Here is a 288,358-nt window from a genome sequence, read left to right on the forward strand (position 1 = left end):
CCATGCAATGGTCACTTCCAGACTGGATTACTGTAACTCACTCCATGTGAATTTACCCTTGAATCTGATCCAGCTGGTGCAGAATGCAGCGGCGTGTCAGCTGACTGCAGCGCCCATGCAGGCACACATGCAGCCAGTGCTCCACCAGCTGCACTGGCTACCAATTGAGTACCGGATCTGTTTCAAGGTTCAATGTGATGATGCTGACCTTCAAAGCCCTGAGTGGCCAGAGATTGACATATCTAACTGACTGTCTCTCCCTATATGCCCCTCAAAGAGCCTTGTGCTTTAGTGATCGACATCTACTGGTTATCCCTGGCCTGAGGGAAGTCCAGCTAGCCTCAACTGGGACCAGGGCTTTCTCTGTCCTGGCTATGACCTGGTGGAACATGCTCCCATCTGAAATCAGGACCCAGTGGAGCTTGTTGCAGTTCTGCAGGGCCAGTAAAATGGGGCTATTCCACCAGGCTTTTGGTTGAGGCTATAGATAATTAATCAGCAGGCCTCCCTGTTCAAATGGACCTATTGCCTGCCCATAGGAACATCAGTACAAGAACATCTAACTCCATCTGAGTCATCATTACTCCAGCTATGGGGCTGAATAAAGACAACAATTTTTTTTGCTTGCCCTCTTGAAATTTTGATCTGTAATTTCAATGTTAGTTTGGTTGATTTATGTATTTTGTTCTCATACATTGCTCTGATTGTTTTTAATTTGATTTATTGTTACCCACCCTGAGCCCACTTGTGGGGAGGGCGAGTTAAAAATTGAAAATATAAATAAATATAAATAATGTATAAGAGATAACCCTTCTTTGCAAGTTTGATTGAAAGATGGATTTTCCTGGAATATTTGAGAATGAGTTTCTATAGTCTACCAGTGTTGGAAGTGATTCCATTGGGTCAAAAAGCAGTCTCCTGGCAAGGGTTTCATAACTACTTGTCTAGGCAATGCAGTACAATTTTTGTCTGCCTGAGTTTCACTTTTGCTTTTTCATGAAGTAGTATTGACTTACCAACATGGAACATTATTTTAATATCACATCTTTCCTGACACTGGGGTGCATATTTGCTAATAAGCCAATATACCGATATCCTTCCATTATATTATTAGCTGAGTTTAAACTCCCTATGAATGGTTTACATATGCTGCTGTATGCGCCAATGAAGTAGGATTTGCCAAACATTCCTAGCATTCTGATCTAGGCAATATGTAATGCTGGACTCCTACACATAGCAGGTATAAATTAGGTCCAGGAAGTCTTTGATATGAGTTTTCTCCAGTGATTCCTTCACTGAAATGAAATTTATGAGCTGCAAAATTCAAGAATATTTTAGATCTATAAAGCACTGTGATTACCAGTGTTTTAAAATGCAGTCCTAAGGAATAGGTGATTAAAATAAATAGATAAATAAAGTTTGAGCTTTTATAAACCAATCAGGCCATTCAAAAAAGAGCAATCAATTTTTTTTCCCACTTTTGGGTAGAAGAAAAGGGGAAGATCCCCCCCCTTAATTTTTTTTAATTCTTTTGTATTGATTTTGTTTCCTTTTACCAATGCTGTGGGGGTTATTGTTTAACTGTATTTTTGTCCTTTTTGTACATTGTCTCAGGACCTTGTCCCTATGCATATACCCTAAATAAATAATAGGTCTTGTTGAAGGAAAGAACAACAACAGAAAAAGAGCTGTTCTTTTCTCTGGGTTCTAACCTCTATCTCCTATAACTTCTCATAGGTGGAGCAGTGGATTCAAGGCCTCCATGAATAGGCCTGGCACTGGGGATCTCTCTCTCTCTCTCTCTCTTAAACGCAGAGAGAGAGAGAGATCCTTCACTTGCCTGCCTTCAGTACTATACTGAAAAACAGATATATTTAACTGTAGAAATAAAATCACTAATGTAGGAAAAGTGGAGATGTGATGATACATAACTCATTTTGGATAGATTGTTGCAGTTCTGTGGGCAGCCATTGCCTACCAGCTATGTGGGGCTCTGTTCACTGTACCTGATCCCCTCATCTGATGAAGTGTGCTTAGAGCACACAAAAGCTTACGTTCTGAATAAAACTAAGTTGGTCTTAAAGGTGCACTTGACTCCTATTTTGTTCATTTTGGATGCTTTTTTAAAGGTACCTGCAGAGATAGAGGGAGAAAATCTTTAGTAGACAATGCTAGTAGCTAATAATGTTCCACCTTTTGGAAATAAATGACAGCTGTGCTCTGCCAAACTGTATAAGAATGTTGAAAAGAACCTGTCTTTTTATTTTCCTTTGATAATGCCCATTCCAGTTGCTCTTTAGCCTTGCTTTCAAAAAGCAAATGACTGGAGTGTGCCTATTTTGACACTGACACAATTTGGAACAAGCCTAAAATGTCACTAGATAATAGTTTCTGCTTATACATTTCCTCTAGTTGAAAGGCGAAGAAAAAGAGGCGTCATAGCGATGTGTTGTATGACTGGATATTCAGAATGAAAGTAATTATCAGTATTTTATGAGCTTGTAAACAGGTCAAAGTGACCTATATTGCAATTTAGTAACAAAACCTCAGCAGCTATATCTAAGATCAGTGTACAAAAATGAACCATTCCAATGAACTAATTTATCACAAATCCATCCTGCCCTTCATCTGAAAATGTGATATAGAGAGGAGTTCTCTCATTTTACTGTACGGCTTATTATATATGGCCGTTTCTGCTCACTTTCATTGTGTATGTCCATCAGGTTTTCTTTATCGTTCTGCATTGATTTTCCTCCCTTCAGCACTCAGTTCACTTTCCAGTCGCTGTTTCTCTCAGCTTTCTGAGGGTGCTTTTGTGCCAATTTTCCCCTTGTTTCACTTCCAAGCTGAAGGTAATTCAAAAGTGTATAGATTCCCTTGGATTTCCTCCTGCCCTTTTGCTGCCCCTCAAAACTAACTCCCTGCCCACATCAAGGTCCTTCCACCCTCTCTGCACCTTCCACCATCCTCCCCCCTTCATTGGTGTACAAGCTCCATTTCCCTCGTTTGTAAATTTCAATTTTTTTAAAAAAAGTTGTATGAGTCTAGTGATATGAGACTATTGCTAGTCTCAGATTGCTGAATAAATGTTTTAAACAATGTGGGGGAAGTTTTAATGGAACCACGTGAGGTTTAGTTCTCTGCTGGTATTGAATTCAAAGGGGGAATGAAGAGGAGACAAATGGCAACATCCCCAATGCCACAAAAAGAGGGATTTCAGTGCTGCATGCAAACAAAATAAAGGGAGAGGATTGTCAGCACAGAATGAAATTAACATGAAATGTAAAGAGAGAGAGACTGGAATGGGAAGCCTACAACTTTGAAAACACTTTCCCCTTTAACACTTTAATGAACAATGTTGGGGGGGGGGGGGGAGGGCCAACCATTTTGGCAGTCTCTGGAAGCCTAACATTAAAATGGCAGCTGAGTCACAGTCTTCAGCCGAACTTAAGAATCACTTGGGAACAATCCATTTAGAGGAAGAGTGCAATCTACACATGATAGGCTTTAAAAAACTGCCAAGGTCATGGCCTGTGTGTAGGATCAAATTAGAGAATCACAAAGAGAAAACCATGCAAATCTGCAAGGAAGGGAAGGGAATTAGTATTACTCTTCAGCTGCTCTGGGACATAGCAAAAATACACCCCCCAGGGTGCCCCCTAATTTAGTGGCACAAGTCTAAAACAGCTCTACAGAGCTTCTGCCAGAGGACCCCTCCTGCATACAAACTGCAGCCCTGTGCAAAACATGGTGGAGTTGCAGGCAGCTTTGCACAGACAAGCAGACACACACATTGCCAGCTACCACAGCTTGCAATGCCAGCATCAGTGGCTTCTACTACACATGCTGTAAACTCAACATGTTTCCCCATATTATCAAACCCGGTTCTCCCAGATAAGAGTCTGCACACTTAACCACTACACCAAAAGGCTTACTACTCTGAAAATCTGCAGTAAGATGTGTGTGCATAATGGGCCTATGGCAGACACTGAGGGAGGCTTACTTGTCCAAAGCCAGCCACTAAGCTCCAAGGCCAAATAGAGATACAGTGTCTGCCCTGCTCTTTTTGTAGGATGATTTACAATGTAGAGAGTCTTGCAGAACATTTGCTGTTCCTTTTCAACATAAATATGGCTGTCGACTTCAGACACAACTGCCTGTACTTCAACTGTGATCTTAAGACTGGTTTTGACAGAATGCCAAAACATAGTTTGGTGCTATGTAAGAAGGATCCTACATATTTTGATGCTATGCAAGAAATACTTGCTTGTACCAGTGGTGGTCTTTAACTACAGGGCAACCAAGGTAGCTGCCCTGGGCCTGTGCTCAGTGATCTGCCCCCCCCCCCCAAACAACCCCTAGCTGCCCATTATGCTGCCAGCTACACATAAACTCATTGTGGTGCCACTGTCCCCATCTCTCTGCAAACTGGCAGTGGGTGAGCCTGCCAGGCAAGGGACAAAAATGACGAAATGAGCCTATATCTGGGTGCTCATAGGACCTTTTTGCAATATTGGAATGTAAGAGTGGACCTCTGTGATAGTATTGTTATGTGAATGGATATTTCTAGTGAAGTATAGAAAGATATTTAAAAGGGTTTTATTAAACATTGTTAGCCAATACATCACAGTATTTGTTTCTTTCAAGGCAGGGGACAAAGACTGGGCTATCCAACATGCCATTCCTATGCAGCCAGATATCCAGTGATGTTAGATAGCACATCACAGCACAGCACAGCACAGCAACCTGCAGTGTTGACAGCTGTTACTGAAGATAGAGGCCACAAGCCACAGTCAGCAGTAGGGACAAGGAATGGAGGCTGAAGGGCCCCATCTGCTGTGCCTATGCAGCCACCCACCCACCCCTCAGACTGTGTCTGTGCAGCACCACTGCACATTGGGCAAGCCAAGGTAGCATGTGGAGTTCATGCCTCGTGCTCCTCCTTCCCCAGCAGTACCAGCAGTACCCCTTCTTCAGCACAAAAAAAATCCTTATCACCTACTTCAACTCAAGTTTCTCTCTTTTCCATCCCTCCACATCACCCATATCACTTGTGCAGTGAACTTCTACCCATGAACCCCACAACACACCATCTGTTGCTAGGGGCAGAAATGCAAAACAGAGTGGGATGGGGGTTGCCAGCTCCAGGCTGGAAAACTTCTGGAGATTTGAGGATGGAGCCTGGGGAGGACAGGGACCTCAGTTGAGTACAAATCCAGGGGCAGACCTCCTGCCCCTGCATTTACCTCTGAGGAGACAGAGGCCTCTAGACTATGCCAAGGAAATCATCCAGGAAGGACCACAGATACCCACTGTGATTCCATGGGAGCAACTTTCCAGCTCACTATAACATCCAGAGGCCCTGGGCTAGTCAGGGGCCAGTCAGCAGCTAACTACCAAGAGCCAGCAGCAGAGGCACAAGGCAATAGGGTGGCAGAGGAGCAGCAGTACCTGTCACAGGCATTGGTCCATTCCCCAGGAAGGCTTTTTTGGCAGGATGTGGCAGGAAACAGTCTACAGTAACCTCCATAACCCAGTAGAAGGCTTCCCATAGAGGAGGGGCAGGTGAAATGGGATTCCACCTGTGCAAAATATAAAGCAATCCATGTAAATAATAACCCATGAGCAACAAAATTTATTAGTTAACCTATAAATACAACATAGTGCATAAATCAATAATACATAGATTATATATATCCTGTTCAATCTAGCCAAAAATTTCTCAATTTTATAGAAGGTTCTTACAAAAATATTTATATGAAAAAATAGAAGGTTCTTACAAAATTTTATAGAAGGTTCTTACAAAATTATTTATATGAAAAAATATATTTTTATGGAAAACACAATCCCCAGACTAAACTTTCTAAAAAATACGTGCATGCTGTATTCCAGATAATGCATGCAGCCCCTTTAAGCAGTCCTTGCCAATTTTCACAGCTTGCAATTTAATATAGTTATGCTTAGCCTGACAGAAACACTGGCATGAAGCTTCTGTTTCCAAAATCTTCTTCAGAGGCTAGCGACTCACCATCATGTTCAGTACAACAGATCAAAGAATCCTGATATTAACTCATGGAATCTGGTGTGACCTGCATCTTCCAGGATCCCATTGGGCCTAGGACCCACCATTCCTTTAGGACCTACCATTCCCGTAGGTTCTTCCCCCCAGGATAGAGTGAGTGGGTGAGGCCAGAGTTGTCCAACCCCCAGGCAGCCCTTTAAGAGGTGCATTCTGGGAGAACCAGAGAGAAAGGGCCAGACCCTACCTAAGGCAACAAGGGGGTGGTTACTGGCAGAAGTAAGAGGGTGCTGTGGAAAAATACAACACCCCTCCTTGCTCTTTTTCAGAGGCTCTCCCCCCAGGGCAAGCTTTGTAAAAGAACCCTGGAGGAGACAGCTGGAACTTTGACAATGTAATGTCATAGAGTACACCCTCCAAGACATCCATTTTTCTCCAGGGAAACTGATCTCTGTAGTCTGAAGATGAGTTGTAATTACAAAAGATTCCCAGGCCATATTTAGAGACTGACAGCTGTGTGCCCCCTGGCAGGGCAATTTCCTAAGCAAGAAACAGATGGTTTGTTTTATTTGTTTGCTTGCTTCATTTTTACCCACCTTCATCCACAAGGGAGATTTGAACTGGTTTACATTATTATTCTCTCCTCCATTTTATACTCATAAACAACCATATGAGGTAGATTAGAGCAGGGTTTTTTAAAATAAAAAGGCCACACCCCCTGAAACCAAGCCAGCTGGAACTGCATTCCTGTGCATTCCTGCTCAAAAAAAGCCCTGGATTAGGGTAAGGATCTGTGACTGGCCCAAGCTGACCTAGAAAACTTCCACACCAGGATGGGAATTTGAACTTGGATCTCCCAGATCCTAGTTGAACACTTTAATGACCATTCCACACTGTCATTTTCTGTGTACAAAATATGAACTTACTGCTAAGCTATGACCCCTTTGTTGCTGTTTTCCATGGTTTAGCTCTGGAACTGAGAAAACTGATGAGTTCTGACGAAGAAAAAATGGTTAAAAACTGGACCTCAGTTTCTGTATGCAAGTTAGATCTGTAAACACCTTTCTTTGACTTGGATCCAACAAAGCATTTCCATAGATTTTTATTTCTTGTGGCATGTGTGACTTTATCACCTCTCCTCTTCTTCTGCAGCCCACAAAGCTCCCTGACATGCTGTTCTGTGGATGGCCCTGTTTACTTTCCTGAAATTGTCCCCATCAGTTTTCCCAAATATGAAACTAAAACCCCATCCTTAACTTTTGCTCAGGGCCCCTGAAAAACTAAGACCACCCTGGGCTTGCACAATCTTTCCATTGTTCATTATTTGCTTGCAGGCCTGGCTGGCAGGACACAAGTAAATTATCAATTTCCCATTTGACTGTTACAAGCTATAGTTTCCTGAAAACTGGGACATAACTGATTAGCTTACAGCATTACAGGGGGTGGGGGAAAGGATCATGCAAGCCAGCCAGAGGATCCTTCAGTGCTCATTTCACAGCAGTTTATGCCAAAATCAAGCCTTATTGATTCCAATAAAACTGGGGGGAAATTTGCACGACAACCATGGAGCAACTCTGGGGCTTTACCAGTGCAGTCCTAAATACAGTTTCATCCTTCTAAATTCATTGATGTCAATGGGATTAGAATGGCATAACTCTGGTTCAGATTGCACTGTACATCTGGCAAACACTCCCATGTGATCATTTCATCTGCGACCAGATGTACCCATGTCATCGCATGGTGAGCAAAGTATTCAGATTACTGCTTTATTTATTTATTTATTTATTTATTTGAGATTTATATCCCGCCCTTCCCACGAATGGCTCAGGGCTTTGTGATATGATCAGCTGGAACACATGCTCACTTTCTCTGTGGGTCCTGTTTAAATCATTTTAATTCACCTTCACTTGCAAGTAAATATCCCACGTATCACATTCTTAGATTGTATTCTTTTGTTTTCTGTTTTCCATCTAAAGAACCTTCATCTTGTTCAATTTTTTTAAAAAAGCAAGGGTGAAATGAAGAGAAATACTTTGGAACTTTGATAGACGCAGTACAGTAAGAACAGTTGGTTTTTTCCCCTTGCTCCTCACTACCCAACGGAGTCTCAGAGCAGCTTATAATCATCTTCCCTTCCTCTCTGCACAACAGGCACCCTGTGAAGTAGATGGAGCTAAAAGAGCTCTGAGAGAACTGCGACTGGTCCAAGGTCACCCAGCTGGTTTTATGTGGAGGAGTGGGGAATCAAACTGGTTCTCCAGATTAGAGACCATTGCTATTAATCACTATACCAAGCTGGTTAGTGGTGTAGTGTTTACATGTCCTTCCTATCAACACAAGCCTGTATCACACAAACATACCCACTGCAGGGATGCAGTGTCTGCACTAAAATTTTGTGTGTCATTTTGAGTTGCTATAAAGACTCCACATTTTTAGCTTGTAATATGCTAAGGGTAGTGACAGAACCATATGTCAAAGCTGCGTTGTCACCAGCTCCAATTAAAAGGAAAGAGATAAAGTGGAGTAAGGATTTACAGAAGCGGAGCTGAACCTTTTGCCTGGCTGTGGGCTTTTCCACACCAGGTTCTTTATGCTGCTCGGCTTTTTAACTGCACTGGCTTTTTCCTTCCTTACAGTTGGTATCATTTACAACTGGAAAAGTTACTGTCTGCAAGGGATGTAGTTAAGAAATGGAAGAAACTGAGGTGCACCAAAAACGTGTGAAAAAGCCCTGCATTCAGTTTTGCTTCTCCCCAGATGTCTTCCCCCAGTGGTGCTTCATGAAGACCAGTGGGCATAATGAGGGATGAGGGAATGTCTCAGGAGAAGCAGTTTTAAAGTACAGTTTAGAGGGTTCAGCTCTCCTCTCCAGCTCTGCCCAGGCTGTGGAGTAAATCTCCCCTTCCCTCACACTTCACTACCTTATAGCAAATGGAAAATACCAAACCTTGATGACATCAAGTTCAAGGGTATTGCAGAGAATGCAGATCCATGTGGTGTTGCTCTGGTGCTTCATTTGAGTCTAATCTTAGCCCCTCAACCACCTTTTAATGGTGAGGCAGCTCTGCCCACTGGAATGTAGCGTAATAAAGAAAGAGGTCTGAATATGAACTAAATGTCAACAACCATCTCCAAGGCATTAGGAAATTAGTGGAAAGTGTTTCTAGAAGAGAGGGACAGACTCCCAAATTGCCTTCAGGCCAGGCACTTCTCTTGCCAGCAATTAAGCCTGGCTTTATTCTCCTTTCCCTGAAGTCAGCCTCAACTGTTAAAGAGTATGCATTGGCCTAGCTGGTCCAGAGGAAGGATTTGATTAAGTACGATATCATTATAGATTGCATCTTGTTACCATAGAAACTTTAGCGAGGACAGGGCTTTTTTTTTTTAACCCTTAGGAAGTGGGATTACTGCCACCAAATATATTGAAGTCTGTGACAATATAATTTCTCTGAATGCTTCCATTCCATTAATTGGATTGAGTGCATGTGTTTAAAAATTGAAATGCAGATGACATTTCACAGGGAAAAAAGAAGCTGTGAAATATTTTATTACAGTGCGTACTACTTAATGGAGACATTCATAATCGGACAATTTGTTTACCAGCCAAATCTCATGGGAGGCATTTTAAAAGGCATAATACTAAGTTATGGCCAAAAATATAGAGCAGACGTCAGCTAAGGGCAAAGATAGATAGAAACTAATCCTGAATCTCCAAGACTAACCAATCTGAGTAGCTAAATTCTTAATTTTTATACTTTAGAAAGGCCAACAATACAGCTGACACAGTCCAAATAAACAGCAATCAAGTGGATGGCTTCATAGCCTCCTTTCATTAATTTTGGTCCAAATTATGGTACTTTGACATTAGCAGCACTGGAGATCATAACCCAGACCAATTTCGCACTCACCTTACTCCACCCTCACGTCCATCTTCTCCGCACAGCGTCCTCCCGATTTCCCACTATTACACCGGGGCTGCAGCAAACATTGAAGTTTTCGCGCAGCAGAAACCTCTATAAACCAGTTTCCGTTTGCTGCACAAAAATCACAATTTTTGCTGCAGCCCCGGCGCAAAGAGTAGGAAATTGGGAGGATGCCATGTGGAGAAGAGGGATGTGAGGGCGGAGTAAGGTGAGTGCGAAATCGGCCCCAATTTACAGACAATCCCCACAGGAGTATTAACAGTGCAAATGTTATGTATCTGTTTCTCATGTCTTTGCATTCAACTTCTATAAGAATTCTGTATCATATGTGTTGGTGCTAATGGGTCCCTATTTTACAAAGTTAATTTATTTATCCCTGAAATATCTGATTTATCCATGAAATGCTGGATCAGTTTCCCATTAAATTAAAAGTGCATGGCACTTTTGAACAAGTTGAAATGCTGAGCCAGTTTCTCATTGAAATAAATAGGCCAGCTCATAGTATTTCTGACACTGGAGACATGTTTCTAAATGAGATTTGGGCAGATTCCCTCATAGGAATACAACAGAGTAGGTAGTGTGATGTTTATTCTCAATGGGCTTGTACCCAAAGAATTCCATCCTAATCCATAGACCACTGGGAAGATTTTGCCAAAGAATCCAGTCTTTACAAAAGATAACACACACACAAAAATAGTCAACTGTATGGGAAATCGTGAAGTCAAAAAAATGCTGCCATGAATCTGCATACCAATTGCTTCGATGCCCTCTACATTTGTTTCTCCTTGCTACTTTCTGGAAAGAAGCTTGAATAATGAATAGCTTAGCTGGTGTTAGCTGCAACACAGTATCTTTTTTTACAAAATGGATTTAAATAGTCACAAACCAGAACTTGAAATATGCCCTAAAAGAGACACTGAGTAACAAACAAGATTCACAGAGCAAGCATTTGTGCCATTCTTCTTCCATGTTAGACAAAGGGTGTTATTCTTCTTTGAAGGCTTTAAAAAAAGACTGAGAAAAGTGCATGGCACTTTTGAACAAATTGTGCAACACATTTTTTACACATCTTCATAGTCTAGCAATGACTCCTGAAGGCATTGTCCTATTCTTACAGAATGACTTATTATATACTGGTCTGTAACAATCAAATAATGCACATATTGGAAGGGCATTACCTCTCCATCAAGAATAATAGTATATTTAGTCCATATGAAGCCACAGAAAAATCTAGAGAAATCTGCAATTTTATTTCTTCGTAAGCTAACATGGAGACAAACCAGTTGCAGCATGTGCTTATAGATCAATGGAAAGTTTCTTAACCAATGAACATGTGACCAGTACTTGTCAGTCTATCTGACATCAATAAGGCTGAGAACTTATTGAAAGGGGCAGACAAATTAAGAGCCTATTGCTTGCCATATTTACATCTCAACTGAAACTGGTGGCGGGGGGGATGTTTTTTTCAAGAACTACTGTTCTGAAAGGGAATTTGGTACATTGTATGGTCTGTACTTGTGATTCATTGAACTTTAGCTTTTGGTATGATAGCGTTAGTATTATTTTTGCTACCTTGCAAAAAGAGCATTCCGTACAGTGTTTTGTTCTTGATTGGCATGACCTAATGGCCCATGTCATAAATCTAATTTATTTGCTGGGTTGGAAAGCTCATTGGCCATTATGTGTTTTCATCTTTGAGAGATTGCCAGGAGGCAGGGCAAGCTGGGACACTTGCACAGCACCTAAGAATCTTCTTGAAGAGAAAGATTCCCCCAACCCTCCCCAGTACCCTACCCAACCATTCTACAAAAGCAAATCATTTGCTGTTAGCATAAAAGGGCAAATTGGTTGTCTCTACATGCAGTCGACTTTTTATTGTTTCTCACATTCATACCCATTCCTTCCACCCAGGAACTCAGGGCAGCATACATGTTCCCTCCATTTTACCCGCCCAGCAACACTGTGAGGCAATTTTTACTGAGAGAGAGCACCCAGGTCATATTTCCCCCTTCTCTTTCCCTCAGTAAAGAGGCTGTTGTATGTGTAGCCCTTGACTAGCACTCTAGGCTCTGGGAGTCTCAGAATCATGCTCCCTCCAGCAGCCCCGGTCTAATCCTGTTTCACTGTTTGATACAAAGCTCTCTTCAGCCTGTGCCACTCTCCTGCCTCTCTGATTTCCACTTGCCAGATAGCTTTGTCACACTGGTACTTCCTTTTTCTGGTGGCTCTCTGCACTAGAGCATCAGTTTGAAAATCTTTGTCCTTTGTCACATCTGGGAAGGGGACCCTGAGACGGATGAGTGTGTCTCCTTAGTGTCTATGTCTGTCCATAACATAGTAGGGATGTGTTTATCTTGGTGACAGGGATTTTGTTATTAAGATTCCTTAAGCTACAGTGTGTGCATTTACTCATACAAACAGTTCCAATGGAGTCAGTGTGCCTGCTGAGCCTTATTATTTCAAGCCTTGTAACATTTATTGCAATGAATCACTTTAATTTTAAATTCACTGGGGCAAGTACTCACCAGTGCCAGGAAGGTCAGCACAATTCAGCTCAGTATATACAGGTTTTTCCTCCTTCCCTTTAACTGATTGGTATTCTCAGAGGAGAGGATCTTACAAATTAGTGTTAATAATTTTTGCCCCAATGAGAATTTCACAGAGTCTAATGTGTAATAGTGACCGCCTCCTCTCCACATTGTGTCTTGAATGCTTGGAGTCGGGATTAGATTAAAGTGAGTTGGATGATCCTGTTTGATTAGAAGTGGGTCTGAGCATTGGATTTTTGTCCTTGGGCTGCAATTGTCTGGGAATGGTGGTACTTCATTTGCAGTCTCATATCCTTCTAATAGAGCATGAGTGACAATACCTATCCACATCATAGAAATAGGTGATTCATTATGATAATGTCCCTTATCATGAACATTATGCTACTTGAAACAATACTCTCTTTTGTGAAGTAGCTTCCTGTGAATAAAAATACTTTAAAGCCATCAGAGCCATCTTTCATCTCATACAGATAGTTGCTTGATGGAGTCTGAAGCAAAAACACTTAGCCTGTAACCTGTTACCTATTTATTCAGCAAGTCTAAAAGGTACAATGTAGTTTCATGGGACTAAATATAACAGATGTTTAAGAAATTGTGTCCATACCTGGCAAGAGAACTAAGTGGTAACCAGTCCCCCAGTACATTTCCAATTTACCTTTAGTTATGTAGCTAGAACACTTGAAGACATCTTACTTAGCATAATATAATCAATTGGGCTTGGAATGTGATGAAGGAAGAATGGCATGGAAGAAAAAGGAGAGTTTTATAGGCAATAAGTGCCCAGCGAAAGTCAAAATAACTCATTCAGGGTTTGCGATGGGCCATCATAAAAGCTTGGTATGCATAGAAGTTAGGAACATATTGCAAATAAAACCAATCAGAATATATAAAACAGTTGAACCTAAAGCACCATGCTGTTAAAAGCCTTTTAAAAGAAAGTTTCTAATGCTCTGCTTTGACCTTTGGCATGCCACCATGGAAAGGGAGTTTAAAACCTGAGAAATAGTCATTTACATTCTTCTCCACATTCCCTTGTTGTGTGATTTTAGCCCATGGATTGCATTCTTAATAGTATCTTCAGTTTGCCTTAGAAATCATGACTGATTAATGGAGAATAAGGTTTGTCAGGCCTCAAGTGTTGAGGCTTTAATGAATGAAATTAGGGAAAAGCCAATAACTATATCAGAGGATTACCAGCAAATGTCAGGTCAAGATCTCATTTTTGTATTCTCTTGAAATTGCAAGAAGAAAAGAAAATAGTGGTAGGACAAGATCCATTCACCAGGGTGTCAGGATTATTCTCTGGATAGAAATATCCAACAAAGCAGTAATGTACCACAGGGAAATACTATCTTACCCTCAATCAGAGCTGCCATGGTAGTTTGGAATGGCTCAGAGAGATCAACAAAACAGCCCAAGAAGAAAATACTATAATAATGAACAATTTCCAATGACCTTCAAATTGATTTGGAAATGCAAATTCAGATTAACACGATTCACAATTTCTAGATTCTAGACAATCGATGTGATGTAATGGCTAGAGTATTAGACCATGAGGGGGGAGACCAAGTTCAAATACCAATCCACCATGAAGTTTACTGGGTGACCTTGGGCAGCCAGCCTTAAATAATTGTTGGTAATATGGAGGAGGAAAGAGTAAATTCATGGAGGAAATGCTATGGAGGTTATATGGAAGATAAATTAATGGCCAGTCATCTTAACAACTAAATTCGAGTTTTTGTATTATATATATATATATTTGAAATATTTCTATCCTGCCTGGCCTCCATGGACTCAAGGTAATTAACAGAACAACAACTGGTTGCAAGGACACCAGAATATTGTAGCAGTCCATCAACAAGATAAAACAACTGCTTGTGTTCAGATTCTGGGGACAAACAGGGAAAGACCATATCTTTCATGCCGTGTTTGGACTATTGCTCAGATTTATCTGACTGGCTGCTGGTGAAACAGAATACTGGGCTAGGCTGACCATTGGTATGAATTAGCAGGGCACTTCTTCAAGTGAAGGTAATGACATTATAAATCAGGCTTGACAGAAACCCAGTGTAGTTTCTTCTACCAAAGTACCTAGAAGTTCTTCATCTACCATTTCCACAGCCTGATCTTACTATGAATTGTTGTCCCAGTTTTCAGCAGTTTGGTTGGTAAGCACAAAGATAGTGGAGTGACTGACAGGTGCTTGAGCAGCCAGAATTTGTTTTATTTATTCATTCAAACAAGAAGAAACAGATGGTGCTTCAGTTCTCTTCATCTCCAAGACAGACAGTATTTGTTCCTGTTAATGTTTGATTTGAGTACCACAATCCTCCTTCTTGAGCCATCATTGCTATCCCAGAGAAGCTTTCATGACAGCAGACCTAGCACTGCCGCAACTTGCTTTATAGCTGCATCTGCTCCTATGCAGACATTGACTAGACCAGGGGTGTCAAACTCATGAGGCCTGCATCTGACATAAATGAGACCTTGTTGGGCCAGGCCATGTTGAGTTGGCAGGGCCATGTCAGGCCAGGCCATGTGTGTACCTTTTTAAGATCAGATAGTAAAGATATAATTTTTATAAAGCGCACAGATAAACACAATTAATTTAAAAAAAAACAAACCTTAAAACATGCTTAAAACGTTAGCACTCATTGGTCTTAAAGGTGCTTTCTCTAAATCTCTCCCATTGGATCCAGGGAACTGGGCAAAGGAAGCTCTGTCTCTTTCCTTTCTTCCCCAGGTGACTGCGGGGAGGAGCCTCAGCCAATAGAAGGAAGAGAGGCTTGGCTCAGTAGCTCTGCTGTGTGATTGAGAGAGCCTGGCAAAGCAAGCTCTGCCTTCCCTCCTTCCTCCCCATGGGAGGAGCCTCAGCCAATGGAGAAAATAGGGACTTTGCTCTGTAGCTCCTGTGTGATTGAGCAAGCCTTGAAAAGAAAGCTCTTATGCAGAAAGAAGCAAGAGAGGGGGAGAAGGAAGCAGATGACAGCCAGTGGCTCAGAGGCCTGATAGGAGCCCTCTGGGGAGCTGATTTGGCCCCCAGGCTGCAGGTTTGACACCCCTAGACTAGACACTTCTGAAATGAGCCATTCTGTAGCTACAAACCACTAACCTTAACTCCGCAATTTAATCCTAGCTCTAGTGCTTTGCAAAACGCTATTCTTTCTCTTGGGATGCTTCACATCACACCTCCAGCCATCATCTCTCTGAAAAATAAAGATTTTTGTTTTAAAAAATTATTTCAGAAATAATGATCCTGTAAAATAATTGGGAAGAGATTGCCCTTTAGTTTCAAGCCTTCTTAAATCCCCATAATGCATATAAGAGTTGTAGCAGAAACATTTATATTAACCACTGTTTATAGCTCCATATATTTGGTTTTTCTCATAATGCTCTTATTTTATGAAGCAGAGCAGTACCTAAACTACTGTGACTGATGTATTTTCACAGCACTCCCATCTGCAGATACCTAGTCTCTATGAAACCAGATGTCAATTCATCATCAAACAGAAAATCTCTAGAGCTCCAAACAATCAAATAGACTTCACTGGGGGGGTGGAGAGAATAGAAGGCCATTGGACTAAATGTTCTCAGGCAAAAATCCTTGATACATTCCACATCAAAACAATCCCACAAACAGAAGCCCTGAGATATTATATGACAGTCCCTGTACAGTCCTTTGGTTGCTCTGTGTCACCCAAACTAAGCACAGTAATCCCTGAGTTAGTAATTTGGGCTACAAGGGATCGACACAGGCATGATCACCCTCTCTATTTGGCTTGCAGGTGGATATGGTGGATTGGCACTAGACATCTAAAATGTAAACATCTTGGAAGCATTCTAACTGTACTTATTAGCATATTATACATTTAAACCAAGTCACTGGGATTAAGGAAGGCAAGAAGAAATGGTTTTAATACAACCACCCCCTCCCAATACAGCAAATATTTTCAATCAACTTGAAGTCTCAGCAGCCTGTTCTCGGCAAGTGTCCAAACAGGGAGTGGAACAAGGCTGACACCTGGCACCAGAGCAAATAAATTCTTGAAAGATGGGAACTTAAAAAAAAAAAGTACTTGCAAAATAAATGGTAAAAGTGAAAGCACTTTTTGTTCACATTGCCCAGATTCTATTCTCAGCACAACTCAGATATCCAGCCGTTCTTTGTTAATAATAAACAGTAAGAGACTGCAAAATGCAGGATATTTGTTCCCTTCTCTACAAACTTGCACTGTGAAGTCTGTGAACTGGTTTCACAGCAGGAAAATCTTTGTAATGATAATTTGGACACACAAAACATTTAACATTATTAGACACAAAGCATGAAACATGAATTAATTGCACTGGATGGGTTTCGAGAAGAAAGTTAGGATTACCTAAAGGCAGACCCTTTATTTTCTTAAAGTACATTTTGTCTTTTTTTCTGACACATCAGATAGGGACAATCTGAAGGTGGGATATCGGACAAGACAGATGTGCTGAAAACAAACAGCTTGGCTCTCGATCAATTCATGCTGCAATAGTGCATGTATTGACTTGCATCACAGCAGCTAAAGCCAGCCTGGTCTGCCCCATTTTCTCTAAAATATCTTTTCTTCCCATACTAATTCAAAAGAGCTGATCCATATTCTAGCATCCTCTACAACTCCTACCAAAATCCATAGGATGATGCTTGAACTTTCCAGCCTTCAGTCCCCAAAGACAGCATTGTTGTTTTCTAGAGTTCTCTTGTCCTTTTAAAATGTTGTATTCCAGCAAATGTTTTTTGTTCAATTTTGATGGCCTGTCTAAAAGTTCAGTGTGATGTACAGTGAACATGTGAAACTGCCTTGTACTGAGCGAGATCACTGGTCTAACAAGGTCACTATTGTTTGTTCAGCCTGGCAGTGGTTTTCCAGGGTCTCAGACAGAGGTAGTTCACATCAGCTGCTACCTGATTCTTTTTACTGGAGATGATGGGGATTTGAACCTCAGACCTTCTGCATGCTGAGCATGGTCACTAAGCCATGGCTTCACCACTAGTGGTTAGAGCACAGGGATTCCTGGCTTCAAATCCCCCTTCGTAATGAAGCCCATTAAGCAAGGCATTATTTCTCATCCTAAAGTACCTTACAGGGTTGTTATAACGATAAAAATGAGTGGCCTGCCATGTGCACATTTGGAAGAGGTTATTTGTTCATTTTATGAGTACTTCAGCCAGTTATGGCACAACCAAAGGAGCAAATGAAAAAGAGCCATCTTATTATACCATTTGACTGCATGTGTCAACAAACATAGTTTATCCAGGAGCAGGCCTGTAGCTACAGTGGGGCATGACTGGGCCATGCTCCCTCAGCCTTGAGCCATGCCTCACTGCTGGACCTAGCTATCAGGGGCTCCAGCTATCTTAACTTGCTCATGACTGATTCTCTAATCTGCTCTCGTGTTGTAGCAAGGGTGGCAGTTAATAGAGAGTCAAGGATAGCTGGGAGTAGATAGAGCAAGTGAGGGTGGGCAGAGCACTTCTTGTTATCCTTCTTATTTCTCCCCCTCCTACTGTCCTGCCCCACAGGATTTTCCAATACCCCACCATCCAAAATTTTCTGGCTACACCCCTGTCCATGAGTGTATGCTGTACTTTCTGCTAACAACCACTGATGGTTTGGATCCTGTTACCATTAGGTGGATCTGTAATTGGTTGACAGATTGCACCAAAGAGTGCTTGTGAATGGTTCCTCATCCTCTTGAAGAAGAGTGACAAGTGGAATGCCCCAAGAATCTGTCCTGGGACCTGTTTTGTTCAACATCTTTATAAATGATTTGGATGAAGGAATAGAGGGAATGCTTATTAAATTTGCAGATTACTAAATTGGCAGGGGTTGCAAATGCAGTAGAAGACAGAAACAGGATACAGGATGACCTTGACAGGCTGGAAAACTGGACTAAAACCAATAAAATGAATTTTAACAGGGAGAAATGTAAAGTTCTGCATTTAGGTAGGAAAAATCCAATGGATAGTTATAGGATGGGAGAGACCTGTCTTAGCAGTAGTATGTGCGAAAAGGATTTAGGGGTCTTAGTGGACCATATGCTGAACATGAGTCAACAGTGTGATGCGGTGGCTAAAAAGGCAATTGCAATTTTGGGCTGTATCAACAGAAGCATAGTGTCCAGATCACGTGAAGTGATGGTATCACTTTACTCTGCTCTGGTAAGACCTCACCTGGAGTATTGTGTTCAGTTTTGGGCACCACATTTTAAGAAGGATATAGACAAGTTGGAGCGGGTCCAGAGGAGGGCGACGAAGATGGTGAGGGGTCTGGAGAACAAGTCCTATGAAGAAAGGTTGAAGGAGCCGGGCATGTTTAGCCTGGAGAGGAGGTGGCTGAGAGGTGATAGGATCACCATCTTCAAGTACTTGAAGGGCTGTCATCTAGAGGATGGTGTAGAATTGTTTTCTGTGGCCCCAGAAGGTAGGACCAGAACAAATGGGTTGAAATTAAATCAGAAGAGTTTCTGGCTCAACATTAGGAAGAACTTCCTGACCATTAGAGTGATTCCTCAGTGGAACAGGCTTCCTCAGGAGGTGGTGGGCTCTCCTTCCTTGGAGGTTTTTAAACAGAGGCTAGATGGCCATCTCACAGCAATCAAGATCCTGTGGATTTAGGGGGAGGTATTTGTGAGTTTCCTGCATTGTGTAGGGGGTTGAACTAGATGACCCTGGAGGTTCCTTCCAACTCAATGATTCTATAATAACCAAGAGGGACTAAAGAACCCACACACCTATAAGCCACCAACTCTGAAAAGCATTTTCCCACACAGTGACTAAAGCAGCTGTTGATTTCATTTGCCAGTGGCAGCTGGGATGCTCAGTGCATACTTCCCACATGGATTGTGATTTTATATCAAAGTTAATAATTATGATTTTTACAGTTCAGCATAGACTCACAAAACTCACATGAGATCTGCAAAAGTAATGCAAATTCTGCCAAACTATTCTTCGTATCTGTAGTTTTTGTACATTATTTTTGTGGGAAGCCTCAACCAAGCTTTGTTCCCAGGATGCTAAATGTAAGGGATGAAAAATCTGATCAATCTCTTCTTAAGGAACACATTCCCTCTGCTAATTTTGAGCACACAAGATTCACACATTCATTATGCTTCACCACAAAGACAATTTGCATTTCCGAGTAATGTCATTGCTGTGCTTCATGCATTCATTAACCATAAATTAATTCCGCATGCTGCCGCTGACAATAAAAATACTAAAACCAATGTTAACACTTTCATTCAGTCCTCATCAAGACAACAAATTGTACATCCATGACCATTTCAGTTTATTATGGCTATTTGTACTCACAATCTATTCTTGGATTCAATGATTAACCTCCCTTGAGTGCTTCCGTCATTATATCCCACACCCACTTTGGAATGAAAGCAAAAGGCTGCTGAAAGTCTGACTTTCTTCACATTGGCCAGTTCCCTGGTTTCCTACACTTACAGTTTAGAAAAGGTGATTAAATACAAATAAACCATATTTTCCCAATAAATTTTGATCTGATTGTTTTGTTCATCTGCATACATAAATCATTCTCCCATATTTAAGTGCCATGGGTGATATACAAAACAGCATTAAAGGCAGATGGGATAGATCCCAGGACAGAGTTGTAGTGCAAGGAGCAATGGGACAATTCACCAGAAGCTTGGGGACACCAGAAGAGGGGCTCCCTGGAGTTAATAATCCAGAGAATCCAATAGATACAATCTGGCCTGGGACATCCACAGTTCAGCATGGCTGGCTGCACGCTGCAGATGGGAAGGAATCCCACTGGACTTGTGGCCCTATGAAGTCCAGAAACCAGCTGGGTGGGGACCTAGTGATGCAAGGCAGGGACAGTTATTGAAATTAACTCTCAAGCTGATGGTGCAGAGGAGCTGGAAGGCATCCAAGAACTGCGGGAGAAGGCAGGACAAGGGAATTCAGTGGCAAGTCCCCCCAGGGTGTTGCAAGAATGACCTACAAGAGATCACTGGGTAACCCTCTCTCTCGGCTTGACTTCGCGAACGAAGATTTAAGAAGGGTGCAGTAGTCCACGTCTGCTGCAGGCTCGCTGGTGGCTGACAAGACCAATGCGGGACAGGCAGATCCGGCCACAGTGGCTGCAGGGAAAAGTCTGATTTGGGGTTGGTGCTGTAGCAGTGCGATTCTTCCTCAATCTCCTTTTGTCCTCAAGACCAGCTATGCGTGCGTTCTCAAAGGAAGAGACAGCCTGGTGGATGGTGTGCCTCCATGCTTTGCGATCTGAGGCTAGGTCAGACCACTGGTGATGATTGATGCGACAGGTGCCAAGGGATTTTTTCAAGGAGTCCTTGTACCTCTTCTTTGGTGCCCCTCTATTTCGATGGCCGGTGGAAAGTTCGCCATACAGAGCAATCTTGGGAAGGCGGTGGTTTTCCATCCTAGAAATATGCCCTGCCCAGCGCAGCTGCGTCTTCAACAGCAGTGCCTCGATGCTTGTAACCTCCGCCCTCTTGAGGACTTCAGTGTTGGTCACAAAGTCACTCCAGTGGATGTTGAGGATGGTGCGAAGGCAGCGCTGATGAAAGCGCTCAAGGAGTCGCAGGTGATGACGGTATAAAACCCATGATTTGGAGCCGTAGATGAGGGTTGTCATCACAACCGCTTTGTAAACATTGATCTTTGTGCCTTTTTTCAGATGCTTGTTGCTCCACACTCTTTTGTGCAGTCGGCCAAATGCACAGTTTGCCTTTGCCAGCCTGTTGTCAATCTCCTTGTCGATCTTGGCATCTGAGGAGATGATGCACCCCAGGTAGCTGAACTGCTGGACTGTCTTCAGAACTGATTCACCCACAGTGATGCAGGGAGGGTGATAATCTTCCTGGGGTGCAGGCTGGTGGAGAACTTCTGTCTTCTTCAGACTAACTTCTAGGCCGAATAGCTTGGCAGCCTCTGCAAAGCAGGACGTCATATGCTGCAGAGCTGATACCGAGTGGGAGACGAGTGCAGCATCATCAGCAAACAGTAGCTCTCGGATAATGTGACGGAACCGGCCCGATTCTGCCTTCAGACCCGGTCCCATCAGCTCCCTATTGAGTCGCCAACTCCTGGAGGGAGCTATTTCTCCTCCTGCCCCTTGGGCTCGCTGCCACCACCTGCTCAGTCTAGGGGTTCAGATTGAGAGGAACAGGACTCCCAATCCCCCTCTCCAGCTATGAGGCCAGGCCTCAAGGTCCTCTGCCACCCTGCACTTGGGTTTCACAGAGACCTCAGCACTTCTTTGGGGCACCCCTGGAGGATTGGCACCTTATCCAACTGCATGCCTTCCCCCTTCCCCGGGGCCCCCTTCTTAACACAGCGTGGTCTAGAGCGGTTGGGGATCTAGGTGGTACAGAGATTGACTGCCAGCATTCAAACAGTAAAAATATATTTATTTAAAAGAGAAAAAGAAAAGAAAAGAAAAGAAAAGAAGAACAAAACAAAAACAGTTGCCTTTAAAAAGTTAGCACAGCACCCGCACAGCACACAGCATAACAAAGAAAAGTTGATTATAAACGCATCCTGCTGGCCCTGATCTAAACATGCCCTGCCCTTTTGGATGACTTACTTTGTCTTACTGCCTGGAGGCCTCATTTTCCTGAGCAGGCCTCCCCCACAGGCAGGAGCTCACAGGCAAGCAACCTCTCTTCCAGAGCGCCAGCTGCAAACTGAAAAACTCTTCGTCCTAACTCACATGCAGAGAACAAAAGAACTTCCTGCCTCTCTAGGAGGCTTTCCCCCTAGAGTTGTTGGTTTGGCTCTGGAAGGGAGGGGGGGTTGGAGGGAGGCTACAAAGCCTGCTGGGGAATTTACTGATCCCTGCCAATGAAGCACCAACACTCTAAGATGGTGTTTCTCCACAGATAAGTTTTTCCATTGTCTTGGAGTGAGCCTTTAGTCGCCTCAGGTTGAACAGGCTGCCATCAGTGCGATAGCGGATGTAGACACCATCGTCATCATCTAGATCTACTGCGGCTCTTTGAAGCATCAAGTAGGACTTATTTATTTACTAATCAATTCGGAAAGATTTGGTGAACTGGATAATTGGGAACTGAGGACGGGGGTGGGCCGGGGGTTTGTGCTGTGTATTCAAGTTAGTCAGTTGAACTTTAATATAACCATCAAAGAATAGGCTTGGGATGTCCGGTCAGGGGATCCCAGTGCTCCTGGGGAGGGGAAGATATATGACGGTGGGAATGGACAGAGATACGAGAGAAGGAGACAGAGACAAAACAATGCTTGGCCCCCTTCTAGTCTACTTCCCATCCCAACGGTGACAAGTAGGGGGACCAAGAGAAATTGCCCGCGTCTGACACTGGTGTTATGCAACGCCAGGTCTATAAATAATAAGATCGAGACCATCAGGGACTTCCTGCTTCGGCAGGATGCTGACCTGGCTTGCGTGACCGAGACCTGGGTTCAAGAAGGAGAGACGACGGCACTCTCCCAGATGACTCCCCCAGGTTACTCGGTCTTCCACCAGTCGCAGATTAGCGGGCGAGGGGGGGCGGGGTGGCGATATTCATACAGGAGGCTTACTCCTTCCGGGCCCTCCCGGCCCCAAAGATTGACGGTATTGAGTGTGTCGGCCTTGCGTGGGATGTCGGGGAGAGGTTGGCGATCTGGCTGGTGTACCGTCCGCCTAACGCACCGGCCAGCGCCTTACCATCCCTGATGGAGGCGGTGTCCGGCTGGGCGTTGGAGTACCCAGGGCCTCCTTCGGCGGGGCCTGCTTCGGCGGGGGAGGGCGGGGTACAAATAAAATTTATTATTATTATTATTCAATGTCCATGCCGATGACGCGGCTTCCATTCAGGCGATGGACCTAGTGTCTTCCATGGCGACACTGGGACTCTCCCAATTTGTCACGACTCCCACGCATCAGGCTGGGCACACATTAGATCTGATCTTTGCGGCCGGGATTAAAGTGAATGAAATCGCAACGGAGGCGATACCATGGTCGGATCACTTAGCCCTCAAGGCTCATATGGAGACGCTACCACAACCCTGTAAGGGCGGAGAGCCTATTTTGGCTCGCCCGCGGAGCCTGATGGACCCGGAATGGTTCCAAATGGCTCTTCGGGATCCTTGGCCCCTTTGCGATTCCCTTGATGCCCTGGTTGATGCCTGGCAAGACCGGCTATCTGGGGCAATCAACGAGATCGCACCCCGACGTCCTCTGCGCCCTCGTTCAAGGCTGGCTCCCTGGTATACCTCGGAGCTACGCCAGTTGAAACAAGGACTCCGACAACTAGAGAGGCAGTGGCGGCGCACTCGTGGCGAAGCGGCGAGAACATCCTACAGAACGTTTATGAGGTCGTATGAGATGGCAGTCAAGGCAGTGAAGAAGAAGTACTTCGCGGCCAAGATTGCGTCTGCAAACTCGCGCCCGGCACAATTGTTTAAAATAATTGGACATTTAACTACACTGCCCCAGGGCAGACCAAACGCTAGAGAATTAGAAATAGGCTGTGAGGCTTTTACGAGATTTTTTGCAGACAAAATCACGTCGCTCCGCCAGGACCTGCCCATCACCTTAGACACAGTACATGAGCCCGAGGCCCCATGCCTGTCTTCTGATTTAACTCTGGATCATTTCGACCCGCTCAGCCTGGAGGAAGTTGACGGAATCCTCTCCTCTGCACGCCCTACAACTTGTGATTTGGACCCATGCCCCTCCTGGCTAATTAAATCCTGCTTGAGGGAGCTAGATTGTCCTTTACGGGACATCATAAATAGATCCCTCTCGGAGGGGCATTTTCCATCATCTCTGAAAGAGGCTTTGGTCCGACCCCTCTTGAAAAAAAGTACAGCAGACCCGGCCGAATTGGCAAACTACCGACCGGTCTCCAATTTACCATTTTTAGGTAAAATAATAGAGAGGGCAGTGGCGTTGCAGTTGCAGAGCTTTCTGGATGACGCTTCCATCCTAGACCTTTGCCAGTCCGGCTTTCGCCCGGGCTATGGGACGGAGACAGTACTGGTCGCCCTGGTAGATGATCTCCAACGGCATCTGGATCGGGGCGGTGTGGCGGTGCTGATGCTGTTAGATCTGTCGGCCACGTTCGACACAGTCGACCATCGGCTACTGACCTGCCGCCTCGCCGACATAGGGGTGAGGGGGTCTGCCTTACAGTGGCTCTCCTCCTTCCTCGAGGATCGGGGACAAAGGGTGGCTATTGGGGGCGAGCGGTCCCGGAGGCACACACTGGACTGTGGAGTGCCCCAGGGGGCAGTTCTCTCACCAATGTTATTCAATATCTATATGCGCCCTCTTGCCCAGATTGCCAGGAGATACGGACTTGGGTGCCATCAATATGCAGATGACACCCAACTCTATCTGCTGATGGACGGCCGGCCTGACTGCGTCCCTGAGAATTTAGACCGGGCCTTGCAGGATATGGCAACTTGGTTGAGGGGAAGTGGGCTGAAATTGAATCCAGCGAAGACAGAAGTCCTTTGTCTGGGTCGGGGCGCTCGGGAAGGGGAAATACCTCTTCCGGTCTTCGACGGGGTGCCGCTGAAAGCGGCGCACTGGGTTAGGAGTCTGGGAGTTTTACTGGAGCCTTCATTATCAATGGAGGCCCAGATTGCAGCCACCGCCAAGTCAGCCTTTTTCCACCTAAGGCGGGCAAGGCAGTTGGCTCCCTTCCTAGAGCGCCAAGATCTGGCAACGGTACTTCACGCAACGGTCACCTCGAGACTGGATTACTGTAATGCCCTCTACATGGGGCTGCCTCTGTACCGAACCCGGAAGCTGCAGCTGGTGCAGAATGCAGCGGCTAGACTGTTGCTGGGGCTTCCTAAATGGGAGCACATACAGCCTGGACTGCGCGAGCTGCACTGGCTGCCAGTTATACATCGGGTTCGTTACAAAGTGCTGGTCATTACCTTTAAAGCCCTATATGGTCGAGGACCTGTCTACCTTAGGGACCGTCTCTCCCCATATGAACCCCAGAGAGCACTGAGGTCAACCGGAAAAAACTTGTTGACTACTCCCGGACCGAGAGAGGTGAAGCTGCAATGTACCCGTAACCGGGCCTTCTCCTCTGTAGCCCCGAGCCTATGGAACCAACTTCCAGAGGAAATGCGGGCCCTGCGGGACCTTGAACAATTCTGCAGGGCCTGCAAGACCTTCCTCTTCCGACTGGCTTTCGCTGACGAAGAAAGAAATTGCTAATGATAACCGCCATCCTAAAAGAACAGTATTAGCACTTTTATTAACTTAATTAACTAATTTTTAAACCTAATCAGAATTTTAATGCTTAAATGTAATTTTGTGTTTTTTGCTTTCTTTGTATAATTGAAATTTGTATGATGTTGTTAGCCGCCCTGAGCCTGCTTCGGCGGGGAGGGCGGGATACAAATAAAATTATCTAAAATTATCTATCTATCTATCTATCTATCTATCTATCTATCTATCTATCATCATCATGCTAAAGAAGATCGTAAAAAGAGTTGGTGCGAGAACGCAGCCTTGCTTTACACCTGTGCCTATTGGGAAGGGCTCCGAGAGGTCGTTGCAGTGTGTAATTAAAGACAAGAATAAAGGACCAGTTGTTGAACAATTGGAAGCTGGGTTCTTTTATTTAGATGAAGCGTCGATCCACACTGAGTGTACTCAGGGCTTCAGTGCTGCAGGCCCCTTGCCTACCCGCCACATCACAAAGCCTGCAACAGTTGATAAAGATAATTACAAAATTATATTTTAAACCAACAGCTACATCAAACTAAAGGAGTAAACACCAGGGGTGTCAAACATATGGCCTGTGGGCCAGATCAGGCCCACAGAGGGCTCCAATCAGGCCCTCCAGCAACTGGCTGTCATCTGCTTCATTTTTGCTTGCCTGCTTTTTTTGGTTGCCATATTGTGTTTCTCCCCAGATAAGCCAGAGCAGCAAAGCAGCCTTTCCCTCTCCCCCCTCCCTTTTCCCAAAGGGAGGAGGAGGGAGGAGCAACCTCAGCCAATGAGGGAGTTTGGCTCTATAGCCCTGCTGGTTGATTAAGTTTGCCAGGCTCAATTAATCACCCTGCAGAGCTACTGAGACAAGCCTCTCTTCCTTCTAATGAATGGCTGAGGCTCCTCCTCCTGCCCTGGGGAAAGGAAAGAAAGAGCCAGAGCTTCCTTTGCCCAGTCCCCAGTATCAGGAGAGCTACAAAGAGTGCTTTTTAAGACTAGCAACGTTTTAGTGAAGGTATGAGCTTTTTGCCTTGCTACAGAGAGAGTTTTGTTGGGCTTGTAACTGGGTTCCCCTCCTCTTTTTCACTGTACTCATGCCCTCCAGTCTTTCTCAATAGGAAAGCATGTGAACTATTTAGAAGAGAAATATCAGCATTAGGCTGTGTGTGTTCCACCCCAGGTTTACCCAGCAAATTTTCCTTTTTTCATTCACATTTTCCTTTGATTGGGGGTCTTGAATTTAGACTTCCCAGACAGTAGACTGACACTGACCACTGTACATGGCTGTCTCTCTGTTCTTGCAGTTGTTTTTGGGGGGGAAGTTGTATTTTTTTTAGTTGTAGTCATTTTTCTGGGGAAAATTAGTTTTGTAGACAAACACATAGCCCTCAGTCTGCGCCATGGTGGCTTTACATGTTCTTGACTAGTATGTGAAGCAACGTCTGTACAAAACTCACGATGCCCAGCTGCTTCACTTTCCTCTGGGTCTTAGGCTCAACGCATTGACCATGAGATGACTGTAATGAATGTCAATGAATCAAAAGTAGGTTTTCAACTTACAGATGTGCACATCTGAACAGCACATATTCAAGACTGGTACAGCACAGACCTTGTCTGCAGTTTTTGATGCAATAATTCAGGGGTGGCCAACGGTAGCTTTCCAGATGTTTTTGTCTACAACTCCCATCAACCCCATCCATTGGCAAAGCTGGCTGGGGCTGATGGGAGTTGTAGGTAAAAAACATCTGGAAAGCTATTGTTGGCCACCCCTGCAATAATTCATAGCAAAGGCGACATTTATCAGAGACTGTAAAACAAAATATTGCAAGTGGGCTAATATTTTAAGCATGTTTTATTTTAAGCAAAAAAAAAATCTTTGTGTGCCTGTGCCCTTTATAAAGTTTAAATGTCCACTATCTGGCATTACATTTTATGATACATATGGCTCGGCCCTACAAGGTCTCATATATGTCAAATCCGGCCCTCATAACAAATGAGTTCAATACCCCTGACCTACACAGCAGTCTAGTGGAAAAACTACATTTTCTTAAAATTTAGCAGGAAGGGCATTTCAACTTTCACAGTACTACAACAGTGAACAATGAACATACTACCCTGTGCCTTCGCTACCCCAACCTCCAGGAAAGATGGGAAGACCAGCACCTTTTCAGATAATGCTAGCCATGGAGGGCCTACAAGAGAAGATGGTCCTTAAGATATACTGACTTCAGGACATTTTTGGACCTTATTTCAGAGTCTGCTTCATCACCTAAAATTATTTCCAGCAATCTATCAAGTAACCAGCATAACTATGACAGGTCAGCACCTATTATTATGCACTCCATACAGGTATAATCCACCAAAAGAGTCAGCTTCATTTTCTGTAAGGACAGCCCTATATGGAGCATGTTACAGTATTAAACATATGATCAAAAATGGGACCTGTTATCTAGGAAAATATATAGATGGTATATTTGGTGGAAGTCTTAAAACATACTCAGTGACCACCAGGGCTTTTTTTTTTGCAGGAACTCCTTTGCATATTAGCCCACACACCCCTGATGTGGCCAGTCCTCCTGGAGCTTACAGAAGGCCCTATACTAAGAGCCCTGTAAGCTCTTGGACAGGGTTGCCAATCCGCAGGTGGGAACAGGGGATCCCCTGGTTTGGAGGCCCACCCCCTGCTTCAGGGTCATCAGAAAGCACAAGGGGAGGGAAATGTCTGCTGGGCACTCCATTATTCCCTATGGAAACCAAATTTCCATAGGATATAATGAAGAATTGAGCCACGGTTATCTGAGGCTCTGGGGGGGCTGTATTTTGAGTTAGAAACACCAATTTTTCAGCATGGCATCCAGTGTTTCTCCTCAAAACACCCTCCGAGTTTCAAAAGGATTGGAACAGGGGGTCCAGTTCTATGAGCCACGAAAGAAGGTGCCCCTATCCTTTATTATTTCCATTGGAGAGAAGGCATTTAAAAGGCTAGAACTCCTTTTGGAGTTCAATTGTGCTTGTCACAACCTTGCTCCTGGCTCCACCCCCAATATCTCCTGGTTCCACCACCAAGTCTTCTGACTTCACCCCCCAAAGTCCCCAGATATTTCTTGAATTGGACTTGGCAACCCTGTGGCCAGGGACCTGCTTACCTCCAGGACCGCCTTTCCCCATGTGAGCCCCAGAGAGCACTTAAGATCAAGTACCCAAAATTTTCTTGTGATTCCCCGGGCAAAAAAGATGCTCAGCTGGCTACCACCAGAACAGGAGCTTTTTCAGTAGCAGTCCCTGCCCCTGGAATGCTCTCCCTGAAAATATCAGGGCCCTGTGGGACTTGCCACAATTCCACAGGGCCTGCAAAACAGAACTGTTTAAATTAGCTTTTAACAACTAATGGGGAATGCAACCACTATACCACAGCATTGAAGAACACTATTGTAGGCAGCAATTAAAAATACTGATGACATCTTGGATTTTAAGACAGAAACTGCAAATGTATTGTATGTATACAATGAATGTTAACTATTTTACTGTAATTTATTTTAACATTATGTATTTTAACGGTTGTGAGCCGCCATGAGCCCGATAGGGGAGGGTGGGATATTAATATAATTTTAAAAATAAAAAATACTCTTGGAGGATTGGCTATATCAGGGGTGCAAAGGAGTTCCTACTACAAAAAAAGCCCTGGTCTTGAGCATCACAGGGCTTCTTGAGCATCAGTGTCCAGATCTAGGGATCCAACCAGACTACATACTTGTTAAGCCTAATAGAACATAACCATATCCAGAACAAGTAAAACTTCCTCCAGTAGGATCAAGCAAATCATTCAACATCTTCATGTCTGTCTTAATTGCATTCAGCTTCAGTTTCTTCACCCTCTACCATTCTATTACTGAGCTGGTTGACAGCTGATACTGTTGCTTTTGTAGGCCTGAATAATATCAGTATACTGATGACATATTGATATGAACACTGGGTCAGAGCTTGCCACACTGGGTCAGACCTTTCCACATTGATCCATACAATGGTCACCTCCAGATTGGACTACTGCAATTTACTCTACTTAGGGCTTCCTTTGAAAATGCTTTGGAAACTGCAAGTGGTCCAGAATGCAGCTGCCAGGTTGCTGCCAGGAACATCATGGTCAGCTCATATTACTCCAATTCTGCTTCAGGTGCACTGGCAACCAGTGTCTGGATCTAATTCAGGATGTTGGTATTAACCTTTAAAGTCCTTAACAGTCTGTGACTCTCAGACCTATGGGACTGCCTCTCCCTTAGAACCCCCTGTGCTCCCTTTGGTCATCATCTGGGGGCCTTTTGCAGGTGCCAGGCTCAATTAGCTGTCACCAGGGGAACAGCCTTCTCAGTTGAGGATCCTACCCTGTGGAATTAGGGTTGCCAAGTCTTGCCTGGCTGCCAGCAGGGAGATTGTCCTTGCATGCACTTTGTACACACAGCACAATGACATCACACGGAAATGACATAATCATGCCAGACGTGTCATGTTGGGATGCTCTAGCATTTTGGTTAAAAACTCTATGGCACCATAGAGAGGCTTTTTTACAAAAATGCTAGAGCATCCCTGTACAATGCCACTTCCAGGTAACATCATCACTCTGGACACAGCAGGCACCAACGGAACTCTTCAGGGGTGGGGCTCCCCTGATGGCCAATCCTGTGCTGGCAGGTTGGAGGCCCTGACATCAGTGAATACCTGCCTCCAGCAGGAGGATGGGAACCCTATGTGGAATGCACTCTCCGATTACACTTGTGCTCTGCCAGACTTGTTTAGTTTCCACAGGGCATGCAAAGCCAAATTGCTTAGGTTGAACTTTGTAGCATAATCCATGTGTTTGGGTTGTTTTTATTAGTGGTATGGTGCTAGCCATATAGTTTAATAGTGTAACGTTGAAATGTTATATTTATTTGTTTTATGTTGTTTTACCTTATGTTGTTTTACCTTATAATAATATTGTAAATTGCTGTGAGACTCTGTGGGCAAGCAGTGACTAAAAATCTAATAAAAAAATAAAATGAACACTGAGGAACAACTCTGGGGACAAGATGACACACTTCAAGATAAATCCCACAGAATGGAACAAAACCTATCCTGTACCACAGTCTGGATTGTCTAGGCATATGAGCACATGAAGTTGTCTTATTCTGAGTTGGGCCATTATCTATTGCTGCACTGTGACAGCAGCTTTCTAGCATCTCTTGCAGAGGTCTTGCCAGTCCAGTGGCCCCAGATCCTGTAGGCATTGAATCTGGAGCACTTTGCAAGCCAAGCATAGTTTCTACCACTGACCGATGGCCTTTTCCCATTTGACAACAATAAAATCATTGTCATATTTCCTAACCTTTCCAATAGGATTAGGTAGTCAACAGAACCCAAGGCAATGAAGCCACCAAAAAAAGCCAACAAAGTTATACTCCTTCAATAGCTCTGTATATTCTCTTTGCTCAAAAACATGAATTACTTTGCTGGGCCATGTGAAAAAATCATCCATGTCTCTGTCAAATATTTATACTTGGTTATTGTCAAATAGAAATCAACTTAACACAACTTGTGAAGCAATCCAAAGGAGGAGCATTTGCTGCTTATTGCAGCTCTGTGCCTAGCTGATAACAATGTATTCTCTGCCTTGCATGCACAAGTTTTGCTAAACAGAGTGCATAGTCTATATTTCACAGTATATCACCCTTTCAGTTTCTTGATGGATGTTCATTAATTAAATTTTTCCATGAAGTTACTTGTTTTCTAGAAGCAGCATTTCATGGAAATCAGTGAGCTGTAGTGTGTGGAGGTAGGGGAGGCAGCAACATTCAATTATGCTGTTAGAAAATTTAGGATGGATCCAATCCAATAGGCTAGTTCAGACATTAGTTGTCAACCCAGAACTCAGCTTGCAGACAATAACTGCACCCTGGGTTTTCTAATAAAATTTGGGTTTCAACTCCTTTGTGTTTCCCCCTGCTTTCCCTACAGTGGCCTGGCTGCTATCTTAGCTTGCATTGTGGCAGCCCTCTAAAGGGAAAGGCTCACCACATCCCCAACTTCATTACCATGGGCTAGCAAGTCTGCTAGTGGAAGGATATCTCCTTGGGAATCCTTGGCTCCTCTTGGCGTAGCTATTTTTCTAACGAAGAGAGAGAGAGAGAGTTGTTTTTTGGGCTCCTCTTACAAGGATTTTTGAATCCCAGGGGGATGGATGCAAATGAGAGGTGGGAAACAAACCAAGGCTAAAGCAGGATTCTGCATTCATATGTAAGGCAAAACTGTTAGAAATTAACTTCAAACCATGGCTTTAGACCCCACATAACTATATTTCATGAGGTATCCTGCCTTCAGACAATCAATTGTTTATTTATGTATTTATTTTATTTGGATTATATCCTGCCTTCCCCGCAGAGCAGGCTCAGGGCAGGTTACATTAGAAACTGAACAATAAAATAATTAAAACACATTTTGGTTTCAATACAGAATGATTTAAAAACATAGAAAACATTAAAATCAGATTTGAACTCTGCCTCAATTAACCATAGCTAGTTTTATTAAACCATAGTTTCATGTTACATTTGAACTGGACCTAACTGGGTTAATAAATCAACTTCAAACCATGGTTTCAGATGTCGGTTTGATGAAATCTAGATAGCTGTAGTTAGTGGAGTGGCTCCAGTATTTAGAAATTCATACTGGCTACAGTTATTTTAATTAAACCATAGTTTCATGTTAAGTCTGCACTGAGCCTTCTTGCTTGCCTATCAGTGAATCTCCCTTCTCAATTCCATGTCCTTTGAGGGCTTTTTTGAACTGTCCATTCCTGGTTTACTTGAAGATGATGTTTGTCCCCACCAAAGTTATACTCACTTTGTTCACATTCTTGTTACATAAGAACAGACTGACACTGCTACACAGCTATTCGAAATACTGCAACTGCTGAATGAACCAAAGGGCCAAAATATTCATCTCTGTTTTGTATCATCTATTTCATAACAAGATCTAGTATTATTGATTTCCATGGCTGCAAGGAATTTACTTCATTAATTGTCCTGTCCAAGACACAACTGCTAAAATTGGGAAGTATCTCTCTATATTATTATTTCATATCTGCTTCTTATTGATCTTATTAGGATTCATATTACTTGCAGAGTATGAAGGAATTAATGAATTTTTGGGATATATGTGAAATCATTCATCTAATCTTCTGCTTACAAAAGAACTGTAATATATTCCCTTGTCTATTATAGTCATGCCCATGTTATTGGTATAGGAAAAAACTGGGAATCCATTCATAATTGTCATTGGTGATGGACTACTCTTGCCTAGAGTGATTTTGTACCATGTCCTTCTAAGCTCCATTTAACTTTGATGGGCCTCCACATGACAATTTCCTACTGGATAGTATCCTGTGACACTAAACTTCCTTAGCTACCAGCCTGAGTGATACAGTTTCAGTTTGCTAATCATCCCTTTCTACTTCACAAAGTGAAAAGCACAGGATAAGAACTCACAAAATGAGGGACAAGTCAATGGCAGCAAACCTGTAAGTTCATAAATACACCAAGGGCAAATTGCATTTCAAAAAACAGAATAAGCCAAGTGTGAACAAATATGTAACTTCTCTCTTTTACACACACACACAGAGATGAAGGAATCTAATAAACTAAATTGCACATATGTCAGAAATAAAACAGTAAGCCTGACAGGAAAGGATAGGCTTGTCATTTGAATTTGACCACCAGATTCTTGACTTGCTACATCTCAGTTTTCAGTTCTCAACTCTGTATTCTTTTCTCACCAGGTTTTCTGGCATGGAAACATTTGCATGCCAAACTATGCAGGAGAAGCCATGAATAAGTGTCTGTTCAGTCTGGCACCTTTGAACTTGTGGGATGTATGAGTTACACGCTGTGCAAGATTGTACTGGTGCAATGGTCAGTAAGCACAAGGCTGGGTGCTAAAGAATTGATCAACTAATCACTAAAGGTATATAAATGGGTATGTATGCTATATACCAAAGCAGTTTTGGATCAATGATCAGAGGAAAAAGGAGTTCCAGTTTTACTGTAACCTGCTACTTATGGCACAGGTTTTAATTATACTGGGTGATTTAAACAGGTGTAAAAAGAAAAGAAAAAATAAAGTTGTTTTCTAACCTCCAAGCTACTATTAGTATTTGCAAATCAAAACCATGCAGACAAATAGAGCTGGTAGGCTGTAATGGCCATAAGCTTCAACCTTCTTTCTGCATGTGTTCTTATCCAAATCTCCTTTGACTAATTGGCAGCATATACATTTCCCCACAAGATTATTTATCTGTTATGTGTCTTTCTGTAACTGCTTGTGTACTAAATATATGCACATATTGCTGCTGTTCATTAGGATGACAACCTGGAGCAAAATTCTAAGAACTGAGACAAAAGACACTGTTAAAAGTCCTGAGGAACAAGTGCAAACTAGCCATTTAACTTAGTGACATTTTCCTGTGGGACACCACCCTAGAGGAACTCTTCTGCATGCTGCTTGGTGAATAAATGCTTATTGTGACAGGAAGAAATTACATGAAGCAGATTATTTTTGATGGAGACTTTTTATTATGGCCCCAGCTTAGAGATTTTTCTGGATGATAGCGACTTGACTTGAGAAGGAGATTCCTCAAAACAAGACCCTGTTGTCATTTACATATATGCTTTTGGATTATTCTACCTGTGCTTGTCTGTGATGTAAGGATTGATATCCTTTAAGGTTCTTCCTTTTGCTACTGGACTATTATTTGACATTTATATGATTATAGCTGTTAAGAACCACTTGGACCCTTTATGATTCTGCATAAATTGTTTATTTTGACATTCTTCTGGTCATGGGTTTTTTTTGTCTATGTTGTTAGTTTTCAGGAGGAAGCAATAAGTGAGTTACTCATCACTTGCACCATTGAGCTAGGTGAACCCAATAGCACCAGTTTGTAGCCCCACAGGGGCCACTCAACTTCACTTGTTCCAGGACCACTTTCACTTTCCAGTCCACTCCTGCCGAGGGGGCTGAGGGACATGTGGCACCTAAAAAATCCCAGACACTTATTATGGTATAAGGTTTTGTGGACCACTTCATGAGATGCGTAGACTGGTCACCTAAATAGATTCAAGTGGGGGAGTCATGTTGGTCTGAAGACTCAACTGGACTCAAACTTTGTTCTGGTCATTTAAATAAGTACCCTGAGGAGGGAAGAATGATTTTTTAAAAAATCTGGCCTTACTTTGTGGGGAGGAAGGTCCCCCCTTCTTCTCTCTGTTCTCATTATATATACCAAGTCACTTAGGTGACCATTTCATCTACTTGGTAAAGTGGACAGAAGCCCACAAAAGCTCATACCATTGAGTATATTGGCCTTCCCAGCTTATCACAGTAGGAAGAGCTCCCAGGTTTACTGGCTTTCCTGCAATCCTTCTCAAGCCTGTTTTGCAGCAATGTTTTGGAAAAGATCACAGCAAAGCTGAAGTATAAGGGAAAGTCCAGATCCTCCCACCCACTTGAGCACAATTTTTCCTGCCTCAGTTCCACCACAGAAGGGCTTTTTTAAAATAGCAATAGAATATTATTTTAGTATTTTCATATTATAATATCATGTTTATCGGATTCTCTGATTCCCCAGCTTTATTTGGGGGGGAGGGGAAAATAAATCCTTTTAATTAGAGAGCACTTTGGTCAGGTTCACAAAATCTGCTCTCAATACCTGGCCTTAAAGAGGCCAGGCTCATGACAACTAGAGCCAGGGCTTTTTCTGTTGTAGCCCCATGCTGGTGGAACGAGCTCCCTGAGAAGTTTAGGGCCCTGCAAGAGATCGCACAGTTCTGCAGAACCTGTAAGATGGCACTCTTCCACCAGGCTTTTGTAAATTAAGATCACAGGCTACAACAGACTCCGAAACAACTGGACCACCTCTAGCATGAACCTAAGATCGGACTTTCGATAGAACACCCAGCTGGAACAACAGAATAGAAGAATTCAAAGATCATTATAGCACATGAAATGGTTTGATGTTTATGTTTTTAAATCTTAATGTAATTTTATATTTCATGTATTTTCATGAACATGTAAGCCGCTCTGAGCCTGCTTTCGCAGGGTGGGCAGGATATAAATAGAAAATAAATAAATAAAAATAATTGACTGGTCTCCATAGGGTATAATGGAGTGTCCAGTGGACATTTCCCACCCCCCTCCAAACACTTTCTGATAACCCTGAAGTGGGGGCCTCCGAACCATGGGATCTCCTGCCCCCAACTTGGGATTGGCAGCCATATGTGCAGCTGCAGCAGTAGTGGAGAAACTGCACAAATCCACCTAAGTCTCTACTCCTGAAGGTATTTCCTGCCATCAGTACAGGGAAATGGGCAAAGCCAGACTGTCGTTGGTGCTTGAGACTTGTTAGAGCAAAGAAACAACAAAGAGGGGAAAGAGACTTAACCCAAAAACTGGAATCAAGAACCTAAAAGGTTAATATACAACTTAATTTACCAATAGGGCTGCCAAGCCCCTGGTCCGTGTGGGGGTTTCCCCTCCCAGGAGGTTCCCAACCCACCGGCCCACATTGGGCCGGCGGGGGGAACCTCCCCCAACGGCATCGGCACAATAATGTCACCCAGAAGTGACATCATCATGCCGGCAACATCACACGGCGGCTGCTCTAGGCATTTCTGGGGAAACTCTATTGTTTTCCTGGACGCTTTAGCCATTGGGAGGGAAAACTCTATGGTGCATGCATACATTTTCTATTATTATTTTTAGGGTGGAAAATGAAATAATCAGATATACTATCTATTCTGCCTGAAGAGAATTCCAGCCAACTTGCTATGAAGTGAGAGCTCACCCAACTGCTTATGTACCAGACTAAAAATTAGAAATAACAGAGCTTTCCCCCTTGCATAAAAAGAAAGGAATATAAAAAGGAAATTGTAGGGAATTATTAGATGCAAAAGCAAGACAGCATTCCTGAGCTAAAAGGGGGGAGTGTGGAAGTGTGGCAGGAGTAGATTTTCTCACTTTCCATTTTCCCAAATAAGAAGCTTCACCCGTCCCTCTTTTCCACAGCACATAAGGGTGTAGGAGTGTCATCTACACTCTCAGCCTAGGTAGGCAGGTCCATGAAAACTCTTCCTTAATTATACCTGACAGGGTTAGGCAGTTTTCACAAGTGTCACTTCAATCATTCTCTGCATTTCTGGTGCCTGCAAATTCAAAGGAAAACCAACATTGATTAGAATGTACATTTGATTTCTGAGTGGGCTGTCTTCTTCCTTCCTTCTCTACATTAATGAATGTTCAGAAGTGATGGTATTCCAGACTGAAAGCATTTTCACAACAATTTAGTTTTCATTTTATCAGATCAAGTGAGAAACTGATTAAATGAAACTGCTCTTGGATGCCACTAGCTTTGAAATAAGGATCACAGAACTCCAACAGAGATTCTTCTCTCCTAGCTATTGGGGAAGACAACTAGATTAGATGCTGAAGTCCTGTTCACAAGTTACAGTGTATATAAGTACAATCTGTGTGCGATGTACACTTGTGCCCTATTCATACATTATAGTGAATGTACATATATCCTACATATACCGTACATGGTGAGTACATCTGTAAGAAAGAGCCAATGTACATTTACTTTACATATGAAACTGGAGACCATTACTTAGATTAATGTAGCCTTTTAGTAATGTGTTCAATATATATGTTGAATGTAACATGAAAATTATTCGTGATAATTATATAGGACTAGGAGTAAGACCTGTTGTGAAGAAAAATACAAGGGGCTCTAGAAGGAGGCTCTGGATGACTGCTCTCCACCCTTGCTGTCTTCCCATCCACCCAAGTGAAGACATTGACTCCTCCCCCACCTCAAGGGGAGCTGATCTCTGCCATCTAGAGAGCAGTTGTAAATCTGAGTGATCTCCAGTGGTTCCCAAGTAGGAAATGGCATTGTACCTGTCTGAGGTCTGTGAGAAAAATACCCCTAATTCCAGAACATTGTGGTCACCCGCTTGGTTGCCAGGGTGCCTGGAGACTCAACTCACACACATCTGCCAGGAGAACATGCGTTTTGTCAACCAAACTGGAAGGGACTTATGAGTACTAACAGCCACAACGTTGCAGCAGCACTCCATGCCTTTGGAGGAGTGCTAACCAGGAGAACAGATGGTTTCCAGTCACTCTGTGTGATCCCCATCTTGGCCTTTGCAGCGGAAGAAGGTGCACTGCCAGGAACTGTCCAGACAAGTGGTTTCCAGCCTTAACCATAGAATCCATCTTGGGAGGCTAACACCACCAGCAGCTATCTTCCTGCAGTGCCAGACTCCATAACAGCGAAGCAAGAGGCTCACGCACTCAACAGTTGTCACATATGCATAAAGCCATCAAGCTTATCTCAGGCGTGGATCCTGCCAGACCACCTATGCCTTTGTCAAACGGAACCCAAGACAAAGACTGGTGCCAGTAGAAGGATGAAGAGGAGGAAGAACATCTTCACCTAGAGCCAAGTGTCTTTGTCTAGACCGGGTGTTACCCTAGGTAGCAATTTGGCCATCTATTGTCACCTTTTTAGATAAGTTTGATAGTTTTAATCAACCCCCATCCCAATCATTTCTCCCATTCTTTACCTTAATGGTCATCCTGGAGCCTCCCCCTTGGCCCATTGTTACTTGGAAGTCCAATCAGGTAACCAGGGCCAAGGCAGCCCATTGACCAGATATAGGCAGCCAATCAGGGACCACCAATTAACTGGCTATTGACTACTGCATAAGTCCAGCCCTTATGGTCATTGCAGAGCCTCCCCTTTTTCTGAGGTCATGTACCAGCTGACCACCTGTCATCCGCCCCTGTACCTCCCACTCCCCAAGGGCTCAAGGTAGTCCTTATAACCTGTGACCCAGCTCCCCACAGGTGTGCATCTAGCAGTACCCCAGTTTCACTGTCTAGATACATCCCCGATTCTTGGCCAGTTGAGGGTCCCCTCCCCCTAGTCCTCATTTGTCGCCATTGGAGCCTTCCTTGAAGACTACGATCGGTAATTATCACCTTGTTTGTCCATCCTTGTGTTGTCTCTGCATTTCTCTCTATTTTTATTAGGACTGTATGTGTGTTGTATGTACTCATTGCCTTGTGTGTGTGTTCTATATTTTTCTTCAATAAATTTTAATTGTTTTACTTAATTAGTGTCCTTGGCAAATTTAAGCAATAATTTCTGGACGTGTATCCTATATACATAGATTCAAGATCCTTTTTAAGCCAGGTGCCCACCTGTCAATTCCCCAACCTCATTTTGAGGGCATTTTGGCTTACAGGTCCTATCCCTCCTCAAACCCCACCCTCTCCAGACCCCACTCCTTAAATCTCCAGGAATTTCCTAACCTGGAGTTGGCAACCCTATCTCCTCCCCTTTATCTGCTCCTCTGACTTCAAGTTTCCATTGCCTTCCCCCTCCCTGCAGCCTCTACATAGGAAGATTACAGTCTTTCTTCACAGTGGGGGGGAGACCAAAGCATTTTACATCATTTTCCTCTCCCCCATGTGATCTGAACAACAACCCTCTGAGGCAAGTTAGGCTGGAAGTCTGTGACTAGTCCAAAATCACCCAATCAGCTTCCACAGCAAGAACCTGAGTCTGGCAGATCCGGCTCTGAAGCCTTAACTTGTATTTCATAGGGGTGTTGCTGCTGAATATTAGCAAGCAGCTAGACATAGGGTAGCCAATCTTCGAGTGGAGCTATTCCTTTATCTGCCCCTCTGACTTCAGGTTTCCATCACCTTTCTCCTCCCTACAGCCTCTACATGGGAAAAGAACAGTCTTTCTTCACAGTGGGTGGAGGGACCAAAGCCGCTTACATCATTCTCCTCTCCTCCCTTTGATCTGAACAACAACCCCATGAGGCAGGTTAGGCTGGAATCCTGTGACTGGTCCGAAATCATCCAGTCAGCTTCTGCAGCAAACCCGTTTCTGGCAGACCCCACTCTGAACCCATAACATGCATGCCCGCCTCAAACTCCACCACAGAATCTCCAGGAATTTCCCACCAACCTGGAAAGGTACCACTAAAGGCCTCTGGGTGAGTTCCCCTCCCCCAGCCTTGCTGTCTTCCAACCCACCCAAATGAAGGCATCCACTCCCCCTCCCCTCAAGGGGAGCTGATCTCTGCCATCTTTGGTTATTTCTGTGGCCTTTAGAAGCTGAGTGTGCTGAGAGGCCTTACACGAGGCTGCAGTAGCTCTGCAGCCCTTTCTGAGGCTCATTCACATAGGGGACATAGAGAAGAGATGGAGATGTGGCTGTCTCTGAGGAAAGACTGCTTCTGGGTCTGAGTAGGTGGGGGAGAGCAGAGTCAGACAATATGAGGCCAGAGGGGGTGACAGATGTGTGATGGACCAATAGTTTCTTCCAGAAATATTAGCCAATGGTCATCCTCAATTTGGCTGTGGTGATAAGAGAATTATTACTATAAATTTCCTACATTTTTACTCAAGCTGCCTGTGTGGAACAGCTGAGGCTGCCTCTCCAGAATCTTTTAAACTCCTGCCACTCAGCTGGGGACAGGGAAGAAGTGAATCCAGCTCTCCTCCTCTAAACTCTTCTGAATAACTGGTAGATGGATATACACACATAGTGCCACTAACTAGATCAAGGTGTGTGTCAAAACAAAATTCAGCCACTGGGTCCCACTCATACAAAAGCCAAAATGACAGACTTCTATTCCTTGCAGTGTAGAAACAAAATATTTACTGTATGTGCACATTTGTAAATGCTGTGTAGTACCTAGAGATTAATTAATGGCTTCTTACGGGAAAGGTTTGATTTTTCTCTTGATTGATATGGCAAGTGACAAGGAAGGTAAACTCAATAGGTATGTAAGCAAAATGAATAAAAATGGATAATATTCTTTCAAATGTTCTGTCAAGAAACTCTTGATGGGAGATACACAGAAATGTTGACATCTACATACAGTTCAGCTGGATGCTGCATAATCATATCTTATTTCCAAAGGAGAAAGATGAAGCATGAATGTCAGTCTTTTTTCTTCAAACACATAATCCTTGCTTCAGGTAATTTCTAATAGTTACTTGAAAAGCTCTTATGTCAAAATGGTAAAATAGTTCTGTTTACTAAAATTTGAAGTAGGTTGCTTTCACACTAAGGTTTTTCTCCATGTAGGCTTCTAAACTAGGGCACTGTTTAAAACATCATGCTCTAACTGTCCTCTTTCTAATTTTCCCCTGCCCTCTCAATATGTTCCTCCTGAGATCTGGTTCACTCTGTGGCTTTTTTTGAAGGAATGTGGTCCAAGAAAGAATGTTGTGTGAAGGCATAGAGCACACTTTTATGGTCCTGCCCACATCAATGCCTTTTTCCTGCCATCAACCCCTCATGGATGTCATTTTACCATAATCATTTTCTAGCTGGGGCAGTGGGGGGGGGGGCGTTTCTGTATGTTTTCTTTTTAATTGATAATTGCTATTGCACTATATATCACTATATACAGGCCTCGGATTCAGTGGGAGCTCACAGGAGCACAGCTCCTGAACCTTTCTGAGAGTTCCACCTCCTCCTTCCCACCTTGTCCATTGAATAGTAGGCGCAGCTGCATAACAATCCCTGGATGAGCTCCACCATCTATTTCTTACAAAATGACCCCTGGCTATATATATATATACCACCACTTGATATTGCTATTGCACTACATATGACTATAAATATCTACCACCACTTATCTATTTTCACTTAAGATTTTGCAACTTTCATTATAAAAATTGCAGAGATATAAGGAAAAATGTACAGTTTTTTTCTCAATTATGTGGAAAGAAGGGGGAGCTGAAAGATAGACAGTCACTATTTGTACATCAATATTATACTATAGCACTATAGCTACCTATTTCAGAATTTTAAAGGACTTGTAGTGCTATAGCACATGCGAGAAGAAATTTTTTTAAGGGTCAGAAGTTCCCTCAGCATCCATGACAACTGCTCCCCAAGAGCCAATGCTCATTGTGGAGTGCATGTGGAAGGGAAGAGTCAGAAAAAAGACAGAGGAAAATACATAGAAAACTGCCACATGTGAAAGCTCTATGATCAACCTGCATGCCTCTGCATTCACAAAAATGATGAAAGCAACACAGAGAATCATTGTGCAGAAGTAGCCTAACACTTTTAATTTAAAAGGTTAGATTCTGCTGGTTTAGAGGCTATATATTGGTGGATTCTGCTCTGTTTGAATTTATTTTATCTGTGTCTTAATTTACTTAATTATTGCTGCTGATAAAAAAAATTGGATCCCATGGATCCATTACACTAGCATTGGTACTTCCCTCTACACAACAGAAGGCTTTATTTATAGAATGAGAAATCTACACCCCACCTCTCCCGTGGCTCAGGACAACATAACATAATATGTAATTAAAACATTATATAGCAATAAAACCCAACATCCCTTCCCAACCTAATGAAACCTAGTAAAATCTAATAACACACAATAAAATGCCTGCAGCCTGTACTCCTTTAAAAGCTCAGGGTGAGCTTGTGCTGAGAAATGTGCCACCTTTAGCAAAAAAGATCCACAGGACTTAATCCATTATGTTTTATGCATGGTCCTGGGATTTGAACATATGAAGCTGCCTTGTATTAAATCAGACCATTGGCCCATCAACATAAATATTGCTTACTCAGACTGTCAAAAGTCTTCCACATTGCCTCTTAACCAATACTTTTCACTGGAGATGCCGGGGATTGATCCTAGGACCTTGCACTTGCCAAGCAGATGTTCTACTACTGAACCATTGTCCCCATTCCATTCCCTCCTCAGATTTTTGCTTTTGTGTTTTTGCTTTGATTATGTTATTGTTTATTGCTAGCAGCCTTAAGGTTTTGTTCAGTGGAAAGACAGGTTACAAATAAAAAGACGAAGGAAGGAAGGAAGGAAGGAAGGAAGGAAGGAAGGAAGGAAGGAAGGAAGGAAGGAAGGAAGGAAGGAAGGAAGGAAGGAAGGAAGGAAGGAAGGAAGGAAGGAAAAATTCACTAAAGATAAAGGTAGTCTCCTGTGCAAGCACCAGTTGTTTCCAACTCTGAGCTGATGTTGCATCACGACGTTTTCACAGCATACGTTTTATGAGGTGGTTTGCCTTCCCCAGTCATCTACCCCCAGCAAGCTGGGTATTCATTTTACCGGCCTCAGAAGGATGGAAGGCTAAGTCAACCTTGACATGTTTCTGAAACCTATCTGATATTTCCAGATCAACATTTCTGGGTGCCTGTCTGGTAATCTCCATCCTCTCTGAGTCATCTTCACAGTCCATAAACTAAAACATGATCTCCAGCCTGGTCTTGTGTGTGTTTACCTAAAAGTAAGCCTCACTGAGATAAATTAAATTCATTATGCCCAGATAAGTGTGCCTAAGACTTTGGCTGGATGGTGTCTTGTAAACCATTATAGAATCCAATTCAAAAAGGTCTGTTTATGAAGCCCCTATTATATCAGCATAGGGGGAAGATTACTGAAATTGTCATTCAGTATACCAACCGTTGCCTTCCCAGATCAAGGAACCAAATTTGTTTAGTTGTTAATTCCCATCCCTCCAAGACCCATGTAACACAGTGGCAATTCAGTTGAGGAAGCTATTCCCACCATGTGCATACAGTGGAAGGAAAAATTTCAGCTACTAAATTTATCTTTGACAAAAAGGTGTTAAATGTAGGAGTCCTGCCAAGGAAGAATTCACCTTTCTATTATAAAGATTTTACCTTAGAGCTACCATTCTTTTGTGGATAGCAGTTCAGAGGTTTTTAACCACTGACATAAATCAATCATTAAAGTTTTTCCCATGACTGCATCTCCATGCTAGGAAAAGGTTCATGTGCTGATTCCCCACCTCTCTTAATATATCTATTAAAGGCACAAAGCCACTGTTTCTTTTTTTAAAAAAACTGACAGTTCTATTACACTGAAGATTAGAGTTCAGGCATTTATGAAGCAGCATCATAAAAATGCTAGTTTTAAGATGGCGCTCAAAATAACTTCCCAACTGGGAAATAAAATTAATCAAGGGTAGTGAAGTAACCGACATGTAGAACAGAGTTTCTTCTCCTCTCCCTTAGAGGGGCTCCATTAAAAGGTATGAAATGAGCACCAGCACTTGATCTTTCTTCTTGGAATGAATATAAGCTGACACATACGTCTGTTAACTTGATAAAATACATACTTTGCTACCAACAAAGTCTTTTGTAGGTGGATATACAGTAATGATACACAGATATGCCAGCATGCCCTTCTTAGGCAAATCTCTCTAAAACGGACCATTGCCATTTCATTTCATAAGCAACCTTTATCTCCACAAAATTCTGTTCCATGCTAAGTGACCTAGGCCTGAAATGGTAGAATGGGCTGTACAGCTATGGTTTAGGACTATGGTTGTCAACCTCCAGGTAGTGACTGGAGATCTCCTGGTATTACAACTGATCTCCAGGCAATAGAGATCAGCTCCCCTGGAGAAAAGGACCATTTTGAAAGGTGGACTCTATGACATTACACCCCACTGAAGTCTCTCCCCTTTCTAAACCCCCCAGATCTCCAGGTGTTTCCCAACCCAAACAGTTGGAGGGGACCTCCAGTGTCATATAGTCCAACCCACTGCGCAATGCAGGAAATTCCTAACTACTGTTAGGCAAATTGCCTCTGAGATTGAATTGGGGAATTAAATATTAATAGGCAAATGGCAAGAGCGGGATCAACAACTTATGTTGTTGGGTGGCCTACAAATCTACGTAAATAAATAAATAAATAAATAAATAAATAAATAAATAAATAAATAAATAAATAAATAAATAAATAAATGTTTACGAGAGTCATACTTCCCCAGAGACCCAATAAAATATGAGGAGAATGATTGCTAAAATTCAAGGTGTTTTATTGGAATTAAAGATCACACAATCATACAGTTACACTAGCATTCACATACTCATTAAAGAACTAAGAATATACAGAGATGAAAATCAGAGATATTTGCATTAGCGGGATTGAAGCGATGATCACAGGTGATACGATTACCTGTCCAAAGGGAAGAGAAGCTCTCAACAGCAACGGCAAAAGGGAAGGGGGTAGCAAGAACCAACCAGCGGATCTCACAATAATAATAGATCCAAACCTTATCAGGGTGTGGGGGCTATCTCTGCTGGCAATAAAAGGGAGATACCTTAGGAGAACAATGAACACCCACTCTCCTGAACTTAAATAGTCAGATTCATAACCTGGGGCAAAGGGGGCAGTGACCATTAGGCAGTAACTGATTGGAGTGGACACTTGATCTTTGCCCTACTGATTGGTTCCCAGGGAGGACCAATGAAGTCCGGGATTCTGTTACCATGTGAGAATTTGGAGTACAGATGCTAACCACCTGTGACACCTCTAGGAAATTTTAGCAAGACAAAAAGGAGAAAAGGAAAACAATGGATGTGGCCTGTTGGCTGCAGAGTCTCGATGGTGGGTATTGCTGATGAGTTCCTGGCTCCATTGGTATAACTGTCTTTCATCTGAACCAAAAGTTCTCCATATGAATAGAGTCAGGGGTCGTTTTGTAGAAAAAATAGGTGGTGGAGCTCATTAGCACAACTCATTATCATATGCCCCTCCCCAGTCAAAAGCAACCTAACGCAAGAAAGGAGAAAGGCCTGCTTCGACTGGCTAGAGAGCCAGCCAACCCTAGTAGGCCTTGCTCACTTGGGGCTCTGCTGGGCTGCCCCCCCTCCACAGTCAAAAGGTCAGCAAGCCACCTGCCACCCAAAATCACATAAGAAGTGGAGAGAGTGTGGCGTGGGCTTCTCCAGGGGTTAATGATGGCTGCTGGGGGCATGGCAAAGCTCCTGGCAGCTGGCTGGCTGCCCGCTCTCCTAACCCAAGGATTGTTATGAAGCTGTACCTACTGTTCAATGGACAAGGTAGGTGGGGAGGAAGAGGAGGAACCATCAGAAAGGTTCAGGAGCTGTGCTCCTGTGAGCTCCTGCTGAATTCAAGGCCTGCATAGAGTGATTGCAGCTGTGGACGTGATGTGGTTGCTTTACAGTAATGGTGGCTGGGAAGAAAGCATGTTGTCCTTTTCCACCCTCCCTCTGGAAAATGGCTTTTCCTGGACTTCCTCCTTGGCATAGTGAAGCCTGGTCAGTGGTGAGGGATGACTGGGAGAGTAATCTTCCAGCCTGTTACTGTGTGTTGAAAGTAGGGTTGCCAAGTCCAACCCCAGAAATATCTGGGGACTTTGGGGGTGGAGCCAGGAGACTTTGGGGGTGGAGCCAGGAGACACTGGGGTGGAGCTAGGGGGGAGGGGGGAAACGGCGCTGGGGAGCGTGGCGAGCCGCCCCGCAGCTGCCGCCTCTTATCCACTCGCCGTGGCTGCTCCTCCGAGATGGGCTCAGCCTGAGCCCATCTCGGAGGAGCAGCCACGGCGAGCAGAGAAGAGGCGGCAGTGGCGCGGCGGCCTCGCCCGCTCCGCCTCTGGGGTGGAAGCGGAGAGGGGGGTTGGAGGCGGGCCGGGGGCGTGGCGAGCCGCAAGTCCGGGTCCTAGAAGGGCCCGGATTCGCGGCTCGCCATGCTCCTGGCCCGCCTCCGCCCTTCCCTGCGCTGCTGCCGCGTCTTGGCTGCTCCTCCGAGATGGGCTCAGCCTGGGCCCATCTCGGAGGAGCAGCTGCGGTGGGCGGGGAGGGGGCGGCAGCGGCGTGGCGGCCTCGCCCGCTCCAGGATCGGGCGGCTCGCCATGCTCCCCGGCGCCGTTTCCCCCCTCCCCCCGCTTCCGTTTTTTGGGGGAGCGGGGGAAGAGGGTGGAAATCCTGGGGTCCCCCGCCAGGGCGGGAGGGTTGGGAAGCCTAGTTGAAAGGTACATCCTGAGCCTTGGCATGGCTCTGTATAAGTCTCTGGGATAAAACTCCCCACTTCTGGCAGTATCTGGCTGACTGTGCAGAGACAGAATACAGTCCATTGTAGATGACTACCAATAATACACAGTTCTTAGTGGGTAGTCATGGGGGATTTTTGGGAGACCATGGCCTCTGGCATATACTAACTCTCTCCCACACCCCCTGTGCTCCCTGCTCCATGCCCAGAAGGAAAAAAAACCCTTTCAGGATCCCTGGTCAAACTCGCCTGTAGAAAATTGCTTCCTGACCTCAAAGTGGCATTTCCTTGGGCATGTTAGAAAGGGCCACAAGAGCAAAGCACTTCCTGCCCTCCCTCTCATGACCTGCCTAAATTTACAGAATCAGCATTGCTGTCAGATGGCCAGGGCTTTTTTTGTAGCAGGAACTCCTTTGCATATCAGGCCACAACCCTCTTATTTAGCCAATCCTCCAATAGCTTACAAGGCTCTTATTACAGGGCCTACTGTAAGCTCCAGGAACATTGGCTACATTAGGGGTGTGTGGCCTAAAATGCAGAGCAGTTCCTGCTACAAAAAAGCCCTATAGATGGCCATCTAGCCTCTGTTTAAAAACTTCCAAAGAAGGAGAAGCCACTACCTCTGAAAGAAACCTGTTCCACTGTGTCGGCAGTGTTTACTATCCCTTCCAATTTAGTAACATCTGCACATTCAATAAGCATTCCCTCTATTCCATCATCCAAATCATTTAAAAAGATGATGAATGAAACAGGTCCCAGGACAGATCCCGAGGCACACCACGTCACTCCAAGAGGTTGAGGAACCATTCACAAGCACTCTTGGGGTGTGATCTGTCAACCAGTTACAGATCCACCTAACAGTAATAGGAAGAAGACTGCAGATTTATACCCCGCCCTTCTCTCTGAATCAGAGACTCAGAGCGGCTTACAATCTCCTATATCTTCTCCCCCCTACAACAGACACCCTGTGAGGTGGTTGGGGCTGAGAGGGCTCTCACAGCAGCTGCCCTTTCAAGGACAACTCCTACAAAAGCTATGGCTAACCCAAGGCCATTCCAGCAGCTGTAAGTGGAGGAGTGGGGAATCAAACCCAGTTCTCCCTGATAAGAGTCCACGCACTTAACCACTACACCAAACTGGCTCTCCAATAGGATTCAACCTACATTTTACTACAATTTAATGTTCTCTTATGGGGGGAAATTGAGGGAGCAGATTGGGCTAGAATTTTTCTCACCAACATGCTGTGGATCTTCGTCACTTGCAGATTTTTTTTTTCTTTTAAACACAGGAAATAATTTTAAAATGGCGTATCCCACCTGCAGTCTGAAGTGACACCGTTCATTCTTCTACTTCAATATTCCACTGCCTGCCTTCTGCTTCATGGGTAGAACTGGCCTAAAGATACTGCCTTTAAGAAATTCAGACATTGCGACAAAACTCATTGGAAGTTTCGCCACCAGCTGCCTATGATAAGAAAGAAAAAACATTTCCATTAAACTTTGGCTAAAGGGATAACTGATAACCAGATACTCTTCAAATATCTTCATTTGATTTTGGACAGTTGGATGGGTAACTCACATCCTTACATTGCTTTTTAATACAACCATTCTTTTACATTTCAGACTCAAAATTATCTATTTTCCAAGCACTCACCTGTATCATACTTGACCTGCGTAGCAAAGGAGCTAATTAAATTGCCTCTTATCAGTTCTTTTCCAGGTTCCTCCCAGCTGTGTGCTACCTGTACACTTTGACTTGTAACCTAGCAAGTACAAAATTCAGTTAATTTTAAATGTTACTGGACTGAAAGCACTGGAAGGGATTTGAAGTTATGCATTGACAGTATCAACATGTGGAAGAGATTGACTATTTCACTATGTGAAAATTACCACACTCCAATAGATTAACAGTGAAACAAGAAACATATCATTATAGGATTATACCCTTCTAACACATGATACAGCAATACAGGTTATGTACTAATTAGATTGGACTTTTTAAAAAGGTAATTGCACAGTAATTTGTGTGTATTTACATGGTGTTTACTGGAAAACCTTCCTTTAGCATACAGTTAAAAAGAGATGAATAATTCTGCCACCATAGTTAAAACTGTGTGGAAATGCATTGTAGGATATAATGGTATAGAGAAAGAAATGTAAGTAGACATAAGAGATTCCTCAAAAGGTGGTCTTTGTACTTGGGCCTCGCTCTAGAACCATTTTCCAGAAGCAAAAATCAGTCATAGAATAATAATAATTAGTTTAGAGGTGGATTTCTTGTGGGCCATGACATTATGATCAGCATCTATAAATAGTTCTAGAGCAGTTTGCATTAGTCTTTGCATGTGTATTCTCATTTAGCTGTTTAGGAATTGTGGTGCACTTAGGAGCAACCCATTGCCTACATGTCCATACATCCCCTTTCTTTTAGTCTCTATCATATTATCATGGTAAAGGTAAAGGTAAAGATAGTCCCTTGTTCAAGCACCTAGTCATTACCAACTCAAGAGGTGACATCACATCATTTTTTTTTTATTATCTTTATTTGATTCCATTATGTAATACAATAATGTTTCCAATATTGAATTTTAACAGCTTTTTACGACCCTTCCCCTATCCACCCCCCCCCCCACCCTCGAGTCCCAGTTTCTTAGTCCTTTTCTCTCAGCCAGGGGCATAAGGTTTGGAGCTTCCACTGAACGTCCCTTCTTTGTTCTTCTTCCGTCCATTGCCGGTATAACGCCCACTTCTCCTTGACTGTCGCTCTCCTTTCCTCCCACGATGAATCTTGACAAATTGTGGAGATTATATCTGATTGGATAATTTCAAATAAATAATTATGCCAATTTCCTTCTGTCCATTTACTCGCATCTTTCCAACCTGCTGCTATAACCGCTTTGCCTGCTAGCACCATTGCTTTCAATAATTCCTGATGTTTACTCTCTATTCTCTTCAGTGTTATTGTGCCTCTCAACATCAGCTCAAAATCTATATTTATGTTTATTGTAAATAATCCATTAATTTTGCTCACTACCATTCTCCAAAAGTTTTTAACCTCTACACATTCCCATCACATATGGGAGTACCATCCTTTTATAATTTTGCAGTGCCAGCATTTTGGACTCAAACCTGGGAACATATTTGCTAGTTTAGCTGGAGTTCTATACCATTTTGTAAAGAATTTTAACTCTAGTTCCTTAAACTTATATATTTTAATTCTTGTTATCCCCTCCATAAGTTTCATGACTTTTTGCTCCGTTATTTGCATCTCTGCCTCCCATCTTCTTTGTGTTTGAAAAATTATTTGTTGCTTATCTGAGATCATTTTCTTATATATCACACCTGCTAAACCTTTCCTGGTTTTTTTTGCATTCTTATGTATATCTCCTCTATTGGTTCCTCTACAGCCATTTTCCCATCATCTCTTAGCTTCTTTATTTTCTTTTACAAACCAGCTATTTTTAACCAATATTGTTTCCCTATGTCCCTTGGATTGATTTCAAATTTCCCCCGTTATACATATCTTTTATTCTTCTATATTTTTTCTGTTTAAGCAGTTCCCACCATCTGTTGTCTATGCTATCCTTATCTAAAGTTTCCAGTGGTGCCCATGCGGATGTACCTTTTAACCATTTGGGTTGCCAATTCTTCCAAATTTTTAATGTTGTTCTTCTAGGGCCCATCTCCAATCTATCTTCTCTTTCCATCTTATTTGTAAATATACCACATTTTCCTGCTCCCTTTTTTGCTTCATTCTCAAATTTAACCCACTTCCTATTCCCATCTTCTTCTATTTCCAGCAAAGCTTTCAACTGGAATGCTTCGTAATACTTTGCTATGTCTGGAACGAACGCCCCACCCTAGTTCTGTATTGTGACTGTAAACTATTTTTTTTTTAAATTTTGGTCTTTGTACTTCCAAATCTCCATTCCCATATTATTGCATTCCACTTTTCCAATTTTTGTTTAGTCATCTCTAATGGTAATACTTGAAATAAATATATCAATTTTGGTAACCAGAACATTTTTACACTCCTAATTTGGGATGTTATACTTAAAACTTCTGTTTTCCATCTTTTTCTGTCTCTCATTATTTTTCTCCATACGTTATTGTAATTTTTCTCCACTATCCTATTAATTTTCTGGTCTATTTCTATTCCTAAATATTTAAATCTCTTTACTCCCAATCCAATTTTGGTTAACTCATTAATTTCTTTCCTTTCCTTTCGGCCTACTTTTTGGTATAATACCTCTGATTTTATCATATTAATTTTTAGGCCTGACCTTATTTCAAAATTTTCCAATATTACTTTAGTCTCTTTAATTCCTTCCTTTGGGTTGGACATTATTATAATTATGTCATCTGCAAATAAATTTATCTTCATCTCTTCCCTACCTATTTTACATCTCTCTATCCTTCCTGAATTCCTAATCCTTTCCGCTAACTGTTCTATTGCCATTATAAATAAATAGGGTGAGAGCGGACATCCTTGTCGAACTCCCCTTGTAATTGGGAATTGTGCAGTGTGTTCAGCGTTTATTCTAACCACCGCTGAGCTTCCACTATATATTTCCCGTATGGTTTGTATGATTCTCTCCCCAAAATCGTATTTCTTCATTATGTTCCACATGAATTCATGAGCTAACGTATCGAATGCTTTATATACATCTAATTTAAGCAGAGCTGTTTTCCGGGTTCTGCCGTGATATAGTACATTTAGTATGTTTCTAATCGGGTGTGCAATGCTTCTACTTTTAACAAATCCATACTGGTCTTCTTTTATTATCTTAGGCATGATATTTTTAAGTCTATTTGCTATAATTTTCGCAAAGATTTTACAATCCTGGTTTAATAAACTTATAGGCCTATAAGAGCCTACTTCCTGCGGATCCTTCTATGGTTTTAATAATATTGTTATTTCTGCATTCCTCCATGTGTTAGGTACCTTCCCTCCTTCTAGTATACTATTGAAAACTATACATAATTCCGGCACTAAGCTTTCTCTCATTTCTTTAAAAAATTCAGCTGTGAACCCATCTGGACCTGGTGATTTACCTATCTTCAAATCTTTTATTACCTGTTCTATTTCCTCTACAGTTATTTCCCTTTCCAACTCCTTCCTTTCCTCTTCTGTAAGTTTATTTCCTAATGTTTCCTCAAATTCAACCATCTCTCTTTTCTTATATAGGGTTTTATAAAACTCTTCAAAAGCTTTTTTAATCTCTTCTGGGTTCTGTGTAACACCGTTATTTACTCTGATGGATCTTACTCTTTGCTTTTCTCTTTTATTCTTTAAATAGTTTGCTAATCTTTTTGCAGAGTTTATTGAATTTCTTTGGAATTCATCTCTTATCATAACCTGTTTTTTCCATAATGCCCTAGAGTCTAGCATTTCTAATTGTTTCTTCAACCCTACGATTAACTTTTTTCTATCCTGGCAAATTTTCTGTACTTGTTGCTTTTGTAAATTCTCAAGCTCTTGTATCTTATTCTTCCTTTCCAAATACCATTTTCTTTTAACTTCTTTTCCCTTCATTATACACTGTCCTCTAATCACAGCCTTTGCTACGTCCCAAAGTACATCTGTAGTTACTGAACCTCTATTTTCTTGGAAGTATAACTTTATCTGATTTTTCATATACTGTTTGTCCTCTTTCCTGGACATAATCGTGTTGTTATATCGCCATACCTTTTTTCCTTTTCCCAATTTACCTCTATTTTCATACTAATAGGGGTGTGATCCGATATCCACATTGGGAATGTGGCTATGTTTTTTCGCACCCATTTGCCATACTCTTTAAACAGTATAAAGTCTGGACGTGAAGCTGTTTTATACCTGCTTGAATAATATGTTGGTTGTGGTGCCAATCCCAAAGCTTCATATGCTTCTATTAGGCCCCATTTTTTCCATCTTATCGTTTTGTTTTTGGTAACGTCCATATTATAATCCCCTGCCATTAGTACTTCACCTTTCTCAAATTTCTGTATTTTTTTGAGAGTTTTAAGTAAAAATCTTTTTTGTCCTTTGTTTGGGGCATATATGTTTACCAATTAAACTGCCTTCAAATAAACATTTAACCATCAGAGCCCTTCCATCTGCACTAGCTATTATTTCTCTTATCTTAATATCATATTTCTTCTTTACTAATATCGCCACTCCTCTTGCTTTAGAATCCCCTCGTGGTTCAGCTAATATCTCCCAGGCTGAATCATTAAGCAGGGGTTTGTTATCTCCTTTTGCTTTATGCGTTTCTTGCAAATACAAAATGTCTATATTTTGTTGTTTTGTGAACCTGGACAATCTATGTATCTTTAAATCTGAAGTCAAACCATTTACGTTAAGTGTCAGCACCTTTAACCTTTTAGTCATGATCTTTTATCCTGGTCCCCCCCCCCCCCACGCTGAGAGTTAATTTTTATAATGTTTTCCTTACTCCCCCTTCCCCCCCACCCTTTAACCCTCCCCCCTCCCCTTCGTGTAGAGCTTTGATTGGAGGAAGAATAAATCATCCTCTCTCTACACCCTCCAGGTGTGCCCACCTCCTCCCCCCGACGCGTTCTTTAATGTTAATAATAACCCTTAATTGCATTAATACTTCCCTTAATTTTCTGGCTCTATGAATATGTCCTCAGTCTCTTTTCCTGATGCGTAGAGGTGCCTTCCTCTGTGTTAGTCTCAGCTGTTTCCATCACTGCAGGGCTCTCCAGGCTTCCTGTTTCCAGTCCCAGTTTTTCCAAAAGCCCCATAGCTTCTTGCGGGTTTCTTGCCGTCAGTCTCTTACCTTCCTTGAGAATAACTATTGCCGCAGGGTACGCCCAGCTAAATTGTATCCCCTTGTCATATAGTTTCTGGGCAAATGGCTTCATCAATCCTTTTTGTCTTAGGGTCTCTTGGCAGAAGTCTTGCTTTACATAAGCCTTCTTTCCCTTAAAGTTCAGGCCTTTTATTTTTTTCAGAGCCAAAAAAACCTGCTGTTGCATCTTTTCCCTAACAAACTTTACTATGACTGGGCGTGGCTCTCCTCCATTCCTCTTAGCCTGAAGTCTATGAGTCCATTCAATTTGGTCTTCATCAATGTCTATTTCCTGTTCTCGGAACCATTGCACAATTGTTTGTTCCAGATTTTTTTGCTCTATAGCCTCTAAGATACCATACACAATTAAATTAGCCCTCCTGCTTCTGTCTGAGAGCTCTGTGCACTGCTTCTTTAATTGGTCTATCTGCTCCTTATTTTCCCGAGCCATTTGTTGTGCTTGCTCTGCTATTATCTTTACTCCTTTAATTTCTGCCCCTATTTGTTTAACTTCTTGCTTAATCTCCCCAATATCTTTTGTTATTGCTTCTTGTGAAGCTATCATTAAAGCTTGAAACTGAGAAATTTGTTCTGATAAAGTTTTGATTGACGCCATTTTTTTTTTTTTGCCTGCCCGCTGCTACTCCTCTTGTTTAAGATTAATTGCAGCTTACCGTGCCGGGATGAGATTTATTTTATTTTTTCCCTTTACCTCCGTAACCTTCCAAGGACCACACAGATTGTTCTTTAGCAGTTTAGCAACTTTTACTACCTCCTTTTAGGGCATTAATCTTCTTGTCTGTTGGAGCGGAGAAGCCATGGCTCTACTTTTTTTAGAGCATGCGCACACCCCTCGTGACATCACATCATGACGTTTTCTTGGCAGACTTTTTACGGGGTGGTTTGCCATTGTTTTCTCAGTCATCTACACTTTACCACCAGCAAGCTGGGTACTTGTTTTACCCACCCTGAAAGGTTGGAAGGCTGAGTCAACCTTGAGCCGGCTACCTAAACCCAGCTTCTGCCAGGATCAGACTCAGGCTGTGAGCAGAGCTTAGACTGGAGTACTGCAGCTTACATTGCCCAATCATTGGCTCCTTGCACATGTTCTGTATTTGCCAGCATGGAACTCCTCACAGAGGAGAAGAAGGCATAATCTCTGGTTATTGTATTCTGTAAATCATATTGGTACTTAAAAAAAATCAGATCAATTTCAGCAATCAGGATGGTTTCATCAAGGCCAAGTAAGGGGTTAAAGTAATCAACTTCCCACAATGTGCCAACCACAGCTTCTGCCTGGTTGGATGAATGCTAATCAAACAGGTGCAAAAATCATATAAACACAAAATATATCTTGTTTTCAATTGCAAATGGAATAATAATATGGGGGGTAAGTGGACTGTCATACTAAAAATAACATTTATGAGCAATAAATGTTCTTTTGATGAACCTATCCTTTTCCAACTTTTGTAGCTTTGAGCATATTTTATCTCTAAACAACAAAACCCCAGGCAATGATGGGCCGGACTTGGACTATATTCTTGCTCAGTCAGAATTCTTTATGGGTGGCTTAGATGAGTCACTGTCTTCCAACCCAGTCAACCTCCCAAGATTGCTATGAGGATAAAACAGCACTGCCAGGATGAAAGACGGGATACCAACAGACGAATGATAGTTTCCTAGTGTGGAATCATGGAAGGGGCTGAGAGTGGCAAAGAGCAGAGGATGGCAGAGGGAAGCCATATAAAAAGATGGGAAGAGAATAAAGGTTGGGAATGTCTGCAGGTCCTGAGCTCAAAATGGGGGGCGGGGGAGGGGAGGCCTCAGGAAACAGGACAATCATTAATGCTGGTGGCAAGTTTAGACAATTTGCATTGTTTTGTTCACTGTATTTATTAGGCTGTCACACTGTTTCTCTGCTGTTTTAATTTAGATAAAGACAGGGCTTTTTTGAGCAGGAACGCACAGGAAAGAGGTTCCGGCTGGCTTGGTGTCAGGGGGTGTGGCCTAATGTGCAAATAGTTGCTGCTGGGCTTTTTCTTAAAAAAAACCCCTTGTGTTAAACAATGGTGATGTCAGGGTGTGACCAAATATGTAAATGAGTTCCTGCTGGGCTTTTTCTACAAAAAAAGCCCTGGGTAAAATATATACCATTTTCCATGCATGGCTCTCAATTTTGTAATCCTGTTTTTCCTGGAGGAAAGCTGACAGGAGATGAAATGTCTCTGCTTTGGGAGGACTCATCTCAAAGAGTTGAAGGGTTAGCTGTTACTTTTCTACCCGATAATGGATCAGAGTCGTCCACTGAGATGGTGACAAACAGTATGAACTGTCTGCCAAAGTCTTGAGGCAGCAGGAGGAAGGTTGTGGGCCTAGCTTGCCTGCAAATTATAGATGTTTGTATGCAAATGCTAGAAGTGTTCGAAGTAAAATTGGTGAGTTGGAATGTTTAGTGTTGGAATGTTTAACCCACTCGACTGCCACCTGAAGACCTGGGAGGAAGGGAGGGGGCTGGGGGAAGGATAAAAGGCCGCAAGGCTGAGAGGTCAGGGAGGAAGCAGGCTGCTGCGATAGATGGGCGGCCAAGACAGAGGGAGACAGAGGGAGAGTGGAGCCCAAGCACAGCCAGGCAGGACACGAGCACAAATGGGTGAAGTAACCCAGCTCTGTCCTCCCACATTCTGAGACTTCTGAGATGCCTAGATGGATCTGGGCCCAAGCCAGGTCACCAGGGAAACAGCAGCCATGGCGGGGCATGGCAGAGGCCAGCAGGGGCGTGACAATGAGGTAAGTAGATATGTAAAATAATCAGACTGGACTCCTTTGCAGTTCAGAGATGACATTTGGGGACCATCTTAATGTTCCCATTTTAGTCAATGGCAAGTGAAGTATGTGCAACCTAATCAACACCATTGATTTGAAGCCAAGATGCAGTGGCAAGAGGGAAGCTGAGAGCTGCAAGAGAGGAGCTGCACCCAGTTTAAATGGACAGCTAAGCTAGTAGGGCCAGGCTCTCTCTCCCTCTCTCTCTCTCTCTTTCTGGCCTTGCTTGTATAGCACAAAGACAACACAGGAGACTGGAGGATGCTGGCAGTGGCAAATCAAGAAGATAAGGACATGTTACACACTTCTGTTCTCACAGTGTTCTTTGTATCCTCCCACTCTCTCTGTTACCCCCACACCCCTGTGAAGTAGGTTAGATTTAAAAAGCAAGCTTTGTGGCTGAGCAAGACCGGGAGACTGGCCTTCCTCAGCTCAGTTGAGAGTCTCTGGGTAAAAATAAAAGGAGCAAGAAACAACAGTGATATTATTGTGGGGGTCTGCTATAGACCACCAAGTCAGGCAGAGGACTTGGATGAGATACTTCTACAGCAGATTGCCAAATTCTCCAAGAGAAGGGACACAGTGATTATAGTGATTTCAATTACCAGGAAGTCCAACTCTGCCAAAAATGAAAAGTCAAATAGATTCCTGACTTGTCTTGCTGACAACTTCCTTCTCCAGAAAGTGAAGAAGGAAACAAGGGGATCTGCTATCTTGGATTTGATTCTCACCAACAAGGAAGAATTGATTGAAGAAGTGGAAATAGAGGGCAACCTGGGCAGTAGTGACCATGTGATTTTGGAATTTACAATCTTAGGGAAGGGAAAAGCTATACATAGTCAGACTTATAGGTTGGACTTCAGAAAGACAAACTTTGATAAACTTAGAGAACTATGCTGGGTAAAATCCCACGGTCAGAAATACTTAGGAGGAAGGGAGTTCAGGAGGGGTGGGAGTTTTTAAAAAGCGAAATACTGAAAGCACAATCACAGACAATTGCTATGAGAAGAAAAAATGGAAAAAGCCTAAAGAAGCTGAAGTGGCTCCATAAACAGCTCTCTAAAGACTTGAGAAATAAAAGACTCTTTTAGGAATTGGAAGGAGGGCTTTAAAACCAAGGATGAATATAAACAAATCACCAGTGCTTGTAGAGAAAAAGTTAGGAAAGCTAAAGCTCAGTATGAGCTTATACTGGCCAAAGATGCTAAAAACAACAAAAAAAGGGTTATGTTCAGAGTAAGAAAAAGAGCAAAGACATGGTAGGCCCACTGCGAGGGCAAGAAAGTGAAATTGTAACAGGTAATGAAGAGAGGGCGGAACTGTTCAATTCCTACTTTTCCTCAGTCTTCTCTTCTGAGGGAAACAGTGCTCAACATGGCAAAAACGGAACATATAAGGAGGGTATGAAGTTCCAACCTAGGATCAGCGTAGGGGTAGTACATAAACACCTAGTTTCTTTAAATGAAACTAAGTCCTCAGGGCCAGATGAATTGCATACAAGGGTTCTAAAAGAGCTTGCGGATGTAATTTCTGAGCCTCTGGCTATTATTTTTGAAAATTCTTGGAGAACAGGAGAGGTGTTGGAAGATTGGAGGCGGGCAAATGTTGTCCCCATCTTCAAGAAGGGGAAAAAAGAGGATCCGGGTAACTACCAACCGGTCAGCTTGACGTCTATACCTGGAAAAGTTTTAGAACAAATCATCAAACAGTCGGTCCTGGAACATTTAGAAAGAATGATTGTTATTACTAAGAGCCAGCATGGTTTTCTCAAGAACAAGTCATGTCAGATTAACCTGATCTCTTTTTTTGAGAAAGTGACTAGCTTGCTGGATCGGGGGAATGCTGTAGGCATCGTTTATCTTTATTTCAGTAAGGCTTTTGATAAGGTTCCACATACTATCCTTGTTGATAAGTTGGTAAAATGTGGTTTGGATCCTGTTAACGTTAGGTGGATCTGTAACTGGTTGACAGATTGCACCCAAAGAGTGCTTGTGAATGGATTCCTCATCCTCTTGGAGAGAAGTGACAAGTGGAGTGCCTCAGGGATCTGTCCTGGGACCTGTTTTGTTCAACATCTTTATCAATTATTTGGATGAAGGAATAGAGGGAATGCTTATTAAATTTGCAGATAATACTAAATTGGGAGGGGTTGCAAACACAGAAGACAGAAACAGGATACAGGATGACCTTGATTGGCTGGAAAACTGGACTAAAACCAATAAAATGAATTTTAACAGGGATAAATGTAAAGTTCTGCATTTAGGTAGGAAAAATCCAATGCATGGTTATAGAATGGGGGAGACTTGTCTTAACAGTAGTATGTGCGAAAAGGATTTAGGGATCTTAGTGGATCATACGCTGAACATGAGTCAACAGTGTGATGCGGTGGCTAAAAAGGCAAATGCAATTTTGGACTGTATCAACAGAAGTATAGTGTCCAGATCACGTGATATGATGGTATCACTTTACTCTGCTCTGGTAAGACCTCATCTGGAGTACTGTGTTCAATTTTGGGCACCACAATTTAAGAAGGAAATAGACAAGCTGGAATGGGTCCAGAGGAGGGCAACGAAGATGGTGAGGGGTCTGGAGAACAAGTCCTATGAAGAAAGGTTGAAGGAGCTGGGGATGTTTGGCCTGGAGAGGAGGCTGCTGAGAGGTGATATGATCACCATCTTCAAGTACTTGAAGGGCTGTCATATAGAGGATGGTGTGAAATTGTTTTCTGTGGCCCCGGAAGGTAGGACCAGAACCAATGGGTTGAAATTAAATCAAAAGTGTTTCTGGCTCAACATTAGGAACTTCCTGACTGTTAGAGCGATTCCTCAGTGGAACAGGCTTTCTTGGGAAGTGGTGGGCTCTCCATCCTTGGAGGTTTTAAACAGAGGCTAGATGGCCATCTGACAGCAATGAAGATCCTGTGAATTTTGGGGGAGGTGTTTGTGAGTTTCCTGCATTGTGCATGGGGTTGGACTAGATGACCCTAGAGGTCCCTTCCACCTCTATGATTCTATGGTTCCTCAGTCCTAGTTCATCTCTCTCAAGTACACCACAATGACAGCATTTTATCTTAGGTCAGCAACAGAATTTTTTATATTAAGAGAAAATTGACCATGCAAATGAAGAGGCAGAAATTTCAAAGATGCAACTTTCCCAGTAACTTTCCTTTGAGCTCCGTTTGAATAAATCTGCATAGGACTGGGATCTGCAAGAGATTTTCCCTGCTAAAAAAAAACCAGTTCAACACTTAAACTTTACAACCAGAGCAGTCTGATATTCTGTGACTTTGCTGGTATTAGCTGAACCATTAGCAACTTAAGGAAACTTCTGCAAGAGGACAACTGCCAGAAGTGATGTTACGTCCCTTTCACACTGTCACCTTATCCTGCTTTCAATCTGTTGCTGCCCATTTGTTTTTAATCAGGATGGTAACATTTCTTTTCACACAGCAAATAAATTCATTTGCAAAACACTTGTGGAATGTTGCATCCATTTCAGATGGTGCTGCAATTCCCCTAATTTTTTAAAGCAATAACTGTTCAGTCAGTTTCTATCTCTTGTTACTTTGCCTCCCTGCTTTTCTGTTCATAGAATCATAGAGTTGGAAGGGACCTCCAGGGTCATCTAGTTCAACCCCCTGCACAAGGATTGGATTATTGACTTCTCATTGGACTACTGAATTCGCATCCTGGTAACTTATTGGTTGCCACTTTCCCCCCAGTACTTCAGTTGGGTGGCAAACTTACTGCTTTTTACACCTTCTGTTTAAATGACCATTATTCATTAAGTGTTTGGTGCCAAAGTCATTTACCTTACAAAAGTGTCACTGAAGACTGATTCTTAGTTGTTGGACTGCACTAAATGGGTTAACAATTAACAGGTGATCAATGGTTGTTTATTGAGAGGGTGAATTTAGGAAACAAATACACTGCAAGTTAAAGTGTAAAATGTTTGGTTTGTCAATATAGTGATATATTGCTACACTGTCCATTGTCCATGTTTTGTTCTTTTTTAAGCAAATAGCAAAAAGAAAGGGGGTGGCAACTTTTGGAAGCTCTATATGCCTTTCAGATGAAAGGCAAAAGTGATTCCACAGTGCATTAAAGGGAAAACTTTGGATCTTGTTTATAAAACTACTTGTTTTATAAAGTAGTTTATAAAACTACTTGTTTTATAAACTTCAGGGAAAACACAGATAATTGGTACCTCTGAAAGCTAAAAAAAAAACCCTGTGCAGAAACAAAAACATAGTACAGTGCCCTTTTGAAAGTGATCTTAGTTTGTGAACATCTCACTTCTTGCATGTTCAGATAACATGGACACCAACTGCAGCATTCTGGCAAACAGCAGAGAAAAAATTAAGAGAAAAGAAGCTGAGAGTAAGATAAAAGAGATGTCTACAGGATCTAAAATGTAAGTTCACTAGGATCTTGCCTAGAATTTCTGCAAGTAAGGTGGATGGGGAAATTTTACTGGTTCTCCCCTTCTGCAGAAGACCTCTAGTTTTCCCTGAGGCCATTCCTGAAGGTCCCCTGCTGCATCATATATGAGGATGTTTGGGGCTTCTGAGGTAGGGGGGAACTGGTGAAAATCACCATCCTTTGCACCTGAGGAAATTCTAGATGGGATCTAAACTAGTATGTGAGACTATACAAAGCCTATGCTTCACATATGAAGCCTAATTAAGGCAGTTTTCACATTTTTATGCGTATGTGAATTTGGAAGAGCTTTGTCTCTTAAGGAATTTCTTTAAACTGTAGGCTGTATATATGTATATAAATTTATATTTTTACTGAGCAACATACTTCAGCTAGTTACACAATTGATAAGGTATTTTTGCACTATAAGGGGTTATAAGGCACCTTTAAAATATGGGCTGGAAGAAAGAATTATACATATAATAAATGAGGGTTCTAGCCAGCCTGGCAGAGAAGATACAACAAAATAAGCTGGAAGCTTCTTGTTGTGTCCTAGGCTCAAATGGGAGAACTGTTACTTTTGGAGGGAACTGTTACTTTTGGAGGGAAGCCGAACAAGCCAGAGCTTGAACTCCACACCAGGGTTCCAGAGAAGGCCTAAGCGTGCCCAATCAGGGGAAGGATTGAAACATAAGTAGCCAATCAACATCCAGGCTCATACTGTACCCTGATAGGCCCTTAGGGCCCCGTAAATAGCCAATCCATGTAGATAGTTAAGGACCAATCAGAAGGGGGCAAGAATTGTATAAAGGAGCGGGAAGTTTGAACAGAGCTCAGTCTGTGTGTGTGTGTTCCTGAAGTAAAGCTTGCTGAAATCACTCTCCGACTCTGGTCTCTTACTGCGCCGATCTCAGTACATTACACTGGCGATGAGGATGGGATGCCAGTAAGAACCAGTAACAGAACCAGGAACACGGAAAGGCGGCTAAATCCAAGCCATCTGGGTCCGCACCTCCGCTCTGTGCACACCCCAGCTCGCAAGCCGCCCAGACGCGCTGCCAAGAATGGAGGCTCCAGCCAACCTCCTACAGCCCTTTAGCATCGATCGCCCTGAGCTGTGGGACTCGTGGGTCGAAGGCTTCCAGTCATACCTGACCTTCCGGAAGATTACAGAGACTACCATGCAGAGAGCTCTGCTTATCAGTACGTGTGGCACGGAGACCATGGACTTAGCCAGGGCTCTTCTCCAACCCAGGAAGCTCTGAGAGACGCCGGTGGACAACATCATCAGCACTCTGGAGAAGTATTTCCAGCCCCAGCCAACCAAGCTCACCCGGCACTGGGACTTCCGACAAAGGACACAGAAGGCAGGCGAAACCGCCATGGTGTTCTTAACAAGCCTGCACCGGGTGGCAAGCCAATGCAGTTTCGCAGACCTCAACGAAGCCCTTTTTGATCAGTTTGTATGGGGCTTGAGGGACGAAAAACTAGTGTGGAAACTCCTGTCCCTCTCTGATTGCGACCTAACAAAGGCAATCGACGTGGCCACCAGCTGGGAGAAGGGCAGATCAGCAGAGCCACGGCCGACAAGACAGGCTGCGGCACACCAGATCAACCCTGAACCATCTACTGAGGACTCGGACGAGGACAGAGCTCTACAAACAGGCTATCGCTCAGCAGGAAGGAAGACCACCCACGTCCCACAAGGCATGAGACACAAGACACCACCTGCATGTGCAAGTTGCGGGGGCCAGCACGAGCGGAAGACCTGCCGATTCCGTTATGCCACCTGTCGACTCTGCAACAAGGAAGGCCACATCGCCTGCGCCTGCAGATCCAAATCCCGAGCAAAGATCTGCGCACTCCGAAGGCCAGCCAGACTTCGAGATCGACACTCTCCACACCCACCAATACCCGGTACAGTACCTACCCTCGCCAGTCAGGCCCTCCAAAATCCGGGTCAATGTAGAGATCGGGGGGATGCCCTGCCAAATGGAGGTGGACTCTGGGTCAGCATCATCTATTATAGCGGCAGAGACATTTTTTAAAATTCCCACCAGGCTGAGGCCTCGTCTCAGGGACCCGGGGTTTACCTTAGTGGACTTCCAGAAGAACAAGGTGCCTATCTTGGGAGTGGGCCCGGTCCCAGTCCAATACAAGGGGTTCAAGGGCCAGCTACAAGTGCTAGTGGTCAAGAACCACCTTAAAAACCTTTTGGGTCTCGACTGGTTCAAGCCCCTGGGACTAGAGATCAGGGGGGTCAATAAGACTGGTGGAGTGGACTTTAACAAGGTTTGCGAAGAGTTCCCGGCCGTTTTCGATGGCACCTTGGGCTGCTACACGGGTCCCCCGGTTTCACTACACCTCAACCCCACAGTGCGGCCTACTAGGCTTAAAGCGCAGCGAGTTCCATTTGCGCTCAAGCCTAAAATTGAGGAGGAACTGGATAAACTGATTGCACAGGGAATACTAGAGCCTGTCACCCACGCAACCTGGGAAACTCCCATCGTGACTCCAGTCAAGCCCAGTGGGGAGGTGCGGATTTGTGCAGACTATAAGTGCACCCTCAACAAGGCTCTTCAGGCCCACGCATATCCTGTGCCCATTGTCAGCCACGTTCTAGCCACCCTAGCCGACGCAAAAATTTTCGGCAAGTTGGACTTCGCCCAAGCTTACCAACAGCTGCCAGTGGATGAGGCCACGGCCAACGCCCAAACAATTGTGACCCACCGGGGGGGCCTTTAGAGTAAAGAGGTTGCAATTTGGCGTGAGTGTGGCTCCGGGGTTGTTCCAGGAACTAATGGACTCTCTTTTAAAAGGACTCCCCGGAGTCACTCCATTCTTCGATGATGTGCTGATCGCGGCAGCCTCACCTGAAGAATTCGCCACCTGCCTTAGAGGAGTCCTACATCGTTTTGAAACAGCCGGCCTCAAGGTCAAACGGGAGAAGTGCCTCCTGGGCATGGATAGGGTGGAATTCCTGGGGTTCTCTATCAATGCCCAGGGGGTCCACCCCTCCGACGCCAAGCTGCGTGCCATCAGAGATGCTCCAGCGCCCACCAACACGCAAGAACTCCAGGCCTTCCTTGGCCTCCTAAAGTTTTATCATGCTTTTCTCCCCCACAAGGCAGTGGTGGCCGAACCCCTGCACCGGCTTCTAGACAAGAACCGACCCTGGGCATGGGGCCGCCAGCACGCTAAAGCCTTCCAGGATATCAAGGGCCTCCTGATGTCCAACTCCATCCTTGCCCATTTCGACGAGACCCTGCCCTTGGTCCTTGCATGCGACACATCCCCTTATGGCGTGGGGGCAGTTCTGGGCCACCGACTCCCTGATGGGACCGAAGTCCCTATCACGTATCACTCGCGGACCCTCTCGTCGGCGGAGCAGAACTTCGCCCAAATCGACAAAGAAGGGTTGGCAGTCGTGGCCGGCGTCAAAAAATTTCATGATTACATCTACGGCCGGCCCTTTACCCTCTATACAGACCACAAACCCCTCTTGGGCCTCTTTGCATTGGAACGGCAGACCCCTCAGGTGTTGTCCCCACGGGTCCTCCGTTGGTCCATTTTTTTAGCTGGCTACACTTACACCCTAGTGCATCACCCAGGCAAGGCAATGGGCCATGCTGACGCCCTGAGCTGCTTGCCCTTGCCTGACGTGGATCCCGATCCAGCCCCGGCTCATCAGATCCTGCTGATGGACATGCTTCCGGACAGGCCATTGCTCGCCCGTGACGTTGCTGCCCGCTCTGCACATGATCCAGTCCTCTCCCGTGTCTTGGACTGGGTGGGGAGGGGGTGGCCCAAGGGCTCGACTGGGCCAGAATTTACTCCGTTTGCAGCCCGGAAATATGAACTATCCACCCACAAAGGCTGCCTACTATGGGGCAACAGAGTCGTCATCCCCAAACCCTTGCAAGACCAAGTGCTGAGAGCCCTGCACGAGGCATACCCGGGCATAGTCCGCATGAAGGCTCTCACACAGAGCTATGTCTGGTGGCCTGGCCTCGATGCAGAAATTGAGGCTTTGGTTAAAAGGTGCCCGACGTGCCAGGTGTCAAGGCCTGACCCCCCACGTGGCCCAGTGCAATCATGGGAATCTACCAAAACCCCCTGGTCAAGACTGCATATGGACTTTGCTGGCCCCTTCCATGGGCAGACTCTACTCATTCTAGTGGATTCATACTCCAAGTGGTTGGAGGTGGTCCAGGTTCCCCCGCCATCGTCGCAGGCGACCATCAGGGCTCTGAGGGCCATCTTTGCAACCCACGGTTTGCCGGAGACCATCGTCACCGACAACAGCACAGCATTCACGTCCACAGTGTTCCAGGACTTCTTGGCCAGGAACCTCATCAGGCACATTCACTCTGCCCCATTTCATCCAGCCACCAACGGCCAGGCAGAGCGGATGGTGCGCACGGCAAAGGAGGCCTTGAACCGTCTGGGCCCCTCAGACTGGCCAAAAGACTTGGCATGTTTCCTAATGGCCTACCGGACCACACCCACCACCTCCACAGGTCGCAGTCCAGCAGAACTCCTCATGGGCCGCCGCATCAGCACCCTGCTGGACAAGCTGCACCCTGACCGAGCCCCAGACAGGCGACCGGCGCCGGAACACCTTAAAGCCCCCAGAGGATTCTACCCAGGTGAGACAGTGTGGGCACGGAACTGTGCCACCACTGGCCCCGCCTGGCTCCCTGGAAAGGTGGACCATGTCACCGTACCGGTCTCCTATGCAGTGACCTTGGAGGGTGACATCTCCTGAGGCGACACATCGACCAACTCCGAGGTCGCCTGCCTGCCGGGGAGCCAAGGTCAGAGGCTCCAGATCCGGACAACGTAAGTCCCCGAGAGCCTGGCACAGAACAGGGTTCCGTGGAGCCTGCTTCGGCCCAGCAGGAGGAGACCCCCGACCGCGCAGCTGAACCCAGGTCTCCCAGGGCTGCCGTCCCAGATGTCTCCAGCTCTGCACCCGCAGAACCACCAACCGAGTCGGAACGCCCAGTCCCCTCGGAGCTCCGACGCTCGACACGAGACCGCCGCCCTCCGGCATATCTCCAGGACTATGTCACCCGATAGCTGGAACTATGGGGGGAGGGGTGTTGTGTCCTAGGCTCAAATGGGAGAACTGTTACTTTTGGAGGGAACTGTTACTTTTGGAGGGAAGCCGAACAAGCCAGAGCTTGAACTCCACACCAGGGTTCCAGAGAAGGCCTAAGCATGCCCAATCAGGGGAAGGATTGAAACATAAGTAGCCAATCAACATCCAGGCTCATACTGTACCCTGATAGGCCCTTAGGGCCCTGTAAATAGCCAATCCATGTAAATAGTTAAGGACCAATCAGAAGGGGGCAAGAATTGTATAAAGGAGCGGGAAGTTTGAACAGAGCTCAGTCTGTGTGTGTGTGTTCCTGAAGTAAAGCTTGCTGAAATCACTCTCTGACTCTGGTCTCTTACTGCGCCGATCTCAGTACATTACACTTCTCTAAAACGGAGTCCTTAAGCATTTATGCTGAAGAGTTTGTCGTTAGTGTGCAACTGCTCTTTACATTATTTACAAGACAAGGAACAAGATAATATGGCAGGTTCTTTGTTAAGAAGAAGAAGGAAGAGGGAGAATGATACCAGGACTAACTCATTCTTACAGCTTAACCTATCTCACAAGGTTGTTGAGAAGATAAGATTGTAGGAACCATGTTCAGGACCCTGAATTCCTTGGAGAAAGTAAAGGGCAGAACCAGGGCTTTTTTTGAGCAGGAACGCATAGGAACACAGTTCCGGCTGGCCAGTTTGGTTAGTGGTTAAGTATGTGGACTCTTATCTGGGAGAACCAGGTTTGATTCCCCACTCCTCCACTTTCACCTGCGGGCATGGCCTTGGGTCAGCCATAGCTCTGGCAGAGGTTGTTCTTGAAAGGGCAGCTGCTGTGAGAGTCCTCTCAGCCCCACCCACCTCACAGGGTGTCTATTGTGGGAGAGGGAGATAAAAGAGATTGTGAGCCACTCTGAGACTCTTGAGTGGAGGGCAGAATATAAATTCAATTTCTTCTTCTTGGCATCAGGGATGTGGCCTAATATGCAAATGAGTTCCTGCTGGGCTTTTTCTATTAAAAAAGGCTTGGGCAGAATGGAATGGGGAATGCATAAAATACACCAAGATAATTAATTATTAATACGTTCATGCCAGTGTGATTGGCTTTCTATTATGTTTGAGTTGGATCTGGGTAGTGTTAAGAGGTAACTCCCAGGGTGAGTTTTTGCTTGGGGGCTTTAGTGGTGCACAGAAAATCTGGGGCAAAGGCACAGCTGTTATTGTGGAATGGTTTTGTCAAAGACTGAACTTTTTAAAAAACACACCCAAAGATAAAAAATTATATTAGACATAGACCTATCAAATTAAAAACAATGATTGGGTCAAAATAAGTAGGTGCTGTTAATGTAACAGTCTGTTGTTTTTTTCTCTACTTCCGTAGGACAAGAACTTCCAATAATGAGCTTTAAAAATAGTAACTGCAAACAGTCTCTTTAAAGTAAGATTGTCTGCTGTCTCCTGTATAAACAAACATAGCAAGGTATTGTTTGAGAACAATAGCGAACTAGTGGAAATGCATCTATTGGCATAAGACAATGCTAGCATTTTTGCTACACACTTTTCTAAAATTCACTTTGAACAAATGTATTTCCTTAAACTACCAATACTTGTTGAATATATCTTTGTCCCTTTTAAAACAATCATAACCACTATAGCTTCATTTTTTTCTATAGAAAAGCATGAAGTGTGAATGTAGTGTGAAATATACTGTTTTGTTTTGCTTTGCTTTTAAAATTGGTTTACAGTTGCATTTAGATATGTTGCAAACATCATTGCTTTCCCAGGATCTTAGCTGCAAAAATACAGAAAGGGAAGCTTTCCAGAAATGAAGCAAAACATCATTTACATACAATAGTGTCCATTTTTTAATAAGAAAGGCAGGGCAGGAAGGTCACATTGATCATGTATGACTTTTTATCCAAGCACACTCTGCTTCGTTTCGGTCTTTATAACTGATGGTGCCATGCCAGGTCTACTTTATGTTGCCATCAATATACGTGAAATGCACTACTTTATGCCAAACATGTGCTGTCTCTATGCTAATTCAAAGGTTCATTTAGCAACTTCACATATGAAGACACAAGGCACTTTGAACTACTAGAGATCAATTCCATCTGGTGTTGGCAGAAGTGAGATATATTCTATGTGGTGCCTTTCAAACAGGAGTTTGCCCAGTCGTGTCTAAGTGGAGACATGATTTAAAGCAGTGTGTTTAAAATGGGTTTGTGCACTCCCTGTGGTGAATGAGGGTAGTCCAGGGAGGCTGCTCACCTTTCCTAGCTATCATGACACCATCTGGCTAACTGGAAAATGAAGCTCCCTTAGTTTTCTAGGATAAAGGATGGTTTTCTAGGATAGAGGATATTGTTTCCTCAGATAAATAATAGAATTTACTTCCTCCTCTTTTGCAGGGCTCGCATAGCTAATTTCATCTGCAGTCACCAAGTTTCCAAATTACTTTGAAGTATTAGCCAGCAAACATGCTGGTTGGTTGCTGGGGACCAGAGTTCAGAACTAGGAACTGTAATTGGTTGGGTGGGACCAAGCAGGTAGGATCCTAAAACAGTCTTAATACTTATTTGTGGAATAAAACTGAATTGGTTTTCACTTTGTTTTCCAATCCAAAGAATTTTAGCATACAAATTAAAGGACAGCCCTGGACATCCAGAGACAATAACAGTAGTTTACAATTTTCAGTTGAAAAGCAAAAGTCTGATAATGGTCTTCTTTTAAGAGTAGTTCTGAAATGTTTTTTCAGGTCCCTTCCCACACCTGTTCAGCTAGGGACTATCAAGAAATTATTAATCAATTAAGGAAGCTTTTGCTGTTTGTAGTGCCATATTTAATCAAGAGGTGAAATTGGTTAGAACATGGTCAGGGCCTTTGGAGTTGTAGTTTGTGGTGGGCACCAGCAAAGGAGGATGGGAGGGCTTGGGAGTCTGCAAAAAATTGTAAATCAAAATAAAAGGATTGCTAAAATTTGAGAACTTCTGATTTAAAGTATTAAAAGAGAATGTACATATATGTGCTGAATCAAACAGTTCTTGATATTTGACAGCTGACACCTTATGAGAGTAATATTTGAAGCCTCACCAAATTCTCTTTCTTCAAAAATTCCCAAATTATTCTAATACTGAATTTTGTAAGGCAGTCTTTGCATTCAAAATCTGCATTTTTGGTTCAAACATTAGCACTTGGCAAAATCGGAAAATGTGCAGAACTTTTAGATATTTGCTTGAGTTTATTCAGTTACAGCATGACAACCAGAATGTTATTAACAAAGGGAATATGTGTAGACTACTGAATTTTGGAAGCATGAGCTATCACTGACATCACTTCTCATTCTATTATGTTCCCCTTGTAGATTAGTATTTAACATGCTGCTGCAGTTTGCCTTTTCTGCAAATCTCTGATCCTTTTATTCATTCTCTGTTTGGACATTCTGTTCAGTGAATTCTTTGGCAGCCTCAAGGAAGGGTTTCTCCAGTTTTGTTGCTGTAGTTGTGAGAGCTATGAACACTAGACCAACCATCTAACTTCCCCCGTAATTAAAATACTTAAAGACATTGGAAGAGAAATCAGATCAGGCTCTCACAATATCAGTTGGCAAAGTTTTCTGTTATCTACATTAGGCTAGGTTTTATGAACTTCTACCTCTTTTTTGTGCTTCTGAATCAAATATGTCTTAGTTATTTTCCCTTTGTTTCTCAATTGTATATATTCAACAAAATTCTATTATGTGAGGTAGTGTAGATCTTTCCTAGTTTTGTTGATTGAAAAAAATAGGATAAAAATTGCCAGAATCACGTCATGCAGTTTGTCCTAGATTGTACCATTGCAGCAGGTGAGGGGGGCATGTTTGAAAGCTGTGCCAAAGCATATAGTTCTCTGTATGGAAAAAAAATCACTATATTTTAGGGACTGGTTCAGTCCTTTTTCCAGAGCAGAGTATTCAAACACACAGCTCTCCCCATTTGAAGTTGTAAGTGGTACAACCCAGGAGTGGCTGTACCATTTGGTTTTGTTGACTGTATGAACCAAGTTGAAGATAAAGTCACACAATGGAGCTCCTTCTCATTGACAACATCCACTGTTGTCTTCCTGGAGAACAGAAGTATAGCTGGCAATATGCCATCTTCCCTGGTACTGAAAATAGAAAGATTTTCCATTACTGTTTCCATCACTGCTTCTGGTGTTTGGCTGATGCAATGATAAAGCACCTGCAGTGAATCTCACAAATGAGGTATGCTAATTTAGCATGCTCAATTTGCATAGCGATAAAGTTGACATAGAATTTTGTTTCTTTTAATGCACACAGAATGAATGGCAGCCTTACCACCAAAGGGACTGAGGCCCCACTTTGTGGAAAGCTGGCAGTAAACTGATTCTATAGATCAGAAAAGAGAGCAAATGAAGGAATCCACACTGAATGGTCTGATCAACACAGGATATAATTTCCAAAACATTCATCCAGTTGCAGCAAGAATATAATCCTTCCACAAAAGACTTTTGAGACTTTGAAGTCCACTGTTGCCTGGATCCTGAGCATCTGGAGCTTCCCAAAACAACCCAACTACATTCATTACAAAACATTACATTGTGCATACCATGTGCTTTGACAGTGATTTGCACATCAAAAACCCAACCAAGATCATGGTCTGAGACAAACAGGAATTTTTGCAATTGAAGCAATAGTTGTCAGCCTGAAATCCATACAAAAGCTACATCACAACTTCAAAAGAGATTAATTTGGCAAAACAAAATGTTTATATTGCATCAATGCCCAGATTTTCTAAACATGGGATCTCTGACAACAGTTGATGATGGAGAGGCACTGTACCAGTGTGCATCTAGGTTGGCTTTGCTGATGAATTAGAGCATTCTGGCATGCAGTAGAAAGGAAAATTAACCTTGTTCTGTCAACCAGCACAAATTCCTCTTACAAGCATATCATTAAAGCCTATATTTCTGCAATTTGGCTTCCTAAAATATAACTAACTACACTGTAGAGCTGCTTTAGTAGCTAAATGTATAGTTTTACTGTTGGAAGAATGAAGAAGTTCCAACAACAGGATATTGGACAGAAGACATGTACCGTATTTTTCGGACCATAAGACGCACTTCCCCCCCCCAAAAAAAAGTGGGGGGAAAAGTGTGTGCATCTTATGGAGCAAAGGTACCTTCCTCCGGGGGGGGACAATCCGTTGCCTCCGCCTCTGATCCCGGCGCTTCCCCCGTGCCTGCCTGCCTGGCTCAAGCTTTTTCCAGCAAGCGCTGGGATCGCTCCACGCTGCCCCCACCGCAAACCCAGCGCTTCGCGAGCGCCGGCTGCGGAGAGGGCAGTGTGCTTTCTCCGTGCCTGTCTGCCTGGCTCCAGCTCTGACGCTTACAGCAAGCGCCAGGATCGCTCCCTCCGCCCTCCGATCCCAGCGCTTGCTTTAAGCATCAGAGCTGAAGCCAGGCAGACAGGCACGGAGGAAGCACCTGCCCCCTCCGCAAACCCAGCGCTTCGCGAGCTCCGGCTGCGGAGGGGGCAGCGTGCTTCCTCTGTGCCTGTCTGCCTGGCTTCAGCTCTGATGCTTAAAGCAAGCGCTGGGATCGGAGGGCGGAGGGAGCGATCCTGGCGCTTGCTGTAAGTGTCAGAGCTGGAGCAAGGCAGACAGGCATGGAGGAAGCACACTGCCCTCTCCGCAGCTGGCGCTCGCGAAGCGCTGGGTTTGTGGTGGGGGCAGCGTGGAGCGATCCCAGCGCTTGCTGGAAGAAGCTGGAGCCAGGCAGGCAGGCGCGGGGGAAGCGCCGGGATCGGAGGCGGAGGCAGCGGCTCGCCCCCCAGGAGGAAGGTGCGTCCTATGGTCCGGAGCGCCTTATGGTCCGAAAAATACAATATTTATGATTTTTAAAAGAAACATAAAAACAACTTACAAATCATCTTGAAACCTTGGATTGACATGATCATATCTTGAAAGAATTTTTGGTGATGCTGGAGTAGGAGATTTATCCATGTGCTGTAACTTTAGACCAGGGGTGTCAAACATAGGCCCACAGGCCAGATCAGGCTCCAATCAGGCCCTCTAGCAACTGGCTTTCATCTGCTTCATTTTCCTTTGCCTACTTTTTTTGGTCGCCATTTTGTGTTTCTCCCCGGATAAGCCAGAGCAGTAAAGCAGCCAGAGCAGTAAAGCAGCCTTTCCCTCTCTCCCCTCCCTTTTCCTTGGCTCTATAGCTCTGCTGGTTGATTAAGTTTGCCAGGCTCAATTAATCACTCTGCAGAGCTACTGAGACAAGCCTCTCTTCCTTCTAATGAATGGCTGAGGCTCCTCCCCCTCCTCCTGCCCTGGGGAAGGAAAGAAAGAGCCAGAGCTTCCTTTGCGCAGTCCCCACCATCAGGAGAGCTACAAAGAATGCTTTTAAGACTAGCAATGTCTTAGTTGAAGGTATGAGCTTTTTGCCTTGCTACAGAGAGAGAAAGAGAGAGAGAGAGTTTTGTTGGGCTTGTAACTGGGTTCCCCTCCTCTTTTTCACTGTACTCATGTCCTCCAGTCTTTCTCAATAGGAAAGCATGTGAACTATTGAGAAGAGAAATATCAGCATTAGGCTGAGAGTGTGTTCCATCCCAGGTTTACCCAGCAAATTTTCCGTAATTTTTCTTTCTTTCCTTAATTTTCCTTTGATTGGGGGTCTTGAATTTAGACTTCCCAGATAGTAGGCTGACACTGACCACTGTACATGGCTGTCTCTCTGTTCTTGCAGTTGTTTTTTTTTTTTTGGGGGGGGGGGAATTTGTATTTTTTTTTTTTTAGTTGTACTCATTTTTCTGGGGGAAATTATAGTTTTGTAGACAAGCTCATAGCCCTCAGTCTGTGCCATGGTGCCTTCACATGTTCTTGACAAGTACGTAAAGCAGCTTCTGTTCAAAAGCTCACAATGCCCAGCTGCTTCATGTTCCTCTGGGTCTTAGGCTCAAAGCATTGACCATGAGATGTCTGTAATGAATGTCAATGAATCAAAAGTAGATTTGCAACTTACAGATGTGCACACCTGAACAGCACATATTCAAGACTGGTACAGCAGAAACATTGTCTGCCATTTTTGATGCAATAATTCATAGCAAGAGGTGACATTTCTCAGAGACTGTAAAACAAAATATTGCGAGCAGGCTAATATTTTAAGCATGTTTTATTTTAAGAAAAAAAATCTTTAATTATGGTCTGTGCCCTTTAAAAAGTTTATATGTCTGCTACCTGGCATTACATTTTATGATACACATGGCTCGGCCTGACAAGGTCTCATTTATGTCAGATTCGGCCGTCATAACAAATGAGTTCAACACCCCTGCTCTAGTTATTTAACTCTTTCTTGTTTGCCCTTCAGCTTTACTATTCCCCTCATTTGGGTAAAGTTCCCTCTTTGAAATTTTCCCTATTTGAAATCAAGCATTACAGTTTTAGACTTTAAGGGTAACTTTCCATTGACCTGGATGCTGAACTTAATAGCATTGTTGTCAAGAATCTTGTTTCTTTATTGGTATGCCTGTATTGCTAACTGTTATTTTAATGTGTTGCACATCAAAGCCTTAGTCTTCCTTAGTTCTCACTAGTAGCAAATACAGGAATGTCCTCTTTGAAGATAAAGCCTCCGGGAACACTTTCTCAGGCTCAGGTCTGAACCCAGGATGTTGCTAAACCGCAATGGTAGATAACGTAGCAAGCGTGTGAATTTCACATGCTGGAGTAGAATTCCTAAGGTATCTTTGATGTGTCCCCTTAAAGCTAGTATTCTTGAGTTACAATGTATCACTTCCAATCTGGTGCCTATCCGAGCACAATGGATTATCAATAAATCAATACTTTGTTTCAAAATCAAGGACTGGTTACTTTGAGATCAAATGCTTGACAATTCTGGCCACTGTTCCCAATTGGTGTAACAACCTCTACATCTCTTGAGACCTGCTCAGAACCAAGTCTTGGATTACTACCCCTCTGGTTGGCTCTGTGACCAACAGAGTTTCAGTATAGCCATTCATAGTGTCTAGGAATCTGATTTCTATAGCATGACTCAAGCACATGTTTACTCAGTCAATGTGAGGGTAGTTGTCTCCCAGTATAACAACATTCTCTACTTTAGAGAGAATGTTTCCTTCTCCACCTGAAGATCAGCTTCAAGTGTTTGATCAGGTGGGCAATAGCACCCACCCACCCCATACAGTTCTAAGTAATCCTTAGGGCCCAGTATTTCCACTCATATTGCCTCTGTTGGGGATCAATTCCCCTGATGTTTTTTTTTAACTTAATTGATTCTATGCTCTCTTTGATATACAACACAACACCACAGACCCATCCCACCTTATACCCAGGAATGACTGTATCCCATAGATTTCCCCGTTTCCCCATGTTTCTGAGATTACTGTTGTTGTTGTTGTTGTGTTGTTATTGTTATTATTAATAAGAATAATAACAATGACAACAACAATAATAATATATTCCATCCATTCCCCCATGGGGGCTCAGAGCAGAGTACATCATAGTAAAAAACCCCCTACTATATCTAAATTGTCATTGAACACCAACCACTCCAGCTCCCCTATCTTGGCTAAGAGAATTCTCGCATTGGCGTACTGAGCCAGTCTGGTGTAGTGGTTAAGTATGCAGATTCTTATCTGGGAGAACCGGGTTTGATTCCCTACTCCAACACTTGCTCCTGTTGGAATGGCCTTGGGTTAGCCATAGCTATTGCAGGAGTTGTTCTTGAAAGGGCAGCTGCTGTGAGAACCCTCTTAGCCCCACCCAGCTCACAGGGTGTCTGCTGTGGGGGGAAGATATAGATTGTGAGCTGCTCTGTGTCTCTGATTCAGAGAGAAGGGTAGGGTATAAATCTGCAGTCTTCTTCTTCTTCTTTTCCAGTAACCCTCATTCCCTTGGCCCCTTAGTCACCACACATGGCCCTCATTCACCATCATGCCCTCACTCCCAAGTTCTGTTACGCTCCTGTCGATATTGCCTCGAGTGTTTATGCAGTCATCCCTTTGGACTGATTTGTCCCTAAACAGACATTCCCCTGGGATTCATTTAACAGCTGCTTTGCCACCTTTTGGATATTAATTGCCAGCAGCCTGGTTCTCTTTTGGTTCAAGTGAAGCCTGGCTCTTTTGTACAGGTTTGGCTCATCCCACAAAGTTTCCTCCATGCCTAACAAATCTAAGCCCTTCCTCTCAGCACCACTTTCTCATCCATGCATGAAGACCCCTGACCTGTGCCTCAACAGCAGGCCAAGTGCATGGAACTGGCAGCACTTCCCAAAATGCTACCTTTGAGGTCCTGGCCCTTAAACTTTCTGCCTAGTAACCTGATTTTTTTTCCTCCAGGACCACACGGCTACATTTCCCAGTGTACTTTGTGTCAACATGCACCACTGACTGCTAACTCCTCCCCAGCACTGTCTATCAGCCTATCTAGACAGTGTGCACTGTCCGCAACCTGCCCACCATATGGTCAAAATGATAGTCACAGACCCCACTCTCTCTATTCCTACTGATCAAATCCCTTCTAAAGGATCACATCCCTCTTCCTCAGACCTGGGACCCTTGGACCTTGGGACTCTTACTCTCCACAACAGCAGAAGATCTGTCGGCACAGGACTGATTCTGTTGGAGAGACTTGACAAATTGTAGAAACCAGTGGGGAGCATTACCTTTCTACTTCTTACATCAGCAAACAACAGACAGGCAAATGAGAAGGTTTAATGTTAAAAGTTTTATTAATTTTGAGAAGTGGCCCTATTGAGTTTAATTCTCAAAATGTTTTTTGTATTCTATCAGAATGGTTTTAATTGTGTTCTTTAACTCAAACACCTAACAGGTGATCCCTGTTCGATGCTCAGAGGAAGGCGAAAAAACTCCAGGAGCCCTGGCCAATCTGCCCTGGAGGAAAATTCCTTCCCTGAGCATGTGAGCAAAGATCAGAAACTGCCATGCCATTGCCTGTGGCTCGCTCAGACTAATCTCCTCCTTCCATACATCCCCCGGTTTCTAAGAACCAGCCTTGAAGATTCCACAGCTGTCTTTCCTATGGCCCCATCAGTAGGGCCCATCAGCCCTGCAGACAGGGCCGGCACATGGCCATGTAGGCCATGTAGGCTTCGATTTCCAGTCCTGCTTCTATTCCCCACACCGTGGGAAGGAGGAGCGGGCTGGGGGTTTGCATGCCTGGCTCCTCTTGAGCCATCTGGCCCTGCTTCACTTCCCCGCGCCACAGGGAGGAGGAGCAGGGCCAGGCATTTGCAAACCGAGCACTGAACTGGGCTTCATCTGCATCAGCCTTGGGTGGAAGCCTAGGCATCCACTGCATCAGCCGTAGGCATCAACTGCATCAGCCTGGGCATCGTCTGCATCAGCCGTGGGCATCATCTGCACTGAGATGGGCGTCATCTGCATCAACCTTGGACGGCAGCCTAGGCATTCACTGCATCAGCCTGGGCATCATCTGCATCAACCGTGGGCGGCATCTGCATTGAGCTGGGCATCATCTGCATCAGCCATGAGCAGCAGCCTGGGCATCAGCCGCATCAGCCGTGGGCATCATCTGCATTGGCCGTGGCCTGTGGCCAGGGCATCATCTGCATCATCTTCCGGCATCGTCTGATTTCCTATATCTGACATTTCCCCAAAGTTCTAGAAGGGGAAGCTTTCCCTCAAGAACACCAAAACATTGGGCCAACAGTTTTCCTTCTTTATCAATGTCTTCTACCATCACCTTTTCTTTTCCCCCTTTTCCCACCTTCCTTCTTTCCTAGCTCACTGAAGACACAAGGTGGCTGGCAAACAATGAATACGTAACAACTTCAGTCACCAAGAAAACAATAAAGTAGAAACAGAACAATAATAAAAACAGCAGCTGGATGCAGAGAGTAAAGATCTTAGTTTCAGCCAAATGCCCCATTAAAGAACTCTACTCGACAAACTCCAAGAAGATAAGTACCATGGGTTCATTCCCAAATTCTCAGAAAGATCATTCGACATCATCTGGGCCCCATCTGAAAAGACCATGACAAGCCAGAGGCAAACTGAAGTTTTGTATAGAGAGCGCTGACTGGATTTCCATGTTTGCTTATTTGATCTTCTTTTCACTTTCTCACTCTTCCTTCATGCTTTTTCTCTTACTTTATCACTTCCTTTCCTACTTTTTCTGTTCCCATTGCATTTTTCCTTTTCGACTTTGGCCCCAGCCTGGTGGAATCAGTTCCCTTTAGGGATCTGGGATCTTACTGAATCATTACCTTTTCTTAGGTCCTGTAAGACGGAACTATTCCACCAGGCTTTTGGTTGAGGCAACAGGCGTCCTGCCCCATTCTATCAGCTGGCACTATGCTGTGACACCACCTCTGCTTAAATACTAGTTTTATTCTATTTGCTGTTTGAGACTCTCAGTATATTATGACGTGCCCAACTGAGTGTCTGAACTGTATTGTTCACTTTTGTTGATTTAAATTGTTGTTTTATACAGTTTCTAAAATGTTGTTATCCTCCCTGAGCCCGTTTGGAAAAGAGCAGAATAGAAATGATCTAAATAAAATAAATAAATAGTTTTTGATGTCCACCTCACTTTTGCTGGCCCCCTTCCTCCTCTTTGTTCTCAGTTCCATTATATGTTTTTAGAACAAGTTTTTCCTTGTCACCCAAATATTATGGGCCTGTCCTTGTTCTTCTCAATTTTTTTCTCACTAATGTGCAGCTTCCAGTTTTCTTCCTTTAATCTTCATTTTCTTTCCATTCTGTTTATCCCCTCTGTCCTTTCTTATAGGCTCTAGGTTTTGGATATTGCTTTCGAAAGCTTTTTATTCACCTCTTCAGTCTTCAGCAAGCCAACATCCTGGAGCATTGACTAAGTAATGGGGAGATTGGATAGGTGTTCCCTGCCCTCCTACTCAACTTGCTCTGTGCTTTGACAAGGATTCTGGGGCACACCTATCTGATCTCATGGTGCAGCAGAGAATGTTTTGGGCCAGCCAGACCTTTTCACCTTTGAGAGTTTCCACTATCTGGCAGGAGTTATCTTCTCCTCTCGGGTCCCTGTTTCTCCATCCCTACAGCTTGCTCTCAGGGACTCAATGCTGCCCTCTCCCTGCTAAGCACATCATAATAGAAGACAATGCATCATCAGCAACCTGATTACATCACAATGATATGTCTATAGGGCCATCCTACAGTGCTCCTGAAACGCCAACTCCTGTAGATTTGGGGGTGCAGCCTGTAGAGAGAGGGGTTTGGGAGGAGATGAAACTCAGTGGGGTAGAATGTCATAGGGTCTGCCCTCCAAAGCAGCCATTTTCTCCAACAGGCCTGACCTCTGTAGTCTGGAGATTATTCCAGGAAATCTCCAGTCGCCACCTGGAGGCACCTCCAGTCCCAACTATCTGCGGGACCCTCAATCTCCATTTTGACTGAATTTCCTATAAACGTGTAATGAAATTACAGTTGGCCCAGAAGGCTTCTGTGGGGAGGCAAGGAATTCTGGGGGGATTTGGCAGTGCCAATGAAACCCGGGGCAGCCTCCATTTGGAGGGTACTGCCACAGGTGGATTTGCCCCAGCCTAGATGCTATTGAGAAGCAGGTTTTCCCCTCACTTCCCCACAGCACTGTTGAGTTTTCTGGCATCTCCTTGGTTTCCCCACTTTTTGGTGGTCTTTTCCAAACCTGCTTCACCCATAGCATTTTGAGAAAGATCACAACAGAGGCTGGATGGCTAAGTAGGTGGGGGGAAGTCTAGGCTTTCCTGTTTCTGCTCATAGGGCAGTCATTTTCCCTTTGTAAGAGCATAAGAAGAGCCTTGATTGGTCAGACCAATCTAGTCCAGCATCCTGTCACACACACTGGCCAACCTATTCTTCTGAATGGTCAAGAACAAGGTGTAGAGGTCAAGACCTTCCCCTGATGTTGCTTCCAGCTCTGAGATAGTATTACAGCAGTCTTGAACACAGCGTTGAGGTAGTACACAGTGATGAGGGAATATAAAGTACTACCTCATCGTTGCATTCAAGACTGTTGTATATAAGACATAGTGAACCATTTTGGAATTGAACTACTGTGTGGTTTCCTCAGGAGCTGCAAAACTGAGGATCCCTTTGAAGCTGAAGAACTATTGGATAAAACTTAAGACTGTATTTGTAAATGGTTTCATTTATGTCCTTCTTTTGCATCTGGGTGTTCTATACATTGGGGTATATTATAGTATTTTTTCATTTGAGAGTGTTTAGAATAATAATGATCTTTTTCATTCATTTATAATTTCACTGGTTTCCTTTTTTGAGGCTGGTTGTTACGGAACCTTAGGGGTTTTTTCTGTCATCCACCTGGAGTCTGGCATTCCTAACTCCCAAGCAGCTTCCCTTGCAAGAAGATTTAAAGGCAACCCCCTCCCCTCCAGGTGGCTTCCAATATACCCTATTTTGCCATTGATTTCAGTGGCCATAGGGTATAATGGGGCCGTATATTCGGAAATAGCCGCGCATCTACCGTATATGCGGCTATTCCGATTACGGTAATAGGAAATACACAGTATTCCGTATTTTTTGGCCCCATGTATTTCCGAATCCGTGTAATTCCAAAAAAAAATTTTGCACACCCCTAGTAGCCATCTGCATTGTTTCTTTAAGTTCAGCTGCTAAGTCTGTAACAGCTTCCTTCACTGTTCTAATTTCCACTCTTATCTGTTCCTGAGAAGTTGTTACAATATTTTGAAATACAGACAGTTGTTCAGAAAGCTCTTTTATAGTCTTCGCCATTTCTCCCACTATCTTCCAGTGAGTCTAATGAGAGCTTTGTGTTCGCCCTGGGCGTTACCGCCTTAGAAGGGTAATAAATAATTGCTTTCTTACCCTCTGAATACTCAAATAGAAATTCCTTCGTTCATCAGAAACTCCTACATCAGTTTCCTCTTTTAATTGTCTTTGAGGACGGACTAGTCACATTCTTTTTGAGCTTTTAAGATAATAAAAGCGTCAAGAGTGCCTCTTGCCATTTGGACAGGATGTTACTTTCACTTTCCGCTTCACCAGCTACTATCTCTGTGTAATGTATAAAGCATTTTTCAGCCTGATTGCAGGGGCAGCCAAGGCCATCTCCATCCAATAAGTGTGCACCTGCCAGGGGCCTGGGAAATACTAAAGGGGGGAGGGACTGCTGCCTTGCACCTTAACTTTGAATGTATAACGTTTAAGCTAAAGGTATAAGTACAGGGCATTGGCCCGCCAAAAGTCAGTTTTCGCAAGGACTCTCTTGCCCTGAAGACCTGTCAGTATTTCTGCTATGTATGTAGAATTATGTCAAGTATCTGGGTATTCCTAGTTAGCTCACTGGAGCCAGAAGAATGGAGCTTGGAGAACTATAAACAATGGGCAGCAGGATCACTCATACCAATCATAGCTTCTGTCACACGTGTGGAAAGGCAGGCCATCTGGCGTGAGTTTGCCGCTCAAAGTTTATGCGCCAAGGGCAGGGAAGCTCATCAGGACCGAAAAATGGCCGCTGCAAGGTTGTTGCTTTCGTGGAGGACATTGAGGCACTCATGACTTCAGGGAATCAGGTATGTCAGCTTCCCATGCCTTCCCCTGATAAATTTAAGGAGACTGTGATTATTAACAGCAAGCCCTGCACCATGGAAGTAGACTCGGGGGCAGGCCAGATGGTCATCTTGGCCCGAACATTTTGGCAGCTGTGGCCCGGGGGAGAGTCCCAATTACAGCCATCTCCACTTGTAGTCAGGGACTTCCAAAAGTGAAGGGTCGCTGTCCTAGGGGAGGGGGCAGTGTCCATCAAATACAGCCAATTCATTGGCAGTTGTAGAAGGGGATCTATGTAGCCTACTGGGACACTCATAGTTGGGGATCCAGGTCATGGGGATCCACCAAGCTTTCTCCTGGAGGGACTTCCAAGGCGTGTGAGAGGAGTTTCCCACCATCTTTGATGGCACACTGGGTACTTACACCGGACCTCCGGTAACCCTAGACCTCAACCCAAACGTACAGCCCATAAGGCTGAAGGCGTAGGTGAGTGCCCTCAGCCCTGAAACCAAAAATAGAGGAAGAATTAGACTACCTCATGGTACAGGGGGTGCGCTGGAGCCAGTAGCCAATGCCAAATGGAAAACCCCTATAGTGACCCCGCTTAAACCTAATGGCAGCATCTGCATTTGTGTGGATTACAAATGCACAATTAATAAGGAGCTGCAGGACCACGCGTATCTGACCCTCATGGTCAGTCACATGTTGGCATGACTTGCGGGGGCTAAAATTTTTGGAGAGCTGGATATGGCTCAGGCCTACCAGCAACTCCCTGTGGGCACCACCGCAGTGGAGGCCCAAACCATAGTCACGCACAGGGGGACTTTCCAGGTCAAGCGGCTGCAGTTTGGGGTCAACGTGGCCCTGGGAATATTCCAGAACTTAATGGACTCTCTTCTCAAAATTATCCCGGGGTCCAATCGTTCTTTGATGATGTGTTAATCACTGCCACCACCAAGGAGGAGTTCGCCCTTCAACTCAGGGCTGTGCTTCAACGCTTCGATGGGGCAGGTCTAAAGGTTAAGAGAGAGAAGTGTGTGCTGGGGGTCTCCACCATAGATTTCCTAGGTTACACAGTGGATGCAGAGGGAATTCACCCAGCTAAGGACAAAATTAGAGCTGCCAAGTCCCTGCCCCCACCAATAAGGCAGAACTACAGGCACTCTTGGGCCTCCTCAATTTCTACCATGCCTTCCTCCCCCATAAGGCAGCGGTAGCAGAGCCCTTACACAGGCTATTGGACAAGAGGGCCCCATGGGTTTGGGGGCGCCAGCAAGCGGCCGCCTTCAAAGCCATTAAAACCTCACTGACGTCAAACAGCTTGCTGGCACACTTCAGCGAGCGGCTACCTGTCGTACTGGCCTGCAACACCTCTCCCTACAGGGTGGGCGCTGTCTTGGCCTACGTGCTACTGTACAGCTGCGAGGTCCTGATAGCTTATTACTTATGGACCCTACAAAAGCCCGAGCGCTATTACGCACAGATTGATAGAGGGGTTAGAAATTGTAGTGGGGGTAAAAAAATTTCATGACTATTTGTATGACTGACCCTTCACCATCCTGATGGACCACAAATCCCTACTGGGTCTCTCTGCCCCCGACTGCGATGCCACAAATGCTATTCCCAAGGATTTTGCAGTGGTCCATCTTTCTTTCAGGCTACCACTATGACCTTCAGTACTGACCAGGGAAAGCTATGGGTCACGCCGATGCCCTAAGTCGCCTGCCGCTGCCTTCAATGGACTCTGACCCAGCACTGGCACACTACATCATAGCATTGGACTCGCTGCCGGACCAACCAGTGCACGCCAATGACATTGCCAGCTGCTCTCAAAAGGACAGAATCCTCTCACGCATTCTGGACTGGGTGAGGAGGGGATGACCTACGGCCTAGGTGGGATCGCAGTTCACTGCTTTTGCATCCTACCGGGATGAACTATCAGTACATAAGGGGTATCTGTTATGAGGAAGCAGGGTGGTGGTGCCTCCAGTGCTGAGACAGCATGTGCTTTCTGCGTTGCATGAGACCCACCTGGGGATCATGCGAATGAAGGTGCTGGCCTGCAGTTACGTGTGGTGGCCAGGTATGGATGAGGCCATCGAACCCTGGGTAGCTAGGTGTCAGCCATGTCAAGAAACATGCCCCGCTCCCCCAAGAGCCCCAGTCCAACAGTGGGAGTCAACCCCTGGTCATGCCTGCACCTCGACTTCGCGGGGCCATTTCAGGGACAAACATTTTTTTATCATTGTTGATTTGTATTCTAAGTAGCTAGAGGTCACCTCAGTGGCATCCACATCAACCAGGGCCACCCTGGGTGCCCTAAGCAGGGTTTTTGCCACACACAGACTGCGCGACACATTGGTTTCAGACAATGGGATGGCCTTTACATCAGTCAAGTTCCAGGACTTCTGCGGCCAAAATTTAATAAAACACATAAGGTCAGTCCCTTTTCACCCTGCCACCAATGGTCAGGCAGAAAGGATGGTGCGTGCAACCAAGGAATCGCTCTGCCACATCATCTATGGGGACTGGGAATCACGGCTGGTGGAAAGCCTTTTAGCTCAACACTCCATCTCCAGTTCTGTTACTGGATGCAGCCCAGCCGAACTCTTAATGGGCCCTAGGGTGGCTACTCTATTAGACCGTATGTACCCAGACCACGTCCCTGATTTGCAAGACATGCCAGAAGTAGTCCGGGCTCCCCAAGGTCTTGACACAGGTTTCAGGGGTGCTAGGGGCCGTCATGTATGAGGTGATCTCTGAGAACGGGTTTACTATGTGAAGGCATATAGATCAGTTGAGATCACGTGATGGTCTACTAGGGAATGCCACAAGGGAACGGTCTACTAGGGAATGTACCTCAAGGACTATGTCTGTCTTACAAACTAGGGGGAGGGATGTTATGTATGTAGAATTATGTCGAGTATTCCTATTTAGCTCACTGGAGCCGGAAGAACGGAGCTTGGGGAACTAGGAACAATGGGCAGCAGGATCACTGAAACCTGCTGTCCTGCACCAATCATAGGGCCCCAGACAGTTTGAATGGCCCAATAACCTGCTAGCGTGGGAACCCAAAGTTGTATATAGTTCTGGCCCTGTCAATCGGTTCTCCAGTCTTGTTAGTGCAGCCATCTACCATGCTGCTTCCAATAAAGAGTTATCACTATTACCACGTCTCCTCGATGCTTTGAACCCACTATATTATAATTTCAATAAAAGACATTTCTTTGAATAACTTGGTGTTGATTACTGAACTGCTGGGGACTTGACACTGTTTTGCAAACAGAAACAGAAAAAGAAAGATTCCACCATATTGAAGTAATATAGCACCACAAAATGTTTTAAATTGTATTTTATTTGTTTTAAATTGTTTTATAGAACTGATTCTTAGCCTCCCGGAGTCTGCTTGCAGGGAGGGCAGGATAGAAATTTAAAGTAATAAATAATAAATAAAGTTGTCTCCTCTCCAGGATATTCAGCTCCTTCATCCTTTCTTCACAGGACTTAGTCTCCAGACCCCTCAACATCTTCGTTGTCCTTTTCTGGACATGTTCCAGCTTGTCTATATCCTACTTAAATTGTGGGGTCCAAAATTGAACACAATATTCTAGGTGAGGTCTAACTAGAGCACAGTAAAGTGATACCATCACTTCATGTGATCTGGACACTATACTTCTGTTGATATAGCCCAGAATCACATTTGCCTTTTTAGTTACTGCATCACACTGCTGACTCATGTTCAGTGTATAGTCCACTAAGACCCCTGGATACTATTCGCACAACTTTCTCCCGTCCTATAATTATGCATTTGATTTACATTTTTCCTTGTTAAAATCATTTTATTTACTTATTCACATTAATTTTATTTGTTTTACCGCAGTTTTCCAGCCTTGGTTGATGTTTCTTGAAAAATCACTGTCAAAAGCAGTAATTAGTCATTTAGTAATTTAAAACAATGTGCACAGGAAAGTGCATACTTCCAAACCTTCCACTCACATCAGTGCCATTTTAGTGTCATCATCTCTGCCATCTGGTGGTGCAGGTCATGGGAAATGGTGGGCAGATGGAGTGACTAAGAAACACATGGAACAAACCTGCATGCCTTTTGCCGCTGGAAATGCCTCCACAATGAACGCACAGTAGGAAATGTCGCCATGAAGAAGCAGCCATAATTTGATTGCTGCTACTCTCCAGAATTTATGAGATTTACACCTTGGTGTATTTGCAAAGCATTTCTCATCATTCATGAAAGATGCTTAAAATATGTAAATGAAATTACATCCAAACTATATCTAATTCTGCACAAAGACTATCTTTTCATAAGGAAGTGTCACAATACAAATCATTCTCCTGATTGCAATTCCCTTGCTTCAGTGATAACAGCTTACATGCATGTTGTGATTAGTCATAAGAAGCAGTAAACATAAGGAGCAAATATAATCTCTCTCTTTTTTAAAAAAAAAAAATCCTATTAAAGTCAAATCAAACCTAATTAGATAATCATAAGATAAACAGCTTGGGTGTTATTTTGGCTTACTCCAAACACCTAAAAGAAGAACCTGGCTAATGGAGCACAACAATTATGAATAATATAATCCTAAATGGGCAAAATATCTGCTTACTAATGCCAGAAAAAAACCCTGAAATAGTGATTGCAGAACATCAGAGTAATAACTACACATTTTTGACTTCTAGACTCTGCAATATGAACTGAGTTTGGATGGCATTTCATGTTTTACCCACATACTGGCTGCTTTTTGCTTGCTTTTTCACAGCACCTGGTATGGAATGAAGAGAGCAGCAAGGAACACATACAACACTTACAGTGCAATCCTATACAGAGTTATTCCAGTATAAGCCTACTAAAATCAATGGCCTTAGACAGGAGTAACTGCATAGGATTGCACTGTTAGACCTGTTTATCAGAGCATGACTTCTTGTATTTAGCTTTTCACTTTGGGATGAGAATCAACAATCTGCCTGATCCTATAAACTAGATGATTCACAGAACAATCCTAGTAACAGACCTGTCTATCACAAAATTTTCCTTTAAACCATTTAAGCTCTAATAGTCATTACTATATGTTGTAGTAGCAGATTCTACATGTTCATTATACATTGCATTAAGTGTCTTAGACTGGAGTAATTTTATGTAGACCTGCACTGTTAATCCCCTGCTCCAGTCAAGAGGTTCAACCTGAATATCTAATTCCTAGTCCAGTGCTTGTGCAAAGTTTTTAAGGTACTGGAATCATCCCCGTGTCTACTGTTATGGAAACCTTCTAATTGTGTCACCAGGTATTGCTCAGATTACAGCTGTATTATCTTCAAAGATTCCAAAGTGTTTGTTGCAGATAGGCTTGCCAATGCCTGGCTGGGAAATTTCTGGAGATTTGGGGAGGGGGCGAACCCTGGAGAACATAGGATTTGGAGAGAGGAGGGACCTCAGAATGATACAATGCCATTAAGTCCCTTCAAAGCAGCCATTTTTCCCAGGAAATTGATCTCTGTAGTTCAGGAATCAGTTGTAAATCCAGGGCATCTCTCAGCTTCACCTGGAAGCTGGTAAGCCTAGTTGCAGATTATGCAAATTGCATGGAAGGTAAGCTTTATTTGATACGCCTCAGATCTGAGAACACTTAGTGGTAACTACAACAGATAAGGCACCTGACACAGCCCATACTTATTTGTATTTTCTGCACTGAACAGCTAGAATTGTTCCCCTTATAAATTGTCCTTAACAACAATTGCTTTCTCCCACTACTCCTCAAAGAGGTTGCAGATTAATAAAATGAAGATATACACTGAGATGCAACCAGGGTGTTTGTATTCCAAGGCATTTAAACTTTTAAAGTCTCAACCCTACAGCCTTCTCAGCAGATACTTTCCAAAAATCCCATTAGGCATACATTCCTCTATTTAGGAACTGTCACTCTGGTTACTCCTGTAATAAACTATGACTTCCAGGAATTAATCCAAGTCCTTTTCATACTGTATCACTAAGCCTGGAGTATTTGTCTTAATCAAAATGCAATAAATATAATCAATTTGCTGCTAACAAACTTCATTTTTAGAGCTGCCACTATCGTCAAGTGGTAACAGACCTCCCACGGAGGCAGCTACAAAGTTACTAAGGAACCAGAAGTAATAAATTTTAGTTTGAATGTGCCTGTGTGAGCACAGGCTGCAATCAGAGCATGCCAATGAGATTGCTGGCTCTATAGTTAAGAATCTGGTTACATCGCTTCTCCATACAGTTGTCTTATTAGTTTAAAAAGAATCCGGTCCCTCCACAGCCTCGCTGCATCAGCAGCTATAGGCCGTGGGGCCGATTTTGCCGCCCTGAAGCATCAGGGAGGCTGCCGGTTCCCGGGCATCCAGGGATCTCTGGAAGGGCGGAGCGTCGGGGCTATATTAGCCACAACCCTGCCCAGAGTCACACAGTTGCATTTAGGCTCTCGGCAGCAACACGTTGGTGCGCTCTGCACTGAGAGCGATAGGCCAGGAGGCGTATCGGACAAGCCGGGGCAGCAGCGGCCGAGCGAGTGAGGCGCCTTTGAGCGGCGCACAGAAGCAGTGGTGGCATTTTTTCCGGTGCGGTTGGTGGCCAGGTCGGGTGCTTCGGGGGGCAAATGGAGTGGCGGCAGAAGGCAGCAGTCAGTGGGTGTGGCCAGGCCAAGTGTCCCTGGCTGGGACGGGGCCATGGCGGACCCAAAGGGATGCGGGGGAGGCTAAGAGGGGGCAATTTATTTGGGGCGGTTTGCCTGGTGGGAGTTAGGCATGAGGGGGGACAGCCTCTGCTAGGTGCTTGCCCCCCCTTTCCCCCCATTAGCTCTTTGGGTAGGGAGTCTCCGGGCTTCATTATAAGGGCATTGAACGCCCCTCCCAGGCTTGATTATAAGGGCATTTGCTGGAGGGTTTCACATTCGGTTTTCGGATCCCTTACCAGGGCCCTCGGGCTCCTTGTATGGCATCCAATCTTCTTTATGTAGTGAGGATGGAACATGTGGTCTGGGCAAAAATTGCTAAGGAGTGCGCAGATGGACGAGTGCTTGGCCCCTTTGAAGCCTCTCCAGTGCCACACTTGAGAGTGTCTCCCCTTGGGGTGGTGCCTAAAAAGGCACCTGCTAAATACAGGCTCATTCACCACCTGTCATATCCAAGGAGGGGTTGGTGAATGATGCCATTCCCAATTAGCTCTGTTCAGTTAGATATACCTCCTTTGACCAGGTGGTCAGAGTGGTACAGGGGTGCAGCCTTGGGGCAGAAATGGCAAAATGCGACATTAAGTCGGCATTTCGCCTGCTGCCAGTGCACCTTGGGTATTTTGAACTGTTGGGATTTATGTTTGAGGGAAAATATTATATGGACAGGGCATTGCCGATGGGTTGCTCAATCTCTTATGAAGCCTTTGAGCGCTTCAGTTGCTTTCTGGAATGGGCGCTGCAAGCCAAGTCTGGGTTGAAAGAAACAGTTCATTACCTGGATGACTTCTTTTTTGTGGGCCCTGCAGGCTCTGGACAATGTGCCAGGCTGCTTGACGCATTTGTACAGTTGGCCAGGGAACTTGGGATCCTGCTGGCACATGAGAAGACAGAGGGTCCCGCACCTGTGCTAACATTTCTGGGCATTGAGTTGGACACTTCCCAGCAAGCTTCACAGCTTCCTGCGGACATGGTCCAGGGACTCAGGGACCGATTAGCAATGCTCAGAGGGCAAAGCAAGGTGTCCTTGCTGGAGCTCCAGCAGCTAGTAGGGCATTTTAATTTTGCCTGCAAAGTTGTGGCACCTGGCAGGGCATTCCTAAGGTGGCTATGTGACGCAATGAGCTCCCTCTGACTCCCCCACCATAGAATACGGATAACTGCTGGCATGTGGAGGGACCTGGAGGTTTGGGAAAATTTTTTGAAGTCCTTTAATGGGGTCTCATTCTGGAGGGAGGACGTGAGGATTGAGGCTGACCTCCAGATATCTTCAGATTCCATGGGTTCCAATGGTTTGGGGGTAATTTTCCGGGGGCACTGGTGTGCGGAGCAATGGCCCAGGGAATGGCTGGCTAGTGGACTCTGCAGGGACCTCACTTTTCTGGAATTTTTTTCCCATTGTTGTGGCTCTGGAGGGACCAGCTAGCCAACCATGTGGTGCATTTCTGGTGTGACAACATGGCAGTGATACATGTTATCAACACGTCTTCCAGATCGGCACCTGTGATGAATCTGGTCAGAGTCTTTACACTGCGATGCCTATGCCTAAACATGCTTTTTATGGCTAAGTACGTGCCAGGTGTTTGTAATGGGGTGGCGGACACTCTGTCTCTCCAACAGATGGTACGTTTTCACCAGCTGGTTCCAGAAGCTGACCCCTGGCCGGCGCGGATGCCCCAGGACCTGTGGCAGCTTGGAGGGCCGAAGCTGGTATGGCAATTCTGTTAGCCTTAGCTCCAAGTACTAGGAGGGCATATGAGAGAGTGGCCTTGCAGTTCCGGGTGTTCAGGGATGCCACTGGACAGGGGGCTAACGATAAAAACTATTAGAGGGCAGCTTTGTTAGTAAGGCCCAGGGATTTAAAGAGACTACAGGGGATTTCAGGATTAAAAAAATGCTAGAGGGGTGGTCCAGGGAATGTGGGCAACGGATGGATGCCTGGCAGCCCATTTCCCCCTCTGTACTTAAGGGGCTGAGTCAAACGTGGCCAGAAGTGTGCGAGTCCAGTTTTGAGAGCACACTTTTCCACACAACAGCGCTAACAGCCTTTTTCAGAGCCCTGAGAATTAGCGAGCTGGTAGCACAATCCCGACAGGACCAGTATAATTGCGCGCTTCGTGCCAGGGATGTTAAATTTATTGGTGACCAGGTTGCCTTGACAGTTAGGCGATCCAAAACAGACCAAAAGAGCAAGGGCGTTTTAGTTTCACTGGGTCCCTGTGGAGAAGCAGAGCTGTGCCCAATTAAGGCCCTGCAACGGTACGTGTCGATTAGAGGGCATGCCAAGGGGCCACTTTTTTGCCACAGCGATGATTTTCCATTGACCAAATACCAATTTTGGGTGGTAACCACACAGGCATTGGACAAATTGGAGCTAGGGGGTGTCAAATTTGGTACCCACTCATTCAGGATTGGCACAGCTTCCACGGCGGCAGCAATGGGCTACCCTGGCCCAGTAATTCAGCGGGTGGGTCGGTGGCGTTCCTCAGCCTTCCAGTCTTATGTGTGCCCCTTGCTTTCTGAGTGAGCAAGGAAATCACAGAGTTAATTTAGAATGCCCCCGTTGGGCAAGTTACGGTTCTTGGTTTGACTACTTTTTCTTTATAGGTGCTATTGCTCGACGTAAGAGGCTGCAGATCCTCGTTTGTGGGCACAGCATGGTATTCTGGCAAGCCACCATGCCAGGAGGTCCCCAGTTGGTTCCCAATTGGGGCTCAGCGAATGGGCTGTGGTGGAGTGGAGGGGGCTCTGGGGTCTATGATGGCCAGGGCTCCTGCCACTATTGTTCCAGGGGGGAATAGTCCTCCACCTCACATACTGGTCATCCACATCGGTGGGAATGACCTGGGGTTGATGAAAGGGAAGGCCCTTTCCCTGCAGGCGGAGGCTGACCTCCGGGTCATCGTGCGGAGGTGGCCTGGAGTCCTCCTAGTTTGGTCTGCAATCCTCTGTAGCAGAGTTTGGTGTGCCACCTGGGACCTGGCAGGTATTGAGAGGGCCAGAAGAAAGGCAAACCGGGCCCTTCAGAAGGCAATGGAGGGGGGCGTGGGCATTTTCCTTCCCCACCCGACCATCAGGGTTGAAAGGGAGGAGCTCTATCGATCCAATGGAGTTCATTTGTCGGACTTGGGTAACTGGGCCTTCTTAAACAACCTACAGCAAGGGCTTTGGGCGGCTCTGGGCTGTCCAGTGGGGCGCTAATGCAAAAGCAGAGGCTTGGCATTGGCGGTGGTAGTGGCAGAAGGAGGTAGGGGTACTGAAATTTTGGTGAGCAACCAGAGTCAGTACCAGTTGAGTGCATGCGATTTGCTTGGGCCGCAGATGGGCTATACAGCTCAGTGCTGCACAATGCAGATCGTAAGTGAAGCCTTCTCACAGATATTGGCTCCTCCTGGGTGAGCGAGGCCTAAATGAGTGATGCTGAGCTTTGGCCAGGCTGGCCTGGCAATAGCCACATTAATGTGGCTTATGCCAGGGGCAGGGTGGCTCGCCCATTTCTGGCCAGGGAAGGGTCGTGGGACAACCCTGGGGCTGGTCCAGTAGAGTTAGCCCTTGCCTTGCTAGTTACGTTATAGTTATGTTTAATAAAGTGGCCCGTTTACACAACATCTGTGTCAGCCTCTTTATTCCTACTGGGGGGGGGGGCAAAGTGTCATTCCATAGGTTCATCAAGGCAACTTAACTGAAACTTTCTTTAGATCTCACTTATATTTTCTAGCAGTACAAGAAAGCAAGAACCTTAAAAACGAAAAAAAAAATTGTGGCAGGGTATGAGCTTTCGTGAGTCACTGCTCATTTCTTCAGATATTTTCTATTTTATTATATTTATTGAGCAGAGGACAGAGATGTGATACATTACTGGAAAAAGATTAAAAGGTACACTAGAACCTGACATGCAGGCCTGTAGCCACGGGGGGGGGGGGGGCACAGCCCCTCCACCCAACCCTCCCTCAACATGTATGGCCCCTCCTTTCCCTGCCAGGCAAGCGCTTGATTTGCTTCTCTCCCACCGCCGCGGCCGCCACTAACTTCTTGCAACCTGCGCCTGTGTGTTTTGTTAAGCGACTCTCTTAAAATGCGCAGGCTGTGAGAAGAAGCCGGCAGCAGGGCTTAGTTTTGGTCACAGCAAGCAGGGGGGGAGGGGGCGAGCAGAGCATGGTGGCAGCAGGGGGCGGGTGAGCAGAGCACTGTGGCGGGGGTGAGTGGAGCACCGCGGGGGGGGCACCTGACTAGAGCGCTATTCACTCTAGAGCCACGTGATTTTCCCGCTGCTGCTCTTGCAGCCCCATGATCCCCCCACCAACTTTTTTCTCTGGGGCCCCTCCACCAGAAATTTTCTGGCTACGGGCCTGCTGGCATGTATTAATGTCTGGTATACTAAACCTTTTGTTACTGTCCATGGGGTTTTCTTGGCAAAGATACTGGAGTGGGTTGCCATTTCCTTCTCCAGTAGATCACATTTTGTCTGGGTTCTCAGCTGCAGCCTGTCCATCTTAGGTGGCCCTGCATGGCATAGCACACAGCCTCACTGAACCACGCAAGCCCTCTCACCACGTCAAGGCAGCAATCCAAGAGATTGATCTTCTTGCAATCCCTTGGACTGCATGAAGATCAAATCAGTCAGTCCTAAGGGAAATCAACCCTGACTGTTCTTTGGATGGTCAGATGCTGAAGCTGAACTCAAAAACTTTGGCCATCAAATGAGAAGGGAGAACTCACTGAAGAAGATCCTGATGCTGGGAAAGATAGAAGGCAAAAAAGGGGGATGGCAAAAGATGAAATAGCTGGACAGTGTTACTGATGTAACGAACATGAATTTGAGCAGACTTCAGAGGATGGTGGAAGACAGGAGGGCCTGGTGGGATTTTGTTCATGGGGTTGCAAAGAGTCAGACTCGACTGTGTGACTGAACAACAACATACTAAGCCAGTCTCCATAAGTATCTGCAGTGTCTAGATGTGTGACAAATCTGTCCATCATAGAACTGAATTTCCACAACTGTGAGAATATCTTCAGAGTTTGGAATTATTTTATCCACAGTTGCAAAAACCTTGCAATTAATCCTAGTATGACAAACATTAAGGCCTTGTTACAAAATTAGGAACTGGTAGCCATCATCACTTGTGATAAAACCCAGTTGTATCACATTTGATTAAAGTAACCACATTGCTTGTGCTTTTTTTTCACCAGTCTCATAAAAAATCTTGTGAATTCTGTCACTAGAATAAATCAACTAAAAGCCCCCCTTTTTGCTGTCAAGTCACAGCTGATTTATGATGACCTCATGGGATTTTCAAGGAAAGAGGCATCCAGAGGTAGTTTGCCATTGGCTGCCTCTATGTAGTGACGCTGGTATTTCTTGATGATCTGCCATGTAAATGCTGACCAAGGCTGATCTTGCTTGGCTTCTGTGATCAGATCAGATTGGGCTAGACTGGGCTATCCAGGGCAACACCATTCCAAGGGACAATTTTTTGGTAATTTTCCAGCTCTGGAATTCAGAGTTTCAAAATGCTCTCCATGATCTGAATTCCATTTGTACACAAATATACGTTGGCTATTGGTTTAGTAGTGTTCTCTCTAGGAAAGTGAAGTTTGAAGAGGAAGTTTACCATCTTCACCTATGTAATTTTCCTTGATCTCAATCACCCTCTGCCTCTGAAGCTATTAATTTCAAAGGATAGTAAAAAGTATTTTCCCTGTCAGATTGACCTAATAATATATGCTGCAGGAGGAAAGGGTTAGTTAATCAGGACCACCTTCCCAGTCCAATTGGCAGCTCCTCCCATAAATTTTACCTTTGGAGACACAGCATCTTAGGATACTTGTCAACTATTTTTAAAAGCGTAGTATATAAGCCAAATTTGTTTTGAAAAGAATGTAAAATATATCTGCTTACTGTAAACAATGCAAAAATAAATATGATTAATATGCTTCAGTACAAGATTTATTCTTTCAGCTGCCATACATTTCCTCAAAAAAATCAGATAAAACATACATTGCTCATAGATTAAAAATAGTAGCTTTGCATCCATACAAAACCTTTGAACTAAAGTATCTGACCTTATGCATTTGCTCTTCAAAATAAACTCAAAGTAAAAATTAAATCCTCAGTTATTCCTTGGGGGGGGGGGGAAGTCTCTGTTGAAGTATTTTTAATATTTTTCATACACAAAAATGAAATAATCTCTGGTTGACAGGAAACAACATTAGCAAGATTTTGAAAGGTAAATCAAAACACTTTAATACTGCTTCACAAATGTAGTAAAAAGATTTTCCCCCACCAGTTTGCCTAAAGATGTATTTCATTGATTGAATAGTTTCCTCCAATTTCTGACTATAAACTAAGATATAAGTAATAATATACATAACATAACATACATTAGAAAAAGGAAGCTGAATTTCTCTTTGCTGAAAAAAACACATAATGGAGCACATAATGATAACAGAATAGTGAAGCCATTTGGCTGTATTGAATTTAGCTGCAACCTAAACCACAATAAATGAAGTGAAGACAAAAGCCAGTGCTCTGAATACCACATCTGCAGCAGCTGACAGTATATGATATAGGAGCATTATTTCCATCTTGTTACTAACTAGTTCTTAAAAGTCCTTTCCTGTTTGGCTGAAGATACAGGAGCTCATAAAATATGGTTCCATATCTAGAGTTCTTATAGAGAAAAACAAGCTGTTTCAAGAGTTCTGGCACATGTAACAGTGCAAGATGAGGCAATCATCCCTGCTCAATAATGTAAACCAGACAAAAAAATAATAGAAGACAAAGAAGCAAATAAAGATAAGCACAGAAAAGTGGTCTGAATGTCTTTTACCTGTTGTAGTTGAAATCAACCTGAACATGGCAGAATGGCATTTGCCCCGGGCCCCGCCAAAGAGTGGGGGGCGCCAAATGGGGGCATGGAGTCCATTCTATTTTATGGGCCCATAAGATAGAATGGGCTCATAAGGGGGCATTGTTTTTTAATTTTACCCCCCTCCTCAAAAAACATGTAGATTCGGTCCTGCTCAAAGCCCAGAAAATTACATCTGAGCAATAGAATGCCAGGCATGGAACACAAGTCTTTGCTAAACATCTGTAAACTAATGGTAGAGAGGCAATCTCAATCAAAGTCATGCCAAGTGGAAAGTGCTTTGCCGTAGCTGTTTTCATCTAGACAGGCATACTCCCATTACCAGAGTCCAACAACAAAGAAAAATCGACACAGAAGAAAAGCAGCAAAAGAACATGGATAAAGGGTTTCATGCCTTCTTCACCTGCTTGAACTCTGTCCTTCCTTCCCCTTTCCAATCATTTTATACTTTATTCAGCAGTTCACTGATCCTCAAGAATAAAATTCCAGAGGGCTTAGCAAACAGCAGGAGAGGATACAAGAAAGTCTCACTCCAGGCGTTTGCTGATGACTGGATATACATACAATTCTAAGTTAATATTAAACAGAACAAAGTTTGAGTCCAGTGACACCTTTAAGACCAGCAAAGTTTTATTCAAGGTATAAGCTTTTGTGTGCAAGCACACTTCTTCAGATAGTATCTGAAGTATCTTGCACACAAAAGCTTATATGAATAAATATCTTGAATGCAACTTTGTTGTCCTTAAAGATATGACTGGACTCAAACTTGGTTCTGCTGCTCCAGACCAACATGGATACCCACCTGAATTAATACTAAACAGTGATTCTGAATGCAGACTATCACATCCATCTCAAGATTGCTATTCAAGATTCAATTGCACGACAAACTTTCAGATCATCTCAGGACATGTTTAATGCAGTGCTATTCAGTGAAGTCCATTCATATATTTAGCTGAAAATCAGGGACAACTGGGGGCAGAGATACTGATGCCACTCACCCATTGGAGCTCTTGTTGCCTCCTGCTGCTCCTGCATCCAGGGGAAGAAAGGAAAATTTTAAAATTGCTGTCAGTGTATGACAGCATTACATTGTTTCCAGGTAAAACAGATGTGGTGTCATTCCCAGGGCTCCTTTTCTAGCAGGGGATCCTCTGCATGTTAGGCCATGCTCCCCGATGTAGCCAATCCTCCTGGAGCTTACAGTAGGCCCTGTACTAAAAGCCTCTAAGGTCTTGGAGGACTGGCTACATCGGGGTGCGTGGCCTAATATGCAGAGGAGCTCCTGCTAGAAAAAGAGCCCTGGGTATTCTAGGAATCACTAGGTTTTCCCTCAGAAGTGATGTTGTTCAGCAACAGTGACCCCTCTGTCATATTCCTGCCCCTCCCCCGATGCTACCATAACAGCTGGAGTCATTGGCAACTGTAAGGCAGAGACATGTTTTCATGTCTGCATGAAGACAATGAGGCATGTGAAAACATTCAGTCTGGAATAACATTCAGGCCTTATAACCTTTAGGCCACTGGTTTTGCAGTGGAAGCACAAAGCTCTGGTATACTTGCACAATTTTATGAATATTTTGTACATATAAAACATATACCTCTTACACACTGCCTACTCTGAACTTGTTCCTTTTCTCTTTTGGCTGCACGTGTCCTCTAACTGCAGCTGCTGCAGGTTTTTTTTTTAATTTTAAGGATTGCTTGTTTCCAATTACTGCTAAAAAAAAAAAAAGATTTTCCCCTAAAGTGAAAGAATTTAAAACTTTTAAAACCTTTAAAACCTTTCGTGTTCCAGAAATGAAATATGGTCCATGTCCTAACTATTGGAGAATTCAGCCCCTTACCTGCAGCTGGACGAAGTCTGCAGCAGGTGGGGCTGCCTTTGCCTTACCGGAAGGACAAAGAGCAAACAAGCTGGCTGCTAGAGCAGCCGGCTTCCAGAAGAGCCAGCCTTGGTCAGCTGAACTGCTAAATAAAGTATACCATGATTGGAAAGGGGAAGGAAGGACAGAGTTCAAGCAGGTGAAAAAGGCATGAAACCCTTTATCCATGTCCTTTTGCTGTTTCTCTTCTGTGCCAATTTTTCTTTGTTGCTGGGCTCTAATAACGGGAGTATGCCTGTCTAGATGAAAACAGCTACAGCAAATCAACTGGTGGAGGGTGGAATCAGCACCCCCTTTCCACTTGGCATGTCTTTGGTTGAGATTGCCTACCATTAGTTCACAGATGTTTAGCAAAGCCTTGTGCCACCCATGGGGAGTTGGCTTCATTCCAGGGCAGGGTGACTTGCCCGCTGATTGGCAAGGGAGGTGTCCAAAAGGACTCCTGGCCTTGACCATGCTGCCAGATAATGCTTTGCCTTTGCTGCCAAAAATTTTAATAAAGTGGCCTGTAGTTTACCCAGCTTCCTGTGTCTGTCTCTTTATTCCAAATTGAGGGGGGGGGGGGCGCAATGCTATTTTCAAAACACATGTACTAATAAAATATTGCCAAGCAGGTGAATTTTTGCCCATACAGGAATAAGCAAAATTTTAAAACATTTAATTGAAATAACAGTACTGCAGTCGGAGCACTCTGCTCACAACCTGAGTTTGATCCCAGCAGAAGCTGGATTCAAGTAGCTGGCTCCAGGTGACTCAGGCTTCCATCCTTCCGAGGTCTGTAAAATGAGTTCCCAGCTTGCTGGGGGGAAAGTGTAGATGACTGGGGAATGCAATGGCAAACCACCCCGTAAAAAGTCTGCTGTAAAAATGTTGTGAAAGCAACATCACCCCAGAGTCGAAAACAACTGGTGCTTGCACAGGGGACTACCTTTACCTTTAATTGAAATAACAGCAGGAAAAGTAACTTCCAAATAAGCTGACAGAAAGATAATACCAAGCTCAGACACTTCAGGAAGTCTTGGTCCATGGCCATGTCATGAGAACACAGCAATGATGGTCCAGCCTTGGATGAACTCAGTACTTAGCTAGGTTGATGATGGTGAGTATCATTGCTAACTCTGGCATGGGAAATTCTAGGAGATTTTGGGGTGGTGTCCAAGGAAGATGTTTAGGGAGGGGACAGAGCTCAGCAAGGATATGATGCCATAGGGTGTGTCCTCCCAACCTGGGAAATGATCTGCAGTCTGAAAATGTTTTAATTCTAGGAGAATTTCAGGTTCGATCTGAAGGCTGGCACCCCTACTGGTAGGGTGAAAGCTAAAGCTCCCTGGTTTTTTAATGTTCCATTCAAGACCTTTTGAACGTTATCCCTCAAAACTCAGGAAGCATACAGATGGCAGAAAACACATAGGCAGGCGCTACAACAGCTGCAGGCACCATGCTGAGAACAGCTAGCTTTGAGGGATGGTGGCTTTTGCAGTTTCAAACACTCACAAGAAACTTCTGAAGGCCTGCTTGCTGGCTGCATTAAGGGTTGGAGCTCTTTTGAAGTGAACAATGGTTCCTGTGCAAGATGGTAATATGTTTGCAAAGCTGTTCCAATTTTGAAAAAGACTGTCCTTGAAATGAGTTGTAAGCTGGTTGCTCATTAGCCAGAACTATGTAAACTTCCAGCTGGGACTTTGAATACTTTTTTGGAGGTGGATCACCTCGTCATACTTGTGTGTCATACTACATGGTGAGCTACCTGGAGATGTATCTATGATTGCATCATCAGAATTGGGGTTCTTGTATATGCAGTTATAATTTAACTTTTAGTTTTATATCCTGCCCTATCCTGCAAGCGGGCTCAGGGCCGCTTACAACAATAAAACAACAGTTAAAATAATATCATAAAAGTAAACATTACAAAACAGGAGTAAACAATCTTACAGACATAGGCGGTAAACAGCATGCGGCTGATGCCTAACAGCATAACAGAACACCATAATGGCGAAATAATGATTATGTCTGTATTATTACAATTTGCATTACCTGTTTTACTTCTGAATGTTTTCTAATTCCACATAACGTTCACATAAAAATAAAGATTCACTTACTTCTTAATTGGTTCTGTTTATTTAGCATATATTGTTTATTAACAGTCCATTTTCACGGTCTGATTTATTCACTGCATGTTACTACTATGATTCTCTTTTGTTTTGTTGGTGATGATGGTGATAGTAAACTCAAGGCTGCAGTAGAGGGTCATGGCTCCCTATCCGATGTGAAGGTTTAATAGTTGTATCACACTACCCCATTGTAAGCCAGTCTAGTGTAATAGTCAGGGTCAAACTAGGATCCCCACTCTGTCACAAAACTCACTGTCATTCTGAAGTTCAACATGACCAAATAAATGGAATCTGTTCTATATTGACATGTCTGCCACAAAATCTCTTTAGGTTGCAGAAGATTCCAAGCCATGTCTTCTGGTGAGCAGCCAGTTGTGATGGACTTTTTCTGGGTTTTCTCATCACTTCACATTAACAGAAAATGAGAGCTAGAATGCACCCACAAGGTTCATCTGGCTATATATTCTTAAGTTTGGTACCGTAGTTGGTGTGCAAACTGCCCTTTTCAGGAAACTCATCGGCCAGTATGGATTTTGTCATTAAAGAACCACAGGGGTTTCCAGACCACTGGTTAAAAAACTCTGCTGTGTGCTATTCTTCAGCAGGTAAATTGTCTCCTTTTATCATTACAAGCCTGTAGGGCTGGTTAGATTGCACAAGAGAGGCTCACCATGGCTCCTTAGTGAGATTCATGGCTGAAGTTGAAGTCTGAAGCTGGTCCTTTGCTCTCCCAATCCATGTTTCCTTTTCCTGTTTGTTTGTGCTTTGGGTGTTGGCTGTGACATTTCATGCCCAAGCAATGAAGGAATGTAATTCCAACAAGCTTGCTCCATTATGTGCTCATTCAGTAACAAAGCACTGTAGCTGTTGTAAGCTAAACACCATAAATTCCTCCTTAGTCCCATTAGGCCACTTATTCTCACCGCTTTCCAGGTCCTCAGAACATCTGCTTGAAGTAGGCAAAGGCATAAAAACAAGGGCCACCATGAATTAGAAATGAAAGCTTCCAACTATCAGTATATAGCTGGCCCTACAGATAATTCAAGTAACACTGTTAACACTACCACCCTTTTGGCTAATTCTCGTAGTCATCTGCCTTTCTGCCATTGAGCCATTTACTTTGCCTCTGATCACAGAGCTTCTGGAAAAGTCATCTCTAAATATATGTATCTTGGCTCCAAGTGAAAAATTATCTAAGGCAATTATGGACTTACTTTGTTGTTGTTGTTCAGTTGCACAGTAGATTCCAACTTTTTGCGACCCCATGGACCTAGTCATGGGGTGCCGCAGGGCTACGGTAAGCAGTGGGGTGCCGCAGGGCTCGGTACTGGGTCCCATGCTCTTTAACTTGTTCATAAATGATTTAGAGTTGGGAGTGAGCAGTGAAGTGGCCAAGTTTGCAGATAACACTAAATTGTTCAGGGTGGTGAGAACCAGAGAGGATTGTGAGGAACTCCAAAGGGATCTGTTGAGGCTGGGTGAGTGGTCGTCAACGTGGCAGATGCGGTTCAATGTGGCCAAGTGCAAAGTAATGCACATTGGGGCCAAGAATCCCAGCTACAAATACAAGTTGATGGGGTGTGAACTGGCAGAGACTGACCAAGAGAGAGATCTTGGGGTCGTGGTAGATAACTCACTGAAAATGTCAAGACAGTGTGCGTTTGCAATAAAAAAGGCCAATGCCATGCTGGGAATTATTAGGAAGGGAATTGAAAACAAATCAGCCAGTATCATAATGCCCCTGTATAAATCAATGGTGCGGTCTCATTTGGAGTACTGTGTGCAGTTCTGGTCGCTGCACCTCAAAAAGGATATTATAGCATTGGAGAAAGTCCAGAGAAGGGCAACTAGAATGATTAAAGGGCTGGAGCACTTTCCCTATGAAGAAAGGTTGAAACGCTTGGGACTCTTTAGCTTGGAGAAACGTCGACTGCGGTGTGACACGATAGAGGTTTACAAGATAATGCATGGGATGGAGAAAGTAGAGAAAGAAGTACTTTTCTCCCTTTCTCACAATACAAGAACTCATGGGCATTTGATGAAATTGCTGAGCAGACAGGTTAAAATGGATAAAAGGAAGTACTTCTTCACCCAAAGGGTGATTAACATGTGGAATTCACTGCCACAGGAGGTGGTAGCGGCCACAAGTATAGCCACCTTCAAGAGGGGTTTAGATAAAAATATGGAGCACAGGTCCATCAGTGGCTATTAGCCACAGTGTGTGTGTATATATATATATTTTTTGCCACTGTGTGACACAGAGTGTTGGACTGGATGGGCCGTTGGCCTGATCCAACATGGCTTCTCTTATGTTCTTAATTTATACTATTCTTTAGTATAATGACTGTGCTATAAACACAAAGCAATTGGAGCAGCTATAGAAAAGCATATCAGCTTTCAATGAGCCCAACATATTACTGTACAAAACTTTTTCCATTTAATAAATGGCATAGCTTGCATCAAACTGCTACTTACTTAGAAAGGACTAACAGCAGTCCCTGTTCACCTCTGTTTTATAATGTCTGCTAATATCTAACACATTTTTGAGAGTTAGTATACATTACATATGGAAAATAACAATTGCTTTTACCATATCAAGCAGCTTCAACGGTCAGTGTATTTTATTTTTTTATACCCCACTTTCCCCTGCAACGGGCACCCAAAGTGACCTGCAACATCTTCATCTTCTCTATTTTAGCCTCAAAGGAAGTACAATAGTCTGTGAGTGTGTGAAAGTCCCGTTCACCAAGCAAGCTTCCCTGGCAGGGTCTCCCACATCCTATTCAGAGTTCATTTGAAAGACTTGTGTTGTGCTGGCAACTGAAACACTTTTGATTAAATACTCCAAAGATTCATAGGACCCCCCTCAACACCCACCCCCAAAAATAGGCTTGGCAAGATGGTTACCACTTTTTTTTGTTCCTTAATATAGTTTAGCATTACACACTGGTGCAATCCTCACACACCGATATGATCCTCACTTTATCAAACGCTCATTGCTGGTCATTAAAATATAGTTCACATTGCTATCAGTCCATCTAAATATCAGGAAAAAGAACTTTTAAAAAAGAGTGCAAGAATTGTAATTCCTATGTACTTAGGTTGTTATTTTGTGTTTTAAAAAAGAGGCTCAACTTTAATTTGCTATGCAATCAGTAGCTTTATTTAGCACATCAGCTAAAAATACTGCAGAAGCTACTCTAAGAAAAATACTCATTTAATTGCATTAATAGCACAATTATATGGCATGTACAATTATACTATGACTAATAGTTTTAAGAGAAGTCTCTTCCTGCTTTGTAGAAAAAGTTTAATTCCATCACATGGTTTGTATTTTTAAATAGCTACTGTTGCAACACCCAAACCCAGCTGTATTGAAGCTCTTGCCATCATTCGCTCACTTAGCAGGATTCTGTTGCAGGATACACTTAGGACAGATACAAAAAAGTCCCTACACAGAAGAACAGGCGTAACCCATCCCCCAATCACGGAAAACTGCCAAGTTTGAGCCTAATAATTGGGAGGGGGGGGCAAATGGCTGCTTAGTGCCTTTCCCCTCCAGCTGTTTTTCCTGTCAAAATCAGGCACACCCAATGCTCCTTTCCTTCTCGTGTGTGTGTGTGTGGGGGGGACTCCTAGAGGTGGGTGAAGATGGGCTGACCTCAGTGTTATGGTAGTAAAAAAATTAAAAACTAATCTTAAATTGACCCGTCAGTGGCATCTGAGAATATTGTACAAACAATTCCTGAGCTCTCTATCACTATTATGATTAGCACTGCAAAATATTATGGCAAAGTGGAGATGTGCCACAAAAAGGCATACCATATTTCTGGCAGAGCAAAATTGTAAGCTATAAACAATGTGTGTGAGTGCCTACTTTTCACACAAGTGCCATTATTATGCTACTTCCCAAAATTAAGTTGAGTACTATAGAGAAAAAGGGGGGCTCCCTGAGTTTAAGCAAGACTATAAATGAAAAAACGTCAGGGTGAAACTATACTATCAAAACATATGTAATAGGGAAAACCCTTTTGGCCTCTACTTCTGAGTAGACTCTGCTCCTAAATAATCTAAGATAAACAATATAAATGTGCACAAAAGGCACTTTAATAATCCAAAGCTTCTACCTTAAACAGACTGCAATATGAAACACAAGAGTGCACGCAGGCACTTAGACATGACCTCTATTCTCAAACAGTCTGCACCAAAATGAATTCAAAACAGTTTGCAGAAAAATCACAGGCACTTTTGAAGTGCACACAGGCACTTTTAGAGGGTTCAGAGTCTGTTGTAGACTCATGAACCAAAATCATAAGAGAACAGTCTGTAATGAATTAATGAATTCTTTCATCCAGATTGTACACAGAAACTTAAAGAAACCAATTATCCCACTTCACAGTCCTGCTTGTTCAGTCCACTGTTTTTTCAGTGAGATGTAGGATAAATAATAAGTTCATCCACATTAAGACAAACATTTTGTTGCCTTTTTCAGGACTGATGGCTTTTAAGTGGAACCCAAAAATCCTGTCTCTTCCTCACAAGGCTCTAGATCTGTAAGAATGGATGGGTTCTCCTACAGCAGACTCTGAACCTTCTAAAAGTGCCTGTGTGCACCTCAAAAGTGCCTGTGATTTTTCTGCAGACAGTTTTGAATTCATTTTGGTGCAAACTGTTTGAGAATAGAGGTCATGTCTAAGTGCCTGCATGGACTCTTGGTTTTCATATTGCAGTCTGCTTAAGGTAGAAGCTTTGGATTATTAAAGTACCTTTTGTGCACATTTACCCGTATTTGCCGGCGTATAAGACGACTGGGAGTATAAGACGACCCCCCAACATTTCCACTCAAAATATAGAGTTTGTTATATACTCGCTGTATAAGACTACCCCCTCTTCCGCACACCTTCCACACACCAAATAAAAGGTAAAAGAATATCCGGCTCGCCCCTGCATCTCCCTGTGACCGGCACTAGTGCGCATGTGCGAGCTCTGCGTAGACAAGGGGCGGGCCGGAGTGCCGCTGCTTCCCACCGAGCAGAACAGGCCGGTCACGCCGAAAAGGCTGGCACCCCTGTCTCACTGCTGATGCTCGCCGCGGCCACGCTGATGACCCGCTGCAGCCGCGCTGGATATCGCATGATACTGGACGGTATGTAGAATGAGGTGGGCGGGCATCAGGAGGCCACTATGGGCACCGGGCGAGCATCGGAAGGCCACTATGGGCAGCTATGTCTATCCCAACTGAAGTGCACCTGGCGTATAAGACGACCCCCCCACTTGGAGGCATGTTTTTCAGGGCAAAAAAGTAGACTTAAACGCCAGCAAATACGGTATATTGTTTATCTTAGATTATTTAGGAGCAGAGTCTACTCAGAAGTAGAGGCCAAAAGGGTTTTCCCTATTACATATGTGTTTTGATAGTATAGTTTCACCCTGACGTTTTTTCATTTATAGACTTCCCAAAATTATGCACCACTTCTAGAGCTGGAAAATAAAATGCAATTTTGATTTTAAATGCAGCTTTCGCATGATATAATTTTGATTGTTCCTTATAATTAATGGTACAGACTTACTGAAGCATAAAAGTCTGCATCAGTGATGAAACAAAATGGCCATCCCTACAAACAAATTTTAGAATGTATAAGTACATACAATAAATGCATTATATTGCCAGAAACAATGATGGGAGATCTGTGAAACGGTGTTAGTTTTATTTATTTATTTATTTATTTATTTATTTGATGGACTTATATCCCGCCCTTCTCACCGAAGTGTCTAGTTTTGCAGCACTCCCATGTCTTCTCCAGATCAGCAATGTTTTATGAGAGGCCTATGGAGAGGATCAGACAACAAATGACAGTGCCAACAATTTAAGGATGGATTGACCTTTATCTTGCAATGGATTGAGATGCAGACGATATGTGGATGCTTTCTGCCCTCTCTCACTGCAGCCCAAACTGCCCCTCTGAAAAGAATACAAATTCAGGCTATATTTTGGCCTGCAGCAAGTGGGGGAGGGGTAAGAGGGTCACATTCCACAACTGGAAACCCTTCTTTATACAGAAACGCTCTGATAGATCCAAGCCATAGCATCTGCATCTAAATCCACTGCTCTGTAAAAAGTGGCTTATTGGTATGAGATACTACATAGGGCCTCAGAGAGCAGCTTTTGCTCACTCACTAAGCTTGATTTGCATGTGGAAAGTCTTTATCCCTTGTGTTAGTTCCATTACAGTGTTCATCTAAAAGGATGCATTTGTAAGGCAATTCCTTCTATCTAATAAAGGTATTTTTTTAATAAAGGGATTAAAAACCATAGTAGAATCAAACAGTCCAGGAGGGCACCTTTCTAATGCAATAGGATTGTTGTCCGCTGCAATGATTACTCTCGGTGTCAGTTTGCTTTTACTGCATTATCTTCTACCCTTGTAATTACAGTATGCCTCGCCTAGGCAGTTGTGGTTTGCTTTGAATACTAATTCTGTAATACTAGTCCAATTGTATTGTCCATTGCTTGTCTTACATTGTACGATTCCACTGTTTTTAAAAATTCGGTAATCCTTCTTGAGTCTCTGTGAGAAAGGAAGGGTATAAATAAATCCATTGAGTTTCAGAAGCTGAAACTGACTATTTTAGCAACATAAATTTATTCAGTATATTATCTTGCTTTCTTTGTATGTTTGGATCATTATGTCATACCATTACATCCTATATTCTATACTATATAAACAATGCTATGAACTAAAGATACATTGAACTTCATGGAGACAGTACTAATATATTCAGATTATAGAAGCTTTAGTCCTGAGTATATTCTTGTTCACCCTTTGTGACCAACCTTATCAGCACAAAAATAATGATACAAAACTTAAGGCTGCAGAAATGCCAACAAAATCTTCTCAGTGCATGGCGGATAAAAATGGGCAATTAAATCTTTTGTTTATAGATTCAGGGCTATTACATCCTAGGGGGAATATATTCATATATGTAATCATCAGTAATTAATTTTTATCACTCATTTCCTCCCATGGCAACCTGATCTCAGATACGTTTAATTTTTAATGACAAGCTTGTTGCTTCATTTTGGATTTATTCAGGCTCAACAGGATACAAGGGAATGAAGTAATTTGCTTAGATGATTACAATAAGGAATTATTTCATGATCGAGCATCAGCTGATAAGAAGAGAATGCATCAGGCAAAGAAGCCAATTCTTAAGAATGTGGTGTGATGGCTGGCAATTTAATAAGGGCTCATCACAATAGAACAAAATAAACTTATATTTCTAGTGTTCGATACAGAAGAAAACTGCAGACTAACAATGGTGAGAATTTTGTAGTCATTTTGCTTTAAGGCAGTCTACTTCCCTGATGATGGTAAGACCTGGAATAAATCTCTCTAAGGCAATGATGATCAGTGATTTAGGAGGTACATGTGGTTCTCTGACATGCCACCTGTGGTTTGCAAAGCCTTTGCCCTGTGGGGCTTGTGGTTGGCAGGTGAATCCCACCTTGAAACAGGGGGAATGAGTAAACTGCAAGCCCTCTTGAGATGCAAGCCCCATGATAGGGAAGGAAGTAAATGTGACTCTTCTGTGAATGGACCTTTTTGTGAGCCATGGAGCCACTTTTTGTGAGCCACTGCCCTAAAGATTCGAGTTTATTATATCGTGGCTACTGAAGAATGTACTGAAGGTCTTCAGGCATTAACCAACTGGATATGTTAGCTCATCTTGCTGTTATAGGATATTGCAAATACTTAACATTTGAACTGCAGCGATATTCTTATTATTTCACAAGATGCAGATAGGTGTGGACAGGGCTTTTTTTGTAGCAGGAACCTTTGTATATGAGGCCACACACCCCTGATGAAACCAGTCCTCCAAGAGCTTACAGGGCTCTTAGTACAGGGCCTACTGTAAGCTCAAGGAGGATTGGCTACATCAAGGGTGCGTGGCCTAATATTCAAAGGAATTCCTGCTACAAAAAAGGCCCTGGGTGTGGATATTAAAATAATTAACTGCAATACTTTTCATAATATAAAATGGGAGGGTTTATTCTTAAATACAAAATATGCTTGCTTTTATAGTACAACACTGTTTTCTTTCCGTTATTCTATGGCATGCTTCACAGGTAAAACTCCAATCACAGATCCACAAAAGGTGACGTCAAGTTGGAGAAACTGGCAATCTTCTCACTATTTCAGTAGCGAGCTTCAAATAGGCTTGGGCCTGTGAACATTAAAAAAACGACAACACTTTTATTAAATAAAAATACAAAAACGATATAAGGTTACATTTCACACACTACAAACTGGCTATCTGCTGAAACAGCAAAAAACTATTTTCTCACCTCCTGCCAGAGGGTGAGCTGTTATGTCAAAGAAAGAGATTGGGACATTTTCAATGTATGGAAAAAATGCATCAGCAACAGACTGTTGGGATATATTGCAGCTTCTATTACCTGAAGCATCAATCTGGTATAGTGGAGGCTGTGTGCATAGGCACCAGAAGAGCTCTTGGGTTGGCAAGATGGGGAACCATATGCAGAAACACTGGGTGACACAGTAGTAAGCAAAAAGAGGACCTCAGCAACAGGCAAAAGAAACAAAGCCAACAAAACGCAGCTAAAAATAAGTGGATTGATAACAGGTAGGACTGATGGATTAAGGAGGCAGAAACCTGAATAAAAAGAGTAGCCAAGGTAAAGGGAAGCTGAAGAAAAACCTCATACAAAGCCTATGCCGAGGCTAATTAGTGTTTGCAAGGGAGGCAAATTAGACTCTGAGGCCAGGGGACCCGTGAGCCAGGAAATCAAAAGGGAAACCAAGGAGACCTTGGGAACAATCAGCTTAGTTTCATACCCAAATAGCTGGTTACGTGTCTACAGTATAAACTCATTAATACATTTATGACATATAGTTGAAAAAGAAATCTCCAGAAACATTGAATATGCACATTATACATAGGTATAAAAAATACTGTAATATTACACTAAGTATCGGAACAGAATTTATTGCTTTAGTTCACATAAACTCAGCTATGCAGCCAGTCCTAGCCAAGACACAGTGCTGGTATCTTTCCAGGAAAATGCTGATGTGCTGCTGCAATTATCCTACCAGGAAAGATGCTCAATATTCCTTTCCTCACTATGGTTATCAGAAATACTGAACAAATAACTAAAAGAAAGCCAAGGAAAGGCCTCGTTAAAGCCATATCATCTCAACACCCCAGGATGAGTTGGGTTGATGCCACTGATCTGAACTGTTTATAAGGTTGGCCTTGAGTACCACTAGGATCCATCATGGTCATGAAGACATGCCTTCTGACAAAACATTGTACTGAGCAAAGACTATCTAGCTTAATACTATGTACACTCCTGTGGCTTTCCAAAACCTTAGAGACCTTCTCAGCCCTGCTGTCTAAGACCTTTTAATTAGAGTATTATTTCTATACCTTATGCAAGGAAAGCATCTGTTCTCTCACTGAGTTATGGCAGTTAGCCAAGGTCAAGGCCAAGGGTTCTATCATATTCTATCATGGCTAATAGCTAGACTTATTAATCTAATTCTTTTTGCAAAGAATCATTGAACTAACAGATTGGTAAAGCCCCACTACATCTCCTTTTACTACTGCTACTTTATTCCTGCTCTAACAAGGAGCTTGGAGTGGTAAAACGATTAGAGTGCAAATGGAGAAAGACTCAAAGCAAATGTAACCAAACATGAGAACACTTTATTTTGCCTACTCTGTAGTAGTGATGGTGGCAAATATCTAGAAATGATAATGGGATAGTTGAAGGTCAAGTCATGCCAGACAAAACTGAGGTGTTGTACATTAATTACAAGGACAAGTGAGGACAAAGCCTGCCCTAGAGGAGACTGGTTTGTAGAGGAGCAGTTTTGTAGCTTGAGGATTCTGCTAGATCTTGGCCCATACTTAAAGGTTCAGGTCTTCTCTCCTTCAGTTATTGATCATTCCTCAAAAACTGTGTCTGGTTACAGTGGGCCATGTTCTGATCAGAAGACTGTGGTTTATAAGGGGCTGCTTTTGAAAACCATCTGAAAAAATTCAATTGTTCCAAAAAGCAGAAGCTAGGCTATCATCAGGAGCTGGATACAGGGATCATGTAACCCAGGGTTTCCCAAACATTTCTCCTCCATGGACCGGTTCTCTCCCCGTGGTCTGGGTCAAGGACGCTCAGGGAGTGATACAGAAACTGCGTAACGGCCAGGAGTTTTCACCACCCTCTCTGATGTTCAGAAATCCCTTCTGAAGAAGAAGATGATGATATTGTATTTATATCACACCCCACACTCCGACTCTCAGAGTGGTTTACAATCTCCTTTACCCTCCCCCACCACAACAGACACCCTGTGAGGTAGACGGGGCTGAGAAAACTCTCACAGAAGCTGCCCTTTCAAGCAGCTGCAAGTGGAGGGGGGGGGAATCAAACCCGGTTCTCCCAGATAAGAGTCTGCTCATGTAACCCCTACACCAACCTGGCTCTCTGTGTGTTCTGTATGCAAAGATTAGTCAGGAGGCAATCAGACTGGGCTTTTCCAGTGGAGGCACCTTGCCTGGCACTTACTTTACTGTCTTCTAAGGAATCCCAGTGAAAATGTTTCCCTTCATCTAGACTATTAACTGAAGGGTTCCATCTTTTTAGAAGCTATTTTTATGGCCTGCTTCTAGCCAGAGGCTGTTTTATGAATATTAAGAACATAAGAACATAAGAGAAGCTATGTTGGATCAGGCCAACGGCCCATCCAGTCCAACACTCTGTGTCACACAGTGGCAAAAAATTTTATATATACACACACACTGTGGCTATTAGCCACTGATGGACCTGTGCTCCATATTTTTATCTAAACCCCTCTTGAAGGTGGCTATACTTGTGGCCGCCACCACCTCCTGTGGCAGTGAATTCCACATGTTAATCACCCTTTGGGTGAAGAAGTACTTCCTTTTATCCGTTTTAACGGATAAAAGGAATAATTTAACGGATTAATTTTAGGATGCTGAATATTGTTTTATGCCAGGCTGTCAAACATATAGCCTATGGACCGAAAACAGCCCCTGCAGGGCTCATATCCATCCCATGAGCAACTGGCTCTCTCCTTCTTCCTTCCACTACCACTGCATCACAGCTTGCTCCTTCCTTTTAAATCCTTTTAATTGTCTTATTTCAGATGCAGCACATCTCACTTTTGCCCAGCTCCCTCAGTCGCTCTTTCCTGCTTCATGCTTCGCAAAGGAGAAAACAAGTCTCCCTTCTCTCCATTGGCTGAAGGCTCCTCCCCTTCCTTTGAGAAAGAAAGGAGGGGGAGGGAAAGATTCAGATGGGCAGAGTCCCATTGCACCTTTAAGACCAACGAAGTTTTATTCCAGGTATATGCTTTCATGTGTGCACACACTTCTTCAGAGGGAGAGAGAGAGGGAAGGAGGGGAATTCGTCTGACAAACAAAATTTACATTAAGATTGCCCTGCTCTGCTGTTTTACTTTGAGACCTGAACACACACATACATTAAAAAAGAATGAGGGGCAGGAAAGAGATGCAACTGGGATAAGCCTATTAAAAGGAAATTATTTTGGCTTATACTGAAAAGTTTTTTTTCTAAAAAAAAAAGATTATATTTCTCTGTGACTATCTGGGATTTTATTTTCTTTCAAAAAGACCCTGATTAGGCCCTGACCTGGATAGCCCAGGCAAGTACCTTGAAGGAAGACCTTCACAGAATACCAGGGCTGGGATGCAGAGGCAGGCAATATCAAGCTGCCTCTCTGAAAAACATCCTAGCTTTACTAGGGATCACCAGAAGTCACCATGACTTCCAGGCATGCAAGCATGTGTATGTGTACATGCACACATAAATACTTTTAAAAACTGATTAGGAATTACAACACTTGGATTAGATACCATTGCTTAATAGCTGTAAGTAGAGGGCTAAGTATTTTAAAATACTTTTATGGTTCCATATATTCGAGTTCAACATGTAGTCTCTCTCCCCTCCTACCTCACTTTCTTCACATTAACCCCCTCTTTGTTTTTTTTAAACTGTTTCATTATCATCACTAAAATGGAGTGAAATTTGCCCAATCTGAAAGAAGGAGATTTGGATTTATATTTCGCCCTCCACTCAGTCTCAGAGCAGCTCACAATCTCCTTTATCTTCCTCCCCCACAACAAACACCCTGTGAGGTGGGTGGGGCTGAGAGGGCTCTCACAGCAGCTGCCCTTTCAAGGACAACCTCTGCCAGAGCTATGGCTAACCCAAGGCAGGTGCAAGTGGAGGAGTGGGGAATCAAACCCGGTTCTCCCAAACAAGAGTCCACGCACTTAACCACTACACCAAACTGGCTCTCAACACATTATTTCACTTGGAGAGATGCCCCTTTCGAGTTCTAAAAGGTGGGCGGGGGGAGAACACGGCCTGACCTGACAAAATGACATTTATGTCAGATCTGGCCCTCATAACAAATGAGTTCAACATCTTTGTTTTATGCTGACAGGCCCTTGCTTATTTAATGTCTGATTTTAATATTGATAGTTTTTATGGTAATGTTGTAGGATTTTATTGTTGTATTGTTTTTACATTTCAAGTTGCCTCCAGCAGGCTATAAAATAAATATATTTATTAACAATATTTTATAGCCATTGCTCTCATATAAGCTGAAGTGAAGAAACACATCAGCTGTTGGCAGGCAGCCACCCCCATAGACCTTCTATTATAGGGTTGCCAACCCAATGCTGGAAGTGGGTATCCCCTGCCCCCATATCCCACCCCCTCAGCCAATCAGTTGGCTGGCGGGGGGAGACCTACCAGGATGTCATCATGTTGGCAACATCATAGTGACAGTCTGATATTTAGGCAAAAACTCTATGATAGAATTCTCATATAATTTTGATAGGGCATGGGCAGAAGATTATGCAGGGGAAAGCTTTTTACTGGTTTCAGAGCTGTTGATTGGTGACCATAAGTATAGATGAATATTTATTTCAAAGAAACAAAATCTTTATGATACATAGAACTGTAGAAATGACCTTTCATTCTTTCACAAAAGAAGCCTTTTTTCCCCCTGGTTGGCACCCATTAGTAGGCAAGACTAGATCAAAACAGCAACTAGTTAGATTTTGGGTTTTTTTACATAAAATCTACACCTATGACCTTTCCTTTTTCTTACCTATTTTCCTCTTAATGGGGCATTTATCTAATACAGCTGGAGTCAACTGTTTGTCTCATCATTACCAAGAAACACAAGACAGATTGAAATAAGAAAAAATTCAGTGACAGATATGGAAAGGAGAAATTTACTGTTTTCATTTATCTCCCAGAACTATTTTCATATTAATATGCTAGATTTAGAGATTTTTTCTTTTTTTTGGTCTGGAGTTTCTGAAGGAAACAGCTATAGATCATCCTTCTGGAAAGCAAACATGTATTTTCCCTAGCATAAGGAGAAATCTGACAGTTTAACATTAATAGCTTGCTGACCAATCATTTGGATATCAAAGGCCTGCTCCGCAGTGAACAGAAAAACAAAACCGAGCAAATAAAAGTATAGAAATACATCCAGAATATGCCCACCACATCAAGTTCCTTTTGATGCTTCAGTTTCCCTAGATTCTTTAAACATTTTCAGATTTATATGATTCTATATTCAGGTTCTATATTTCAGTTACTTTCTATATGATGTAGTTTCCATTCATGAGAATGTCCAAGCAAAGTAGCCTTAGTGAGTAAGGGGAAATCATATATATGGACTAAGTTTTCTTTGTAGTTTTCACTATGCATTTCCTACAGTTAATGAGGCAAGGCGCTTTAAAACCAAAAAGCAGTTTTACTTCTCCAGCTGTGGGAGCTGAAGCAATAAAAACTGAAAGGAAGGCCTATTCACTTGCATGATTCCCATACGTATATAAAATAGCAGCTCGGCATACCAGATGCCATAAGTTAGCAAACACAAGTTCAGGAAAAGTTCTACCTAAGTGACTTTACATTTTGCCTTGTCTAAAACTCTAAATAGCTTTGTTCTGTGACTACCCGAAACATGATCACTGGGTGTGACTGAAAGACACATCAACCATGCCAAAGATAACCTTTGAACAGGAGACCTTCTTGGAATAGGCCCCTTCCTCAATATACAGTGCCTTGTACTCCAAATGAGAGTCTACTCTCAGCTTTATGCTTTGTAGTTAAACAGTAATGCCCACATCAACATTTGGCACAAACTATGGGTACAGTATGCTTGCTAGTCCCCAGGTCTGGAGTACAATCTGAGAGAAGTCACTATAATGGATAACACAACAAAAAATGCAAGCTAGTGACCAATTTAACAAGAAGTATATAGAAATCAGTCCAAATGTCCAAAACATGTATATTCAAGTCCCAAAGTAGTGTGGTGACAAGCCAATCGATTAAGTACTTGTTTCTTTCCAGTCTTCATCAGACCTGGGACCACTAACAAAAGAAAATATTATACAAAAATATCAGAAGGACATTCAGACACCACCAACCCTCTTCCAGTGAAAAAATATATCATACTTACATATTGATTCAATTATATAGATTTTTTACACAATTTTCAAAAAAGAGGGATGCCGAGCATCTCCAGCATCAATTTCACCTCGGCTACAGCTCAGTATGTGGCTTCTTGTGCACCCTAATGGTGCAACTAACATGTTTAAAAAGGCAAACATCTCATTTACAGCTGCCATTACACAAATCTCTTAAAGGTAAAGTAACATATGCAACATGCTAAAAGACACAAACACCACAAACTATATCACAGCAGATACAACATACAAAATATTCCATACAAAGAATGTCAAATCCCATAATTTATACAAAATTATGTTATCGCACAGGCAAATTATGCACAGCACTCATAATATTATAAAGAAGACCATTCATAAAAGACATGTCAAATCATTGGTCATATTCAGTCCATATGAAGAAATGCAATTCAACTGGTGTATCCAGTATGCCTCTTTTTACAGCAGAATCTTGTGCACGTCTTCATTTCTATCTGTTTCTTCATATTTGTATAAGGTGAAAAAACAAAAATCTTCACAGTCATGATTCTTTTGCATAAAATGGCTGACCATAGGAGCTTCAATCACATGGTTCCTAAGTCTGCTCCTGTGTTCCAGAATACGTACTCTAAGAGTTCGAGTAGTGCTGCCAACTACCGGGGACTAGAATTTGTCTAGCAGAATTTGTAATGTGGTAAGGAAGGATTGGCACATTGTAAGTGATACTGGAGGTTGTGAAATGCTACCACAAATAGGATTGCATCGCACTTATTCCATTAGGGATAAATTAGTAAAATCTAGAGAATACCAATCAGTCAAGCATACTCTTAAAGGGCACTTTGCTTGTGAAAGGTGTGCAATTTGTCATTTATCTATGAATGTCAAAGAGTATTATTTTGCTGAAAAGACGATACCATTTGTTCTAAATCATTACTCTACATGTGCTACCCGCTGTGTTGTGTATTTGATCATCTGTGGTGTGGCCTATGGTATGTTGGCAGCACTACTCGAGCTCTTAGAGTACGTATTCTGGAACACAGGAGCAGACTAAGGAAGCATATGATTGAAGCTCCTATGGTCAGCCATTTTAAGCAAAAGAATCATGACTGTGAAGATTTTTGTTTTTTCACCTTAATACAAATATGAAGAAACAGATAGAAATGAAGATGTGCACAAGATTCTGCTGCAAAAAGAGGCATACTGGATACACCAGTTGAATTGCATTTCTTCATATGGACTGAATATGACCATGATTTGACATGTTTTTTAAGAATGGTCTTCTTTATAATATTATGAGTGCTGTGCATAATTTGCCTGTGTGATAACATAATTTTGTATAAATTATGGGATTTGACATTCTTTGTATGGAATATTTTGTATGTTGTATCTGCTGTGATATAGTTTGTGGTGTTTGTGTCTTTTAGCATGTTGCATATGTTACTTTACCTTTAAGAGGTTTGTGTAATGGCAGCTGTAAATGAGATGTTTGCCTTTTTAAACATGTTAGCTGCACCATTAGGGTGCACAAGAAGCCACATATTGAGCTGTAGCTGAGGTGAAATTGATGCTGGAGATGCTCGGCATCCTTCTTTTTTGAAAATTGTGTAAAAAATCTATATAATTGAATCAATATGTAAGTATGATATATTTTTTCACTGGAAGAGGGTTGGTGGTGTCTGAATGTCCTTCTGATATTTTTGTATAATATTTTCTTTTGTTAGTGGTCCCAGGTCTGATGAAGACTGGAAAGAAACAAGTACTTAATCGATTGGCTTGTCACCACACTACTTTGGGACTTGGATATACATGTTTTGGACATTTGGACTGATTTCTATATACTTCTTAGTAAATTGGTCACTAGCTTGCATTTTTTGTTGTGTAGTCCCCAAGTCTGGGCAGCAGATCCCCTTGTTTTGCAGGCTCCTCCCCACCACCAGCCAGCTGGCCGGTGGGGGGAAGCCCCACCCCAACAGCCATGATGTACTTTTGGATCTTATGCAAGTTTATAAGCTTGCAAAAAGCTTGTTTTTTGGAAAGTGTGTTTGTGTGCCTTTAAATTTCAGTGAGACTGGAGCTACATGGGGACAGGAGAACAGGCAGAACCATGTGTGAGAGAGAGGAAGCAAGAGAGCCTCTGTTGGTTTTGCATTGGTAATGCACATTGGGGCCAAGAATCCCAGCTACAAATACAAGTTGATGGGGTGTGAACTGGCAGAGACAGACCAAGAGAGAGATCTTGGGGTCATGGTAGATAATTCACTGAAAATGTCAAGACAGTGTGCGTTTGCAATAAAAAAGGCCAACGCCATGCTGGGAATTATTAGGAAGGGAATTGAAAACAAATCAGCCAGTATCATAATGCCTCTGTATAAATCGATGGTGCGGTCTCATTTGGAGTACTGTGTGCAGTTCTGGTTGCCGCACCTCAAAAAGGATATTATAGCATTGGAGAAAGTTCAGAAAAGGGCAACTAAAATGATTAAAGGGCTGGAACACCTTCCCTATGAAGAAAGGTTGAAACGCTTAGGGCTCTTTAGCTTGGAGAAACGTCGACTGAGGGGTGACATGATAGAAGTTTACAAGATAATGCATGGGATGGAGAAAGTAGAGAAAGAAGTACTTTTCTCCCTTTCTCACAATACAAGAACTCGTGGGCATTCGATGAAATTGCTGAGCAGACAGGTTAAAACGGATAAAAGGAAGTACTTCTTCACCCAAAGGGTGATTAACATGTGGAATTCACTGCCACAGGAGGTGGTGGCGTCCACAAGCATAGCCACCTTCAAGAAGGGGTTAGATAAAAATATGGAGCAGAGGTCCATCAGTGGCTATTAGCCACAGTGTGTGTGTGTGTGTGTATATATATATATTTGGCCGCTGTGTGACACAGAATGTTGGACTGGATGGGCCATTGGCCTGATCTAACATGGCTTCTCTTATGTTCTTATGTTCATTCCTTTCAGAAGCTGTTTACATTGTAAAAGGGATAGTAAAGACTTAACTCAAACCTGATTAGGGACTAGAGGAAAACTCCACCCTCAGACCTCCCTCTCCTTAAGCTGTTTGAAATACAGCAGATAGTTACATTCAGCAACTCCGGTGAGAAAAGCTATCTATACCCTTGCGCCAGGGAGATCATAAAAGTGTGGGCATGCAAACTGTTTATTTTGCCTGTTTTGTGTGTGTTCACTTTCATTCAGTGGACTTGCAGCTGCTGGAGAACAAAAAAGGCCAAAATAAGGATGAGGAAATAAAGACTGTATTCAAGGGAACTGCACTGCTGTATTTTATTTATTTATTAGGAATGGGAAAATCTCCAGGCTTCACCCCCAAATCCCCAGATATTTCCTGAGTTGGACCTGGCAAACCTACAGTACAGTTGGAAAATGCTGCTCCTCCTCTGTCTACCATATGCCTAGTGAAGTATTGTGGACAAAGAAAAGAAACTGGAATAACAATTTCTGGAGTGAGTATAAGTGTATGGAAAGTCGGAACCGCTGTGATTACAAGATTTGTAACATACTTTCCTGTCTTGCACTAGCAGAATAATATTTAGAAGAATGTTCTTTTAAAAATTCTTGCCAGGATTTTTCTTTAAATTTTGACCAGTAGAAACATTTTTCTCATTAGACATTAGAATAGGATAATGGTGGACAATTTTGATTTCACCTTGGAAAGGCTGATAAATTAAACAGTAAACTCAGTTATCTCTGTAGGAATACTTCACTTTTACCTCACTGAAACGCTTTTTGGACATAATGTCTTACTTGGGTTACCCACCTCCATTTCCTGGTGAAAACAATGTTTGAACTTACATAAGCTATACCAGGGATGTCAAACTCATTTATTATGAGGGCCGGATCTGACCTAAATGAGACCTTGTTGGGCCAGGCCATGTACCTGTTTAAGATTAGGTGGCAGAGATATAAACTTTATAATGGACAAAGACAAGGACAATTAAACTGGAGAGCCAGTTTGGTGTAGTGGTTAAGTGTGCGGACTCTTATCTGGGAGAACCGGGTTTGATTCCCCACTCCTCCACTTGCACCTGCTAGCATGGCTTTGGGTCAGCCATAGCTCTGGCAGAGGTTGTCCTTGAAAGGGCAGCTGCTGTGAGAGCCCTCTCCAGCCCCACCCACCTCACAGGGTGTCTGTTGTGGGGGAGGAAGGTGAAGGAGATTGTGAGCCGCTCTGAGACTCTTTGGAGTGGAGGGCAGGATATAAATCCAATATCATCATCATCTTCTAAATGTATATATTTTTTAAAAAAACTTAAAACATAATAAAAACATTAGCATTTATTGATCTTAAAGGTGCTTTCTTTGTATTTCTCCCATGGGATCCAGGGAACTGGGCAAAGGAAGCTCTGGCTCTTTCCTTCCTTCCCCAGGGGATGGGGGAGGAGCCTCAGCCAATAGAAGGAAGAGAGGCTTGGCTCAGTAGCTCTACTGTGAGATTGAGAGAGCCTGGAAAAACAAGCACTGCCTTCCTGCCCATTCCTCCCCAAGGGAGGAGCCTCAGCCAACGGAGAAAATAGAAGTTTTGCTCTGCAGCTCCTATGCAATTGAGCAAGCCTTGCAAAGCAAAGTGTTATGCAGAAGGAAGCAAGAGAGAGGAAGAAGGAAGCAGATAACAGCTGGTTGCTCAGGGGCCTGATAGGAGCCCTCTGGGGGCCTGATTCGGCCTCCAGGCCAGATGTTTGACACCCCTGAACTATACCATTTCATAGTTCTAGCCAACCATCTCCTACTTTAATTTATCATCTACCATAGAATTATGCTGAAACTTTCTTCAATGTTTAACTGATCCAAGTTTTCCTTCGCTTTATACACAAATATGCAAATTAAATTGCTTCTTATTCATGGCTTACAAAGATCAAACAGAGGCACAGAGAAAGGTATTACAGGCATTGCACCACTATTATAGAAAATATAGAAAATGGATGAACTCTGGACATTCTGAATATAGGCACAAAAATAAGTCATATAGCACACAAATAGTAATATAGCACACAGAAACATTTCAGCTTTAAAATCCAAGACTATCATGTTAAACTCACCATGCTGCTTTCAGGCTGTGACACTACAACTGGCTTCCCACTGTCAGAGGTCTCTCTTATGTTCAGATGCAATGGAATATCTCCTGAATTAAGAATGTCAAGTTATTTAAAGATGCAGTATTTTATAAATGTTCCTAATTTAACCAGAGCTGAAGATTCTTTCAGAACACAAAACAATACATTGAAATAAAAACTAGTTGGAAAACAGTTGTTGGGTTTTGTTGGGGTTTTAATGCAGTTATGTTGCAGCAGACATTTGATGACCCTATCAGGTTTTCACAGCAAGAGATGTGCGAAGATGCTTTGCCATTGTCTGCCTCTGTATTCCTTGGTGATTTCCCATTCAAATACTGACCAGGGCTGACCTTGCTTAGCTTCCGAGATCTGATGAGATCATGCTACAATTTTTTTAAAGCATCCATTCTTCTGGACAGATGGGATACTGCTTCACAATCATCTATAAACAGACATTCCTTTCTTACTTGCTGAAATTACCAGACAAATTGAAAAATAGTAATATGCAGTACTTATATACAGCTTTCAGTATTCAAAGTGCTTCACATTTAGTACTGTGTTGTAATCTTTACAACAGCCTTAGATGGATGCTCTGTACTACTGTTTTCTTTAACAGCTGGGGAAGAGAGTTTAAAAGAGGCTTTTCTAAGAGAGGCCAGATTTGAAACTCTGTATCTCCCAGATCACAGCTCTTTGCAACCATACTATACCAATTCTCCATACAAACAAAACTTCATACATAGCCTATTTCAGTGCAGTGGAAGAAAACATGCAAAAACTTGCATGTACTACTGAGGACTGCTGGTTGCTTTCAGCTCAGCAGCTTCCCTTCTCTATCCTGGAACCCAAAAATGACTACAGAGAAGCTTGTGCTGCAGCACATTGCCATGCCAAAAACCAAAGCAAAAGCCCACCAGCACACATGCAAAGCCTTGCATGGCAGACCACAGAGCTGCAGATCAACAACAAAATTACTAGGGAGGGGGAAGGGGGGGGGATTTCCCCATTTGTTTCAAGCAGGGCTTTTTTTCTGAAAGAAGCGCCAGAACTCTCAACAAGGAAGTGAAGGAGACACACACAGGTGTTTCTCATGAACTTGTAAGCATATTTTGAGAATTCTGTTTCCACGAAGAGGTTCCGGATAAAGTTTCAAGATAAAGTTTCCCATTTCAGCAGGGCTTTTTTTTTGTAGAAAAAGCCCAGCAAGAACTCATTTGCATATTATTGCACATCCTGACACCAAGCCAGCCAGAACTGCATTCCTGTGCATTCCTGCTCAAATACAAGACACGACATTTCAGACATGAACACCAAAGCAGCTGTGCTATATCTGCTCAATGGTCCAAATGCCTCTGGAACTCACAAACTGTGCATAGAGGCCAAAGGCTCCACTTGTTGTTGTGCCCCCCCTCCCAATGCTAATCAAAGATGTGTGTTCCTCCCTCCACATATATCCATCAACAATTCATTCATTCCTTATGGATTTCCAGGGCTGGATCACTCTAATCAATATTCAAAATGTGCGCTTAAATATTTAGTTGCCAAAATAAAAGGAAGTGTTATTGTTATTAGATGACTACTAATTAAATGCTAGTTACATATTCAATTAATTTTCTCTCCAATGGTTACCAACTGTATATTGTGCTTTTATAATCAGCAGGGGACTGCCATAGAAATAAAGAAAAATTACACATTAATATGCTGAATATTCTCATTTTTTGGGGAAAAAATCTTTATGGAAAATAGATGTTTGAGACTTCAACCATTACAACATTATACACTAATTGAAACCATACATCTATACATATGTGTGTGTGTGTGTATAATGAGCTTTGTAATTTAGTTCTACAGCCAACTTTAATTACATACTGTAGCTGCATGAGTAATGCATGCCCTGATTCACAAAATTTTTGCATTAACAAATACATCTGAAAAAAGGGGGATTTTAGAGCCAGCGCTTACATGCCAGGAAAGAAAGGACACAAACAGGCCATCATACTAAAATGAAAAACAGCCATGCAGTTTCTCAATTGTAATTTTAAGAATGAAGTTTCTCTCCAAGCTATGCAAACTCCTCCATAGTTATATGTAATCTGATGTGCTAAACCAAAATATGCTTATCATTAGAAATAACAAGAGTCGAATTCACAAGTACACATGGGGATGGGAAATCCCATTCCCCCACTGGTTCCCACTTCCTTCTCCCATGGTCATCCCACCCCCATCTTCTGTCATTGCTTTTTCTTTCCCCTCCAACTCACTTTCATTCTTCATTCAAACTGTCCTGTCTCAGCTTTCTCTCCCCAATCCAGTTTTTACTTTTTAAAAAAGGTTGCTAAGCAACCCCATAGCACTGATAGTGAAATCTGAAATTTGTCAGGATTTTTTAAAGTTGCAATGTGTGTCACTGTACACACATTAGTTCTTTATTTGGTGCATGAATTAAAGGTTTGAAAAAATCTAAATTTTGTAGAAGCATCTCCCTCCCCCGCCCCCTCAGTGCGCAGATTCACTTTCACCACATTTGCTGTGGTGCTGCAAAGAGTTGCAGGCACTTGCCACAACAAAAGCAGCAATCTAACCCATGGCTTTGGCACTGGCTACTTAACCTACTGCTAGAAAGAAAACCACAAGGGACATATCAGCACCATCAAAAGATATCTAGGATTCTATCACAACTGCATGTCCTCCTTACACCTGCTAAACCTCTTGGGTCAGGTCTTAGTTTGCTAAATAAATATATAATAGAACTTTAACCTTATATATAAAAAAGAGGGAATAGCCATTAACCTGACCATCTGTGAAATATTGTTAATACTGTTAATGAATATTAACACTGAGAATCAATGTAGCATAATGTATGTCAGACTAGGAACAGGGAGGCCAGGGTTCAAATCCCTGCTTTCTGTGATGTTTACTGGGTGACCTTGGGCTAGATACTCTCTCCCTACCTGACCTACTTCACAGGGTTGTTTTGAAGATAAAATGGAGGAGGGGAGATCCAAGTACTCCTTCTTGAGCTCATTGGAGAAAGGGTGGGATTTTTAAAAAAGGATAATTCAGGTTAGTCAAAATGCTGCACAGTTGAAAATAAATACCTGAACACTTGTTCCCTTTATTCCTTCCCATACTTTCGCTTAAGATGAACAAAACTTGTTGTACGCCCAACGCAAGTACATTTATTTCTTATGCTGCTGACTAGTTATTTGTTTCCATTAATACAGGTGCCTGCTGGAAGATAAATAAATCTACTCTTACTTGTTGGAAAGCTGGCCACTAGACGCTTCTTACTGACTAGGATTCCTAAAGGCTGAGGCTAAGTCCCAGGCTGTAATTGGCATTATGGCTTCCAGCACACAGCGAAGCTAACTCAACTGTGTACTTTTAATTATGAATTTTCCTGGTCTCCTAGGTCTGTATCAGCCTCTGATGTTCTGGTGAAGGTTTTTGTGAAGTCAGCTTCCCGGTTCTTAATGAATAACCCACATGAACTGATGCCACTATACCAGTGCATGAAATCTATACAGGCCCGTAGCTACGAGGGGGCCTGTGGGGGCACAGCCTCCCAACTTTTTGTCAAAGCCTCCTGACTCTGGGGCCCCAAGGAGTTCCCAGGGCCTCAGTCATGTTGGCAGGAGCGATTTGGTGATGGAGAGCCCCGCGAGCGATTTGGTGATGGAGAGGTTGCTAGCAGGGCCGGCACCAGAAGCAGCCCAGGCCTCCTGCCTGAGTTAAAGGGCTCGCCAATCAGCTGATTAGCAGACCCTTTAACTCAAGGGGGGGTGCTGGCTGCTGCTTCTGCTCCCCACCGGCAGAGAAGGAAGGTCGGCAGCTAGAGCAACTCTCCCTGCTGCTCTTGTCGCTGCCCTCCCTTCCCGATACTAAAAGAGCATGCAGGGTCAGGGGCAGAAGCAGAAGCAGCCCCCGGCACCCCCCCCCCTGAGTTAAAGGGCCCACAGAGCAGCTGGAGGCTGGGAGCTGCTTCTGCCCCCGGCCCTGCATGCTATTTTAGTGATGGGAAGAGAGGGCAGCAACGAGAGTGGCAGGAAGAGCCGCTCTCTCACCAGCCTTCCTTCCACACCACTAAAATAGCACATGGGGCCAGGAGCAGAAGCAGCCCCCAGCTGATCCGCGGGCCCTTTAACGCATTGGAGACTGGGGTCTGCTTCTGTTCTGTTTTAGTGGCAGGAAGGGAGAGCAGTGACCAGAGCAGCAGGGAGAACCGCTCTCTCACCAGCCTCCCTTCCACACCACTAAAATAGCACATGGAGCCAGGGGCAGAAGCAGCCCCCAGCACCCCGCTCTTGTTAAAGGGCCCACGGATCAGCTGGGGGCTGCTTCTGCTCCTGACCCCATGCACTATTTTAGTGGCGTGGAAGGAAGGCTGGTGAGAGAGAGGCTCTCCTTGCTGCTCTGGTCACCACCTTCCCTTCCCCGCTACTAAAATAGTGAGTGGGGCCAGGGACAGAAGCAGCCCCCAGTCTCCAGTGCGTTAAAGTCTCGGCTGGTCAGCGGTCCCTTTAACTCATGCCAGAAGCTGGGGGCTGCTTCTGCCCCCACCCCATTCACTATTTTAGTGGCGGGGAAGGGAGACCAGCAATGAGAGCAGCAGGGAGGGAGGGGGAGAGTGTGGAAAGGGAAGGTTGTGTGGGGTGCCAGGGGGCATGAGTGCCCCCTGAAAAAATTATATGCCCCCCTACCTTCCAGATCCTGGCTATGGCCCTGAATCTATACAAGCTTCATTATGTCATCTACCAGTTTAATTAAGGTATGCTATATTTTATAGTTCATTATCAAACACTGAACCATTGAACACTGTACTCCATTCCATTTACAGCAATGACTGCAAACTTCTTCCTCAGTAAGGTGTTGAGCATATTCTCCTGGCCAAGCTGTACTGATACTGTCCATTTCAGAGAATAAGCATCTTTTCCCAAAAAATAATCTGGTTAGTCAGTGTCTCCTCCCTTCCCCCTGGACTGAAGAAGTTATCAGAGGTAAGGTACAGATGGAAGACTATGTCTGAGGCAGTGATGCACTGTATTCTTGGTGCATGGGGGATAATAGTGGGAGTGTTGCCCCAGTGGTGGAGCTTCTGATGGCACCTGATTTTTAACCACTGTGACAGAGAGTGTTGGATGGACCAACTGGATGGACTATTGGCCTGATTCAGACCATTGGCCTTATGTTCTTATGTTTATTACCCAACAGACAAGGCCCTGTCCCGACAGGTTTCTGACAACTAGATGAGAAGCAGGCTATACACCAGTAGCAGTTCCTCTGAAAGAATGCCATTTCCACCTGTGGAAATGGGAGGGGGAGGAACCAAGCAATTTACAATGAATCAGCTCTCCCACACCAGACTTCAATTTGGCCCTTATGTTGTTCCTATTCTCACACAATTTTAGAGAGCCTAAAGAAGATGATCAGGGATCTGGAGACCAAGCCCTACAAGGAAAGGTGAGGAACTTGGGAATGCTCAGTCTGGAGACAAGGAGGTTGAGGAGGTACATGATTGTTCTCTTAAAGTATCTTGGAGATTGTCACTTACAGGAGGGCAGACAGCTGTTTCTGTTGGCAGCAGAGGATAGGAGTCGCAATAATGGGTTTAAATTATAGGTGGAAAGGTACTGGCTGGATATTAGGGTTTGTTTTTTTTTACTGTAAGACTAGTTAATCAGTGAAATCAGCTGCCTAGGGAGGTGGTGAGATCCCCCTCATTTGCAGTCTTTAAGTAGAGGCTGGATGAACACTTGTCAAGGATGCTCTAGGGGCTGTTCCTGCATTGGGGGGGCGGGGGGGGGGGGTTGGCCAAGATGGTCTGAATGGCCTCTTCAAACTCTATGATTCCAAAAAATATTTAAAAAGATTGTGGCAGTAACTTGTGCTAAGTTAAACTTATCATATTACCACTTCTGTTTTTACCTCTGACCTGGATGGTCCAGGTTAGCCCAGTCTCATTAGATCTCAGCAGCTAAGCAGAGTTGGCCTTAGTATTTGTATGGGAAACCAAGGAATTCCTGGGTCACTATGAAGAGGCAAACCACCTTTGAATGTCTCTTGCCTTCAAAACCCCAATAAGTCAACTGCAACTTGATGGCACATTCCGCTACCACTTGCTTTTCTACTTGCATAAGATCTTGTGGAACCAATTTCTGGGCACTAAAATAAATAGGAAGGGAAGCGCTAGGTGATGCACAAATTCTTGTGTAAGAAGAAATGTGCTAACTCTATGTTTCTGCTTACATATCACCAGATTCAAGCCCAAGGATTTTAATTTACAGAAACTAACTCTAGAGTGCACCCCACATTTTTTCTAACTTCTGCTTACTTAGAGAATTGTTTTAAATCATGATGATCTTACCTAAAACATCCAGACCAAGATCATTTGCTAGGCTTCTCACACCATCAGTTCCAAAAATATGGGTTTCATGATTACATTTTGGGCACTGGAAAACACTCATGTTTTGGACAAGACCCAGAACCTGGGGGAATTTTTAAAAAATCAACTGAAAAGTAGCTGTATAGAATGTAAAATAAAGTGGTAAAATTAATTAGCTACACAGACTTGGTAGATATAAACAGTGAATTCCTCCCCATTCTGAAGACAAGTTAAGTGGAGCGCCTGTTTTAATTGTAGTGAAATTGTTCTTATGTTCACATGTCATCTATGGGATGAGAAAACATCTTATATAATATAATTATAATTTTTTGTTTGTTTCATTCCGACCTTTCACCCAAACCAGAAGACAGAAACAAACAGAAACAGAGACTTCTGGTGGTTTACTATTAAAAAAAACAACTTCAGGTGAGTAGCTGTGTTGATCTGAAGCAACAGAACAATTTGAGTCCACTGGCACCTTTCAGATCAATTAAGTTTAATTCTGGGTATAAGCTTTTGTGTGCATGAACATTTTATCAGATATATCGAAATGTGCGCATGCACACAAAAGCTTACACCCAGTTTTGTTTGTTGTATGCATTATATGGTGCCACTGGACTCACACTTTGTTCTATGAAAAATAACCTCCTTGTTTTTAAACAAAACATATCAATAGGCAGCAAATTGTTTTTGTAATAAACTACACTATACTGTTGCACTATTTTTCTATTGCACCTCTTCTCTAATTTTGTAACCTAGTTTTGTTTGCTATATGCATCATATGGTTTTATAGTACACAGCACAATGCTTTAGTACACTGCTAATTGTGCAATCCTGAAATATTGTATTTTAAATTTTATATATTAAATTGCTCTGACTGCATTACAGTGTTTAAAATCATGAAATCTGCCTTGAATCTCAGTAAGAAAGGCAGACTATAAATAATGAAGTAAACTAAGGATATGGCTAATACTGAATCTGCAGTCATCCCCCACAGAAACAGAAACCACCCAAACCTCAATCTAGAGCCACTTTGCCTCCCTGTACCAGGTTCAAAGCTTGTCACAAACAATTTTATTATTTTTTATATTTTTACAGGTAAGAACAATTATATAGCTGTATTACAATTTAGTCACTTCCATGTCTAACAGCATATTCTCCCATTAGTTGTCAAACAAGCAAATAGTGAGCCAAAGATTACAAGATAAAACATCTCTCCAACACAAATCAAGGCAAAATAATACTCTTATAGATTTCACATCTGTTGACTGAAGCAGTATATTGAGGATCTATGTCAATTTTATCCAGAACCGGGTACCATTTAGGGTAAAATTTCCCAATTGCTTTAACAGGATCTTGAGAGTTAATATCAGCAGTAATTTTCTCTAAAGTAATATACTCCCAAATCTTGCGTATCCAGCTATCTATAGTCAGGGGACCAGTGCTATGATGGTTTTGGTCACTGTTGTAAGGGATATAATGAGATTTTGGAATCTGATATCTTGACAGATTGCCAGTTACTTAAAAGAATTACATCTGGCCGCCTAGGGACCAATATGCCTGTGATGTTTTTAACTAGGGGCAAAACCTTGTTCCAAAAGGCTTGGGTCACCGGGCACTCCCACCAGCAATAAGTGGAGGAGGTGACTGCTCCACATTGTCACTAACAAAGTGGAGAATGAAGTGAGTTAATATGAGCTAGTTGGCGTGGCGTGCGATACCATCGTGCCATTACTTTATGATTTTGTTGCAAAATATTGATTGAGTTCGTATGAATGGCTTCTGTTTCCCAAATAAAGTCCCACTGGGAACTGCTTAATGTAATGTTGCTTTCCTGTTGCGAATGCGCACAATATGAAGGCAGAGTCTCATAAGCTTTTTGCATTAATATGTTATAGATTTGGGAAATAAGGCCTTTAAATTTAGGACAGGATCTAGAAAAAAGATTTGCAAATTCTGTCTGGGGGCGAGAAGTAACTTCTCGTCCTGAGGTACTATTCAAAAAGTGGCTTAGCTGCAGATATTTGAACCATAGAATTTTGGTCAATGTTTTCTAATTGAGCTTTTGTTAATAGCTTCCTGTTTGAAAAAAAGTTGGAAAATAAGTGTAACTGATACCTTCTTCCAGGTAGCAAATGAAGAAGAATGTTGCACTGGGAGAAATCATGGTTGCCCTGTGAAAGAAGTTATGAAAGACAATCCAGGGGCCAGTTCCCAACGCGCCTGGTTCCAGACAGTGAGTAAGGCTTGCATGAATGGGTTTAGAATTTGCCAACCTGGTCTCTCTTTTTTCTTGAGTCAAATTCAGAGTACCTTAAAAGCATTATATGTGATTTCTCAATACATACCCATAATGGTCTAGAACGGAAGTACAGTATTTTGGCCATTGAGGCCAGTACTGAGGCTCTATAGTATAAACTGAGATCAGGGAGTGCCAACCCCCCTTTGGCTTTTGGCCTCTTTATATTGTCAAAACTAACCCTATGGGCTTTATAGGCTCCATATAAAGTTATTCAAAAGTGTTTGCCATTTGTGTAAGGAGGGCTGAGGAATAGCTATTGGGAGAGCACGAAATTAATTAATTAATTTCAGAAAAATAAAAGACTTAATAATGCTTATCCGCTCTATCAATGAGAGAGCTAAGGAGTTCCAAGTTTGGAGGGTCTGCTTGATTTGCTGGTATGCCACATTAAAATGGGCCTTAATTAAGTCTTTCAAGTGCAAAGATATGGAAACCCCTAGGTAAGGCCAGTGATTGGTGACCCAGCGATATGAATAGTTGTCTTGGAGCTGCCTTTGTGTTTCTGGAGGTACATTAATTGGGTAGATTAAGGATTTAGCAAGATTAAAAGACAGGCCTGAAATCTGGTGAAATTCAGTAAAAAGTGGAGTTAAGGCTTGCAATGCAACGCATGGGTCTTTCAAAAAGAGAACCATGTCATCTGAAAATAGGCTTATTTTGTATTCCATGTGTGCTATTTGAAAACCAGGAATTGAAGCAGATTGTCTGACCCAGTTTGCCAGTGGTTCAATGGCAATTGCAAACAGCAAAGGAGAAAGGGGACATCCTTGGCGTGTTCCTCTAGAGAGAATAGAGTCTGAGGTTGAGACTCCATTAATGTTGAGAAAGGCTTTCAGTAAAGAATATAAAGCTTCTATTGTGGAGAGGAATTTTGGGCCAAACCCCATTGACTGCAGGACTGCTATTAGATATTTGGTTTCGACTCTGTCAAATGCCTTTTCCACATCCAAGGCTAGGATGCAAGACTCCCAGGGTTGGTACTTGCCATACTGTATAAGGTTAAGGACTTGCCAGGTATTATCAGTTATTTGTCTCTGTGGAATGAACCCCATCTGATTTTCGTGAATATATTGGCCAATAAACTGGTTAAGTCTATTAGTCAAAATGGATGTGAAAAGTTTATAGTCCATGTTGAGGAGTGAGATAGGTCTGAAAGATTTTGGGTCTAATCAATCTCTGTCTTTCTTAGGAATAAGAACAATTTTGGCTGAAGTCCAACTTTCTGGAATGATGCCTGTGTCCAGAATGTGGTTACAAAGTTCTGTGAAGTGAGGGACAATACTGTCTAAGAAAGTAATCGTGACCTGGAGATTTATTGATTTTTGCACTCTTGATAGCTGTTCGTATCTCTAGGGGTGTAACTGGGGAGTCAACCAGTGTCCTGTGTATGTGTGCTATTTTGGGGACAATATTGGGCTGATTAAGAAACTTATGGATAGCAGGTATACTTGGGTTGTCAGAAACATACAGATTTTGGTAAAAATTTTGAAAAACTTACCAGATTTTGGAGGGCAATGAGTGGATATTCCCTAGGGGGTCTCTAATCAAGTGAATCTGTCTGCAATTTCTGTGCAAAGCCCCATGTAAGGAGTTTCAATGATCTAGGGTAACTGTACCAGTACCTCTGTTTGGTAAAAATAAGATTTTTTTTATATTGTTAGATTCAAGTAAGTTTAATTTTTTACATTCAATTAATAATTTGCTATATGTTTTAGCAGAATCTGTACATTTATGGGACTCTTCTAAACTGCACATTGTGTCTAGGAGAGCCGACCTGACCGGTTTTCTTTTTTTGTATGTTGAGCTTAAGGAAATTCTTTTTCCACGGAGCACCGCCTTAAATGCGTCCCATACTATCAGTTTTGTTACTTCGCAGTTTTGAGTTGTGATCAAAATAAGTTTTGATTTCTTGCTTTATCTCTGTACAGGTACTTGAATCTAATAAAAGAGATTTGTTAAAAGACCATGTCTGGGTATGTTGTTCTTGTGGTGTAGTTTTAATAGTACATTACACCCAGGCATGGTCTGATAACGTGCGAAGATTATGTCTGAATGACAGACCTGATGAATCAGGAAATTGGAAACTAAGAAAAAATCGATTCGTGTATGAATATTGAACCGAGGGGAGAAGTACGTATAGTCATGTGAGCCTTCGTGGTGCGTATGCCAAATATCACAGCGCTGACACTGCTGCACTAAGGAATGCAATGGAGTTCAAGAATCCTTAGGCATCTTCCTATGAGGATGGGATCAGTCCCAGGTGTTATTCATTATAAAATTAAAGTCCCCTGCTACCACCACCTGTCCCTCAAGAAATAAAGATAATTTTTCTAGAACGTCTTGCAAAAACTGGAGCTGGCCATCGTTAGGGGCATAGAGGCTTACCAATGTGAAGTGAGTATCATCTAAATATCCCTTTACAAATATGTGCCATCCCAGTGGGTCTACCTCTTGGGCCACAAACGTGAAACGGACCCTGTTCGAAATTAGAATAGCGACCCCATGAGATTTGGAGGAGCCTGCCGCTTGATACTGAAAAGAAAAATGGTTAGAGTAAAATACAGGTTGGTTTACATTTTTTAAATGTGTCTCCTTTAAGAGTATAATAAACAGGGGATCACCATATGAAATGCTTGGGCGCCTGCCTGCAGGCTCTCCTTTGAGCAGGTAGCATACCTTGGAAATACCATCGACATGTAATACAATTTACAGGGGATCACCATATAAGAAGCCTGGGGTGTTGGCTACCACTTTATATGGGGAAAAACCATATATAGAGCTTGGGGAGGTAACAACCCCTCTAGTTTGATGGCAGCCGTGTCCAACAAAAGAGGGTGTGAACCCCTGGACACAGAGAAGAACCTTGTGAAAATCCTGTGATAGTTCATAAAAAGAGGTGTAGAATCCAAAGACTACTAACATCCAGAAAAACCTGTGCTCACAACAATAAACTGAGTGTAGCCTCCATATTGAGTTCCATATTATAACCGCTATTAACAACCAGTGATCTAACATCACTACCTAGAGAGTGAAAAAAAAAGGTGACAGTAGGGAGAATACCTGTTATAGTGTCATTAACTCCAAAAAAACCCATCCCCCTCCCACCTCTCCCTCCCCTTCTTCCCGCCCCACCCCCCTACCCCAACCCCAGAAGAAGAAGAAAAGTGCTAAGGCGATATAATTGCCAAAGCGAACATTTGTCCACATTTGGATATGCAAAAAAAAGAACAAGGAAAAAATTAAATCTCGGGTGCGCACCCTCCCCCAGATCCAACAGCTTCAAAAAGTAAGAGGGAAACTGCCCTCTCTAACTCCATAAAAGTTAACTAAAGTTCTAAGCATTCCTCCACAAGGACCGAGTTGCATAGGTTATTCCAGCAAATCGAGTAAAAACCACGAATTAGCCTGTATCCTTATAAGTTCAGAGAGCTCCGCCTGATTGCAAACTATTATTTCTTGTCCCGTCACGTGGAGCGGGTTGTGGAAGGAGAAGAGCGATCAGATGTGGAGGAAGATGATCTCGGTTGCTCTAAATCAAGGGCTTGAAGAAGCTCATGTCCCGAGGAGAGGCCAGGAGTCTCTGTCTCTGGTGGACCACAAGGAGTTGGGTCAGCGAAAACCAGCTGAATCGAATTCTATTATTCATCAAGCAGTTTGTGATTGGCTTTAAGACCTTACAATGTTGCAGAGTTTCCTGGCAAAGGTCTAGCAGGGCTAGGATCTTCTTTCCATCTAGTAAGAGGCCATCAGAGGAACGTGCTTTGGCTAGTACTTTGTCCCAAGTGCAAGCGTTTGAAAATGTAGCAATCACATCTCTGGGAAAGTCTTTTGCACGTGGAGTTAGAGGCCCTAGGCGGTAAGCTGCCTCAATATTCGGCGCAGCACCATCTTCTAAGTCTAACGTTTGTTCCAACAAAGAGATCAAAAACTATCTTATGCCATGTGCATCCTCCAATTTCTTACCAATCCCATGGAATTTTAAGTTACGTTCTCTCAGTTTGTTATCCAAGAACATAATTTTCTCCCATGCCCATTTCTCTGCTGTGATTAAAGTAGAAGTATCAGACTGCGCTTGAATCGCCATTTCGTGAGCGCCATTTGCCGTCTATGCGACGTCAGAGGGTTTCATGGATTTTTTAAAGTTCCTCCTGTATAGGAGAGGTTGCTTGTGCGATTTTGGAGGCAATATTGCTTTCTAGCTTTGCAATTGTGTCAAAAAATGTCTGGTTTGACAGGGAAGTACTGCCTTCGGCCTGGGTGGATGTTTCGCCCGCCATTTCGCTGACAGTTACAGCTTCACAGGCCCGGGTAGAAGAATGACGTTTTTCTCCTTGTTGAAGAAATTTGGAGAGACTTTGGGTAGCCCAGGAAGATCTGGACTTACCCTTTGCTCTTCCAACCATCAAATTCAGGTAAGGTGTGGTCCCAAACCGGGAGGAATGTGCAATTTGTGTGAATCAGAGAGGGAGCAGCTCTTTTAGGCGTCCGCCATGTTCCGCAACTCCCTGCCCTCGTACCAGGTTCAGAGCTGCCAGTTTTTTTAGTCTCTTGGCTCAAACTTCAAACTCTCACCAGGCAGATAAGTTTCAGAGCCTCTTTCCATTCTGCAGCTGAGCTGACCATCTAAACTAGAGATGTCACTCATTTGTTATGAGGATCTGACATTAATACCACTTTGTAGGGCCAGGCCACACATGCCATAAAATGTAGCATGAGGTACTAGAAATACAATCTTCATAAAAGTTTAAGATGAGAACGCGGCCGCTAGACTGTTGGTGGGGCTCCCAAAGTGGGAGCACATACAGCCAGCACATACTGCGTGAACTGCACTGGCTGCCAGTTATATACCGGATTCGTTACAAAGTGCTGGTTATTACCTTTAAAGCCCTATATGGCCGAGGACCTGCCTACCTTAGGGACCGTCTCTCCCCATATGAACCCCAGAGAGCACTGAGGTCAGCAGAGAAGAACCTGCTGATTATCCCCGGGCCGAAAGAGGTAAAACTACAGAGTACCCGTGCTCGGGCCTTCTCTGTTGTGGCTCCACAACTATGGAACCAGCTTCTGGAAGATATGCGGGCCCTGCGGGATTTTGAACAGTTCAGCAGGGCCTGCAAGACCATCCTTTTTCGGATGGCCTACACCGACTAAAGAGAGAGACTGCTAAGTAAACTTACCATCTATTGTAATAGCACCAGTATATTAATTTTATCAATTTTAGAATTGATAAAATTATCAATTTTATCAATTTTAATTAAATTGTTAAATTTTATCAATTTTAATTAAATTGTTAAATTAGTCTTTGTTTTAATATTATTGTATAATGTATTGACTTATGTTGTTAGCTGCCCCGAGCCTGCTCCGGCGGGGAGGGCAGGATATAAATAAAATGATGATGATGATGAAGATGCAACCTATTTCTGGGCACTACAATAAATCTAGATCCGGCCTGTGGGTCGTATATTTGACACCCCTGATCTAAACAGATGTGGTTATCCCTACCTTTACTGCTTATTGACTAGAATTAATTGTGATTAGCTAAGTCATGTCAAAGCCAAAAGGAAGTCTTTGAACCACATGGCCCATTATAAAAAGGCTATTTGTAAGAAAAAAAAATCTTCAGAATAAGAACTGTGATTTGCTATTCTCTCTGAAACAAGAAGACACATTTAAAGATCAAATAATAGATATAATTGCATAAGGCACAGTGGTGACACAGTATTAAAGGAAAACCTAATGCACTCATATTATATATCATTTTAAATGATAAATTTACAGAATTAACTTATAGAACCTGTCACGAAAGTTAGCTAGACTGTACATAACACTAATTCTTCCTTCCTTAATAAGGACAAAGAAAAGACTATACTTTATTCATCACTCAAAGAAGTTCTGAAACACTTTCCTATTAGGACTATTATTTGTGACAAAATTTCACGTGTAATTATTGGGTTTTATCTGTGGGACTGCGGAAAGCAGAATTTTCCAGGTTCAATCCTTGGAATTCCCAGTTCAAAATGATGCCCCACTCTGTTCTAAAGTTGAGATCAACGGGAATGGTAGCAGCCACATGTGCAAATTAATCACGATAATAAAGGATACAGATCCCTTGCAAAATAATCATCCTAAAAAGAGACATGCCTTTGAAAATCCACTGAAATCATGAGGTTCAGAAGGGTGTGGTCCTGTTTTGGATGTCATTGTTAGATTTCTAAGCATGTTTTTGGCAACATCTTAAGTTCAGGAATTCCCCTTTCAAAACCCAAATTGGTATGAAGTATTCAGAAAATACATTAAATTATTAGTACAAAAACTCTTTGTATGTTTTTGTGAGACTATGTTTAATATTAAATGTCATGATATAAGCTATCCTAGTCAACATTTAAAAGTAGTATTTTTGGTCAAAAATGGTTTTGAGAAAACTGATGGGAAGGACAGATGCTTTGTACATCCAAGGGGCCAGAATCATACTCAGCTTTGTCTGTTCAAAAATTCTAGTACTGAAAGAAGTAGGAGTTGGAAAGCCTTGCACTGACAACCATGGAAAGATGCTGTAATGTCCCATGGGATTTTTCCCCTCTTCTGTTTAAGAATATATACATTATTCTCCTTGCCATTTTATCCTCACAATACCATGTGCAGAAAGTTACGCTTAGCAAGAATGACTGGTCTAAGATTACACAGGAGCATCATGAGAGAATGGATTTGAACCCAGAATACTTCAGTTCTAGTCCAGTACTCTTAACTTTGTACACCATACTCATTGCCTAGTGAGAGCAACCATTTAGATGGGTATATGGTTATAAAAAAAGTTGACAAGATTTTCTGAAGTCTCTGCAGAATGTCTTTTTAAAAGGAATTGTTGTATATTGCATTGAGGGTTTTTTTAAAATAGAAAAGAAAAAAATTCCTTAAATAAAATCAATGTGGAAAGAAGCCAGTTTACTTATGAAATTGACAAGTATTCAGTACTGCTGCTGCAACCTTTGAATACAAATTTAAGTTTGTGCAAGACTCTATTCCACATCTGAATCCTCAGCTGCTGCAAAGTACATCTGTAAAACTGATACACTTGAACTCGAAAAAAGGCTTCACTAGAGATGAAGGTGACTACTGCTTTCAAGTCTCTTGCCAATTTCAGTCCCACAATGAATGGCTTTCAGTTGGCTGTAGGGAAAAATCTTCCCAGCTTCATCCCTGTTTTTCCAGCCTTTTTTCAGATGATGAGCAACTAGAGCTAAACTCTAGTTTGCAGGAACTGTTGCAAAGTGGGATATGGATGCACAAACAAGGAGAGAGGAGAACAAACTGCTTTGGCATGTATATACTGTAGTTATCAGAAAATCCAGATACATAAGACACTGTAAAGTGACCATGAAGGCCAAGAGTAGAACACCAGTGAAAGGACAGGTTCCACACATTGGTATGTGCACTAGTTTGCAATTCTCCATTTCTTTTGAAGGCAGCAATACTACAAAGTAGTGCTCCAGTATCATCCAACAAACCTCATTTGAATGCAATTCAGCTGGTCTTATTAAAACAAAACAAAACCCCCCCAGAAACCAATCCCCCAATACTCTCTTAACATTATTTCCACCTACCATCTCCAAAATTCCTCTGCAAGTGTTTTGTTCTCAGTGGCACTCCGCGTTAAATGTGCATTCATTAATAGTGGCAAAACCAGTTTTCATTTAGGATGCAATGCTCAGTCAGGTGTCCTCACTGTATGATGCTCGCTCTAAAAAGTCCTGGGCTATTTAAAACGTACAAAAGCAAAAATTGGCAAGCAAGTAACAGGAGGGAAGGATTTGGGAACTTAGCTTACAACCTGGTGTGAGTACAGTATGACTAGACACAGCAAAGAAGTTGTGAGGCCTACTGAGGGGAAGAACAAACAATTTAAACATTTCCTTAGAGCACAATGACATGGTAAGGTTACAGATTGCCTGGAGAAAAAAAAATAATAACCTGTCCTTTTAAGAGAGACTTAACAGGATGTTATTTACAGTGAATATTATTTACCTCCATAACATTAAAAACTTCTGCTGCCCATTTCCACACAGGAAGCCTCTGTTAAAGGGACAGGACATGTTTTGCAAGGCTGTTGGCAACCCCAAACATGAAACAGCCGAACTCTAAAGCTGCTTGAGTAACTTGTGCTTCTGTGATCCTGAATCTTAGCAGTCAAGCTGGACAGCATATCACTGACTGCTGACGTTTAGAGCAAGATAAGCAAGAAGCTGTTTGCCCGGCCACACACAGAAGTGTTGGCGCTATTTCCATTTTGTATGGGAGGGTTTGAAGGATGCAGACTTCACAGCATCCATTCCAAACCATAAGCAAACCCCTTTGCAGCAAAGCCATCAGGAATGTGCCTGAGAGTGAAAGAGAGTAAGAACTGATGTGTGGTTGTTCCAATTTTAAACAATCTTCTGAAACAATTGTTTTAGCTTCAAGGCCTGCTGGAAAAGCTTATAAAATCCTCATGGCTAGTTGAGGAAGGGATTCAGGTGAGTGGACACACACTTCATAGTGCAGATTCTCCACAGCCCTCACTTCTTCTCTAAAAGATATTGTAACCTTGTTGGTCAAGCCAGCCAGTTTTCCCATCCTCTTTCAATTTCCTTGTGGACTTTCCCTTTCCTTTAATGCTAAATAGCCAGCTTTTTGTGGGTCTGGGAGAGCAACAAGTGTACTGAATGTTCACTGGACAGATTTTTTAAAAAAGGGTTGGGATTTTTCTACCATTTTTGAGAGCTTTTCAATATCTAAGAGAACTGGTTGCAGTAGATAAAAATCTTTCTTGTCTGTCTCATACACACTCACAACATCCACTAGCAAATCAATATGAAAGTCAAATATTAAATATTTTTGCTTACTGTCAGATGCCAGGTATCAAATACCATAATTTGTCCAAGTGCCATTAACAGAAAATACCATTTTATGTTGAGAATCAAATGACGGCAAATCTTTGGTAGCTGACCTTACACATACCACACACACACACCCCAATACCCCTTTCATGACTTGACAACAATTAATCTGAGAGACTGCCTCTTTTCAAATGCACTACATGCAAATCACAAATTACTTCAAGTACCGAGCTTCAGTTCTGTCTTTGGATCAAGCAGCATGTATTGATGATCACACATCTGTCCTGGGACCTGTTTTGTTCAACATCTTTATAAACGATTTGGATGAAGAAATAGAGGGAATGCTTATTAAATTTGCCGAGTATACTAAATTGGGAGGGGTTTCAAAAACAGGAGAAGACAGAAACAGGATACAGGATGACCTTGACAGGCTGGAAAACTGGACTAAAACCAATAAAATGAATTTTAACAGGGAGAAATGTAAAGTTCTGCAATTCGGTAGGAGAAATCCCATGCATAGTTATAGGATGGGAGAGACCTGTCTTAGCAGTAGTATGTGTGAAAAGGATCTAGGGGTCTTAGTGGATCATACGCTGAACATGAGTCAACTGTGTGATGTAGTGGCTAAAAAGGCAAATGCAATTTTGGGCTGTATCAACAGAAGTATAGTGTCCAGATCACATGATGTGATGGTATCGCTTTACTCTGTTCTGGTAAGACCTCACCTGGAGTACTGTGTTCAGTTTTGGGCACCACATTTTAAGAAGGATATAGACAGTTTGGAACGGGTCCAGAGGAGGGCGACGAAGATGGTGAGGGATCTGGAGACCAAGTCCTATGAAGAAAGGTTGAAAGAGCTGGGAATATTTAGCCTGGAGAGGAGGCGGCTGAGAGGTGATATGATCACCATCTTCAAGTACCTGAAGGGCTGTCATCTAGAGGATGGTGTGGAATTGTTTTCTGTGGCCCCGAAAGGTAGGACCAGAACCAATGGATTGAAATTAAATCAAAAGAGTTTCCAGCTCGACATTAGGAAGAACTTCCTGACTGTTAGAGCGATTCCTCAGTAGAACAGGCTTCCTCGGGAGGTGGTGGGCTCTCCTTCCTTGGAGGTTTTTAAACAGAGGCTAGATGGCCATCTGACAGCGTTGAAGATCCTGTGAATTTGGGGTAGTTATTTGTGGGTTTCCTGCATTGTGCAGGGGTCTGGACTAGATGACCCTGAAGGTCCCTTCCAACTCTATGATTCTATGATCTCCAGTAATCTTTCAAAGACAAGTTATATCTATGTGAGGCCCCAATTCAAAACAGGGCCACATAGAGTAGATGATTTTTCTATTCCTGGACGGTTTTGTAATCAATACCAGGCTCTATGGGGGGAGGGGGGGTGGGCTCCCTCTTGGGTATCCTGCCCCCCCCCAGGGAAAGTGTATGCGCAATACATAGCCTCTCCTTTCCCGGTGTAGTGAACGCCGCAGATGGTCACTGCAATGGCCTCTCTCCTCCATTACTGCATCCGTGGCAACACCTTCCCGCTGGTCCCCCCCGTTTCTCACAGAGTTTGCCACATCATGGTGCGAACGAATGTCCGGCGGTATAACCGGATGGGCAGGCTGGGCTCACCAACCTCGCCAGCCAAGAGAAGGAAAACTCTAACATCAAACCCGGGCAGATAGAGCTCGTTAATGTAACACCTACCACCTGGAGGACTCGCTGCAGGCGTCCCGGCTTACTGGGCCATGGCAGATGACCCCAAGGTGAAAGGGTGGAGCCAGTACCGCGCACACTGTGCTTCACCTAAAAATTCCTCTGCGTAGGCCTGAAGGGCATATCCACATCCACAACCCACAACACACCAAGTCCTGCAGCAATGGGCAAGGGGCGAAACGGCAGGTGGAAGATGCCACTGGAAGCCACAGTCCCGATCCTGCATGTAGGCGGTTCAGGGTATTGGTCGCCTGATGCTGACCCAGAGACGAAAGCATTTTTCGGCAGCACCCTGAACGACCAAGCAGCCTTATCTAGGGACAGCACTGCTTGCTCCGCACGGAGAGGGGCCTAGAAAAGGTGGCCTAAACAAAGCTTGTCTCCCCGCCCCCCAGTTGGCTAGCCGCGGTCAACGGGCATCCTTACTTGCGGTCAAAAAATAACAACAAAGAAAAGGCATGCACCTGCCTCACAAAGTGTGCAAAGACTAAAGCTTGCGTGTTGGAACATCAGAACCATGCCTGACACAGTAGACAGTGGTCGCCCTGAACGACGCTCTGCTCTAGTTGCCCACGAACTTCTCAGGTTGAATATTGACATAGCAGCTCTCAGTGAGGTCCGTTTCCCTGAGGAAGGTAGTCTTCAAGAACAGGGTGCTGGCTATACCCTCTACTGGTCGGGTAAGTCAAAGGCTGAGAGCCGCCTTTCTGGCATTGGCTTCATGGTCAGGAACTCCATTGCCTCCAGTTCGAAAACGTGCCTACAGGTCACTCAGATCGCATCATGTCCATGCGCCTCCCACTCCAAAACAAGCAGCATGCAACACTCTTCAGTGTGTATGCCCCAACCCTTCAAGCAGATCCTGCAGAAAAGAACAAGTTCTATGCTGATCTACGCAACCTCGTACGGAAGACCCCTACAGAGGACAAGGTGATCATCCTTGGCGACTTCAATGCCAGAGTAGGTAAAGACTCAGAAGCCTGGAAAGGAGTACTTGGCAAACACGGCATTGGCAACTGCAATGATAACGGGCGCCTCCTGCTAGAATTCTGCACGGAGCACCAGTTCACCATCACCAACACTATCTTTCAGCAGAAGAACAGCCTGAAGACAACCTGGATGCACCCACGGTCCAAGCACTGGCACCTTATCGACTACATTCTGGTGCGCCAGAGAGACCTTTGAGATGTCTTACACACCTGAGTAATGCCCAGTGCGGAATGTCATACGGATCATCGTCTTGTACGCTGCAATCTCCGTCTTCACTTTAAACCCACACCCAGGAGAGGAGGTATCCCTCGGAGGAAGTTTCAGGTTGGCAGCCTTCAGTCAGCCGAAGTTAAAGCTGCCTTCCAGGCAAAACTCCAGTCAAGAATTGAGGACCCCAGTTGCCCCACAGACCCTTCTCCAGAAGCACTCTGGGAATACCTAAAAACTACCATCCTGTTGATCTCTGAAGAAGTCCTCGGGTTCTCCACAAGGAAGAACAAGGACTGGTTTGACGAGAACAATCAAGAGATCAAAGAATTACTAGCGAAAAAGAGATCTGCCTACCAAGCACATCTTGCTCAGCCCTCCTGTCCCAGGAAAAAAGCAATATTTCGCGCTGCATGTAGCAACCTCCAGCGCAAGCTTTGAGACATTCAGAACGAGTGGTGGACCAAGCTTGCTGAGAGAACCCAGCTGTGTGCAGACACTGGTGATTTAAGAGGGTTCTACGAAGCCCTGAAGGCAGTATATGGTCCATCATATCAGGCTCAGAGTCCCTTGCGTAGTGCAGACGGCCAAGTGCTCCTCACAGACAAGGTATCCATACTGAACCGGTGGTCGGAGTATTTTCAGGTTCTCTTCAGTGCCAATCGCGTAGTTCAAGATTCAGCAATCCACCTCACCCCACTTCAACCAGTGAAAACAGAGTTGGATGAGATCCCCACCCTAGAAGAGACTGTTAAAGCCATCAAGCAACTGAAAAGTGGCAAGGCAGTGGGAGTTGATGGAATCCCACCAGAGATCTGGAAGCATGGGGGCACAGTACTACATAGCACACTTCACAAAGTACTTGTCACCTGCTGGGAACAAGGCAAACTACCACAGGACTTTCGTGATGCAATCATCATCACTCTACACAAGAACAAAGGGGAAAAGTCAGACTGCTCCAACTACCGGGGGATAACCCTGCTCTCCATCGCAGGCAAAATCCTTGCCAGAATACTCCTGAACAGACTGGTGCCCGCCATTGCAGAAGAACTCCTCCCAGAGAGCCAGTGCGGCTTCAGAGCTAACAGGAGCACCACCGACATGGTATTTGTTCTCAGGCAGCTCCAAGAGAAATGCAGGGAACAGAACAAGGGTCTATATGTGACTTTTGTCGACCTTACCAAAGCTTTTGATACCGTTAGCAGGAAAGGCCTGTGGCAAATCTTGGAACGTTTAGGATGTCCCCCAAGGTTCCTCAGCATGATCATCCAGCTACATGAAGACCAGCGAGGCCAAGTCAGACACTGCAACGACCTCTCGGAGCCCTTCCCAATAGGCACAAGTGTAAAGCAAGGCTGCGTTCTCGCGCCAACTCTCTTTACAATCTTCTTTAGCATGATGCTTCAAAGAGCCGCAGTAGATCTAGATGATGACTATGGTGTCTACATCCGCTATCGCACTGATGGCAGCCTGTTCAACCTGAGGCGACTAAAGGCTCACTCCAAGACAATCAAAAAACTCATCCGAGAGCTACTATTTGCTGATGATGCTGCACTCGTCTCCCACTCGGTATCAGCTCTGCAGCATATGACGTCCTGCTTTGCAGAGGCTGCCAAGCTATTCGGTCTAGAAGAAGACAGAAGTTCTCCACCAGCCTGCACCCCAGGAAGATTATCACCCTCCCTGCATCACTGTGGGTGAATCAGTTCTGAAGACAGTCCAGCAGTTCAGCTACCTGGGGTGCATCATCTCCTCAGATGCCAAGATCGACAAGGAGATTGACAACAGGCTGGCAAAGGCAAACCGTGCATTTGGCCGACTGCACAAAAGAGTGTGGACCAACAAGCATCTGAAAAAAGGCACAAAGATCAATGTTTACAAAGGGGTTGTGATGACAACCCTCATCTACGGCTCCGAATCATGGGTTTTATACCGTCATCACCTGCGACTCCTTGAGCGCTTTCATGAGCGCTGCCTTCGCACCATCCTCAACATCCACTGGAGTGACTTTGTGACCAACACTGAAGTCCTCAAGCGGGCGGAGGTTACAAGCATCGAGGCACTGCTGTTGAATACGCAGCTGTGCTGGGCAGGGCATATTTCTAGGATGGAAAACCACCGCCTTCCCAAGATTGCTCTGTATGGTGAACTTTCCACCGGCCATCGAAATAGAGGGGCACCAAAGAAGAGGTACAAGGACTCCTTGAAGAAATCCCTTGGCACCTGTCACATCAACCATCACCAGTGGTCTGAGCTAGCCTCAGATCGCAAAGCATGGAGGCACACCATCCACCAGGCTGACTCTTCCTTTGAGAACGCACGCATAGCTGGTCTTGAGGACAAAAGGAGATTGAGGAAGAATCGCACTGCTACAGCACCAACCCCAAATCAGACTTTTCCCTGCAGCCACTGTGGCCGGATCTGCCTGTCCCGCATTGGTCTTGTCAGCCACCAGCGAGCCTGCAGCAGACGTGGACTACTGCACCCTTCTTAAATCTTCGTTCGCAAAGTCAAGCCGAGAGAGAGAGAGAGAGACCAGGCTCTATGTGGTGTGTTAGTCTTTTAAAAGGAGGGACGGAAAGATGGAGACCTATCTTTTGCCAGTTTTGAAGGCTGCAGAACTTATGCAAGGGTGAAACACTTAAGCCTGCTCTCCTAATCCTGTATGCCCCCCTCCAATGAGAATTTGAACCCTGCACAGTTGTAATTAAACTAAAAAAGATGCTGGGAAGATCAGATTAAAAAGACATCATATTTTTAGGAATTCTTGGCTGATTACTGAAGCAGTATTCCCTGCCCACTGTATTTTTATCATATGGGGGGGTTTTTTTGGTTTAAATCTTTTTGTAAGTTTCACTGAGAATACCTTTTTAAAATAAATTAACAATCTTTATAAAAATGTTTCAAAGCGTTGCAAAAGTACTTGTTCAGGCAGGCTTTTCAATTGCTAGCAAGCTGCTGAGTTATAAACATGCACTACGCTTCAATGAAAGAGTGCATGCAAGTGTTTTAACATCTGCCTTTAAGTAATGCTTTTGCCACCTGGAGCTTTCATTATTTCTTTTGTTTTTTAAAAGATCAGGCAGGCTATACATTTTCAACAAACAAAATACTGAAATAAAATTTGCAATTATCACCTTATGGAAAATATTTGCTACATATATATAAATGTTTAATGCATACTTGGTATTACTCTGCAGAATAAATTTTGAAAAGTATTTTGGAGATGGAGCTTCAACCTAAACACCGATGCTAATTACATTGTCAGGGTGGGCTTTAGTTGTCTAGAGGAGACAAGGCAAAACAACAGAATTCTTCAGGAAGGATTTCTTCCACATCACTTGTCTAAAAAGGGATGATTGATATTCTAAATGAAGTTCAATGACACATATGATTAAGAGTAATTGCTCCATATATGTAAGCTTAGACAATGATTGTAAGTTAGCTGTACTTCATCATTAGTGTCACACTGAACGTTTTTCCATTTTCAGATTAAAACTAGTACTTTCCAAATGCCCTCTTACCTGAACTGAGTATATATTGCCCCTGAGAGTATACTCCCCAGTTTGATGTAGTAGTCAAGTTCACAGACTCTAATCTGGGAGAACTGGGTTTGATCCCCCGCTCCTCCACATACAGCTGTTGGTATGACCTTGGGTCAGTCATAACTCTGTTAGAGCTGTTCTCTCAACAGCAGTTTCTGTCAGAGATCTCTCAGCCCCACCTATTTCACAGGGTATCTGTTGTGGGGAGGGGAAGGGGAAGGAGATTGTAAACCACTCTGAGACTTCAAGTGAAGTAAATCCAATCTCCTCCTCCTTCTTCATCCTGTTTGTTATCAAAGATTCCTTGCCCTACTGCTGCTTGGGTGCCATTCCCTCCCAATAATTAATTAATTGACTTTGTTATTCACCAGCAATCTGAGTCAATGGGGGAATCACAAATGAATGCGATATTATGACTGTCATGAAAAGGCCTTCAGGACCTGGCCTTTTCATGAGCTCTGAGCCCTAAATGGCCTGGGATGTGTAAATTCTTAGCAGGTGGGGAGGGTTCCTTTAAGATCTGGGTTGCTAGGCAAAGTGCCTTTGACTCTCTTCACCTGCAGAGATACGCTAACTGGGTGGTTGTGGAATTGGGGGGAAAACATTACAGCTGACCTTAATTGTTTGACAGCTAGTGATCTAATGGAGCTGTCAAAATCCTAAGATCTCGAGTCATCTTAATTGGACCTTGGCTCCCACTGGTAGCCCAGAATACCTATGGAGGCCAGGGATACTATAATTATGCACCAGCAAAAGGATTGAGTGTGCAGCGGAAGAGGCTTGCTGCTCTGCTACTCCATCTGGTCATTTCCTTAGGATGACGAAGTACTGAGAACCAGTTTGGTGTAGTGGTTAAGTGTGCGGACTCTTATCTGGGAGAACTGGGTTTGATTCCCCACTCCTCCACTTGCAGCTGCTGGAATGACCTTGGGTCGGCCATAGCTCTCGTAGGAGTTTTCGTTGAACGGGCTGCTGCTGTAAGAGCCCCACCTACCTCACAGGGTAGCTGTGGGGAGGGTCTAAGGTCAGTTTGGTGTAGTGGTTTGGGGGTCTAAGGTCAGTTTGGTGTAGGGGAGGTAAAGGAGATTGTGACCACTCTGAGATTCAGAGTATAGGGCGGGATATAAATCCAATATCTTCTTCAATATCTTCTACTGTCAGCTGAAGAGTTAAGGCTATTATTCCACATGATAATGTACTGCCTGTCCAAGTAATGTTTAGTTAGCTGTTTGCATAATGTTTTTATTTTTTGTATTGCACCACCTTAATGTTTACTTTTAAACCTTTGACTGCTTTTTGTTATTTAATAAAAAGTCTTAACCTTTTGCTAGTGCTGTTTCTGTGCGCTGTGCATTAGAGTTCTCCAGGGATTCGGTGATGGTGATGATATTGAATTTATATCCCGCCCTCCACTCTGAATTTCAAAGTCTCAGAGTGGCTCACAATCTCCTTTATCTTCCTTCCCCACAACAGACACCCTGTGAGGTGGGTGGGGGTGAGAGGGCTCTCACAGCAGCTGCCCTTTCAAGGGCAAGCTCTGCCAGAGCTATGGCTGACCCAAGGCCATTCCAGCAGGTGCAAGTGGAGGAGTGGGGAATCAAACCCGGTTCTCCCAGATAAGAGTCCACACACTTAACCACGACACCAAACTGACCTTAGACCACGGCCACATTTCTGTCTAACCAGCTTTTGGGTGGGGTTACAGCCTGCAATTGGTCTTCCTTGCAGGGCTGCTGTTTTTATCCCTAGTAAAGCCAGGTGGGGTTTCTCCTTTTCCCCTCCTTGATGTTAACGTTAAAGGAGTGGTGGCAGACTATCGTAGGCTGTGTACTACACCAGTCTGTGTTTTCCAGTATAACTCCCTGACTGGGTTAGGTGTTGAAGGCTGAGGACAGAGGAGCTAGGAAACAGATAAGAACTTCTACCTTGACTTCCCAGCATGGAGGTGCCTAAATCTTAAAGGCAATCCTGCCAGAGTGAATAAACAAAGGGGGATGCTGGGGTGAGTCATGACAATGACAGCCAATTAGATTCAACTGTGATGTATCACTGAATCTAACAAAGTTAATTCAGAGTTAGGAAATGCTTCCTGATTTGGCAAATACTTCTGAAGTCTCTCACAGAAATCATGAAGAAGTCAAAGGGAGGAAAGTTTCAGAAATATTCACAAAAATGTGATCCTTTGCCCTCTAGAATCAGTCCTATTCAACATTTAGCTAAGTAGCTCAGGACATACATAAATAGAATGGAGAAAGGAAACCAAAGAAGCAGAATCAGTACAAATCTCTCTGACTTGTTACAGTTTGAACAACAGAGAGACTACATTAATTGTCTGCATTTTCCATGTTATGATGACTTTTGTTTCTTTCTCAGGAACACTGTGTCCCATATATCAGATTCTATGAGTCAATTCTGTGCTTTGACTAAGCAGTTTTTGATTATAGAAGTCTAATCCACTGCAAAATATCAAACACTTATACATATCTAAAGTATTTTTGCTCTTTTGAATTTCATTGCATCCTAAGAACCATACCAAGATTAACCATTTAGTAGTTCTGCCAACAGCAGCAACCATCATCTGTAGTTTATTTCTCACAAACCTCTTTGGCAAAAATTTAAAAATGGATTGTCTCCTACTTCTCTGCTTAGCAAAGAGTGGAATGCTGTTCCAGTGAAAGAACCTCTTCCACCAAGGGAAGCTTCTTTGAGCTGAGGGCAGCCTCTGTGTTAAACTGAGCAGATTTTTAAGATACAAACTCACCATGTTGTTAAAGCCTGAGTTATCTGACTAATGAACATTAAAGAGCATTTAACTCTCCCTCCTAAACTTTCCTCTCTCACTGTCTATTTTATCTATTACGTACTTGTTACTTATATGTGTGTGTGTGCACTTTCTTTTTCCATGATGAAGGCAGCTTATGTGCAGTTCCAGAAGATACTGACCAGATGCAAACAGCTGCAGCTTGTGCCTTCAGACCAAGATTATAATTGAGTCAGGGCTGCATTTACCTTTTTTTCAAACTCTGTAATGTGCCATGTACAGTGATGGCACCAATCTGTCCCACAAAAGGCACAAAGTTTCTCTACACAATCTACCCAACCCCCTTTAAAAATTACACCTTTAACAAGCCTTAGTACAGCTTAGAAGGGAGTATCTGAATAGAGTTACACTGTTGGAGAGCCAGTTTGGTGTAGTGGTTAAGTGTGCGGACTCTTATCTGGGAAAGCCGGGTTTGATTCCCCACTCCTCCACTTGCACCTGCTAGCATGGCCTTGGGTCAGCCATAGCTCTGGTAGGAGTTGTCCTTGAAAGGGCAGCTGCTGTGAGAGCCCTCTCCAGCCCCACCCACCTCACAGGGTGTCTGTTGTGGGGGAGGAAGGTAAAGGAGATTGTGAGCCGCTCTGAGACTCTTCGGAGTGGAGGGTGGGATATAAATCCAATATCTTCTTCTTCTTCTTAAACATGCAACGTCATAGACATGTTTTTTCTAAATGTCCATACCACTGCATACTGAATCTGGCAATCTATTTAGAATTGATGTCATCTCATATTACCTATGTTAATTTTAGAAAGTATTGTACAATTGAATTTTGTTTGTAACTAGTTCAAAATCTCTTCCTGCATGCCTCCCATTCTGACACATAACTTACTTTGCCCTATTTTCCATTTAACCATTCACAAATGTTTACATATTCTCTACACACCATTCACAGACTTCTACATATTCTGTACATATTACAGTTTTTGTGTTATTCCTCAATCAATATATCTAATACGCAACATAGCCCATTTCAACAAATACTCGATTTTCACAGAAAAATTAAAACTTTTTTTAAAATGGGAGGGTTAACTCTCCCGAACACTTGTGCAAATAATGCTCCTCTATTGGTCTGTTATGAGTGGAAGGGGAGCTGCTGCCACATCAGCCAATCAGGTAGATGTTGCAGCACTAGACGCAGATGGGGGTGGGCAGAGTATGGGGGGTCACTATTCTCCCTAATCCATGCAGAGTGGGGCAGGTGTGTTACCCTAACTGATAGTCTCCAAATTAAACAGGGGGGTTAGCATAATTGGAGATAAGCAAAAGGAGGTAACTATGGGATCTCCACCAATGTTTATATGGATTGTTCTCTAAGAACTCTCAAATAAACCAGGCTCTAGTACAACAGGAAAGGTGTTTTATTTTAAAAAGCACAAAGAGTAAAAACAAAGTACATGGGGAACAAACTAAGAGAAAAATGAAAGAGTAGTGGGGAAAGTGATTTGGGGAAGGCAATATTTATCAAGTGCTGGAGTTCAAGGTCTGCGGAAGACAGCAAGAGAAATGGCCTGGGTTCTCAGACAGAAGGAGAAAGTCCACAAGCAAATGAGCGGGGGTGTGATGTTTGACATCGAGAGAACATGGGGCAGAGATTGCATGATGTGTCATGAGACTGCATGATGTGAACTCAAGGTGTCCCTTGATGACCCTTGAATTCAGGATGAGATAGGCTATTGGATTGTACGTATAGGCCATTAATTAGGGTAAGTGGGTGATGGGAAGCATGAGCAGGTTTGGCTAGGATGAAGTCCAGGTGAGAGAATGTGTCCTCAGGAAACCCACTGCTGAGATTAACTATCTCTTTTAGGGTGGGGCAAAGAGCTATTAGCAAGTCAGTTGCTCTGCTTTCCAAAGTATTTCCCAGGCTTGACTCTGGCCAGTGTCCATTTTGTTTGTTCCACTTCCAGGCTAGGCTATAAAGCACACACATGATTTGGGGGGTGAAATTAAAGAGGGGTGTCCGGTTTCAAATAGTTCTTCTGCAGGTGGGGTCTGGCTAATGGGTGGGCAGAGTGGCAGGGAGGAGAATGAGCAATGGATGAGTCTTTGCCTAGGGAGAGGAGTTGGAACCCCAGCTGCTGCCACTACTTGAGCCCAGGGGACAGGCAAGGGAGGAAAGCGTGAATCTCACAGGTCTTCTGCTTATCTTGCCTAATTGCCATCAGTTCAAATCTCCCCACAATTCTACTTCATATTCACTGGTCCAAAGAAATGTACTCCATAAAACATTTCTTCTTTTCAGCATTTACAACATATATAGTAGGTGTACTGAAGGTTTATTTCAACCTTTTGTTTTCATTCTTCAGGCATCAGACTAGCTGTGTTTCTCAGAGCAACATTTCTTAAGTTAGTACTACCTAGAAGCCCTTCATTACTTTCTTATATATCATATTGGATCCTATAAATCCTTTCTGCTCAACAGGGAGTGTTCATCTGATGCAAAAAGCTTTGTTCCAGCTGAGAAAGTATGTTCCACCAGAGGAAGGCTCCATGCACCAGTGGAATAATCTACCATTTAACAGAAAGAATGCATAGGCTCCATACCATGAATGGTAACTGCTAGGCCAAGGGGTGCATCAGTATGCACTGATACTTGCTGGTCTAGTGAAGAGAGAGAGAAAAGAACAGATAGAAATTCCACCTCAACACATTCCCCAACATGGAATGTTTGCACGCTCAAGAGTACAAACTATATAAATAAACAGAAAACATTATATGTGGTAACTTAGTTAGGCTCTTAGTTTTAAATTAACTTATTTCAGAACAATTTGTACTTCAGTATATTTTGGAATGCAAAGCTGTATTAAAATACAGCCAGATACTACATCCACAATTACCTTTTTTTCATTGCCCTCAATAGTCACCTGCTGTTTACAAATTTGTTTCTAAGGTCAGTTCAGTTCAGTGTTATTATCCATGGCTTAAGATACCTATTAATCCAAAAGGACATCTTCCTCTTGTGATGCAAGAGTCTTACCAACCAAGCTGGCTTCACAGGGTTGAGGAAAGCCTTGAAAGAATGAGCCTTTCATCTGCCACTCTTTTGTCGCAGACCACCGATCAGGCCAAATTCACAATTAGGCAAAGAATTTGTGACATGGGATGCCAGCAAGACTTAATTAAGTCTTCTGGCTTTAGGGCCCCTGAGAAGGCAAAATACATCATGGTAATGGCCCAGTATCTTAAAACCCTTGATTTCCCCCCTTACATGATGGCTTTTACACTGGCCAGATGTGATGCCATGTCATCCAATATTTTGGGAGATATAAGAAGATCACATACTCTGAGAGGATGTTCCCTTGCCCTATAGCGGAAGTGGAAACCATGAGGCATGTCTTTTTCCACTGCCCCCTCTGTAAACAAATTTGAGTTAAGACTAGTATAAGGGGTGGACTAGATACATTTAGATAAATTATTAGCAGATTAAATCTCAGTTATTACCAAGCTAAAGGCAAGCAAAGTGCACAATAAATTTCAGTTCTGTCCTTTTCAACACTTACTTAGATTTCAGCACAAGGTCTACTATATAGTTCTTGTTTTTTATATTCCTAGGTTCCAATTTTAAATATGATTTTCTATGATGTTGTTTTATATATTTTATATTTTATTCTCTTCCTACAATGTAATTTTATCTAATTTTTTGTTAATTTTTCTATTTTTATTTTAACTGGAGCTTAACTTGAATACCTGTATACCTGATGTTTTCTGTCAGTTGGATCTGGTTATGGACGTAACAAAATTGAACTGAACTTTCCAAAGGTCCATTACAACCAAATATAACATATGAAAAAACATCAGTTACTCAAATTAAACACAAAGTTTGAGACCAGTGGCACTTTTAAGACCAACAAAGTTTAAGCTGTTGTGTGCAAAATATCCAAAATTAAACTTTGTTGGTCTTGAAGGTGCCACTAGACTCAAACGTTGTTCTCTTGCTTCAGACCAATGGCTACCCACCTGAATATATTTTCAAATTAAATACATGCAGCTTCTCGCATGGTGTCATTGTCCAAATGGTAGTTTGATTTAAAGCAAAAAACATAAAGTGATCCCCATTACTTTAGAGGGCAGCCTTTGCCAACTGGCCACTAGTTGGCCATTCTTGACCCAACATATATCCATGATTTAGGAAATGCAAATGCTTACAGGCACGTTCACTTTTCTAAACATCTCAGCTCCTTTACGGGCATCCAGTAAAGCTATATCCTGAGGAGTGGACACAATCACAGCCCCTAAAAAGAGAAAATGTGTACATTGCCATTACAAGCAATGATATGGATACAATGGAAGAAACATTTAAGATGGATGAAAGCTTCAAATATTGCTCCATGAATCCATCTCAGTATTACATTCATTGAAATTGTTAGGATATTTTGTTCTCTAGATCCATATATAACAGATTGCATTACAAAAAAACTATTATTCCTCATATAAACATAAGTAAAATGTGCCTTCAAGTCACAAACGGTTCATAGCAATGCTATAAAAGTTCCACCTCACACAGATTTCTAGGCAAGAGATAAGCAGACATGGTTTGCCATTAGCCTTTCTCTTCACAGCAGACCCAGTCTTCCTTAGTGGTCTTCCATCCAGGTACCATCCCTGCTTAGCTGACAAGAGCAAGCTGACCTGGTCTATTAAGGCTGCTATATAATACATAATACTCTTTATTCGACTACAACACAATAAAGGCAACGTATAGGATGTAGAACATCTGGTTTTCTGAAATAGCACTCTCAGCTTTCAGGAATGACATAAGAATCATGCCAGAAGAATGCCTCCTTCCAAACCTACACAACTCCCACCATTATATACAGCAGCGGTGGGGAACCTTTTTTCTGCCAAGGGCCACTTAGAAACTTATAACATCATTCACAGACCAGCAGGAACTCATTAGTATATTAGGCCACACCCCCTGATATTAGCATCTTATCAGCTCGACAGGAAGGGAACAGGGTAGTGGTGGTGGGGGGAGCATTACAGAAGACCCAAGACGAGAGTGAAATCCTCTCTGGCTGGAGGAAGGGAGGCTCCTCAATGTTTGTCACTCAACTCCCCCAAGACCTCACACCACCCCAGCCCAAGACGGATCCATGGCCAGTCATTCGTACTGAGAGACTTTTTGCCAGGTGCTTCGTTCCAACGTTCATGACCCAAGGGAAGGAAGTACCGACTTCCAAGGCGAAGGAGCAACTGTGAGTAGGCCCACCTGGTCAAAAGGCTGGAAGAGCTCTGGCACAGCCTTTGGCAGGGAATCGCTGCCGGCTAGGTGGGGAGGCCGGCACACAGCCCACAGATCGCCGCCAGCTGAGCAGGGAGGCCTGTGCGCAGACCGGCCCGGAGATCGCTGCCGGCTGAACAGGAAGGCCAGCATGCAGCCCAGCCCGAAGATTGCCACGGGCTGGGCGGGGAGACCGGCATGCAGCCCAGCCCAGAGATCGCTACCGGCTGGGCAGGGAGGCCGGTGCACAGTCCAGCCCAGAGATCGCCACCGGCTGGGCAGGGAGGCCTGTGCACAGTCCGGCCCAGAGATTGCCACCAGCTGAGCGGGGAGGCTGGCGCACAGTCCAGCCTGGAGATCGCCACTGGCTGGGCAGGGAAGCCTGTGCGCAGACCGGCCAGGAGAGCGCTGCCGGCTGGACAGGGAGGCCGGCATGCAGCCCAGCCCGGAGATCGCCACTGGTTGGGCGGGGAGTCCGGCATGCAGCCCAGCCCGGAGATCGCCACTGGCTGGGCGGGGAGGCAGGTGCGCAGTCCGGCCCGGAGATCGCTGCCAGCCTCCCCACCCAGCCGGCGGTGATCTCCAGGAGCCCAGCTAGCCAGCAGGAATTGCAGCACGCCCAGCCCAGGGATCACCACCGGCCAGCTGGGAATGGTGAGGCCGATGCGCAGCCTTGCAATTGCTGCCAGTCAGCTGGGCCAGGGAGGCTGGCCGCACAGCACAGCCCGGAGATCCCCGCAGGCCAACTGGACTTGGGGAGGCTGCTGCAGACCAGTCCGAGTGGTCTCGCGGGCCGGACTGGAGGTTCCCCACCCCTGACATACAGGATCAACATATTCTCTGCTATTAAGAAATTATTGCTTAAGAACATAAGAACGTAAGCGAAGCCATGTTGGATCAGGCCAATGGCCCATCCACTCCAACACTCTGTGTCACACAGTGGCCAATAAATAAATAAATAAATATATATATATATATATATACACACACACACACACACACACACACACACTGTGGCTAATAGCCACTGATGGACCTCTGCTCCATATTTTTATCTAACCCCCTCTTGAAGCTGGCTATGCTTGTAGCCGCCGCCACCTCCTGTGGCAGTGAATTCCACATGTTAATCACCCTTTGGGTGAAGAAGTACTTCCTTTTATCCGTTTTAACCTGACTGCTCAGCAATTTCATCAAATGCCCACAAGTTCTTGTATTGTGAGAAAGGGAGAAAAGTACTTCTTTCTCTACTTTCTCCATCCCATGCATTATCTTGTAAACCTCTATCATGTCACCCCGCAGTCGACGTTTCTCCAGGCTAAAGAGCCCCAAGCGTTTTAACCTTTCTTTCATAGGGAAAGTGTTCCAAACCTTTAATCATTCTAGTTGCCCTTTTCTGCACTTTTTCCAATGCTATAATATCCTTTTTGAGGTGCGGTGACCAGAATTGCACACAGTATTCTAAATGAGACTGCACCATCGATTTATACAGGGGCATTATGATACTGGCTGATTTGTTTTGAATTCCCTTCCTAATAATTCCCAGCATGGCGTTGGCCTTTTTTATTGCAATCGCACACTGTCTTGACATTTTCAGTGAGTTATCTACAACGACCCCAAGATCTCTCTCTTGGTCAGTCTTTGCCAGTTCACACCCCATCAGCTTGTATTTGTAGCTGGGATTCTTGGCCCCAATGTGCATTACTTTGCACTTGGCCACATTGAACCTCATCTGCCATGTTGATGCCCAGTCACCCGGCCTTAACAGATCCCTTTGGAATGCCTCACAATCCTCCCTAGTTCTCACCACCCTGAACAATTGTCGTCTCAAACTTAGCCACTTCACTGCTCACTCCCAACTCCAAATCATTTATGAACAAGTGAAAGAGCATGGGACCCAGTACCGAGCCCTGTGGCACCCCACTGCTTACCGTCCTCCACTGCGAAGACTGCCCACTCACTCTCTGCTTCCTATTAATTAGCCAATTTTTGATCCACAAGAGGACCTGTCCTTTTACTCCATGACTCTCAAGCTTTCTAATGAGCCTTTGTCAAAAGTTCCCATGCCCATACCTAACTCATATACCCATACCTAACTCATTTATTCACTCATAGGAAAAAGATTTCTTTTTCAAATATTCAGCTGCCTTATTGAGAAGCACTCTTCTCCCCCAAGCTGTGTTGCCTCTGTAGGATTAATAGGATTGATAAGTATGAAATTATTTTGATCATTAAAATCAGCAAATGTGACTGAAATTCACTCGAGATGCGGCGCTACTTAAGAAGAATGTATAATTTTTTTCCTAATCACTTTTCAGAGATGAACTATATTAAGGATGATTGAATGAACAAGACATTGCATGGATTATGCCTCTTTTGACATGTACTGATGTTGGCTCACATTTTCTGTATGCAGATATTCATGTCTCTGTCTTCAACAGATAAAAGTCACTGCTAGTTTTATTTACATAGTTCTTTCCCAAAAAACTATTCAACTGAAAAATGCTATTACTGTGTACTTGATAGACATCACTTAAGGCACAGAATTCTCCAAATAATTAGACTGTCTGCACTGTAGGACTCTCAGTAAAATTTAATCTGAGTCTGTGCAAAATAAAAGCAGAAGGCTTCCGGTGTGAAAGTAAATAATCTATTATGATTCAAACAGCCCTGAACTCGTAAGTCTTCACCTGGTTGCAGTTACTAGTTGATAACGGTAACCAGGTGACTTGTTAATGACAAGTCCACCCCATAGCTTTTGTACAACTGCCATGGGAACCTGGATCCAAATATTTGCAATGCTAGCACAGGAGCTCTTCAAACATAAGAGGTGCCTTTCTTTGCATGGGAAGTTCTCATGCAGCTGTGATAACATTAAAGGACCCAATCATTTAGGTGGAAGCCAAGTTGTAGTTATGACTAACATTAATTTAAATTGATGTATGCAAAAGAATACACTGTTCACAATGATTCTCCTACTTAGCAGGCTTATCCCTAATACCTTATATAAGACATGATTGTTTTTTGTTGCCCTGACAGTCCAACCAGAACCAATGGGTTGAAACTAAATCAAAAGGGTTTCTGGCTAAACATTAGGAAGAACTTTCTGGCAGCTGGAGAGGTTCCTCAGTGGAACAGGCTTCCTCAGGAGGTGGTGGGCTTTCCTTCCTTGGAGGTTTTTAAACAAAGACTAAATGGTCATCTGACAGCAATTCTGATTCTGTAAATTAGGCAGATCATGAGAAGGACGGCAGGAAAGGTTGCATCAGTACTTAGTCCTTGTGGCCCCTTCTTACGCACCCACAGAAATGCTGTTTGCCTTTGGGGTCAGTTAGAAACAGTACCGGATGTACATGTTTTTTGAGGGAGTGGGTTAAAAAATGATGCCCCCTTGTGGGCCCATTCTATCTTATGGGTCCACAGAATAGAATGGACTCCATACCCAATTTGGCGCTCCCCCCTCTGTCAGTGCCCGGGGCAAGCACTCGCTCCACCCCTCCCTACATCCGGCCCTGGTCAGAAATTTTTATCAAAGCCAGTTTGGCAAAGGATCCTGGAGGTTTTTGCCATCTTCTGGGCATGGAACAGGGGTCCCTGGAGATGTATGTGTGTGGGAGAGGTATTTGTGAAGTTCTTGCACTGTGCAGGGGATTGCACTAGATGACTCTGGAGGTCCCTTCCAACTCTATGATTCTATGAAACTGTGAATGATGTCATCCTCCTGAGTAAGGATGTGCAGCTTGAAAAAAATTTGCTGTTTTTAAATAACCCCCATATTTCAAGTGAATTAGACCAAGAGGTCTAATCTATGGGCCCCAAGAGGTCCAATCTATGGGTTCTCCCATCCATCCTCCTTCGTTTGCTGACAGGGGGAGGGGGGGGTCTATGCTTTCTCCAAAGAATAGCCAAAGACACAAGAGCAAGCAAAGCAACTCCTAGCCTCTCAAAGTAGACAGAATCAACAAGTGTAGAACCAGGGAATCCTAGCAAAATCACAGGACAATGTGGCAAGCCTAATGCAACAAATGTAAGCTCTGAGAATCCAATCCAAATTCAAGTCAGTCAGTCATCCAATCCAAATAGAACAGTACTGTTGTGCAAGCCCGATAAATGGAAAAACAGAGAATCACAGCCACTATACAAACCAAGAATCAAACATAATGTCAAACTAGAGAATCTACCACACAAAGCAACTCCACACAAAGCAGCTCATGCAAATAATACAATGAAGCAAGACCAACAAAATTAATTTAAAAGGGCAGAATCAAAGGAAAACCAATTTGATAAGCCAATACCAAGCACTAGGAAGACAGACACACTAGAAAAATAAAGGGGGAAAAAAAGTCCTGGGAGCCTTAAAACACTGACTTCTGATACTTCCTGTTAATCCCATATATTTCCAGGATTTTTCAGGTACCCAGGAAAATACCAGATACCATCCAGAGACTGGAATATATCCAGGAAATACAGAAAAGGTATTTTTGGATATATATTCAGGCTAGATATATCCAAATGCACATCCCTACATCTGAACACATAGTTACAAGTAAATCAGGCTACAGGGGGAAAGTTTAGGGTTCCATATGTACCCTTTAAGGAGCCCCGTGGCACAGCGTGGTAAGCTGCAGTACTACAGTCCAAGCTTTGTTCATGACCTGAATCCGATCCCGGAGGAAGCTGGGTTCAGGTAGCCAGCTCAAGGTTGACTCAGCCTTCCATCCTTCAGAAGTCAGTAAAATGAGTACCCAGCTTGCTGGGGGGAAAGCGTAGATGACTGGGGAAGGCAATGGCAAGCCACCCCGTAAAAAGTCTGCCGTGAAAACATTGTGATGTGACATCACCCCAGAGTTGGAAACGACTGGTGCTTGCACAGGGGACTACCTTTATGTACCCTTTCCCCATCATGTTTAATTGCTTGCACTCTGGCCTATATAAACAGGCGCTCAGAAGAATGCCAGCATTCACAGTCTCATAAGGTATCATATGTGCAGTGGCCCATTCATGAGAACTGTTAGCAAACTAATGATCTGTGAGTACACAGCATTAGCATTCTAATGCTACTCACAAGCACATGATGGGATACACTTAACTGTTGTTTTCCCCCCATGGTCTGCACCACATATTATTTAAGCTTGAGTAGCAGCAGACTCACATTCTATTGAGCAAAATAGCATGGGTGGTTGGTATATTATAGGATCCAGGTTTAAGTTCTTAACACCAAAGAAAATTTCAGCCAACAATAAAAGTTTCCATTTCCACAAATAATCTTCCTGAGAGCAAAAAGACTGTCTAGATTGATTCCTCAGATTGACAAACTGGGAACTGGGAATAGTTTTAACACAACTAAAAAACTCCACTTTTGTACTGTGAACACTAGATCCTGATCAGAAAAATATAATTTTAAACAACTCTGTGAATTTTCTTTTCATGGTATTAGCTTTATTGAACAGATGTTTGACTTTTTCCATCTGAGATTTACTTCATTACTATCAGTTAACTTCAACGCAGACTCTAGATTTGTTTCCTGTAGCCAGGGCTTTTCTTCTGCCAGAGCCCATAGGAGTGGAGCTCTGCCTGGGCTAACCAGGGCTCTGGCTGGGCCGACCCACCATGCGGCAGCCACGTGCTCCCAGGCCAGGCGGTGTGGCCTAATATGCAGATGAGTTCCTGCTGGGCTTTTTCTACAAAAAATAAAAAGCACTGCCTGTAGCTGAGATTCTGGAAAGCTAGTGTGCATGTTTGACATGTACATAAACTTTTTCTTAATCCCTTTCAAAAGGTGAGTTTCTTCACAACCCCTCTTTCCCCATTAAGCCCAACCAAGGCATCAAACTGCTCTTTAAAGTTCAAAGGTCAATGCAGTTAAAAGTTCTCTTCTCCAGTTTTGTTCCACTATGCCCAATAGAAACCTTCTACTGCACACTTGTCCATCAGGCAATTATATCATCTCTTTTTATCTCTTTAAAGATTCTTTTTCAAATCATGAGTCCAGGCTTGTCCACACCACATTTTTTTGTCCCCTAAGTAGTGTGGCTGAAATCCTGAGGACACCATCATGGAAGTAAACTGTATTGAATAATATGGGACTTACTTCTGCAAAGACCTGTGAATGAAAAATTGTCCTTTAGCTTGACTAATGTCATTTTATAGTGCTGCTTGCTCTGCTTTCTTAGGCATGAAATCCAGGAGTTAGCAAAATAAGAAGCAACTGAAGAAATGATGCTCAGCTGGCTCATCTCATCTTATCATCTATAGGTAAGAAGACCCTAAGAATCTGGGAACACCCATAGACCACTAGCTACGCTCCCAAACTTCTGCAGATGATTGGGTATACTGAGCTGCTATACTTCATTATTGGTAGGAATGGAGTGATGTAAAGATGACATAACCAAAGCATAAATGTAAGGCATTATGGAGGAGGAGTTTGGAAGAAGGTTCTTGTAATTTTTATAGTTAGAAAGGATTCTTTGGCCATGGCACAATAAAGTTGGCTTCCAAATTTCCACTGCTTCTGTGTGACTATTGGATTAAGAGCTCCTCGCCAGGACCTAAGAAAAACAGGTTACTCACCTGTAATTGATGATCTTCGAGTGGTCATCTGTGCAGTCACACACATGGGTTTTCCCGTCAGGACGAACCCTACCTCGGAGATTTTAAAAGCTAGCCTAGGCGTTATTTTTGGCGCGCACTCCCTTTCGCTCTGGGGAGCAGGCATCCACTGCGCATGCCTGGAGCGAGAGGGAGGCGCCCCACCCACTCAGTTTCTTTCCCCGCCGCTGACATAGTAGATGAGCGGTAGTATAGGACCAGTAGCCAGCAGCGGGGACGGCTGGGCGGGCGTGTGTGACTGCACAGATGACCACTCGAAGATCATCAATTACAGGTGAGTAACCTGTTTATCTTCTTCGTGGTCTCTGTGCAGTCCCACACATGGGTGACTGATAAGCTGACCTGCAAGGTGGTGGGTGCTGGCACTAAAGTTGGAGAAAAGAATAACACAAAGGTTAGTGCAACACAGTCAGCACATAACAGGCTACAAGGCAAGCAATTACTCACCAAGGCGAGACCGCCTCCTTAGTCAAAGATGGAGCGGAGCACTGCCTGTCCGAAGGATGCATCTCGCCTAGCACGAACGTCCAAAGCGTAGTGCGTGGCGAAGGTCGAAGGGGAAGACCAGGCGGCAGCGGCGCAAATGTCCTCCATGGATACACCCCTGGCAAGGGCAGATGACGTTGACAAAGCTCTTGTGGAATGAGCTCGTATGGCAGATGGGACTGGTTGCTTTGCGAGTTTGTAGCACAGCTCTATAGCAGCAACCAACCATTTTGACAGTCTCTGTGTAGATATCTTTTTGCCCTTATTAAGGCGGCCGTAGGCCACAAAAAGTCTGGAGTCCGTACGGAACGATGCTGTTCTATCTATATAGTAAGCGAGTGCTCTTCTAACATCTAGACAGTGTAGAGCTTCTTGCCCCTTGTCCGTAGGACGTTGGAAAAAGGCAGGTAAGGTTGTGATTCTGTGTAAATGAAATGCGGAAACTACCTTGGGTAAGAAGGCAGGGTCTGGCCGCAACACCACCCTATCGTGGTGAAAAATGGTGTAAGGTGAGTCTGCTCTGAACGCACAAATATCACTTGCTCTCTTAGCAGAGGTGAGTGCGACTAATAGTGCCGTTTTCCATGAGAGAAGGTGAAGCGGTATCGTAGCCATAGGTTCGAAAGGCGGTTTTACTAGTTGGCTTAGCACTAGCGATAAACTCCAGCTAGGATACATTTGCCGCAATGGTGGGTGCAAATGTAAGATTCCTTTTAAGAAGGATTTCGCAGCAGGGTGTGAAAAGACAGTCCGACCCTGTACATGCGGGTGAAAAGCTGAGATTGCTGCAAGGTGCACCTTTAAAGATGAGTACGTAAGGCCCTTTTCTGACAAATGCAGTGTATATGCCAAGATTTGAGGTATGGAAGCCGATAAAGGTCTGAAGTTATGCTTGGTAGCATAGATGGAAAATCTTTTCCATTTCATGGAGTATGACTTTCTCGTTGATGGTTTCCTCGCATTTAAGAGAACATGTCTTACTCCTTCAGGAAAGTCTGAGAACATATCCTCCAAGCCGTTAAGCGAAGCCTGTTCAGGTCATGATGGAGAACCCTGCCGTTCTGCTGAGACAGGAGGTTCTGTGCTGGAGGAAAGTGATGGTAAGTATTTTTCGACAGAAAGAGGAGGGTTGTGAACCATGGTTGGCGTGGCCACCATGGCGTCACTAAAATGCAATCTGTGTTGTCTAGTTGAATTTTCTGTATGCATCGTGTTATCAGTGGGAAGGGTGGGAAGAGGAAGTGTAGTGGACCGGTCCATGTCTGTATGAAGGCATCCCCTGCAGACTGTTGTGAGGGCGGACCTCTCATAAAAAAGATAGCACACTGTGCATTGTCTGGTGCAGCAAACGCATCTATTGAGGGGGTTCCGAATTTCCGGAATACTGGCAGAAGATATGACCTGTGGAGGGACCACTCGTGGTCGTTGATGAGATATCTGCTCAGCCTGTCCGCTTGAGCATTCTGGACGCCAGGAAGATGTACCGCAGTGAGATGGATCTGGTGAGCAATACTCCAGTGCCAAAGGTGCATTGCTCTTTTGCAAAGACGGGTGGAAGCAGTCCCTCCTTGCCTGTTTATATAAAAAACTGTCGCCACATTGTCTGAGGCAATTTGTACATGCCGGCCTTGAAGAGATGGGAGAAACGATTTTAAAGCTCTGTGAACAGCTAGAAGCTCTAAACAATTGATGTGGAGCGACTGTTCGTACGGTGTCCATTGCCCCTGGACAGTGAGTATGTCGAGATGGGCTCCCCAGCCCCACCTCGAGGCATCTGTTGTAACTACTGCTGATGGGCTTGGCCTTAAAAATGGCATTCCTGCAAGCAGGTGAGCTCGTACTGTCCACCATTCGAGTGAGGGGAGGATGTGGTTTGGAACAGTGAGGATGGTTCTTTGAGACTGGCGTTGGGGCCGAAACGCACGGACGAACCAGATTTGCAGGGTTCGCATGCGTAGTCTCGCGTGTGTTAAAACTGCAGTCGTCGCTGCCATAAGTCCTAACATGCGCTGAATGTTGAAGGCCGTTTGTTTGGGTTGTTGTATTATTTGTGTGGCCAGTGTCTGAATGGAAGATATCCTGTCTACAGGAAGGTATGCCTTGTGGTCCGTGGTGCACAAGCGAGCCCCTATAAAATGGATGTCTTGAGTTGGGGTCAGGTGTGACTTTTGATGATTGACCTGAAGGCCCAGTTCTGCTAAGAGCGCAAGTGTCATAGAAATGTCCTTCATCAACTGTGCCTTTGAAGCTCCCACGAGGAGCCAATCGTCTATGTATGGGTAGGTTGCAATTCCGCGTTGTCTGAGGTATGCCGCAATTACCGCCATACATTTCGTGAATGTCCGTGGTGCTGTGGAGAGTCCGAAGGGTAGGGCTCGGAACTGGTAGTGGTTGCTGCCCACGGCAAAACGCAGGAACTTTCTGTGGCATTGGTGTATTGTCAGGTGGAAGTATGCGTCCTGTAAATCTACCAGTGCCATCCAAGAGTTTCGGGGGATTAAGGGCAGAATCGATTGTAAGGTGATCATTCTGAATTTTCTGTGACGGATGAATTTGTTTAGGGCTCTTAGATCCAGAATCGGACGCTGTCCCCCATCCCTTTTGGGAACTAGAAAGTACCGGGAATAAAATCCGGTCCGATGGTACTGGTCTGGGACAGGCTCTATAGCCGCTTTGGCAGTTAAGGTGTCTATTTCTTCCTGAAGGGAAGGGGATGGTGGAGTTGAGACAAAATGATGTTTTGTTGGTGGTGTTTGAAACTCTATCGAGTAGCCTCTCAAAATGATGTTTAAAACCCATTTGTCCGTGGTTATTTGTTGCCAGTTCTCGTGAAATGGAAGAAGTCTGGAAATGTGTTGAATTGGTAAAGGTAGGAAGTCAAAGAGACTGCTTTGATGAAGACGCAGCCTTTTTAGGTGGTTGTGGTCTCTGCTGTCTCTGGTTAAGATTGCTTCGGAGGAGGAGCCTTACGTTTCCAGTATTCAGATTGTCGAGGAGATCTGGAACGTTTAAACGGCGTTGGTTTCCATGGTCTGGGCTTATAGCTCTGCTGTTGTTGTTGTTGCGCGACTCCGAGCCTTTTTGCTCGTTTGCGGCTGTCGTCCACGGTGGTCAATATATCGTCTGTCGTTGCATTAAAGAGACCTTGGCCGTCGAAGGGAAGGTCTTCGATTTTAAACTTAAGATCAGGTTGCAACGAAGAGGACCGAAGCCAAGCGTGTCGTCTTAGGGCAATTGAGGCAGCCATCGCCTTTGAAGTGCACCCCACAGAGTGGCGGATAGTATTTATCTGTTGCTTTGAAACCCTGTTGAGCTCCTGTAGCAGCTTGCAGGCTTGTTTCTGGGAAGGTTCAGGTAGGGCAGAGACGAGCGTATTTAGTTGGGAGGAGATATTGTGGGTATACGCGGCGAAGTATGCTAAATAATTGTTGATTTTGGCATTTGCCGTAGAAATTGAATACATTTTCCTTCCCAGGGTGTCTAATTTCCTGCCTTCCTTCTCAGGAGGTACAGGGTGACGAGTCTGTTTCGATTTAGAAGAAGAATGAACTATCAGAGAGTTCGGGGCTGGATGGCTAAATAGAAATTTCGACTCCATTGCTTGGATCCTGTAAAGAGATTCAATTCGTTTTGAAGTCGGGGGAATAGATGCTGGGTTGTCCCAAGCTTCTTTGATGGCCTCTAGGTGTACCGGTAACATCGGCAGAAAGGACCCAGCAGGTAAATCTGAGTGCACCAAGTCGTGTACCACGTCTGTTACCTTGGGTGCATCTGAGGTGAGGGTAACGTTAAGTGCAGAGGCCATGTTGGCAATCAAGTCCAAGTATGTCTTTGCCCCTTCGGAAGGTGACAAATCCGCGGGCTTGGCGATATCCGAGGCAGGGGATCCAGGGGACATCGATTGTATCGAGTCCGATGATTGTGCGTCGGATTCGGCATCCGAGTCAGGGTCGGGTGCCGGTGGGTCCGGTCTGGTTGGAGTCGTGCTTTTAGGTCTGGTTGGACTCGTGCCTTTAAGCTTAGAAGTCGAAGTGGAAGGAGTCGGAGATGGCTGTTTTGTTAGTTGCTTACTCCGTTGGACAGGAGTCACTTCCTTGGATTGGTTCCTGTGGTAATCGGTACGGTACCGAGAATGGTGGTAGCCGCAACAAGCATGGGAATCCATTGATGGAGACCTCGAAGCGTAGTGGCGTCGTCTCGGGGACATAGATGGAGACCGAGACCTCGGGTTGTAGCGATAGCGGTCCCTCCCCCTACTAGGGGATCTCTCCGGGAAACGCGTACGATGGTACCGATGTCTCTCGATGCTGGGAGACCTGGCTGGGAACCGATGGGTATCAAAGTACCTATAAGCGTCATGTCTGTATTGGATGGGATTCGACATATCGCGGAACGATCTAGGGTTGATGTGCTGTTGAGTCCACTGCAGCGGGTCTCGGATCTTCTCCAGCGAAGGGTCTGGTATGGATCCTTGTAGAGAAGGGGATCGGGACGGAATCGGAATAACCTCTTCCGTCTGCTGATGCGGTGATTCCGTAATCGGAGTGGTCACTTCCTGGGTATCGGTTCCAGGTGTGGAGGGCTCACATTGTCTGTCAGGCTCGTGGGCTGTTTGTTGTTCCGAAGATTTGTTCGAGTCGGTAGGTTTTCTCGAGTCCTTCGGGTCGGTAGATTTTTTCGGGTCCTTCGGATCGGTAGGTTTCCTCGAATCCTTCTGGCCCTTCGGATCGGAGTGCTTGTGCTTCTTAGTGTGCTTCCCACTTTTCGTTTTAGTAGACGCGGCCGTTAGCTCTGACGTTCTCGCACCGTCGCCGACTTTCGCGGCATCGCCGGGCTTATGCTTGCTGGGAACAATGGCCACTGAAGCTGCCGACCGTGCGCCGTCTCCTTGGGGAGTCAGGAGGGGAGGCGACTTACTCACAGAAGAAGATTGAGACATTTCAGGGTGAAGCACAGACTCCATAAGATGGCTTCTTAGTCTAGCGGCTCTGTTTTTGCGCGCCTGTTTGCCGAATTGAAGGCAATGCGCACAGGCGTCCACTTTATGGGTTTCTCCCAAGCAGAATAGGCAAAGCGAATGTCCGTCTGAGGTAGGGATTTTCGCCCTACAACGCGAACACCTTTTAAAGGTTATTTTACTGTCTCTTCCTTCCATACGCCCGGGGTGGGGGTGGGGGAAGGGAGGTCTGAGGTAGAAGCGGGGAAGATATTTATGCTTTTTTTTTTTTTTTTTTTTAGAGAGTATAAGAATATAAGAAAAATAGCGAGGGAAATAGAATGAAGAGGAAAAGTGAAGAAAAACGGAGGCTAGACGTTTGAGGTAAACGAGGAGCGCAGCGAGGTAAGACTATCCCGGGCGGCGGTTGGAAAGAAACTGAGTGGGTGGGGCGCCTCCCTCTCGCTCCAGGCATGCGCAGTGGATGCCTGCTCCCCAGAGCGAAAGGGAGTGCGCGCCAAAAATAACGCCTAGGCTAGCTTTTAAAATCTCCGAGGTAGGGTTCGTCCTGACGGGAAAACCCATGTGTGGGACTGCACAGAGACCACGAAGAAGATCTCTACTGTCACCTTCTTAGGGTTGTTCCCTTGGGGGCTACCAGCATTTCTATATGGGGCAGACTGGCTGGAATCAAACACTAATTTCATGAAAGGGAAAATTCACTTGTAGATAAAAACCGTCAGCTGCAAAAAAGAAAAACATACAGTTGAGCAAGAATAGCTAGCAGTTCTCAAGTATGGAATCAAATACATTGAAATATAAATGCTATCTCCCTTTCCAAAAGGGCTGATTCACATGTTACAGTTTCCATCAGCAGACACCAGGTTGCCATGATGACTTTGGGTCAGACATGCATCTGGAACTGGACGTGCTGCAAACTGAAATCCCAGGCACAAGTGGGCCTAATTAGAATCCCTGAGATGGAAAGAGAAAGGACTTCAGCCTCCTTCAGTTTTCCTACCTTGGAGCATTCATAGGGGGTGATATTTGCTCTGCTGGGGAACTTAACTATCAGCACCTGTGATACAGTAGGGGTAAACAGCAGTTCTGCTGGACCATCCCAGGTCAGAAAAACAATGTGCATGTGTGTGGAGGAAAATGGAAGCCCCTTCTCCTCACACACCATGGTTCAATTCCAAATGGGGTCTGTGTGCAGCTGGGAACTGTTCCCAGTTGGGGCATGCAGAACACACCTATAGAAATTCCATTCAGCAGATATACACGTACATAGTACACTGAAAAAGCCCTAAGTCAAAAGCATCACTCTCCACTCAGCAGTATTAGAGAGTGACAGGCAAAATAAACTAATAGCAGCCATGCCAGTTCTCAACTCTTTCTATGCTTGTTCAGTACAGACCCCTTTGTAGCCATGTTTCTCTCCTCCCTAGTTCATTGAAGAGCCAGAAATACTGTTCTTCCTCCTTCCTCCACCAAAGAGCTAGTTTGGTGTAGTGGTTAAGTGTGTGGACTCTTATCTGGGAGAACCGGGTTTGATTCCCCACTCCTTCACTTGCACCAGCTGGGATTGGGTCAGCCATATCTCTGGCAGAGGTTGTCCTTGAAAGGGCAGCTTCTGGGAGAGCCTTCTCAGCCCCACCCACCTCACAGGGTGTCTGTTGCCGGGGAGGAAGACAAAGGAGATTGTGAGCCGCTCTGAGACTCTGAGATTCGGAGTGGAGGGCGGGATATAAATCCAATATCATCATCATCATCTTCTCACAATCTCTGAAGATGGTCTATTGAAATTACCTACCTTCCATAACAAAGAATTCTTCCTTCCTTTCTTTAAATTCCTCCTATGTTATCTGGTGAAAACTTCCAGCATATTGGATCAAGATGATTGCAGAAAATTAAATGGTTACAAGATTTTGGGCCAATATCAAGGAAACCGTATTGTCTTGCCGCTTACACACCATTATATAACAATTGCCATTCTCCTAGCCAGGCTTTGGTAGCCACATCTAACTGGAAAGGCTGCCTTAAAATAGCCTCTGAACATCAGAAGACTGCAAAATAAATATTTTTATTCCAAGCTCTTACTTTTTTCACAAGCTTCCTCTGAGATGTCACTTTTGCACCACTGTAAAGCTCCACTAATGAAATGCATGTCTGTCAGCAGAATGGAACTTTATCCCTTGCCCCTGTATACAGCCTAAAAGGCTTCCTAAAATGTTTGTCCTAGGAACAGAGAAAAGAGCAAGAGTGCAGTAGCACCTTAAAAATTAACAAAATTTGTGGCAAGGTATGAACTTTCATGAGTCACTGTTCACTTCTTCAGTGTTCACTTCAATTTGGTAAATGAAAGCATGAGCAGTGACTCACAAAAGCTTACACCCTGCCATAAATTTTGTTATTCTTTAAGCTGCTACTGGACTCTTGCTCTTTTCTACTGCTACAGATAGACTAACCTGGCTACCCATCTTGAACTATCCCCTAGGAACAGCATATGAGGGGAGTTGGAGGACTGCACAGGGAGGAAGGAAATTCACAAACTTCCCCCTACCATTAGTAGAAATTTACTGAAGACTGTAAGCCATTAAGTTTCCATTTTTCCTAACATAATATTGAACATTTTTTTCATTTCCAGTTGCTTTAAAAATTAATAAAATCTAAATCACCAGTTACCTGCAATTGGGATATTCTGTGAGATTGACAACTGTACATCCCCTGTTCCCGGAGGCATGTCAATTACCAGATAATCCAGTTGCTGCCAGTCAACCTAGAAAAAATGTAAATCAAGTTATAAAGACAAGCATCTTAATGAAGAGGAATATATAGTTCAAACCTACTGTAGTCTTCAACATGAATGCAAATGATGTTGATGAATCAAGCAGCTATAAACTGCTGCTATCGGTTTCCAGGCTTCAAGAGATGTTACCATCAGCATAGGCAGTAATCCAGCAGAAGATACCACATTTCTGGCAGAAAACAGTGAAGACTTCAAATTTCTACTGATGAAAGTTAAAGCAGAAAAATGCCAAAGCAAGATTACAGCTGAACATCAAGAAGACAAAAGTAATGACATGGGGTGTGCACACACACACACACACACACAAAATCGGTATTTTTTGGGCTCAAGTATACCAAACCCAAAAATACTGATATAAACCAATATTTCTGAATCCAAACATTGGTATGACATTGGGATTCAGGGGAAAATTGGCACTGCTGAATTTATTCAGCTCCTCATACCTCCCTTTCCCCCCCTGAGTCCTCTGCAGCAAGAATCAAGAAGGCAGCAGTCTCTTTAAATACCTTCGCTTTACTCCAAGTTGTGTGCTGCAGGTGTGACACAGGGAGGGAAGGGGAGGTATTTAAAGTTTAAATAGCTTCCCTTCCCTCCTTGAGTCACACCACAGCTGCAGCCCACATCAGGAAGAGAAGGAAAGCAGAAAACTTCCTCCTAGGAAAGCCAATGGAACCAATGACCTGTTGGGCTGATCAGCTTCCCTGCTTTGCTGCTCCCTGCTCTGAAGTGGCGTGAGCAAAGCAGAGGGGGCTGAAAATCTTCCTCCCTCCCTCCCCTCCACCAGCCGTCCATGGCAAGTTGGCTGAGGGGAAAAAAGATCAGGAAGTCATGTTTAAATGCCCCCCCCACCTTCCCCAGCTGGCATGCCACGGCAGGGAAGACAGATGGAGAGGCATGCCTTGCCTTCACTCCCCCAGTCAGGGCAGCTCAGGGAGGAGAAGCAATGGTCAGTTTTCATCCCCTCTGCTTGAAACTGACCCATTCTCCCCTCCCTTCTCCTGCTGGCCCTTCATGGCAGGTGGCTGAGGAAGGGAAAACAGATGGGGAGACATGTTTAAATACTCACCTTACCTTCCCCAGCTGGCCTACTGTGGCAGTGTGGCTGGGGAAAGGAAGACAACTGGGGAGGCATGCTTTGCCTTCCCTTCTTGAGCTGGGGCTGCTCAGGGAGGGAAGGCAATTGCCAGTTTCAGTCCCTTCCCTTGGAAGCCGAAGGAACTGAAACTGACCCACTCTCCCTTTTCTTGGTGGACCGGTTGGGGAAGGGAAGATAGAACAGGGAGGCATGCCTTACCTTCCCTCCACCCAAATAAAAGCCAGATAAGATTGGCAGCTTAGCAGTAGCTGAATTCGATTAGAGACAGGATTTTGGAGAGTATTTATTCAGTTTGGCTTATGCCCCAGGTAATGACTGCTGGAGAATTATACAACTCTAACTGAAATTGTTCAAGATTTTCTATTCCTTAGCTCCATCACCCAAAGGGAGGCTACAACCAAGAAATCAGAAGGAGGTTGACAATGGGAAGAGAAGGCAAAAAGGTAATAGAAAAGATCCTTAAATGTAAAGATGTGGCACTGGTGACCAAGATAATTGGAAAGTGATGCTTACTGTGGACTACCGAAAAGACAAATAATGAGTTCTAAATCAAATCAACCCTAAACTCTCCCTAGAAGCTAAAATGACTGATCTGAGGCTATTGTGCTTTGGTCACATTATTAGAAGATAAGACTCACTGGAGACAAGAATAATGCTAGGAAAAATTGAAGGCAGTAGGAAAAGAGGAAGGCGCAACATAAAATGGATTAGCTCTAAAAGGAAGACAGGGCCTTCAGTTTGCAAGACTGAGCAAGGCTGTTGACAACAGGACCTTTTCTATGACATTAATTCATTGGGTTGCCATAAGTCAGAAGTTACTTGATAGCACTTCACACACTTCACACACACACACATAGCAATCCAGCCCTCTGAAACCAAACTAACACTGAAGACCAATAGACAGATAATGCAGAGTACATAATCAGAGACATGACTCATGGAGATCCGTAATATTAATCACAGAAACAAGGTTCAATGGTTATAGCTACACATCCTGCTACATATCCTGCTAGTGAAAGCAAACAAATCACAACTTTATTCACTACCATTCTTACAAAATGCAAGCATTTTGAAGCCAAAGACATTTTCTGTCTATGTCCTAAAGTCTGTTGTTCAGTCGCACAATCGAGTCCAACTCTTTGCGACCCCATGGACAAAGTCACACCAGGCCCTTCTGTCTTCCACCATCCTCCAAAGTCTGCTCAACTTCATGTTAGTTACGGTACATCAGTAATGCTGTCCAGCCATCTCATCTTTTGCTGGCCCCTTCTTCTTTTGCCTTCTGTCTTTTCCAGCATCAGGATCTTCTCCAGTGAGTGCTCCCTTCTCCTAAAGTCCTAAAAGTCTACCATCCATTTATTTTTGAACAGGTCAAGTTCAAATTCAAACCCCATTTACCTTCACAAATATGGCAATTTTAAGAAAACCAAATAAACCACAATTAAGGAATACCATTTTTAGATCATAGCAAAACTCTGAGACATGTGTATTCATCTTCAGTGTACTGATTAGCTGATTTACATTTGTTACTCAGGTTCGGGGGTTCTCAAATTCTTTCTTCAAGAACCTCCCAGGAAAAAATGCTGTTGAGTCACCAGTGGCGCAAGACCACATAAGAAGTCCCAGCAGTAAATGGGAGCTACTGGATTTAAACATGATGCTAGCGAGACCAAGACTTCTGCCAGTGACTTTGGACAAGCTTGCTATCTCATTTAAAAAGTACTACAATCAGGCCTCAGATTCAGTGGGAGCTCACAGGAGCGCAGCTCCTGAACCTTTCTGAGAGTTCCACCTCCTTGTCCATTGAATTGTATGTGCAGCTGCATAACAATCCCTGGATGAGCTCCACCACCTATTTTTCTACAAAACGAGCCCTGATTACAACTCTTGCAAAGCTACTATGTGTTTAGATAACTTGCTGGAAGCTCATAACCCTTGCAAATATTGTGCTGATGTGCTAAACATTATAGCTACTTTGCAAGGACTGCAGCACATTTTAAATACTGTGCTGAGCTTGTGTAAAGTTGCATGGTAAAGTTCTTTGTCTAGTGAGCAACACATTTAAAATCAGATACTTCCTCGTGGATGAACTTCACATAATCTTTGTTTAACATGACAGTTATGTTTTTAAAATTAGATTCTAAAAAGTGTTGTCAGAGAAGGGAAAGGAAGCTTGACACTTTATATATAAACAGATCTTGCTACGCTGGATTCATCTATATTAATATACACAAGTACACTCTATTCTCTTAATCAGTGACAGCATCTAAAGTAACAGAAAAGGTGTTACAAACATTTTATGCTATAATGCTGTACTAGTCACTGCTTTAAATGGTTTTCAAAAGTGATTGCAATTTATAAGGCCTTGGGAAATCTATCATCTGTTGCTGAATTGTCTTTGCAAAACTACCCATGCTTAAAGAGTCATTGGCTAGCATTTTGTTTTTGCAAGTATATATGATCAGGCTGATCTTTTAAAATAAATCCAACAAAAGAGTGTTGTTGTTGTTTTTTAAAGACCATATTCAGAAGGATGCTTTTCAGTAGTTAAATAGTACTCAGCCACTGGGTTCCCTTCTACATTAATCTTATCTCACATTCCCAAAAAGGAGCTCAAGAGCAGCATTGACTGAACCTTTGGTTACCTGTTCCTTACTTCTCTAAGCAGCAAGACATTCCAAAGGCATTTTGGAAGAAAAAACACCACACTATTTTCAGGGAAGAGTGTATTTACTTTGAAAATGCTAGAACTTAGCCATTAAAGAGATTCTAAAACTGGAAGCAAATAGGGCACTAATAGAGGCAAAGAGACAGTGGACCCAGAAAGACCACAACATCCTGAGCCTAGTGGTGATTCATCCAACTCACAGCTGTCCCTTCCTTTCTGTCTTTTCCAGAATCAAAACTCTCATTTATTTGCATACAGACACAAGTGCAGCCTTTCCCTTTATGGGAGGAGTGGCAGAAGCAGCCACCAGCCTCCCACTGATTTAAAGGGCCCACTGATCAGCTAATTGGTGCACCCTTTAAATCATGGGGGGGAAGGGTGGTGGGTGCTCCTGCATGCCCCTCCCATGCAATTTAAATCATGCAGGATGAAGAGGGGCATCCCCAGCCTCTCCAGATGTCTGCTCTCACCTTCATGGTCTCCTCCCCCTATGGTCCCTAGCTATGGTGCTGAATTCCACGACTTCCTGGGTAAAAAACCCCCAATTGCTTAGAATGGTTGAAAACAAAAAAGCACTGTGTACCTATATTTCTTTACCTTCAAGGAATTTACTCTGCCCCATTTTTATCCTCACAGACAACCCTGTGCATTATCCTGAGAGAAAGTGAGTGCCCAAGGTCAGCTGGTAAGCTTTATAGCTGAGCAGAAACTGAGAAGTGATTTATATGATCTAAGTCCAATGTTGTAGTCACTACACCATATTAGTTTAAGGAAGCAGACGGACAGCTTTATTGAGAAGCTTTTGAGGATTTGCCTGACTTACAGCCAGCTGTCTGTAAGAACGAAAAGCAAATATAAGATGAACAGTTCACACCAACCCCACCCTTTCACTGAGTGACAAACGCCAGAAACTTCCAAGTACTGCAAATTAGGTGCTCTTTTATTTAGTCACACTACGTTATCACCATGAAGTGTCTCCCATGAATCAATTAAGCCTGCACTGCTACTCTAGTGCAAACTATATGGCTTGCTTGTTCACCCAAGTCTCTCACCCAAGTTGCCTCTCTGTTTAAAAATGCCATAGTCCTTGTAGACCCTCTGCCAGCCCCTCTTTCAAGGCCAGTTCTTTCTCTGGTACGAAGGTCCACAGCTATCTTCTCCACTGCTTCTCTCTGGAAGGCATGTTTTTCTTCACCCCCTCTGTTAATGTCCAGGTCTGAGGTTTTCCAGCTGTCTTCTTCAGCTGTCTTTCACTGCAACATTCCTGTTTCATGCTGCCTCTTGGACCTCCATCAGCTGTCACATCCCTCTCTTGTCTGGTCCTCACTCCTTGCAGACACACTTCAGCTCCATTCTCCTCCTCCCCCAAATTTTAGCATCTCTCCCTTTTATTTCCTTGCCTCTCTGCCTCCAACCTGTTCCTAATTGTTCCCCTCCCACCTGGGCTTCTGTGCTAATCTGCTGGCTATTCCCTGGTAAACTGCTACATAAAATGATTTTAGCATCACCAAGGGTCCCAGTCGATGTTAGTAAGAATCAAATTAGTACACCATCACTAATCTTATTTCCAAATCCATATTTTCCCTCTTCTTGTGAATATATATTCATGTCAGTGGGATGCTATGAGCTAAAAATAATCTACCACATTACCGCCCTATGTGGATGAGATTTGTCTGAAGATGGAAAGTGCCACAGAGCGCTGATCCAACAGGTAAATATAAAAAGCTTGTAATTCTTACATATTAAGTATGCCTGCAATGATCTCAAAAGATAGGCTATCAAGTTCTTCTGTTAACTCTCAAGAGATAAGCAAATAATCTTTTTTGCGAGAGAAGACATAGGAGCTTTGAAACTTCACAAAGTATTCTGAGGCTTTATATAATTAGATATGGATGACAAAGATATATTAAGCATAAAAAGATAGCATTAGTAAGAAAGCTATGCCTCTTCAGAGAATATTTTTCACTAACTATGGTTTTATTGGATACTTGGCTACATGTTCACTGTGTGAGATAAAACCACAAGTAAGTTGTTCAAATATTTTGGTTTATCTTGTTTATTTTGGATAGACTTATATCCTGCTTTTCTCCCCAGTGAGGCCCAAAAGCAGTTTATATTTCTTATCTTCAGTCCCTCCTACTCTTATGGAAATTCACTGTGATGGCATTGTCTCCTTCACCAGCCATGCCACACACACACACCCTTTCCTTTTATCTTAAGAGGGTACAACTAACCAACAGACACTGGTCTTTTTCCGACAAATATTCAGGTATAGTCACTGTCCACTAACAGGCTCCTTCTGTCATTTTCAGACAGTCCCATTTTAGTAACTGGCTGCTACCAGAATACTTTTACCTTTTCATACAATCCTACAGCTGTCTTGATGGTGAGGCATGCCTGAGGCGTTGTTGACTCAGATTGCTTCCATCCAGTTTTCAACCTCTCCTTCCGGATCTGAATTGCTACATGGATTGTGTAAAATGTCCCACAGTACTTCCTGGAACAACAGGTTTTTTGCACCCTTTTTCACCGGGCTTGCAATCTTCCTTTTTAAAAACATTCTACTGGGAAGCGCTATAGCACTGTATTGCATGGTGGCACTATTCTGCTGCCCTGCTTCAGCACCGTAGCGCTTCCGATAGCACAGTGATTCCCAACCAGGGTTCTGTGGTACCCTGGGGTACCGCAAACACTTCCTAGGGGTACCATGAGATGTAGATATACTGTGACACCAGCCAACCCCCCACACCTGCCATCACCCTCTGACCAGGCTGGCCAAGCACAGAGTGACTCCAAAAAACACATGCACGCAAGGCTGGCAGCGCTGCCATATGTGCATGCAAGGAGGCGCTGCCTGGCCCCACCTCCTCAGTGTCCTTTTTGTGCATGCTGTGCCTGCCGCTACTGCTGCTGATGCCTGATGCCTCTGCCCGTTTTTTGCTGTGCCACCAGACAGATCACCAGGCTGTTTTCCTCCTCCTCCATCCCTCAGACGGATGGCTGGGCTGCGCCACCGACCCTGTATGGCCAAGGACCTGTCTATCTAAGGAACCACCTTTCCCCATATATACCCCAGAGAACACTGCGTTCAGGAGGTCAAAATCTGTTATCCATCCCCGGACCAAGGGAGGCCAGACTAAGCTCTACACGGGCTAGGGCCTTCTCAGTGGCAGCACCGATGTTATGGAATGCTCTCCCATGAGAGCCCTGTGGAACCTCTCCCAATTCCGCAGGGCCTATGAAACCAAACTTTTTCGACAGGCCTACAAGAACTAATGTGGGAGGAGGCTGCCACTGCTATGTCGCTGAACAATATTATCTGTAAGACAACTAACAGAGTAACAAAGGAACAGAGATATTGATAAACCGACTATGTTATAAAATCTTCCTTATAGCATCTAATATTCAGTTTTTTAAATTGCTTATATATGTTTTTATTCTTTTATAATTGTAATTTAAATTGTTTTTATCATGACTGTTAGCCACCCAGAGCCCGCTTGCAGAGTGGGCGGCATATAAATGCATGCCATTTGGGGGGCCGTCTCCTGCATTTTTTGCTATTTATTGGCACTCAGGTCACAAGTCTATCTCTTAACAGAGCACTGGATACCTTGGATCATTAGTTGGCCTTTGCTGGGATTTGTAGTGTGTCCTCTACATTTTTTAAATATTGTATTCTATACTTCCATATTATTTTTATCAATTGACTGTCCCTAAATATACGGCTTTTCTGTTGATTAGGTTAAATGCTTTTTCCACTGCTGTTTGCTGGGTGGATTCCAAGGAGTAGCTTATTCAGGTAGACTATATCCTTCTGGATCAGATGAAACTGAAATGTTGGCTCATATCTTCTTTGCATGCTAGTGGCCCCTTCAAGAGACTTCTGAATTCTGCCTATGATTGCTTCTGGTGCTGCTTCAGTTCCCCTGGCTTTTTGGCTAGCTGATACTGATTTTGGCATAACATTGGCTGTGGCAAAAATTTTTACTGCAGTGGCTTCAACATAAGGGTGGAATTAGATGGTAGGTTTAACATCACCCCAGAGTTGGAAACGACTGGTGCTTGCACAGGGGACCTTTCCTTCCTTAATGAGATTTACGATATACAAGACCATTTGATCACTGGACTATTTAAAAGATTCAGGAATGCATGGCAGGAAAAAAAATGAAACACAAGATGATAAAGCAAGCTACATGGCAGAAAATCTTAAACTAGTCATCTGTATTGGCTTTCTGTCTGTAGAAAATATGGGTATATAATTTTAAATCATAGATTTAATTTTTTCCTCTGAAACAATCTACCTGCAAGCCCTGTAGATAAAAAACATCCTGCCAGATCATAGGAAGCCTATCAATCTTTACATGCTGGATCTGTTCTAAGAACTGTGTCTATATGCAAATAATTGTTTGAACAGGAATAAATTAGCTAAGTTTAACACAACCTCATACTAAAAGGAATCTTCTTTTGTAAATAAACAAGTGAGTGTTGGTTACAATATTATACCAGCAACACCCATCATATGTCAACCACTGTGCATGTGCGGAAATGCTAAAATGTTCATTACTTCAGAGCGCATAGTGTTGTGAAACATTTCAGATGCTGAAAATGTAATTGTGCTTTGCTTAAGAACAGCATTCATCTTTTTAAAAAAGATGTTTCTTGACATTTACTGTTAGAGCAATGTAATTAACTGCTACATGGTTCTACATACTTCCTCCCCCACCAATTCAGAAGCATCATCACTGCTTCTTTATAAATTGTTTTAATCAATCACTATGTGTGTGTGACAAATAAAAAATAAAAAATTAGGTATTCATAATACACATTCCAAGTATTATGGAAGTAGTTTATTTAAGAATGCTCTGTGAGAACACAGTCTTCAATGTGTATTATTTGAAGACTTAAGAAAGAGAAACTGCTAATTATATTTTTGAAGCAAAGCTTTATGAACATGTAACCTTTATTTCATTCAAAGGCAAACTTGTAGTTCTCCAATCAAGCATCATGTGATGGACTGCACTTTTTAAAAGCTTAGAAGTGCTGTGTAAACAGACAGAGGACTGTGAATGGTCAATTCTTCACACACCCAGAAAGTCTTGAGTGATAGGCTGCTCCAAGAGATCTGATTGTTAGCATTAGCTGAGCAGAGAAAGACTTCTGAACCAGATGCTGAGACTAATTCAGTCTGATTCCAGCCCTAGATGAGAACAGTCAAGTACTGACAATTTTGGAATTCAGCCCTGACAGAGAGCAGTTTAACAGAGGCAAGAAATGGGGGAAAGTTGACAAGGAAGTTTGGGAAGTAGGTAAAGACTTTCATTTGGGCAGAGAAAAGAGGATAGATCTAGAGAGAGAAGAAAATTCTCTACCCAGTTAAACTCTAAAGAGTGGTCTGGTGTATTTTGAAATTGCCTTTAGAGGTCTTAAGAGTTAGTTAAAAACTCAAGATGACTCCATACAGTTTCAAGTCAAGAGACATTCATTACTTGCCTTTGTGTCACAACCCTGATATTCCTTGGAGGTCTCCCATCCAGATACTAGGCAGAGAACACCCTGCTTTTCTGAGATCTGTCAAGATGGGGCTACCCTTGGCTATCCAAGTCAGGGCTTTTTTCCCTACCCTGCTAATTTCCAATGGTCACATAAATCACCTCCGAGATTTCTAAAGGTTTGCAGAGGTAGTAAATGTTTCATGAAATCATTACATATTTATGAGTTTTGCCTGCAAGTAATATAAATAGTTTCTATCCAGACCTGACAATTTTTTAGTCAGGAATGTTGGAGTATTCAGGTGGACAGAAGTTAGACTCTAGTTCCTTTCCCATTTTATGACCAACAAGATTAGGACAACAAAGAGCTCCCACCAAGTAATCCTCCCAATTATGTAGACAAGACAGCATTAAGAAGTGAAAACAAAGAATCTAATGCTTCTTATTCCCAAGAGCTGTACCAAACAACACTGAAGGGTGCCATTTGGCTGAAAAATAACATTCCATAGCTTCTAACTTCCTTCAAACACAAATCTCAACCCCTGTTTAACTGTGCTCAGGAACCAGACAATATGGACTAACCTAAACAATTTGTATGCATAAAGTTGTTGTTTTTTTCAAAACTATTGGTTACATCCTACCACACTAGTCTCCTAAGTGAGACATTTCTGTCTTTCACTGGAAGAAGACTGCATACTTAGTGAAGCAGAATAGTAGGCTATTCCCCTATAATGTATAATTTGCTTTTTAATTATTATGATGCAGCTGTTTCTCAGGGAGCTGATCAACCTCATGCCCAAATACACACTGCATAGTAATGCACCAGATTGGGGGCTGACTCTCAACCCAGGACCACATGATGTAAGCCAAAGGGACAGCTGGCCACTCACCTCTGTGCTGCCAGGTGCCCTGTGATGCAGCCATTCTATTTCCTACGACAATGTACTTAGCGGTAGATTTAGAAGTGTGAACAAGGAGAAATGGACAGAAAGGGGAGACAACAGGGGCAGAAAGGACTGACTGGGGACACACTTTAATGAGATCATCTGCACATCTCCCACTGTTTGGAAAGTGAAGCAAGTGGGCTCAATTGAAAGCAGTTCAGAGTGACCACAGTGACTAAACAGGTCTGGGTTGGTGAAAACTCTGGTCCCATTATGTATGGAGACAGACCAGCTCTAGTAGGCGAAAAGTAAAAGAGAAGCAAGCAAAAGTAGAGGAGAAAGAAACCCCTGTCTCAGTAAAAGAAGAAAAGCTGGTTTTTATACCCTGCTTTTCTCTGCCCTAAGGAGTCTCAAAGTGACTTAAAACAGTGCTGTTAAACTCCCAGCCCACAGGTCACACCCGGCCCACCGAGGGCTTCAATCAGGCCCATGGCAATTTTTTCCACCCTCCTTCCCCTCCTGACTTCACCATTTGAAGCTCAGAGGCTACTGAGGAGGTTTTCCAGCTCCTTCTGCCTTGTCTTTGCCTGGAAGCTCTTCTGGGCTTGCAAAGAAAATGCAGAATGGATTTTCCATTAAGGATTCTGCACCCAGATAGACTGGTCTATCTGGGCTCAGAGACTTTAATGGAAAATCCATTCTGCATTTTCTTTGCAACTTTCAAACTTGCAATCAAGCAGTTTCAGTTTTGCAGAGTTTATGCCCTGTTGAAGCTCTTTGCAAATAAAGGGCTGACGCTTTGAGCTAGCTTGTCTCTGCTGAATGGACCTGAGAACTGGTGCCTAGTGGGTACTCTAACCTGGAAACCCACAGTCAAAGCGGGATATTACACTGGAGAGCCATTATCAATCTAAGTAGATAAGGAGGGTGGGGGGAGAAGCTTGCAATTGTTTAATGTACTGGTTAAGTGCATGGAGTCTTATCTGGGAGGACCAGATTCCCCACTTCTCTGCATGCACCTCTCCATGCACCTACATGATGTGACCTTGAATCAGTCACAAGTTCTCACAGAGCTGTTCCTCTCAAAAGCAGTTTCTGCAGAGCTCTCTCCACTCCACCTACATCACATGGTGTCTGTTGTGGGGAGGGGAAGGGAAAGGAGATTGTAAGCTGCTCTGAAACTCCTTTGAGTAGTGAAGGAGAGGGTATAAATCCAAACTTTTCCTCTTCTTCCTGGCAATGTCCATCAATATTATTTTATATGACAATTATGCACAACAAAGTCTCAACAAAAGAAAAGAAGTTCCGAAATTACCCACAACCCAATATGGGAAATTAAATTTCCTCATGCATCTCAAAAAGCCTTTGAGCTTTGAAAAGTAATGAGAAGATAAATCTACTCTCTAAATGTTGTGTGACACATTAATGCCTTTTGCTTTCTTGCTTATTGCAATAATTCTCACTTGTTAAACACACTTAAAAGGGATAATACTTAATTTTTTGCCTGAGAGATCCCAGTAGCAAGCTAAACACTGTATAAAATCCAAACAGAAATTCATCACTGGAATGTAACGCCAATGCACTTTACCTGTTATTTTCCATATAATCAAAACTGAAATGAAAACTCTGGCACTTCTGTTTTTGATCAGTCAAAGCTCCCATTATCAACTGTGTGTTAGTATCAGTCACATAATATCGTTAACTTAGCAAATGCTAATGTGATGGCACCATATATCATTCGTAACACAAAAGGCATTATCACCCAAATCTGAAATGCACGTGTTGAGTACATCTGTTATTTCAAACATATTAGGAGGGAGAAGCCAACATTATGCTCCTATGGTATAAGCTACGGTAAGTGTATATAACTTAAGGTAAAGCATGACACATTACCATTCCATCTAGAACACATTACATACATTTGTTTCATAGCACAACAAAGATACATCGATGTATATATCTGCTACTCTATGGGGAAAAGAACAACCATCTTAATTTTTAAAAGTATGTACAACTGTCAAGCATTGCTCTTGTTGAGTTTAAATATCGAAGGAATTGTGACATTTACACACCAGAGAAACAGAAAACCATATTTTACAGTAGAGCCACATCTGATCTGACCATTTAAATACTGCAATTATGGACAAAGTTGGCCATTGTAAATGTCATGCTTTACCAGTAAGTAACATAAATAGAGATTAAATGCATTTACTGAAGGCTTTCTACTGGAAAATCTCAAAGCTAACAATGATAGTCAGAGTCTTCCCATTGATCTCTTTAAAATGCTGTCTTACAGGTAAACTGAAGCATTTATTGAATCTAATACTTATAACATGTACCTTGAATTCAGTGAAATCATTCCTATTGCCTACTGTTCTAAATAGTTATTCTATGCAGCATGAAACTGTAAGTCACAGATAACTTAAAATATGGTGAATAGAAAGAGATGTCTTCATTTATAAACCCCCCTGCCCGTCCCCCGCCCCCCCAAAAAGAGGCTCAAGACAGCTAAGGCCTATGAATTAGAATCCTCCTTAGTGTTAACCACTATTATGTTGATGTAAGTGTAGATGACTGGAGAAGGCAATGGCAAACCACCCTGTAAAAAGTCTGCCATGAAAACGTCATGATGCGACATCACCCCAGAGTGGGAAACTACTGGTGCATGCACAGGGGACTACCTTTACCTTAAATATTTACATGGTGGCCACCTTGGAGAAAAGAAAGTACATATGGTGCCAATCTCTACTCCCTATTTCGTATACAGAGGTAGCAGATCCCCAGTGCACCAGTCCTGAATAGAAAGCCTCTTATTTCTTTCAATGGACTGTGAAATAATTTAATTGGGGTATCTCAGTAATGCCTATCTTGTTCTGTAGTATTCTTTCTAAAACACAGTCAACATCTAGTTGAGACTTGCTTTTCTGAAGTAGAATCCTCAACTGATGGTGGAAGGTTAATTCGCACCCAACCTATGGCAACCCCATCAGGTTTTCAAGGCAAGAGATGATCAGAGGTGGTTTGCCATTGCATGCCTCTGTGCAATTACCCTGTTGGTCTCCCATTCAAACACTAAACAGGGCCAAATCTGCTTACTTCTGAGATTGGGCTAGCTTGGGGTGGAATCCTCAACTATGCTTACTTAAAATACACGAAGAACATACATTTTCCAGATATTTTAATTATAACAGGCAATAATTTATTACAACAATCTGCTTTGAATATTTGCAGCACCTAATTATGTTAAATTTTAAAGAAAGAAAAATGAACATATAGCTAATAGATGACATGACAAACCATGATGGAAGAATAGATTTTATATCCTGAAACTGACTGTAAAGGCTATTTTACAGTATTGCCTTTTTTATGTAGAAGTCTATGAATCTCTTCTTCTGGATGCAATAAAATGCATTAGGAATATTAGATCTGACCAAGTTAATTACCTTGATATCTTTATTTAATATTTTATACCTTTGCCTCAATGTCTGGAAGCCCCTTCATTCAATATATTATATTATAAAGCAGGAGTAAGAAGGTAATACAGGCTCATACATCGCTAGAGAATGAGAAGACAACCATTTCATCAGATTTTTGTAACCCAAAAACTACAAAGATAGACTAAACTACAAACTACACACAAACACATAAAGCCCTGCACACATACACACATTTAGATATAACTACATATTAATAATACACACACTTGTATACCCACACTCACAATATAAAATTAATTGGTTCTAATAGTGCAATCCTTACCAGTTACCCTTGCAACAGTGTGAAGTCAATGGGCTTAAAGGTAAAGGTAGTCCCTTGTGCAAGCACTAGTCGTTTTCAACTCTGGGGTGATGTTGCTTTCACATTGTCATGACAGACTTTTTTACAGGGTGGCTTGCCATTGCCTTCCCCAGTCATCTACACTTGGGTTTAGAAGTGTGGGATTCTGCTTAGGACTGAACTCGTAAATTTCTGAACATTAGCTTAACTTACGTTGCCCTGTGCAAAGTCTGAACATAGATTCATTAACAATTTCATAAAATCTCAAACAGCAGAAAGTTGCAATATCTCATATTGCAGGGATTCAGATATGCCATTCAAGAGATCTGATAATTGTTTATAACATTAATTGCCCTAAGGTTTGTCAGCAATGGATAACTCTAGCAAGATCTATAACGCATTTAAAAACACACATACATAAAGTTGTACACTTTGTTAGTCACTTATAAAAGCTACCTTAACAATTCCCCTTTGTCTTTACAAGGATTTACATATTTCTTTTTTCTTGAAAAGAAAATTCAATTTATCTTCATGCAGGATTAAGGGGTTCCTATTTCACACACAAAAGTGAAATATCTGATTGGGGACAAGTCCTTGCTAAAGCTTTCTACAGTTGCAAACAAAATTCCAGTGTCAAAGAAAATCATTAACAGCACCTGTGTCAAGGGACTACATTTTTTCTCAGCCACTATAATACAATTGCATCTTTAGTTGCTAGGTAACAGGCAACTCAGTATATACTACTATAAGCAACATATACAAGAGAGAAACTGCCATCTGCTTCCCATTTGGGAATTCCACTGACTAAACCAATAGTGCAGCTACTGCAAAAAAAAAAAAATGGAGTCATACTTGGTCTCTAAGGACCTAGTTTGCTAGTGAAGCAGCTGCTGACATCAGCGACCCACCATTTTATGTGTTAGAGATATAGTGACTTTGTAAGTATATAGTGACCTTGTAAGTATTCTAATCTACCTAAATATTATCAGAAACCAAAGATTTTGCTCAGCATTATATTTATGAATAATTCTGGTTTGTTGCACATATAGTGTCCAACCATAAACTTGAATTCACCAGAAATTTCTACTAACAGAAAGGGTTTCCAATAGTGAAACTTTCTTACCTTCTCCTTCTGCAGCCCAAACTGCTGCTCATGGGGGACAGAGGATTCCCAAGAACAGCTTGAGTGGGAAGTCAGACATCTGCTTCAATAATAATAATAATAATAATAATAATAATAATAATAATAAACTTTTATTTGTATCCCACCCTCCCTGCCGAAGCAGGCTCATGGCGGCTAACAGACATGGTATACCATGATTTACATAAAACAATTTTAAAATACAGTTAGTACATACATTTAAAAAACGGTTACATAAAAGTTAAAAACTACAATAAATTAAGGTGCTATGTTCAAGGAGAAAGAACTAGCAAAAACTATTGTTCCCTCCCATCTCATCCTCCTCCATTTGTCCATGACTGGGAGGGAGGGAGAGGGAGAGATGGAGAGAGAGAGAGAGCCACCCTAAGCCTGCTTCGGCGGGGAGGGCGGGATATAAATTAAAAATTATTATTATTATTAATGACTGCCGCTTCCCATATGAACATGCCTAATCACTACGATCATCCACGAAGGTAGGACTTGCAAAACACATCTTTTCAAACAAAATTTGAAAATGCAGAACAAATTCTGTTCTAAACCACAGATATGTACCAGCATATCTGGGTACAGAGTTCAGAGTTTGGGGAAGGGAGAGGCCTTAACAGAATAAAATGCCACGGAGTCCACTCTCCAAAGTAGCCATTTTCTCCAGGAGGACAGATGTCCAGAGTTCAGCTGTAATTTGGAAGGGGGAGGTCCTACCTAGAGGTTGGCAACCCAAGGCCAGGACGCAACCTCTGGTTGCCATCTGATTTGAATGACAAGTAGGCCTGACTCAACAGCAGCTACCCTATGAAATCCAGTGTGGTGTAGCTGTTAGAGCTTCGTAAGAGGGTCTTTCAAGACCCAGGTTCAGATCCCCATCTTATTGTGAAAGCTGACTGGGTGATTCTGGACCAGTCACACACTTTCATCCTAACCTACCTCACAGAGTGATTGTGTGGATAACAAGGAGGAAGAGAGTATAAAGTAAGCTGCTTTGTCCCCAATGTGGAAAAAGGTACAATAATAATGAAGTACATTAAGAATAAATATACCTGAATATCGGAGACAGAAAAACGGTAGGTTAGTGAATGGCTAAGGAGAGAATGTGGCAGGGAGGGGCTATCAGGATTGCCAAGAGAAGAGGTTAAGATATTCCTAGAAATTTGGGGGGAGAGGCTTTTGGGGGGGGGGCTTGAGGAAAGGAGGTATCTCAAAGGGTTATAATGCCATTGATGCCACATCCATTTTCTACATAGGAACTAGGATTGCCAACAATGGAGGATTGGAGATCACCCAGAAGTACAACTGCTTTTCAGGTGACAGAGAGCAGTTCCCCTGGAGAAAATGGCTGCTTTGGAGGATAAACTCTGTGGCATTGTACCCCATTGAAGTCCCTGGCCTCCCAAGGCTCCACCCCTAAATCTCCAGAGAGTCAGTTTGATGTAGTGGTTAAGTATGCAGACTCTTATCTGGGAGAACCGGGTTTGATTCACCACTCCTCCACTTGAAGCTGCTGGAATGGCTTTGGGTCAGCAATAGCTCTTATAGGAGTTGTCCTTGAAAGGGCAGCTGCTGTAAGAGCTCTCTCAGCCCCACCTACCTCACAGGGTGTCTGTTGTGGGGGGGGGGGAGACAAAGGAGATTGTGACCGCTCTGAGACTCTGAGATCCAGAGTATAGGGCAGGATATAAATCCAATATCATCTTCTATCTTCTCCCAGGGATTTCCCAAACACAATTTGGCAACCCTAGGGGGAATTGATCTCTGTAGTAGGGAGATCTGTTGTGATTTCAAGAGATCTCCAGCCCCCACCAGGATGTTGGCAAGAACCCTAGAAAAAGGGAAGAGACCACGATGGCTTTCAGGAAAACAAAAGAATAAATAGTGGGGGAGGAGGAATTGAGATGCCTCCGCAAGTCCTTGTGGGTTCCAACTTGTTATTATCGTCCATAAAAATCTTCATACTATACATTTTCCTTAATAATTTCTGTCATTCAGAAAAAAATAAACATTTCATAGGAGTTCTTTCAGAGCTTCCAACTGGAAAAATTGAGGGGGCTCCCCCCTTCAGGACTCTATTCCAAACCATAGCTGATTACTGATTTGGAAGGCAGGTAGAACACACCAGTTTCTGATTTAAATATTACAACAAACTAGAGTTTACAGCAGAAGCATTTCACTTACTTACTGTGTCTGATGGGAAACACCGCATAAATCATAGGATTCTTAGGCCCATTCCAAAAATTATAGATTGTGCTAATCCAGCCATTGACAGAGTACACACACTCACACACATACACAAAAGCCAAGGCCCGTAGCAAAGAGGGGAAGGGGGCGGTCCCCTCTATTAAACCCCCCTTCACCTGTAGGGCCCCTCCGTTCAGTACCAGCTTGTACCCCCCCACACTGCGCCACCCACCCGCTGCCCCCCTCAGTCATCACGGCAGGGCCCAGGCATGGTGCGCTGTGATCACGTGCAGGGGGGAGGCGACAGGAAGGGAAAGGAAGGGTGAGTGGTGGTAGTGGCGGTGGCGAGCCAGTGAAGGAGGCACAGATGGCGGGCAGCACGCTGTGGGGGTGCAAAGGGAAGGAAAAGGAGGGGTGGGCCTTCATCAGGTGGGTTGGAGGGAGGGAGGGGGGAGGCACTGCAGAGGGGGTGGGGCCGCCAGAGCCGTGGGGAGATCGAGGGCCACCAGAGCAACGGCGGTGGAGAGAGGGGGGCCACCAGAGTGGGGGCCCCCTCTACCCAAAATTTTATTTCGTGGGCCCCCCCACCTGAAATTTTCTGGTTACGGACCTGCAAAAGCCAAAGCCTGGATTCTTAGTTTCAGTCATTTGGAAGGAATTAAAGCTGTAATTAGCCCTTATGGAAGACATAACCACAGCAATTGCACATCACCTTTTCCATAGTAGCAATTGTGTGTGATGATTACAAGTTAGTCTCTCTGTTCACCATTCCATTGATCACTACTCATGATGGGGGAAAGTGCCCCATAATGAAGTCAAATTATCTGTTTTCATATATTATTGGTTAGGAGATGGCACAAGGCTTTACTGTAACATCCAATTCCAGCAGTTTAAGGGTACAGATACTGTTTAAAAACATAAATTGTTGCTCTCAGTCATTCAATCTCAGTCATATCTTTAGGACCACCTCTCCCCACATGAACCCCCCCCCCCCACCAGGCTCTGAGATCTGCTGCTCAACATCTTCTCATAGTTCCAGGTTCTGGACACCCAGTTAGCTTCAACAAGGGCCAGGGCCTTTTCACTCTGGGTCCCTACCTGGTGGAATGAGCTCCTGCTGCAGATCTGGGCCCTGTGGGACTTATCAGGGTTGTAAGACTGAGCTCTTCTGTCAGGCTTTTAATTAATCCAGCAGGCGTCCTTTGAAAGTCATCACTTCCCCGAGCATTTCACCATTATGGTGTTGTGTTATGCTGTTAGCCATCAGCCACACGCCGATTACCGCCTGTCTGTAAGATTGTTTACTGTGCTGCTCTTGTTTCATAATGCCTGTCTTTATATTATTTTAACTTTGTTGTTTTATTGTTGTAAGCTGCCCTGAGCCCGCCTACAGGATAGGGCAGGATATAAATCTAAAAATTAAATTAAATTATGCTACATGTTGCTGTCTTTCTTTAACATGCTCTTATATGCCGGTTTTTTATGGTACTAGAGTGTCAGACTAGAACTGGTAAGACTTAGGTTCCATATTTTTAACATGGCAGAAGTTCCCACACAGGTCTGTCACTTTCTCTCTAACCTGCCTCACAGGACTGTTGTGAGGATAAAATTAGGGAGCACTATGTCCAAGAGCACTGAAGTCTATGCAGAAAACGTGAGATACAAAGCAATGACAGCCAATTTTTGTAAAAAAAATGTATTTTCATAACCCCTTACCTGCCTCAGCAGTTTCTCTACAGCTGACATCACCATGAGGCCTCTCCAGACAATAGGTGCAGTTTCTTCTACCAAGAAACCCATAGACATACTGGAGGGGGTAAAGCAAATATATATATTTTCCCAATTTTCCAATATGACAGAATCAGTAAACAAAGTAAACACAAAATAGATTAGTTTGCTTACCATGCAATTCCATAATTGACAAGAGGTCTCATTAAGTTCTCTACAATGGAAATATTTTTTAAAAAAAACTCAGTTATTTCATGTTCATACATATTTAAGCTACCTGCACTGCATGTTTAGATATTCAAGTCAACTATAAGAAGAACATGTCTTCTTTTCAAAATGCTCCAATGATTCTACTGTAAAGCCTAACCCCAATGCAGACATAAATGTTTAATCATGGTTAATTCACCAGAGCAAATAAACCATGGTTGAGATTTCAAATGTACAGTGAAGCCACTGTTTACCTTGTGGAAAGGAGCCACTGGAGGTACCAGCAAGACCTGCTTGCCAGCTTCAAGCAGAGCAGCTAGACAGGAAAAAGAAATTACCTTGATCATAGTTTGCTGGATGATCAATCAAAACAACTGAATTCAGTAATGGTAAGGTGTATAGTTTCAGTGATGCAAACAGACCTTCTTATACTGGCACTTTGTGGATCTCTAGCTCTGAACTTTAATGTAGTTTGGCTCTTAAGCTATAAAAGGTCATTGATCTCTTAACAGTTCCCCCTTGAGAAATCTTGTGCTTCTAGCATACTATACCAAGCAGCCTGCATTAGGAGGCTGAGACTACTAACATGTTTAAATGAACTGACAGAACAAAAGTCAAAAGTCACAGTATGCTAATTTGCTATGCAATCTCTGCCATATATGTATGGACTGGTAAATTCCATTTCACTGTATCTAAGGAAGTGTGCATGCACACAAAACCTCATACCTTGAAAAAACTGTGTTGGTCATAAAAGTGCCACTGGACTCAAACTTTATTCTGCATCAAACAACATTCTCTTGCTCCAGGGAGAGATTATACTGCAAGCTTTCAGTATTTTTCATTTAGTACTTTTGCTCAACACTAGACAGAATGAAGTTAATGGAACCTTATCTCACAGTACTGTACCCCTTTTCTCTCGTACTTGTGTTTTCTTCAGTACTGGATAATTTTATCATTTCTGAGTAAAGTCAAACAGAAACTGCAGTTTATCAAAACAATCTTCTTTATGAGTTTAAAAATTTTCAACCAAATCTCTGAGCCAGTGCCATTCATGTATTTGTTAAACAGTCCCTTAGACTTTAGTGAGGTTTGTCAATGCAGTACAGTACTACAGACAAAATATCATTATCTCTAATGGCTTGATTGTCACTTTCGCTGCAATCAGTATGATAAAACATGAACACAGAACATTTAAAGAACATCTGCAAGGTTCTATTAAAAGGAGACTGTATACAGTTAATGCACATCTGACCTCTGCACTTGCCAAATGGTTTAGTTTATAAGCGTCTTTTGCCTGTTCCCAACTTGTGCACACTGGGAGCAGAGCCAACTGCAAGATCACTAGTTGTGCTGCGTGCACAACAGGAGTCAGGCTGTTCATTCAAAGCTATCAGATACATTCAGGCAAAGGAGCAATGACTGGCTGTGTAAAGCATAGTTAACTATTCTAAAGAGATGTCACGGCTGAATTCCATACCATCTTCCCCAAATTGCACATACCCCCTACTTTTTGTTCACAATTCAAAAATACAGGAGGAAAAGTATAACAATACATGAGGAAAAGAACAGTAATATGCGGCTGACATTTGGAAGTTGGTTCTTTTTTTGACAGTTCCCATGGCTGAAGAGACTAACCACAGTTCAATTTTTGAAGTGGCTTGCCTTTTTTGCAGTATTAACTATTTTTTTTTAAATGTTGCCAGTGCAGCCAGTTCTTGCTTGCAGGTGTAAATAACCTTTTGCATTGTTATTGTAGCACCATTAAATAGCCAGGTGCCATTCAACTGGTGCAACAGCCAGTCCTAGGACAGAATGGTTTTCTATCTATGGAAGGGAGGATATGTCCCAGATAGCTTCCCATACTATTCCTTCCTCCTGATCTACTGACACACAGCACAGTAGAGGGGATGGCAAAAAAGACTGCAATGAGAAGGTGAGGAGGCTGCTTCCATTTACCATGACTTTGCTTGCACTGCTATTTTAACAACTGTAGGCTGGAAATGGTGAGTGCAATTCTCAATAGTTCATGATTACAACTATTAATGTCTCAATTCTAAAATTACATTTCAGCATACAGGTACTGAGCAGCTACTCTCCCACACACATTTAAAAATAAGACTGCAGCAGTTAAGTAGCTGTTTCAAGCTCACACAGAAGGTAAAGAATCCATGGCTTCACGAACACAAGCTTTTTGTAGAGCTGAAATGTTAGTTCAGATTTATCGCCACTCAAATCATTATTATACACCTCCTCACTTCTTCATGTCTCATCAGGAAAGGCACAAAAGACTCTCGCTGCCAAGGCAAATGGTATCATTTGCCATAATACCCATCAAAGCAGAGTATTGTAGCATATGCTCTTATTACATGAAAGATGCAGATATTGTAAGGGATATTTAGGTAACATAGGTTTAAGTAATTTAGGTGATATAATGTTGGCAGAAGGTGATTAAGAAGAAACCTGCCCTCTGCCTTTTTTAAATCAAAGTGGTAATCAGATATGATTTCTGCTGAGGGGCAGAAGATTCTCAACTATAAACAATTAAAATTTAGATAACAGCATATATGTAAATCATGGCAAACACAGCATTTTCTTATATTACTTTATGAAAGAGCAGGGGTCGTTTTGTTGAAAAATAGGTGGTGGAGCTCATTCAGGGATTGTTATGCAGTTGCAATACAATTCAATGGACAAAGAGGTAGAATTCTCAGAAGGAGGAGGTGGAACTCTCAGAAAAGTTCAGGAGCTGTGCTCCTGTGAGCTCCCACTGAATCTGAGGCCTGTGAAAGAGCATGAAACATACTGCCTGCTGATTATCTTACTCATAAAGAATTGTTACTAATGTAAAAAGGCAAACATTGTGTCAGATATTTATTTATTTACTATACTAACATCCCATTCTTTTACAGAATATTTGAGGGCATGCAAATTTTAAAAGTGAGATTTCTAAGGATGACATGTTCAGCTCTGTGTCGGAACCTGAGGTATCTGATGAATGCATTAGACTGGAGAAGACAATTGACCAACTAGAGAAGTTGGTGGATTAACTCACATTAATGGGGAACTGAACCAACTATTTATTTATTTGATGGGATTTCTATCTCACCCATCTCACCGAGGCAGTCTCAAGGTGGGTTACAAACATAAATACAATACAATATCACAATAAAAGCAGAAAATTCTCCATAAATACAATGTGAAAGATACAAGTTACAGAACAGCGATATCTCCACATCTGCTCACTGACATCCAGTTTCCAGATTTGAAGCATAGTTATATACTATAGTATATTGGTAAAGCTGCAGTACTGCAGTCAGAGCCCTCTGCTCACGACCTGGGTTCAATCCTTGCAGAAGCTGGTTCAGGTATCCGACTCCAGGTTGACTCAGCCTTCCATCCTTCCGAAGTCAGTAAGATGAGTACCCAGCTTGCTGGGGGAAAGTGTAGATGACTGGGGAAGGCAATGGCAAACCACCCCGTAAAAAGTCTGCTGTGAAAATGTTGTGAAAGCAACGTCACCCCAGAGTCGAAAACGACTGGTGCTTGCACAGGGGACTACCTTTACCTTTTTAATATACATCATGTGAGCAGATGTGAAATACCTTATTGTTCAAGCATAATTTCACCTACCTTTGTCCTCTACTGCTTTTCTCTATGAGGGGGGAAATGCCCTGACTTGGAAGGCCCAGGCTACTCTTATCTCATCAGATCTCAGAAAATATGGAGGGTTGGCCCTGGTTAGCACTTGGGAGACCTTCAAGGAAGTCCAGGGCTGCTACACAGAGCCAGGCAATAGCAAACCACCTCTGATCATCTCTTGCTTTGAAAACCCTGTAGGGTTGACTGCAACTTCCTGGCATCTCCCAAAAATAACTAAAGGCACTGCTGAATTCCAATGCATAGTCTTTTTCTTGTCCATATGATCATTAAAAATATCTATCTGTTTGTACTGCATTTTGTATAGAAACACCTCAATCCATGCCTTCTTGCAACACCACCAGAAGATCCCTTCAGGTACACAGAATACAACAAAAAATCCTCAATGTGCTTCAACATTTTTGGCAAACCATCCTATTCCTTATAATGCATGACATGCAAATAATGGATGGGACTTGTAGTACTTAGATCTTACCTATCCAACAGCTCAAAGATATCAAATATACCAGAATTCTCAATTTAACTTGCAAATTAATGGAGATTTTGCAAAGCTTGTAGAAAAGCAGAACTGTCTTCAGTCTAGCAAGTTCAGGTCTTAGAAAGCTATCTTGATTGCAAATAGTACTGAACACCAAAGCCACTAAATCAATAATAAAGGTTGGGATTTATAAAACTGTGCTGAAAGCCAAGCACTGACAAATGTAGTGGATGCTAGTCTTGTATAAGCAACTGAAAACGATTCATTTGGATTCCACAGTAAATCTCTGCTGACAGAAGATATTTCTGCCCATAGAGCTGGAATTCCTTACCTCTCTTGCAGCCTAAAATGCCTCCTCATTCTCCTAGAAAATGACCCCCCTCCCACGGCAAGGGACAGCATAAGAACATAAGAACATAAGAGAAGCCATGTTGGATCAGGCCAACGGCCCATCAAGTCCAACACTCTGTGTCACACAGTGGCAAAAAATGTTATATACACACATACACTGTGGCTAATAGCCACTGATGGACCTGTGCTCCATACACTGTGGCTAATAGCCACTGATGGACCTGTGCTCCATATTTTTATCTAAACCCCTCTTGAAGGTGGCTATACTTGTGGCCGCCACCACCTCCTGTGGCAGTGAATTCCACATGTTAATCACCCTTTGGGTGAAGAAGTACTTCCTTTTATCCGTCTTAACCTGTCTGCTCAGCAATTTCATCGAATGCCCACGAGTTCTTGTATTGTGAGAAAGGGAGAAAAGTACTTCTTTCTCTACTTTCTCCATTCCATGCATTATCTTGTAAACCTCTATCATGTCACCCCGCAGTCGACGTTTCTCCAAGCTAAAGAGTCCCAAGCGTTTCAACCTTTCTTCATAGGGAAAGTGCTCCAGCCCTTTAATCATTCTAGTTGCCCTTCTCTGCACCTTCTCTAAAGCTATAATATCCTTTTTGAGGTGCGGCGACCAGAACTGCACACAGTACTCCAAATGAGACCGCACCATCGATTTATACAGGGGCATTATGATACTGGCTGATTTGTTTTCAATTCCCTTCCTAATAATTCCCAGCATGGCATTGGCCTTTTTTATTGCAAACGCACACTGTCTTGACACTTTCAGTGAGTTATCTATCATGACCCCAAGATCTCTCTCTTGATCAGTCTCTGCCAGTTCACACCCCATCAACTTGTATTTGTAGCTGGGATTCTTAGCCCCAATGTGCATTACTTTGCACTTGGCCACATTGAACCGCATCTGCCACGTTGACGCCCACTCACCCAGCCTCAACAGATCCCTTTGGAGTTCCTCACAATCCTCTCTGGTTCTCACCACCCTGAACAATTTAGTGTCATCCGCAAACTTGGCCACTTCACTGCTCACTCCGAACTCTAAATCATTTATGAACAAGTTAAAAAGCATGGGACCCAGTACCGAGCCCTGCGGCACCCCACTGCTTACCGTCCTCCACTGCGAAGACTGCCCATTTATACTCACTCTCTGCTTCCTATTACTCAGCCAGTTTTTGATCCACAAGAGGACCTGTCCTTTTACTCCATGATTCTCAAGCTTTCTAAGGAGCCTTTGATGAGGAACTTTATCAAAAGCTTTCTGGAAGTCAAGGTAAACAACATCTATCGGGTCTCCTTTGTCCACATGTTTGTTCACCCCCTCAAAGAAATGCAACAGGTTAGTGAGGCAAGATCTTCCCTTGCAGAACCCATGCTGAGTCTTCCTCAATAACCCGTGTTCATCAATGTGCCTACTCATTCTGTCCTTGATAATGGTTTCTACCAACTTTCCCGGTATTGAAGTCAGACTGACTGGCCTGTAGTTTCCCGGATCTCCTCTGGAACCTTTTTTAAAGATGGGGGTGACATTTGCTACCTTCCAGTCCTCAGGAATGGAGGCAGATTTCAATGAAAGATTACAGATTTTTGTTAGAAGATCCACAAGTTCAACTTTGAGTTCCTTCAGAACTCTCGGATGTATGCCATCTGGACCCGGTGACTTATTAGTTTTTAATTTGTCTATCAGTTGTAGGACCTCCTCATTTGTCACCTCAATCTGACTCAGGTCTTTCAACACCCCTTCCAAAATTAGTGGTTCTGGGGCGGGCAAAAAGTTCTCGTCTTCTACAGTGAAGACGGAGGCAAAAAATTCATTTAGCTTTTCAGCCATTTCCCTATCCTCCTTCAGTAATCCTTTTACCCCATGGTCATCCAAGGGCCCCACTGCCTCCCTGGCTGGTTTCCTACTTCTAATATATTTGAAGAAAGTTTTATTGTTGGTCTTTATGTTTTTTGCAATATGCTCCTCATAGTCCCTTTTTGCCTGCCTGATCACAGTCTTGCATTTGATTTGCCACAGCCTGTGTTCCCTTTTACTAATCTCACTTGGACTGGTTTTCCACCGCTTAAAGGAGTCCTTCTTACCTTTTACAGCTTCCATTACTTTGTTTGTTAACCACGCAGGCCTTTTCTTATGCCTGTTTGTGCCTTTCCTAACTTGTGGTATGTATTTTATCTGAGCTTCTAGGATTATAGTTTTAAATAGCGTCCAAGCTTTCTCAAGGGTTTTGACCGTATGTACCTTTCCTTTCAGTTTCTTCCTCACATGCCTCCTCATCTCAGTGTATTTACCCCTTTTAAAGTTAAACGTGGTTGTGGTGGTCTTTTTGGACAACTCCCTATTTATACAAACGGTGAAATCAATAACATTATGGTCACTGCTCCCAAGCGGCGCAATCACTTTTACATCTCTCACCAAGTCTTGGGCATTACTTAGGACCAAATCCAGGATCGCCCCACCCCTGGTAGGTTCTGAGACCATCTGCTCCATAGCACAGTCATTGAGAGCATCAAGAAACTCAATGTCTTTCTCTCGACCAGAACACATATTGACCCAATCAATCTGCGGGTAGTTAAAATCACCTATTACAACACAGTTTTTACGTTTAGCCGCTATCTTTAAGCCTTCCATCATATTATAATCGTCCTCTCTCTTTTGATTTGGTGGGCGATAACAAACTCCCATAGTTAAATTTCCTTTTGGGCCCTCTATTTCAACCCAAAGCATTTCTAAAAGTGAATCTAATTCTCTGATCTCAGCCTTACTGGACCGTATATCCTCTCTGACATACAGAGCCACCCCACCTCCAACCCTTCCCTCCCTATCCTTCCGATATAGCTTATATCCAGGAATCACCGTGTCCCACTGATTCTCCTCATTCCACCAAGTTTCTGAAATTCCCACAATGTCTATGTTTTCTCCCAGCACTAAACATTCCAATTCACCAATTTTACTTTGAACACTTCTAGCATTTGCATACAAACATCTATAATTTCCCAGGCGAGCTAGGCCCGCCACCTTCCTCCTGCCGCCTCGAGACACTGGCAGACAGTCCATATTGTTTGTCACCTTCACAGTGGACAACTCCGGTCCGTTACCCGGTAGAAAAATAGCAGCTAACCCTTCATCTCTTTGAGACGAGTCCTCCCGAACCAGAGACATTTCATCTCCTGTCGGCTTTCCCCCAAGATTTAGTTTAAAAACTGCTCTGCCACCTTTTTGATTTTAAGCGCCAGCAGCCTGGTTCCATCCGGGGACAAGTGGAGACCGTCTCTTTTGTACAGCTCCCGCTTGTTCCAGAAAGCATCCCACTGCCTAACAAACTTAAACCCTTCCTCCTTACACCATCGTCTCATCCACACATTGAGACTTCTAATTTGTGCCTGTCTCTCCTGCCCTGCACGTGGAACAGGTAGCACTTCCGAGAAGGCTACCTTGGAGGTCCTGGCCTTAAGTCTCCCGCCTAGCAGCCTAAATTTTTCCTCCAGGACCTCACGACTGCATTTCCCCACATCGTTGGTGCCAACATGCACCACGACCACAGGCTCCTCCCCAGCACTGTCTATCAGTCTATCTACTACACGCGTAATGTCCGCTACCTTCGCACCAGGCAGGCAAGTCACCATACGGTCAGTACGCGGTTTCGCCACCCGGCTGTCTACTTGCCTAATGATCGAATCACCAACTACCAATACCCCCCCTCTCCCCCTGCTCAGGGATGGTTCCTTGGCGCGAAAGGATTCCCGCTCACCAACCGAAGAAGAGGTCCCTTCTGAGGGCGCATTCCCCTTATCCTCAGCACGGTGCCCTGTTCCCTCTCGACCCTCACGCTCTCTGGCAGCAACGGGGCTGCTACGTTCAGAGCGGGGCTCATCTAATACGCCCCCGAGAGTCTTCCCCAAGTGCCTAACTGACCGTCTCTGCTTCTCCAGGGCAGTCACCTCGGCCTCAAGGGTACGAACTTGTTCCCTGAGGACCAGGAGCTCCTTGCATCGAGCACACACCCAAGACTTCTGTCCTTTGGGCAGATAGTCATACATGTGACACTCAGTGCAAAACACTGGAAAGCCCCCAACCCCCTGCTGGCATTCTATCTTCATTGTATATATATATATATTAAAATATACAGTCCTCTTTAAATGCTGTTTAAGTGGCTCCCCTTCTGGCGGGTCAACTTACCTAAACTTACCTTATTGGGAACTTACCTTATTTGGAGAACAAGGAAGCCAGGGATCTGGGTTCCTGCTCCTTAGAGAGCCCCCAGGCGAAGAGCCACAGGCCAAGAGCCCTTTAGCTCTCGCCCTTTGGCAAGGCGCAGCTTAAAATGCAAAGAGGTGGAGCAGGGCACTCCTCAGCAATCACTCTCAATCAGCAGCAATCACTCTCAATCTCTTTCACCCTTAAGGCAGTCAACCAAACAAAGAGCAGTCAACCAAACAAAGAGCAGTTCCCCAGCTATCACACCTTAGAATTTTAGGCAGCCCCACAAACCTTAGAATGTAGTCCTTCAAAACTCAGAAATTCTCAGCAATTTCTCCAGCTGTCTCAGCTATCAGAGCTGCTCTGCTCTGCTCCTCCCAGACCTCTGATTCACTCAATCACTCACACAATAGCCTCCCTAGCAAGACTGTTTGAACGGTGCAACCCTACGTCTGTCTGTATGAAGACACGCGTGTCGACTCGCGTGTGTTCCTACAAACAGGATAATGCCAACGCTTTCTCCACCAATTTCTGTTAGGGAAACTGCTCTCAAAATGAGATTGGGGAATTAGATTGAGAGACAGCTGGCCCTAAAAAGGAATCTTTTATTATCTGTGTATACGAGGCTCAACCGTTCAGATGGTCAATGCATGAAATGGCAGTTAGAGGTTCACCACAAGAGGGGGAGAAAATGTGAAAATCAAAACACTTTCTGTTAGCAGACAACCCATTATTTCTTATTTTTCAACAAAAATTCAGCTCTAGCAATTGCTTTAAAGCAACCATCCTATATATTCTTATATAAATTATGCAAAAATGTTTCCTTCAATGAAATTAGCTCAATTTTTATGCTTATTCACATAAGCAGTCTACACAGCCTCATCATGTTTAAATGCTGTTGTCATGAGTGTCAGCCCATACACAGAATGAGGAGTGCATTAGTGTAGCTGCTTTTCCTCAGCCAATTATTTTAAAAACTAAGTAGAAACAACTTTCACCCAATTTTCTGTGCTAGTCAGTTTGTTCAAAGATACTGATTATTGCGCTGCCTTGAATTTCATGACCAATTATAATGCCCTTTTGAAAAACTGCTCATGCATGGATCTATGTATTCTAGGTACTTTCTTATTCCAGCCATGCTTTATATTCCACACTAATATCTGCCCATCTCATAAAACTCTACACTGCTGTGAGCTAGCAGTCATAAGAACATAAGAGAAGCCATGTTAGATCAGGCCAATGGCCCATCCAGTCCAACATTCTGTGTCACACAGCGGCCAAATATATATATATATATATATATATATATATACACACACACACACACACACACACACACACACTGTGGCTAATAGCCACTGATGGACCTCTGCTCCATATTTTTATCTAACCCCCTCTTGAAGGTGGCCATGCTTGTGGCCGCCACCACCTCCTTTGGCAGTGAATTCCACAAGAGAGAGATCTTGGGGTCGTGGTAGATAACTCACTGAAAATGTCAAGACAGTGTGCGTTTACAATAAAAAAGGCCAACGCCATGCTGGGAATTATTAGGAAGGGAATTGAAAACAAATCAGCCAGTATCATAATGCCCCTGTATAAATCAATGGTGCGGTCTCATTTGGAGTACTGTGTGCAGTTCTGGTCGCCACACCTCAAAAAGGATATTATAGAGAGAAAGATTTTTTTATTTAAGAAAGATTACACATACAAAAAAGAGAAGAAAAGATAATACACATATACACATATACACAAAAGCATACATACCAAACAAAACACAAGAAATACAATACCACAAAACCCAGTCATACATACCGGGAGAAGGAGAGGTTTAATTTATCTAGAGATAAAAGATCATAGTTACTCCAGTCCAAAGCCTTTACTTTTGACCCATTTATAAACAGGGTCCCAGTCCTCCTGACACTTTTGCACATTACCATTTCTTAATCTTGTGGACATTAAATCAGATTCAGCGACATCCAACAATTTGTTAATAAATTCATCTCTATTGGGGGTTTTGTCACTCTTCCAATACTTGGCATACAATATTCTAGCAGTAGTAACTATGTACAATAACAATTTCAATTTAGAAGGAGTCAGGTTTTGTCTACAAATGTTTAACAAGTACAATTCCGGCACATGATTAATTTGTACCTTCAAAATTTTTTGGGTCCAAATGTTAACTTGTGACCAGTATTTTTTAACCTCTTTACATTGCCACCATATATGAAACAGAGACCCTTTAGCTTCTAGACACTTCCAACATTTGTTAGAATATGTGGGGTATATTTTAGCCAACCTGTCCGGTGTGAGGTACCATCTATACATCATTTTATATAGGTTTTCTTTCAATTCTGCTGGTTTCATCAGTCTTAGGTTTTGCTTCCATAATTTTTCCCATTCTTCTAATTCTATATTATAGCCAAAGTCCTTCAGCCAACGAATCCATGCTTCTTTCACAACTTTGTCCTGCATTTTAACTTGCAGTAGCCAATCGTATACTTTGGAAATTATCTTCTGCTTGGACTCTAAAATAAGGTCCAATTCAATTGGTACATTCGTAAAACCCTTTTCCTTATCCTTGGAAAACCTTGATTTAAGTTGACATTGAAGCCACCAACCCAACTTCGGAAGCTCCTCCTCAATCAACTCTCAAAAAGGATATTATAGCATTGGAGAAAGTCCAGAGAAGGGCAACTAGAATGATTAAAGGGCTGGAGCACTTTCCCTATGAAGAAAGGTTGAAACGCTTGGGACTCTTTAGCTTGGAGAAACGTCGACTGCGGGGTGACATGATAGAGGTTTACAAGATAATGCATGGGATGGAGAAAGTAGAGAAAGGAGTACTTTTCTCCCTTTCTCACAATACAAGAACTCGTGGGCATTCAATGAAATTGCTGAGCAGAGAGGTTAAAACGGATAAAAGGAAGTACTTCTTCACCCAAAGGGTGATTAACATGTGGAATTCACTGCCACAGGAGGTGGTGGCGGCCACAAGTATAGCCACCTTCAAGAAGGGTTTAGATAAAAATATGGAGCAGAGGTCCATCAGTGGCTATTAGCCACAGTGTATGTGTGTATATAAAATTTTTTGCCACTGTGTGACACAGAGTGTTGGACTTGATGGGCCGTTGGCCTGATCCAACATGGCTTCTCTTATGTTCTTAGAGCATCACTGCCCCAGACAGTTCCAATAATATGCTGTGGCTAATAGCCACTGATGGACCTCTGCTTCATATTTTTATCCAAACCCCTCTTGAAGCTGGCTATGCTCGTAGCCGCCGCCACCTCCAGTAGCAGTGAATGCCACATGTTAATCACCCTTTGGGTGAAGAAGTACTTCCTTTTATTCGTTCTAACCCTACTGCTCAGCAATTTCATTGAATACCCACGAGTTCTTGTATTGTGAGAAAGGGAGAAAAGTACTTCTTTCTCTACTTTCTCCATCCCATGCATTATCTTGTAAACCTCTATCATGTCACCCCACAGTCGACGTTTCTCCAAGCTAAAGAGCCCCAAGCGTTTTAACCTTTCTTCATAGGGAAAGTGTTCCAAACCTTTAATCATTCTAGTTGCCCTTTTCTGCACTTTCTCCAATGCTATAATATCTTTTTTGAGGTGTGGTGACCAGAATTGTACACATTATTAGAAATTAGACCGCACCATCAATTTATACAAGGGCATTATGATACTGGCTGATTTGTTTTCAATTCCCTTCCTAATAATTCCCAGCATGGTGTTGGCCTTTTTTATTACAATCGCACACTGTCTTGACATTTTCAGTGAGTTATCTACAACGACCCCAAGATCTCTCTCTTGGTCAGTCTCTGCCAGTTCACACCCCATCAACTTGTATTTGTAGCTGGGATTTTTGGTCCCAATGTGCATTACTTTGCACTTGGCCACACTGAACCTCATCTGCCACGTTGACACCCACTCACCCAGCCTCAACAGATCCCTTTGGAGTTCCTCACAATCCTCTCTGGTTCTCACCTCCCTGAACAATTTAGTGTCATCTGCAAACTTCGCCACTTCACTGCTCACTCCCAACTCCAAATCATTTATGAACAAGTTAAAGAGCATTGGACCCAGTACTGATCCCTGCATCACCCCACTACTTACTGTCTTCCACTGCAAAGATTGCTCATTTATACTCACTCTCTGTTTCCTATTAATTAGCCAGTTTTTGATCCACAAGAGGACTTGTCCTTTTACTCCATGACTCTCGAGCTTACTAAGGAGCCTTTGATAAGGAACTTTATCAAAAGCTTTCTGGAAGTCAAGGTAAACAACATCTATTGGGTCCCCTTTGTCCACATGTTTGTTCACCCCCTCAAAGAACTATAACCGGTTAGTGAGGCAAGATCTTCCCTTACAGATGTTATGTTACCACCTTACAGATGTTATGTTATGTTACCACCTCGCTTCTCCAAGTGGTAAGTGTCACAGTCCCTTCTCCCCTTCCTCCTACTCTGCCACTCAGGGTTGCCAGGTTCCCTTTTTATTGAGCAAGAGAGATTTTTGGGGTGTTCCAAGGTTGGGCGGGATGTCACAATGATGTCACCCAGAAGTGGCATTATTGCTTCAGCAATGTTGAACGTGATGCTTTGGGTTTTGGGCAAAATTCTATGTGGGTTTGGGAGGTTTTTTTTCTTCAAAACCATAGAATTTGCCACCAAATCAGAGTGTCATTGTACAATGTTCCCAGTGTGATAACATCAGCCTTAAGGGGGAGAAGGGGGTGCCTGGAGGGAATTGTGGTGATTTTCACCTTTGTTCTTCAGGACTCCAGTATCTGGAGCTTTCCAATAAGTCTGCCACAACCCTAAGGGCAAGTGGCTCTCATTTATAATAGTAAGAAGTCACAGGGTAGTTTTTATCCAGGTTACAGCCCTTTGAAGGATAAAGCACTAGTAGTATTGCTTTATATATAAATATACAGATTGAGCACAGGTGGAAGCTCAGAGGCACACCTACAAAACAGCAGATCCACTAATCCAAAGAAAAATTGATCCTACACACCTAAGATTTTTCAGCTAACTCACAACAGAGACTGCTTGCATCTCTTCCTGACTTTTCCAGCAGCATCCCTCTTTTTTCAGGTATCCATCCCTGCCCTTCAGCTAAGGGGGACTCATTTTTTCCAAAAACTTGGAGGGGTACTTGGCCAGGGCCATTTCTAGACACTTAAAGACTACTGAAGATATACATACAATTCCTAAAATACTTTACTATCCTTTTTGTTATATAGGATAAACTCCAGAGTAACTAGAATCCAAACCAAAACTGGACATTGTTCTTGACTAGTTTGCAATGAATCAGTATCCTGAATAAGTTCAGGCAATTCTCTCCTCCTCAGAATGCCCATTTATGTTGGAAAACATAAAATGTCACAAATCGTATTTTTAAATCTAGCTCAGAACTGAAAAAGCAAGTGCTACTGGGGAAGGGGAGGATATTAATCTGTTAAGCATGCCAAGGCTTACCTAAGAAGAATGCCAAAAATCCAAAGAAAGTTAACACTTAACCCTCTATTTACCTTGCTACAGCTATTATCATAATAAAAGCTTAAAAACTTAGCAACTAATCTGTTGTGGTTTTTTAATTAAAACCTTCTGCCATCACTACCATATGATCCAAGTATCCTAAATACCGGAGAAAGGCACAGTTTTCCTTCTTCTGACACTGGTACTTCCTTGTATCATAGTGGAGAATACATAGATTCAGGTGGATAGCCATGTTGGTCTGAAGCAACAGAACAAACTTTGAATCCAGTGACACCTGTAAGACCAACAAAGCTTAATTCTGGGTATAAGATTTTTTGTGTATCCATACTTCATCAGATACAGATTCATCTTGTATACAGATATCTGATGAATTGTGCATACACACAAAAGATTATACCCAGAATTAAACTCTTCTGGTTGTACATATGTTATGTGTTAACTGAAAACTATTGTTATAGTTTACTCTTGTATGAGAGGACAAAAGATCGTGTGTTTTTAGAATATCTGTGAAGAAGATATTGGATTTATATCCCGCCCTCCACTCCAAAGAGTCTCAGAGTGGCTCACAATCTCCTTTACCTTCCTCCCCCACAACAGACACCCTGTGAGGTGGGTGGGGCTGAGACACCCAACTGGTGGAGGTATGGTTGTCCATTTGTCAACCTACATTTGTTGGTCCTGGAATTAGAGAGGGTGGAACACTCTTTCATCATTACTACACGTATGCCTTATCTGATCCCTGACACCAAAAAGACTCTGGGGATAAACCTAACAATTCTGATGGAAATTAATCCCTGTCTCAATGCCTTCTTCCACAATATGCAATTCCATATAGTAAGTACTGGACAGAGTTACTCCACTAAAACTGAAGGGTAAAGTATCATAGTATTGTGGTATAGAAATAGCCAAAATGATTAATCGCATTTTTACCTCAGTATTCTCCATCTGTAAAATGAGGTTAATTATAATGAATTAGGTAGAAGAGGTGCCATGCTTAAAGATTTCTTGAAGTTGGACATACTGCTTGTTACTGAAACTCTGTGTTCCTCATCTGTAAAATGAGACTAATAAACTGTGGGTGCACCTATGAGATGGGGAGGGAACCTGTACAAAGGGATGTCTGTGGGCTGTTTCATGTTAGAGAGTCCTTGTATCTCCTAGAACAGAAGTGTCAGACTTGCTGCCCACCTCCCCCCTCCGTGGTGCTGTGCCCTGCCGCCCCCTTCCACAGCGCCTCCTCCTCCCTTCCCCACCATTTCAATGGCCGGGAAGGGGTGGTAGAGCACCGCGCTCCCCCGGCTCCTTAAAGGACAAGCAAGCTGCTGAAAGAGTGGACGCTTCCACTGCCTCCTCTCCCCCTCCTTCCTGGATCACAGGGGAAGGAAGGGGGGGAGAAGGAGGCGGCGGCAGCTCTTTCAGTGGCTCACTCATCCTTCCCACTGCTGCTGCCCCCTCAACCCCACACTGATCTTTATCATGGTGGGGGCCAGCATAGGAACCGTGAGCCTCCAGTGCCATTTTACCAGCCAATCAGCTGTTTGGTGGGGGAGTTTTAAAGAGCCTGGGAACCATGGCGCTCCACTGCCCGGGTATTGAAATGGTGGGGAAAGAAGGGAGAAAGAGGCACTGCAGAGGGCAGCCTGAGGAAAAGGAGGCATTTGCCTACGGGGAAGGGGGAGGGCCAAATTCTGTGCACCCACCTGCTGGCGCCCTAGTCAAATGCCTAATTTGCCTAGCGGGTGGGCCAGCCCTGAGTGATGGGGAGGAGCCTTTGGAAAGCTTCTTACCCTGTTTCCTGGGCAACACAGACCTGTCCCTACTCAGGAGTGCCCATATTTTCCTTTGGACACTGGGGATTTGCTCCACCAGTTATTTGACATCTCATTCCTATTGCTGGGATCATCCATCTTGCAGGACAGTAACTTTGTCATTCTTCCAGTGGATGAAAGAAAAAGTGTAATGCAAATAGCCTGTGTGGTGTGATTCAAATAGCCTGTAGAGTGACACAGATACAGTTCCACTCTCTGGAATTTAAAATCTTCATTGTTAAAATCATATCTCTGTTTTGCAAAGGGAGAGGAGGAAATTTGATGTATTTAGCTCAGCAGATATACAAAAATAACAATTAGAAAATGCATTCATACAGATATCACAATGTCTTTCTGAATGAATATATTCCATGGGGTCGCAAAGAGTGGGACTCGACTGTGCAACTGAAAACAACAAATCTATTTTGTTAGGAGAAATTCAGTACTGCTCCATGCTGGGGCAGCTACACTGATGTCTATTACTGCTTTTGCTATTCAGCTTGAACAAGCCAGCTTTATGCTTCCATTAAAAAAGAACAGCTATGGTAACTGTTTCTGCAAAGCACAAAAGCTAAAAGCTTAATTTCATCTCATAATTTTGGGAGGGAAAAAATTGGACACCACTTCTACTGGCCAAATCTCAGCAATAGTCTTAAGCTAGCTTTATAGGGCAATCTTTAAAAAAATTAAAACAAGTTTCAGCTATAAATAATTCTTAAGCTAATTTGTTTTAAACTGCATTGGAATTTATTGTAAACATAATCACTCCAAATAATACGTTCCCTTATGAAAGACTGTTTTTCCTAGTGAATAAAAAAAACTGTGTCGGAGGGAATGTCCTTTCTTATAATCACAGTTCAGGCATTTATATTACAGCATGATACTGAGAGCCAGGGGCTTGTGCCAAACATCACACTGATTGATCTAGATGACCTTTTACACCAATTTGATGTCACAGAGATAACTGATTTCTGCAGTTGGCTCAGTTTTTCACTATAAAGCTACAAGTGGGGTACCGTCAAGGACCTGCAGGGGCACCACATTTTCCCCTGTATCCCCTTCCCACACTATTTCTTCTTTCTCTCATTCTGGCAAACCTCACATTATCTCTGCTTTCCTTGTTTACACCTCTCCTTCCATCCACCACTCAACCTACTTTTTATCTGCTCCCCCTACCAGGCTTCAGGAAGAAGAAGAATTACAGATTTATACCCCGCCCTTTTCTCTGAATCAGAGACTCAGAGCGGCTTACAATCTCCTATATCTTCTCCCCTACACAACAGACACCCTGTGAGGTGGGTGGGGCTGAGAGGGCTCTCACAGCAGCTGCCCTTTCAAGGACAACCTCTGCCAGAGCTATGGCTAACCCAAGGCCATTTCAGCAGCAAGTGGAGGAGAGGGGAATCAAACCCAGTTCTCCCAGGTAAGAGTCCGCAAGCTTAACCACTACACCAAACTGGCTCTTTATTATTCAGTTCATTTATACCTATGCCTTTCTCCCCAGTGGGGACTCAAAGCAGTTTACATCATTCTCTTCCCCTCCATTTTATCCTAACAACCCTGAGAGGTAGATTAGACTGACACTAAGTAGTCCAAGATCACGAAACAAGTTTTAAAGGCAGAATGCGGTTTCCCAGATCATAGTCAGACACTCTAATAACCACACTACACTGGCCCAGTGAGTCCTCCTCACTCCACTGCAGGGTCGACAGGACCAGAGATGGACTGAGAGGCTAAAACAGACCTGGAAAAGTCCCTGCCCCTCCTCCACCTTTAACTGACAGAAACCAAAGTTTGAAGACTGGCAATTTATTTTTATTTTATTTTGGTAGATTTATATTCCATCCTTTCCCATAACGGAATATAATAAAAACAGTTAAAATCCAGCAATAGAATAATACAATACATTCAAAAATTGTTGTGGTTTCCTAGCAAGCCCAAAATGGTCGCTGAGATCTCAGAGGATATTCATATCTCAAAACTAGAGGTGCTGCTTCTGTTACTTAAAGGAAAAGGTAGTCCCCTGTGCAAGCACTAGTTGTTTCCAATTCTGGGGTGATGTTGCTTTCACAACATTTTCAAGGCAAACTTTTTACGGGGTGGTTTGCCATTGCCTTCCCCAGTCATCTACACTTTCCCCCAGCAAGCAGAGTACTCATTTTACCGACCTCGGAAGGATGGAAGGCTGAGTCAACCTTGAGCCAGCTACCTAAAATTACCTAAAAACATGCAATTAATTGTATATTATTTTCTACTAAAGTAAAAATAAACTCCTAGTATACCCCCCTGAGATTATATAAGGGCTCTATCTGGTTTTAAATCAATACAAAGGATGGTAACAGTAATCACTTAATATGCACAATATAAATAATATGTATCTAAACAATGAATGAATTTTTTAAAAATTTAAATCAATTATTTAAATCAGCCTTTTCTTCTTGGCAACTTAAACCACTAGATTTAAATCAGTCTGCAATGTCTATTCCTTTCAGCAAAAGTCTATACTGTAGGCTTTCTGTACAACTCTGGACTGGGAAATTCCTGGAGATGTGGGGTTGGAACCTGAAAAGGGGAGAGCAAAGACCTTAGCCATTTTCTCCAGAGTGACTGATCTCTGGCATCTGGAGATCTTCAGGTTCCACCTGAAGGTTGGCAGCCCTATGGGCAGTTCTTTTCTAACTACTGAAACTACTGGGGAGGGATGGTGGCTCAGTGGTAGAGCATTTGCTTGGGAAGCAGAAGGTCCCAGGTTCAATCCCTGGCATCTCCAAAAGAGGGTCCAGGCAAATAGGTGTGAAAAACCTCAGCTTGAGACCCTGGAGAGCCGCTGCCAGTCTGAGAAGACAATACTGACTTTGATGGACCAAAGGTCTGATTCAGTATAAGGCAGCTTCATATGTTCATATGTTCACTGCTCTGCAATACATGAAGTGGAACTATCAGAAGTACATCCACTTCTACGTTTATGTAACTATTTTAGGACCTGTCCTTCCATTTGAAATAATGCCTAGTAGCTCACAAAAAACATAAGAAAATGAAGAAAAAAAATCTAAAACAGAAAACATTAAGAAGTTAGAAGCACGAGGTTACAAATTCAAACTGCATATTCCATTCTTGTTTTTCTGTGCTTAATGATGAAATATCTTATCCCTGATAACTACAAAATAATCCTTCCTATCCCTTTGTGAGCTCCATTATTCTATGAATTCTGCTCAGAACTATCACATAATATCAAAAGTACAATTTTATTTATTTATTTATTTTTAATGAAAATGAGAAGAGTGATAAAAGTTAACTTACTTGATGACACTTCTGGACTCCCTTTCAAATTCATCATTTTTGGAATGGAAGGCCCATATACATCTGCATCCAGCAAACCAACAGCTTTTGTCTGTGGATGAAAACAACATCATTCTCCAAATAGCAGTATAACTATGCATGCTAACCACAGTTAACTTTAGCTACATTTAACTATGATGACTTATTAATCATAGAGCCCCATGGCACAGCTGCAGTACTAAGCTCTGCTCACAACCTGCGTTCAATCCCCGGTGGAAGCTGGGATTTTCAGGTAGCCAGCTCAAGGTTGACTCAATCATCCATCCTTCCGAGGTTGGTAACTGGGGAAGGCAATGGCAACCCACCCCATAAAAAGTCTGCCGTGAAAATGTTGTGAAAGCAATGTCACTCCAGAATCGGAAATGACTGGTGCTTGCACAGGGATAGAGCTTTACACTAATAAGCCTTACAATCATGCAACGAAAGAGATAAGCATGAAACACCATCTTAAACTGCATGTGTGATATATATAGAGATATAGATATTATATGCAGACACACACAAAGCACACCCACATGCAAATACAAAGAACAAAAGTGTGAAGACAGTTAGGCCAAGAGAATATGAAATGCTAGAAATCAAATTTCTCTGAAGACTCCAAAAGTACCTATAATGAATTCAAGGGGGACATTCATAGGAGTGGCCACTGACAATAAAATGAAGAAAGCAAGGAAGACAGCATTAACTCAGAAAGAGTCAGTTTACTTTCTGTTACAGCAAAGATAGGAGAATCACAATGAAGTCAAAATTTCAGTAGCAAGTTTCACTAAAAAAAACTGTAGTTCTGCATTTTTATGTTAATATCTTCCTTTAAAGTTTTTGTGTTGGAGCTACAGAGATCAAATGACAAAGTTGTCTTTATAGATGACTGGAATCAGGCCTTTTCTTGCATTGCCATGCCCTCCGAATTGGCCCACCTGAACTCACACAGCAAACCCCACCATTGCTTTTCTGTCAGGGGTGGAGTGGGATGGAAGGTAATTAGTGTTTTCTATTCTTTGTGCTGATTTTGTATTTGTTGTTGACAGCAAAAAAAACCTGCTGTCTTTCATGTGCATTAGGCTGTGACAAGGATTATTTGAAGTTTTACAAATTGTCTTCATGAAATTGTTTTATGTTGTTAGCTCCTGAAGCCCTTTAAGGATAGGCAGGGTACAAATGTTTTAAAATAAAATAAACAGGAATACTGTGAAATGTTGTTTTCATGCCAAGATCTACCCAATTGTGTAATTAGAACACAAAGGCATTTGCCAACCAGGTGAGACTGGTGCTATCTTCTTTACAGCATATGGCACAGTTTACTCACTTTAGGTTTGTTTTAGCAAGTTATTTCCTTATGGCCACTTCTGAGATAGTAAACATTTGCGGTTCCTGATCTCTGTTTGCAGCATGCTGTTAATCCAAAGGATATGGACTATTCTGTTAAGGGGTACTGGGCACAATTACCTTCAGGTCCCTTCCAACTATACACATCTGTAATATATCTAGAAAGATTTCCACCAGGATGACTGAGTGTAATTGTTCTCTGTTACCACAGCCTCATTGGCAAGCAGGCAGTAAATTGCAGGGAAGGAGTTACAGATAAAACATTAGAATAGTTTCTAAGTGTTGTTGTTCAATGAAGCAAGTGATTTAGGAACCATGTGAATTATTTTCCTTAGATGTTTAAGAGGTGACTAGATAAGCTTTACAGTTTAAGCACAACTCCCCTTTTACAGCTAAGAGAATGGAGACTAGTCAGATCTTAAGACTGTGATACTTAAATCATTTTGGTAGCATTGTTAATACTTTGCTGTAGAAACAATGAGAGTCCAATGCCAAGCAAACTCAAAATCAGAGCTGAGAAAAGTTGTATTCTGCCGTATGCATATATCACACTTACATGTCTGAAATTTGTTTCTTTTACTTAATTGGACCAGAAAACAATGTTTGAGGCTGAATGGTCAAAATTATGGGTGGCTCAAGATTATTCCAGTCTCCTAACCATTATCCTGTCCTGACCATCAGAAATTCTGCTTAATCCCCCCCCTCCAAGATTTAATATACAATTAACAGGATTAGGTTGCATCTCTTTATTTTATAGCTTCTGCGGTACAAACTGTTTATTCTTTACTGCCAAAGTCAACTTTATTTGATGCTGTGCAGATTATATTTTATTTGCAGGAGTCCACAAATCTGGACAGCTGTCCTTGTTCACACCCAGGGACCTAAGGCAAGGCAGGGATAGTAAACAAGCATTATTGAAACTGTTAATCCTACAAGTAGAACTGAACTGAGGGTATTTATAGAAGTGAATGCCTGCAGCTGGAGCAATGGCATGGTGTCTGCAGATACTCACAGCTGGACCCTGTCCAGCATCCTGCAAAGCCCTTTGATGGATCTAGGTCTAGTAACATACACCACCATCTGAGCTGTGCCTCTACCTCAGCTTTCTGTCATCTTCTCTGCTCTTGGAAACCTGTGGGCAACTATGAGGTCCTTGCCAAACAGCCACACTCCATCATAGTCCCTCAGCAATGTCAGGTTTTGGTGGGGGCTTCTGCTCCTGAGTCTGCTGGGCTTCTGGTCCAGTAGCTGCAGCTGGCCACAAATTCCCTGACAGCCCCTGGCAATCCAAGGGTCCAGGAACCTAAGGACGTGTCATGGCTTTGTCCTCTACAATGTTCTTGCCCTCTGATGAGGAATCATCAAGCCCAAGCCAAATAATTCTTTCTAGCAGTCTTCCTTGATCCTGCTTCAAAGAGGCATAGGATGTGCAGTCCTATTGTGCCCACTGCCCAGTAAGGGCAGGGAAGAGCACTGAGCTGTCTGTAACTACCTTCCTGCACCAATCCATGAAGCAGTGTGTTCTGACACAGGTGGTACCCATTTCAAAAGAGGTATTCTCTTCCTCCCTATGGTGCTAGGATATTTTCAAATAACTTATTACTTCAGTGGTGGCACTGCTGGCCAACAAAATTATGTTTACTATTCCACTGAAGACCATTAAGTGTGTGGACCCCTACTGCGGCTGCCAAATTTTCATCATCTTTCCTCAAGGGCCATCTTTTCCCATATTATGAAGGCTGCCAATTAAGATCTACCTTTCAAGCCCTGTTCTTTGTGACCCCACCTTCACAGACAGGGCTTTTTTTGTGGTGCCACTTCGTTTTTGGAATACTTTCCCCCTTGAACTTTTAGGCACCAGGCCAGAATGTATCTTTTTAACCTCACGATGAATTAATGGGTTATCTTTTTGGTTTTTAGAGTGGTCTGAGGTGTATTTTATAAATAGCTTCCTGCTGGTTATACCCCTGGGTTTGTTTCAATGGTTTATTGTTTTTATATTGTTTCACTCTGACTTTAAGTTGCCTCAAAGAGAACTCTGACAAGATGACATCAAAATCTCTTTTTAAAAGTTTCTTGTACCTGAGAGTTCTGGAAGGTGCAGTTTTCCAAACATAGTTTTTAAAAACCTGTGAAATAATCTGTACTTGCTGAAATTGCCTCATCAACACAAACTTTGTTTAAAAATGCCATTACTGGATCATTGTGACCACTTTTAAAAGTTTCTGGTAGCTAGCTGCACTGGCAGTTATCCTAAAGCTCAGTCTGCCAACACCTGGGCAGTAACACTACACTTCCTTGCAGAAACAAGGCCTCCGCTTTGCACGGCACACTGGAACACATTTTTAAAAGTCACTTTGCAGTCAGCCCTACTAAGATACATGGTGAATCAGCAGGCATCGCAGAAAGTGCCAGCTCTAGCCTGCAGGCCCTGTTCCACCCAGCCCTTCCAGGTGTTTATCCATTGATATCCAGAAAGACACCCCTGTACTGATTCCCAAGCCATGCACCCCTGGAATGTGATATTGCAATGTAACCCTAGAATATTAATATGACACAGCAATGCCCATTTGAATTGGAATGGTCTTTCTTGCGCATAAGGGAGACAAATCCAGTTCCTTCTAGGCCCCAGGCAGGCTGGAATGATGTCAAGTCTGGTTCACAGGCTGGGCAAACGTGGTGGCTGTGCTGAAAATCTAAAGAGCATCCATCTTCCTGCTCCTGGAAATGAAGAATTCCAGGCCCAGAGAGGGACACATAGTGGGCAGAGCTGTAAAAGTTCCTTCACTTCTTTTGGCAACCTTTTAAGTCCTGTTATCAAAACATAAAAAGGGTGACCAGGAACCCTGCAATACAAACAAATGGTTTGTATATATATGTTCTGTTATTCTTCAGGGCAAGACAGCAGAAACACAAAGGCTAAAGGTTAAGTGGCCATCTTGTTGAGAATGTGTGGAATACCTGTAAACTGGTCTCACATTTCTGCCAGGGAATCTGACTTTTAACACCATACCTAGAGAAGCTTTTCTACTCTCAGGGTACTCCACCATCACCACATGACCTTTGTATGGAGCTGTCCACTGGAAGGGTCAGGACTCCCAGCTTCCCTTCCAAGTTCTGAGGCCTTGCCTCTGTGTCTCCTGCTGCCCAGTGTCTGGTCACCATGGGACAGGTGATGGCCTTGTACACTCCCATCTGCCTTCCTTCCTCCTGGTGCTCCTTTTAAAATAGCATGTCCAAGATGGTGGAGGTCTATGTGGTACAGAGAACAACTACCAGCATTCAAAGTTTAAAGTATTTATTAAAAAGAAAATGTTGATAGGCATAATTTTAGCACAGCACCAAATTGAGCAAAGGGTTTCCAAAAGAGATGGGTAAAACCACAAATCCTCTGTCCCTTTCTCTATAAATGCCCTATCAGATGTTAAACTAGGATAGGCCTCTTTTGCTTAAGATGTTCCAGATCCATATACAGTTCCCACTCTAGTTCTTGAGGCTAACTTAGTCAATGGCTAACTTCTCAGAGGAGAGATATGTGTGCACTTCTGGATGCAGCACCCTAGAGAAAAAAGAGACCTTCCTCCTAGCTTCCCAGGAGTTGTATCTGTTTCCCCACCCCCTGACCAGGTCATGCCTGGTCACACAGGCATTTCCTGGAGATATCCAGGAATCACTTTCCTGGAAACCTTCTAGCATCCCATTCCTACAAAACTCTCTATTCCCTGTTTGAAGGAAGAAGGGGAGGGAAGTGGAAGCCTGCCCATCCCATTGTCTCTAGCTAGGTCTATTAGGTGAGCTGATGTGAGCCTGGAAAGCCATTGATGGACTTTGTCCTTCCTAGCCTGTTCTCTGCCCTGGGGGTGGGGGGACTGTTAAAATGCACAGTGAACACTTTTGCTTCTTTCACACACCTGAGGCAAAAAGGCATTTCTTCACAGCAAGTGTTGGGTGCCATTCTGTAGCTTATGAATTGGACCCATTATTATATTCTGAGCTCAGTGCATCACCTTCCCCTGCAGGTAGCTTGCCCTGTCCCTTTTAAGGCTTTAGCTCTGCAAGAGATAGATTTGAATCCAGTGGTACCTTAGAGACCAACAAGATTTTCAGGGTGTAAACTTTTAGCAGTCTGTGGAGCTTTAACTCTCAAAAGCTTCAACCCTAAAAAATCTAGTGGGTCTCTAGGGTGCTACTGAACTCAAATCCAGCTCTTCTACAGCAGACCAACATGGCTACCCTTCTGAAACAGTTCTGGTACAGGAAATGGAACTGAGGTTCTATCCTCTTACTTTCCCCCAGCTGGCTTCTGTCCCAGTACAATTTTTGAAATAGGACATGCAGGTGGACTTGCTTGGAGACTTCAAGTGCCAGAAGTCAGGCAAAGCAAAGTCGTTCAGTCCGAGGTCAGGGATCCAGAAGTCAGGCAAAGCAGAGTAACTCAGTCCAAAATCAGAGGTCCAGAAGTCAGGCAAGACAGAGATCAATTCCTCATTAGTAGTTGCTCCACCTGAAGGCTTCTGCTTTCCCTGACTTAAGTGATCAATTCCCTACCAGTTGCTGCATGGGTACATTTTAATTCATGGCTCCCTTGAATTTTTCTTGCAGCTTCCAGATCTCTAAAAAACAGGAGCAGGAAGCCACAAGGAAAATTGGAGGGAGCTGCAGATCTAAATGTGTCCGCACAGCAACTGGTGAGGAATTGATCATTTGAGTCAGGGAAAGCAGAAGCTTGGGGGCAGAGCAACTGCTAGTGAGGAACTGGTCTGAGTTCTGGCTTAGCATCTATCCTTGCATCCACACCTAACAGCCTTGGCTGGTTTTATAAGCCCCACACTTCAGAGTTATGCTCAGAAGCAACTCTGCAACTACTCATCTTTGTTTTCAACAAGCAGCTGGCATCAGGCCAGGAGGCATGCACTCTGCCATCTTGTCTGTAGCTCTGTTCTCAGCCTTTGTCTGTGGCATTCTAAGGTTGTAAGTGATACTGGTGGGCTGGGAATGGCCAACTGAAGTTCACCTGCTGAATCAGGAACAGAAAATGTTTGTGGCTCTGTACCAGCTGCTGGCTGTGAATCCTGACCACAACTCATTTCCTGCTGGTCAACTTCCATTAATTTAAGGCTGGCTACACAGAGGTCCTCTTCTCCTAAGGCATCATCACAATCACTGAGCCCTGGCTGACTCATGACAGCAGGTTTCTGAAGCACTAAAAAACCTTCAAAACCTGTTTGAACAGATCAAATGGTGGGGCAAGAGAAGGTGAGGGAGAGAGCGTACCAGTAGATGATTATACTGTTTCCACACTGTCTTTCAGACTTAAAAAAATAGCGTACAGACACAATTTCACATCATGATTTCACAATCCACCACTCCCTTTTCCTAAACCTCTTGATGGATATTCAGTTGGGCAACAGTTCATTTAAGTATCCCTGCAGATCAAAGCCAGTATCTCATTTAGCAGTTTTTAAGAAATCGTGTTTCTTTATAATGTACAAAGCTATTTAAAAACCCACTGGAGCTACTCTGACAGATTATGCTGTTTCATGTCTACTGTACGAAAGCTGCAATTTAAGAGATCAGGAACCACATTTTCATGCTAGATTTCAAAGACTTCAGCACCATTTCTGAACTCCTTTGTTCTCAGACAAAACACATAATTTACCTGATTATGAAGATTCTTGACTCATTTCTTTTATCTGCATCCACAGCTAATCAAACCTCTTCAAATAGTTATCCTAATGTTTTATCCCCTAATTACCGTTTGAAAGATAAATATTTAGAGAACTACCTACTTTGTGCTCAACCCTCCATAGCACTGGTTTACAGCCTTCTTCATTTTTTAACAATAAAAAATTGTCCGAAACAGACACTGGTGGAATTTTTCCACTCTGTCTTTATCGTTTTAGTAGGCTGAGGTAAGCTTTTGAGTAACAACATCAAGGCCTTTTCTGATACTGTACATACATCAGAGAAGGACATATTCCTGGTCAGCTACTGACAAGATGACATCAGGTGTATCCCACCTAGTGGTCTCCCCTCTGTATACAGAGGTCACATGTGGGGGGGGGGGCTAATGCTCAATCAGCATACAGAATCTTTTTTTGATTCTGACCAGGTGAGCACAACCTCTGCTCTAAAATTGTATTAATAGAACCCTGTACCTTCTACCAAAATATTTATACTATTGCTATAGAAGTATCCTCTCCATGTTCTCCTGACAGATTTTCTAAAAAGGGGGTTAATTCTTAACTAGTTGCCAAGTCTGTGCTCTCTTTCATAAAATGATAAAATACCGCTAAATAATCAGGTATTCAAAAAGCATTTCCAAGGCATGTCCTTTCTCATTGCTAGTAAAGAGCCAACTCTAGATTTCTTTATTCAAGATAAAGGTTGTATACCAAATGTAGATTGGCATCTGCTAGCTCCATATGAATTAACTGCAACTTGCAGTGAACACATAAATATGCAAATTTGACATATGTCTATGGTAAACAGACTGCCAGCCTTTGCCTTACATATAATTCATATTTAAGCAGTAACTAGGACTGCCAAGCCCCCACCAAGGGCAGGTGATCCTCCACCCCCAGATGCTACCCTCTATGTGCTGATCATCCAACTGGCAGGGGGGAGACTTAGCCCAGCATGGCAGTGATGTTGCTGGCATTATGGTGATGACACTTCTGGCATGCACTGGAAATCATGTCATTGCATTGCTAGTGACACAGGATGCTCTGGTATTTGGGCAAAAACTCTACAGTAAAAACAATTTCAACCATAGAGTTTTTGCCCAAATGACAGAGCGTTCTGCAGCACTGTGGTGACACAATGATGTCACTTCAGATGTGCACTGGAAGTGAAATCACCATCTCGTGGCCAACATCAGGGTAGGCCTCCCCCAAGTCCTCCCTGCTCCCCACTGGTTGCTGGGGGGAGGGGAAGATCTGTCAACCCTACAAATTACCAATCCTCCATACATATCAAAACCAGACTCCTCTGCACTAAAGTAATTTCTTGAGCCACACCCAGGATTCCAGGCAGATATGAGGCTTCTAATCCCAGTTATTTCTTTGGAAACTCAAGCACACACAAAGTGCTTCCCCTGTCAAAAGCAACAAGGGTAAGGTTCCTTTGCCCACGTGGGACTGTATCACAGCTCTTGATAAAAAAAAAAAGTTCTAAAGCAAACTGGATAGAGAAATTTCCCTCACACAGTGAAAACATAAGCACAATCTCTCAACTGGATCTGTGCCATCTTTAGTCACGCACAGCTGGTGTTTGCTCACGAAAAGACAGTGTTCATAAACAAGCAATCTCAATCCTATTATGACTGGTTTCCATTAATTTGAGTTGTTTCTACTACAATAAATTGTCTATGGCCATGCAACTTTCATAATCAGTCACTCTACTATGAATGAGAGTTAGCTTGACAGAATAACCAAAAGACAGAATAACCAAAAGAGTTGCTGTGGGAGTGAAATTGGCTACAACTATTGCAGTGGAACTAAGGAGAATCTTCTGTCAAAACGAAGCAGGCAATTTAGAAAGAGGATGCCAGGGCAAGGCCTTTTACCTTCAGGGAAAAAGCAGCAGAGATTTAGGGATCACTGTACTGTCTTTAAAAGACTGCACATATTCTTGCCACTAATTAACTAAGCCAGCCATTTCTACTGGCCTAAGTGCTTCACTTATTTAAAGCAAAACTTAACATGGCTTGACCCTTCCATTTGCTACTTAAGTGGAATCTTCTGCCAGTTAAATTAATCCCACAATAAGGTACATCATCCTGCAACCCACACACTGCAGCATCTGCAGTGTTCTACCTACCGTCCATCAAGTATGGGACCAGCATAGGCTAGTGCAAGGGTATGTAGGCCTGGCCTCGGGAGGTCTCAACAAGGCCTTCACCATTCTCCTTCTCCTCTTACCTGGTCAATCCTAGCACCTCCTGGGGAGAGGCACAGGGCATCTCCTCATCAGTCATCTTCCCAGACCCATTTATGGCAATGTTCCAGCATACCTCTGTCAGCTGCCAGCCCCTTGCAAGGGAAATGCCTTTTTGAGAGAAGACTGGGAACTATTCCTTCTACAGATGGGTTCCATCCTCTCCCTCACCTCCCCTTGAGCTGTGGCATGCTGCCACCATTCAGCTGTTGGGGCAGCAGTGGGTTACTCTTCAAAAGGAGTCTCCGATATGCCTAGGGATGTTTCTGATTTAGCACATAATTTCTCGTCAAAAGCACAGAAAATTACAATATGGATGTTACTTAAAGGTCCACTGAGAATATAACCTACAGTTAAAAACAAGTCATTATGAAATAATTTAGATATCTTTTTTACTTGTGTGCTCTTATGCCATTCCTTCCAATTCAGACAAACTCCAATTTATAGGTCCAGATTAAATTTATAACCCAGAAAAGCTTGTAGAGTAAAAGTAACATATGTATTTCCCAATTAATGTGCAGATTTTCCCAATGCTAACACTTTTTAGCAGTATACTGTCTCACGCTATAACATCTGTGCAACGCTGTTTTACAGCAGACTTTTGTGAAACTGTGTGACTACAACAGTCAGCCCACACCTGCTATTAAGAAATGGCTACAAGGTCTTTCCATCGAACAGGAACAATCTGGAATCTTTGCCAAAATCATGGTAATAGAACTTCTACCAAAAAGCCCTGTACAGACAAATTCTATCAAGGTACACTAAGCCCATGCAGCAAAGAGCAAGGGGATTATGGCAGACTATGCTCACAACCTCCATGCATTATTTGTTTATTTATGTATTTGATTTCTAACCCACCCTCCCCATAAGTGGGCTCAGGCAGGTAACAATAAATAACATTAACCATCAGGAAGATACCATAAAACCATTTACAATTCGGGGTTTGCAAACTATTTACAACTATATGCATAGACCATATACCTTGTGGACAGAAATGTTTTATATGTTATCATGAATCTATGATGAAGAACCTTGTAAAATTAAAGATACAAAGGCTCAGAAAATCAGAAAAATTCAGGGGGGATTTTTTTCCTGTTTTTCCCCCCAAGTCCTTTTTTTCAATTTTCCTGAGAGAAAAATTGTAAATTTGGGAAAGCCCTGAAAAAAACTCAGATGGAATATTTTTTTTTCTTTTAGAATGTGTATGGGGGGGTGTATGTGTGTGCGTGTGTTGGGAGGGGGGAAAGGCAATCAGGATCTCTTCATCCCCCCCCCTCCAAGTGTGTGCACGTGTTTGCTTTTCTCTCCGCTCCAGGTTTTGCCGGAACTTGTTATTTCAAGCACATGCCCACAGGAAGAAGCGATACAGGTCTGTAATGTCTGATCATTCAAATACGGGACCAGTGCAGGATCACTCTCTTTGTCTGATCAAAAATGTGCCGCTTCAAAATTGGGCGGTTCAAATTGGAGCGTGATTCATCCACTTTTAGTGTAACATCTGACCGCATCCAGAGTTTCATTTTAGAAAGCAATTCGGTCCAGTGGTGCAGATATTATTAGTGGTGCAGTATCTAGTGGTGCAGTTATTATTACTGACCCTTTGTGCGATCCTTTTGTTTTTGACAAAATAATGTTATTTAACACAAAGCTTATGTTTTCTATTTAACTGTTGTTTTTCTTCGTACTTTTCAGGTATCAAAAATTAAGGAATATAGGCTAAGGCAGCACAGAGTGCATCAGCCGGCAGTTTTCTCTTAAGTCCTGAGTATATTTTCAATTTGCTTGCAGAAAACTAGGGCATTTATAACTTTTAAATTTCATAATGAGTGCTCTTTTTGAAAACAAAATTTTCAAAAAATGTTTAAAAGTTCATGAGGGGCACCTGTGTGTTTCTCCTTCATTTTCCTCTTGAGAGTTCTAGCACTTCTTTTTTCTTTGGCAGGGGGGGGGGGGAGCCCTGTTCATAACTATGAGAAATACTGCAATTTTATATGCCAAGTAATTTTTAAGCAATGCATTTCCTGATATTAAAACAGTAAAATTAGTTTAGGTTTGACAGAACAGCAAGTATTGCATGCATTTCAATTTCCCCAAAAATGTCAGTTTTTTTTCCGACCGGGGGTGGGGTGGGGCGAGAAGCATAGGTTTTGCCCATGGCTTCAAAATTTCCAAACTTTTACATCTCTGCAAAACACAACATATTCACTTGTAGTCTCTGCACTTAAGCAACAACATACGCATGTTGTTTTGGGTTCAGCCTGCAACTGCAACCCAGTTATCTACTCTGCACTTCTCATGTACCTGATTGCAGTCACCTGCACAAGACTAGAGCCATACCAAGTCAGTAGCAGGATATGTTCACAAGATCTCCCAGGGGTAAGAAAGTAAATATTTTAGATGACGGACTCTACAGATTCACAGCTAACAATACTCTTTTCTCCATCTTTAATTACCACAAGCCTTTTTTTTTCCAAACTGAGAAACACCTATTCACACTAGTACATTCAGAAATGAAGAAATCCAGAATCCCTAACTTTTCTAAATAGGAATGAAACCATTTTTCAAGAATGAAGTAAAGTCAACTTCGGAACCACAATTTATCTTATAAGAACTTAAAATACAATTAGTTCACTTGCTGGTCCAAGATATTTTGCATATCAATAGCATGGAATTCTCATCATAATGTAAACACTGCGTTTATAACCTAAAACACTGTAATAGCATTTACACAATATGTTTCAAGTTGTTAAAACATTTCACGTACTCACAAGGTACCCTAGCCTGCAAGGTAGGCTACTGTTGGTGGTGGTGGGAACTAAGAAAAATAGAATCCCTGCCACCATCTGGTAGTTGGTGGCAGAAGTAAGATTTGACCCAAGAACTTCCCTGATTACACTTCATACTCCTAGCCATGATGCTCTAATAACCTTCTCCAAAAATATCTTCAAGATTTTTTTTTCCATTTTTTATTTTATTGTGTCTCAAATATTACATTACATAGAATACATTTCCAATTCTCTTGTGACACCATTTTTACCCCTATTTATATCCCTCCCCCCCACCAGGTGACCATACTAAAGTTACAATTAAATTTTTAACCATGAGCACACTTTTCCCAATTTTTCAAATATAGCTTTGTTGGCTTCCCCCTTAAATACCCATGAGAAGTATATATCCCATTTCTCTTTTATCTCTTCAATTTTTCTATCCCATATCTTATCTTGTTTTAAACATTCTAATATGTCTGATTGTATATATTCATACAAATAATTGTTCCATCTTTCCAGGGTCCATTTTGAGCTCTCCTTCCAACCATATGCTATCACTGCATGTGCTGCTAATATCATTGCTTTGAAAATGCTCTGGTTTTGTTTCTCAATTTTATTGTTTTCCAGTACCCCCATAAATAACAACTCCCCATCTATATCAATATTAAACTTGCATACCCCCACTATTTTTCCCCGAATTTTCCCCCAAAACTCTATAACCTTGGGGCACTCCCACCATAAGTGGGAGTACCACCCTTCTTTTGCATTGCAGTGCCAACAATTTGGTTTCATCCCTTTAATCATATATGCCAATTGAGCCGGCGTCCTATACCATTTCAAGATTATCTTCCTTTCCAGTTCTCTATATTTCTCTATCTTAATTTTCTTCAAATTCATCATTAACTTATTCACCTCCCCATCAGTTATTTGTTTTTCTTTATTCCATTTGTTCTTTAAGGTTCTATACATGAACTCCTTATCTTTTACCAATTCAAGGTAAATAATCCCTGACAGTCCTTTCTTCCTTTCATCCACATATAGTACCTTTTCTATAAAATTGTCATCTCTTTTAATAGCATCTTTATACTTTTCTTGTCGGATTGTTTGATATAATCCCATTAGATTTAACCAATATTGTTTCCCTATCTTACAGTTCAACTCCTGAAGTGGTAATAAGGCCCCTTGGCTATTGTACAAATCCTTGACTCTTATTATATCTTCCCTTTGCAGCTCTTCATAGAATTTTGGGTTCATCTCTTTTTCCCAGATATCCTTAAGTGGGGTCCATTTCGAGGTTAAAGGCATTAAGATCTTTTTCCACCTCTTCCACACCATTAAAGCTATTTTTCTTGGACCTTCGGTTTAAGAACATAAGAACATAAGAGAAGCCATGTTGGATCAGGCCAACGGCCCATCAAGTCCAACACTCTGTGTCACACAGTGGCAAAAAATGTTATATACACACATACACTGTGGCTAATAGCCACTGATGGACCTGTGCTCCATACACTGTGGCTAATAGCCACTGATGGACCTGTGCTCCATACACTGTGGCTAATAGCCACTGATGGACCTGTATCATTACCTTTTTTATCTCTCTCGTGTAAATTCCACTACTACCTGCTCCCTTATTGACTGCAGATTCAAGTCTTACCCATTTATCCCCTTTCCTCCATTCTAGCTCCATCAATGCTTTCAACTGAACTGCATCATAATAAGCTTGTAAATATGGAACTCCCCATCCTAGTTCATCTTGGGGCATATATATCAACTTTTTTTGTATTCTTGCTTTTTTCCGACCAAAGACCCAATTTTTAATATATTCATCCCATTTCCTTATCGTTTCCTGATCTAATCTTATAGGAAGTACTTGAAATAAATATAGCAGCTTTGGGAGTATAAACATTTTTATTGCTCTAATTTTCCCTAGGATACTCAGATTTTTGTTCTTCCATTCCTTCAATTTCTTTAAAATCTTTAACCACACCTTATTATAATTCATTTTTTGTAGCCTCTCTATATTTTTATTAAGATAAACTCCTAAATATTTAATTTTGCTAACTCCTGATTTCATCCCCGTTAAGGCTAATATTGCCTTCTTGGTTTCCCCACCTACATTAATAAACATTATTTCTGATTTCTTAATGTTTATTCCAAGTCCCGAACATAACTTAAAATCTTCTAAAATAACTAACAATTCTCGTATTGCCTGCAGTGGATTACTTATTGTCAACAAAATATCGTCCGCAAAAAGGTTTAATTTCAGTTCTTCCTTACCTATTTGAAATCCCTGAATTCTACCACTATTTCGTATCCTATCTGCTAGGGGTTCAATTGCTAATGCAAATAACAGAGGGGACAATGGGCAACCTTGCTTTACTCCTCTCTGTATCGAAATTTCTCTAGAGTGCCCATCATTTATTCTAATTACTGCTTTACCCCCCCTATAGATTTCCCTTACAACATTTAAAAAGGGCCCATCAAAACCAAAGTTTTCCAATACCTGCATTAAATAATTGTGATTTACCGTATCAAACGCCTTATACACGTCTAATTTTAACAAGGCTAAAGTTTTCTTATCCTTACAGAACAAAACATTCAATATATTTCTCAATGGATCTGCAATAAATCTACCTCTAACAAAACCATATTGATCTTCCTTAATCAAGTTTGGTAAATATTTTTCTAATCTATTAGCTAGAATTTTTGTAAATATTTTATAGTCTTGATTCATCAGGCTAATTGGCCTATATGAATTTATTTCTAGGGGATCCTTCTGAGGCTTCAAAATTGGTAAAATTTCAGCTTTTTTCCATGAATCTGGTATTTTCCCCCCTTTTAAAATATAATTAAATAAACTTTGCATTTCTGGTATCATTAACTCTGCCATTTCTTTATAATATTCTGCCGTAAAACCATCCAAACCAGGGGATTTCCTATTTTTTAACCTTTTTAATACCTCTATTATTTCCTGCCGGGTAATTTCTTTATTCAGGCTCTCTCTCTGTTCTATCGTTAATTTATTATCTAACTGTTCCTCGAATCTTTGGTTTTCTCCCGATTTGAATAGTTGTTGATAGAATGTAGCAAATTCCTCTCTTATCCGAGCGTTTTTAAAAAATTGTTTATCCCCATTTCCCTTAATACATCCAATTTTTTGTTTTTCCTTTTTCGTCTTTAAATAATTCGCCATTCTTCTCATTGTATTTATATTAATTCTATGGTACTCATTCTTAACTAATATATCCTTTTTCCACATAGATAATGAATCCAAGTTCTCTAAATCTTTTTTAAGTTTTTTGAATAATTCATATGACTGCCTATTATAATTTCCCTGCAGGTCTTTCTGTATTCGTTTAATCTCATTTACTATCCTACTTCTTTCCTTATTATTTTCCTTTCTAATTCTAATTTCCTTAGCTATATAAGCTCCTCTTATAACTGCCTTAGCCGCATCCCAAACTACTCCTTCTGTGGCTGAATTTCTATTTTCTCTAAAATAGCATTCTATATCCCTTCTTAAATCCATCCGATCTTTTCCTGTCAAGGGCAGATATGCCTTATATTTCCAAGTAAACTCTTTTCTCTCTTCACTTATTCTAAATTGCACCTTTAAAGGAGCGTGGTCCGAAATCCATAATGGCTCAGTTACTGCCTTCATCACCTCTAACTCATTTGATTCCTTTACTAAAATATAATCTATATATGAAAAAGTCTTAAATCTATTAGAGAAATATGTAGGTTGAGGATTGTTCCCTTCATATGTGAACACATCTTTCAATTTCCATTTCTTAAATTTCAAGGTTTTACTTTTCTTAAAATCATAATTCATGTCCCCTGCCACTACCACATCCCCTTCATAAAAGTTCTGCAATTTCTGGAATACCTTATTTAAGAAGCTCACCTGACCCATATTTGGGGCATAGATAGATGCTATTGTAAACTTCCTACTATTCAACTTAAATTTCAAAAAAACATATCTTCCCTCTAAATCAGATATTTGATCCAGTACTTCTAACTTCAAGCTAGAATGTGTAAGTATCGCTACCCCTCTTGCCTTCCTAGTTCCTCTTGCTTCCACCCTTGTTTCCCATAGTGTAGAGTTTAGTAGGGGTTTTTTATCTTTTTTACCTTTATGGGTCTCCTGGAGACACACTATATCTATTCCCTGTTTTTTTAGCATATTTTTCAGTCTATACCTTTTTAAATCTGAAGCCAACCCATTTATATTTAAAGATAATATTTTAATTGTCTCAACCATTTTCCTTTGTAAATCTCATACATATGTGCTCATTTCTATCCTCTCTTACTTGATGGTCACTACCTTTCCCCTTCCCCCTCCCCGAAGAAGAACCCTCAAAGGGTATACAGGTGGCATAACCTCCTGACCTCTTCGTTGCTAAGTTGGGGTCCACGTTCCTTTCCCTTCCTCCCTATCTAATTAATATAACTCATTTCAATATTTCTCTATAAGCCATCTTATTCCAAAAAAAAATTTTTTTTTTAAAAAGTAAATTGAAAGCAATATTAAGTTCCCTTGGAGACCCTCATTACTAAGAGCCCCCAGTGTCTTTTCTCAAACGCTTTGGCTTGCTTTGCAATGTCTGACTCGACTCTCCTTCTTCTTCACTGCTACTTGAAGTGTTCTCACAAGGTTCCTGTTGCTCGTCTTCTTGCTCCTCCACATTTCCTGGTTCTAACGGCCTCATGTTGATTCCCAATCTCTCCAACATTTTTCTTGCCTCTTCTGGATTTTTAGCTCGCAGCAGCTTGCCTTCTTTAAAAACCAAAATCACTGCCGGGTAGCCCCATGAAAATAATATTCCATTTTCAAAAAGACTTTGCGTATAAGGTCTTAGTATTGCTCTTTGCTGGAGTGTCTCTGGAGAGAGGTCCTGTCTTACTATAACTTTATTATCATCAAGCTGTAAATCCTTCTGAAGTTTCAAACATTTATAAATATTGTCCCTTATTTTCTCTCTTGCAAAAGCCATAATAACATCCCTTGGCTTTGCTCCCAGGCTTGGCTTGGGGCGGAGAGATCTGTGTACTCTTTCTATATCTTCCGTTTGTATCCTTAAATCATAACGCTCAAGCCATTCCAGTAGTTTTGATTCAAGGTCTTTCTGTGTAATCTCTTCAGGGATGCCTGATAAGCGAATGTTTCTTCTCCTTTGACGATCGCTTACAAACGCTAATTTGCTCGTTAGCTCTTTAATTTTGTCTTCATTAACTTGAGCTTTTTTGGCTGCCTTATCAGCCACCTTTTTTATGTTCTTAATTTCTATGGCCATCTGTCTCAAGTCTGTTTTAAGAGCTTTAATATCGCCCCTTACATTCTGTTCTGAAGAAGCAATGAGCTGTATTAAATCCTTCAGCTCCTTTTTAGTCGCCATGTTCTCTTCTCGCTTTCTGGCCTCCTCCCAGGGAGCGGAGAGTAAAGAGATGATAAGAAATCACACTTCCAAAGACTCACTCTGATTAATGCCCTCCAGGTCTTGCTTCCTTCCACAAATATTTCAAACTGTTTTCAAAAGTTTATCTCTCTTCTTCGATGGCTTAATAACAAATTTCTCCGGGAGTACGTTCTGGGAGCGTCTTAACCGATTTGACGCATGCGTGGTTCCCCCAAATATCTTCAAGATTAATAATTGAGTCAATGTGCTTTAGTGGTCTACCAAATTACAACCAGGGAAACCTGGATTCAAATCTACACTCTGCCATGAAATTTACTGGATGACACTGAAGCAATTGGTTGTGTGTTTCCTATCACTTGTGTATTTCATGGATTTTCCCTTCTGTGACCACCCACTAAGCCCCACCAAATTTTGTTCCTGAGTATTAGCATACTCTCAGAAACAGAAAAGGGAGCAAAATAAAGGTCTGTACTGTGCACGTGGGGAGGGGGGAGAAATCTCTACGTCCTCTTCTGCAAAATAAAAATGCTGTTCCAGTGCAGACTGTGTGTTTGGGAACATGTCACTGCTGTTCACACGATTAGTGCAAGGATAAAATGCAGGACAGGAGCTTCTTCAAGAAAGAATGGAATAAAAGTTACAGTTTCTACAGAAAACCTTACACGGCTCCATGTTTCTAGAATACCATTTTAAATGATGAACTGAACTGAAGAACAACAGACTGTGGAACTAAGGACACAGAAGCAAGTATTACTGTTAATCAAAAAAATTATTTGGTACAGTGCTAAAACTCTTTTTTGTGTCTATTGTAAACCCTCTGCAATATCATCAGGCATTAATTATGAAACATTGTATCTGTGAATTTTCTAAGGACTTGCCAGGTGACTCCCATTAGCGTCAATCATGCAATTAATTCGAATATACAGATTTTAAAATTTTATTTCCATATAAAACAATAATGCTACATCTGTTACTCCTAAATTGTTTCTCTTCCCTTTATTTCCTGCAAGCTGGATGGATTATCAACAAACCAGAACTTTTTATTGCAGTTCTAAAGCTATCTGTTAAGTCCACGAGGTGCACTTTAGCCTCACATCAGCTTCAATTTAATATTATGTTTATTTGCTGAAAATACTGGCATGGTTTTTATGGGTTCTGCATTATTTATTTATTTTCGCATTTATATCCCGCCCTCCCCGCCGAAGCAGGCTCAGGGCAGCTAACAACATCATTAAATATCCACAATAAAACCATAAAGCAATAAAAACAATTACAGGAAGATCAATTAAAATTAACAATTACACTTTAAATATTGAAAAGATTTTAAAAACAGTTTTGGTGCTAAGTTCCATACCATGATGTTAAGCAGCTCTGTACTTTAGTTGAAGGCCATTCGAAAAAGTGTTGTTTTACAAGCCTTGCGGAATTGGGCAAGGTCCCGCAAGGCTCTAACATCATCAGGGAGTTGGTTCCACCAGTGGGGGGCAGCAATAGAGAAGGCTCATTCTATGGTAGCCTTCAATCTCACCTCCCTCGGCCCGGGAATTTCTAATAGATTTTGTGATCCAGATCTCAGTACCCTCAGGGGAATATGTGGGGAGAGACGGTCCCTAAGGTAGACAGGACCTCGGCCATATAGGGCTTTAAAGGTAATAACCAGCACCTTGTAGCAAATCCAGAATACTATTGGCAGCCAGTGCAGTCTCCGCAGCCCCAGCTGCACATGATCTCGAATAGAGAGACACAGTAACAGCCTGGCTGCAACATTCTGCACCAGCTGCAGCTTCCGGATTCGAGACATGGGCAGCCCCATGTAGAGGGCATTACAGTAGTCTAGTCTCGAGGTGACTGTAGCATGAATCACTGTTGCTAAGTCGCTGTGCTCTAGGAAGGGTGCCAGCTGTCATGCCCGCCTAAGATGGAAAAAGGCGGATCTCGCAGTGGCTGCTATTTGGGCCTCCATAGCCAATGTGGGCTCCAGTGGCACCCCCAAGCTCTTGACTTTAGGCGCCGATATCAGTGGTGCCCCATCAAAGGCTGGTAAAGAGATTTTCCTTCCCAGGCCACCACAACTCAAGACACAGGACTTCTGTTTTTGTTGGGTTCAGCTTCAGACGACTCAGCCTGAGCCACCCCACCACAGCTTGTAAGTATACATTATACTTATCAAAGGTCAGCAAAAGGAAGTATGACAATTCATCCTGTATCCATCATATAGTCTTAGTTAATGTAGCCTACAAGGGTAAGACTCGGAGTTAAAATGGGCAGACAGGAAGCCAGACTAAGTTGTTTCTGCTGTTCACTATGAGGGCCACTCAGCTCAGAAAAACTAATAAGAGGTATCAGTTCACCCATTGCCTGCTCCTGCACTTCCTTCAAACTGGCAGCAGCGGTGAAGAAAGCATCAGAAAAGCCAATACACATTGTCAGCATCACTTGTCAGGTTCAAGACAAGTGGTCACTGGAACACTGGAAAAGCTACTGGGACTTGGCTTTGCTTGTTCCTGGGTTCCAATAGTGCTCCATAGCAGTGGCTGACCAGAAACGTTCCAGTCCACCCCCACAGTCTACTGGCTATGCAGCTGACCTGTCAGCCACGGAGCTCATGGTTCAAATCTCACCTCTGTCACAAGCAAACTTGCTAGGTAGCCTTAGACAAGCTGGTATCTCTCAGCCTCAGAATCCCAATGGGATAATATAAAAAAGGTAAAGGTAGTCCCCTGTGCAAGCACCAGTCATTTCTGACTCTGGGGTGACATCACACCACAACATTTTCATGGCAGACTTTTTTCAGGGTGGTTTGCCATTGCCTTCCCCAGTCATCTACACTTTTCCCCCCAGCAAGCTGGGTACTCGTTTTACCAACCTCGTAAGGATGAAAGACTGAGTCAACCTTGAGCCAGCTACCTGAACCCAGCTTCTGCCAGGATCGATACAGTTGTAGTAATGTTCACATACCTTACAGGATTGTTGTTGTAAAGATTGTTGCTTGTGAAATGCTTCAAATATATAAAATGTGCCACATAAATACTAAGGATTATCATATATTATACCACACCCATATTTCTCAGCTATAGCTGGAGAAGTTATACATATAGAAAGGACAACTAGTAAACATTTCCAAAGAGGCCTAAAAGCTTTGCCCTAAAAAGGCAAAAAATATATTTATTACACAATCACATCGTAGTTGTGAGCCTTTTTTAAAAAAACACACATGCAATCAAACTTGTGATATATTAAATCACTAAATAATAATATCTATTTTTCTACCGAGTAACGGATCAGAGTTGTCCACTGTGATAGTGACAAACAGTATGGACTGTCTGCCAGAGTTTCGAGGCAGCAGGAGGAAGGTGGCGGGCCTAGTTTGCCTGGGAAATTATAGATGTTTGTATGCAAATGCTAGAAGTGTTCAAAGTAAAATTGGTGAATTGGAATTTTTAGTGTTGGGAGAAAACATAGACATTGTGGGAATTTCAGAAACTTGGTGGAATGAGGAGAATCAGTGGGACACGGTGATTCCTAGATATAAGTTATATCGGAAAGACAGGGAGGGAAGGGTTGGAGGTGGGGTGGCTCTGTATGTCAGAGAGGATATACGGTCCAGTAAGACTGAGGTCAGAGAATTAGATTCCCTTTTAGAAATGCTTTGGGTTGAAATAGAGGGCCCAAAAGGAAATTTAACTATGGAAGTTTGTTATCGCCCACCAAATCAAAAGAGAGAGGATGCTTATAATATGATGGAAGGATTAAAGATAGCGGCTAAACGTAAAAACTGTGTTGTAATAGGTGATTTTAACTACCCGCAGATTGATTGGGTCAATATGGGTTCTGGTCGAGAGAAAGAGATTGAGTTTCTTGATGCTCTCTATGACTGTGCTATGGAGCAGATGGTCTCAGAACCTACCAGGGGTGGGGCGATCCTGGATTTGGTCCTAAGGAATGCCCAAGACTTGGTGAGAGATATAAAAGTGATTGCCCCACTTGGGAGCAGTGACCATAATGTTATTGATTTCACCGTTTGTATAAATAGGGAGTTGCCCAAAAAGTCCTCCACAACCACGTTTAACTTTAAAAGGGGTAAATTCTCTGAGATGAGGCGGTATGTGAGGAGGAAACTGAAAGGAAAGGTAAATACGGTCAAAACCCTTGGGGAAGCTTGGAGACTATTTAAAACTATATTCCTAGAAGCTCAGATAAAATCCATACCACAAGTTAGGAAAGGCACAAACAGGCATAAGAAAAGGCCTGCATGGTTAACAAACAAAGTAATGGAAGCTGTAAAAGGTAAGAAGGACTCCTTTAAGCGGTGGAAAACCAGTCCAAGCGAGATTATTAAAAGGGAACACAGGCTGTGGCAAATCAAATGCAAGACTGTGATCAGGCAGGCAAAAAGGGACTATGAGGAGCATATTGCAAAAAACATAAAGACCAACAATAAAAATTTCTTCAAATATATTAGTAGGAAACCAGCCAGGGAGGCAGTGGGGCCCTTGGATGACCATGGGGTAAAAAGATTACTGAAGGAGGATAGGGAAATGGCTGAGAAGCTGAATGAATTTTTTGCCTCCGTCTTCACTGTGGAAGATGAGAACTTTTTGCCTGCCCCAGAACCACTAATTTTGGAAGGGGTGTTGAAAGACCTGAGTCAGATTGAGGTGACAAAAGAGGAGGTCCTACAACTGATGGACAAATTAAAAACTAATAAGTCACCGGGTCCGGATGGCATACATCCGAGAGTTCTGAAAGAACTCAAAGTTGAACTTGTGGATCTTCTGACAAAAATCTGTAATCTTTCATTGAAATCTGCCTCCGTTCCTGAGGACTGGAAGGTAGCAAATGTCACCCCCATCTTTAAAAAGGGTTCCAGAGGAGATCCGGGAAATTACAGGCCAGTCAGTCTGACTTCAATACCGGGAAAATTGGTAGAAACCATTATCAAGGACAGAATGAGTAGGCACATTGATGAACACGGGTTATTGAGGAAGACTTAGCATGGGTTCTGTAAGGGAAGATCTTGCCTCACTAACCTGTTACATTTCTTTGAGGGGGTGAACAAACATGTGGACAAAGGAGACCCGACAGATGTTGTTTTCCTTGACTTCCAGAAAGCTTTTGATAAAGTTCCTCATCAAAGGCTCCTTAGAAAGCTTAAGAGTCATGGAGTAAAAGGACAGGTCCTCTTGTGGATCAAAAACTGGCTGAGTAATAGGAAGCAGAGAGTGAGTATAAATGGGCAGTCTTCGCAGTGGAGGACAGTAAGCAGTGGGGTGCCGCAGGGCTCGGTACTGGGTCCCATGCTCTTTAACTTGTTCATAAATGATTTAGAGTTGGAGTGAGCAGTGAAGTGGCGAAGTTTGCGGATGACACTAAATTGTTCAGGGTGGTGAGAACCAGAGAGGATTGTGAGGAACTCCAAAGGGATCTGTTGAGGCTGGGTGAGTGGGCGTCAACGAGGCAGATGAGGTTCAATATGGCCAAGTGCAAAGTAATGCACATTGGGGCCAAGAATCCCAGCTACAAATACAAGTTGATGGGGTGTGAACTGGCAGAGACTGACCAAGAGAGAGATCTTGGGGTTGTGGTAGATAACTCACTGGAAATGTCAAGACAGTGTGCGTTTGCAATAAAAAAGGCCAACACCATGCTGGGAATTATTAGGAAGGGAATTCAAAACAAATCAGCCAGTATAATAATGCCCCTGTATAAATCGATGGTGCGGTCTCATTTGGAGTACTGTGTGCAGTTCTGGTCGCCGCACCTCAAAAAGGATATTATAGCATTGGAGAAAGTCCAGAAAAGGGCAACTAGAATGATTAAAGGGCTGGAACACTTTCCCTATGAAGAAAGGTTGAAACGCTTGGGACTCTTTAGCTTGGAGAAACGTCGACTGCGGGGTGACATGATAGAGGTTTCCAAGATAATGCATGGGATGGAGAAAGTAGAGAAAGAAGAACTTTTCTCCCTTTCTCACAATACAAGAACTCGTGGGCATTCGATGAAGTTGCTGAACAGACAGGTTAAAACGGATAAAAGGAAGTACTTCTTCACCCAAAGAGTGATTAACATGTGGAATTCACTGCCACAGGAGGTGGTGGCGGCCACAAGCATAGCCACCTTCAAGAGGGGTTTAGATAAAAATATGGAGCAGAGGTCCATCAGTGGCTATTAGCCACAGTGTATGTGTGTGTGTGTGTGTGTATGTGTGTATATATATATATATATACATACACACATACATATATATAATTTTTGGGGGCCACTGTGACACAGAGTGTTGGACTGGATGGGCCATTGGCCTGATCTAACATGGCTTCTCTTATGTTCTTATCTAAATAGCTAACTTAAATTATTTAGACAGGCTTTTTGGTCTTCTGATCCAGATGTTACCTGCCAGACACCAGACTGAAACACCAAGTCCAGGTAAAATTTAGCAGCCCAAAGTCCAACAGCGGATATTCCTGCCAACCCAGTCAAAAGGATGACACAAATGATAGGTGTCCAGAAGGAGTGACAAACTAGATGAATGATCTTCCTTTATGCCAGACTGTCAGGACTGTCAGTAACTGGCCTGATTTTGGATGACCAATCAATGTATTACCAAGAAATATGATCACATATTTCTGCAGCCAGTACATGCTCAAATTCAAGCAACTCCCTGCTCCATCTAGGGATCCTTGCACTAATGAGACAGAATGTGAGGGTAAAACTTCCTCCTGATCCCTGGCCTTGCAACTTCTAGGCCCCATGATCTCATCTACACCTGGGTCTAGAGTTGCTAGGTCCTTGGAGCAGCCAGGGAGTACACTTACCGGGAGCAGGGTGGAACTCTGGAAATTAGTGTGACATGCCTACATGACTTGGAAGTGACACAGACACATTGGAGGGTGATGCTCTAGATTTTGGGCAAAATTCTATGGTAGAAGCTAATCTTCCCACCCCGATGTTCCAGCGTCACTTCCAAGTCACATAGACACATCACATTATTTCTGGTGTTCCTCCCTTTGGAGTGGGGGGGGGGTAATTCTACCCTGCCAGCCAGCTGACTGGTGGCAGAGAGGTGGGGGCAGAAAGCAGGAGACCCTTGCCCCCACTGGGGGTCTGGAATCCCTACCTGGGTCCTTATCCCCCTTGAAGCTGCAAGTCATTAAGTTCCCAGAGAGATGCCTTCTATAATTTTACTAGGACCAAAAGTCTGAACCAAAGTTTTGAAAAGCCAAGGAATGACTAGAGAAAGGCCAGTTTCTTGACACTCATCACCACAGAATTTAGTAACACTGTGATTGGCAAGATTCCTGGAAAAACTGATTAGCTGTATCTGTATCAAAAGAATTTTTAAAGTTAAACTGTCACACTGCATCCTCTAGAACATTTTAAAATATCTGGTGCTAAAAGCCAATTATTAAAAATATATAAACATTAAAATAATAATTATAAATTCACTTACCGGATCATTTGTAGTCAATGCAAGAGCTACATTTACTGTAAAAGAAAAAGGGTGAAAGGAGGCAGAATTAATTGGATAGAATCCTGTTTATTTATTATGGGGGGAAAGCAACAGCTGAGCTACAATTTAAAGGTTTTTAACATAATAAACATGCTAAATAATATCGTGCAAAGTGTACTCTGAAATGCTTTAAAGTATGTTAATCAATAATGTAATATTGATGGGATCTTATCATACTTTACCAGCAAATCAAACTCAGATATCTATAGAAATGGGAGTTCTCTCATTGTGAAATTTCAGATCAAGACTGGTATTCAATATTTAAATCTGGACTGACAGATAGCTCTCTCTCTACCATAGATCTCTCTGACATGAATTTGTCCAAAGATCTTTAAAGCTGCTTAAGCTAGTGGCTATAACTATATCACGTGGTAGTGAATTCCTTAAGTTAATCATGAATTTATATGGACTGGTACTTTGTTTTGCATCTCCTGCATTTACTACCCATCCATGTCATGTGACTTTGAAATCAAGTATTATGATAAAGAGGATAAAATATTCTCACTATCTACTTTCTGTACCCTGTACATAATTTTGTGTGAACCTTTGCCACACACCCTTGACTCCAGGGGTCATTTTGTAGAAAAATAGGTGGTGGAGCTCATCCAGGGATTGTTATGCAGCTGCACATACTATTCAATGGACAAGGAGGTAGAACTCTCAGGAGGAGGTGGAACTCTCAGGAAGGTTCAGGAGCTGTGCTCCTGTGAGCTCCCACTGAATCTGAGGCCTGCTTGACTGGCTTTTTTAAAAAATGCAGTGGGACACAAAGCCATTTCATTTTCTGGGAGAAGCTGCTCTAGTTTCATGGCCATTTTGATTACTCATCTGTATTTTTTCTAGTTCTACCCTTTTTGAGATGGGGTGACCAGAAAGCATAGAGTATTCTAAAATGCAGCTGTAGCACAGATCTACTTAGTACATTACAATACTGGCTGTTGAACTTCTCTTCACAGACACCATGCGATTCATTCTCAGTTGGGCTTGTTTGTCCATAAGCCTGAATGATGCTTCTATCTTTAATACTCTTTCCACTATTTTATCTGGAACAGATGTTAGCTAACTGGCCTATAATTTCTTAGCTTCTCTCTGGATCCCTTTTAAAAAAATTGGTGTCCCTATGCTGCACAGCTGTGCTGCTCGCTAAGTATCCCTAAATATATCCCTAAACCTGTGGCTAGCTCTCCAGTTTCCTGTTGCAGCCAATTAGAGTAATAGGTCTTAGCAATTAGCAAAGAGTGTGTGACTCAGCTACTACAGTGATTCAACAATGGTGGTGATTAAAAGGAAAGATTAAATTTAACCTAATTTGTCTGTCTTTCCCTATGCATTTAGTTAAAAGTCTCACAATCTGTTTGATTATCCTATTTTGTTCTGCCATGTAACTTCTGTAACATCTTCTTCCTCTGGCACAAACAATTCTTTTTGTATTAATCTCAGAAGAATTTGTTTACATTTAATTGGTAAAGCAAATTACCCTTGTTTAGATAAATTGAATTTGCTTTCATCTATCAGTCATGATAGAACCTCTAGTTCACAGGCAGCGATGCAGTTTGAACATAAATTGCTGGGCAGGGAGTCAAGAACAGCAGGCTATACTCTGTTTCTTGCCTGACAGTGTTCCTCAATATTGGCCACTGTGTAAAACTATATACTGGACTAAATAGACCTCTGTTGTGATCCTCTGATAAATACCAAAAGAAGACTAAAATAATGCATAGTACTCAAAAAGGCTAAACAACCCCCAATTCCCTGTCATGAGAATCTTGGTACAAACCCATATACACAGCTGGGAGTCTATCTATCCATCTGCGAGCTTTAATGTCAGTCACTCAGCTCACAATTTCTCCCCTTAATGTTTGTTTTAGGGTACTTATTTAACTCTCACTTCACTGTTTATAAGTTATTCCCAGCATCCCACAATTAAGGACACATCAATCTCCAATTCTGACATTTATTTCCTTCTCTATCCCCCCCCCACACACACAATTGAACCCAAACAAATAGAAGCCATATAAACTAAGCTTATTTAACTGCTGTATCTGTTAAACATTACTAAGTTGTATGATAATTTACTGCTCTTATCCATCTATATGTACAGACTCGTAATTTCCATTTTAATTTTTGTCTCTGGCTTGACTGTAATTGGCCCTTCCTGGCAACTAAACACCCCCCAACCCTCTCTTCCTATATGTATCTGAAGTGTGCCTGCACATGAAAATTTATACCTTGAATAAAACTTTGTTGGTCTTAAAGGCGCTGCTGAATTCAAACTTTGTTATTCTATATGAGGTTTGTATGTTGAATAAAAATAAACAATGGAATAGAAAATAATTAGAACCTCCCTGAGGGTGAATGGTTTCACAGTGTGTGGAATGCTGCCTTATTAACTAAATTAAAATTTCTATCAGAGGTCCCAGGGTAGGGTGGGGGATAAAATGTTCAGATAAATGTATTGAATATCAGGTATTGTTTATAACATTTTGGAATAATAAGGTAGAGTAAAAGTTTATGAGTTGTTATAACTCATTTTTGTTACATATATATGTTGTTTATATTTTGAAAATTCTCTCTCTCTCTGGATTTATACCATCTGTCCTCTTATCCCATCATGGCTCAGTGGAGGATTTGTATGGAAGTTCTCTCACATACCATTCATTTCAAGCCTTTATCATGTTTCTACAAAAATTATTCACATATTTTAGCATACAAATAATCTAGTGCTGGACAAAGAGAAAGGCCCACACTAGTGTTCATTTTCACTCATGCACACTTATCATAATCATAAAAGTACAGATACTAGGATTGCCAGCTAAAGAACTTGTATGAACCTCAGTCAACTTCAGTTTTGACTGGTGCTTCAAGAAATTAATTATTGTTGATTAGTTGTTTATGAAATATTCCATCTGAAGAAGATTCTTCATTTGTGGCTCTCAAATTGAAATGTTGAGCAGATCTGTTGAGTGACATCACATCTCCTCCCAGAAGCATTATCAAGACGTCTTGGACCCGTTTTTCAACTATACCTGTTAGCTAAAATTTGAATGTGGGCACCTTTAAAGCTATTATTGCATGGTAGCCCATGTACACAGATATTGTTGGCAAGGTTATTATTGTTATATACATAGTATTTACAACTATACCTGTTGGACTTGCTGGCTACAGCTTGAACATGGGCACCCTTTTAGCTATTACTTCATGGTAGCCTATTTACATAGATATTGTTGGCAAGATGGTTGTTATACACAATATTTGCAGTGATACCTACAATTTGAGTGTGGGCACCTTTAAAGCTATCATTACATGGTAGCCCATTAACACAAATATTGTCGGCAAGAAGGTTTGTTATGTACATGGTATTTATTTGGGTATTTGCAAAATCTTATTGTGTACACAGATAAATATTGACACTGATGTTAACAATTCAAGTACCAATTACTTTATTATAATAAAAAAAAACCCAGTATGCATTACATGGTTTATTTTGTAGTCTTTCACCCACCAGTTGAGGTCAGGATTCCCAAAATTTACAACTGATCCTCAAAGCACAAAGTTGAGCTGCCCTTGGGAATATGGCCAGTTCCAACAACATTAACTTCCCCCATGACATATCTCCATGGAGTTCCCTCTAGGTTTGCTTTTGGCTGACAACCCCTTAGAGGATTGGAAAAACGGGAACACTGAAAACAGGCATTGCGTAACATCATGACATCACATCTGGTTGCTAAGGATGCCAACCCTTGGCTGGCAATACTTGGAAAAATTGGTGGGACAAAGTCTTGGCAATCTCTTCCTGTTTTAAAACAGGAACTGAAATCATAACGCTTTAGGAATGTCAAAAATCCCTAGAGTCCTGATCTGACTCTCTGTTCAGAACAGGACTTCCCTACACAATGTTTCCCCAGATTCTGCCCACTATTCCACTGAGCAAGGGTGGAGACACAGAACATCATTAAGAGATCCCCCACCATTATCAGGCAAGTGGCAACCCAAGTATTTGCATATACAGAAATGATACTGCAGCATGAGCAATGGTCTACAAAAAATTCCAAATTATTATAGTCTACAAATATGCCAAGTTAGAAACACATTTTAAAATAACCAGCAACAGCAGAAGTATACACATATAATCAGTGTTGGATTCGCCCCCCCCCCCCCCCGCAAAAAAAATGTTCAGTAATTGGATTCTGAGGTGTTCCTGAGCCTTCAGTTTTCTCGCTATACTCTGTCCTGTCCACATGGCCACTCCCATCCATGTGTTCATTCCAGCTTCCTGCCTAGATTTCTTCCCTTCAGATTTTTCCAGAACCCTTGCTCAAGTCACCTTATAGCTTTCATAAATTCATACCAGAAAACTCCAGACCACCCAGATTATATAGTTCTGAAGACCTTCTAATTATATAGTTCTGAAGACAAATTTCTAAATAGGTAATCTAATCCTCTGCTTTCCCTGTTACCCACTTCTTGCCTTTCTCTTCTGAATTGACACAGGACAAGCAGTATACTTATCTTACTGCAAACATTCTGGTATGTGGAGCTATATGTATACTTTAATATTGTTCTGGCTGCAGAAGTGTATTTTTATTCCTGCTTAATAAAACACTATCAATTTCCATATAATCTGGTTTATTCCAACTTGACTAGCAGCTTCATCCATAAACAATCCTTTATAAATATGTTATTACTGTTATGTCAAGTGCTAAAAAGCAGCAAATCCCATGAAAAAGGAGCAAGAGATGGGTTTCTTTTTTATGCTCAACTTCAGTAGCTGGAATTTAAATCCAGTCAAGCAACAAGTCTTATTCAGATCAGGCTGTCCTGGTCTCCCACTCTCCCAGCCTTGAATCCTGCTCCCTACCACTGCATCAGAATGCAGGGTGTGTGTGAGGGGCAATATGGGATCACAGCAATGAGCCATGTCACATCTGGCACAAAACAAGCAATGACAGCACCACTTCAGGGGGAGGCTCTAGGACTCACCCTACCTTTATCACCTCACCACTATGATGTCAAAGTTTCATGCCAGAAGTGAAATCATGACTCAGCACAACATTGACTCTTTTCCCCCATCCCCCAAATATCCCACGGGAGTGCCAACATCAGTTAGCAACCCTTATTCAGAACATATAGTTAATACACACGTTTTCCCAACCATACATGTAACAATATGAATGTATTATATACCTGTGCATGGGAATTTGTTTCATTTCTTTAGAATTACAAAGAATACTGTTTCTTTATTGTGTTGCTTTACATGAATTTGTTTTGTTATTTTGCTTTACTGATGTTTTCTTTTCAGAATTCTGTTTTGTTACTATTTCTCATCAGTTCTATTGAAACTGAACCACCTTCATGGCTTTCCATCCAAACTGGACATAGCCATATACTCCTCTCCATATCCTATGGAGTAAAGTGGCTTGAGAGATAGGCAACGGTGATAATGAAAGAAAACAAAATGAAATAAAATAATGGCCTTTTTTTTGCAATAGGCTGACAAGACACCCCATTAATTATGAAACATTCTATTTTTGTAATTCATAAAAAAAATAAATGCAGAAGTCTAATGTGTTGTGTGTTTTTGTATAAGTTTACACACAGAATGTATTTTAGAAAGACTTCTGTCCCAAGGTACCAGTTCATTTTTAAAATGTACTTGCATTGAAGCTGCATCTTTATTATATCTGAGTATACTATAAGTACAGCCCTTTTGTTCACTGAGAAACAATTCTAGCAAATTGACAGGTGCAGGGATAATCTGTACCCATATATTGATAAAGAGCCACTACTTTAGCTAGCTTATCCACTGCAGTGGAATGAAGAGATTGATTTTACAAAGATGTCAAGATACAATACCAGGCATAAAGCAGGGATGTCAAATTCATTTGTTATGATAGCTGGAATTGACACAAATGGGACTTTGTGGGGCTGAGCCATGCATATCATAAAATATAATGCCAGGTAGCGGAGATATAAACTTTATACAGGATACAAATAAACGGCATTTTTTTGTAGAAAAAGCCCTTCAGGAACTCATTTGCATATTAGGCCACACTCCCTGACACAAACCCAGCCGGAACTGTGTTTCTGTGTGTTCCTGCTTAAAAAAAAGCCCTGCAAATAAACATGATTAAAAATACTATTTTTTACTTGCAATACAATTTGTATACAGATCTTCGTCACAAGTATTTACATCCTCTTTTAGTTAGCATGGTTGATTGTTCTGATGCACTTAAGGTCTATAATCTTTTGAACGATACTTCATCTAGTGTCACTGAGAAAGTGGCTAAGTTTCTTTATTCTGTTTTAAAGGCACGTCAGAGAATCTCATAGAAATAGTTTATGTTTATGCTTTTCCTGATGTATATGTATGCAATCGTTCCATTTTATCTTTTTTTTTAAACCAATTTGCTCTTATATATACATCTATATATTTTATGTCAATAAAGGCTAACTTGACTTGACTTACTTACAATACAAACATGCTTAAAACTCTTGTGATGTTTTGTTTAAAATGAAAAAAATGGAGGAATAGTGGCATTTGACAATGCAATTTTTAAAATAAAATATTAAGAAAAAGTACAAGGGCACAGCAGAAACTAAAAATATAAAATGCTCTGAACCTAGGAAAACATGAAATGGCTGGGCAATAAGGAAGAGGAGGAGAGGAAGCAGAAAAGAAGGAAGAGGAGGACTTACCAGCTTGGCCACCTGTGACCCCAAAAGAAGTAATAGAATTAATCAACCAACTGAAAACTGGGAAAGCTCCCGACCCTGATTTGATTCCCCCAGAGCTCTTAAAGTTAGATCCAGAATGGTCTGTCCCTCTCGCTTCCCTTTTTACCTTGATTAATCATACATTAAACATGCTTATTCCTGATGCTTGGCGAAATGCAATTGTAGTCCCGATCTACAAGAAAGGCAACTGTACAATTTCTTCTAATTACAGGCCAATCAGCCTTCTTTCCATTATAGGCAAACTATACGCCAAGCATCTATTAACTAAATTAGCTTCTTGGATGTCCCAGCCATGAGTCTTAGGCCCTGAACAAATAGGGTTTAATAAGGGTAAATCTACTGTAGATCACTGTGTCACTCAAGCACACCTGGCTGACAAATATACTACCCCAAGGAATTTCAAACTTTATGCAGCTTTTTTGGACCTTAAAGGGACATTCGACTCTGTAGACAGTGAGCAACTGATAAGAGACTTCTCAAATTAATCATAACTCTGCATTCCTCCACCACTTGCCAAATCAAAACCTCAACTATTGGGGAACTAACACCTACAATTCCCTTTAATAAAGGAGTTAAACAAGGATGCATACTTGCTCCTTTTTTATTCAATCTATTCCTCAATGATTTGGCTCCTGTACTAACAAAGGTAGACTGCCACCCCACAAATTTGGGCTCTACGCACGTATCCATCTTGTTATACGTGGATGACACAGTACTCCTTTCTCGTACGAGGGTTGGACTCAGACGACAGTTGAATAGATGTCTCAGTTTTTTTCAAAAAACCAACTGCATCTGAACTATGAAAAATCTAAGATTCTGGTTTTTGCCAAGTCTTGTAAAATCCACAAATGGCTATTCGATGGGAAAGAAATAGAACAGGTCAGGCATTTTAAATACCTAGGTCTCCATTTTAGTTACCATATGTCCTGGTCATGTCACCGTAAATCTACAGTTAACTTAGTAGCCATTACTGCATCAGCCATTTCCCAGTTTTTCTTTAATAGAGGCAACCACTTTGTTCCAGCTGCTTTAAAAATCTATAAGGCCAAAGCAATCTCGCAGTTATTGTATGGTATTCCAACTTGGATTAGTGCCTTTGAGTCAGATATCAAAAGAGTTCAGTCCAAATTTGTTAGGAAAATCATGGGCTTACAATGCTGTGTTTCATATGTCACTCTTTGTCTAGAAACAGGCCTCAATATGTTAGAAACTAGAGCATGGCTTATCTCAATCAAATAGTGGCTACGTGTGCTCTATTCTTCTAACTGTTGGAGTTATTTATATCAAATGCTGTCTGAATCCTTGTCCAAATGGATTTCCTGCATAGAAAGGAAAATCACCTTAGGCTTGTTTATGGACTCCCTTTATATCCTTCTTCTTACAAATGCATATTATGTAATTAAACGCAGAATTTTAGATATTGAATTACAATAACTAATGAGTGCTGCAAATAAATCTTGCTCCCCTCTGAATTTTGGAATTTCCCCAACTATTGGTCATTTGCCTTCTTATTTATCAACTCTATGTTCCAAAATTGCATAGAGCATTTACCCTTGCCAGATGCAATACAATCCCATCAGCAGTTACCTATGGTAAAAATTAAAAATCCCACTTTCATTAAGACTTTGTATATGTAATTTAAAACAAGTTTCTTATTCTTTATTGTCCCCTATATGATACTATACGCCTTAGGCTTCTAGATCCAATTCTGTTCAATATGATAGGCTGCTCAGACACTGTAAAGGTTTGCCGTCTTCTGAATGATTTGACATCTGAAATAACCGAAAAGGTTGCTTTATTCTCGAGTCTGGTAATCAAAGATCGATTGTCCAATGTATAGCTGCATATGACTGTTTTTGTTATTTCTGTAGCTGTTTGTTTATAATCTGATATATGCCAATAAAGGCTTTTGAGTTTATTTTTGATATAAAATGCTCTGAGCCTAGGAAAACATGAAAGTGCTGAGCATTGCAAGCTTCTTCCCCTACCCCAGGTCTACTCTGATTGACGATGGCTCCCCAGTGTAATATCCCCCTTTGGCTGTGGGCTCCAGGTTAGAGTACTAACTAGGCACCAGTTCTCAGGCCCACTGAGAAGAGACAAGCTGGCGCAAAGCATCAACCCTTTATTTGCGAGGAGCTTCAGCTGGCCATAAACGCTACAAAAGTGAAACTGCTTTAGCTCCATTCCACTGAAATACATTGCAGCACAGACAAAATTGCAAAGAAAACACAGAATGGTTTTTCCATTAAGGTCTCTGGGCCCAACAGACTATTCTATCTGGGTGCAGAGACCTTCATGGAAAAACCATTCCACATTTTCTTTGCAGCTTTGCAACCCCAGAAGAGCTTCCAGCTGAAGTCAGCAAAGACTAGGCAGAAGGAAATGATGGAGGGAGGGGAGGAGAAAATTGTCATGGGCCTGATCATAGCCCTGGGCGGGCCAAGCATTGCCCGTGGGTCAGGAGTTTGATAGCTGTGCATAAAGTTTTGTAGGGAAATATGCTTGCTGAACAGTACTCATTTTAAGCAACCACAGACAATATATTTTAAGCAACCACAGACAAGGAAGGTGCATTTGATGATGTCACTTCCAGCCATGGAACTGATACTGGCAGCGCCTTGGGCCTCCCTCCTGCTCAGTCTCCCACATCTGGATTATGTATACAAACTAGGGAGCTGGCAACCTTAGTTTGTATACATAATCCAGAAGCCATCCAAATAATATAAGAGCTAATTAAATGTAGGAAAATGTAGGAAAAGCTTACAGTACTTTTAATAAGACTGAAGTTGTTATAATCACAAATAAGAACATACAAAATGTGCATCTTTTAAGTCACCCTGTACAAACATATTTGCTGTCATGCAACTATATTTTAAAAAGAAATAAGGATGTGCTATCTAATCATCTACAGGCAAAACTTGAACAACGTAATCAATGAAGGAGACTTACCTGCAGTTGTTGATTTTCCAACACCTCCTTTCCCAGAAGCTATTACTAACACTTGCTTAACTCCTTCAATTGGCTTTTGTTTTGGTAATCCTCTAGACATGATTTTGTTCCGTTTATCTTTTAGGGGTACATCATTCATATCGGATGACTTTAAAAAAAGATAATTTAATTGGTTATTAATTCATTGTTTTACGGTTCTTTTAAAAATTGCTGAAGTCTAGCAAAAGAAGACATCACACAGCTGAGCCCTACTAAGGTTATAGAAAACTACCTGACCTTGGTTAGAACTCAGAACATACTATCATTGCTTGTATATTCTTGTAAATCAAGCATGTCAGCAACGAAATCTAAAAAACATCTCCTAGTTAAAACAAGAAAGTGCATCAGTCTTTTCAAGTCCATCACTAATTAATTTAGCTGCTGGAGAGACCCAACAGCCAGCTATTAATGTTTAAAATCCTGTTTTTTTAATATTTAATACTTCTGAATAATCCATCTGAGTTTAAGGAAAGTATTCAAAATTAGGAAACACGATAAACAAGGTTTATATCAGAAGACAAAGCCTAGTTTACAATACAACCATATACTTTGATGCTGATTCATAGGGGTGTTAGAGATATGCCACACTGTAAAAACTGAGGCATAATCATATTCTTAAAATAACTTCTACTGATGCTTGCTATCATACTATGTTCTGGTTTTGTCTGAAGTGAGTTTCTGCACACTGCAATCACTAATCTAATTATATCGGTCACTGAATAAAGTTGTCTATCAGAATGCAGGTCAGGGCTGTATGGTTTGTTTTCGTTTTAAAATAATTATATATATATTTAAAAATTAAAAGAGTTTTGGAAAAAATGGCATAAGGATAAAATGAACAAGCTGTACCAAACCAAAACATAAGAGGATTCCAGAAACTGCACTGGGAAAGAAAGTTTTTGACTCTACCCCCCAAAGGTTGTGTATACGAATGGCCAGTTCACTAAAGTACTACATATCAAATTGCTAAGATCTAAACACTATCTGGGCTACACATTATCCAGAAGTTTGGCAGCCGGCTTCCAGCCAGGTGAGAAGCCTGGGATCTTCCAACATAACTGATCCCCGAACTGTAGTGGATCTCCAGTTCTCTTCAGTTGTTCCCAGATCCAAAAAAACATAGCTGGGAAGCAGCCAATGGGCACCGTGACAGGGAGGGCCACTGACTCAATCCCTTCCGACGATGGCCTTTTCCTGCTCCTCGGAAAGCCTTTTCTCCCGCCCATCCACAAAAGTCCCACATGAAACATGGCTCTCCATGCGTCACTTACCCGAAAGCGATCGGAGAAATGCGAGTTCGCAGCTCCTCCGCAGGCCGGAGAAAGCCATCGCAGGGCTGCCCGCCTCTCCGCATCGCCTCTACAAGAGACTGCGGTTCGCAGCGCCCAGACACAAACTCGAGCCACCATTGCAGCCTCTCTGCAAGCGCCCGGCGCGGGGAGATGGCGCCACTTAGCCACGCCTCAGCCCAGCCCTTCTTCTTCAGGCATGGGCCGACTGAGAAGGGAGGGAGCGGCGCTGATCTGAAGCGTCTGGGCTGCTGGCGTTTCTCTGTGCTGATGTACTACTTCTCCTCAGCACTTATAAGTGTACTCAGCAGGAGAAAAGCTCCGCATGCGTGCAAAGAAATGGAAGGGCGGGGGGAGGAGAGGCGACTATGTTTTGTATGAAAGCTGCGCCCCCTGACTAGGCAGCTCTCCCTCCTTATTCATTACATTGTCAAATACAAATTAATAGGCTACCGTTGTGACGCTGTTAGATTTGGAATTCAGGCGCCTTCCCCAGTATTTATTTGTTTGATTTTTAGTCGCCATTGACTCGAAGGGTCTTGTGGTAACATTAAAACCAATAAGGTAAGACAACGTAGAAACAACAAATATAAAATATTAATAGCCCGTTTGCAAGAAAGGTGGGATAGTTTAAAGTTTGTTACAATCTATGACCAGAATACAAAAAAACCCGTAAAACACTCGTGTTAGAAATAAAAAAAATCTGTGCTTTGATATAAATCAACAAATACAAGGAAATCCCCAAGATAATAATAATACTGATACAATATCATACAATATCCTCTAAATTCCAATCAAACAGGTATGGATAAGAATTTTCATCAGTCCCAACTAAAATGTAATCAATTAAACTAACCCGAGAGCTACTGTTTGCTGATGATGCTGCACTCGTCTCCCACTCGGTATCAGCTCTGCAGCATATGACGTCCTGCTTTGCAGAGGCTGCCAAGCTATTCGGCCTAGAAGTTAGTCTGAAGAAGACAGAAGTTCTCCACCAGCCTGCACCCCAGGAAGATTATCACCCTCCCTGCATCACTGTGGGTGAATCAGTTCTGAAGACAGTCCAGCAGTTCAGCTACCTGCATCATCTCCTCAGATGCCAAGATCGACAAGGAGATTGACAACAGGCTGGCAAAGGCAAACCGTGCATTTGGCTGACTGCACAAAAGAGTGTGGAGCAACAAGCATCTGAAAAAAGGCACAAAGATCAATGTTTACAAAGCGGTTGTGATGACAACCCTCATCTACGGCTCCGAATCGTGGGTTTTATACCGTCATCACCTGCGACTCCTTGAGCGCTTTCATGAGCGCTGCCTTCGCACCATCCTCAACATCCACTGGAGTGACTTTGTGACCAACACTGAAGTCTTCAAGAGGGCGGAGGTTACAAGCATCGAGGCACTGCTGTTGAAGACGCAACTGCGCGGGACAGGGCATATTTCTAGGATGGAAAACCACCGCCTTCCCAAGATTGCTCTGTATGGCGAACTTTCCACCGGCCATCGAAATAGAGGGGCACCAAAGAAGAGGTACAAGGACTCCTTGAAGAAATCCCTTGGCACCTGTCGCATCAACCATCACCAGTGGTCTGACCTAGCCTCAGATTGCAAAGCATGGAGGCACACCATCCACCAGGCTGTCTCTTCCTTTGAGAAAGCATGCATAGCTGGTCTTGAGGACAAAAGGAGATTGAGGAAGAATCGCACTGCTACAGCACCAACCCCAAATCAGACTTTTCCCTGCAGCCACTGTTGCCGGATCTGCCTGTCCCGCATTGGTCTTGTCAGCCACCAGCAAGCCTGCAGCAGATGTGGACTACTGCACCCTTCTTAAATCTTCGTTCGCGAAGTCAAGCCGAGAGAAACTAACCCTCTCTACCCTCTTCTTCAATACCTTGAGAAATCGGGATAGTATGATGTTTCATCGCTTGAGAACAGAACCTAGCTACCTTCCGAGTGATCTCAGTATTACCATCAGACAGGAGCAAATTTAAAATACCTAAATCAGAAGTATCTGAACAATGTTTAAGTTATGGGAGAATATATACAATACAAATCCCACTATAAAAAGGACAGCTGAAAACACATGTGCAATCGTCTCTACCTCTCCACAATTGCAAGGGCAAAGTCTACCAACCAACAGAATTTTATGATATCTACCCTCAATTACTGAGGATGGCAGAGCAAAAAATCTAGCAAGGGTAAAAGCTCTTCTTTGGTTATTATTTTCCAAGGTAAACAGGTAAGTGGCCAGCCTAAAAATATAGTGTTTATGAGGAGAGCAGCAATATAGTTAGAAACCATTGAAATGTCAGATTGCCACTCAATATCTTCAAGTCTCTGCCTCAATCGAAATAAATGATTAATATTAAATTAATACACTGCATGGCTATCACCATACCACTATTACAACTGCTCAAACGTGGTTACCTCCTAAAGGCCAACCTAAACAATTCAGCTTTGCATGCCCTGAGGAAACTAAACAAGTCAAGTAGAGCACAGGTATCATCCCAGAGTGCATTCAACAGGGTAGGACCACAATTGAGAAGGCTCTTCCCCTTGTGACTGCTAGGTGAACCACTCTGGAGTCATACACCTATAGGAGGCCCCTAGACAATTACTAAAGGGAGCATGGAAAGGGGGGTTGTAATAGGAGAAGTGGTCCCGAGGGATTAGATCCCAGAATGTTATCAGGGTTTGGACTCATGCTAGCAAAAAAAAGCAGTTGCAGCTCAAGGTAAAATCTGGGGCATGGGCCCAGCTAGTCTCTATCTCTCTTTTTGTACCCCACACATCGCCCCCCCTCTCCATTAATCCTCATAACAAACCCATGAGGTAGGTCATAGCCCAATGCCTTCAGTCTTTTTGTTTTTGTGAGTGCCTTTTTGTTTACGCAAATCTTCTCTGGTACTCTGGAGTGTCTGCAGCTTTAGTATCTTTGTGTATCCAGCTGGGCTACTCTGGCAAGACACTTCCATGGCAACAGGTTTTTCAAGATCCTGCTACTTTACATTTCCCTCCTTCTTTCAGATAAGGAATTTCCATGTAAGAAAATGTGTGGTTTGCAAAATCTGTGGAATTACTTGCATTTTTATGCGTTGAGATTATCCTGGCTAGGCAAAACCTAATGTAAAATCCACCTTTAGAGCATGAAACTGTCCTCAAAATGGGCTTTTCCTAGACAATCTCACAGTCTTTTGTTCCTGTGACCTACAGCTGTATTAGTTTTGTTGGAAACATCTCTCATTTTTAATCTCCGCTCCTATCCCCTCAAAAAGGTTTATGGTATTTGAAGGAAGGGCATTCAAAATCTTCACCACGGTTACCCTTGTTTGCACATCTTCCTAGGTATTTTAATTTGCTCTTGATAAACATGCCCTGATACAAGTGTCTAACCACTTGGCACCATTCCCATAATAGGGTCATAGGTATTTAGGTTATGGCAGGTCCCCGAATCATGTATTAGATGTTCTTTCTGGAAAAGCATCTTCCCAGAAAGAACATGTACTTTAAGAACATCCTGTCTTCCCCTTTCAGGCTAATAAGAGATATCTGCTCTAAATCCTAATGCATTCACATAGACTGAATGCCCCACATCAGAAAAGTACTCACAATCTTATGGCAATGTCTAGTCATCACTTTGAACACTTGAAATATATTGTCTTAAGTGCTAAATAGTAGTAGTAGTGGTGGTGTGTGGGTGTGTATGTGTGTGAGAAGTGCCATCAAGTTGCAGCTGACTTATGGCAAATTTTAGCAAGGAGCGTTCAAGGCAACTGAGAAGCACAGGTGGCTTCTCATTTCTTTCCTCAGCAAAATCTTCCTTGGTAGTCTCTTTTCCAAGTACTGACTCTGCTAAGCTTCCAAGAACTAATGAGATCAGGCTATATACAATGTTGCCTTCTCTCCCTAAGTAATATTGTATTTATTTTCTTCACTTTCCACAAAGTAATATACAACTGTGGATTTTAAACTGTCATTATTTTCTTAGTTCTTCAAATATAACGCCCACTGAACACTAACACAAATTATGTATGGAGGATAAAGGGCCAAGAATTCATCTCCTAAAACCACATCTTCAACACCATTGCTCCCAAAAGTAAGGAGAATATTAAATTACTTCTTTATTACAATGCAAATAATTGCAATCAGAATTAAAGATCAAGAATTAAAGCCTATCCGTACCATTTTAATACTTGGGTACAGCACATTATTTACAAATTCACATATTAAGTGCATATAATTGAATTAAAAAGCAGAAAGAGAGCAAAGGCCAAAAGACCATCCAATTTGACTCCCTGCACCATGCAGGATAACCTACAGTATCCCTGACATAAATTCCAATCTGTGCTTAAACATTTCAAAGGAGGGAACACCCACAACATCCTAGTGCAACCAAATTCACCACTGAACTGACCTTATTATCAGCACATACCTTTTCCTATATTGGGGAGCACAAACTCATGTCCTCTCATCCATGGGGACCTGAGAAATTTTCTTCAGCCTTGTGGAGGCTCGGAAAGTTGCCCTTATTCCAGTGGTCCAGAATCAATATCTATGGGGAGATCCTGGAACCAATTGCTTAGCAATAGAGGCTCAGAATGTCTCTGCTTCTACAGGTTACCTTTTTCCATGTGTCCTTCTGTTTTTGGGTGGTCCTCCATTTGCTGAGGTACCTTTTCCTCCTGCTTCCATTGCCATCTCAGGAGTACTTCATGGGTTCTGTCTGTTGCTTCAGTACATGAACTGGAGGCCCCCTTGGCTGCCTTTGGATTCAGTTTTTGACACCTCCAGCCTGCTCTCTTGTTGATGTTGGCAGGATAAGACTTACCTTTGAGATCCATGCCCCTTGTGGCTTGTAAAAGTGGTTGATGAGAGGATATAGAGCTTTTTGATGAATATTGTCAACCAGTGCCTGGAAACGGATTTATCCGGAGGGTCTCAAGGAAGCTGTAGTTATACCACTCCTAAAGAAACCAACCTTGGATCCTTTTGATCCTGTCAATTACTGCCCAGTATCGAACTTATCGTTTCTGGGTAAGGTAATTGAGAGAGTGGTAGTTGAATAGCTCCAAAGTTTCCTGGATAACACATCAGGATTAGATCCATTCCAGTCTGACTTCTGCTCTGGCCATGGGATGGAGAAGGTGTGGGTTGCCTTGACAGATGTTCTCTGTAGATAGCTGGATCAAGGCGGGTTGGTGCTGCTATTGTTATTAGATCTTATGGCAGGGTTCATCTGAACATCTGAACATCTGAAGCTGCCTTATACTGAATCAGACCCTCGGTCCATCAAAGTCAGTATTGTCTACTCAGACTGGCAGCGGCTCTCCAGGGTCTCAAGCTGAGGTTTTTCACACCTATTTGCTTGGACCCTTTTTTGGAGATGCCAGGGATTGAACCTGGGACCTTCTGCTTACCAAGCAGATGCTCTACCACTGAGCCACCGTCCCTCAGCCACCTCCAGAGTTATCTGAGCTCGGCTATCTTTGCAGGGAGACCTTCCCAGTCCTGTCGCTACAGGCCCACCCATCCTCCTCTTTTAGGTGGCATCCAGTGAAGCTGCTTCCTCCCAGGTGCTGGTGGTCTGGCATGAATGGCCTGTACCCCCATGCCCTCTGCGCGATGGCTGTCCTGGAAGCCATCCAAACGGCACCCACGACCCCCACCCCTCACGGAATGGCATGTGCCAGAAGCCCCCTCCCCCCCCCCCCGCAGCCACAGAGCGGCAGATTCAGATTGGCCTTGGGATGCAGGCCTCTTGCCCCACTCAGCCAGGGGCCTTTGCCCTCCTCCTGTCTTCTTATGCAGGTGGTGTTTTAAACGTTTTAATCCTGAAAAGCATTTGCAGTGCTTGGCTGAAGCGAGGTCATTCTCTCCTGGCAATGTGGGACTGCTGCTCATCACCTAGAGATGTGGATCCAAAACTCGGGGGAAGGGCAATGCATGGCCAGGGAAGCGGCCTCTAAGTGGCCCTGTCCATCAAAGCCCTTGGGATGGGGAGAGAGCGCTCTCTGCCCCCCTTGCCTCTCCCTGCAGGAAAAGGGCTTCCCATCCCCCCCTGCTCACTCAACGCGATTATGATCTTCTGACCCACAGCTTCACTGATGTAGGAGTTTGTGGAGTGGCTTTACAATGGGGTGCAGTTTGTGAGGTGGCCTTGATTTCTCCATGATTGGGGACAGAGGGTGGCACTGGGAGAGAATGTATCCTCTAGATATCCCTACTGTGTGGGGTCTCTCAGGGAGCATTTCTCTCCCCAGTGCTTTTTTAACCTATATGTTCCCCTCACCCAGCTGGCACAGAGTTTCAGGCTTGGGTGTCACCAATATGCTGATGACACCTAGCTGTATCTGTTACTTGATGGCCACCCAGACATTGTCCTGCAGAATCTGGCTGTGGGATTGGAGCCATAATGGGGTGGCTAAAGAAGAGCAGACTGAGACTGAACCCATCAGAGATGGAGGTTCTGTGATTGGGGGGAGGACTGGGGCACAGACTTCCTGCTCTTGACAAGGTACCACTGGCACCAGCGCAGTCCACCAGGAGTTTTGGTGTGTGGTCCTGGATGCCTCCCTAAATATGGAGGCCCAAGTCAAAAATATTGCCAGGCTGGCATTTTTTCATCTGCTTCAGGGTTGGCAACTGGCCCCTTTCTTGTCGCACCCTAATCTAACTATTGTTATCCATAGCTCCAGGCCAGGCTACTGTAACTCACTCTACACTGGCCTGCCCTTGAAGCTCCAACTGGTCCAGAATGTGGTGGCACAAGTCCTGATGAGAACATAATGAATGGCACATATACAACCTGTGCTGGGCTAGCTACACTGGCTACCAGTGAAGCATTGCTAGCTACACTGGCTACCAGTGAAGTTCAGAGTTTTGGTTCAAGGCCCTGAGTGGTCAGGGATCAATGTATTTGCGGGACAACCGCTTCTGGTATGTCCCTGGGAGAGTGTTACACTCCCAGGATAACAATTTGCAGGTGATCCCCAGCCCCAAGCATACTGACTGTCCTTGACTGTCCACCAACCTGGTGGAACTCTTTGCCAAACACCATCAGGGCCTTGTGGGGTCTTATTCAATTCCACATTGCCTGCAAAGCAGAGATGTTCCACCAGGCCTTTGGTTGAAAGCAGTGATGGTTTCCATTCTGGCTGGCACCATCCCATATTCTGCTTTTGTTCAGACTGTTTTTTGCTTTCTCTACATGAGGTGGTCACAGTCTGGAACGACAGGATAAATAACTATTGTCCTCACAACTTGATGTTAGATTGCTGCAGAAGTTTCATGTATTTCTTTTTAAATTTTAATGTTTTTATTATGTTGCATTCCAGAGCCCTATAATAGCAGGGACTAGGTGATTCATAAGCTTAACATAATAAACAAACAAATAAATAAACGTAAGATTAAGCATCTAGTTCCAAACTGACATTTCCTGTTCTGTTTCCTACCCAGTTTTCTCTTCTTCCCACTACTACATGCATGTGTATACGCATAATATATACAGTTATGTGAATGTCCACTATACTTATGGGCTAGGAGAGGCTGGAGTGCCTGCTCCAGAAGCAGCCATTTTGGGGACAGATTTGAAAGAGCCAGTTTAGTGTAGTGGTTAAGTGTGTAGACTCTTATCTGGGAGAACCAGGTTTGATTCCCCACTCCTCTACTTGCACCTGCTGGAATGGCTTTGGGTTAGCCATAGCTATCACAGGAGTTGTCCTTGAAAGGGCAGCTGCTGTGAGAACCCTCTTAGCCCCACCCACCTCACAGGGTGTCTGTTGTGGGGGAAGAAGATATAGGAGATTGTGAGCCACTGAGTCTCTGATTCAGAGAGAAGGGCGGGGTATAAATCTGCAGTCTTCTGAAAGGGATAAGAAGGTATCTGTTGATCTTTCCCTTTTTTAAAAAGCAAGGCTTGAGGATACCTAGCTTCAAAATAAACCCAAAGTTTGCTATGGAGACTGCCGTCTTTGTGATGTTATCTACACTATAATTTGGGAAAGATGGAGAAATGAGTATGTGAATGCAAAATCCTACAACGAGGAACTTTTTGCTTCTCAGAGCCACCTTTCACATTACATGTTCTCTTTTTTTCTTGTTTTCATTGGAATATAAGTGTCTTGTTTTGACATAACAACACATAGTAGTAGTAAGTGATAGTTTTATTTCCTCTATTAGAGCCACAATGTTTCTGTGATTTTTACTTTTTTTAATTGAATGGTTTTCATCATGCTCCCTCTAATGGGAAATAGTAGCATAGCAGTAAGTGAGAATCACTTCTTTTTAATTATTTAATCAACTTATGAAATATAGTTGGCAGGGATGTGAATAAATTTGAATTTAGGAAAGAAAGTATTGCTTTAAAAATAATATGATTTGCTTGCTTCTGACTTTTTAAAGTATGTTCAGCTTCAGATAGGATGTAGTTTAACACACTGTGTATTGATTCGGGTGCAAAGCTTTGTTAGACTGAATTAACAGAACAAAGTTTGAGTTTAGTGGCACCTTTAAGACCAACAAAGTTTTATTCAAGATATAAGCTTTCATGTGCAAGCACACTTCTTCAGATCCGGTGAAACAGAATTTCCTCAACCATTACATATAGAAAACGGGAGGGTGTTTAGTTGCCAATTAGAGTTAAGACAGAGACAAAAACAAAATTGGAAATTATCAGGGTGAGCAGTAAATTATATAGCATAATGAAGGTGTTTAACAGATTTGAGGATCAAACAAGAATAACAATCTTAGTTTATATGGTAACAATTTGTTTGGGTTCAATTCTAGGGCAAAAACAGCTAAGGAAACAAATATATCAAAATTGGAGGTTGTAGAATGCTGTGAGCAATTAATTGAGAGCCTGCCATCCATCTCCTTTCAAGCATGGAGGCTGCATGGAGGCAACTTTACAACATCTTCTTTGAAGTTGGACAATTGGCTATGCAGGTTTATCTCCCCTGCCCCCAGACCAGAGAAATAAATTCAAATTTCTACTTTTAATTACATTTATTTATTTAGATTATTCAACTGCCTTTCCCCAGCACACTGAGCTCAGAGCACTGTACAACATAGGCATAAAACATCACTGAAAAACATTAAAAACCAGTAGCAAACGTGTAGCAGAAGATGGTGCAAAAACCAGCAGTGCTGCTATCTTACAGGAGGGGTGGGACTGCTAAGATGGAACTTTCATTATTCTCAACAGAACACCTTGTGGTATATCTCTGCCTTGCAAACCCTGCAAAATTGTAACAGGTCCTGCAGGTCATGGATGTTATAAAGCGGAGAGTTCCACCAGGTTGGAGCCAGGGCAGAAAAGGCCCTGGCTCTGTCAAGGACAGCCGGATGTCTCTCATGCCACTAGATTTTGGTCTTCAGAGCACAATGCTCTTTTGGGGGTATACCAAAGAGGCAATCCTGAAGGTACATAGGTCCCTGACCATTTAGAACCTTAAAGGTCAATACCAGGTCCTTGAATCTGATCTGATATTCCTCCTGAAGCCAGTGCAACTCACCCAGCACAGGGTGAATATGTGTGCTGCACATGGGTCCCTGTAAGGACCTGCACTGCTGCATTCTGTACTGTGACCTCGGACGACCTCGGACTCTGCGACCTCGGACTAGGCTGGCTCCGTGGTATAACCCGGAATTGCGCCAGCTGAAACAGGGCCTCAGACAGCTAGAGAGGCAATGGCGGCGTACTCGGGACGAAGCGACTAGAGCATCTTATAGAGAATTTATGAGGTCCTATGAGATGGCAGTCAAGGCTGCAAAGAAGACATACTTTGCGGCTAAGATTGCGTCTGCAAATTCGCGCCCGGCACAATTATTTAGAGCAATTCGGACTTTAACTACATTGCCGCAAGGCAAGCCAAATGTTAAGGAATTGGAGATAGGCTGTGAGGCTTTTGCGAAATTTTTTACAGACAAAGTCCAATCGCTCCGCCACGACTGCCCCGCCAAGTTGGATACAGTAAGTGGACTCGAGGCTCCGTGCCTGCCTTCTGGTTTGATCCTGGATCGTTTCGACCCCCTCAGCTTGGAGGAAGTTGACAGAATCCTCTCGGCTGCATGCCCAACAACCTGCGATCTGGACCCCTGCCCCTCCTGGTTAATTAAAGCTTGCCAGGAGGAGCTAAGATGTCCTATACGGGACATCATAAATAGATCTCTTTCAGAGGGCTTCTTTCCAACTCCTTTGAAGGAGGCAGTGGTCCGCCCTCTCTTGAAAAAAGTTACATCAGACCCGGCCGAATTGGTGCATTACCAGCCGGTCTCAAACTTGCTCTTTTTGGGCAAAGTAATAGAGAGGGCTGTGGCGTTGCAGTTGCAGAGTTTTCTGAATGACGCTTCCACCTTAGATCCTTTTCAGTCCGGCTTCCGCCCGGGCCACGGGACAAAGACAGTGTTGGTCGCCCTCATGGATGATCTCCAGCGACATCTGGATCGAGGCGGTGTGGCGGTATTGCTGTTGCTAGACCTATCGGCGGCGTTCCATGTGGTCGATCACCGGCTGCTGACCTGCCGCCTCGCTGATGCAGGGATTCAGGGGTTAGCCTTACAGTGGCTTTCCTCTTTCCTTGAGGGTCGGGGACAAAGGGTGGTGATTGGGGGAGAGCTGTCTCAGAGGCACCCACTTAATTGTGGAGTGCCTCAGGGGTGGTTCTCTCTCCAATGCTATTTAACATCTTTATGCGCCCCCTTGCCCAGATCGCCCAGGGACATGGGCTGGGTTGTCACCAGTATGCTGATGACACCCAGCTCTATCTATTCATGGGAGGCCGGGCCGCTGATGCCCCTATAGATCTGGACCGGGCATTGCAAGCCGTTGCTGATTGGATCAAGCTGAGCAGTTTGAAATTGAATCCAGCGAAGACAGAGGTCCTTTGCCTAGGCTGCAGCGCCCCGGAAGGGGGGGATTCCCCTTCCAGCTTTTGATGGGACGCCACTGGTACCAGTGCGGGAAGTCAGGAGCTTGGGAGTGCTACTGGAGTCCTCCTTGACAATGGAGGCCCAGATAGCGGCCACTGCCAAATCCGCCTTTTTTCATCTTAGATGGGCGAGGCAGTTGGCCCCCTTCTTGGAGCGAGGCGACCTGGCAACAGTGATCCATGCGATGGTCGCCTCGAGATTGGACTACTGTAATGCCCTCTACATGGGGCTGCCCCTGTACCGAACGCGGAAACTGCAGCTGGTGCAGAACGCAGCAGCCAGGCTACTAGTGGGACTACCTTGGTGGGAACACGTGCGGCCTAGGCTGCGGGAACTGCACTGGCTGCCAATCGTATACCAGGTTTGTTACAAGGTGCTGGTTATCACCTATAAAGCCCTATACAGCCGAGGACCTGCCTACCTCAGGGACCGCCTCTCCCCATATGTTCCCCAGAGAGCACTGCGTTCCAGCACACAAAATCTCTTGGAAATCCCTGGGCCTAAGGAGGCCGAACTTAAAACAACTAGGGAGCTTGCTTTCTCTATAAAAGCCCCCCAATGGTGGAATCAGCTGCTGGAGGAGGTGCGGGCCCTGCGGGACCTCAACCAGTTCCGCAGGGCCTGCAAAACTGCCCTTTTCCAAGAAGCCTTTAAGATGTAACCAGAATAAATATTACGCTGCTGGATAAATAGAGACTGTAGCACCACTGTATTGTTTTAACTTTTTAAAATTAATTTATATTTGTATTTATATGTTGACTGATTTTATCTGTTATTGTGATATCATGATTTCGTAATGTTCTGTAAGCTGCCCTGAGCCCGCTTTGGCGGGGAGGGCGGGGTATAAATAAAAATTTACTTACTTACTTACTTACTGGAGTTTCTGGGTCAGCCTCAAAGGTAGACCCATGTAGAATGAGTTACAGTAATCCAGCCTAGAGGTGACCATTGCAGGGATTACAGGTCAGGACTAGGGGTGTGCATTCAATTCAGCCGAATTGAATACAACCTCAAATAATAGCTGATTTGGCTGTATTTGGCACTGTATACAGCCAAATCAGATTATCTGATTTGATTAGATTGCCAAATACAGCCGTTGTGAATTCGGCTATTCGGCTCCATTATACTCTATGGATCATTAAAGGCAAAGTCAAAATATCATGGGTTATGATCTGGGGGCTGGGGGGAGGAAGTCTGTTTTCTATGATGGGAAAAAACTTGCAAACACAGGCAGCAGTCAGTCTCCTAGAGCATCTCTGCAGTGGAAAGTCAATTGTGGTTACGATGCTTGTTTGCAAAGAGCATAACAGTGCTATGTGTCCAGCAGAACAAGTGCCACTGGGGCAGTGCCAGTGTCAATTTTCCCACCATGGAGAAATTGACACCTTTCTCCCCTGCCATAGAAAAGCATGTGGAATGGGGGCATCCTCATTGGGTGTCCCTATAATTGGACCCCCTGGTCCAATCTTTTTGAAACTTGGGGGTTCTCTGGGGCTAGATGCTCCTGCAGCTACAATGCAAATTTGGTGCATCTCCCTCAAACTACCTCCCCCCAGCCCCCATATATTATACCCTATATTTTGCCACTGACATTGATTAGTCCTGGGGATTCCATTGTTCTGAGTGCTGTAATAACTTGCAACTCAGCAGTTTCCCTTTCTAGTCTGTTCTTGAAGTTCCTTGAAGTAAAACATCTACTTTAAGGTCATCCATTGAATGTTCTAGAAGGTTGAAGCATTCTCCTACAGGTTTCTCAGTATTGTGATTCTTGTGATTAACTTTTTTTATTTTCTGAAGAAAAAGTGTGATACAGAAGGGAAAAGGGGGTAATATGAATTCATCAAAAATTATCAAATATAATGGGCAGTTACATACAGCAAGTATCTCTAGACATCCTTCTGTTTTCCATTTAATTGTTCATGTTACTCTGGCAGCTGGCAGCACATATCTAAGTAGGTCTTGTGAAGTTCTCAATAGCATAGTCTCTGGTTTCATCAGAAATGTGGGTTTTTAAAAATATTTTTGATCTCTTTATGTCTATTTTCCTAGTTTCTTTTAGTCTTGATGCAGGTCTACCACATGTGACAAAAGGTGCCTTTTACATCTTTACACTTCCAATAAGACCATTTGTAATTCTTGCCCATCTTTTCAATGCATTTTGGGGTGACATGCCATTGATAGAACATCTTGTACCAATTTTCTCATAATACTTGGCTAGCAGTGAATGGGCTAGAGTTGAAAGGTATCTCCAGGGTCATCTAGTCCAACTCCCTGCACAATGCAGGAATTTCATGAGCACCTCCCCCACACAGATACATCCCCAGTGACCCCTGCTCCATGGTCGAAAGATGGCAAAAGCCTCCAGGATCCCTTGGCAAACTGGCCTGGAGAAAAATTTATTTATTTATTTATTTATTTATATTAAGATTTATACCCCGCCCTTCTCACCTAGGTGTCTCAGGGCGGCTTACAACACAATAATTAAAACAATTTCAGTTTAAACAATTAAAATACCATTAAACCATAATTTAGTAAAAACAAGATAGAGTAAAAACCGGCGGCCTATAGATACATTTTTTCATCCAGGATATTTTGCATTGTCAGTTAATATCATAGGCCTGCCGGAAGAGGACTGTCTTACAGGCCCTGCGGAATTGCCCTAGATCCCGCAGGGCCCGCACCTCCTCCGGCAGTTGGTTCCACCAATAAGGTGCCGTTATTGAGTAGGCCCGATCCCTGGTGGATTTTAGGCGGGCCTCCTTTGGCCCGGGGACTACCAACAGGTTTTGTGAACCTGAACGTAGTACTCTCTGGGGAACGTGTGGGAAGAGACGGTCCCTAAGGTAGGCAGGTCCTAGGCCATATAGGGCTTTAAAGGTCATAACCAACACCTTGTACCGGACTCGGAATATTACTGGCAGCCAGTGCAGACCCTGGAGCCCCGGTCGAATGTGCTCCCATCTTGGGAGCCCTAATAACAGCCGGGCAGCAGCGTTCTGCACCAACTGCAGTTTCCGGGTTCGGCACAGGGGTAGCCCCATGTAGAGGGCATTACAGTAGTCCAGCCTCGAGGTGACCGTAGCATGAATCACTGTTGCCAGGTCGTCACGTTCCAGGAAGGGGGCCAACTGCCTCGCCCGCCTAAGATGAAAAAAAGCGGACTTGGCAGTGGCTGCTATCTGAGCCTCCATCGTCAATGAAGGCTCCAACAGCACCCCCAGGCTCTTAACCCTGCCCGACGCTGTTAATGGAGCGCCGTCAAAAACTGGCAGGGGGAGTTCCCTTCCCGGGCCGCAGCGACCTAAGCAAAGGACCTCTGTCTTCGCCGGGTTCAGTTTCAGCCCACTCAGCCTAAGCCACCTAGCCACTACCTGTAACGCCCGGTCCAGATTTTCTGGGGCGCAGGCGGGCCGGCCGTCCATAAGCAGATAGAGCTGGGTGTCATCAGCATACTGATGGCAACCCAGCCCATACCCTCGGGCCATCTGGGCAAGGGGGCGCATATAGATGTTAAATAACATCGGGGAAAGCACCGCCCCTTGAGGCACCCCGCACTCAAGCGTGTGTCTCCGGGACAGTTCCTCCCCAATCGCCACCCTTTGTCCCCGACCGTCAAGGAAAGAGGAAAGCCATTGCAAGGCCAACCCCTGAATCCCTGCGTCGGCAAGGCGGCACGCCAGGAGCCGATGGTCGACCATATCGAACGCTGCCGATAGGTCCAACAACATCAGCACCGCCGAGCCGCCTTGATCCAGATGTCGCCGAAGGTCATCCACCAGGGCGACCAGCACCGCCTCCTAACTAACCCCAAAGTGGCAATCAGCATTTGGTGGAGAGCATCCACTGCCTTCAACCAAAGGCCTGGCAGAACTTCTCTGCCTTGGAAGTTTGGGATTGAAGACTGGGGAGAACAGGGACTTCAGTGGGATGCAATGCAATAGAGCCCCCCCCCCCCCCCAATAATCTATTTTCTCCAGGGGAACTGATCACTGTAGTCTGTAGATGAGCTGTCATTCCAGGGATTCTCAAGATATACCTGGAGGCTGGCATCCCTAGAACTCTGGTTTGAATCTCCCTGGGTGACTGGGGCAGTTACATATTCTTAGCCTAACCTTCCTAACAAAATTGTTGTGAGGAGAAAATGGAGGAGAGGAGAATGATGCAAACTGACCTTTGTCACCTTGTGGAGGATGATGGCATATAAATAAAATAAATAAGTAAAACTAAAGATGGGGGCAGATAAAAGGTTGTTGGCTGGTGGGAAGGAGAAAAGGAAGTAGGGAAAGGCGAGGATATGAGGAATAACATGAGAAGGAAAAGAAGAAATAGTGTGGGGAGTGGGATATAGGGGAAACTGAAGTGCTTCCCACACTTGATGCCAGCACTACACAGATTTTTCCCGGAGAGAGACTGTGATTTGGAAGAAATGAAGGGAAGCTGAAGACAGGAAGGCAGATAAAGGTCAATTGACTGGTGAGTGGGAAGGTGAGAAGGAAGCATGAAAATGGGAGAGGATATAGGGGCGTTCAGGGAAGGGAAAGAGGAAATAGTGGGGAAAGGAACATGAGATACTGTCCTGCAAGTCCATGCAGGTCCTCCACTTGTATCTTTATTAATGATGTTGTACCTATTTTGAGACCTTGTTGTAGGATTACAAAGCTTTAAAGAGGCTCCTAGTACAATTTGATGGATGAATTTGTAAACAGTGTCCTCCTCCTTTTCTGTTTGTACTACAGCATCAATTATTTGATATTTATTATATTTAATATATCTTTCTACTATGTTCCTTCAATTTAGCATTCATGTCTATAGGGAGGGAGCAATGCTTTAATGGAGTAAAATGTAAAGACATTTTATAAAATGTGCTTGCTTTGACATGTTGTCAAGTTTAATTCTCAAAGTAGGAATTGTATTACTTGGAAAAACTCAAGCTCCTCCATAATCATAGAAATTCATGGAAGCTGTGGAATGTAGCTCCCCATTTTTTGGTAGGAGATGACGGTGCTGCTCATATTTCACCTATTCCATTATAACATCTCAGTTTGGTTTGGGGCCCAGTTCAAACTGCTGATTTGATAAACAGAATCCTAAATGGTTTAGGACTCTTCTCCAACATAAGTCTACCTGTACATTAGGGTTATGTGGAGTCAGGAATGTCTTCCTTTCTCTGCTGTTAGAAACCTGGTAGGTCATGAATCATGATATGAGGTATAGTCTTCTAGCGGCAGTTTCAAGATTGTGGAATTCTTTTTCCCAGATGACATGTGTTGTCCCTAGGCTTCCCAACCCACCCGCTTTGGCGGGAGACTTCTGGGTTCTCAGCTTCATCCCCCGGTCTCCAGAAATCAGGAAGCGGGGGGGGGGGGGTGGAGGGGGGGGAGAACATACCTGTAGGGTTCATGTTGGTGTAGCAGTTTGTAAAATGTCTGTCCTGAGCAGTTTGTAAAATGTCTGCCCCTTTAAGGCTGGGCAGGAAGGAGGAAACAGGAAGGGCTTCGGAGAACGGCCCCTCCCTTTCTTTGCTTTCGTTTTCACAGCAGGCAGAGGGAAGAAGACCAAGTAAGTATTTGTGTGTGTGAGAGAGGGAGGGGGGATTCCCTGGTATGGAGGCCCTCCCCCCCCTTTAGAAAGCGTGGTGGGGGGGAGGGAAATGTCTACTAGGCACTCTATTATTCCCTATGGAGAACAATTCCCATAGGGAATAATAGGGAATTGATCCGTGGGTATTGGGGGCTCTGGGGGGGCTATTTTTTGAGGTAGAGGCACCAAATTTTTAGTATAGCATCTAGTGCCTCTCCCCAAAATACCCCCCAAGTTTCAAAATGATTGGACCAAAGGGTCCAATTCTATGAGCCCCAAAAGATGGTGCCCCTATCCTTAATTATTTCCTATGGAAGAAAGGCATTTAAAAAGGTGAGCTGTCCCTTTAAATGTGATGGCCAGAACTCCCTTGGAGCTCAATTATGCTTGTCACATCCTTGTTCCTGGCTCCACCCCCAATGTCTCCTGGCTCCACCCCAAAAGTCTCCTGGCTCCGCCCCCAAAGTCCCCAGATTTTTCTTTAATTGGACTTGGCAACCCTAGTTGTCCCATCTTTTCTGGCATTAGAAAATAAAGTTTTGTTTCAGTGACTTCTTGCTTAGAGATAATGTTTACTAGTGTATGCATGATTTTTGGATTTAACAACTGGATTTCTCTCTCTCTCTGTGCATACATATATATTCAGTTGTGACATAATTGTGATTGGATATTTTAGTATAGTATTTTATCATTTTTATTATTCCATTTTTTATTTTAAGCTGTTCTGGTGGATCATGTGACCAAAGAAAGGGAGAAGGTCATCTGAAGTGTTTTAAAACTCAAAGATTTTATAGGCCTGTGTTCATTATTACCATTCAGGATGTGCAGGACTGGATCTACATGTTTTTTGAGGGGGAGCCAAAATAAAAAATGAAGCCCCTTATGGGCCTAGGGTTGCCAAGTCCAATTCAAGAAATATCTGGGGACTTTGGGGGTGGAGCCAGGAGACTTTGGGGGTGGAGCCAGGAGACACTGAGGGTGGAGCCAGGGGTAAAGTTGTGACAAGTACAACTGAACTCCAAAGGGAGTTCTGGCCATCACATTTAAAGGGACTGCACACCTTTTAAATGCCTTCCCTCCATTAGAAATAATGAAGGATAGGGGCACCTTCTTTGGGGGCTCATAGAATTGGACCCCCTGGTCCAATCTTTTTAAAACCTGGAGGGTATTTTGGGGCGAGGCACTGGAAGCTATGCTGAAAATCTGGTGCCTCTATCTAAAAAAAACAGGCCCCCCCAGAGCCTCAGATACCTGGGGATCAATTCTTCATCATTCAGTATGGGGATGGTCTCCATACTGAATAATGGAGTGCCCAGCAGCTATTTGCTTCCCCCCACCCCCCGCTTTCTGATTTCCCTGAAAGGGGGGAAAGGCCTCCAAACTTGCCACCGCCTGGGGATTGGCAACCCTACTCCCACTCCGTGCCAAGTCTATGCCTGCCCAGCAGGACCCGCAGTTCATCACCCCAACCAACACCCATTACCCCAGTTGGTGATCCATACCGAGGTAAGTCCCCAATTGTTCCCGGGCCACAGTTACCAAGGGATCCCCCCACCCCGCCTGCCGATGCACCTGAAAGGGATTCCCCGGGTCCCCCTCGAAGGGGTTTCCCCCGCTGTTCAGGGCCATGCCTGCCCTCCCTCCGCCACGGGTCCTGCGTTCGCTCCCTCTGCCAGCCGGCGAAACTCTGAACGCCTGAGAGAGTGCACGTCACCGGCGAAAAAGGGAGGGGATTCCCGACAGGGAGCGCCGCGATGCCTCGATGTCCGTGTCGCGCATTCATGACGCACATGAGAGCGTCCTGTGGGGGGAGGCTCATGAGAGCTGTAGTTCTTTGTGAGTTGAGCACGAGCCCCAGCTGCGGTGGGCGGGGAGGGGGTGGCAGCGGCACGGCGGCCTCGCCCGCTCTGGGCTGGGGCAGCTCACCATGCTCCGCGGCGCCGTTTCCCCCCCTCCCCCCGCTTCCGTTTTTTTGGGGGAGCGGGGGAAGAGGGTGGAAAACCTGGGGGCCCCCGCCAGGGCGGGAGGGTTGGGAAGCCTATATGGGCCAGTCTATCTTATGGTCCCACAGAATACAGTGGACTCCATACCCAATTTGGCACACACACCCCTCCGTTGGCGCCTGGGGAAAGCACCCCCTCTGCCCCGCCTAGATCCAGCCCTGAGGATGTGTGGGATAGGCTGGAGAAACATTAGCTCCACTCATTTAAAGCTAACAAAATTGTGTTATCAGCAATACAACTGTAGCTGTGTTATGGTTTCATAGACAATCTTCTGCTTTCCACTATATGCTTCTGAAACGCCTTTTAGCTCTTAAAACATAGCTTGAATATTATTGTTTGATTGCCATGTTTTTTGTTACAGGCATCAGAGAACTGCCACTTCAGCAGTATACTGATTCTAAAAAATACTAGCAATATGTTACCTTTTTATTCAGACTACAAAATTAATTCCAAAATAGCAAGTGAGCTTTGGAGTTTTCTTGGAATACTTAATCTGATTGAAAGTTCAGTGTGAAAGTGAGAGAGAGAACAGAAAACAGTTTTTCAGGGCATGGTACAAAGCACCAAGTCTGCAACTTAGAGTGATCTTAAAATGGAGTACAGAAATAGTTGCAGATGTGCTATGCAATCCTTTGCATGTCTGCCTCAATGAAAGCACCACTGTTTTCAATGGGGCTTATTTCAGATCTTTTACAAATATCCATGTTATAAGAAAGTTTAGAAAAGCAAAATTAAAAATATGCTTTTTCTGTGCTGATACATCTTTTAAAGTGCTTTAAACTGCATGATATGTCTAATCATGAAGCAATGCTATTTGTTGGCTCATAGCCTGTTTTATTAGGCTAAATGAATATTCATTAAGAAATTGTAAATTCTAGATTGTTTTTTAGCTTTCTCTTAGGCATTTTTCATCTTCCTAAAGCCAAAAGAAAACAGCACCTGGGTGGCTGTTAAGTTTGATTAAAACTTTATGAAAAGGGTGAGCCTACTGAAGCAAGCAAAGCAGTACATTAACTGAGTCAAATTATTACAAAATGAAGGCTGACTTCACACAGAGTAAGATTCTATGGTTGTTTAAGCTACCATCTGTTCTGAATTTTAAAAGAAATTTTGTGCTGCTCTGCTACTGAAACAACAATTGAATGTGGCTCTGCTATGGCAGGATTCATGCTTCCATGAAAATTGGATTGTTACTGCTGGAAAATTTAATATTCCATAAGAAGCTATTATAAAAGACAGATTCTTGACTCCTCAAACGGAATAGCTGACTACCCATTACAATACAATGTGTTCTTCGTTTTTAAAAAAAAATTATTGAAATTTTATAACTATAACAATAAAGCTTGTAACAAAGCAGCATTGAAAGAAAAAAACAATTTGATAAGGTATATGATTCAAGTTATTTAGTACAAACAAGAAAGAATAAAATTCTCTACTGAAGACAATATGCAAACTAAAATAAAAACAATCACATATAGCTAATAATTTTATGAAAGTAGTGAAGAATATGTGAACTTACATTTGAACCCTGTTTGAATGACGCTTCAAGAAATGGAAACCATTTGGTCATTAAATTTTTACAACCGCAAGAACTGTCTGAAGTAACAGTATCAGTAATTTTGTCCATAGCAAAAATTTCCCACACTTTAGAGTACGAAGATTCAAGGGAAGTGTATTGGGATCTTTCCATTTCATAGCAATTACCATTTTTGCAGCAGCAAATAAAGTGGAAATTAAACACTTTGTGGGTTGGGGAATCAGTACGTCATTCCAACAAGTCTAATTCTGGTTGGTTTGTTTTTTGTAGAAATATAACGTGTTAGGGATTCAATATGTGATAAATCATTATTCCATAAACTCTGATTAGTGGCAAGCATAGGCACCCCCGCCTGGTGCCTCAACCCAAAACAAATTAATCAGAGTCCATGTTATTTATGTGAATAATGGCTTTGGGGGAGTCATATAAAGTATGGATTGTCCTTAGGAAGTTATTACCAAAATTTATTTTTTCAATAAGTTAGGAATGGGACCTCCATAGTGTTAAATAGGCTTGCCCGGGGCTTTTTTTTTTTGTAGAAAAAGCCCAGCAGGAACTCATTAGCATATTAGGCAACACTCCCAATGTCACCATTGTTTTGCACAGGAAGTTTTGTAGAAAAATCCGAGCGGGAACTCATTTGCAAATTAGGTCACACACCAACCCCAAGCCAGTTGGAACTGCATTTCTGTGCATTTCTGCTCAAAAAAAGCCCTGGGCTTGCCAATCCCCAGGTCCCAGTGAGAGATCCCCTGGTTTTGCAGGCTCCTTCCCGACCCCGGTTAGCTGGCCAGCAGGGGGAAACCTGACCCCAACAGCCACCATGTGCCTTACCACTTCGGAAGACTAGAAGAAGCTTGGAAAGGCTTACTTTGTAGAAGGTGTGTGTGCCTTTAAATATGTAGGATCCAGGCTGAATGGGGGTGGGGTTAGCCAGCAGAACAACACTGCTGTTTCCATTGAACTGCGAAGATGTAAGAAAGGAAGGATAGCAGCTCAGGTCCTCCTTTTGTTTTACAATCCTTTCAGAAGTCATTTGCATAGGAAAAGGTAAACTAGAACCTTCGGTTTTCCTGTGCTAGTCTGAAGAACTTGGTTGATTATACAGCAGATGGTTACATTCAGTAATGTGAATAAATTGCCCCAGTGAGACCACAAAAGTGTGAGCTAGCAAACTGTTTATTTTGGCTGCTTTGTGAGTATATGTGTGTGTGTTCACATTCATTTACTGAACGTGAAGCTGCTTGGGGATGAGGAAATAAAGACTGTATTCAGGGGAACTACACTGCTGCATTTTTATTTATTTATTTAAGGGAAGGGGAAAGTCCCCTGGTTCCACCCCCAAAGTCCCCATATATTTTCTAAGTTAGACTTGGCAACCCTAGTGTCAAAGGCCTTTTTAAAATCAATTGATAAAATAAAAGATGACTCCTACGTGAAATTTTTTACAAAATTGAATTACATTTAAGACTTTTTGAGTGTTGTCTTTTATATCTCTATTTGGGATTAATCCCACCTGATTATGATGTATATACTTAACTATAAATGTGTTGAACCTCGAGTAAAAACTTCATAGTCCTGGTTCAACAACCAGTATGAATCAGGATTCATTGGGTCTCTGTTTTTTTAAGGTAACATCATCATTTTTGCTTGGGTACATGTATGAGGAACAAGTCCTCTTATTAGAATTTGGTTGCATGTTTTAGTGAGAGGTATTGAAATAAAATGCTTAAATTGCTTATAAAATTCTGCTATGAATCTGTCTCAACATGGGGACTTATTGGAGAACACACAGAGTGCCCAACAGACTGAGAGAAGTAAAGATACATACCATTCAGGCAACAGCAGCATTTTCCTCTGATACTGTGGAGGCACCTGTATCAGAGGAAACTTCCTCAGGTCAGACAAAGATGCCATCATTAGCAAAGCAGTGGGATAAAACCCAATGTATGGACAAATTAATGTGAAGTCAGTAAACTTGCAAGGGTATGACTCTACTTAAAATTACAGTGTGTGTGACCTCAGAAACTGGGAAGAACCATGAATGAAAAGAATGCATAGAATAATTCAAGATTATATTTAACTAGAATAAAACAGGGTAATGCAGGTCATGGATGATGCTGTCTGTGGAGGAATATCCTGCCTCCTGGAGAGGTGGCAAGCAGATTTTAAAAGTTTCTGTCTCTGAGCTCAGAGACAAGCAGGAGGGGTAGTGTAAGCCAAAATGCCCTCAAAAGAGGTTGGGTAATTGACAGGTGGGCAACTATGGCTCAAAAGGACCTAGAATCTATGTATACAGGATTCCACTTCCAGAAATTATTGCTTAAATTTGCCAAGGACACTAATTAAGTAAATCAATCATGAATTTATTACAGAAAAATATAGAACACACATACAAGATAATAGACTCATATAACATACATACAGACCTAATAAAAATAGAGAGAAATGCATAGAGATGGACATAAGGATGGACAAACAGGGTGATAATTACCGATCATAGTCTTCAAGGAAGGCTCCAATGGCAGCAAACGAGGAAGATGAGGAAGGGGACCCTCAACTGGCTAAGAATCGGGGATGTATCTAAGCAGCAGGAATGGGGTACTGCTAGATGCACACCTGTGGGGAGTTGGGTCAGAGGTTATAAGGACTACCTTGAGCCCTTAGGGGGTAGGAGGTGCAGGGGTGGATGACAGGTGGTCAGCTGGCACATGACCTCAGAAAAAGGGGAGGCTCCACAATGACCATAAGGGCTGGACTTGTGCGGTAGCCAATGGCCAGTTTATTGGGGGCACCTGATTGGATACCCATACCTGGCCAATGAGCGGACCTGGCCCTGGTTACCTGATTGGGCTTCCAGGTAACAATGGGCAAAAAGGGAGAGGCTCCAGGGTGACCATTAGGGCAAAGAATGGGTGAAGGTATTGGGGTGGAAGTGATTAACAAGCTATCAGACTTTTCTAAAGGTGACAATAGAGGGCCAAATTGCTACCTAAGGTGACACCCGATCTATACAAAGAACTCTGGCTCTAAGTGAAGCTGTTCTTCCTCTTCTTTACTTCTCTGCTGGCACCATCCTTTGTCTTGGGTTCCGTTGGACAAAAGCTTAAGCAGTCTGGCAGGATCCACGCCTAAGATAAGCTTGTTTGTCTTATGCAGAAGTTGAAGCAGCTGTTGGATACGTGAGTCTCTTGCTTTGCTGTAATGGAGTCAGGAAAACAAGATGGATTCTGGTGGTGTTAGCCTTTGGTTCATGGAAACAGGCTGGAAACTGTTTGCCTGTACAGTTCATGGCGGCGTGGCTTCTTCCACTGCAACGGCTGAGATTGTGCATGCAAGGAGTGGCTGGAGGCTCATCTGTAGTTCTGGCTAATGCCCATCCAGAGATATAGAATGCTGCTGCAAAGCTGAGGCGTATAGTATCCACATAAGCCTTAGAAACCAAGTCCACTTCTTAGAGCAGATGTGTGCAAGTCAAAATTCCAGGCACCCTGGCAACCATACAGGTGATCACGATGTCCATGTGTATGAAAAGTAGGGAGCTTTTTCTTACAGTAGGGCTGCCAATCTCCAGGTGGGTAGCAGGGGAGCCCCTAAGGGTTCTGTGATTAAACCAGCCTCCAATATAATCAACAAATTTTCATTGAAATTTATAAAGGAAACATAACAGTCCTTTATAACAGAAATGATATTACTAAATGGTTATTACAACGTGAGGCATTCTGGATTTTTAAACAAACCAAATGGTTTTAAACAACCAAATGGTTTAAACAATGAATGTGATTTGTCCTGCTTTATATGAGTGTTTGCAGCATCTGTAGACTTGATGTGGCTCCTTTAAATGAATATGTTAACTTTTAACACCTGTAAAGGGGTTTATATTGCATGAATGTTGGCTTTTTTCTACCGCAGTTTGACTTGTGAAGAAGACTCTACTTTGCCAGTTCTTGGCTGAAACCATTTGGAGGCCTATTGGTCCCAAGAAAGACTGTGCATATTATAATACTGCACCTAATTTTGTCCTTATAAAGGACTGAGCATACTGTATGACTTCACCTTATGTACAATTCACTGCTTTAAGTGGTTGTTTATGTTTCTTTATAAATTTCAATGAAAATTTGTTGATTATATTGGAGGCTGGTTTAATCACAGAACCCTTAGGGGCTCCCCTGCTAGTCATTTATCTGTGATTCTCTATTCATATTGGGTTATTTAATCTCCAGGTGGGGGCAGGGGACCCTCCAGTTTGGAGGCCCTCCCCCGGCTTCAGAGTCATCAGAAAGTGTGTGTGTGTGGGGGGGTGAAATGTTCGCTGGGCACTCCATTATGCCCTATGGAAACCAATTCCCATAGGGTATAATGGAAAATTGATCCATGGGTATCTGGGGCTCTGTGGGGGGCTGTCTTTTTAGATAGAGGCACCAAATTTTCAGCATTACATCTGGTGCCTCTCCTCAAAATACTCCCCATGTTTCAAAAAGATTGGCCCAGGGGGTCCAATTCTAGGAGCCCCAAAAGAAGGTGCCCCTTCTTTCATTATTCCAAATGGAGGGTGTAGGAATTATCACTCGAAACGTGTCTCAGGAGAGGAAAAACGCTTGCTTTCTTGTGCAAGCCCCCTTTATTTATACTTGTTCAAGTTATACCAAAAATACTTCAGCTTGCAGCAAATCATAACAGGAAGCATCTGTCCAACACAAGGCAACGGCGTCTACAAGATTTTATGCAAGCTAGCATTTGACTGGGATATATTTGACCAGGGAGCCAGGATATGGGTACGCACGGGTGTGAGAAGCCTATACTCTTTTGTGTCATCAGAATTATAGGGAAGCAGGTTGGTGTGCTGATTGCATGATCCTCCCACATCTCACTCTTTTTTCTTTATTTATTGAAAGCTTATTTTATTAAGGCAATTTTGTGTGATCATAATTCTGTGTGACCACTCAGGAAGGGCAGTTAAGTGACAATTTGGTTTTCAACATTCCCAAGAAAGACTGAAATGACACTTCAATGGGGTAAGGAATGGACAGAGACAGGGTAAAGATGAACCACAGGAGGAAAACAGCAGTGATGGGATTATTCACTTACACTGGCACAGTTCAGGATCGTTCCATTTAGAGAAGATGTGTGTGTGTGTGTGTGGAGGAGAAAAAGTCACGCAGAGGCATGCCTTGGCTGTGCAGCCCAGCCTTCCAGCATGGAGTTTTTTCTGGTCTCCATCATGGGGCCTTTCTGGGCGCACAGACTAGTTTGAGAGGGCCCACTATGACTTTCAGGGCTACCCTCTTTATTTGGCAGCACTCTGGTATCAATTCTCCCTCTTTTTTGTACCGCCTAATCCTTGGAAGATGTGTGCCACATTTTATGATGTGCTGCCATTCAGACTTCATACAGTCAGAAAGACTGGATTCAGTGGGACTTGATCACCTCACTTATGTCCATGTTTTTAATATCACTGATCTAGCTCACCTATCATCTTGGGTCTGATCCCTCTCATATAAAGCTTGCTAGCATTGTTGTTCTTTTCCTTCCTTGAAAAGGAAAAAGCACCTATTGTTGTTGTTTTGTTTGTTTGTTTCTCCAAGTATGTTTTCCAGGCTCTTCCATATCTACCCAGAGGTCCTGAAATTTGCCTGGTCATGCCTCATTGATGTTGGAAGGAAGGCCTCCCCCCAAACCCCATCCAAACTGAGTTATGGAGAAAACTTATTTCCAGGGAAATTCCTCTGCCTAGCAAAAGGCTGGTTGCCCCAGCTGATCATAACAGCAGCCCCACTGCCACTTCCAAGTTGTGCTTCCAGGAAAAGGAATTCCTTTTGGCTGCAATAGAAACAGATTTCCCTATGAAAAGATTGTCATGTGTAGAGCACACAAACTCTCCATGAACTCAAGAAAGAAAACCTTTTGTTAGACTAAGGGAGGAGGGAAACAAGGAATTAGTCAGGAAATGGTTTTTGTATTGTAATAATGTAGCCAGTATGGACTGCCCATCTCTGGCAATGCTCTCACCTATGTCTGAATGTGTGTATCTTAATCACCTAGGCTACAACAAGGTGTTTGACAGAAAGGCACACGAATTGATTCAGTTTATAGCATGTCACTTGCATATGTCCCCTGAGGACTCTCAGAGTGTGCTACAGGCAACGGTGGCATGGGGGGCAGGGGCTTGAGCATGGCACTGCATGCAGCACCGAAGATAGAGGTGGATGGGGGCTGTCGGGCTGCCCCTGGCAACCTGGTATTGAGGCTAGACCATCCCCAGAGACTATCTCCAGGAATGAGCTGGAAATTTCCAAGAAGGAATGGAGGTTTTCCCGGGATGGCTTCCAGGAGGGCTCCCAGGATGCTCCTGGGTGATGAAAGGATGCATTTGGGACCTGGGCAGACCAGATAATAAGGGGTAGAGAGTGATGTAAAGTGGATAGAGTCAGAGGATTAATAAAAGTGCTTGCCTCAAAGCGGGGAGGACTCTTTCTTGGTGTTGGTCTTTTGAAGAGAACAGACTGCTGAACTTTGATCAGTAGCCTGTGACCATATTGACCACGCAGCTGGGCTGTCTGTCTGGGTAAATGCAGGAAGCATGAGATGTCCTTAGAACCTTTTGTAACTTACTAACCTTAGAATTGCCTGCTCTATTTCAACATTGAGTAGAGCATGTTTTAGAAGAAGAGAAGGATGCAATTAAAACAAACTTTTATTTGTTCTTCTGGTTGCTCATCTAGTGCTGTGCTAAAAGTATGCTTGTAACCAGAGGTCGTTTTGTAGAAAAATAGGTGGTGGAGCTCATTAGTATAACTCATTAGCATATGCCCCCCCCAGCCAAAAGCAACCTGATGCAAGAAAGGAGAGCCCTGGGCAAGCGAGGCCTGATTGGAGATCCAGCCAGCCCAAGCATGCCTCGCTTGCATGGGGCTCTCTTGGGCTGCCCCCCCACCAGTCAAAAGGCCAGCAAGCCACCTGCCGCCCAAAATCACATAAGAAGTGGAGAAAGGATGGCACGGGCTTCTTAGGGGCTAATGAGGGCTGCTGGAGGCGTGCCAAAGCCCCTGGTGGCTGGCTGCCCGCCCACTCTCCTAATCCAGGGATTGTTATGCAGCTGAACCTACTATTCAATTGACAAGGTAGGTGGGGAGGAAGAGAGGGAATCATCAGAAAGGTTCAAGATCTGCGCTCCTGTGAGCTCCTGCTGAATCTGAGGTCTGCTTGTTACTTTTTTTTCCTTTTCAATAAACATTTCAATATGTTGAATGCTGGCAGTAAATCTCTGTGCCCCAACTGTCTTAGACCATACTATTTTAAGAGGGGAGTCCCAGGAAGGGAGAAGGCAAGCAGCCCAGGGCAACGGGTTGCTAATTCTTCAGGAGTTCCTCAAAGAAGGAATTTGGTGCCTGCGGTAATCAGATACTGAGTAGCAGGACAGTAATTAGGAATGGGTCTCAGAACTGGAAAGAGGGATTGAGAGTTCTGTTCCTCTCAGTCAGGACCCCTAAATTGAACAGGTGGTGGCACCCTAGGGGTAGAAAGTGATATAGAACCTTCCAAGAAGTGGCCCAAGCTCAGGAGGGGGCTGGCAGAACCAGGTCTGTAAGTCAATCAATATTTATTTCAGTCAAAGACCAGAACAGCAATAAAGGAAACCAATAAGACAACTCATAAGAGTACAGTCAATGAAATCAAGACTCTTCCAAATATTTCCTCTTACAAATTATAATGTAACAAAATTTTGCTACTGCCTGAGTTATTGAGCTCTGTATATCTTCCAATAAAAATTTCTGAAGTACCTCAGTTCTAAAATTTATATAAAACTCCAAGGGTTTGAATTTAGATAAAACTGGGGTAATAAGACACAATCTTTCCTCTTGATAAAGTTCACAGTGGAGAAGGATATGTGAGACCGTTTCAACTACTTTTTCTGAACAAAGACATCGTTTATGCACTGATAGATGGGAGAACCTACCAGCTAATACTGCAGATGGAAAAACATCAAGGTGAGCCCTTGAGAAAGCCCACCTATGTCTCGCATATGTTATATTCTATAGATAAGGGCAGGTGTATAATTTGGCCATAATTTAAATCTGGAATAATTTGCGGGGAGCAGTGCTTTATCATTCTGGAGCTCAATGTCACTTAGTTTCCGAAATACCAGAGCTTTTGCTTCATTCAGGCCCCTTTCAAAAAGTTCTTCTGGATTCAGCCCAATTGATCTGATTTTTTCAATAATTTTAGCAGACCAGAAAGGATAGGGGTCTGTTGCAAGAAAAAATGGGATTAGGCCCTTCGGTTTTAAGTGAACTCTTAACCAAAAGCAAATTGCAAGTTTCCATATTTTTAACTCTACTCTGGGGAGGCCAGCTTCCTGTCTTAAAATGGCATTAGAGGTGCATCTAGGGACATTAAACAGTGATCTAAGAATTTTTGACTGTACGGTTTCTAGGGTTTTTACATTGCTGATTAGGCTAATTTGTGACCCATAAAGTAATTGAGGGAGAGGCTTGGCTTGGTCTGTAAATCAAATTGGGCCAGTTCCATCACACTCTCATGTGACTTAAAAGCAGAGGAGCAGTTAAAGATGCAACACTGGACTTTGTGGAAACTGCCAAGTCATCTGAATACAGTTCATATTCATCTTAAATTATCAGTACAAATGACTTCTATAGAAGAAGGCTTCTTCGGCTTTTTTGAATTAGGTTTTTCTAGTTCCAACACAAATTCCATAAAACGAGTAACTCAAAGGAGATATCTTGTATGAACAATTCTCTGATGGGGATAAAGCAATTGAGTTTTATGAAGAACATTTGTTTTATATCCTACTTTACTTCTGTCACAGAGCCCTGTGGCGCAGAGTGGTAAAGCTGCAGTACTGCAGTCTGAGCTCTCTGCTCATGACTTAAGTTTGATCCCAGCGGAAGCTGGCTTCAGGTAGCCGGCTCAAAGTTAAGTCAGCCATCCATCCTTCTGAGGTCGGAAAAATGAGTACCCAGCTTGCTGAGGGGAAAGTGTAGATGACTGGGGAAGGCAATGGCAAACCACCCCGTAAAAAGTCTGTCGTGAGAACGTCGTGATGCGACATCACCCCAGAGTCAAAAACAACTGGTGCTTGCACAAGGGACTACCTTTACCTTTTTTTTTTAACTTCTGTCAAGGTGGTATAGAAACCATTCTCAGATTCTTGCCTGGACACTAACCCAACCCATGTCTGGTTCTCCTCAGTAAGGCTGCAGCATCACAGGTCCTATAACCATGCCCTGCAGATGGCTGGAGAAGGTGCACTGGCGTCACCAGTTTTGTACTGGGCATATCCAGATAGGTGTTCTGTAGCAGTTAAGAGTGATGGACTCTAATCTGAAGAACTGGGTTTGATTCCCCACTCTTCCACAAGCAGCCAGCTGGGTGACCTTGGGTTAGTCACAGTTCTTTCAGACCTGTTTTCTCAAGAGCAGTTCTCTAAGAGCTCTTTCAGACCCACCTACCTCACAGAGTGTTTGTTGTGGGGAGAGGAAGAGAAGGAGGTTGTAAGCCGCTCTTGAGACTCCAAGTGAAGGGTGGGATATAAATCCTCCTCCTCCTCTTCCTTGTTTTATACTTCTGATCTCCATGATCAAGACACACAGAGAACTTCAAGTGCACAGTGGTGGCTCTTGAACAGCTCCAGTTTTCCATGATAAGCAGGCAGATGTCCCGATTAAAAGTGATATTTATTTCCCCGAGACACGTCATAAGCTTCCTTTTTATACCATACCTCAAACCCATGAACATGAGCAGCTCCTGTCTTAGGGGACTCACCAATGTAGTTTTATTTCTATTTTGACCCCAGCTTTCTATTAGGGTCATCACATCAAAACCTGCAGAACACTCTTGACTCTTTTTATGTTCTGAAAACCAATTTTTATTATTTTTGCAATATATTGAAAAGTATGCCTCTATTAAACACCAAAAATAATCAGCCAATACATTACAAAATTTCCTCCTCCCCCCCCCCTTCACTTCTAATTTATGACCTCCACCAGTATTTAAAATATATAAGAAATAATCTAAAGGTAAAATTTACAGTTATAGAATCTTCACTAAAAATTACCATTATCTTAACACAAGGATAGTTATTATATTTTATCCTCTACTTAATTCTTATTCATCTAGCTTGCATATTAAATCAAATATCAATATTCACATTTTCCTCTTCCCATTAAAAGTTCAGTAGATATTATCAAAAACCACTAAATGTCTCTACTTTCCATTGTTTCTCCACATAATTTTGAAATTTCTCCGAATCTTCTTTGAATTTCTCTAAGTTACATTCTTTTAAGATTCTAGTAACTTTGTCCATTTCACTCAAGTTCAGTATTTTTAAGACCCTGTCCCATTTCTCTGGTATTTTATCTTGCTTCCACATTTGCGCATACAATGTTCTCGCAGCTGAAAGCAATATCACAACAAAGTCCTGTCTCACTTCGGAAAGCTTTCCATTTGTAATCCCACCAGAAAGACATCTGGTGATCTCTTGATATTATAGCCCAAGATTTTCGAAATCTCTTGTTGAATCATAAGCCAAAATTGTTTCACCTTTTCACAAGTCCACCACATATGATAGAAAGAACCTTCATGTTTTTTACACTTCCAACACCTATCTGAAGCTTGATTGTTCATTTTTGCTAATTTTTTAGGTGTCATATGCCACCTATACAGCATTTTCAAACAATTCTCTTTTATGTTATAACACATCGATATTTTCATAGAGTTCTTCCATAGGTGTTCCCACGTCTCCATTTGTATTTCTTTATTACAGTTTATTGCCCATTTTATCATTTGAGGTTTCACCACCTCCTTTTCTGTAGACCATTTCAATAACAGCTTATAAATCCTTGAAATCAGTTTCTCATTTTCACCCCACAGCATTTTTTCCATTTCTGTTTGTTCATGCCTTATACCTGTATTTCTAATATCATTCTCTACCAAGCTTTTAATTTGTTGCAATTGAAACCAATTAAATTCATCCTGCAAATCTTTGACCGGTTTCATTTTCCACTTTGCCTCCATGTATCTTTAGCAGTTGTTTATATGATAAACATTTTTCTTCCTGTGGATCTGAAGATAACTTTATAACTTCTGTTGGCACAATCCAAAGTGGTTTTCTCTCATCACCATATTTATTGTATTTTTCCAAGTATTCAACAAATTCCTCCTTATATAATGGTGTGAGAAGAATCCATCCATCTTCTCCTTCCCATAATACATATAGGCATGCCAACCAAAAATATTTCCATGGTCTTCTAATGCCAATAATTTTCTGTTAAGCAAAGTTATCCAGTCCTTAATCCATACCAAACAAACTGCATCATGATATAACCTTAAATCAAGTAGTTGGAAGCCACCTCTTTCTTTCGCATCTGTCAGAATTTTCATTTTACCCGCTTTTTACCCGCCCATACAAATTCTGAAATCTTTCTTTGCCAAAGATTAAATTGTTTCTTATCTCTCACTATTGGAATAGTTTGGGAAAAAAATAATTCTTGGTAGAACATTCATTTTAATTGCAGATATCCTCCCCAGCATGGATAAATTCAGTTTATTCCACTTTAACATGTCTTCTTCACTTTTATGCCAAAGCTTTTCATAATTGTTTTTGTATAAATCAATATTTCTCATCGTAATCTCCACACCTAGATATTTTAATTTTGAGGTAACTTCACATCCAGTAACACTTTGTAACTCCTTCTGTTTGCTTAATGATAAATTCTTAGTTAGGATTTTCGATTTTTCTTTATTTATATAAAAACCCGCCAACTCTCCATACTTTTAAAAAAATTTTAACAACAAAGGTGTCACTTGTAATGGATTTTCATTAATAAACATCACATCATCAGCAAAGGCCCTATATTTGTAAGAAAAACCTTTCAGCTTCAATCCCTCTATTTCTTTATCCTCTTTGATTTGGATCAACAAGATCTCTAAAGTCATTATGAATTGCAACGGAGATAGAGGGCAACCTTGTCTTGTGCCTTTGCTAATTATCATTTGTTATGTCAAGTCAGCATTCACACAGAGTTTAGCTTGTTGTTCTATGTATATTGCCTTAATCATTCTTATAAAATCATCTCCTAGTTTCAATTTTTCCATCACTGCAAACATAAAGTCCCAATTGAGATTATCAAAAGCTTTTTCTGCATCTGCAAAGAATAATGCCACCTCCTTTTCTGGATGCTTTTCGTAGTATTCTACAATGTCTATTACTGTTCTGATATTGTCTCTTATTTGCCTTCTGGGGAGAAAACCTGCTTGCTCCTCTTGGATAGAAATGTTCCAATGCTGTTTGAGTCGTTCTGCTAGTATTCTAGCAAATATTTTGTAGTCATTATTCAGTAATGAAATCAGTCTATATTTTTTAACACTCATGACATCTCTATCCTCTTTCGGTATCAATGAAATAACTGCTTCTTTCCATGTATTTGGCACTTTCCCATCTTGTTCATCAATTTTTGAAGTTTAGGTACCAATAATTCTGCCAGAACCTTATAAAATGTTGCTGAAAAACCGTCAGGGCCCGGAGCTTTTCCCAATTTCATTGAACTTATTGCTGCTTCTATTTCTACTTTTTCAATTGGTTCATTCAAAGTTTTTTCCATATTTTCTTTTAAGGGTTTCACTTTTATTCTTTGCAGGTATGCTTCAGTTTTCTCTTTCTTTACTTGTTGGCCTTTAAATAGTTTAGCATAAAATTTAAAAAGCTCCCTTTTCATTCCGGCTTGATCCACAATTTCTTTACCCTCTGAAATAATTCTATTTATAAATTTTTTTCTCCCTTTTTTTTCTTCAGTTGCCAAGCCAAATATTTTCCCGGCTTATTAGCATCTTCAAAAGACTTCTGCTGTAGCCTTTTTAGATTCCACTCCACCTCTTTATTCAATAAATGTCTCAGTTGGTTCTGCAAAATTGTAATCTCTTGCAGTAATCTCTTTCTTTAGCTTTTTAATCTTTATTGTTCAATGTAATTAATATTCTTCTCATAACAGCTTTGTACGTGTCCCATATGGTCTGAATTTTAACATCCTGATTTTCATTTATTTGGAAAAAAGCTTTAGTTTCTTTTTCTAGAGATGTCACTATTTCTGGTTTTTGCAATGTTTTCATTTAGCCTCCATCTTCTCACCTTTTTCCTTTCTTTCGCTAACCACATTAATGGATTGTGGTCTGCACCTATTTTCGGAAGAATCTCTATTTTATTAGTAATAAGTCCCAGATCCTTAGTAGCCCATTACATATCAATTATTGAGAAGGAGTTATGCCTTGCTGAAAAGAAAGTGTAATCACGTACATTTGAGTTAAACTTTCCCATATGTCTTCCAAACTTTCTTGCTTTGTTAGTTCAAAAAATGACTTTGGCAGCTTGCCATCTTTTTTTTTTTTTTCCAGATCTCTCCAGAGAATTCTTAATAGTTCCATTAAAATCTCCCATTAACATTACTTGATCATAAGTCACTTGGTCTAGTTGTTGCATAATATCTTTGAAAAAAACATCTTTCGCCCCATTTGGGGCATATAATCCCAATAGCAACGTCTTTTTCTCATTCATAAACACCTCCACTGCAACAAATCTACCTTCATTATCTTTAAAAATCAATTTTGGCTCCAATTCTTTTTTAATGTAAAAAACCACTCCCTTTTTTTTTCTTTAGCTAATGAAAAAAATTCTTCACCAAGAGATTTATTCCATAAAAATTTATAATCCATTCGTTTGATATGTACTTCTTGTAGACAAACTATATTACATTTCTGTTTTTTAATCCAATGAAAGGTTGCTTTTCTTTTTTGCGGTGAATTAAGTCTATTTACATTCCAAGAAATTAATTTGTAATCCATAATGATTCTTTAATTATTCTGTATCCCCAAACTCTATATTGTCCTCAAAAAACCTCTCCATGCCTTGAGTGTCTATTATTGTCTTTTTCAGTCTTTTATACTCAAAGATAAGACCTTCAGGTAGAATCTTTCTGTATCTTATTCCCTTCTCTCTTAGCTTGTCTGTCAATTTCTTGAACTGCCTTCTGTCACTGATGACCTTCCTTGGCAACTCCTTCATTATCCTTACTCTGCTTTCCTCCACTACCATTGGGCTCTCAAATTGTTGACTTAAGATCCTTCCCACCATATCTCTTGTAGTAAATTTTACTACCACATCCCTTGGTAACTTGTGCTTTCTGGCAAATTCTGAGTTGACCCTGTAAACATAGTCACACAAATGTCCCACCACCTCAGGGTCATCTCCCATAAACTCAGCAATGATTGTAGCAAGGTACTTCTTTAGATCCTCTTGGTCTTTTTCAGGCAGCCCCCTTAGGCGAATCATATTCTCCATTAACTTACAGTCTTGTAATATTGCTTTCTCCTGCATCTTCTTAATAATAGCATCTTGATCCTTGATTTTAACTTCTATCTCCTGTGTCTTCTGTGCTGTTGCTTGAGACTCTTCCCTGAGATCATCAATCTCTTTTTTAATCTCTTTCTTGACTTCCTCAGCACTAGAGTTTATTTCTTTAGTTAACTTCTTCTCACTTCCAATTACTAAGTCTTTCATTGTCTTCATCAGTCTTGCCTCCATAGCATCCAATTGTTCTTGAACTTGCTTGGCCATTTTTCCTTCCCCCACCGAGGCTGCTCTCAGACGTGTAACCCTTGGTCCCAGCTTCTGATCAGACATCACTGTCCTCCCATTGCATAAAATGGGTTCTTAAGTTGACCTCACCAATCTACAGTCTGAAGGCAGAGTTCAATAGATTAGAGCATGCCCTTTCCAGCAAGCCCAAGTCACTGTCTTCTGAGCTTCCTGGATCAAGATATTAATTTTTAAAGTTCCTGATTTTTCCAAAATTGCAGCCATGATATTTCCAATCCCCTTTTTAAAAAAAGTTTCCTTTTTCCCCCTAGGGCTTAATATTTACTTTCAAACAAATAGTCCAAACCGTTTTACCTTTGGGGGAAGGGCGGGATATAAATTCTAAATAAATAAATAAAAATTGGTGTCGGTTTTATAAATTTTTAAAGTCCAGTTCCACTTTATTTTATATAAAACCTTTGACCTTTCTTTAATGGTCGCCGATGTTTCTCTATGGTTTCAGGCTGTAGAGAGGACCCGGATGTTTAAAGATGCCTCTTCTCTCAGTGTTTACTTCCTGACTCTCTGGCCATGAAGTCTCGTTCTCGATGGTTGTAGATCCCATGATAGTTTAAAAAACGTTACTTCCTGTGTCGTGTTAGGAGTCTGCAGCTATGTTATGGCTGGGTTTTTTTTTCAAAGTCACAAGAATTTCAAACAACAGTTATTTTTCTGCACTTTCCCGCTTGCTCTTAACTCCAAAAACTCCACTTTTACCCCCTTCCACTTCTCCTTGAATTTGTGCTCTTACAAATAGTTCTAGATCTTAAATCTTTTATTTTAAGAGTCTTATTTTAGTCCCGGAGTGATAGATAAAGATCTTTTACCTTAACAAAGTCTATTCTTCTTTTTACCGTCCACTTTGCCTTCAGATGTTATTATAGTCCATAGAAAGCTGGAATCTTGATGAGTTTATGTCAATTTAATGACTCTGGAGATTCTTTGTAGACGATGGAATGCAATTCTTCATCGGGGATTCTTCAAAGCCGAAAAGAAACCCCACTGGGATCTCTCGTCAGCCAAAGTAAGTCCCCTCAAAATTTCCAAGCATGTCTTAGACAGATTCCTTTTCTGGAAAATGTAGGCAGCAGGCGTTAGATTGCTTTTTATGCCCAAAACAAAGATTCTGGTCTGCTTCTCCTAGAAGAAGCAGGTCAGCTCACCATGTTCCAGCCCCGGAAGTCGACACTCTTGACTCTTTAATTGCTTTTCACAATCTATTTCTCCACACTCATCCCAGTTCTGTCTTTCATTGTCTTCTCTTATACTGCGAGAGTTCTTTTTATCCTAAAAAATGAGAAGGAAAGAGTGGGCAATGGGACCAGGAGTGAAGTGGAGTTAAACAAAAGAGGGAAATTACTGTATCATCCCTTTCTATTGTGGAGCTGTCAAAAAGAAGTTTTCACTAGTTGCCCTATTTCAATCTCTTGACCCAACTCTACTTCTCTTAGTTCAATGTGTTTACACCACAAGCTTGGTACACACCAGGAGTGTACGAAAACCAGTAGCTTCGCACAAACAATCCCTATAATTTGCTATTTCAAATGCACTGAAGTGTTATCTTGAAGTGGTAAATATCACAGCAGGTTTGCCTTTGAGCTACATTAAAATGGTGGACACCTGCAGTGGGAAGAGAATATGATTAACTGTGTTTCTATTTCTTCTCTTATGTAGGGGGGGAAAGTTTGGCAATATACAAATCCTTATAAAACAAGCCTTGCTATCTGAGCTGCCACTAGATGCCTGTCTCTTAAGAGCTTTTTAACTGTAACCGACAGAGACATCAAATCTGGTATTATTTTACTCTGAAATGTAATTAAGTTTTGATTACCCCAATTCAACATGTACATGTATCTCTTCTGTAATTGTCTGAAAGACTAAACAACAGTAATCTATTTTTAATATAGTAATGTGTTCCCCCCCCCCCCATGTGGTGTAAACATGTATACAATTAGCTACTCATGCGCTGGCAGTGCTCCCACACAACAGGAAAAGCTGTATAAATGTGTATATCTCATACTATAAGGAGACTGCAGTTTTTCAAAGTATCAAGGATAAAATACCAGGAAAAATGCCTGGCCAGGAAATTGCGAGCTTAGGCTACAAAAAAAAGTAACGGTAAAAGAAATAAAGGAACTATTCAAAATTTATGTCTGAAGGTATTGAAATGCCATCAAAAATAAATTAAGTTAATATTAGTGCAGATTTGTTCATTTTGCATAAACATATCCTCTGTAAATAATCAGAGAGATGTCATTCATGCACACTTACCTACTATCGAGAGAGAAGGACAGTCATCCATACTCCAACAGTTAGTCTGGATGTTATCAGAGTTTTGCCCACAAACCAGAGTCTCACTCCCAACATCCACAATGTATCTGTCACTTCTGAGTGATGTAGGCATATCGCTCCTGATGTCCCCAACATGCGTACACCACTTCTGGGTGATGGAGGCATGTTGTGTTTATTTCTGGCTTCTTCTTTTCCTGCTCCCAGTAAGTGCACCCCCCATCCCTCACCTGCTCATTCGAGGGACCTGGCAACTCTGTTGCACTTTGGTGGCAGGAGAAGCACAAAGTTTAATAGTTTAATTGTTTTATCTGTTTTAATGATTGTATATTATCTAGTTTTTAATGTTTATGCAATTTGATGTTACCCACCCTTAGCCCACCTTGGGAGGGGTAGGATATAAATTTAACAAATAAAGAGGACACTTAGCACCACTAAGGGAGCACATATCACTAGCACTCAAAGGTGAGAGTCCATGCTGTGTGTCTAATGTGTCTTGTTAAAGAATCCTTACTGGTACCCTATCTCTGGGAACATAAAGTGAAGGTTGACAAGTGTTGAGAATCCAGATGCCCAGACTGGAACCCCACACCCTTCTCCACTATCCCCCTTGCAAAAGCTCAGTGCCACCTTGATATGCTAGGGTTGCCAGCCTCCAGGTAAGAAAACAAAACACTGTGTAAATTACACGCTTCAAATAAATGCTTTGCATTCTTTACTCGTGCATCACTTATTATCATGGCTAGCATCACTTATTATGGCTAGCATCAAATGCTCTTAACCCAATACTGAAACTTAAGAACATAAGAGAAGCCATGTTGGATCAGGCCAACGGCCCATCAAGTCCAACACTCTGTGTCACACAGTGGCAAAAAATTTTATATACACACATACACTGTGGCTAATAGCCACTGATGGACCTGTGCTCCATATTTTTATCTAAACCCCTCTTGAAGGTGGCTATACTTGTGGCCACCACCACCTCCTGTGGCAGTGAATTCCACATGTTAATCACCCTTTGGGTGAAGAAGTACTTCCTTTTATCCGTTTTAACCTGTCTGCTCAGCAATTTCATCGAATGCCCACGAGTTCTCGTATTGTGAGAAAGGGAGAAAAGTACTTCTTTCTCTACTTTCTCCAACCCATGCATTATCTTGTAAACCTCTATCATGTCACCCCGCAGTCGACGTTTCTCCAAGCTAAAGAGTCCCAAGCGTTTCAACCTTTCTTCATAGGGAAAGTGCTCCAGCCCTTTAATCATTCTAGTTGCCCTTCTCTGGACTTTCTCCAATGCTATAATATCCTTTTTGAGGTGCGGCGACCAGAACTGCACACAGTACTCCAAATGAGACCGCACCATCGATTTATACAGGGGCATTATGATACTGGCTGATTTGTTTTCAATTCCCTTCCTAATAATTCCCAAACTTAAAGAGTCCACAGTCCTCAAACAGTTCTTAGGATTGATTCAAGGATATACGGTACCATCTGCGTCTACCATCAAGAGGGGTATAAAGACAGCAGGATTTGGTACCTAGTTTGCAGCATCCAGTTTGGATCCTATTTGCAATAGAGTCTTTGTTTGAGGACTGTGGACTCTTTAAGTTTCAGTATTGGGTTAAGAGCATTTGATGCTAGCCATAATAAGTGATGCATGAGTAAAGAATGTAAAGCATTTATTTGAAGTGTGTAATTTACACAGTGTTTTGTTGTTTACTTATCAATCTGTACACTGTGGTTTCTGGTTTGCCTAGCCTCTAGGTGGTAGCTGGAGGTTTGGTGTACCTGGCAGCTGTCCCACTGTTCTTTGGATCAGCTGGCCATGGGATCCATTCCCACGCAGGATAGGAACTCTGTGCAGCAGCCATGCATAGAGTCGTTGCACATGCAGAGGACTTCTTCAGAGGATCAGTAAGTGAAATTTGGATGGATATAGCATGTGCCTCAGGGTGGGTCCCCTGGCAACTGGAGCCACCCAATGAGGGTGAATCCACTGACATGGCTGTAGCAGGCACAGCACCTGTGTTTGCCATCTCTGCACATGTTTGCATTTGGCATCTCTACAGGGAATGATTTAACAGGTAGATCTTGGAGTATGACTAGCACAGTTCCTTCTACTCTGCTGAGCCACCAGTTCCTGCCTGGCTCCTGATACATCCTGCCTTAGGCAGCCTTCCATCCAGCAAGCCCATCTCAGACACATGCATGCTGAGTTAGGGCCTGCACCTGGGAGCTATTTGCAAAGGCAGAGAAGCCATTCCAAACAAAGGGGTTAGACAACAATGACTGCTGCTGTTCAATAGAGTCAATTCTGTCCATGTTTGTTTTTGAGCAAATGAGACTTGCTTGCTCTATCTCCCTCTCTGACCCACTTCTCCCCCCCCCCCATCTGAGATGTTGCCATATGGCTTCCTGCACTCCCCTTCACATGTCTGAGCAGGTGAGCTTTGGTTTGGGGATGCTCATGCTGGGATTGCTGGTGTGGCACCACTGAACTTCTGTTTTGTTCAGCTGCATGATACAGGCAGAAGTCCAGGGGTACCTTGCAGACTGACTACATACATTAGTCCCTGTCCCCTTCCCACATGCTTGACAGCTGCCGCCAGCATGGCAGCCCCAAGGATCAGGCGATTAAACTTTAGAGCATTTATATCCCATTTCCCCAAACTTGAGCTTATTTTTTTTGCCCTGTAATACTGCACATATGGACCACATGTGCTATAAATTTGAAAACAACTTTTTCTCTCTTTTCCCCAGCCAAGAAGGCTCATGTTTACAATGCAGTATCACCCTCACAACAAAACCAGTAAAAAAAGGGGGGGGGGAGTGGTGCTCTGCACATAATGAACACAGAAACATAATATAAATAAATATATCAATTCCTTTGGCATGACTAACGTGACCCTTGGCCCTTGGGTGTGACATGGTAGTAAACCAGTAAACTAGGATAGTCAGCACATCTGGAGAAAGTTATGTTAAGGCTTTGAATTTTTTTCTGGTCACATCATACTACATTGTATAAATCACTTTTATTTTTACCTTGATACATTCATGTGTTCTGTGCTTTCTAGCATCTTTTTACATTTACTTCGTCGTTGCACGCTCATAATTCTTAGCTGATGTCATGTTAATACAGACTGTTCCAATATGGTTGGGTGAACTTTATAAGGCATAATAATACACTAACAATATTTAAAGCAACAGATAAGTTAGAACATCAGTTGAAAGTCAAAAACAATGTATGTGCTTCCTTAGTGTCGGGGCGGAAGGGAACCACCTGGCAAATTTCGGCTAATAGGAGATGACGTTGGTTTTTACCAACTCTCTCCTTTCACTGGAGACTCCAAATTCACCCATCTTAATGTTCATTATGCTCCCCTCTCTACTGCTAGCAGAATTTCAGGGAGCATATTGGTCTACCATAGGAAGAAACTGATTCCACTGATTCCTATTCCACTGATGGGAGTCATCATAGTGTAGTAGTTAGAAGGCTGGACTAAGGAACTGGAAGACCTGGGTTCCGATCCTCACTTTGCCATGGAAACTCACTGTGTGACCTTGTGTCAGTCAATCTCAGCCTCACAGGATTGTTGCAAAGATAAAATTAGGGTTGCTGGCCTCCAGGTGGGGCCTGGAGATCTTCCACATTTACAACTGATCTCTGGTTGGCAGCGATCAGCTCCCCTGGACAAAATGGCTGCTTTGAAGGGTGGACTCTATGGCATTGTACCATGCTGAGACCCCCTCCCCAAACCCCTCCTCTCCCAGATCCACCCCTAAAGTCTCCAGATATTTTCCAACACAGACCTGGCAACCCTAGAAAAAATGGAGAAGGGACGATGTTGCAAGACACATTGAATTGCCATGGGGGGAGGGAGTGAAACATATAGGGTGCATTCATACTACACTAACTAATGCATTTTACATCTGGATTTTTGCCATTCTTACACAGTAAAAATCCAGAGGTAAAATGCATTAGTTAGTGTAGTGTGAATGCACTCATAGTGAATGGATGTAAACTGCTTCTTCTGGTGGAAATTACCACTGGATTTAACCCTCTTTTCTAATAAACACAGCATTTGATACCATGTCATTGTACTGGGCATTTCCCCATTCCTCTAGCCTATGATGAAAGGTAAAAGCAGTAATATATCCTGTGTGATGATGTCACAGTATGTATTAGACATCACAGGGAAGAGACTGCAAAGGGAAATAGAGTGACAACAACTTGATTTGTCTTATAGTTTAGCTTTGGCTTCAATATTGTAAATATTTGTGTTTTGTATCACTGAAGAAGCTAACATACATATTATTCTTACCAGCAGGCGTTTGTTCCTTTCCTATTAAAGGGCGCCATTTAATGAGCATGTTTTCCCATCCCTTATCATCAAAAGACAGCTGTTTGCTTTCAGTTATAAGGGAAACATTTCCCACATTTGTTTGGTTAGGATTATAGCATACAAATTAAGGAAATAAGCAGCTAAGGGTAAGATTATAGCTACATGTATTTTAATGGCAACATATGGTTGGTGATTTCTGGTATTTTTGAAGAGAAAAATGGATAAAGGCAATTTAGTGTTTGAAGAACAGCAACAGAGCATTCTTCATCCACTGTGTGAGTCTGGATTACAATTTATATGGCAGACATTCTTATTAACAAGTTGAATGTTGGTTGAGCCATCTGTTTTGCCCTTTCTCCCATTATTCAGATAGGCTGTCCACTTTCTATAAAACAGCGTATGCCATTTTTATGGTTTTTATATTTACTCTTCAACTTATTAATACAAAATTAATACATTAAAAAACTGCTCTAAAACAGTAAAACTGCTCTAAAAATTGGAAGGAGAAATTAAGTTTGTGAAAGTAGCAGCGAACTGGTACCTTTTACAGCTAGCTTTTCTTTAATTCAAAGTGAGCATTGCTTCCCACATCAGCTTGCCCCAATCAGGCACAGAATCACAGGGTCCAATGCATGGGTGTCAAACATATGGCCCGCAGGCCGGATCAGGCCCACAGAGGGCTCCGATCAGGCCCTCCAGCAACTGGCTGTCATCTGCTTCATTTTCCCTTGCCTGCTTTTTTCAGTCGCCATTTTGTGTTTCTCCCCGGATAAGCCAGAGCAGCAAAGCAGCCTTTCCCTCTCCCTCCTCCCTTTTCCCAAAGGGAGGAGGAGGAGGAGGAAGGAGCAGCCTCAGCCAATGAGGGAGCTTGGCTCTATAGCTCTGCTGGGTGATTAAATTTACCAGGCTCAATTAATCACCCTGCAGAGCTACTGAAACAAGCCACTCTTCTTTCTAATGAATGGCTGAGGCTCCTCCCCCTCCTCCTACCCTGGGGAAGGAAAGAAAGAGCCAGAGCTTCCTTTGCGCAGTCCCCGCCATCAGGAGAGCTACAAAGAATGCTTTTAAGACTAGCAACGTTTTAGAGAAGGTATGAGCTTTTTGCCTTGCTACAGAGAGAGAGAGAGTTTTGTTGGGCTTGTAACTGGGTTCCCCTCCTCTTTTTCACTGTACTCATGCCTTCCAGTCTTTCTCAATAGGAAAGCATGTGAACTATTGAGAAGAGAAATATCAGCATTAGGTTGAGAGTGTGTTCCACCCCAGGTTTACCCAGCAAATATTCCTTATTTTTTCTTTCAAATTTTCCTTTGATTGGGGGCTTGAATTTAGACTTCCCAGATAGCAGATTGACACTGACCACTGTGCATGGCTGTCTCTCTGTTCTTGCAATTGTGTTTTGGGGGGGAAGTTGTATTTTTTTTTAGTTGTAGTCATTTTTCTGGGGGAAATTATAGTTTTGTAGACAAGCTCATAGCCCTCAGTTCGTGCCATGGTGCCTTCACATGTTCTTGACTAGTACGTGAAGCAATGTCTGTACAAAAGCTCACAATGCCCAGCTGCTTCATTTTCCCTCTGGGTCTTAGGCTCAAAGCATTAACCATGAGATGTCTGTAATGAATGTCAATGAATCAAAAGTAGGTTTGCAACTTACAGATGTGCACACCTGAACAGCACATATTCAAGACTGGTATAGCACAGACATTGTCTGCAGTTTCTGATGCAATAATTCATAGCAAGAGGTGTCATTCATCAGAGACTGTAAAACAAAACATTGCAAGTGGGCTAATATTTTAAGCATGTTTTATTTTAAGAAAAAAAATCTTTAATTGTGTGTCTGTGCCCTTTTAAAAGTTTATTTGTCCACTACCTGGCATTACAAGGTCTCATTTATGTCAAATCCGGCCCTCATAACAAATGAGTTCTACACCCCTGCTCTAGGGATTTAACTCTCTTGTGTTTGCTCTTCAGCTTCCTTTTTACTATTCCTCATTTGGGTAAAGTTCCCTCTTTGAAATTTTCCCCATTTGAAATCAAGCTGTAGTGTATCGGCAGCCATACGCGCCATGCACAGAGGCGACTGGGCTGTCCCAGGCGCCTCCCGCGCGGGGCGCAAAATCCCCCGCCAATCACCAGCTGTGGCGGGAAGTTTAACAGGTCAGGATTGGCCTGACCTGTCCAGTAGGCTGTACCGGGGATTGTACATAAGCGGGACCCGGCCCGCGTGTGCTCTCTCTTGCAACGTGCTCCGAATAAAGAATGTTGCCCGACTCGCGTCTCCAGACTGAGTACGTTACACTGGCGACGAGGATGGGATTCTAGCCTCACCGGCTACGTCGGAGACCAATGGCACCACCGATCACGATCGCCGCCGCAGCCACCATGGCCAACCAGGGCGGAACCACCGGCCACGTTGAGCCGTTCGACCCAGCGAATCCAGAGGCCTGGGAGTCCTACCTGGAAAGGGTCGAATGCTACCTGAGGGCCAACAAGGTCACGGAGGACAGCATGAAGAGGGACGTTCTCCTGAGCGTCTGCGGGGCGGCCACATTCGAGATCGCCAAGGGTCTCTCGGCCCCCGCCCGCCTCACGGAGAAGTCCTTCGCCAAGGTCAGCAGACTCCTCACCGGCCACTTCTTGCCTCAGCCTTCACGGGTGGCCCGCCGGTTCCTGTTCCACAGAAGGGACCAGGCTGCCGGAGAATCGGCCGCCGACTACTTGGCGGCCCTCCGCAGGATCGCCGGGAACTGCAACTTCCCCCAGCTGGAAGACACCCTGGCCGATTGCTTCACATGGGGCCTCCGCGACGAGAGGCTCCAGCAGAAGCTCTTCGCCAAGGAAGAGCTCACCCTCCAGAGCGCTTTCAACGAAGCAGTGGCGTTCGAGAGGACCTCCAGGACCTTTCCCAAGGCCCGGACAGACGCCGTCCACCACGAGGAGCTGGATCACGACCGCCCGGAGGAGGGAGAAGCCCACCAGCTGCGGCACCCCGCCGGGCCACCCAACAGAGCAGCCCAACGCCCCCGAGCGCCCGATCGACCACCAGCGTCAGAGAGGGTCCCTGCCACCAAGTGCGCCAGCTGCAGCGACCCCCACGACCGGAGGGACTGCCAGTACCGGACCTGGGACTGCCGGAGCTGCGGGAAGACCGGCCACATTGCCAGGGCTTGCCGAGCCAAGCCCAACCGCCGGAGGCTGACCACGCATCACGAGTCGGCGGAGTTCCACTCCACAGACTCCACATCCCTTCAGGTACTGAACTTGCCCCTCGCCACCCCCGACAAAATTAAAATGGCGGTCCTCATCGAAGGGAACCCCTGCCAAATGGAGGTGGACTCAGGTTCCTCCATTTCCATTATAGCAGAGGAGAGCCTGAGGAAACTGTGCCCCCGCCAGCGGCTTCAACTAAGGCCGGCGGACTTCATACTCCGGGACTTTCAGAAGAACCCAGTGCAAATCGCGGGGTGGGCGCGGGTGCAAGTCGAGCGGGGGTCCTTCTACGGCCCGCTGGACATCCTGGTGGTAAAGCGCCAGCTTACCACCCTGCTAGGACTGGCGTGGTTCAAACCCTTGGGGATCCGTTTGGAGGGGGTGGGGCAAACCCTAACGCCCAGAGGGTTCGGAGAGATATGCCAAGAGTTCCCTGACGTATTCGTTGGTTCTCTAGGGAGCTACAAAGGGCCGGCCATCTCCCTACCACTAGACCCCACGTTCAGGCCGATTCGGCTCAAGGCGAGGAGGGTCCCGTTCGCCTTGAAGCCAAAAATAGAGGCCGAACTAGACCGCCTCATGGCCCAGGGAGTCCTGGAGCCAGTGGACTACGCCACCTGGGAGATCCCCATCGTAACCCCAATCAAGCCAAACGGGGAGGTGCGGATCTGTGCAGACTATAAATGCACGATAAACAAGGCACTGCAGGATAACCCCTACCCAGTGCCGGTGGTGAGCCACGTCTTGGCTGCCCTCGCGGGGTCTAAAATCTTCGGGAAGCTGGATCTGGCACAGGCCTACCAACAGCTCCCGGTAGACAAAAAGACGGCCGAGGCCCAAACGATTGTAACACACAGGGGGGCCTTCCGGGTGAGGAGGCTACAGTTCGGGGTAAGTGTCGCTCCGGGGATCTTCCAGAGTATAATGGACGCTCTCCTTAAAGGGATCCCCGGAGTCCAGCCGTTCTTCGATGATGTTTTAGTCGCCGCCCCAGACCCCGAAGAGTTCGGCAACCGACTACGAGAAGTGCTCCGCCGGTTCCAGACAGCGGGGCTCAAGGTTAAGAGGGATAAATGCTTGCTGGGGGTCCCACGGGTGGAGTTCCTGGGGTTCGCCGTAGATGCAGCAGGAATCCATCCAACGGAAGAAAAGACCCGAGCCATCGTGCAAGCCCCGGCCCCCACCTGCAAAGCGGAGCTACAAAGCTTCTTGGGGGTGCTTAACTTCTACCATTCATTCCTCCCCCACAAGGCAGCCCTTGCAGAGCCCCTTCACCGGCTGTTAGACAAAAAAGCCCCTTGGGTTTGGGGCAAACGACAAGCCGCCGCGTTTCAGGCGGTCAAGGACGTCCTGGTGTCCAATGCGGCGCTCCACCATTTTGACGAGGGCCTCCCCGTCATCCTGGCCTGTGATGCATCGCCTTATGGGGTGGGAGCAGTCCTGCGGCACCAACTCCCGGACGGGAGGGAGGTACCGGTAGCGTACTACTCCCGCACACTGACTCCAGCCGAGCGCAATTACGCGCAGATAGACAAGGAGGCTCTGGCTATCGTGGCGGGGGTCCGCAAGTTCCATGAATATCTGTACGGACAGAGGTTCACTATTGCTACGGACCACAAGCCCCTCCTAGGTCTGTTGGCCCCAGACCGGCAAACCCCCCAAATTCTATCACAGCGTGTGTTGAGGTGGAACCAATTCCTCAACTCATACACTTACACACTGGTCCACCGAGCCGGCAAGGCTATGGGTCACGCGGACGCGCTCAGCCGGCTGCCACTTCCTGAAGTAGGTCCAGACCCCGCCCCGCACACCAGGTAATGCTAGTGGAGAGCCTCCCAGAGCAGCCCCTCCACGCAGCGGAGGTCGCCAGGGCCACCCAGAAACACAAGACACTGGCACGGGTGCTCGACTGGGTGGTGAGGGGTTGGCCAGAAGGGAACATGGGGGAAGAATTCAGGCCGTATAAAACCAGGAGGTAGGAACTAGCAGCCCACAAAGGGTGCCTATTATGGGGTAGTAGGGTGGTGGTCCCCCCCCCCCACTGCAAAAGCGGGTTCTGGAATCCCTACATGAGACCCACCCCAGCATAGTCCGCATGAAGGCCTTAGCCAGGAGCTACGTTTGGTGGCCGGGGATGGATGGGGAGATCGAGAGCTGGGTCCGGAGGTGCCAGATATGTCAGGAGTCGCGGCCCGAACCTCCCAGCGCCCCCGCCACACGGTGGGAGTCAACCAGGAAGCCGTGGTCGAGACTCCACCTGGATTTCGCGGGGCCATTCCAGGGGCAGATCTTCCTGATAATCGTGGACTCCTACACCAAATGGTTGGAGGTCATTCCCATAGGGTCCACCTCGTCCGCAGCCATGATCAGAGCGCTGCGCAGGGTCTTATGCACACACGGTATCCTGGACACCATAGTCTCCGATAACGGGACCGTGTTCACCTCGGCCGACTTCCAGGCATTCCTCCAGAGATATCTGATTAGGCACATAAGGTCTGCCCCCTTCCACCCGGCCACCAACGGTCAGGCAGAGCGGATGGTCCACACAACAAAAGAAGCCCTGAGCCGAATCGTGCAGGGCGACTGGGACCACAGGTTGGCCGCGTTCCTTTTCGATAATAGGGTCACTCCCAAACCGGTCACAGGGGTTAGTCCGGCCGAGCTCCTCATGGGGCGCAAGCTCATAACCCGACTGGACAGACTACACCCCGACAGGACTTCGGAGACCCGCGGAAGTCCCGAGGTCCGGGACGCGGCCAGGGGTTTCTTTGCGGGCGACCCAGTATACGCCCGGAACTATGCAAGGGGGCCTGAGTGGGTGGCAGGCCGAGTGCTACGAGTAACGGGGTCCTGTCACTACGATATATCAACCGAGGGGGGCCAGGTATTACAGCGGCACATAGACCAGCTACGCCGCCGCACGCTACCGGAGGAACCTGCGGACACAGAAGGGGCGAGATCCGGGGAGGAGCCCACCGAGGGCCGACCAGAGGACGTGGCCCCAACACCGGCTACACCGCCGCACGAGGAGCCGGGACAGACAGAGCCCGAGAGACCAACTGAACCAGGCCCGCAGCCTCCGGCTACACCACGGCCCACCGACGCACCAGCAGTGGAAGCCGCGCCGCCTCCACCGGACCTCCCCAGAAGGTCCACCAGGGAGCGCCGACCTCCCGCGTACCTTAAGGACTATGTTCATTAACCAGGGGGGGAGGGGTGTAGTGTATCGGCAGCCATACACGCCATGCGCAGAGGCAACTGGGCTGTCCCAGGCGCCTCCCGCGCGGGGCGCGAAATCCCCCGCCAATCACCAGCTGTGGCGGGAAGTTTAACAGGTCAGGATTGGCCTGACCTGTCCAGTAGGCTGTACCGGGGATTGTACATAAGCGGGACCCGGCCCGCGTGTGCTCTCTCTTGCAACGTGCTCCGAATAAAGAATGTTGCCCGACTCGCGTCTCCAGACTGAGTACGTTACACAAGCATTACAGTTTTAGACTTTAGGGGTAACTTTCCATTGACCTGGATGCTGAACTTAATAGCATTGTAGCCAGTGTTCCCAATTGGTGTAACAACCTCTACATCTCTTGAGACCTGCTCAGAACCAAGTCCCAGATTACTATCCCTCTGGTAGGCTCTGTGACCAACAGAGTTCCAGTATAGCCATTCATAGTGTCTAGGAATCTGATTTCTATAGCATGACTCAAGCACATGTTTACCCAGTCAATGTGAGGGTAGTTGATGTCTCCCAGTATAACAACATTCTCTGCTTTAGTCACTTCCCTTGTTTCCTTCTCCACCTGAAGATCAGCTTCAAGTGTTTGATCAGGTGGGCAATAGCACCCACCCACACAGTTCTAAGTAATCCTTAGGGCCCAGTATTTCCACTCATATTGCCTCTGTTGGGGATCAATTTCCCTGATGTTTTTTTTTTTTTTTTACTTAATTGATTCTATGCTCTCTTTGATATACAACACAACATCATGGACTCATCCCACCTTATGCCCGGGAATGACAGTATCCCATAGATTTCCCCATTCCCCCATGTTTCTGAGATTGTTGTTGTTGCTAATAATAATAATATATTCCGCCCATTCCCCCATGGGGGCTCAAAGCAGAATACATCATAGTAAAAAAACCCTATTATATCTAAATTGTCATTGAACACCAAGCACTCCAGCTTCCCTATCTTGGCTCAGAGAATTCTCGCATTGGAGTACTGACCCAGTCTGAAGAAGATATTGGATTTATATCCCGCCCTCCACTCCGAAGAGTCTCAGAGCGGCTCACAATCTCCTTTACCTTCCTCCCCCACAACAAACACCCTGTGAGGTGGGTGGGGCTGGAGAGGGCTCTCACAGCAGCTGCCCTTTCAAGGACAACCTCTGCCAGAGCTATGGCTGACCCAAGGCCATGCTAGCAGGTGCAAGTGGAGGAGTGGGGAATCAAACCCGGTTCTCCCAGATAAGAGTCCGCACACTTAACCATTACACCAAACTGGCTAACCACTACACCAAACTCACTCTCTGGTGTAGTGGTTAAGTATGCGGACTCTTATCTGGGAGAACCGGGTTTGATTCCTCACTCCTCCACTTGCTCCTGCTGGAATGGCCTTGGGTTAGCCATAGCTATTGCAGGAGTTGTTCTTGAAAGGGCAGCTGCTGTGAGAACCCTCTTAACCCCACCCAGCTCACAGGGTGTCTGCTGTGGGGGGGGGGGGGGGAGAAGATACAGGAGATTGTGAGCTGCTCTGGGTCTCTGATTCAGAGAGAAGGGTGGGGTATAAATCTGCAGTCTTCTTCTTCTTTTCCAGTAACCCTCACTCCCTTGGCCCCTTAGTCACCACACATGGCCCTCATTCACCATCATGCCCTCACTCCCAAGTTCTGTTACGCTCCTGTCAATATTGCCCCAAGTGTTTATGCAGTCATCCCTTTGGACTGATTTGTCCCTAAACAGAGACTC

At 43.1% G+C, this 288,358-nt stretch overlaps 1 protein-coding gene across 1 annotated transcript; it reads right to left on the minus strand.

The window, feature by feature from the left end:
* Positions 1-105,902: 105,902 nt before the first annotated feature.
* On the minus strand, positions 105,903-239,250 carry NUBPL (NUBP iron-sulfur cluster assembly factor, mitochondrial). The gene is made up of 11 exons (XM_060262063.1): positions 238,845-239,250; positions 237,535-237,682; positions 227,788-227,822; positions 202,853-202,943; positions 183,515-183,554; positions 183,329-183,419; positions 164,241-164,334; positions 148,453-148,538; positions 123,843-123,963; positions 117,464-117,546; positions 105,903-106,098 (listed from the first exon to the last, which is right to left on the minus strand). The coding sequence occupies exons 1-11, from the start codon at positions 238,980-238,982 to the stop codon at positions 106,036-106,038; spliced, it is 990 nt and encodes a 329-aa protein (XP_060118046.1). The 5' UTR covers positions 238,983-239,250; the 3' UTR covers positions 105,903-106,035.
* Between the last annotated feature and the right edge of the window lie 49,108 nt (positions 239,251-288,358).

This window comes from Heteronotia binoei, chromosome 21, assembly GCF_032191835.1.
Source record: "Heteronotia binoei isolate CCM8104 ecotype False Entrance Well chromosome 21, APGP_CSIRO_Hbin_v1, whole genome shotgun sequence".
Taxonomy (NCBI): domain Eukaryota; kingdom Metazoa; phylum Chordata; class Lepidosauria; order Squamata; family Gekkonidae; genus Heteronotia; species Heteronotia binoei.

Excerpts from the sequence above, each read along its gene's own strand:
- NUBPL (XM_060262063.1), bottom strand. The coding sequence starts at position 238,982 with ATGGTGGCTCGAGTTTGTGTCTGGGCGCTGCGAACCGCAGTCTCTTGT. Across the intron at positions 183,555-202,852 it reads GAGTCCAGAAGTGTCATCAA|AGAACTTAATGAGACCTCTT; the intron begins GTAAGTTAACTT and ends TTTCCATTGTAG. Across the intron at positions 183,420-183,514 it reads GTCAATTATGGAATTGCATG|TATGTCTATGGGTTTCTTGG; the intron begins GTAAGCAAACTA and ends TACCCCCTCCAG.